Source organism: Lithobates pipiens, unplaced genomic scaffold, assembly GCF_037356315.1.
Source record: "Lithobates pipiens isolate NorthernLeopardFrog02 unplaced genomic scaffold, aLitPip1_a1.2 Scaffold_13, whole genome shotgun sequence".
Taxonomy (NCBI): domain Eukaryota; kingdom Metazoa; phylum Chordata; class Amphibia; order Anura; family Ranidae; genus Lithobates; species Lithobates pipiens.
The window spans coordinates 371,467,635-371,755,992 of NW_027507718.1; the positions used below are offsets into that span (position 1 = coordinate 371,467,635).

The 288,358-nt window shown below is 43.1% G+C and overlaps 2 protein-coding genes across 6 annotated transcripts; one reads left to right on the forward strand and one right to left on the reverse strand.

Moving 5' to 3' along the window:
- Nucleotides 1-67,805: 67,805 nt before the first annotated feature.
- On the reverse strand, nt 67,806-158,863 carry FBXO8 (F-box protein 8). 2 transcript variants are annotated; one of them, XM_077477216.1, is made up of 7 exons: nt 158,586-158,861; nt 129,828-129,935; nt 117,829-118,139; nt 91,887-92,013; nt 84,387-84,505; nt 82,956-83,152; nt 67,806-68,418 (listed from the first exon to the last, which is right to left on the reverse strand). In XM_077477216.1, exons 3-7 carry the CDS (start codon nt 118,128-118,130, stop codon nt 68,231-68,233), a joined length of 933 nt encoding a protein of 310 aa, XP_077333342.1. In that variant the 5' UTR covers nt 118,131-118,139; nt 129,828-129,935; nt 158,586-158,861; the 3' UTR covers nt 67,806-68,230. The 2 variants fall into 2 exon arrangements, with proteins under 2 accessions (XP_077333342.1, XP_077333343.1); XM_077477217.1 differs by lacking the exon at nt 129,828-129,935 and having other exon boundaries at nt 158,586-158,863.
- An 8,357-nt stretch (nt 158,864-167,220) lies between these two features.
- On the forward strand, nt 167,221-230,850 carry CEP44 (centrosomal protein 44). Of its 4 annotated transcripts, none has more exons than XM_077477218.1 (11): nt 167,222-167,366; nt 167,741-167,854; nt 178,368-178,515; nt 182,447-182,593; nt 200,419-200,523; nt 210,628-210,762; nt 216,046-216,252; nt 218,602-218,677; nt 220,372-220,499; nt 225,680-225,717; nt 230,735-230,850. In XM_077477218.1, the coding sequence occupies exons 2-11, from the start codon at nt 167,766-167,768 to the stop codon at nt 230,778-230,780; spliced, it is 1,119 nt and encodes a 372-aa protein (XP_077333344.1). In that variant the 5' UTR covers nt 167,222-167,366; nt 167,741-167,765; the 3' UTR covers nt 230,781-230,850. The 4 variants fall into 4 exon arrangements, with proteins under 4 accessions (XP_077333347.1, XP_077333344.1, XP_077333345.1 ...); XM_077477219.1 differs by having other exon boundaries at nt 167,247-167,378; XM_077477220.1 differs by lacking the exon at nt 167,222-167,366 and adding an exon at nt 167,443-167,590.
- The last annotated feature ends 57,508 nt before the right edge of the window (nt 230,851-288,358 follow it).

The following is a 288,358-nucleotide window of genomic DNA, read 5'->3' on the forward strand; positions in this document are numbered from 1 at the left end:
CATAAGGGGACCACAGAAAAAGTCGCACATGTGAAATGTCAAGCCCCCCTATCGCTTCATCTGTATATTATTCTGAGAACATCTAAAACGCTGGAAGACACAACAAACAAACGATTACATTTAAGAAAATAGCTGAGGTCACATTATAGCCAGTCCTGCTCAGCATTAATCTTCTGTTTACAAAACATCTGACAGTTACAAGGTAAAGAGGAGGAAAAGGGGCTTTAATTACCTGCAAAATCCTAGATCGTTCATCTATTTTATAGTCCTATATAGAATGTGAGTGTTGAGCTATGTACATCTTCCTTAGATAAGAATTCAATTACACAATAAAATAATTACTATCATTTTGTAACCATAAATGACATTTATAGATCAGGTCATAAAGTTTTCTGTGCTCCCAGGTGACACTGACAGGCTGAGCACTGTGAATTCTATGTACATAGCTCCCTGATTCACTGCCAAGCTGGACAGTAATGGATTCATGTGTCTATACAGTGCAAGGATTCATGAGAACCAGGGATGGGCAGAATTAGGAGGAGAAGGCTTTTATCTTCTGTTTATGTTACATTTGTACACAATTCAATGGGAAACCAAAATAAAAGGACAGTCTTCATTCTTTGATTCTGCCCTCTATGCTGTGTAGATATGAAAAACAAACAAAAAAAAAGGCATGCACAAGTCAAAATAAAATGTTTTGGTAGTTTTTTTGTTTTTTTGTTTTTAAATTGTAATTTTTGTAAACGTTTTCAGGGTTTATTTAGTCAAATCGAAGATCATTTTGAACTGCAGTGACAAGGGAAAAAAAAGGATGGAATTGTTTTTCTCATTTCCATTCAGAATCACATTCACATCCCTTCATTCCCAAATAAAATGTTAAAAGTAACAACAACGTTGTGGCAATTCAATTAAATGTTTCAGGACTTTCACACTAAAGACTCATACACACGATCGATCAGATTTTCCGACGGGAAATGTGTGATGATAGGCTATTGGTGGAAAATCCGACCGTGTGTATGCTCCAGCAGACAAAATCTGCTTTTCCGCAGACAAATGTTGGATCGCAGGTTTTAAAATTTTCCGCAGACAAATGTCTGTTGTTAGATTCTCCGAGCGAGTGTACACAAGTTCATCGGACAAAAGTCCAAAGTACAAACATGCATGCTCGGAAAGCAAGGAGGAGCCAGAATTGGTCGGTCTTGTAAACTAGCGTTTGTAATGGAGAATTAACATTTGTGATGTGGCAAATTATGAAATCTTGAAATGCAGCGCACATTCTCTTCTTCTTTAATGGGATAATAATGAAGCTGCTTTGCTGGTGATATTGATGGAGTTTTTGTAAACAAATTTTCAAAGGCTTTTTTTTCTAGTGATATCAAGGATAATATTATTTTTATTTATTTATTTATTTTTTGGGCAAGTTACCACAACACCATTATCTTGTAGTTTTTAAGATCAAAGATACAACTATGTTGGTGTCCCTTGTCAATTTTACATTGTATTTTTTTAAATATAACTGCCTACTCCCAAATTGTCATTTGAAGTTAAAACACATAGCCAAGTATTATTCTCCACAATTTTTTTTATTGTACATTAAAAAAAGAAAACAAATAAAATTAGACATGCTATCTGTCAATATAACTTAACCAAAAATTGCATTCTATGCATCCAAAAATATAGAAAATATACCAAACCAACTCATTATTCAACCAAAAAAATAATGTCAAAGCAACAATTCCAAGGCCAATGATAAATAAAACATTATCTCCTCTGATTCCGCAACATGTCTGGTTGACGAACGACCGTTCAGAAATGGTCTGCATAAAATGAAAAGCACGTAATGAAAAGCACGAATCAACACTCACCAAACTTCTACTAACACGAAATTTGCAGAAGGAGCCCAAAGGGTGGCGCTAAAGAGCTGAAAGCCATGTAGTAGGCCACTACATTTGTGATTGTTGGCCAACAATTGAGTGATTTGTGTATGCAAGACAAGTTTGTTCCAACGCACTTCGGACAAAATTCCACGGTTTTGTTGGCAAACAATCCGATCGTGTGTACAAGGCTTAAATGTGTATAGTGAACTTTCAAACAAATATCGAATAGTATATGGCCAGCATTACAATTTATATTTGAGAATATTAAAGCCACTTTAGCATGATAAGACAGCTACAATTTGTTTTATATACAGGCATACCCCACTTTTAAGTATGCAATGGGGTTTATTTACTAAAGCTGGAAAGTGCAAAATTAGGCTCATTTCTGCATAGAAACCAATGAGCTTCTAACACCAGTTTGTTCAATTAAGCTTTGGTAATAAAACCTGGAAGCTCATTGGTTTCTATGCAGAAGTGAGCCTGATTTTGCACGTTCCAGCTTTAGTAAATAAACCCCATTGTGTACTTAAAAGTGGGGTATGCCTGTAAAGTCCTATGGCATAACTCACAACTGTCCCTCATTTGGATGGACTGTCCTTTTTTGGGACAGAGTCCCTATGTTGCTTTTTCTTCCTTAGTTGTCCCTCTTCTTGGGCCAGATGTATAAACTAATAAAATGTAATATTTAATAAAAGTATTATACTACAACCTTTCACACTACTTCAAAAGCTGGAAAAATAAAGTGGTGAAATCTGTGTAAGCAATCTTTTTTTTTGCATATTAATTCTTCGCAGTCAACGTAGTTTGAGTGTCACATTTGGCTACTTACATCATGCTACACAGGGGTTGATTTACTAAAGGTGAAGAGTGCAAAATCTGGTGCAGCTGTGCATGGCAGCCAATCAGCTTCTAACTTCAGGTTTGACAATAAAGCTTTGACAAAGAAAGGGAAAAAAAACGAGAAGCTGATTGGTTTCTATGCAGAGTTGCATCGGATTTGCCACTCTTCGCTTTTAATAAATCCACCCCACTATGTCCCTCTTTCCCATTTCAGAAAGTTGGGAGATATGATAGGCTGGTGATGAAGATTATTATTATTACCATCATCACAAACAGGTACATTTCATATTTAGTATGCAGTGATTTTCTGTACATATGAAGTGTATACATTTATATGTATAACAAATAAATTAAGTGTATCTAATCTCAAAAACTAAATTTTAACATCTTGCAGCCAATCAGTCTTTAGATGTGGTGGCTGCATTAGTTCACTTTTTTGGGCTTATTTTTCCTTTACATTCACCTGGTGATTCCACCAATAACACACTTCTTGTCCTAGAGTGACATCGCTCACTCTCTGTACTCAGTGGTGGGTAGTGCTCAGTTTTCTTGGGGGGGTGGCCTGCGGTGCTCAATTTTCTTGGGGGGGGTGGCCTGCGGTGCTCAATTTTCTTGGGGGGGGGGGGCCGCGGCCCCCACCCAGCCAGCCAGACACACCCCCCACTTTAGCCAGCCAACCATCCTCCACCTCCCACCCCTCGGTGCTTGATCGATTACCGATTCCCCCCCGTTGCTCAATCGCCGCTTCGCTTGTCCATCGCCCAATAGGCCCCCCACTTACCCCATCCAGGTTGCAGCTTCCTCCCTGCATCTCCTCCCAAGTCCTGGTGGTTGATTCTCCTCCCAACCAATCGGGTCACAGGACCGGTTCCTGATTGGCCGGGAGGAGAAATAGGAGGACATTAGCGAATACTAATTCGTTAATGTCACACAACTGGGTGGGCTTTGTAAAGCCTTTTTGAAGCCTCGGGCTCTAATCATGTGCTTCACAAAAAAAACTTTGAAATGCATTCATCTGAGGCCCTACATGTAGATTAGGGGCCGGGTGCATTGGATTAGAGGGCGGTGCCCCTGCATCCCCGTATGAGCAGTCACCGCTGTCTGTACTGTATCTTTGGAATAGAAGAATTGGCACGCTAGGCTGCACTCCTAATTTAGATTATAGCCCTTTAGCATTTTAATAACATTTCGTTAAAATTTTAATTTTCTAAAAGTCATCATTTACATTTACAGTGCTTACATAATTTCTCTTTCAAAAACTCCATTATTTTACAAAGTTATTCTAACACAAAATGTATCTACATCATGTGTGGGGAATTCACAGTGGAACAGGCTAAGACAACTAGAGAAATCTCAAACTAGAGGCAAAACTTAGTTTTTTTCATTGATGGCGAAAGGGAAGATTATTACCCCTGGCAGATTTTTCTTTTCTTATTTTTTTTTTTTTGCCCCCTGTGTCCCATTGGGGAGATCTCCCTTCACTTCCTGTCCCATAGCCGGAACAGTAAGTGAGAGGAAATCCTTGCAAATTTAGGGAATCCCCTGGGTCACCAGTGCTAGTGTCCCCATTGGAAGATTCCCCTCTATTACTTTTATGGGGACAACTCAACGTTTGTTTTACTGTCACTTTCAATGGAAACAGTAAACAGAACAAAGAGAGAGATGGTGGGTCTCCCTACTGGCACAAACAGCAATAAAAACCTAATAGGTGTTCTAATCCATCACCATTCTATCCAAAACTATCAAAAAAAAATTCCCTTTAGTTATACTTTATTTCATTCTGCTACTGCTGAGTGCTCATCTGTGGAAAATCAATGTTTTGGCACCTTTTCTTTCAATCTCTGCAGAATTCAGATTAACAGTTGCCCAGAAGCTGCATGGACTGGACGCTGTACTGTGTCTGAATGCAGCGGACATTAATGCGTGTCTCTTGTCAGAGGGGTTAGCAGAGTTTGTGAAAGTCTGTTTTATGCCTAATTAGTGATTTATTGTAGGTGACGCATTTTATTTTGAAATGACTGCAGAACCTTTTCGACGAATGCATATTTGCCTGCATTTCACTAAGGCAGAACATTCATTTTTATTATGCTGCAACACATCACCAGCTCACCAGACCTGACTCTTTTTTTGTCAACACAGTGCACCACAATGAGCATTGTGGTGCACTGCAACATAGGTCTGTTGTTTTAATGTACTGAGGTGTCATTTAGAATGAACACATGCATGCTGCCACACTGCAAATGAGCTCTGGGCAGATAAAAAAAATACATAAATGAATGCAGCTCCTATAAATATAGGAGTTGGTACTTACATTTGACATGGCATCAACCCTTTGCATGTCCCAGTAAAACAGAGCTTAGACTGCGGGAGGGAGAAGCAGCACAAGCACAAGGGGCAAATCACTTTTGCTACAGTAAACATGTGTGGTTCGTTTCGTTCCAAATTGAAATTCAGACAAATTTTTCATTATTCGGAAATTCAGATCTATCCAAATTTATGAATTACAATAGTAACGAATCCGAAATAACTAATGACAATTTCAAACAAAATTCTAATTAGAATAGTTTTCTAATCAAATTTGAATTTCCAAAGAGAATAAAACAGAATAGAAAATAAAAGAATAGAATAGAAAATAAAAGAATAAAAAAAAAATAGGATAAAAAAAAGGGACATAATAGAAAATAAAAGAATAAGTAAATGAGTAAATCAGAACAAAGAAGAACAAAATAGAATGGAAAATAAACATAAAATAACATAGAATAGAAAATAAAGGAATAGAATAGAATAAAAAATAGAATAGAACTGCATGAAATAGAAAGCATATAATTATCTTCTAAAATTTGAATTTGAAATAGAATAGATTTGAATTTGAATAGAATAGAAAAGAATAGAACAGAAAAAAAAATAATATAAAATAAAATAATAGAATAGAATAAACAATAGAAACATGTAGGATAGAATAGAAAGGGTATAATATAACTGTTTTCTGAAATCCGAATTTCAAATAGAATACATTTGAATGTCGAATAGAATAGAAAAGAATCAAATATAATACAAAAGAAAAAACAAACAGAATAGAAAATAAAAATAAATAGAATAGAAAAAACAATAAAATAGAATGGAATAGAAAGAATATAACGATATTCCAAAATTTTAATTTTGACAAGAAAAAATTTGATTTCGAATAGAATTCGAAAAATTTTAATCATCAGTTTGAATTAGAGAAACAAAACGAATTTCAAAAACAAATTAAACAAATTTAACTAAACTGATTTATGTAAATAATGAATCGAAACAAAAATTTTCCTGTTCTGCACATATATATATGCTGCAGTGCAAGAGGAAAGAGCAGAGTGATAGAGAGACGACTTCACCAGTCTGCTGCTTCTTCTTTCACTGTCCAAACACAGCTGGGAAGGGAATTGTAAGCATTACTGAAGTGGAGCAGAGTAAAATTCTCCAGTCCTGCTAGACAGGGGAATTCTGTGTGGCAGAGCTGTATAAATTTCAGAACAGGATGGACAGAAATAAAAACATTTTTTGGCAAGTAAAACAGCTCCTGTATATTTTTCTATTGTCTATTCAGGTGTTTTCTTGGCATTTCACATTGATATTTAGCTTATTCTCTACTTGTTCTGTACACAGGAAATGGTTGTACTACTTATAGGCTCTGTACGAGTCTTTGTGCAGCATGCCCCATGTTATGTTTCAGTTGCTCAGCTACAGTCAGTAGGAGTAATGATGTTTCCGTTAGAGGTGATTGCTATTTTTTTTTTTTTTTAAATGCAAGCCAAAATCTTTGAGAATAAATGATAATTTATGAGAGGAATAATTGCTGAATTAGATGAAGCCATTTTTTTTTAATTATCTTCTTTTATTGTTCTAACCCAGTGTTTCTCAACCTTTTTCCAATCAAGGCACCCTTAAAAAGGATTTTCGTTCTTGAGGCTTTCATTCAGTCTAAGGCTTGGCTCACATTACGGAAAGTCGGGAATGTGCGCAAAATTGCGTGCAGACAAACACGCTGCTCTTTAGCAGACCTGAAGGGGTGCCATTAATTCTTAATAGTACCCCCATGCATTCGCAAATGCAGTACATATTTGGTGCAGTTTGATTTTTTTTCTTAAAAGGGTCGAGGACTTCTTTCCCTGCATTTCTGCAGGTAGGGCAGCTCATTGAAATTAATGGATTGCCCTATGTGGAACATACAGCTGCACGGACGTGAACCAAAAGCTTGTTCACATGTAGGGGTGGGGGTGGTAAAACCATGTGGTTAAACTGTGCTTTTACCACCCCAACTGCTTCCCCTTTAGCTGCAGAGGCAGAAGCCAGGGTTGTGCATGGCGCGGGAAGGCATGGCGCCAATGCATGGTGGGACTGGGCCACCCGATCCCCCCGCATCAACCCAGGGTAGATGGGAGGGGAGGGGCAGGGCGCCCGACACGCATTGCAGATTCCGGGTAATGTACAACCGACCAGCCCACCAGAAAAAGATCACAGGGAATTGACCACATATGGAAAATGCTAGGTACAATGTAAATGTAAACTCAGTGTTAGATTGGATCCTATTAAAGGGTGGGTAATAGATAGCAAGGTTTGCCTAGGACTACATAAGGAGGGATATAAGGTCACAGACTCCATGATAGCTGCTGACATACCTCCATTCCTAATCATATGAGCTAAGAGGAGGGGTTTGGACATAAAATGAGACGTGTGGAATCACACATCTTCATCCTTAAATCTATAAAGAAAAAAGAGGAGGTTTGGGACTTTAAACAAGGTAAGTACAGCATGGCTAAAAGATGTCAGTGTTAGCCCCTGTACACACGGTTGGAGATTTCCACAACCAAATCCGTCGGATTTTGCCCGTCGGATTTTGTCCGTCGGATCTTGTCCGAAACTGTTGCATACACGCGGTCAGACAAAGTTGGCGAAAAATCCGATCTTTCAGAACGTGATGACGTAATTTCGTTACCATGGGACTACATTCAGGCTAGTAGCCAATAGCTTTGATGTAGGAATTTGATCTGAGCATGCGTGGCACTTGGTCCGATCAAAATGCTCTACACATGATCGGAGTATGTCCGATCAGCCCAGTTGGTCGGGAAATATTTCCAACATGTTGGAAAATTGGGTCCGACGGAATCAATCCGATGCATACCACACACAGTCGGATTATCCGATGACATGGTCCGATAGGACACATTCCGACGGATTCTCCGACCGTGTGTACAAGGGCTAAGAAAACATGTTTTATTATCTTGAACAGTAAAAAAACATGACATGTTACAATGAGTAAATATTCATGGGAACAATCATATCAGTATAGTAATGACATATTGTGGTGTAGGACAATTGTCCATCATATTGTAAGATCGCTAACTAACAAAATGGTATAATAAAATTTAATACCGAAGATCGGAGAATTCTCTACAGGCACCGTTTTCCCTATATATAATCAGAAAATACCAAGAAATAAGATTGGGAGTATTGAGGTACCAAAAAATCGAATAAAATTGATAATACAAATTTCATAGCTTTATTTAAACTTTTTTAAATTTTATTTTTATTCATAGCTTTTGTTTTAAAACCAGAACATGAATGATCATGCGGTCACAATGCAGACGTTGGTTGTCTCTACTTGGTTCACCATAATCATGGCTTCTACTGGAGCTTTTGAAGGAGCTCTATACAATGTCGCCCAAATGTGATCAAGGTTCCAAAAGACCCTTTTGGGTCACACCAGGATCTCCAATGAGGTATTGGTGTGACATAAAGGGGGGGGGGGGGCAATAGCCCTAAATTCACACCCTGTTGTGATAAGAAGTCAGGGAGTTCATTGGCTGATAATTATATCACTCCTATAAGGTATAATTCATATACTTGTTCTGGTTATAAAGTTTTGATTTATTAATCATGTATGTTTAAATACAACTATGAAATTTGTATTATCAATTTGATTTGGTACCTCAAAACTCCCAATCTTGTTTCTTGGTATTTTCTAACAAAATGGTATGATGAACTAGGAATGGATAAAATAAAATAAAAAAACATATAAAAGGCATACTGAATGTGGTACAATTTCACTTTGCAAAGAATACCCAATCACATGCAACAATGGTGGTTAGTAGAGCTCCATCTCATTGACTAAACTCTGGGGATAATTCCCTTGCAAAGTGAAGAGTCTATGTGCTCTTAGTAAATTAACCCCATAGTGTACATAGGCACTAGGACACAGTTGAATGCCATTAGAACATGTCCCTCATGCTTTGGTTCCATTGTGAATATGATCACTTATGTGTACTGAGAGCTAGTCATTCTCCTCAATGAATCCTTCTAGTGAGGTTGACCAAGTTTTATCTTGTCCCAGTAACCTGAGCATGTGTAGATACTATCTATGCATTTAAAGAGTGTGATAGCATATATAATGTTACATGGAGGTCCTCATGTACAGAATCCAACCACTTTATTGTGTTGGAATTTTGGGGTATTTAAAGGTAGTTGACCTGTAGATTATTAGAGTAATTTGACTGAATGACTTGACTGAAGTTTCCCCTCATGGGCCTTTTACAGAGGCAGTTTGATGATCAAATTGAAAACAATGATTGTGAAAAAGATGAGAGTGGGGGGTTGCACTGTCTAACAAGCAATTAAGTCCTTTTTAAATGCAGAAACAGCTAATTGGGTTTAAATTAAAAGGAAATATAACAACTGGGCAGCAAGATGAAGTAGGGTAGTATGGAATTGAGGAGAGAGTACCTAGGATGTAAGGTATGACCATTGAGCCTTCTGGCAATGTACTGGTCTCATCGATGAAATATTAAAGAGGGAGGGTACCCACCTGATGATACCAAAGTCATACCTACCCTCAGATTTTCACCACATCAACTCCAAAATCAAGAGTGCCAACTCACCACAGGGATTCAAACCTCAAGTCTTCTTATGCCGTGTACACACGATCAAACAATCCAGTGGAAAAGTCTGGCGGATTCAAGTCCACCGGACAATCCGCCCATGTGTGGGCTCCGGCGGACTTTTTTTACCCAAAAGTCCGGTGGACTAAGAAAGTAGTTTTGCACCAAAATATGTCCGCCGGACTGCAATACGGCTGTGTGTGTGCTAGTCCGCCGTACTTTTGAAATGAATGGACTTTTCCCGCACTGAGAAAAGTCTGCTCATTTTGAGCACGGCTCCAGGTAGCCGGGACCAGCGAAGGAGGCGTCGCTGGCCCCGTCACCTGGTATGGAGTTAAAGGGGAAGCCCTACGCCAAAAAAACGGCGTGGGGGTCCCCCCCTAGGTCCATATCAGACCCTTATCCGAGCATGCCAACCCGGCCGGTCAGGCGTGCGGCGGCTTATATAGGGACATCGCCGCATGATGTCCACGCCCATTATGATGTCACAGTCCCAGCATCTCCCCCTTCCTCAAAGCACCCCCCATGTTGAGGGCACGCGGCCTGGTACATCATCCGGTGATGTCCCTATATAATTCGCCGCACGCCGCATGCCTGTCATTGTGGCCAGAGACAGCGATGAGACAACAGCTCAAGAAGAGAAGAAGAGAAAACAAAAAGACAGCGGCAATGGCGACAGCGGCCACAGAAGACCGGGCCACCGCTTGTAAAAGAGCTAGAAGAAGGCGCGGAGGCCCGGCAAGAAGAACTGAAGAGGGGGACAAGACCCCTGAAGAGGGGGACAAGACCCCCCGAAGTCGGAAGAAGAGGGCGGCGGCGACGAAGAAGAAAGCCAGGCTCCTCTGCTAGTGAAAGAGCTAGCAAAAGAGCAGAAGATAGAGGAGGAGTCCGGCGAGAAGACCCCCGAAGACGGAAGAAGACCCCCAGAGCTGTGCAATAAACTATTTTAACCCTTGTGTCTTGTGTTTTTTTTACATTTTTTTCACAGATGAAAGGGTAGGGGTACATTGTACCCCATACTCATTCACATAGGGTGAGGGGCAGGTATCCGGGGGCCCCCTTATTAAAGGGGGCTCCCGGATTCCGATAAGCCCCCTGCCAGCTGACCCCGACAACCAACGGCCAGGATTGTCGGGAAGAGGCCCTTGTCCTCATTAACATGAGGACAAGGTGCTTTGGGGTGGGGGGGCCGCAAAGCACCCCCCCATGTTGAGGGTACGCGGCCTGGTACGGCTCAGGAGGGGGGGGCGCTCGCTCGTCCCCACCCCCTTTCTTGACCGGCCAGGTTGCATGCTCAGATAAGGGTCTAATATGGACCTGGGGGGGACCCCAAGCCCTTTTTTCGGTGTAGGGCTTCCCCTTTAACTCCATACCAGGTGACAGGGCCAGCGACGCTTCCTTCGCTGGTCCCGGCTACCTGGAGCCGCGCTCAAAATGAATGGACTTTTTCATCCGTGTGTGTGGGTGAGTCCGTTCATTTCAAAAGTATGGCGGATAGTCCGGCAGACTAAGTCCGCCGGACCTTGTCCACCGGACTAAGTCAGCCGGATCTAGTCCGCCGCAAAAGTACCGTGTGTGGGCAGGTAGCTCGTTCGGACAGTCCAGCGGTTTGTGTGCCAGACTAAGTCCGCCGGATAGTCTGATACGTGTGTACGTGGCATTAGTTATACTTCATGTTGTGGAAGTTTTCACATTGGTGAATTATATAAAAAAAAAACATTCTAGCATTTTAAAAGTATAATCGTTTACCAAAAACAGAGAAAAGAAGAGCATTTTCTGAAAGGGCAACCTTTATTAGGTCTGGTGAATAAATGTGACCTACCTCCATACTTTTTTTTATGTTTCAAATATTTTATTTTAAAAACATACATAAAAGAAAAGTACATAGGAGAGAAAAAGAACAAGGAGGCTGTACACAATCGGACATACAGTGAAATTAGAGGAATAATGGTACCACAAATTTAAACAACTGCAATGGTATAGAGCAGTGGTGGCGAACCTTGGCACCCCAGATGTTTTGGAACTACATTTCCCATCATGCTCAACTACACTGCAGAATGCATTAGCATCATGGGAAATGTAGTTCCAAAACATGTGGGGTGCCAAGGTTCGCCATCACTGGTATAGAGTATATGGAATGCCATACAAACATTATTAGTAAAGAGCATCCATAACATACAGAAAGGTGACAAGTCCATAGAAGGGGTATGGTCGGCTACTAATCCTGCACATGGTTTTAATACAAGTGATAGATGCAGGAAGAATTGAGACTAATGCAAACTGAAGGGTGTATGGTACATCACAGGAGGTGACACGTGTAAATATAGTGAAGACAGTGATCCAAAAGTGTTGGTAATTGGGATAATCCCAACAGATATGTGTTACAGTAGCCTTGTCTCCCCTGTAGCTCCAACATTAATCCGGAATGGAAGGTAGCACTCCATGCAACATATACAGTGAACAATATCATTGAGTTAGAAGCTTAAAGCTCCTCTCCTGAGCCGAGGAGGTCACCGTAAGTTTATGAGTGGGCGTAAAAGACTTAAGTAGATCCTAATCAGAGAGAGTACAGTTAAGATCCCTCTCCCAGTCCACTATATAGTATGGCTTTGTCGGATATGATTCAAGGGGGGGGTATGCCCGAGATATATCGGAAGAGAACTGACTGTAAGTGTCCAAAATAAGTTCAAACGATAAAGACCAGAAATGTTTTAATACCTCCATACTCTTGTTACACCTATCTACCATACTAAAACCTTGTGCCTTATATTCTAAGGTCTCAGGATCCTTTATCTATTTTTGCTTGCAGTACTTGTGTTACCTATGACATTTATGTTAAATACTCTGGCATTCAGATGGAGCGGCTGGAGGACAACATGATTTAGCAGTGCATGGGTTAGGATGATAGAATTCTATATTGGCAACAGGGTCAAGTATATAAACTGTGTACACTCTGCTCACATACATTTATCTGTACATAAACCTTAAGTGGTTGACCACTTTGTTTTGAAGGGGAAAGTCCTCAGTTGAATTACTAGATAAAATTAACTCAAGGTATTACTAATTACAACTCCTTAACTATTTGAATAGGTAACCCAAAAGTGTTTGAAATGGATCTGGTGGCACGTGTGAACATATTTAAAACCAAAACACTACTATACTATAGACCAGAAGAAAGAGTCGTTTCAGTTTTTGAATTTTCAGCTCTCTTTCTCAGTCCCAAACCATTCAGTCTTGTCACTAGACACGAAGACCCTTGGTGTCGGCAGTGGGATTTTTATTACCAAAATCAAATTTAACACAGTGTAACACTTCATGTGCTAAAATCAATTAGCTTATCATATGTAAGAAAAAATCCTGTTTTTTTTTGTTTTTTTTATTACCATTGCACATGACCAGGAATTCAACTTATTTACCAAGCTCAATGAACAGTCACTTTGCAGAAGAATAATATGGCTGTACCCAAGTACATACAGTACATAATTACAAATTGTATATAGAAAAATGTTTTTTAAGACACTGATAATTTCTGTACAAATGCAATTGAAAGGATTGTACATTCTCTTTATTACAGTCTCTTTACAGCAGAGATTCTAGATCTTGGTGCATGCTCATTTACTTGCCTAGCAACCAATATTGGTGCTTCGTATATTAGTTTGTTTTGTATTTTTTTTTTTTTGTATAATCAAAAATGTTGGCCAGGATATTTTTAGCACACTATTTGGCTAATTTTTTAAAGGAGTTAATAATCTTAACACTATAAATAAAAACAAAACAAATTTAACTTACCCTGACATAGATCCTTATTATCCGTTGGGCCATGCTGGCCACTTGTGCTGATGTATGACTCATTTTTATTTTGTGTTTTGCTGTTACTTGACACATGTCATGCTTATACTTTGTTGAAAATTTTAATTAAAAAAAAAATGTAAACCACACAAAAGAAAGAATAGGAACCCGTCACAATAGTCACAGAAGGTGTGAAGACTAAGGCACCCAAGAACCGAGATCACACAAATAGAATACCAGAGAAGTATAAGAAACTGGAAAACAGAATTATATGTTTTTGGTGGAATGACCCTATAGGCTGTCTATAGTAGCAAAAGCATTCCTTTTGGTACTGTTTAAGATATAGATTCTGTGTCTAAGCCTCTAAGATGCATTTTTTAAAGGAAAATTCCTGCCTATGTTTAAAAGTGTTCCCTCCCCACTCCTGCCACCTATGCCGCCTAACCTGTGTATAAAAGATCTGTATACTTACCTATTTTTATTCTGCTCCGATCCAGTCACATCCTTATGGGTAGAGCTCCAGCAAGGATGAGAAGCAGCAAGGATGAGACGTGCCATCATAATGGGGGATTTTAATTATCCAGACATAAACTGGGCTGAAGGAACAGTGCATTCGTCTAGGGCTTGCCAGATCCTAAATGTCTTGCAGGACAATTTCATGGGTCAGATGGTAGACGCACCAACTAGAAACAAAGCTTTACTAGACCTACTGATTACCACCAATAAAGACCTGATTACGGATGTGGAAATAAGGGGTAATCCAGGAAACAGCGATAATAGGTCAATTAGCTTCAGTATAAATCACACAAATAGGAAACATAAGGGAAATACAATGACACTGAATCTCAAAAGAGCCAACTTCCCTAAACTACAAACCTTGTGAGAAGATATAAATTGGGATAGAATCTTAGGAACAAAGAACACAGTGGACAGATGGGTTTGCTTTAAGAGCATATTAAATAAGGGTATGAGCCAGGGCATCCCATTGGGAAATACATTTAAAAAAGCGAACAAAAATCCTGGATGGCTTAACTCCAATGTAAAAATGCATATAAAAGCAAAGGAGAAGGCCTTCAAAAAATACAAGGCTGAGGAATCATCGTCAGCATTCAGACTTTACAAAGAATGCAACAAGAAATGTAAGGGTGCAAATAGGGCAGCTAAGATAGAACACAAAAGACATAGTGGAGGAGAGCAAAAAAAATCCCAAGAAATTCTTTAAGTATATGAACAGTAAAAAAGGGAGGAGGGCAGACCATATTGGCCCCATAAAGAATGAAGAAGGACATCTGGTTACAAAGGAGGGGGAAATGGCAAAAGGTATTGAATTTATTCTTCTCCTCGGTCTTCACAAAGGAATCAGGGGGCTTCAGTAACCAAAACTGCAGTGTTTATCCTCATGACACATCACAGGAAGCACCCTCATGGCTAATAGAGGACAGAATTAGAGATAGACTTGGAAAACTTAACATTAATAAGTCTCCGGGACCAGATGGTTTGCACCCAAGGGTCCTTAAGGAACTTAGTCAAGTAATTGGCAAACCATTGTTCCTAATTTTTTACTGACGGGAATGATACCATTTGATTGGAAAAAAAGGCAATGTAGCACTAATATTTAAACAAGGGCCAAAATACATCCCTAGGAATTACAGACCAGTTAGCCTAACATCAATAGTATGCAGGTTCCTGGAGGCGATGATAAGGGACTATATACAAGATTTTAGTAAAGAAAACAGTATCATTAGCAGTAATCAGCATGGATTCATGAAGATTCGTTCATGCCAAATCAATCTATTAACCTTCTATGAGGAGGGGAGCTGCCATCTAGATAAAGGAAGGCCCGTAGACGTGGTGTATCTGGATTTTGCAAAAGCATTTGACACAGTTCTCCATAAACGTTTACTGTACAAAGTAAGGTCTGTCGGCATGGACCATAGGGTGAGTACATGGATTAAAAACTGGCTACAAGGGTGAGTTCAGAGGGTAGTGATAAATGGGGAGTACTCTGAATGGTCAGGGGTGGAAAGTGGGGTCCCTGGAGGATGGGATAAACAGTTCAATCTCTGTATTTGCGGACGATACTAAGCTAAGCAGCGCAATAACTTCTCTGCAGGATGTGGAAACCTTGCAAGAACATCTGAATAAATGAATGGGGTGGGCAACTACATGGCAAATGAGGTTTAATGTGGAAAAATGAAAATATTGCATTTGGGTGGCAAAAATATGAATAAAATCTACTCACTAGAACCTCTGGGGGAATCTAGGATGGAAAAGGACCTGAGGGTCCTAGTAGATAACAGGCTCCACAATGGCATGCAATGCCAAGCTGCTGCTAACAAAGCAAACTGAATATTGTCATGCATTAAAAAGGGGATTAACTCAAGGGATAAAGCGGTAATTCTCCCACTCTACAAGACTCTGGTCCGGCCTCACCTGGAGTATGCTGTCCAGTTCTGGGCACCAGTCCTCAGGAAGGATGTACTGGAAATGGAGCGAGTTCAGAGAAGGGCAACAAAGCTAATAAAGGGACTGGAGGGTATTAGTTATGAAAAAAGGTTGTGAGCACTGAACTTATTCTCTCTGGAGAAGAGACGCTTCAGAGGGGATATGATTTCAATTACAAATACCACACTGGTGACCCCAGAATAGGGATTCAACTTTTCTGTGGAAGGGAGTTTATTAAGACATGTGGCACTCATTAATATGAGAAGAAATTAGATTTAACCTTAACTGTAAGAGCGGCAAGGATGTGGAATTCCCTTCCACAGGGGATGGTCTCACCCGGGACCATCGATGGTTTCAAAAAACTATTAGATAAGCACCTGAACGACCACAAAATACTGGGATATACAATGTAATACTGACATATAATCACACACATAGGTTGGACTTAATGGACTTGTGTCTTTTTTCAACCTCACCTACTATGTAACTATGTAACATGATCTGCAGCTCCAGCTTCCCTGTGTCAGTCAGCAGTGGCTGCAGGGGAGAGGAGGGAATGCTGACAATGGTTGGGCTAAGAGTGCGTATGGGTAACGTCACAGGGAGGACACTTTTAAACAAAGTTAGCATTGGACGGGATTTTAACTCTTATCCTCATCTACCTGCAATGGATGATACTGGAAAAAATACTCAAGGAACTATTTATTCATGTAGTATTGGATGAAAAAGAGAATTAAACACACTGTTTTTTTTAGCAGCGATTTGCTCAACTACTCTTTCACCAGAAAAAAATAAAGAAAACAATAGGCAGTCCCTGTGTTGTAACACATTTTTCCACAATTGATTAGAGACATGTGATCCAATACAGATATTATGATAGCCATTTTCCAAGTCGTTTTGCAGGACTAGAATTGCCTCCAAAACACCTGCAAAATGCCTTAAATAATGCAGCGTAAGCAAGCTCTTATTCTTAGCTTGTACATGCTAGTCTGAGAAATATCCCATTCATCAATCAATTACAAAAAGATGGCAGATCCTAACGGCTCTAGCCCTAAACCAACTTTTAACAGGCGCTCAGAATCAACAATGCTGGAGTTTGCTAAATGTCTGTTAAAGCCTACTGAAGTCATATTTATAGCTACAGACAGGACTTCCCTAAGACCTGCAATCTGTACTCCCAGATTGGAGCTAAAGACTGCTTTAATGGCTTGAAGAAGATTGAAAACATAACTGGTTAGCAATTTGTTTCGGAAAGCACTGTGCTTTAAAAAATAATTGACTTGTTTTTTTGTTTTTTTGTTAAAGGTAATAAAACGGTTTTTACCTTTTTTTTCAATTTTGTTTATCATTCCTGGGGACACTTTTGTTTACATGGTTGCACAACAGTAGCAGCTGTCACTGCTCGGACTGTGGCTTCCCAATAGTGTCAACTGTGGACCATGCATGCACATTGAGTGTCAGCACAGTTGGTCATAGTCTTCACTGGAAGTGCTGGTGTGATAGGATAAACATGCCAAAAAAAAAACCTGGGAGACAAGGCTAGAGCATTTACGTAGAAAGAAAATGTTCCTTAACAAAGAAAGTATCACAAGGTATTATTTTAATGAAAGAATTAGATTTTAGATTAAAAGTGTCACTAAACCCAAATCATAAAAAACTATCAATAAATGCTTTAATTACATGTTGTTCAAACTCAGTCACTATGATAATAGTTTTCTGTATTCTGTAAAAACCTGGTTGATCCTGCTGCTCTCTATCTCCACCTTCTGTCCTTATCCCCAATTCAGCTAGGGATTTTGCAGCTATGTTGGCAATTCTGCACATGCTCAGTTTTCAGCGAGTCACACGTGGGTGTATACACAGTGATAAATTACAGCCCACTCCCTCCTTCCTCCTCTATGCAGATTAGCTAAAGATTATGGGGACAGGATGTTACATGTAGATTCATGGAGGCTTTACCTCCCTCTTATTCTAAGACACAGGCTGGAGGGTTATTGCCATAAAACAATAAAGATTTGATTTCAAATATACATTTTTATGACAATTTATAACAAATTATTCCAAAGGCTGTTTTTTTATTTTGAACATGTGACCAGCAGCAGAGGACTAGAAGCTCCTCCTGCTTATTATTGGGAAAGAGCTGAGTCATATGACGATTTTATTTTTTAATTAAAATAATTACAGTGCAATCATCCCCATACAGAAATAGAAGGGACAATGTCAATTAAATAGTGTGTATTTAGGATTACTTTAACCCCCTTTGCACCTGCAATATAGCCGAAAGATGGTTACAGAGCAGGCCTCAATTGCCAGGGCACGCTACTGGCGTGCCCTGTAAACAGCAAGTCAATGAGACTCAGCTGATCATAGATCGGAGTAAGGGACCGATCCCGACCCCTTACTATGTAATCAGCTGTCAGCCAATGACAGCTGATCCCGCAATGTAAACAAAGCCAGTAATTGGCTATTTTTTTCCTCACGCTGACAACGTGAGGAGAAAAAAAACCTGATCACCAGCTTCTGACAGAGGGACATTGGCCCCGAAGACGGAGAGTCGCCGCCGCCTCATCTGTGCCCACCAGTGACACCTATCAATGCCCACCAGTGCCACTTATGAGTGCTGATCAGTACTTCCAATCAGTGCCTCATCATCAGTGCCCTTCAGTGCCATCATTTAGTGCCACCTATCAGTGCCCACCAGTGCCGCCAATCAGTGTCCATCCGTGCTGCCTTATCAGTGTCGCCCTATCAGTACCCATCAGTACAGCCTGTAAGTGCCCATCAGTGCAGCCTATCAGTGCCCATCAGTGCAGCCGCATCAGCGCACCTCAATCAAGGAGAAAATTTACCTGTTTGCAAAATTTTATAACAAACTATGAAAACTGATTTTTTTTTCAAGATTGGGGGTCTTTTTTTTTGTTTGTTTAGCAAAAAAAAAACAATAAAACACAGTAGTGATTAAATACCACCAAAAGAAAGCTGTGTTTGTGTGAAAAAAAATTATAAAAAATTAATTAAGCTGAAAATTGGTAGATTTTCATTTTGAAAAAATAATTGTTTTCAGAACATTTGCTCAATTTCCAACAGTAAATGAGGTCGACTCGATGATCATTTTTGACCATAATGTTAAGGAAAATCCAAGAAGGATGGAGAATTCTTCCTAAACAAACAAAATTCTAACTGTGAGGCCGCGTACACACGGGCGGACTGTCTGTCCAACTTAGTCCGCTGAAACACATTTCAGCGGACAGTCCGCTCGTGTGTGGGCTTCAGCGGACTTTTTCAGCGGACAGTCTGGCGGACTAAGTCTTTCGGAATTTCCGTAATATTGTCCGTCCAACTTTGGTTTCAGCGGACAGTCTGCTCGTGAGTAGGCAAGTTGGACGGACTAAGTATGGCGCATGCTCAGAAAGGATTTACACGGCCGAAGGTTGCATTGCAGTGTATTGGACGTCGTATTTCTAGTCCCGTCGTACGTGCTGTACACGTCATCGCGCAAGCTTTCAGCGGACTGTCTGTTCATCGTGTGTGGTCAAGTCCGTTCATTCAAAAGTAGGACGGACTGTCTGTCGGATTGTCTGACGGACTTAGTTGGCCAGACAGTCCGCCCGTGTGTACGCGGCTTTAGTGTGTTCTTTGCTCAAAAAAGAACAAACTTATTGTAGTGCTTATGTGCATCCTGAAATTGAACCTAGAAATCAAAACATTAGCATGATAGATTGCCCAACCCATACTTGCTCTTGCACATTCCAATTGGCTAGTGAAGCAGCCTGTCACAATGAGGACCAATACAAATGTGTGGGAGGTGGTAAGGAGCAGCCAGTTTTGAAATGAACAGGAATCTTGATGGTTTAGAACAGACCAGGATTTGGGTGTAACAGAGGAATAGGCAGGCTCTGTTGTGAGAGACCTGAGCACAAGTTCATGTTTAAATAAAAAGTCAAGATTAAAGGTGAAGGACGGGGCATAAAATGTCCCTGTCCCCACCACCTGTAGGATCAAGGCAGACTTATAATTTTAATGAATTAAAGTCAGTTAGGGCAATTATATATATATATATATTATAAATATATACTTACCAGGGATTGGTTGATGAGTTGACAGTTGCCCCAAAAAACGGTTCTCTGGCACAAGTCTCAACCTATAAGGAATAGAGGATGCATTATTCGTGGGCAGAAGACGACGAGGATCAGAAAGGAGCACATCCCACCATCCCTCCCTGTCGTGGCCCGTTTTTATGAGTGTGTATATGTGTGTGTTGTATGTGTTTTATATGTGTATATATATATATATATATATATATATATATATATATATATATATATATATATATATATATATATATATATATATATATATATATATATATATATATATATATATAGTATGGTTATTAAGAAGATTTTCATATATGCTATGTGTATTGATTATTTACAAATTTATTGAAAGTTGATATAAATGGGTTTAATATTTATACCTAGAAATAAAGGGCCACAGCCAATCTTAACCACAGGCATTGACTTAAGTGTTTTTTCATTATTTATTTAACTAATGGAATATTTTATTTAAATAATAATTGTTAATAAGTTCTGACTATGATCCCATTGCATATAACTCCAGCGTATAATTTTCCAGATCCTTTTCTAAAGCATTTTTCATCATATTCTGAGAATGAATAGCATGCTCTTGTATCATTAACATAAAGATGAATAGGCCGTTATAAAAACAAATCAGGAATGGGCCACTTATGTTTTGGTTTGCATAAATATAAAGTAGTAGTATGTAAAGATATCTATGTACATCTTCCAATTTTCTGTGGAGATCTAATGCCTGTTTGATGATTACAATTTTCCGTTTGGGTAAGTAGCAATCACACATACACTGAGAAAAATCTTATCTGATCTCTATTGTTTCCCTCCAAATAAGTCAGGGCCATAGTAATATGCAGTGCCCTCTGCCCTTCTCTCCAGTTCTAAGATGAACTGTTGCTAAAGCAGTCCCTATTATTTAGGTACACACTGGCCGGCACAGAAATGCAAGGGTGCTCAGATCTTACCTAGATCCTAGATTGCCCTCTAGTATTTATGGCCAGTACAACTAAGCAACAGTTAAGCATGATAGAGGAATGTGGCAGTACATATTTTTCCAATACACTTTTTCATTTGATTGAATCCAAATGATCCCATTCTTTTCAAGTAAACAGCGTTATTTGGATTTTACTGATCATCATACACACAATCCCTGAAGGTTCAAAGCTTCTGCTATTTATTCCATGTAGTATTTGTCATGTTCACAAGAATAAATACAGGCCTCGTAGAAGTAACATGTCTACATCAAAGGTCTGTGGAAGATTCAAGCAGCATTCTGTACATGCTCTTATCAGAAAGGTTATGACCCAGGAGAACAAAGGCTGGAGGCTTAGTTCATCAAGGGCAAACCAAGTGTCAGTGTTCCACAGACAGATAAGAAAAAAGCTAACTAATGTACAGCTTGGAAAACCCAGAGGACTCAGCATAAAGAAATATTAATCTATTTACTCCCATGTATTTTTATTGTTTGTGAACAGGTTAGTTTCCATCTTTTTTATCTAATTTACCACAAGTTTTACATAGCAGGCTTACTGCATGTGAGAGACAGAACTGGAATTGTGATTGTCATTTATTGGTATAGACTACCAGCCATCATAGAAAATAACTAACCTCAGTCACAATAGTAGACTTATCTCTGCAGTTGAAATTTTATCCAGTAACAGATCAAAGAACATAAGCTTTTTGGCATATGTTGCCCACTCTGTATGTACTGGCCTACCCCAGTGTGTATACTTGAGGTGATTGTAGCCGTATTAGTGCAATTGTGACAGAGAAAATTGAGTACCGTCCATGATACTTTTTTTATTTGCACTAACATATAATTTTTCACGGACAAGCTTTCGGGGCGTGACCCCTTCTTCAAGGTCCAAAAAGTACTGATTCACAAAAGTTTTAGCATTTAGCATTTTACCTTCTGCTAAAACTTTTGTGAATCAGTACTGCTTGGACCTTGAATAAGGGGACACACCCCGAAAGCTCATCCATGATAAATTATATGTTAGTGCAAATAAAAAAAGTATCACGGACAGTACTCAATTTTCTCTAGAGGCATCATGAAACACATATGCAGTAAACTATCATAAACAATGTTTACAAGAGGATTATGGCCAAAGCTTTTTTTGACATATTGTACTTGTCTGGGTCACAGGAGTGCACTTACTTTCGCTTTCCTGTGACCCAGAATTAGCCAACAGTTAGAGCTGGTCCGGGCCCTGGAAGGATCCTGACAATACTGTCTACCCAGATGCCTGACTGGTAAAAGCCGTTTCAGCTCCCTTCCCAGCAGTGAGCACTAAATGATGACTGACAGTCCCTGCTCTCTGTCCAGAACAGACTGAGAACTGGTCTTGATCAACGATCATGTTATCACTCAGGTCTTGGGCTTAGAGCTGGCAGGGGACATGGATCATCTAAAAGTGGACAGAGTAGGAGATAGTCTGGCAGATTGGAGTAGGGAATTCCATAGGATGGGAGAAGTCCTGGAGGCGAGTGTGGGAGGAGTTGACAAGGGAACTAGAGCCAGAAGGTCTTGGGAGGAATGAAGAGAACGATTAGGTTAGCACTATGAGACTAGGTTGGTGATGTAGCAGAGTTGTGTATGGTTTTGTAAGTTATTGCTAGTATTTTGAATTTAATTTGTTGGGTAAGTAGCAGCCAATGTGGGGATTGGCGGAGAGGGGTGGCAGACACTGAACTGTTGGTAAGGTGGAGGAGTCTGGCACCAGAATTCATGATGGACTGAAGTAGGATAGTCTATGTAAAAGTAAGCCAATGAGGAGGGAGTTGCAGATAACAAGAGAGTGAATTAGGAGCTTTGTGGTGTCATTAGTTAGTAAAGGGCAACATTTTGAGATGTTGCAGAGTTTAAAGAGGCAACTTTGGACAGTGATTGGATGTGGGGCCAAAAGGAGAGTTCAGAGTCCACGAGAAATCAGGTGAAGGGGGGACATGGGGGGCAGAAAAAATTTGAACTTGGTTTTGAATAGATTGAGTTTCAGGAAGAGGTGTGACATCCAGGCTGATATGTTGGTTAGTCAGTGATGCGTGAGGAGACTGATGTTTTGCACTGAGGGGTATAGAGGTAGATTTGGGAGTTGTCAGCATAGAAATTATATTGAAAGACATGGGAGGCTATCAGTTGACCTAGGTAGGAGCTGTAGATTAAGAATGAAAGAGGTCCAGGAACAGAGCCTTGGGGGACCGCAATGGAAAAAGAAAGAGGAGAGTAGGAAATAGAATTGTAAGTGACACTGGAGGTGCAGTGGGATCGGTATAATGAGAACCAATGAAGAGTACAGTCATGAGGACCAAAGGAGCAATGTTTTTTTTTGAGGAGAGGGTGCATAACCGTAATAAAGGAAGACGAAAGGTCCAGAAGTAGGGGTACAGAACAGTGTTCATTGGTTAGTAAATCCATTGTGAGTTTTAGGAGAGCAGTTTCTGTGGAGTGTTAAGAACAAAATGCAGACTGAAGGGGATAAAGAAGGTTATTCTTAATGAGGTTGTCACTTAAATGGTTGTAGACCAGGAATTCAAGGATTTTGGAGGAAAAGGAGAGCAAGGAGATGGATCTAGTTTGTTAGGATTGGTGGGGTCCAAGGAAGGGTTTTTAAGTATGGGGTGACTAGTGCATGTTTTAGAGAGTTAGGGAGATGGCAGAAGAAAGGGAGAGACTGAAGATGTTAGCGAGTGCAGGATAGAGCCAGAGGGTGATTGTGGTATTTGAGATGAAATAGGGTACAGGGAACAGGTGGGCATTAGAAAACAGTTTAGCAACATTGTCTATAGTATCAGAGTTGCATAAGGGAAGTGTTAAGTGTGCCTGTGGACAAGTGTTAAAGTGTTTGTTAACCTAAAAAAAAAAAACTGATTCTGTTCCCAGTGCTTATGCTGTGTAATTTGGCCCATTCTATCACCTAAAAAAACTGGCTGATCCTGCCTGGGTTTACCCTCCCCCCTGTAAACTGACGACGGTTTATCATGGCTGCTGAACCCTGACACCGTGTTTGTGCCTCCATCATCCGCAGCCCTGCTCTGTACTTCTCTGTCCTCCCCCCCTCCCTGCCTGTCTGCTAGTGTCAGTGCCCTCCCTCCTGCTGCTCTCATAACTACTATAAAAATCCTCCCATCCCCTCTGTAACATAACAATATGTGTCCCTATGCCTGTGTTATATAAAAAATATGCTGATCTGTACCTATATCAGAGCTCATGTGACTCGTCAGCGGGAGTGCTCGGCCCCGCCCACTGGAGCTGTCAGCCGAGCAGAGGAGAAAGCAGAGAAGTCACATGAACACCAGGAGCTGCTCTGATATACAGTATAATAGGCATTTTTTTTATATAACACAGGCATAGGGACACATATTGTTATGTTACAGAGGGGATGGGAGGTGTTTATAGTAGTGGCTTAACAGCCCCTTTAAGTGGGGGGGATATATGTAAAGTGGAGATTTCATCACAAATAGTGTCAATCTTATTTTTTAAGTGATTGGCGATCTCCTGGGCATTGAGCGGGCGAGCTAAGTGAAGAATAAGATTTACTCATCTATGTCAATCACTCTGTTTAGGGGTAAGTGCAGCTGATGTTATCTCCATTAAAGCCAAAATTCCAAATCATACAGAGTACAAAAATCAAGAAATTATTTCTAAAAGATTCTAGTTTTCAAGATGAATACACCTGCAAAGATGTTTTTTCTACTTTCTACTTTTATTTTGTGATGATTACTCATTGAAGCCTATGACCCATAAAGTAATCTATCAGGATGATCAAAGGAACAACATGTTGACCGCACTCCAAAATATAGAAGAAAATGTATTGTTTATTCTAGATAAAACATCAAGGTAACAACAATACAGACATGGACCAGCAGAGATTGACGCGTTTCAATCAAGTTTGCTTAATCATAATCTATCTGTCAGGGCTGGCTTAGCCGTTCCTTCTCTGGGCTGGCTGCCCAGCTGTCAGCTAATTGCCAGCTCTCATCTCTCTCCACAGTTACCCAGCCGTCCCTGATCCTGCTCGTCTGACCTGCCTACTTAAAGCTGTCCAGCTCACTTCATCTCTGCCTTCACCTTGGTCACATCACAAGAAACCATCTCCTGCGGTTCTGTTTAAAGACTGGCTTGCTGACATCTCTTCCAGCTCCTTATCCTGCTTGCTGTTGCTCCACTTGGATCACTGACTTCGTGTCTGGCTGATTACCTGATCTGGTTATTGAACTCTGGACTGGCTGACTACTCGATCCGGTTACTGGACTCTGGCTATGCTTTGACTACACTTACTCTATTTACCTTTTTATTTTTTATTAATAAACAAGTGTGATTTCATTGTACTTCTGTCTTGGTCTGGTTCATGGTTTCTGACACTATCAGGATACACACATGGAAGCTTCTGTTGCTGGCCTGTAGGCTCAAGGGCTGTCACCCTTATCCTTGCTTTACTACTCAATGAGGTTGAGTTATTTCAGTAGTGTATAAGGTGAAGTTGTGTTCACTCTAACCACTTGCCGACCATCTGCCGTGGTTGTATTGCAGTAGAATGGCACCACTGGATGAAACAAAGCTATGTAACGTTGCTTCGCCCTGTGAACACTAGGGGGCACGCCCCCCCCCGTGCTGATGCGAGAATCGGGATCTGTGTGTGTAAGCAAACAGTTTCCGTTTCTCTGAGGGGAGAACAGACAAATCGACTGTTCATACAGAGATCTGTCATATCCCCTACACAGTACCCTCCCCCCTTCAGTTAGGACACAAACTAGGGAAGACATTAACCCCTTGATCGCCCCCTGGTGTTAAACCCTTCACTGCCAGTAACATTTTTACAGTAATCAATGCATTTTTATAGCATCGATCGCTGTATTAATGCCAATGGTCCCAAAAATGTGTCAAAATTGTCCGATGTGTCCACCATAATGTCACCATAATGTCGCAGTCCGGATAAAAATCACAGATCGCCTGCATTACTAGTAAAAAAAATAATAATAATAATAAAAATGCCATAAAACTATCCCCTATTTTTTAGACGCTATAACTTTTGTGCAAACCAATCAATATATGCTTATTGCGATTTTTTTTAACCAAAAGATATGTAGAAGAATACATATCGGCCTAAACCAAGGAAAAAAATGTTTTTAAATATATTTGGGGGGGGGGGGGAGTATTTTTTATGGCAGAAAGTAAAAAATAATGCATTTTTTTGCTATAGCAAAGTGTAAAAAAATTTTTTTTCAAAATTGTCGCTCTTTTTTTGTTTACAGCTCAAAAAATAAAAAGCGCAGAGGCGACCAAATACCACCAAGAGAAAGCTCTATTTGTGGGAAAAAAGTGCTCTGGTCAGGAAGGGGGTAAAATCTTCCGGGGCTGAAGCAGTTAAATACTGTGAGCAAGGGAATTAAAAAATACCTTAATACAGATCCCTCTTCATTACTTGCTGAACATTCATTATGACACTCTGTACTGTTATTAATGGAAATACAGTATGTATGTATTTAACTTAACCACTTAAGGACCGAGCCTATTTTTAAGACTCGGTGCTTACAAATTAAAATCATTTTTTTTTTCTAGAAAATTACTTAGATTACTTGGGGGAGGGCCCCCAAACATTATATATATTTTTTTCTAACACCCTAGAGAATAAAATGGTCATTGTTGCAACACTTTCTGTCACACCATATTTGTGCAGCGGTCTTACAAGCATACTTTTTTTTTGAAAAAATACACTTTTTTGAATAAAAAAATAAGACAGTAAAGTTAGCCCAATATTTTTTATATTGTGAAAAATAATGTTACGCAATTGATACCCAACATGTCACTCTTCAAAATTGCACCCGCTCGTGGAATGGCAACAAACTTTTACCCTTAAAAATCACTATAGGCGATGCTTAATTTCTACAGGTTACCAGTTTTGAGTTACAATCTAGGGCTATAATTATTGCTCTCACTCTAACAATTGTGGCGACACCTCACATGTGTGGTTTGAACACCATTTTCATATGCGGGCGTTACTCACGTATGTGTTTGTTTCTGCACGCGAGCTTGTCGGGACACTGCACTTTAAAAAAAAAAATTTGACACTGTCCTTTAAAAAAAAAAAAAATTGCACACTTTTATTCCTATTACAGGGAATGTTAACCATCCTTGTGTAGCGGATGACATTTTGGACAGTGTCATTCCTGTATAAATTTAGTTTTTGCCTCAGAACAGTAGTGGGGTTCTGAGGGTTAATTATGTAGGTTAACTTTGACATCAGTTTGGCTGGGCTGTGTTAGAGTTCTGCTTGGTCAGGTGTACAGTGAGGTGCACATGACAGGCCAGAACCAGGCCTGGTTGGATGGTTTGGGTATCAGCTTTCTCAGAACCAATCAGTGGATGTGCCAGGCCTCGCTGAGGAGTCTGGGAAGGGGTACTTAAGATGTTGAAGTCACGTGTTCAGGGCCGCTGATAGAAATCATGGGGCCCCGTACAGCCTATATGACGGGGCCCCCTTCAGCTCCACCCTGGCCCCGCCCCTGGTCCCTCCTTTAGCCCCACCCCTGGCCCCACCCATTGCCCCTCCCCAGACCCCGCCTTGAAACAAAGTGTAGGTTTGTCTACAAGTGATATTTGTTTTTCTCCAGTCAGTTATAGGTTTGATTATCCAAAAGAAATACTGTTTTCAGATGAGAACATACCTCTTTAATATCTATATGTAATACAAACCATTAATGAATAAATAAAATGGTATTTTGGAGAGTATTGGCAGGGTATTTATTGCAGAGTATTGGCAGGGTAAGTATTGCAGAGTATTGGCAGGGTAAGTATTGCAGAGTATTGGCAGGGTAAGTATTGCAGAGTATTGCCAGGGTATTGGCGGGGTATGTATTGCAGAGTATTGGCAGGGTAAGTATTGCAGAGTATTGCCAGGGTATTGGCGGGGTATTGGCGGGGTATGTATTGCAGAGTATTGGCGGGGTATGTATTGCAGAGTATTGGCAGGGTAAGTATTGCAGAGTATTGGCAGGGTAAGTATTGCAGGGTATTGGCAGAGTAAGTATTGCAGAGCATTGGCAGAGTATTGGCAAAGTAAGTATTGCAGAGTATTGGCAGGGTAGGTATAAAGTATTGCAGAGTATTGGCAGAGTATGTATTGCAGAGTATTGGCAGGGTATGTATTGGCAGGGTATGTATTGCAGAGTATGTATTGCAGAGTATTGCAGAGTATGTATTGCAGAGTATGTATTGCAGAGTATGTATTGCAGAAAATATATTGCAGAGTATATATTGCAGAGTATGTATTGCAGAGTATATATTGCAGAGTATATATTGCAGAGTATATATTGCAGAGTATTGCAGAGTATGTATTGCAGAGTATATATTGCAGAGTATTGCAGAGTATGTATTGCAGAGTATTTGCAGAGTAGTAGTAGATGTTGAACTTCAAGCATACACCTCACCTGTGTAATTGTTAGCTCCAGCAGGGCAGCAGAGATCACTTCCTCCCTCTTCTTAAGTGTCCACAATAGCTCGATCGCCCGGCCCCTGCACTCTCTGCTCCTCTCACTCTGCTACTTCTTCTCACGCGAAGAGAGAGAGAGAGGAATATCACTCCGCAACACCATAGGGTATGCTGGCCTGGACTTGTGCTGTGTGCGGAGCAGGAGGAGCGGGCGCAGAAGGCGTATTCTTCCGCGCCCGAAATACAACAAATAGTCCCTCCCCTGCAGCCTCATACAGCACAGACTAATCACATCTAATAAAAAAAAAACCTTACCGAACGGGGGTGGGGTTGTGCGGACGATGATCGGTGGAGGAGAATCTTTTTTTTTTTTTTTTTTTTTTATTTACTTCAGTTCAGGTTGGCTGGGCCCACCCTGCTGGTCAGGCCCGGTACAGCAGGGCCAGTTGTACTGGCCTATCAGCGGCCCTGCACGTGTTCAGTAGGAGATCGTGAGGCCCGAGCGGCCTGTACTTGTTTCCAGGACCGGGGTAGCCCCGCGAGGGGTCCCGGTCACGGGGTGTTCGACATCCCGCAACATGCTTCTGTTGGTTACCCCCAATAGACCCTCCTGGTCTGAGGTAGAGATCCGTCTGTTCCCGAGTCTCGGAACCGGCCTGTCCAAGGCGCAGTAACTGAGGGAGGATTCAAGGTGTCCAGGTGTGCTCTCAGCTTGGAGGGGAACCACAGCTTTTGAAGGTGACCGGGGGAGGACTCTTCGGAGGAGGGCCAACAAGCTGGCATCTTGAGAAGTGCCTGGTTACTGAGTTGGGAAGGATATTGACGAATCCACGCTTTTTCCAGTACTATCAAGGAGACAGAGAACGTTCCAGGTACTGAGGAAAAAGGTTCCTGTTCACTTTCAGTTACAACTTGTTCAAGGTCAGAGATTTTACAAGTTCTGAATCAAAGTGCTGACTGCCATAATCTCTAGCTAGAGATTTGTTTAGCCTTGAAGTGCCCAGCTGCAAGTGGCTACTCTCTGGGTGGTACTAGAGACTTTGTTATGTCTGCAGTTCAAGGTGCCTGAGTTCTTCACCCTTGCCCTCTGTTCCCATACGAGACTGTGTTGTTGGATGTTACCCCTGCAAAATAAAACCTTTCAAAAGGACTTTATTGGTGTCAGCATCCAAGTTGTTGGGTATCAACCCTAGGAACCCCTAGACGTGGAAGAACAAGCCAAGCGGAGGTAACCAGTGTTGGAAGTGAATAAGAAGTAACGTTATATATCTAAGGTTCTACAGCATTTGTTGGTACAGCCGAACTCAGCCATGTTGATGTTTGCATGACACATGTTTAGAATGTGTAGAGGAATGTGGCAGAATCTGCATATCAAAGGAGTTACCTTCAGCCCAACTGGTGCACACAAGCTTCAAAGAGATTGATGACAAAGATGGCCCAGGGCACATCAGATGGGACTGGCCACAAAGCCAAGTATGGCAATATTAGGAGGGCTGTCATGTGAACACTGATTGGTCCAAACCAAATGGGACTGGCAGTAGGGTGTGGTATGGCTGAGGTATGTTTAACAAAAAGGTTCGCAACCATGAGGTCTTCCTCTGTCCCTCTTTATTCCATCATGAGGTGTGGCTGCGAAGGTCAGATAAGTATGGCGTATATTATACTTTGATTGTATGCTATGTATTATTGTAACTCCTATTAATACCTTATGCACGCTGTATTATTTCCTTGGGAAATAAATGAGATTTAATTGACCTTAAACGTGTATTGATTTCATAGCCAAGGGTGATAGCATTGTGGTATTAACAATAACATGTGCTTGGCGTAATTGATAGATTAGCTGAACTATAGGGACTAGACAAAGGAATACATAACTGATAATAATAAGAATAGAGTGAATTGATCAGTTACTTCATTTGGCACCCCAGAAGGCGTGTAAAACATATTTTTACACAGAATCCACAAAAATCTAAGGTATTTTTGTTTGAGTCCCTGTAAGCACAGATGCTCAAAGCCACCCAGAACTGGAAGTCATCTTTAGTGTGGACAAGATTAGCGCTGGCTCGCGAATTCTGAAACCACGCTTGGATGAGCAGGAAAATTCTGTGAGATATTTCACTGGTATAAACGCACGCGTAAAACCTGGTGAGAACTGTGACTGATATATATATATATATGTACATTATTGTTGTGTTTGCTGCAGAAACTGTAACCAGAGGGCAAATTGCCGCACTGGCGAGATAAGGGACTGATCATCCCTGGTTATGTGATATAACCGCAGATTGACAGGATAAATCATACAATTTTGAGGGAAAAGTGGAAATATCCACGTGATTGTGAAAAAAACTTTCTGCCCAATAGAAATTCCCTATGACCTGCTATCGTATAGGACGACATTGAATAAGAGTGTGTTCTACAGAAATTCGTGGGTAAACGGATTTGTATTTGTTGCTTGTTGTTTTTGTTTTTTGTATTTGGAGGGGGACTACAGGTCAAAGCTAGCTTCTAAACAGCTTCCTCTATGTCTTTGTGTGCTTGGTATCTGATTGTTTAGTGTATTGCTAATGCACAGTGTTGGTTAGAGAGTGGCAGGAATTACCATACATCTTTGAGAAAAAAGTGGGGGAAGTATAGGTTTTTATTTCTACACACGTGAGAGTGAAATAGCTCTGGTCCAATAGAAGACCAAGGCATTGATTAAGAGTGTGCCTTGTGTCTTGTATGCTGTAGAACCACAAGTCACTGGAAATTTAAACGGTTCGTATTTTTTTTTTTTTTTTGTTGTCCATTTGTTATCTGATTTCTTTTGTCTAAGCAAGATTGCTCAACCAGTTGGTGTGGATAGGCTAATTAGCATATCAATGGAAGCCATTGAAGGTTTCGTTAGCAAGCATGGTGGGATTAGATTTCAAATTACTCACAAAGGTAAATTAACATATCAGTTTAATGAACTTTTAAAACAATGTGATACACATAACAGTCGCATATTTAATAAATCAAAAAAAGGCAGGAAACAGAGAATGGCCAATGCCTTATGCATGTTAATGAGAATGAAAGAAATTGCGGAACAAAAAGAATTAGAATGGTTTGCTGATAGAGAAAAAGTGATGGAACAGGTAAGGGATATATCAATCAGGATTGAAAAGGCTGATGCGGATGCTTGTAGTCGGATTAAACAATTAGTGGCTGAGAAATGTGTATTGCAACAGAGATTAGATGAATTAGAACAAACGTGTAAATTGAGAGAAAGTTGCATTGCCTCTTTGAATCAAAGGGAGGCTGAGAATTTGCAGGTTATCACAAGGCTTAAGGCACAAGCAGCCATAATGGAATTATCCTCCAAGTGTGCAATAGTGGAGGTACCCTCCACACATGCTCAGTGTATAGAAAAGCCAGAAGTGAAATATGAAGAAAACCCGTATGCTATTATCACTGCAAATGATAGTAATGTGATGGGAATCGATGTGGAAGAAGCAAATAAAGGTGGGATAACTGCACTTGAAATTGACTCAGGAGTTGACACTTCGGATGACTCCTCAGACAACGAAAGTGTAAAGTCTGTGCATTCCAATCCCAGTAATATTATCCAGCAATGTGGATTTCCAGCGCCATATGCTAAAAAAAATGGCCTATGCAGGGAAACCAGAACTAAAATGTTTTTTGTGTAAAAGGGGGGGTCACACTTCAAAATATTGTCGGGCGGCGAATAATGATATCGAAAGGAAATTATACCCGAAAACGACCCCAAGGCTTCGTGTGTGTTATTCAGCCAGGTGGGGTAGCCATCCACAGCACGGAACCAATAGTAATCAAACCCATTTCCCGTGTAAAACGCAAATGCGGGGTCTAGAAACTAAAAAGCAATATGTAGGACAGTTGTGTAGAGTCAAAATGGAGATAGACGCATGGTTACTCAAATATAGCACTGGGGAAAACAATGTTAGCAGAACTTAGTGAGCTGCAAGCATGGTAAGAATATTCTGGTCAATGTTTCCCGGCTATGAAAAAGGTTTGATGTAAGTTTCAAGTTCAGAATATGATAGAGGACCTGGATATAGATATACATTTTTTTTTTGTTTTGTACTTTTAGGGATAAACCCCTGAATTGGTATTGTGGTTTTTCTTTTGTGTGGCTAAAAGATGTTTCTGTTATGAGTTTTTTTTTATCTTGTGTTTCTTTACTCTTCTCTTATTGTCAGTCTTTGTAAACTTTTCCTGAGTATCCAATACTGCTGATTAACATAAGAATTGTGTGTAATCACTTGTGTGTTCCTTTTTCCAGAGACCAGGAAGAAGTTAAACTGATTCGTATACGGACATTTGCATTTGTTTGCAGGTCTCTCAAAGTAACAACAGTGGTAAAATATAACAGAACAGGGGTTAGGTTATTGTAAATGCATAATCGATTATCACATGGTACCATGAGCTCATTAGTTAGTAATTGTTTGCAAACAATGAAAAATAATAGTACTAAAAAGAGTTACAAATGAAGCTAAAATGTTGTGATGATACATATGCTTTGTTTTGTTTTTCGTTTTCCCCATTAACTAATTGTATTTCAGATTGGAATAAGCACTCTTTGCAGGAGAAAAGTCCATGGATGTTGTTAACTAAAAGTTGAGTGTTTGTCATTGTTTTATGATGGTTGTCTTGTCATGTTATTTGTGTGATCATGGCCAGATTTTTAATTTTTTTTTTAAAAAAAATTTTATTTTTATTTTCATTTTTATTTATTTTTTTTTATTTTATTTTATTTTTTATTTTTTATTTTATTTTTATTTATTTTTTTCTTCTAAAAATTTTTTTTTTGTTGATATTGATTTAGTCCTCTATGTTAGTTATATTTTTATTCAGGTGGAAAAGTAGTAGGTCTAATCCACCTGAAAGGGGGGGAATTGACAATGCCCTCAGTTAGAACCAGTCACCTGAAAAGGGGTAGTGCATACATCGTAAAGATACAGATAGATGCATTGTTTTTTTTTAGTTTGTAAAATTTGAAGTTTTTGAGAAGCAACACTGACGTTCAGTTAAACGTTTTTTTGATCATACCATGGGGATCCATTTTACAGTGGGTGTAGCCTAAAGAGGTCATGGTTGTTTGGATAGTTTGGTCAGAGTTGCAGAAGCCAGGAATACTGAGGTCCTGAGCTCCAAGGAGGGAACTATAAGTAAACATGGTAAGCGATCAGATATTGTGGATAAGAATTTGATACTGCTCTTGTTTTTCATTTCCAGAATCCAAGTGGAGCGAGAATTGGAGAGGCTTCTGGAACATGGATGACAGATGATCATCTGGTTGGCAGTTTGTCTGTGCCACACCATACCACAAATTAGTTCCGATAAACATCAGGAGAGAAGGAAAACTGAAAGATTCAGATTAATACCTGTTTTTTTCGTATGGACAATTGGGTGCTAATGCTGAATCTGAAAGACTGTGCCTAGCAAGAGAACTTGTGAAATATTTTTGCTGAAGTCTCTCCTGATGAATGCAAACATGTTATTTATACATGTGCAATGGGTTGGAGGTTGGGGAAGAGTTATGACACATCCAATCCGTCAAAACATGAAAATTTAAAATATGTGTTTTTTTGTTGGAAGGAGGAATTGAAAGAAGAAAGGTTTTAATGTATTACATGTATTGGTGTAACGGAGTTAATATGGTGCAGGTACCCAGGAGGCATACTGGCGCTTATGCATAATAAGGTAGCTGTGGATCAGACTAAAGGGTGCCAGGTGACACATCAATGGGGGGGAAGACTTCCTCGTAGGGGTGGTGTCTCAATCCTAGCGGTCCTAGAGAGAAGCTTTCGGTTACAGGACATGCGGGGCACCAGAACTAGACATGAGGAAGATACGCCCGGTTGGTGTCTCACCTGAGAGGTTGAAACCCTGCACAGATAATGCCAGTAAATACACACAGGAGCATGCTCCGTTAAAATAAAGGGAACAAACGCTGGCTACCAGGGTACCGTAGGACTTCACCACATGGTGCTGCAACATCTCATGGTGGTTGACAAAAACCTATCACCCTATATGTGCTGAGTATACACTGAATCAGGTGCGGTTATTGTACCAGTGACTTACTCCCAGAGATGAGAATGAGGTCCATGCAGGATGCTTATTTCTGAGGAGTAACCCGAAAGAGGAGGGATGTATTCAGCACTATATTGGGGGGGAACAATAGCTGGGATGGGTGTTGTTAATGGAGGGGACATCAGCCTCCTGAGGAACAAACTCACAGCCATAGCTTCAGAGAAGGAGCGTGACTTTGTTACCCCGGGAGATTGGTGGTATCCTTGATAACATTCAATGAAATCACAGAAACACTCAGGTTAGAGTGGCTCCGGATTTTGTCAACCATGTTGAGAGGTTGGTAGGGAGGACAGAAACCTGTCATTGGCTCTGGCGCGCACTCTGTGGCAGGTGGAAATATCAGCCAACATCAAGCTGATTGTACTGTCTCTGTATGAGGGGCAGTGGCCTGATGAGTTAGCGTCACCGCTCAGTAAGATTTTGCCAAAACACGTTGCTTACACTAATCCAAAATAGCGGTCGAATGCCTGTATGGGTGGTACTAAGTTGGATTGTGAAAGGTGTTATGCTGTATGTTCTCATATACAGAAGTGCAGACTTGGTCTGTATATTTGGTGGCATCAATGGGCTTACTGACTGGGGACTCTATCTTGTTGCATTTGAGGCTATATCACACATGTGATCAAAGAAGATGAACGCTGGAGGCAGGTTGATATTTCCCTTTGTCGGAAGCATGACCATGATGTCCTTTATAGGCCAGATCAATACATGGGGATGAACGAGTAATGTTGGGAAGTTATTTCTCTCTGTATTCTGGATGGAGAGGTCATTGCTGGGAAGAAGGCACCCAGGTATTATTTAGGACATAGGCGAGTTGTTGTTTCTTTGTCCTAAAGAATACCGGTGTAGTGTTAGTCATGGGACTCGAGGGTTCCTTGAACCTAACCGTAGGTAGAGGTGCATGGTACACAATGGGCATGATCTCTGAAATCCAGGCACAGGGGTGGAATTGTGTGGGTTTGGTAATTGTTGTAAACTTATATGTGTAGTTAAGCGATATTTATCTAGAAGGGTCTCCCATTTGTCTATGCAAGTTGAGGGATGATTTGACGGTGAGCTCTCTGTGTACAAATTGGAGACGTTGCTGCCAAGTCAGAGCCCTGCAACGCCGCTGCGAGCAAGCCTGCCTAATCCCGACCCGTAATTAGGGTAAAAGGTTATAGGAGGCTGGGAGTGGGGTGCATAATACATATGGTGATTGATGTTAGTGGTATAGTGTGACCTATGGGTATTGTAGGCTAGTAATATGGGCAAGAAAGGCCCTCCTCAAGACTCAGGGTCTGAAAGCTGGGCGATAGGTTGCTCTGAATGGGTGCTGGTGAATGGTGAATGAATGGGCACCCCTTGCCTGTACTGCCGTCCTGAAGATACCCAAGATACAGAATGGTGACATGGAAGCTGTCGCTGAAGAATGGTGGAGGTGTGTCACTCAGTGGCAAAGCGGCACGTGTTGGGAGACATCACATGGTAAAACAATTATGGACTGCTCCATAGGACCTGCTTCGGCACACGTTGAAAACACAGCGTGGTAAGACAATTGTGTACTGTTCCATGAGAGATGTCTCTGGAGCGCTCGTTGAAAACAACCAGGCGTTACACGAGCTAAGGACTGTGCTACAGGTACTGGTTCGGAAGCACATGTTGGGGAGCCACACACGTTGAGACAGTTATGGATTGTTCAGAAGGAGCCGTGTCTAAAGAAGGGTGGTATGCGCCTGTTAGGCGCAAAGCGGCATATGTTGGAAGTGAATAAGAAGTAACGTTATATATCTAAGGTTCTACAGCATTTGTTGGTACAGCCGAACTCAGCCATGTTGATGTTTGCATGACACATGTTTAGAATGTGTAGAGGAATGTGGCAGAATCTGCATATCAAAGGAGTTACCTTCAGCCCAACTGGTGCACACAAGCTTCAAAGAGATTGATGACAAAGATGGCCCAGGGCACATCAGATGGGACTGGCCACAAAGCCAAGTATGGCAATATTAGGAGGGCTGTCATGTGAACACTGATTGGTCCAAACCAAATGGGACTGGCAGTAGGGTGTGGTATGGCTGAGGTATGTTTAACAAAAAGGTTCGCAACCATGAGGTCTTCCTCTGTCCCTCTTTATTCCATCATGAGGTGTGGCTGCGAAGGTCAGATAAGTATGGCGTATATTATACTTTGATTGTATGCTATGTATTATTGTAACTCCTATTAATACCTTATGCACGCTGTATTATTTCCTTGGGAAATAAATGAGATTTAATTGACCTTAAACGTGTATTGATTTCATAGCCAAGGGTGATAGCATTGTGGTATTAACAATAACATGTGCTTGGCGTAATTGATAGATTAGCTGAACTATAGGGACTAGACAAAGGAATACATAACTGATAATAATAAGAATAGAGTGAATTGATCAGTTACTTCAACCAGTAAGCTCAATAAGTTAAGGCCGCCCTACAAAAGGTTATGGCCGCTACACTTGTAATAGAAAAAAGCATGACAGGACCTCTTAAATATGAGATCTGGGGTCAAAAAGACCTCAGATTTCATATTTACACTAAAATGCAAGAGGGGCCCTCTCCCGCCACCGATAAAAGTAATCTTGTGGTGACTCTGCCACAGAGACCACTTTTAACTGAAAGAGGACCGTCAGCTGAAGAAGAGGATACCGGGATTATGGCAGCTAGCTGCTGCCATAACAACGATATTCTTCTTTAACCACTTGAGATCAGCGCTATAGCCAAATGACGGCTACAGCGCGGATCTCCTTTGCCGGGACTACATCTATTGACGTCGTCCCGTGCACGAGCGGCCTGCGCGCCCCCTGGCGGGCGCGCGCGGCGCGCTCTGTGATCGGCGAGTCCATGAGACTCGCCTGATCACCGATCCGTGCAAGGGGTCGATCCCGACCCCTTATCACGTGATCAGCTGTCAGCCAATGACAGCTGATCATGTGATATAACGGAGCCGGTAATCGGCTATTATTCCTCCTCGCGCTGACAGTGCAAGGAGAAAAAAAAAAGCCGATCACCGGCGGCCGTGATCGGGACATCAGTCCCGATCACGGCCAGCCCTGCTAGTGCCCACCTGCCCCCTGCCAGTGCCCACCTGCCCCCTGCAGTGCCAAATGTTTAAAAAGTAAGTGCCCCCGTCAGTGCCACCCAGCAGTGCCCACAGTGCCACCCAGCAGTACCCACAGTGCCACCCACAGTGCCACCCAGCAGTGCCACCCAGCAGTGCCACCCAGCAGTGCCCACAATCTGCCTCAAAGGTGCTGCACCCCAGTGCCACTTATCCGTGCCCATCAGTGTCATCTGCCAGTGCCCAGCAGTGCCGCCCATCAGTGCCCAGAAGTGCCACCTATCAGAGCCACCTATCAGTGCCACCTATCAGTGCCCATCAGTCCCATCTATCAGTGGTACCTATCAGTGCCCATCCGTGCCACCCATCCGTGCCACCCATCCGTGCCACCCATCTGTGCCCATCTTTGCCCATCAGTGCCGCCTTATCTGTGCCCATCGGTGCCGCCTTATCTGTGCCTATTAGTGCCGCCTTAACTATGCCTATCAGTGCCCACCAGTGCAGCCTATCAGTGCCCACCAATGCAGCCTATCAGTGCCCACCAATGCAGCCCATCAGTGCCCACCAGTGCAGCCTATCAGTGCCGCCTAATCAGCGCACTTCAATGAAGGAGAAAAATGACCCCTTTGCAAAATTTTATAACAAACTATTAAACATGATTTTTTTTTTTTGCATCTTTTTTTGTTTGTTTAGCAAAAAATAAAACTCCGAGCTGTAACTAAATACCACCAAAAGAAAGCTCTATTTGTGGGAAAAAAATGATAAAAATTTCATTTGGGTAAAGTGTTGTATGCCTGCGCAATTGTCATTCAAAGTGCATCAGCGCTGAAAGCTGAAAATTGGTCTGGGACTGAGGGGGGTTTAAGTGCCCAGTAAGCAAGTGGTTAAAGTGCTGCTGTATTTATGATGGCGGGCAACCCGTAAGTGGTTTAAATCTCTATTTCTATATGTTGCTTTATCTATTGTTTAAAGATTACATATATTCAAGCTAAAACATAACGCAACAACATAACACAACTAAAACTGAGTATATATTGCCTACTTTACCATGGAATCATTCTCCAATGGTCCTTCTACAGAAGCTCAAATAGCTGACTTCAGAACTGAAACTTAAAAAGTTATGAGAGCTGTGAGAAGAGAATTACAAGAAAGAACCTTCATGCTGGTCATACATTTAAAGCGGAGGTCCACCCTAAAGTGGACCTTCCGCTCATCGGAACCCTCCCCCCCTCCGGTGCCACAATCGGCACCTTTCAGGGGGGAGGGGGGTGCAGTTACCTGGATAATCCAGGTAACTGCACCCACTTCCGGGATAGCTCTCTGCGGAAAGGGGCGTAACTTACCGCATGCGCAGTAGGGAACCGGGAAATGAAGCCGAAAGGCTCCATTTCCTGATTCCCATACCCAAGATGGCGGCGGCAGGACCCGACAGGCGACCTAGAGATCGGCTTCGGGTGCCGACATCGCGGGCGCGCTGGACAGGTAAGTGTCACTATTTTACCGGGGGACTCCCGCTTTAATGACTTCAAACAACTGGTCATAGATTTCAATGTTTAAAAAAATCTTTCACTTAAAAATTATTGTTTAACCAGGGAAAGAAGATATTCATTGGCTCAAACTCAGCTGGATTTGCCGTAAGAGCTGGTTGTTCATTTTCAATTTTGTACACATTTTTGTGAAAGAAATATGTTTATTTATTAAACACCACTTTCAACTCAATTAATTTCTGAAACATACATTTTTTTTAGCACAATTGTTATATTTAAAGTGTATGTAAAACCACTTTGCATATTATTTTATACTATATATACTGTGATTCTGTACTTTCCAAATATGCTGCAGAAATCTCCCTCCACTAAGTCTGACTGCAGCCATTTTAACTGTGGACAGCTGAAGCTGCTGCCTTGTTATTTCCTGGATTTACACAGACACACAGAGGCACCCACACACACATACACATAAATACACACACACACACACACACATACAGAGAAACAGACACACACTCACACCACTGCTTGCCTTCACATTTATCCTCTCTCCATGAATACACAAGGATCTCTGCAGTCTCCTTGTATCTCCACCCTCACCCAGCCCCTTCAAGCTCTACAGCTCTCCTTGGCTCTCCTATGACTCATTCCTTCTCCACTCTCCTGCCCCCCCATCCCCCCTTGCTGACAAACTCTCACAAGAATGAGAGAGAGAGATGTGCATGATGTCATTAGCCTAGGCCAGTGATGGCGAACCTGGGCACCCAAGATGTTTTGGAACTACATTTCCCATGGTGCTCATGCACTTTGCAGTTTAGCTGAGCATCATGGGAAATGTGAGTGCCCAGGTTCACTATCACTGACCTAGGCTAATTATCAGACAAGATAGAGGAAGTGGGCTGTTTAAGGTATTTACTGGCAAAAAAAAAAAATGTTTTACCATCCAAAGTTAAAACAAGGGCAGAAGATTTAATAGATGGAAGGATGAAAAAAATGTCTGAAGGTCCGCTTTAAGTTTTACATAGAGTAGAGACGAGTGTGTCTGTCCCTTTAATTCCTGTCCTGGAGATGCCACAGGAACTGAAAGGAAATCTCCGAAAGTGATCATAAAGAGTTGTCACAGAAACAATGTCTCCATTGGAAAAATTTTCATCACCTCTTGTTAACAACTTGAATTTTCACCTCCTGCCTAATGCCAGGTACATATGGGGTGTTTTTTTGGCTCGTGGGCTGAACGGATAAAAAAAAACCTGACACATCACTGTACTAACACAAGCAATGTTAGTACAATATTCTCTCTGCTGAGCTATTGTGCTCAGACAGGGGGACTGCCCCTCCCCCTCCCCAGAACACAGTGATCAGCACTCTCAGCCATTGGCTGCAGGCGCTGATCAGATTCCTAATTCCTGATCAGACGGAATCCCAACGGGATTTAGCTCAAGCTGTCTTGCATACACACGGTCACGCCTAATTCCGAGCATCAAGAACGCGGTGACATACAACACGTATTACGGGACTAAAAAAGGGAAGTTCAATAGTCGGTAGCCAATAGCTTCTCTCTCGTAGTTGAATCTGAACATGCGTGAGTTTTTGTGCATCGGTATTGCATACGCACAACGCATTTTCGGATAGGAACTTTTTCCGACCGAAAAAATTAGAGCATGCTCTCAATATTTTGCTGCCTGAAATTCGGCCAGCAAAAGTCTGACGGAGCATACACAAGATTGCATTTTCTGACCAAAAGCTCTCATCGACCTTTTGCTGGCCGAATTTCCAATTGTGTGTACGCAGCATTAGACCGGCTTCTGTCAGACAGGCTGCTGAACAAATGGGCCTAATGTCACCCAGTTTCTGCTGAACCAGCTGATACTGTCTGAGATGCGGCCCGTGTGTCTCAGCCTTTAGGAAACAATAGTCACCAGGACAATTAGAGGGGTACATTTTCCCAGAGGGGACACAGGCAGAAATAAAAGCTTGATAAAAGTTCTAACCCTTCCTTAGGCCAGTCATTCAAAGAGAAATTCTTTCGATTACCCTGTCAAAACAGACAGTGTTCATGCGGGATTTTTTTTGTTGGGCCATTGTCTTCTCCCAGCGGTGGGGAAAGGGAGGCCGTCCCCACTGGAAGAAGACAGTGCTTACTGCTAGTGGCTATAGCAGTTGCTAGTGATAATCGCAGGGAAAACCAGGCATGCTGGTTGTACCCAAATTGATCGATCAATCAACTTGGTTCATTCAGACTGCCCATACGCAGTTCAAAACCAATTCAAACAGTGCCTTACTCTATACTAAGTAGGGAGTACTCTATACTCCCTACACTAAAAAAGGAAAAAAATTGACAACACGCACTTTAGTGTTCATAATGTCAGTTTTACGTTTACTGTGGGGTTCAAAACTCAAATAATATTCCAAATTATTGTATAGCCACTGGAGAATTGACATTATACTATGTATATCAAAGTTACCTTCTATAGAAAGCTCATTTGCATTTTTTTTGTTAAACAACACAATCACACCAGCAAAAAAGAAAATCTTTATATGCTATAAAAAGATCTTTCATATAAAATAACCTTTGTTATAAGGCTACAGATCCTTTAAATATCAATGCAGGGCACTTAATTCCAAGCAATAAGTGCACTGCATTAAATGCCAATCAAAGGTTAGACACAGTGAGGCCTATTGACATAAACTGTCAACAGCACTGAGACAATGCTACTGAGATGTACCTGGCATCAGTTAGGCAGTTTATTTTTCTCCGAGAGCACTGTTTTGGGCGACAGAGTGGCGTCCGGTTATTTCAAGTTGTTGTTCTGACATACTGCAGTGATGCTGAAGGCAGGGAGTCTGAGAAAATCTCATTAATCATTTTAAATTAAATCCAACCATCCTGTCTCGCAGTGGCAAAAAAAAAGCCAACATTTGCAATTACAACTTCCCTCTGAGAGAGCTGTGTGCGCTTTTTAATTTTGGCTCTTCAGTTTAATTGGAAAAAAGGGAGAAAAAAATCTCAGATTCTAAAAACAAACAATTGTCAGGGTACAAATTACAGAGAAAAATGAATAAGATGATCACGTTCTTCAGAGGAGAAAACCTTCGCTCCAAGAAGAACACTTCCTCCTCTCTCAATGTAGAAAGAAGGGTTGGATATCACATTTCTATTTTTACAGTTATCAAACCATTTTACCAAAGTGCGGTTAGAGCTGTTTGCATAAATGTACGGTAACTACGCTGAGTGTTTTCTTCCAGGAAAACATTTCCCCTTCGTTTTTCAACCCAGAAGTTAATTTTGTTTGAAATTGTTTAAAATGTGGAGAAATAAAGAATCAGTGTTCAAACGGCCATGCCTAAACTGAACCTTTTTTCTTGACCAAGAATTCTAAAATTCCATCTCTCTTTAAACTGAAAGTATTATATACCCATGGGAGAAGCAGGAAATCCTCTGTGCCTGTCCTTTGTCTCTGTAATTGTACTTGTGGGATTGGAAAGGACAATTACAAAGTCAGCCAATGAACCTTTATTAGAATCTACAAGCCCACTTACAGATTTTTTTCTCTGGCTTTTAACAAAATAATAATTAAAATATTTAGTCAATATAGCACATTGTTTCTTCATATGCGATTAAATGATTGAGTAGTAAATGCATTTTGCTGTACTTTTTAATGCAGCAAAATGCATGGACAAAATATATATTTCTGTTCACACCAGTGTATGTTGAGAAAAAATCCTATTTGCTGCTCTTAAGGTGTACCAAACTACATTTTGCTAAGTCATTGTAAGTAAAAGTAATATATAAAGTGTAGCGCTAAGTGATACTATATGGGTCTATGAGCCCAAATATTAGTGACAAAACAAAGGGAGAAGAAAAAATGTGTTCCCCCCTTACATTTTGCTAAGTCAATTGTAAGGAAACCCAGAAAAGTAACTTGTCTGGATGTCAACAACTCAATGTATCATACAATGAAGCAGAATTACAGATAAATAATAATAATAAAAATATATATACAACATATATATACAACACCTAAAAAAGCAGTTCCTGCTGCAATAGGTTCATTCCAGGCAGCCCAACCCAGCTCAACCCACTTCCTGTAAGCAATCCAGACTGGAATTTCGTATTTAAATTACCAAATGGTAATGTAGGGATGTAGTATTTTTTCAAACTCCTTTTTTTTTGTAGATTTGATAATTCTACAGGAATCACAGATCTTAGGTTTAGCTATGTGTCTGTTAGTGTTCTCTAAGTATTGAGTGTATTAGCTCAGTCATTTGCCGTGTAAGCTGGCTACATCAGAGTGTGCTAGAAATATCATTCTTTATTAAGGATATTTAATATTTGGACAGTCAGCAGGCATGGGGGGCCTTCTGGTTCATGCTTGGAGAAATAATATTATCTGACTCTTCTCGGCACATGGTTCTACCTCCTGGGCTTTTTCTCTTTGTGGATGCAAGTGTATCATCTGATTTGTTCCTAGGTCTTCAGGTCTAATAATTTGAAGTGCTGCAAGGATCTTCCCGCCTGGGAGGAACCCTTGAAGATATTGGCTGTCATGGAGTTCTACTTGGGCTTAGAGGAAGGAGACTGTGGTTGTCCTACACAATGGAGTTGCTGACTGACTGACTGACTGACTGACTGACTAACTGACTGACTGAACAGAAAATTAACACAGGAACCGTTCCAAGCTGTCCTGCATTGAATTTTAAGACCAGTTAGCATAGCCATGTGAGAGAGGGACCCAAAATTTGGAAAGATTTCCAAAATACCAAGGACTGTATATTTAGTAGAAAACCTACAGGCACCCTTTACTTCCCTCACCCTCCTTCCAAGTGTAAAATAACTACAAATACCTTAACGAAAGTGACTTGCAGCAATCATTCTGAATATCCCAAGAAAAGAATCACTCCCTAAGAGGGTCCCTATTGCCAAGCAAGTGGGCTTAAGACATTCACAATATAATCACTGGTGAGCTGAAGATCAATATTTAGTCACATCTATTGAAGATCAGTAAGAAAAGCCTTTACAAAATCATCAAAGAAAATGCACAAAGCATATCTAAACCCAAGAAAAATGTAATATGTTACACTTCACCATTCCTCAGATGTTTAGGCTGTGTTAGTTTTCTATTTTCTTTCTTTTATTCCTTTATGTATATCTAGTGATTGTACCCGTAAAAAGGTTCATGCCCTATGGTGACAATGCTCACTTACCTTATTTTATCTATGGAGGTACAGTGTTGTGACACTAAGACAGGAAATTAGTTTGGATTACAGAGCACCTCATTTTCTATTCTCCTCTAAAACATAGAAGGGAAGTGTTTGGTAAGTCACAGTAGATCATAGTGAAAACTGGGAATCGTGTAACTAATAAGACTGTAGCCAAAGCAGAACGCACGGGAATGTATGTATTAGCTCACAAGATATCATTCAGCATGAATAGATAAAAAAAAAAAAAGTTTCAATTTATTGTTATCTAACAGACCAGATGGAGAAAATAACAAAAGTTATCTAGGGTTAGTGTCTACTTATATTTTAATTCGCATCAGGGTCAGGATGTGTGCAGCCATCTTTCATGAAGTTGTTAATCAGTAAACAAGGATTTATGTACTGCTACCTAGGTTGGGGCAGTTATGTCAGACATATATGGATTCAAATTCTGCCGTGCCCCACTGTCAGAATACAATATCACAGCAGGAGGAGTTCCCCCATCCACCTCGAGTGTGCGGATAGGAAAATCAGCTCATTTTCTTCATTGAACCAGCTGGGTGTACGAAAAAAATGACTCATGGTTGGCCAGCTTTGCGGACTATAGATTTTTCTAGTTTTTTTGGGGGGGATTTTAACTTTATTTTGTTAAAATAAATACTATAATTAAAGCTAATATAGGATTCAGTGAGCCATCAGTGAAACTAGAATACATTTAGAAAATAATAGTTACATATTTCTCTATTAGTTCAGAAATGTTGCTATTGGAATGCTTTATAGGCCTGTAACTAAAGAGCCAGTGGCCGTATTCTGACCTTGAATACAGACTGGCAAGCATATGACTGTACAGGATACAACTCCCTCAAGTTATTTCAGCTTTTTGGGTGGAGTATCTCCTTCCTATAATGTATGATGATGTCAGGTGCCCATGCTCATGTTTCCTGCACTATGCCGTTTCTCATAGTTTTGGCATATCATCATCTTTCATCTGCATAAAACCCAAAGTAAGGTTTATTAGTGAAATTAATTTACAGTAAAATTAAAAAGGTTAAAAAAAAAAGCAAATTTTATTCAAGGGATACAAATTTATTTTTAAATGATAGATAGATAGATAACAACTATAAACTTTACCACACAGGAGGATTGAGAGCAAGCATGTGGCATTATGAAAGGGATGGGAGATACCATGCACGGAGGAGTAAATGGAACGAGTGACCAAACAAAATATTGAGGGAAGCACTTTTAAACTACGGTACATAACAGAGCAGAAAAGGTAACGATATTACACAGTGAATATTGTTCTCTGTTCAGCTTGCTATTTCAAGTGGTCAGAAATGCGCTTACATATTTAGTTGTATACAGTATTTGTACACTGCTCCTTCAGGATTCATCCCCTGTCAAGACTGAAAACAGCAACAGGACTTACTTACTATCACCCTTTCAGAATTTACACATGTATAGCTGGTGCTTCTCTAGTGCAGTGTACACACGATCGGACATTCCGACAACAAAATCCATCAGATTTTTTCAGACGCATGTTGGCTCAAACCTGTCTTGCATACACACAGTCACACAAAGTTGGTCGGAAATTCCGAACGACAAGAACGCGTTGAAGTACAACAAGTACGACGAGAAATGAGGAAAAATTAAGTTCAATAGCCATGTGGCTCTTCTGCTTGATTCTGAGCATGCGTGGAACTTGGTGCATCGGCATTGTCTACACGCGATCAGAATTTACACAAACGGATTTTGTTGTCGGAAAATTTTAGATCCCGCTCTCAAAAAGTCAGATGGAGCCTACACATGGTCAGAATTTCCGACAACAAGCTCCGATCGCACATTTTCGGTCGGAAAGTCCGATCACGTGTACAGGGCATAACAGTTATATCAGTGCCGGGACAAAGGCATCTAGAGCCCAGGCCAAACATGCATGTCAGCAAAAATCCCCCCTCCCCCCCAAAAAAATTGAGCACTAGCCTGCCTGATTACCCCTAAGCATAAATCCCCCCTCCAAGTACAAATTCTCCCCCTGCTGAAATCTCCCCCCCCCCAAAACAAATCTTTGCCACCCTATCCCCACAGAACAATTGCACCCCCCCAGTAAAAAAAAAAAAACCTCTTAGCATAAAACTTCTACTACTTAAATTACCCCTCCAAGTACACATCCTCTCCCCCACTCTTAAGCCCCCCCAATCTCCAAATTATCCTCCCCTAGCACAAATCCCTCTCCACACACACATTATCCCTATTAGCACAAATCACCCCCCCCCAAAAAAAAATCCTTTCCTAGAACAATTCCCCCCTCTTACCATATAACCACTTCTAGCCCAAAACCCCCCAATCCCCCCTCCTAGCACAAATGCTCTTCTCCCATCCCCCTCCCAACACAGGTCCCCCTAAATCACCACTCCTACCACACACGCCCCCAAATTTCCCCTCCTAGAACAATTGTTACTGCCTGCTGCCCCCAAATTCCCCATTACAACACAAATCCCTTCCCCTCTAATTTCCTTGTGGTGCACATAATACCACAGTGCCCAGGGCAACTGCCACTCCAGCCCGCCTCTTTTCCCAGCCCTGAGTTATGTTTATGTAAGACTATGACATATGCAGCTCCAGCTACACCTTTGATGAACTTATTTAAGATCACCCTCTTCCCCCTACTCCTATAGACTCGAGTAGAAGCTTATACTCCATACAAATTAAAGCTATGGACTGGGCTCAATCAGGAAGATTTCTGACAAACAGCTGGGTGATCTAATCAATGATATCTCATTGGACAGAGCACAGGACAAATGTGCCATTACACTTTAAATGAGAAGTAAAGCCAAAACTCTCTTGGCCCTGCTTCTCCTGGGGATTACAGGAATACACTTCCTTTTGCACTCCTAACAACCATATTCAGCAAGTCCAGACTCTGAAGAGATCACAAGTTTAATGTCCACCCAGATGCCTGAATGACAGCTGGCTCATGCTTTCAGTGCACTGGTTAGAGCCTGAGTCAGCCGCTCCTGTCCCCTCCACAGCCGGTGCTCCAGTAATCGGTGAAGGAGCAGTGCAGAGAGCCAGTGACTCACAATTATCTGCTCCCTGCTCACTGAAGACTGAGAACTGAGCCATAAGCAATCTTTGATCACTCAGTTCTTAGAGGCAGCAGGGAACAGATGCAGCATCCACCATTGCTGAATTCACTTAGGTGAGTATATGTGTTTGTTTGTTTTTTCGTATTTCACACTCCTCTTTTAAATCTTAAACAAAATCTGTCTCTGTGCGATCAGTGTAATTAAGACAGAGGAGAACAGGCAGCAGAATTTAAACTATATTACTTTTTTCTGAACCATCTATATCATCTCCTATTGAAAAAAGAATCCATTAAACTACCTACAATATACTATATGGCCAGATGCGGGGCAAGTTCTTTTATGAACACTCGGTGTTCAGAGGAGAACCAAATGATAGTTTTGCAAATTGGAAGTGTTGGCCTCCCACAGCAAACTGCAGAAAGCATTGATGTGAGGGGAAGATGGGATGTACATACAGTGGTGTGAAAAAGTGTTTGCCCCCTTCCTCATTTCCTGTTCCTTTGCATGTTTATCACACTTAAAGCGGGAGTCCACCGGGACTCCGCGTTTTTTTTTTTTTTTTTAAAAGCCAGCAGCTACAAATACTGCAGCTGCTGACTTTTAAATAGTGACACTTACCTGTCCAGCGCGCCCGCGATGTCGGCACCCGAAGCCGATCGCTCGCTCGGCTGCTGGGTCCCGCCGCCATCTTGGGTATGGGAATCAGGAAATGGAGCCTTTCGGCTTCATTTCCCGGTTCCCTACTGCGCATGCGCGAGCCGCGCGGCGCAATCCGGACGGTCCCCGCTGCCTCTGGGAGCTGTGTGTTTCCCAGCAGGCAGCGGGGCACTTGCTGAAGGGGGCGGGCGCTTGCGGAACGGGGGCGTAACCTACGCTCGTTCCACAGAGAGCTAGCCCGGAAGTGGGTGCAGTTACCTGGATTATCCAGGTAACTGCACCCCCCTCCCCCCTGAAAGGTGCCGATTGTGGCGCCGGAGGGGGGGGGGATTCCGATGAGCGGAGGTCCATTTTAGGGTGGACCTCCGCTTTAAGTGTTTCGGAACATCAAACCAATTTAAACAATAGTCAAGGACAACACAAGTAAACACAAAATGCAATTTGTAAATGAAGGTGTTTATTATTAAAGGTGAAAAAAAATCCAAACCATCATGGCCCTGTGTGAAAAAGTGATTGCCCCCCTTGTTAAAATATACTATAACTGTGGTTGTCCACACCTGAGTTCAATTTCTATAGCCACACCCAGGCCTGATTATTGCCATACCTGTTCACAATCAAGGCATCACTTAAATAGGAGCTGCTTGACACAGTAAGGTCCACCAGAAGATCCTTAAAAGCTACTCATCATGCCGAGACCCAAAGAAATTCAGGAACAATTGAGAAAGAAAGTAATTGAGATCTATCAGTCTGGAAAGGGTTATAAAGCCATTTCCAAAGCTTTGGGAATCCAGCGAACCACAGTGAGAGCCATTATCCACAAATGGCGAAGACATGGAACAGTGGTGAACCTTCCCAGGAGTGGCCGGCCGCCCAAAATTACCCCAAGAGCGCAGCGATGACTCATCCAAGAGGTCACAAAAGACCCCACAACAACGTCCAAGGAACTGCAGGCCTCACTTGCCTCAGTTAAGGTCAGCGTTCATGCCTCCACCATCAGGAAAAGACTGGGCAAAAATGGCCTGCATGGCAGAGTTCCAAGGAGAAAACCACTGCTGAGCAAAAAGAACATCAAAGCTCATCTCAATTTCTCCACAACACATCTTGATGATCCCCAAGACTTTTGGGACAACATTCTGTGGACCGATGAGACAAAAGTGGAACTCTTTGGAAGGTGTGTGTCCAAGTATATCTGGCGTAGAAGGAACACTGCATTTCATAAAAAGAACATTATACCAACAGTAAAATATGGTGGTGGTAGTGTGATGGTCTGGGGCTGTTTTGCTGCTTCAGGACCTGGAAGACTTGCCGTGATAAAAGGAACTATGAATTCTGCTGTCTACCAAGAGATCCTGAAGGAGAATGTCCGACCATCTGTTCGTGTACTCAAGCTGAAACGAACTTGGGTTCTGCAGCAGGACAATGATCCTAAACACACCAGCAAGTCCACCACCGAATGGCTGAAGAAAAACAAAATGAAGACTTTGGAGTGGCCTAGCCAAAGTCCTGACCTGAATCCTATTGAGATGTTGTGGTATGACCTTAAAAAGGCAGTTCATGCTCGAAAACCCTCTAATGTAACTGAATTAGGACAATTCTGCAAAGATGAGTGGGCAAAAATTACTCCAGGACGCTGTAAAAGCCTCATTGCACGTTATCGCAAACGCTTGGTTGCAGTTGTTGCTGCTAAGGGTGGCCCAACCAGTTATTAGGTTTAGGGGGCAATCACTTTTTCACACAGGGCCATGATGGTTTGGATTTTTTTTCACCTTTAATAATAAACACCTTCATTTACAAATTGCATTTTGTGTTTACTTGTGTTGTCCTTGACTATTGTTTAAATTGGTTTGATGTTCCGAAACACTTAAGTGTGACAAACATGCAAAGGAACAGGAAATGAGGAAGGGGGCAAACACTTTTTCACACCACTGTATAGGCACTTTGTATTTCTACTGATGCCAGAAAGTCCCCTTGGCTAAGAGAAGCAATGACAGATCTTACATAGTTAAATCAGGTTCAATAAAGTCCATCTAGATCTTGTTGATTTCATGCAGAATTGTGGTAGACAATCTGCTATCTGCAATAGGGATTTTAACCTCAGTATTGGGCGGATGCCCCCATTTGGTTTTGGGACTGTGAATAGGGTTGAATAGAAACCTTGAAACCATTTTTCCAAATGAACTGGAACAACCGTTCCTTGTGTCTAAAATTGGTGCAAGGTGGTCATTAAATCTGTGTTCTTTTGGTCAGACTCAGGAGGTCTGGGACACCTTGGACCCATACTGGTACAAACACCAAATTATGTACCCCCACTCAAAAGAATAGGGGCACCACTTCAGTTGGGAGGAAGGCTTTTTGGAAGGCTTGGTGGACTTGGAAGTCCAGTGCTTGCAACTAAAGGAGGTTCAAGGCCTTGGTTTGGAAGTAGATGCCTGGGGAGAGTAAAAATAACTGTTCTGCTGAAAGGAGTAGTAGCTGTAGGAGTAGGAGACTTATTCCCAGTACACACGATCGGACATTCCGACAACAAAATCCATGGATTTTTTCCGACGGATGTTGGCTCAAACTTGTCTTGCATACACATGGTCACACAAATCTTGTTGGAAATTCAGAACGTCAAGAACATGGTGACGTACAACACGTATGATGAGCCAAGAAAAATGAAGTTCAATAGCCAATGCGGCTCTTCTGCTTGATTCCGAGCATGCGTGGAACTTTGTGCGTCGGAATTGTGTACACATGATCGGAATTTATGACAACGGATTTTGTTGTCAGAAAATTGGAGATCCGGATCTCCAATTGTATGTGACTGAAATTCCGATGGAAAATGTGCGATGGAGCCTACACACGGTCGGAATTACCAACAAAAATCTCCCATCGAACATTTTCTGTCATACAATCCGACCGCGTGTACGGGGCATTAGACTTTTTCTTGTGGCGCCAAAATGCCTGTTACCCATTAACGTCCTTGATAAATTTATCAAGGGATTCCCCAAATAGGCATTTATCTTCAAAAGGCATGTGTAAAAGATTCTAGGTAGGTTTAGCAGCACAGGCTTTCAGACACAAAATCCTGTACACATTCATATAAATAAGGGACTTTTAAAAACATAGTGAATTACACTTTCTAGATCAACACTAAAACAACAATGCTGAGGGCATCAGCTGTAAGAGCAGGGTTCTCAAAGACAAGTTTCTGGTCTCTATTCATATGTCTCGCCCTATTAGCAATAGTCTGGCGAATAGACCTGGCAGCAACTGCTGGCTGCAAGGCTGACCCTGCAAGGGAAAAGGAGTCTTCGAAAACGCCTATCAACAGAATGTTTAAAAAAGGGAACATCCTCAATGGGAACCTTAAAGTGTTTTTTGAGAACTGAAATGGCAGGATTCCTTACAGGAATGACCTATCTCTTCCTAAAATAATTTTCCATAAGACCAATTTTAGGAAAAAGCTTAGGAGGGGTGAAACTCCTCTTAGGGTTGAGTCAGTCCTCATAAAGTGCATAATCAATCTGTGCTTGTATTGGAAAAGTCTTACTGGATGTAGTAATTTTTTTAGCGCCCATAGAGTCCTGTTTAGGCTGTGAAGGAACAGATGCTGCTAGACAAAGACTAGTGTGCACTGTGTCAATTTAGTGTGTCGACAGTAGAGAATAGCTTGTTAGGGTTGGAGACCGCACTGGAATTTTAAGGTTGTGGCTGTTTCCTTTGGGTCCGGCATTAGGGTCTTTCTACATGTAGACTTGGAAAGGAGAGTAAAAAGGAGTGCCAGATGTCCAGTAAGATACAAGTTGGAAGGGGAGTTACAAGGCGTTTATTAAATATACCAAGAGTATAAAACCTGCACCAATCTCTATCCCTGAAGATGCTCTTTTGGGGGAAATGCATTGGACAGAGCCGATCTTGTGACATCATTGTGGTCTCAGGCCGCTTGATTGTGTGGTGGGGTTCTCATCTGTGACCTTACTGCTGTGATTGATTGTTTTTATCTATTGCATCTATTTTTAAATACATTTTTTTTTTTAAATAAGACTTTACTGCACTATGGAGCTCTCCTGTTTTATGTTATAACTAGCTACCCTGTGTGGAGGTATGGAGTTTCGTGTGGGTGATTCGAGCGACGATGATTGCAATTTAAGCTGGCTGGGAGAGTTCCTCATGCATATATGCTCTGCTATTTTGTGCTGTCAGTAAGCTGCTATATGTTGCTCACGGGTGCTGGAGCACAGTTCTCATCAATTTAATGCACAGAAAGCACATTTCATCACAGTTATATATTGATCTTCATTGCTGTGGATTTGCACTGTACCTGTTACCCCGAAACGTGTTGGCTTGATGTACTTGATATATTCAATAAACTCCTTCTAACTCACCTTCTGACGTGTATCTTACTAGATACTGGGAGCTCTTTTTTACTCACCTTTCCAAACAGTAGAGAGTAGGGATGACCACACGACTCTGGGTTGGTTTTTAAGGAGGGTTTGGCAAACTTCAAAGCAGGATGCAGAAACAGAACTCCGCTGAAATCCATGGGAGCCAATTCTCCCAAATCAAAAATTCTCATTTTGGGGGGGGGGGGGGGGGGGTTGGGTGGCGCGTATCCAGAACATGGCTGACTGAGCTGCATATGTGCTGCCGACTTACTTATTACCCCATGAAGCATGAGCAACAGCACACCCAGGACTATGCCTTAACAGAAACAGCCCCGATAGATGAGTAGAGATGTCTCTGAACTGGACATTTACTGTTTTTTGAGTCTCAAACTTTGGACTAGCTGCCCCACTCTCACCTGACAGAGTGCAGTCACTAGGTACCCCTTCACCTGTGCTGACGCTGAAAGATGAGGACATCTGGGCACTGCATAAGCCTGACACAGCTGCTTTCCTCCTTGTGCACTACACTGGCTGAACAGGCTGCCTGTGGAGCTTAGAGAGCTGCTGAAATACCGGTCGTACCTGTTGACTAAAGGGGACTTTAATGCTTTAGCATGGCTGATGGAAAACTCTTTCCATGGGGACAATGACTCTCTGCAGCAGACAACCTCCCAGCTTGTGGAGATATTGCATTCTGGGGAATCCACCGTCAATGACACCTCACAGCAGGTGCAACTCTCCTCCTGCTGGGAATTCTTTGCATCTGAGAGAGGTATGCCTTGAGGATGGAGCGGTGCACACAGTTCATAGGACCCTAGGTCCCAAATCCTCAGGCCTCAGTCGCCCATGTGATGTTTTATGTCGCATCCACTTTTATATCCAAAGGGTGAAAGTGCTCCGCCTGGCAGAAGCAAAGGATAAATTTTGATGCCACCCTGCAAATCCTTCCAGATTTGTCTAGGAATACCTTATGGTGGGCGATCCTGAAACCCCTTCTAAATAAGCTTCATGAGGTCAGTGCTACTTATGAATGGGCGTACTTATAAGGGGACTGGAGGACCTCAATTACAAGGAAAGGCTGCAAACACTACATTTATTCTCGGTGGAGAAAAGACTCTTGAGAGGGGACATGATAGCGATCTACAATTACCTCAATGGGAAACCCAGCATAGGAAATAAACTATTCAGTCCTAAGGAGTGTAAAAGGACATGGGGCCACACAATGAGACTGGAGGATGAGCAGTTTAACCTTAAACTGCATAAGGGGGGTTCTTCACTCTCAGGGCAATAAGGATGTGGAACTCTCTAACACAATTGGTGGTGGATGCAGGGAATATGGATATCTTTAAAAGATTCTTCAATATACATCTTAAAGGACACAACATACAGTGATACTGTAAATCAGCATATACACTGACACAGGCACCTACACGGGTTGAACTGGATGGACTATTGTCTTTTTTTGGCCTTACCGACTATGTAACTATGTATGCGCCGCATCTGATAGTCGGGAAGGGTACAGATACATTCCTGATCCTTCTGCCCTGGAATGCCTGGGGATCCCACAGTTGCTCCTGGATGACTGACTCTGTGTGCTGCAAGACTGGAATCCTCCGCACCCATAAAGGCAAAGGGTACTGCGTCAACAATTGACCATATGGCTACAGTCCTCTACAGCCACCAGCGGGCAAGACTGAGGAGTAATGCCATTTGACAGAACTTGTATTGACACCGTCTGAACTATTTGGCATGATGGGACCTGTGCAATTTGAATACAAACAGTTAGGGTAACACTGGATCAATGTCCTTGTCTGGCCATCAGGCTTACAGTTGCACAATAATTGCCAAATCTTTGTGATGATACATGGCAATGAGTGTGGAGCTAGATCTTCCCTGTATACGTAGCTTCTCAAGTTAGACATATTGATTGTATTATGTTTATGGAGCATCTCCTGCTACTCTGTGTACTGCTGACATTGGATTTCTGCCATGAGTGCCTCAGCACAATGAAACCAGAAAATCTACCCTTGCAGAAGAGGAGGATAGCAGAAGTCTTACTGGATCTAAAGCCGCGTACACACGTAGCCGTCTGTCCGACGTACTTAGTCTGGCGGACGTCCGCCAAACTGTCCGTCAGAATTTTCGAAGGGGCTACTTGCCCACACACGGCACTTTTTCAGCGGACTAATACGGCGTATTAAGGCCGCTCTACTAAGTCCGCCGTACTTTAGAAAGGAACGGACTCGTCCACACACGCGGAGGAAAGTCCGCTCATTTCGAGCGCGTCTCCAGGTAGGCGGGGCCCGCGAAGGAGACGTTGCTGGCCCTGCCGCCTGGTATGGACTTAAAGGGGAACCCCAACGCCGAAAAAAATCGGCGTGGGGGTCCCCCCAAGTCCACAACAGACCCTTGTCCGAGCACGCTACCCGGCCGGCCAGGAAAGGGGGGCGAGCGAGCGCCCCTCCCTCCTGAGCCGTACCAGGCCGCCCTCAACATGGGGGTGCCTTGGGGAAGGGGGGGCGCGCGGCCCCCCCACTCCAAAGCACCTTGTCCCCATGTGGCCGTTGGTTGTCGGGGTCTGCGGGCGGGGGGCTTATCGGAATCCGGGAGCCCCCTTTAATAAGGGGGCCCCCGGATACCGGCCCCCCACCCTATGTGAATGAGTATGGGGTACAATGTACCCCTACCCATTCACCTGTAAAAAAAAAGTACAAAAAAAAAACACAACACACGAGATAAAATACTTTATTGCACAGCTCTGGGGGTCTTCAGTCTTCGGGGGTCTTCTTGCCGGACTCCTCCGCTATCTTCTTGTAGCTCTTTTGCTAGCGGAGGAGTCCGGCTTTCTTCCTCGCCGCCGGCCTCTTCTCCTGACTTCGAGGGTCTCGTCCCCCTCTTCGGTTCTTCTGTCGGGCCACTGCGCCTTCTTAAAGCTCTTTTACACGCGGTGGCCCGGTCTTCTGTGGCCGCTGCCGCCTTCCGTTCTTCTTCTTCTTCTTCTTCTCCTTCTTCTCCTGGAGATGTTGACTCAACGCTCTCTCCGGCCACAATGCCAGGGACGCACTGCGCGGCCTTTTATATAGGGACAAGGGGCGGTGTCACATGGCTTTATGTCACATGGGTTGGTCACATGGGTTGATGTCACATGGGGACTGTGACATCATAAGGGGCGGGGTCACCATGTGACACCAACCCATGTGACACTGCCCCTTGTCCCTATATAAGTGGCCGCGCAGCGCGTCCCTGGCATTGTGGCCGGTGAGAGCGTCGAGTCAACATCTCCAGGAGAAGAAGGAGAAGAAGAAGAAGAACGGAAGGCGGCAGCGGCGACTGAAGACCAGGCCACCGCCTGTAAAAGAGCTATAAGAAGGCGCGGTGGCCCGGCAGAAGAACCGAAGAGGGGGACAAGACCCCCGAAGTCGGAAGAAGAGGCCGGCGGCGAGGAAGAAAGCCGGACTCCTCCGCTAGCAAAAGAGCTACAAGAAGATAGCGGAGGAGTCCGGCAAGAAGACCCCCGAAGACGGAAGACCCCCAGAGCTGTGCAATAAAGTATTTTATCTCGTGTGTTGTGTTTTTTTTGTACTTTTATTTTACAGGTGAATGGGTAGGGGTACATTGTACTCCATACTCATTCACATAGGGTGGGGGGCCGGTATCCGGGGGCCCCCTTATTAAAGGGGGCTCCCGGATTCCGATAAGCCCCCCGCCCGCAGACCCCGACAACCAACGGCCAGGGTTGTCGGGAAGAGGCCCTTGTCCTCATCAACATGGGGACAAGGTGCTTTGGGGTGGGGGGGAAGCGCGCGGCCCCCCCCTTCCCCAAGGCACCCCCCATGTTGAGGGCACGTGGCCTGGTACGGCTAAGGAGGGGCTCGCTCGCCCCCCTTTCCTGGCCGGCCGGGTAGCGTGCTCGGACAAGGGTCTGTTGTGGACTTGGGGGGGACCCCCACGCCGTTTTTTTTCGGCGTTGGGGTTCCCCTTTAAGTCCATACCAGGCGGGGGGGCCAGTGACGTCTCCTTCGCGGGCCCCGCCTACCTGGAGACGCGCTCAAAATGAGCAGACTTTTCTCCGGGCGGGAAAAGTCCGCTCATTTCAAAAGTACGGCGGACTGGCATACACACGGCCGGATTGTCCGCCGAAATGCGAGTACGGCGGGCAGATTGTTGTGCAAACCGAAATTCTAAGTCCGCCGTACTGTCGGGTCAAAAAAGTATGCCGGAGGCTACACACGGGGGGATTGTTTGGCGGACTTGAGTTTGCCGGACTTTTCCACCGGATTGTTTGATCGTGTGTACGCGGCATAACAGATCTCCACCACCGTCTTATGTCTACGCTTATGGATAACGCAAAAGCCACTCTTGTTTAACCTAGGTGACATAATGGCCTTGAGATAGTGTATCCATCTTGTTGCTCATTGGAGGACCAGCCTATCAAAATCTCCCACTCTAGGGTCCTACTGGACATGGTCTAATGCCATAAAACTCATAGCTGACGCATCATAGTTGTGTTTTAAACCTATGTGGCGTCCAATAGGTGTATTGAGTTTTGGTACATAATATACATGGTCATGAATTCGTTTGTGGAATGGGCACTTTGTTTTTTCCATGTAAAAAGCACCACAGGTGCAGGTCATAAGATAGACCATACCTGTTGTGGTGCAGTTTATGTGGAAATGAGGGTAAAACTGCTTGCCATTGGGTGCACATGCTGTGCCTTAAAAGTCCCATGCCAATATCATAGTACAATTTTTGATGACAGGCTCCTAATATATAATTTTGCAGGACGACATATGGAATACCATTAGCAGATGGGTCATGTCTTGTTCATAGGTACAACAGCTTAGACCCAGTTTCAGTAGCTTGAGTCAATTATGCCTATACAATGTCCTGTCTCCGTATATTTACCCATGAGTTTGACTGTATGTTTATTAATACTAGAAATGACATTGTATTACCTTAATATTGGGTGAGACATCTGGTTGTGTTTTTTCCCCTACTTTCAACTATCTTATTGGTATAAATATTGAAATCTGATAAAACTAAAGAATGTATCAAATGCACATTTTCTGGGTTAACAAATAGTTATGAAACAATAAAAAGTATGAGAGCGGGCACTGCCATGGGGAACATGTACCAGTGCACAAAGGAAAAATGGTTTAAAATTGCTGGCAAATTACATTTCCTTTCTGGCTTCTATTAAGAAAAAACAAAACTCAGACCCCTCCAAAAAGTCCCCAAAATTATTTCCTTTGGTGGGGTGTACATTCCATTTTCTCTTAAAAAAGGAGCCAGCAATGAAATATCAGCTCCCAGAGCTGGCATTAGCTATATAAGGGAAATGCAAGGATAGTAGTAACATTATGGTCATATCCATTTTAGGTCAATGTCATTGTCCAAATATGGCAAGTGACAATATTTGCTCAGTTACTGTATGTCATAACTATCCCTGCCATTTAGATTGCTTACATATCCATGAATGCTCTGCCCTGTAATGTGCCTATGATAGCGGTGGTTGCTGGGGATACATTTCTTAAGCCCCATACACACTATCAGATTGTCTGCTGATTTTTTCCTTCAGGTTTACCAAAACCATGTAGTACAAGGGCCTGTCTGATTGCATACACATTGAAACCCCTAAGGTTTGACCTCATATTATATGGTTTTGGTAAATCTGATGGAAAAAATCAGCAGACAATCTGATAGTGTGTATGGGGCTTTAGGAGCCATTGGCAGCAGGAAGCTAGGAAGGTAGAAATACCGCTTCTACATATGATGCTCAGCTTCAGCTGAATAGGGGGTCAAAACTCTAGAACAGGGATCTCAAACTGGTGGCCCTCCAGCTGTTGCAAAACTACAAGTCCCATGAGGCATTGCAAGGCTAACAGTTATGAGCATGACTACCACAGGCAAAAGCATGATGGGACTTGTAGTTTTGCAAAAGCTGGAGGGCTGCAAGTTTGAGACCCCTGCTCTAGAACATCTATACTTCAATCTAAACCTTTGGGTCAAGGCAACAGCTATCACCCTGAGCAGTGGTTTGATTTTCTTGCAGGCCCACTGTCCCAGTTCCCTTGTGCCTGTGATCCACCATTGCTGAGTGAAGGAATCCTCCGCGGGGTGCTCATGGCATGGAAGTTGGAATGTATGGGGGTTTGCATGCCCAAATATAGGAGCCACTAAAAGCCAGGTGCTGACCATGTTCTTGTCGCTGTGACTCTGCAGAGGAATGACAGCAAAAGGGCAGCAACAAAGGCCGGCAAGAATGTGTTATGCAGGAGGCGTGGTGCAGTTACCTCATCCTCCTGTGACTAAATTTAGGAAAAAATTGTCAGTTTTAAACTGCTAGTCTTCAGGGTCTGGGAACCATAGAGATTGACCTGTATAGCACCCTGTGACTAACTACATATGCTGCTCTACGTGCCAAGGTTAGCTCATAACTCAAAAAAATAATTGAATGGTTTAAAAATAATACTTCTAGAGATCAGGTCTATTACCTATGGCCACTTACATAAAACTATCTCACGGGGGGCCACCCTAGCAGGTTTTTTTGCCAGTGTCCAATCACTTGAATGTAGCCTGCATATGACCCAAGTCTATCAATACAGGTCAAGTGTCCAGTACTGTACAATTGAGATAGAGCATTTGTGAGGTCAGAGACTGATGTCTGCTGAGAAGACTGGGTAGGATGGCATGCAATCAGTGCCCCAATTCATCCCAAAGGTGTTCAGTAAGGTTGAGATCAGGATTTAACCATACTTTTAAAAAAACAATGTCTTTATGGACCTAATTTTGTGCCACACAACTGAATAATTTCAAAGGGGTGTCCATATACTTTTGGCCAAATAGATTGTAAGCTCTAATGAGCAGGGCCCTCAGATTCTTCCTGTATCGAATTGTATTGCCGCTAAATAATTCCTGTATAGTAATAATATAGTTTGGAAGTTGCTCCAATAAGGAAACAAGGATGAGGCATAAAGTTTATTTCTGCAAGCGCCCTCTACAATATGGTTTGGAGGAAATATTTGTGGTAATGCCCTAACAGCATTATGTAGTGCGATACATTTTCATTCCTAGTTGCATTCCATTTATTTATGCTTAAAGAAAAACAAAAACACATGTGCAAGCTGCAATTACCTATGTCAATCAACAGATTTGATTTTTTTTTATTAGGCAGAAGAATTTAAGAAGATTGCAGATTAGTTAAAATCACAGACATATGAGCGGCGCCACATAGATTTATTATTTTTGTAACTCCGTAGTTTGAAAGACTAAGCCACATCAGGTATAGCCTGATATTTCTTAGCTGTGTCTAGGAGCCCAATGGCTTGTGGGAACCCTAAGGATTTGGGAAAAGGAGTTAAAGGAGCTTGCACCTGCATCTGAGCATGGTGAGGCAAGAGACACTCTGCTACAATACCATCTAGGAAAAATCAAGAACTGCTTGCAGAGACTAAAAAGTAGGCCTCTAGAGTGTGCATGTGTTCAGGCACCAATTTGCCTGTGGATCACCACACAGACTGGCTATGCTATGGCAGAATCATCTTAGAGCCTACAATTTGTTACATCAGTGTATGAGGATGCTTCAGATGATGCAGAGAACCCATAGCTTTTGCAGAACACTTTTTTAAAGCGTTGTTGACCATGGACTTGCTACCTCCCACATATATGGGTCAGAGGGATTATTGTTTATCTACTGCAGGGGTCTCAAACTGGTGGCCCCCCCAGCCGTTGCATGACTACAAGTCCCATCATGCCTCTGCCTGAGGGAGTCATGCTTGTAATTGTCAGCCTTGCAATGCCTCATGGGACTTGTTAAATAAAATAATGTATCCGCGATTAGGCCAAAGTGGAAATAAGGTGTGCAGTCTAGCCTGCTAGGTCCCCAATAGGGGACTAGAATGATAATAGTGCAAATATAAGGGTAAATGGCGCTACCTATATAATGAAATGTGACAGACCCTGTTCACTTGTTAAGTGCTATGTGCCTCTATAGTGACTAATAAAAGTGCATAACCAGGGCTGCGGTCCTGGTGACAGTCCGCTGGTGGCTGTCTGAGGAGCCAGCTAACCCTGCGGCCACCTTGGAGGCGGCATTGCTGGGCTCCTATTCCGAATTTAGGAACCTAATCCACAGGGGCCCCCGATCTAGCCCAAACATCACTCCATTCATGCGTGCTACGATGCAAGTCTTTGATACGGTAAGGGCTAAGATAGAGAAACCCAATACTTGGTCACCACACATTTGTGGTCCATCCTGGAACCAGTTATGGTATCAAAACATTGGCTGATATTGTCAGCCAATGGGATAGAGCACATGTTGACCCTGGCTGAGGATCAAAACCCCTCTCGGCCCTATATGCTGAACTTATTGGCCTAGATACCTCTGCGGTTTCCCAGTTGTTCACCAAGTGGCAGGCGGACATACCTGCTCTCGCTGATGATGACTAGGAGGAGGGCATTCAGCAATACATTCCCCTCATGGTCTCCGCAAGGGACAGGTTCACCCAGCGCAGATTTCTCCACCATGTCTATTACTCACCAGAACGCCTAGCTAAAATATATCGTGATAGGAGTGCCCTCTGCCCTAAATGCAGCTCGGAGGTGGGTTCTTTCTTTCGTGTCACATGGTCTTGCCAACATCTCCCAACTATTTTGGAAGGAGGTGGTGGCAGATATGAATGCTATAGGTGAGCTCTGGGTCCCTTGTGACCTGCTGCTACTGCTACTGGGTATCGTGGACAACTTGGAGGCCACACAGGCGGAATGCGGTCCTCCTAAAATGGAAGGATCCAGCTCCCCCTACAGTGCAACAATGGAGAGCCCTAGTAGATGCAGCTTTGCCACTCTATAAACTAACCTACTTGGGTCGTAATTGCCCCAAGAAATTTGAAAAAATCTGGGCGACATGGTTTTGTGATCGGCAGATCAATGTGGACTGAGACCTAAAGGAGGGAGGTGTTCACTCCACGGCACCCGGGGAATGTAATAGCGGGATACTCCTGATCCTCTCCCTGCCCCCCCTGTGAATATTTGCCTCTGGATCATTGTACTTAAAGGTAGGGGGGGCTTGAATCTCTGCCGCCCCCTATATTTGCTCAGTTTTGATTTATGCATACAGACCTCCCCACTCATGGGGGCTCTTCCACTCATTCTCTATGATGTTTTGGATGTAATATGTTTACTAGATCACCCTGCATTGTTGCATTGATTGTTGAATATAATTGTTATATCCCCCTTGTTCCGACATCATGGTGTATTGCACTGTATCGAGTAGTTTGATTCTCATGAACTGAAGACAACTGATAGAATCTTGAATCAACTTTACTATTATAGCTGACGATTGTCGAGAATGTACCACTGTTTTTTTGTTCTGAGTTATGTTATGTTTTGTTGTTTTTCAAAATAAATAAACTTTATGTTAAAAAAAAAAGTGCATAACCAATAGTGCAATCCTAATAAATAACCAATGTGCATATACCAGTGGTGCAAACCTCACTAGGTTGCCAAATAAATATGAAATGTTTAGAAGTGATACATAAACCATTATACTCCAATATCAAAAATGCAAGTATAGAAAAAATAAATAAATGTATACATAAAAATAGTCCCAAAAGTGTAAGACAAATAATAAAAAATAGTTGAAATTATATAAAACGACCCCAAAAAATTAGCGTGCCAAGTCCAAAAAAATACATAAAAAAATTAATGCAACCAGTCTTATGTGATAATTAAGTTCTTGGTGATGATAAACACAGGAACAAAATCCAGGTGATCATGTAGCCAGGCTCCTTGTTGGAGCCTGGCTGCATGATCTATCTTGGGAAACAGTATCGGTACATCAAGCCTATATGCTATGCGAGATACCCCTGTAGGGGTTATTGGCGCTGGGGAGTCGGGACCCAAGAGGGGGAGCACTTAAAAATCATCTGGATTTTGTTCCTGTGTTTATCGTCACCAAGCACTTAATTATCACATAAGACTTTGGTTGGATGAAATTTTTTTTATGTATTTTTTGGACTTGGCATGCTAACTTTTTGGGGTAATTTTATATAAATTCAACTATTTTTTATTATTTAAATATTTGTCTTACACTTTTGGGACTATTTTTATGTATACATTCATTTTTATTTATTTTTTATATACTTGCATTTTTGGTATTGGAGTATCACGGTTTATGTATCACTTTTAAACATTTATTTATATCAAGTTCATATTTATTTGGCAACCTAGTGAGGTTTGCACCACTGGTATATGCACATTGGTAATTTATTAGGATTGCACTATTGGTTATGCACTTTTATTAGTCACTATAGAGGCACATAGCACCTAACAAGTGAACAGGGTCTGTCGCTTTTCATTATATAGGTAGCACCATTTACCCTTATATTTGCTCATGGGACTTGTCGTTTCGCAACAGCTGGAGGGCCACCAGTTTGAGACCCCTGATACTGGCAGACGAAACTCTGGAGCATCAACAAGACCTTTCTTGGTCCACTTCCTAACCGTGATCTGATCCTACAAAAACAAAAAAAAAACCTGGAAATGTCTGCAACTAAGATATGAAAATACTATCATTCTGCTCTTTCCAGATTTAGTGTTTACCGCAGAATTTTTAAAAAGACAGTTTGTAAATGGTTGACATGCACATCTGCTGAAGATATTGATTACTCCAGTTTTGATACACCCCCTTAGTATACTTTATGCTGGCAAGGTCAGGATCTGAAACGACAACTTCAAAAAATCATGCAACAGAGAACAACTAGCTTGGAAGCCTTCAGTAAGTTATTACACATATAACTTGCATTGTTGTGACGCAACTCTTCATTTATAATGTCCCTGTTCACTCATTTAAATAGACTGGAAACTTCTATTCCTATGCAGACAGGATCCTTTAGGGTTCTCATTCAAGAATTTAAATGTATTCTGTAAATACAGTGCCTACAAGCTAGTCTTCCTGGGTCATTTACTTGTAGTTTTCAGTAAGCGCACCCATATTTACTTGAGTTTTAGTACAGCTGTAATGCACCACTGCCCGTTGGACAGATTAATTATTGTTCTCTCTCATAGGGGCTCCACTAAGAGTTGGCAAGGAACAAACTTCTTCCACTCTACTACAGCTGATTTTACTAGTTCATTTTGCCAAGGTTATGGCACTGTGTGTAATACAGATTTGGGTTTCTGGGGACCAGGTAAAGGATTAAGCAACTTTGTTATATTGTTTTTAAAGCAGCCGGGGTTACGTTTGTAATGTTTATATATCTTTATTGTTGCACCTCCTTTTTCTTTGTGGCCCCCAGAACATCCCATACCCTCCAAATGTAAATCTGGCAATAAACTCCCCCTACTGTTGCATGAAGCCTATGTGACTTTAATCCACAAGACAGATAAGGTTCCCTTTCTGTGCTCCTCATACAGGCTCATTCACCTTTGACTATGGACTTAAAGATACCAAGTGTCCAGGTGGGTTCCATGCCTAATAAAGCAGCAGATATGAATATTCATCACACACCTTCATACTCAACATAATAATCTGGGTATGAGAATAAAGTGGAACTAGAGATTGATAAGGCATTTGATTCTGTTAATTGGGGGTATATGACACGGGTCATTTTGTGAATGGGTTTTTGAATAGGATGATATCCCTTGAGCTTACATATCGCTTGATTGTAGAGATGTGCTTGTGCTTACTTGTGTTATGTGGGTCAACATAACAGTCTTTAGGATGAATATATTTTGCTTGTCACCAAATTCTGGTAATATCACTTTCATCATATTATCTCTACCACTTAAGCCAGAAAGAATACTTCAGTGCAAAACTCATCTGTAGTTCTTGATATATTGACCCCTTGTGCTCTCCACATTTTGGGGTGAAAGTTTTGGGAGGCTTGTTTGAATTTAAGAACTACAATAGCCTACTTAATTATCTGAGTTTATTAAAGCCTATGTATAGTAGGATTATCTAATTTCTACTTTCTATAAAAACATATTTACACTATCTCACAAAAGTGAGTTACAAAAATGTGAGGGGCTCAGCGTCACATCCAGAGGTTGTCTTTGGGAAATAGACATAGGAGTGCTGCCAGCAGAGGTTGAAGGGGTGGGTGTGGTCAGCCTGTCAGTGCTCAGACCATACGCCGCACACTGCATCGAATTGGTCTGCATGGCTGTCATCCCAGAAGGAAGCCTCTTCTAAAGAGGATGCACAAGGAAGCCCACAAACAGTTTGCTGAAGACAAGCAGACTAAGGACATGGATTACTGGAACCATGTCCTGTGGTCTGATGAATCCAAGATAAACTTATTTGGTTCAGATGGTGTCAAGAGTGTGTGCCGTCAACCAGGGAACACATGTGTCCTGTCTGCAGTCAAGCATGGTGATGGAAGTGTGATGGTCTGGGGATGCATGAGTGCTGCAGTCACTGGCGAGCTACAGTTCATTGAGGGAACCATAATCCCCTCGCTTCGGAGATTGGGCCGCAGGGCAGTATTTCACCATGACAACAACTCCAAACACACCTCCAAGACGACCAATGCCTTACTAAAGAAGCTGAGAGTAAAAGGTGATAAACTGGCCAAGCATGTCTCCAGGCCTAAACCCATGGAACATCTGTGGGGCATCCTCAAATGGAAAGTGGAGGCATGCAAGGTCTCTAATATCCACCAGCTCTGTGACGTCATGGAGGAGTGGAAGAGGACTCCAGTGGCAACCTGTGAAGCTCTGGTGAACTCCATGCCCAAGAGGGTTAAGGCAGTGCTGGCAAATAATGGTGGCCACACAAAATATTGACTCTTTGGGCCCAATTTGGACATTTTTACTTAGGGGTGTATGCACTTTTGTTGCCAGTGGTTTAGACATTATTGGCTGTGTGTTGAATTATTTTGAGGGGACAACATATTTCTGTTATATAAGCTGTACACTCACTACTTTACATTGTAGCAAAGTGTAATTTCTTCAGTGTTGCCACATGAAAACGATATAAAAAAAAAAAAAGAAAAAAAAAAAGAGTGGTGTGTTCACTTTTGTGAGGTACTATATATGGTTGCAGAGATAATAGATCCAGTTGTGGTTGGCAATATTAATAATGAAGTCTTTACAAATTAACAATACCCAAACATTGCACTTCGCTTGCTTCAGAGTCTCATCGCAAGTGAAGCACTTTACATACAGTGTACACGGAAAGTATTCACAGCCTTATTCCAAAATGGATTAAATTCATTATTCTCCTCAAAAGTCTACAAACAATACCCCATAATGGCAGCATGAAAAGTTTTTTTGAAATCTTTGCAAAATTTATAAAAAAATAAAAATAATCACATGTACATAAGTATTTGCTCAAAACACAGCCTTTGCTCAATGGTTTGTTGAAGCACCTTTGGCACCAATTACAGCCTCAAGTCTTTCTGAATATGATGCTACAAGCTTGACACATATATTTGGGCAGTTTCTCCCATTCTTCTTTGCAGGACCTCTCAAGCTCCATTGGGTTGGATGGGGAGTGTCAGTGCCCAGCCATTTTTAGTTCTCTCCAGAGATGTTCAATCAGGTTCAAGTCTGTGTTCTGGCTGGGCCACTCAAGGACATTCACAGTGTTGTCTTGTAGCTACTTCTTTGTTATCGTGTTATCTAGTTTTGTGTGCTTAGGGTATTTGTACTGTTGGAAAGATGAACATTCACCCCAGTCGGAGGTCCAGAGCGCTTTGGAGCAAGTTTTCAACAAGGATGTTCTCTGTGCATGGCAGCATTCATCTTTCCCTCAATCCTGACTAGTCTCCCAGTTCCTGCCGCAGAAAAACATCCCCACAGCATGATGCTACACCACCATGCTTCACTGTAGGGATGGTATTGGCCAGGTGATGAGTGTGCCTGGTTTCCTCCAGACATGATGTTTGACATTAAGGCCAAAGAGTTCAATCTTTGTTTCATTAGACCAGAGAATTTTGCTTCTCATGGTCAGAGTCCTTCAGGTGCCTTTTGGCAAACTCCAGGTGGGTGGTCATGTGTCTTTTACTGAGTAATAGCTTCCATTTGGCCACCCTACTATACAGGCATGATTGGTGGAGTGCTGCAGAGATAGTTGTTCTTCTGGAAGGTTCTCCTCTTTCAACAGAGAAATGCTGGAGCTCTGTCAGAGTGATCATCGGGTTCTTGGTCACCTTCCCGACTAAGGCCCTTCTGCCCCGATTGCTCAATTTGACCGTGCGGCACACTTTAGTCCTGGTGTTTTCAAACTTTTTCCATTTACAGATAAAATGGGTAGCCTCTACAATCAGTATTACTGATCGGCTGGGATTTGGGTAAGCAGTCTCGCATCTGCCCCTATGTAATATTAGCATATTGCTTGATTTACATGTTGCCTTAAACACCGTTTTCTTTGTATGTGATTAGTTACATGGTTATTGATCATGTGCTAATCAAATTACAGATATCATCCTGATGAAGCAGCTCAGTTTGTGAAACTACTTGAGATGTTATCCATGATCAACTATCTCACTGTGATCTTCCCCATTTGTGGAGTATTATCTTAGTGATATACATGGACTGTTACCCATGTTTTTAATTTGCAATTTTTTTTTGTATTGTGTCAAGTATTAATAAACTTTTGTACTATTTTACATAATTGTCTATACAATTGAGTCAACCCTCTTTGTACTGTACTGACTCTATCTGCCTCCTTTCTGGTGAAACCTGGCTGGGGACCAGGCTCCCAATCCCTTTATCATCTTTCCATTCACAGATGGAGGCCACTGTGCTCACTGGGACTTTCAATGCTGCAGACATTTTTCTGGCTCTTCCCTAGATCTGTGCCTCAATTCAATCCCATCTCGGAGGTCTACAGACAATTCCTTTGACTTAATGGCTTGGTTTGTGCTCTGACATGCACTGCTAACTGTGGGACCTTATATAGATGGCGTGTGCCTTTCCAAATCATGTCGTATCAACTGAATTTACCACAGCTGGGCACCAGTCAAGTTGTAGAAACAACTCAAGGATGATTAGTGGAAACAGAATGCACCTGAGCTGAATTTTGAGTTTCATAGCAAAGAAAAGAAAAAGTGAAGCATTGTGAATACTTTCCTGATGTACTGTATAGATGAAAAAAATTAAATAAAATTGTGACTGGCCTCTCCAATAATCAGGGAGTTATCTCTGCTGCATTAAGCTTCACACTGGGAACTACTGCAAACGTATGCATGGGCCAAAAAATTAAATGTGGACTAATATTGCCAATATTGTCCAAAAGAGAATGGATAATAGTATAAGCTATAAACATACCCCTAATTTACTTATACGTTTGATTTTTGTTCCATAAACTAATACAGCTTTCCAAATCAAAGCTGCAACTTCACTTGGGAAACCATGCTCACAAGGTCAAATCCTGTTCTTTGACAAAATTATTTTGTATTAGAAGATGGGAAAAATAAAATAACCAAGTCAAGAAGTGAGAAACAATAAAACTTAAATTAAAATACTTAACATATTTAATATTTTATATTATGATTATAAATCTCTTTAGTTTTATGTACAAATTACAAGATATTAAAAAAGAAAAACAATGCATTGGTAAATGCTTTCATAAACAAAATCTAGTGTTTTTAGATCCAACACCCTGAAGAAGGCCTACATTGTAATGTCAGTTTAACAGTCATAAGTGGCTAAGTCAGTCTAATGGCACTGGTATGTGCAGGACATGATAAGCAAAACTATTAATAAAAAAATAGCTCTGCAATCATATTCATTGCTAAGAAAGAGAACACATAGATTGCAGCCAGGAGGTTAGAATGACCAGCACTAACATAACCCCAACATATGCCATCTCAATTGCAGCACTGGGGAGCAGTCCTAGGACTATACTTCGGTTTTAGACTCAATAGAATGTGCATCTAGACAGCAACATGGCCAACAAGGTAAATGTTGTCATAAAGATGCCCTACAAATTCTTCACTAATATTCTGAGCAGCACGCCGTGTGTTTCTGATAAATTCTCGCTTTGACATTTTGTTCTTCACATGAGGACTGGCGAGGTCGATGGAAAGCAGAATCAAAGAATAGCACAGGACATACACTGCATCTAAACAAAACACAGAGAAAAAAATAAAAATAAACAGGCTGACATTAATACAAAATTGGCAAAAAGAAAAATACAACGTCATGCTTGGGAAAGCTCTAACAAAACACATACTTTCTTTAAATGCAGAAATGTTACGCTGTATTCTCCCCAAGTGCTGACTAAATTTGTATATTTGTGTATAAAAAAAATAAAAAAACACGCTGAAGCAATTGGCTTCACCTACATACAGTATACTAGGTTTAATTTAGGATGAAATTGTGAAGATATTTAAAAAAAAATCCAATGCAGAATTTGAGACATGTTAAAATGACTCTGTAGCTGCTATAAAAAGGCAAATAACCACATGATCAGAAACAACATGAAAATTAATTAGCCACCTCTGCTGTGAAAATCATAATGAACCAGTAAATGATTCAGTTACATGTTCATCTGCCTTCCCAGACAATGCTTCCCAGAGAGAGGTCTTGCTTCAGTTGTTAGCCAATTTATCCTTCAAAACTCACCACAGGGTCACTTTACGAAAAAGACTAGCTCTGAAAAAGGCACTTTACTTACCTTTCCAGCAGCTTGTCTCTTAAAACATTGCCATTTTACTGCTCCCTGGCTAACACAGGTTATTCGACTGGTAAGGTGGGTGAAATATCTGCTCCATCCATATCACACACACACACATAATGGTTCCTACCGATGGGAGAATCCATTGCTTCTGGCGAGAAAACACGGTATTCACACATCCGAGGTATGTAATACTTGCAGTGGCTAGAGAGCAGTGAAGCGGCGGTGTTTCAAGACACAGGACACTGGAAAGACAAGTACAGTGCATTTCCTTGGTCCGTTTTTTTTTTCTCAAGTAAGTGATCTTGTGGTGACAGGGAAATTTTAAAAAAAGGGGCTTTTCAAGAGATCAGCCTTTCCTATGTATAATTTTATTTTTACAAGTGTACTTGGGGGTAGCCATATTAGCTCATTAACAAGCCCACCCCACAAGAGCATTTTTTTCCCCATTTTTTGCACATTAAAATCTGCATTTTTGACTATTAAATTGCCTAAACCCACAGAACTTATATTTTCAGAGAGCAGAGGGCTTTTATGTTGCATGATAACTGCACAACAGGGGGAAAAAACAAAACAAAACAAAAAACACACTAAAATTACTCTTAGTGCAAAACAAAAATATAAAACTATCCATTTTTTTTTTGTAAAATATAAAACAAGGGGTTGCGTCAAGTAATTCAAAACCAAATGTGTCAAGTCTTACAATTGCATGCACCCAAGATAGGTGTAAAACTATGGTCCCTAAAAAATATCCATAGGCTGCATCAGTTTAGAGTTACCCATGAATTAAAGCCCCAGATATATTATACTTTCACTCCTGTAGCATACGTCACATGTAAGGTGCAATTGTGATCTACATGTACCTGCAAACCTTGCAAACGTTTGAATTTGCAGGTAAAAAGAGTTACATTTTTTTTTCTAAAATAAATTTTACTATAAAATTGGATATAGAGAATATAATACAATACATTTTTTTTTTGTATTTACCTTGATATTATAAGGGGACTAACATACCCCCTTTGTGATAGCACTGGACAGGTGACTATCTAACCCCCCCCCCCCCCCCAATGTCTCCCCTGCAGCTAATCAAGCACAGATCTTGGTTGATAGCTGCTTCCTCATCTACAGCAGTCAGGGAATATCAGCTCTGAAACTGGAAATGCTGAGTTCTTTAGACTTTAAAAAAACAGCAAAGAAGATCAGGGAACAGATGTTCCTTGATAGTCTTCTGCTTGCCTTACTGAGACCATTTATTGTAATCTCAGGCTGATGGGAGAGCAGGAATGCCTGGGATGTACAGAGTGGAGGTTGGGGTAGAGACTAATAATAAGTCTAAAGAGGCCAAGTAGTTAAAGTGGAAGTTTAGTTAAAACCTAACTCTAAACCTACTCTCTGCCACATTATTGGACTAACCTACCTAGTCTTGTAAAGAGAAAAAAAAATTACTATGCTTACCTGTTCTGTAGACACTCTGGTCTGGTCCCAGGCTGAGCTGTCAGTGGCGGCTTCAGTGTATGGGAGTGTGCAGGAAAAGCAGCCAAAAACAGATACCCAATAGCATCTATGGGTGAGGTCACATCTCAGGCATTTCACAACTGTTTTCTCCTGCACATGGCACTTGCCACTGGAGACTGGACCGAAGCGGCTGCAGAACAGGTAAGCATAGCGATTTTTTAGATATATAGATTAGGTTTAGAATGGGGCAGAGAGTGTGTTTAGAGCAAGTTAGGCTTTGACTAAACTTCCACTTTAAATACTATTATACTATTCGTGCTTTGTTACTCACGATGCAGGTCTAATATTTGGCTAACTTAAAGGACTGCATTTCCCGTGTAGCTGATAATATATCTCTATTTTTAGGAAGGAAGCAGACTGGAAATTATGGCAAAAAAAAAAAAAACTTGAGTCATGAAAAAAAAAAAAAAAAAAAAACAAACACACACACTTTAAAAGGCGAGTATTAATTCCCTTTCATAGTGGAGACGGACAGAGGTTAGGGTCAAAAGTTTGAACAGTCACAATTTTGTGCCAAATAAATTGTGTGATAAATTATAAAATGTGATGCCATGATATTAGGTTATATAGCAAAAATCAGTAACTAATATTACTCTATAGTGATGAATATAATGAATTGTCAGCTGATGCACGTTTTCCCTTCCCAAATCTTGGTGTTAAAACGTCAGCTTTGAATCTATCCATAACAGACAGGACAAGAGCCACTTTACAAATTTTAGAACTTAGAATGTACAGGTAGTCAATTAATTCAATAGTTACTTTTCGACTATGTGCCCGGTCTAAAGTAGGCCCCTATGGCATATGGCATATGTAAGTGAAATAAGAAAATATTATGGCTATTGTTCTAGGACACCTACCGTATGTCTATAATGAATACTTTATGTTTTTGTTTAAAATATATTATTCCTATACAATAGTGAGATAGTCCCATCACCCTCACGTTGATGCCACTAAACTAGACTGACAACTAAATAAAAAATAAATTAAAAAAAAAGTATATATATATTAAATGATCTTATGGGCAACCTAAGCAACAAACGGACTGAAAAAAAAAATCTACATAACAAGAGGACACAAAGACAAGTAGATGCAAAACCATACAAACAATGACCAACATTAAAAGAGAGCTCCTGTAACTCTTGCAGGATAACAGAAGGCTGTAATTTCTGGTAAACATACAGTCTGGCAGTACCAGGAACTTCATGGCTTATAAAAATCTAAATTCCTAGACTTATGATACTTACATTCACATAACGGCTAAAGGATAGCTTAAAGTAGATGAATAAATGGTTGCCAAATCTGGCAAAGTGACAGAATGATGATCTGTGGTATGTGCTTGTCTTTATAATACACTATTTTACAACTAATATTTTTTAAATATGACCTTTTGCCTACACCATGTGTTTTCACTTTTATTCTCATCCAGCTAGGTTTCTATCTGCCTCCATTACCAGTCTAAAACAAAGGCACAAAAAAATTACTAAACACATATTTGGTAAGCAAACACTATGTACAGGTAACACTAATAAATGCAGCTTTAATCTCAAAAATGGATTTCAGTACCGATTAGCAGCGCTGAAGACAGGGAAGATGTGTGCGCATATTCCACCCATAAAATTGATGAAATATCGCACAAGTGTTACAGGGACACTATAACCACTTGACCTCCTGAAGATTTACCCCTCTTCATGACCAGGCTGCGTTGTTTTAACTGACAATTGTATAGCCATGCAATGCTACACACAAATGAAATGTATGTAGTTTTTTTCCCACAAATTTAGCTTTCTTTTGGTGGCAATTGAGCTCCACTGGGATTTTTGTTTTGTGCTATAAAACAAAAGAAGACCAAAAAAGTTGTGGGTGTGTTTTTTTTTTTTAACTTTCTGCTTTAAAACCTACCCAAAAAATAAAAATAAAAAAATCTAAATGTGTTCATATATTTTCACCAATATGTACTCTGCTATACATCTTTGATTTGATTTGACTTGCCTAACCAGTGTTTATGTGTGTGCTGTGGGGTGCTTTGCAAGAAAAATAGGATTTTTTGTACTCCCCATAAAATCCTTTTCTCTGTAGTTCACCGACTGACACAGCTCCTCTCTTAGACCATTGGGTTGTTACACCACCTTCAGGAGAGGACTAGGCATAACATAACAGGTCAACATGTAATATAAAAACTAGAACTTTCTAGATCCGCCCAAGGGGTGGTCCCTTAGGTAACAACTCCACAGCCTGCATTGCAGCTTCAGGACGTCAACAAGCAGTATAACAGACAAAAACAGGAGGGGCGGGTGCTGTGTCAGTCGGTGAACTACTGAGAAAAAAGGATTTTACGGGGAGTACAAAAAATCCTATTTTCTCTTACATTCACCGACTGACACAGCTACTCTCTTAGACCATTGGGACGTCCCCAAGCAGTGCCAAAATGAGGGGTGGGAAAACAGCATAAACACTTCACCCACCATGGCATGTGGGAACTAGTATAAAAACTTTACCCACAAAAAACAACAGTGTGTGGGAAAAACCAGAAAACCTTTTTTACCCACAAAAAAACAGAGTGCTCCACAAGTGGGAGTCACTACCTCTAAACCGCCTCAGAACTGCGCTAACAAATGCAACAGCGCATTTACTTAAAGCGGGAGTCCACCGGGACTCCGCGTTTTTTTTTTTTTTTTTAAAAGCCAGCAGCTACAAATACTGCAGCTGCTGACTTTTAAATAGTGACACTTACCTGTCCAGCGCGCCCGCGATGTCGGCACCCGAAGCCGATCGCTCGCTCGGCTGCCGGGTCCCGCCGCCATCTTGGGTATGGGAATCAGGAAATGGAGCCTTTCGGCTTCATTTCCCGGGTTCCTTACTGCGCATGCGCGAGCCTCGCGGCGCAATCCGGACGGTCCCCGCTGCCTCTGGGAGCTGTGTGTTTCCCAGCAGGCAGCGGGGCACTTGCTGAAGGGGGCGGGCGCTTGCGGAACGGGGGCGTAACCTACGCTCGTTCCGCAGAGAGCTAGCCCGGAAGTGGGTGCAGTTACCTGGATTATCCAGGTAACTGCACCCCCCTCCCCCCTGAAAGGTGCCGATTGTGGCGCCGGAGGGGGGGGGGGATTCCGATGAGCGGAGGTCCATTTTAGGGTGGACCTCCGCTTTAAGGTACTGTGTTTTACCAAAAAAAAAAAACAAACAGGAAAAGAATGTGCAATTGCAATTATACGGCCGCCTACAAAAAACTTTGCGGCCAAAACAGGCATCAGCCGATGCACTGACATCTACCTTGTACAATTTTGTAAAGGTGTGAACAGACGACCAAGTTGCCACTTTACACAGTTGATGTCGGAAGGCCCCAGACACCTGGCTCCCAATAGCCATGCCGTTAAAACCAGCAATGGTAAAGCAGGATGGAGAATCAGACCTTGAGACAGAAGGTCCACTCATAATGGCAGTCGCCATGGGGCGTACGCCACCAGGCACACTAGGTCTGCATACCAGGGACGCTGGGGCCAATCTGGGGCAATAAGTATTATTGGAATCCCCTCGGCCTCCACTCTGCAGAGCAGGCGTGGTAACAGTTTCAGAGGTGGAAAGGCATAGATCAGCTGGTACTGATCCCACGGAGCCACCAACGCATCTGCCCAAGGATCTCTTGTTCTGGTCACGAATCTCGGCACCTTCTGATTGAGACAGGATGCCAGAAGATCCACGTCTGGTGTGCCCCATCGCAGGCACAGTAGCCTGAACACCTCCGGATGCAAGGCCCAGCATCTGGCGACTTAGATAGTCCGCCTGCCAGTTCTCCACTCCCGGGATGTAAATGGCCGACAGGGCCTGTAGATGTCGCTCTGCCCACTGAAGGATGTGAGCGACCTCCCGTGCGGCAGCCGAGCCATGTGGAGGCATAGCCTGACCGCTCTCAGCTCGAGCAGATTGATCGGCAACTTGGATTCCTCCACCGATCAGAGGCCCTGGGTCGACTGAACTCCCATTACTCCACCCCAGCCGGATAGGCTGGCGTCCGTTGTAATCACTGTCCACTTCAGAGGTAGGAATGACTTCCAGGACCGAAGTGCCTGGGGACCTCAGCCACCAGAGCAGGGAATCCCTGACTAACTGGCTGACCTAAATCTGCCGATCCAGGGACAACTGAGATTTGTCCCATTTTGTCAAAATCTCCTTCTGCAGGACTCTGGTGGGAAACTGGGCATACGGTACTGCCTCGAAGGAGGCCACCATGAGTCCCAGGACTCGCATGCAGAAGCGTAGCGACGACCACCAGCAGTTCACAAACAGTTTTACTACGGCTCTGAGAGGCTGCAGCTTGTCTGAAGGGAGAAACACAACACTCTCTCGCTTCCATGGAGTCCAGCAGCAAGTCTAGGCACTCCAAACGCTGAGTCGGTGCAATCACCTACTTTTTTAGGTTCAACAGCCACCCAAATTCCTGCATGGTCTGCATGGTGATCACCATATCCTCTAACTCTGAGGTGGAAGATGCTTTCAGGAGGAGATCGTCTAAGTAACCCACGATCGCGATCCCGGGTTGCCGCTGCAACGCCAAAACAGGAGTCAATACCTTGGTAAAGACTCGGGGTGCTGATGCCAAACCAAAAGGGAGAGCTACAAACTGGTAGTGGGCTTCCCCAACTGCAAACCGCAGTCTTCTGATCCCGAAGGCATATGGGTATGTGCAGGTAAGCATCCTGGATGTCCAAAGACGCGAGGGAGTCCCCTTGATGGAGTGCAGCGACTACTGTGCAAACTGATTCCATTCTCTGTACTTTTACAAAGTAATCGAGGGCTTTCAGGTCCAAGATTTGACATACCCCTTCCTTTTTGGGGAGTACAAACAGGTTTGAGTAGAACCCCTGTAAACGTTTCCGATTCCGGAACAGGTACTATCACCCCGTCACTCAGCAGGTCCTTACCACCCCCAATAGGGTCTCCTGGCAAGCCAGGAGTATGGGTATGCTGAAGGGGAAGAATCTGTTTTGCGGCCAACAGAGGAACTCTATCTTGTAGCCTGAGGAAAACAGATTGCAGAACCATTGGTCAGACAGAAGAGAGGCCCACCGGGCTGCAAACTCCCGAAGGCGACCCCCCATCCGTGTTGCGGGGGAGGGGGGGGTGGCCTTCATGCGGTAGCACTTTTGCTCGCAGGTTTGTTAGGCTTGCGGTTCCTGGGACGCTTTTGTCCTTCAGAAGTCGTCCTGTCGGGCTGGGGACACTTGGCCGAAGCCCTGGGTGGACGAAAAAAGCAATTTGTGAGCGGAAAATGAGGACCCTTGCCTACGGCATGGCTCCTTAGCTTTCCTGGCCTGTGGGAGTAGTGTACTCTTACCACCTATGGCATTTTTAATAATATCATCTAAGGAGGCTCCAAAGATTCAGTTGCCAAGGAAGGGAAGAACCGTCAGGGCTTTCTTAGATACCTGGTCAGCAGACCAGCATTTTAGCCAAATCAGGCACTCAGCACCACTGCTGACACTGAAGCCCTGGACAACAGAGGGAGAGTGTCCAGGGCCGCGTCACAAATGTACTTAAGACCTTGCACTAATTGGTCTGCTAGTTCAACACAGACAGGAGAAGCCTGTTGCTCTCCTAATTTGCAGTGCAAACGTTTTGCCCACTCAGTGAGTGTCTGCGACACAAGTGCGGATGCCAGTACTGGTTGCATAGTTGACCCCACAACCGTAAACAAGGAACAAGCCACTGCCTCGGCCTTCCTGTCCGTGGGATCCTTAAAAGGCAGGAGTCCCCTCTACCGAGATCGTGGTTACTTTATTTAACCTGGATACTGGGGGGTTCATGACCAGAGGAGACAACCACTTTTTGAAAAGGTTCTCCTCAAGGGGTAATGAACCGCCATGGGGACCGAAAAGGTCTGTTGTGGTTGACCCCATTCCTTGTAAATGAACTTATCGAAATAAGTCAGATACGGGAACACCTTAGGTCAGTGGTCCCCAACCTTTTTGGCACCGGCATTGTGGATGAAAATTGTGGCAAGGCCCGGGGGGGTGGGCGCATGAGGGACGATGCGGCTTTTCGTGGCCAATTTGTCAGGAAATGGCTGGTGTTAGCACTTCATCACAACACCATGGTTAATATGGTGTCAGGATGAATGAAGTGCATCATTTTTATTATTATATTGTAATATAAAATGAAATAGTTCAACTCACCATAATGCAGAATCTGTCACTAGATGCAGCTTGTCACTTGCTACCAGCTTGCCACGTTGCCCATCACCAGATTTCCACATGCCACATCGCCTGCCACCAGATGCAGACTGCCACATGCCATCAGATGCAGATTGACACATGCCACAGTCACATGTCACCAGATGCAGATTGCACAGTTCAATGCCACCAGATTACCACGTCACCTTATGCAGATTGCCACAGACACATGCCACCAGATGCAGATTGCTACAGTCACTTGCCACATGCCACCAGATTCAGATTGCCACAGTCACTTGCCACATGCCACCAGATGCAGATTGCCACAGTCACTTGCCTCATGCCACCAGATGCCGATTGCCACAGGTCACCAGATACAGATTGCCACAGTCACTTGCAACCAGATGCGCATTGCCACAGACACATGCCACCAGATGCAGATTGCCACAGTCACTTGCCACATGCCACCAGATGCAGATTTCCACAGTCACTTGCCACATGCCACCAGATGCAGATTGCCACATGTCACCGGCCACATGCCATCAGATGCAGATTGCCACATGTCACCAGATACAGATTGCCACAGTCACTTGCCACCAGATGCGCATTGCCACAGACACATGCCACCAGATGCAGATTGCCACAGTCACTTGCCACATGCCACCAGATGCGCATTGCCACAGACACATGCCACCAGATGCAGATTGCCACATGTCACCAGATACAGATTGCCACAGACACATGCCACCAGATGCAGATTGCCACAGACACATGCCACCAGATGCAGATTGCCACAGACACATGCCACAAGATTCAGATTGCCACAGATACATGCCACTAGATGCAGCATCTTAAATGCAAATTGTCACTAAGCACAGAGGCAGTGCAGTGGAGTGGAGTGGTGGGCTAAGCGTGAGAGAGAACAGAGGTGATGCGGGGCGGGCTGTGAGAGATCATGTATTCTCTCTGCTCCCCCGCTTCACCTCCAACAGTATACTGGCCGGGCTGTGTGGGCGGAACAGCGGTGAAGTGGGCGGAACAGCGGTGGGAGATGATGTCATCTCTCTGCCTGCCTGCTTCACCCCCAGCAGTGTAGCGGCAGGGCTGTGTGGGCGGAAGTGCGGTGATCGCTCTGCTCACCGCCGCTGTCACTTCCAGGGCATTCTATGATGGGGAGCAAAATATGACACTACACCGCATCTCAGTGCACACTTCGCGGCCCGGCTGCAAACGGGCTACGGCCCGGTAGCGGGCCGCGGCACGGGGGTTGGAGACCACTGCCTTAGACCAAGGTGTTGTCACACAACTTAGGCTTACGGGACCCAAAAGGGATCGCTACATCAGCAGAGGGATCTGCTGGCTCCTGAATCTTCAGGGTATCGCTCACAGCTGTGATAAGTGCTCCAACAAGCGCTTTGCCATGCACGGACCCAGACGGGGACTCATCCTCACTGTCCGATCGGTCCTGGTCAGCGTCATCTGAAACAACAGAGCAGGGGTCACCAGCCTCAGCAGGGCCCGGGTCTGCGTCAGAGCTCTCCCCGAAGGGCGGGGAGGGCAGGGTCCATTTTTTTACCACCTTTGTGCCCACGCACCGCCTCCATCTTGGCAACGAACGAATTGAGGACCACCGACAAAGCATCCAGAGGCACTGCACTGCCTGCAGGTGAACCGGTTGCAATTGCCTGGATTCCGGGGGAAGAAACACCAGTTTCTGAAGCCATGCTGACCCTACCCCATCTGCCACCTGTTGGGGACTTAGGACAGTGATGGTCCCACCCTCTTAACTGCTGCTGGCTGAGGGGCTCTTTCCCGCAGGACTCACCACCCTGGTTCTGCGCCGTCCAGCTAATAGTGCCTGTGTCCTGTGTCAGCTCCCAGATGCATAGGAGACCACACCGCACTGTGCAGAGCTGCTCTGAATGGTGTTGAAACTGACAAAAAAAACGTGTTTAGGCTTCAAGAAAATGGCCGCCGAGCGTCCAGTATAAAGGACATAAACAGGGAAAATGGCCGCTGAACTACAGGAAAATGGCCACCGTGAATGCTGCTCCTTGGTGACACCAAAAATGGCCGCCGAGCACTGTATACCATGAGGGACAGTGAAAAACAGGCAGAGAAATGGCGGTGAACAGCGCTACAGTGATCAACAGACACCTCCAAGGAGAGACCTACACACATCCAGGGCACAGCCAGCCAGTGCAGTCCCCCTCCCCCCAGGTGAGAGCTCCCCGGAGAGCCTCGGTCTATGGCACACACGTCGATCAGCAGCCCATGCAGCATCCCCACAGGGAAGGGGGGAGATAAGGACAGGGAGAGAAGAGAGGGAGGTGAGGGACCCCCGAATCGACTACCCAGGGAATGCCCAGCTGCTCAGCCCCACCGAGGCAGGGAGAGCTGTACTTACCAGTCCTGAAGAGCTGGGAGACATTCCATCACAGACCCACTCTCCAATCAGTATGGGGTGGCTGCTGGCCCGGCACACTGATGCAGACATCAGTAGCCTGGTAATATGTGTGCCCCGGAGCATTTACGCTCACCGACTACCCCTGGAGCTGGGGCATGTCATGGCCGACCCAGCGCGGAGCTCTGGTCTGCACACGCTCGCTGGCCAGGCTGGGGAGACTACAAGGATAAGAGCATCCAGCCTGTCGCCCAGCCGGCTGTTGATAGCAGATCACAGGATCTTCAATCTTGCGCAAAAAGCAAAGCTTCTGCAGAAAAACCCACAGACCGATGGGCCTGAAACTGAAAACTGAAGCTGCAATGCAGGTTGTGGGGTTGTTACCTAAGGGACCGCCCCTTGGGCGGAACTAGAAAGTTCTAGTGTTTATATTAGATGTTAACATGTTATGCCTAGTCCTCTCCTGAAGGTGGCTTAACAACCCAATGGTCTAAGAGGAGCTGTGTCAGTCGGTGAACGTAAGAGAAACAAAAACCAGCACATCCCTGCTGACTGGACAGACTCCTGTATTGTTTACACTGGCAGAACTCAGTCCTTACCAATCAGCAGTGCTGGCAGTCATCCGTTGGCCGGCACCCGCTGATCGGCTTGCGATATGACTATTCACAGCACAGCCTGTGAGCCCCCTACCTGGAAGAGCACAATCACGTATATATACACGCGATTCTGCGCAGCCAGCCTGCACTGCAGTAAAGCTATAGTGCGTGGTCAGCAAGTGGGTGATTTTTTTTTTTTTTTTTTTTTTTTTAACAAACATTTTTTTTTTACAACTAGCCATTTGTTTGACTTGTTTGCTCAGAGCGATAATAGAAATGATTTACATTCTATAGGTTATATTTATCTCAGTAGAGCCAAAATGAATAACATTTTAAATTGTATATATTGTAGTCTTAAATATGTAGAAAACCACTATACATTCCCTTTAAAAGCAGTAATCTACATTAGGTTTCCTCTATAGCATATAGCATAATAGCATGAGAAAGAAAAAGCGAGCTGTTCCCATCCAAAATTGACTGCAGTGCACACCTCAAATATCCTGGGCGAGCAAATGAATTATTTTATTTTTTTTCTTAAGCATAGAACTTATCTGAGTTGCCTAACTGATGGGTAAGACATAGGAATTTAGGTTTTACCTGGGCAGGAAGGGTAAAAATTATAAAAATATTTAAACTTTACTCACCTTAAGATTTATGTATTTTGTTATTTATCAAATTAGCTTTTAGGTAAAATAATAATCATTTTTGTTTCCAATTTTGGATATAGTAGAGAAAGCGAGCATCAGTGTCAGGTTTTCAGGTGGTCCACATTGGGGAAATTCACTATTTTTATAGCTCATGTTTTCTTTTCATTATCACCAGGAACAGGACAAAAAGCAAGTAGGCAACTAAACATTTTGTGGTTGTCATCTAACTAGTATAACAGCTAAATACAGCTCTGGATGTTATAGGAGATAACAAACACACACTGTAATAAAGAGCATAAAGCAATGACCTTCTTCCTTCTACTCGAAAAAAAAAGTTTTGGCTAGAGTTCTGCTTTAGTTTATCTGATAACTAAATGAGTACGATCTAACGAATTAGTTAGCAAGATAAAGCTGTGCAAGATTACAAACATTACTGTACTACATTACTTTCCCCTTAATAAGCACTTCTGTGAACACTGCTCGGCTCTTCAGTGCATTGGATGGCTTTCAATCAGGATTATTGCACTAGCTGATTATGACCCCTATCTGCACCCAAGGAGATGTTTGCAGTCTTTGAAGATACAGTAATACACATTGTACATCTGAAAATTAGGCTATTTCCCTACTGGGGTCCATAATTATCACAAATTGTTTTTTTTTTTTTATGTAATGTATTCTATTATCCTTCCTCATTGCTTTTGATATGGAAAAAAAAAAAAAGAATCTGAGGCTTTATAGCTCTATATACATATCTTTTATATGTTACATTTGGATTTTTTTTTCCCACCAGATTTTATGAGATAACCTCAACTAACATGTCTTTACTTTTTGTCAGTTTTAGAGTTTTCAACTATTGAATTGCCTTTAACCCACTTCCCGCACTGCCTATAGCAAAATTACGGCCGGGCGGTGGTTCAGTTATCATAGGACATCTTTCAGGATCATTTCCGTGGGGGCGCACAGTGTGGTGATCGGTGGTGCGGCGTGTCAGTCTGACACACCAATACACCAATCTCGGTAAAGAGCCTCCATCAGAGTGTTCAATCACGGCTGATCATAGTGTAAGCAGGAAAAGCCATGTATCGGCTTTTCCTCACTCGTGTCTGACAAACGTGAGTAGAGGAGAACCGATCGGCAACTCTTGTGACAGGGGGGTCTGCGCTGATTATCAGCGCAGCCCCCGCAGATACCAACCAGGGATGGCACCAGGACCTTATTTTTTTCAAATTTTTTTTTTTTATTATTTGTTGCGTAAAAAATAAAAAACCTAGTAGTAATCAATTACCACCAAAAAGAAAGCTCTATTTGTGGGAGGAAAATGATAAAAAAAATTGTTTGGGTACAGTGTATCATGACCGCACAATTGTCATTCAAAACGCGACAGCGCTGAAAGCCGAAAATTGGCCTGGGCAGGAAGCAGGTGTAAGTGCCTGGTATTGAAGTGGTTAAAGACATCTTATATCACCCAAGCTCAAAGTGTGAAACAATTTTCAATCTGTCACTTACATTGAGTGTGTTTTTTAAACTGCGATGCAATACCAAGTGACGTTGCAATGTGCAATGTGGAATATATATTGGAATAGATACCGGTATCTATTTTGCATGTAAAATGTCTATGCTCATTAAAACCTGTCAACCTCTGTTATAGTGAACTAATTTTTTTTATATTTCTATACAACCACAAAGTGATATCTGCTCCAGCACCAATTCCTTGAACCTATTATATACCTATTAGGATGCACCCAGTTACAGCCTCATCCAGTGCCTTAAAGTTGAAAGGACTGCACATGGCAGAATGTCATGCTTAAAAAGAGATCTTTGGTACTCTGTAGAATTGATTTACATGTCTATTCCCCATAAATAAAATATTTGGCATCAAATTCAAGAATCATATTTGAACTTTTAGTGGGATAAACCTGGATCTTAAATGATTTTAAACTTCTTATGCATTTCTGAGAAAAATAACGTTTTCTATTTATTTAGTATCATCTGTAGTGGTCACATAGGGAGGTTTTGTTTGCATCTTACCAATCCATACATGTGGTGGCTGCACTGGTTTTCAATGTTTTAGGTCTTTTTTCCTTTATAATCTGGTGATCCGTCAGTAGCATACTTTTTGTCTTAAGGAGACTCCACTCAACTGGATGAGCAATGGGGACTTTTGGACAACAGTACTGTCAATCTGGGAAAGGGGTAGGTGTATCTGATATTTTTCACATGAAAAACTTTTGTTCAATTTTCTAATTATTAGTGGGGTCACACTGACATTCATTTTCAATCGCAGTAACAAGAAATTTTGAAAAAGCAGGATGAAAAATTCTCAAACTAACAGGTTTGAATGTGGTTTTCAGTCGAGAAAGTCCATTCATTCCAAAATTGAATGTTAAAAGCAAATTAAATTTTGAGGTACTTTAAACGACATTCGCCAAGTCATTTGAATGTACTGAGAATTTTCACACAAATCCAAAAATATACAAGAATATTGACAGCTTTCTAGCTGAATCCCAGGTAACACTTTTACAGCAACAGCCTTTTACCTTTTGTGATAAGGGTTTTTACATAAACTAATATAAGTTGACCATTGTAAACACTCCTAGTTTACTGTAGATACCCTAAATGTAACCATTTCTAACACGTGTGGCTCTTTAATCCTTACCAGGGCTAAGGCCAAGGTCTCGTGCTAGAGTGGGATTGCAAGCACAAAATCGGTGAGAAAACTTAGTGATAAGTGTTTCGAGGTATTCCCCACGTTCCTCTGGAGCATGTATATGTCGAAAAAAGTCTCTCAGTGCATTTGGTAGAAACTGATTGCTGAAGTTGTGTAGAGTCACTAAATCATCCAATACATCCCGCCTATAGAAAAGTAAATCAAAAAACAAAATAAAAAAAAAGGCATAACAAAAATGTACAAGTCAAAGTTCAGAAATACAAGCAAACATATACAGTACGTGGTCAGTACACAACATCTCCTTTCCCTTAAAAGATAATTCTGTCTTCTGTGATTCTAAGGCAGGGGTGCCCAACCAGTGGCCCGCGGAGCCCTCTGATGTGGCCCACAACCTCCTACTCTGGGATGGTGGGTTGGCAAGCCCAGATTGCAGGTTGTCTACCTGCCATGCCAGAGCACCAGTGTTGTGCATGAAGCCAACAGTAGAGGGAGCAAGCAGCTACGGAGCAGAGTCGCATAAGCCAATGCTTACTGTATAGCACCAACTCCTGTCATAGGTGGAGTGATACCAAATGCACTCTGCCTGGGACAGAAAGTTTATTACTAAAATCACAGTGTATATATGGACATATCTGTTCTGCAGTGGTTACTGGGCTGCTTTTAAACTGATCCGCTGGTGTAGCGCAGTGTACCTGAGCCATAGACTTCTGGTTTTACCTGTGGGTTTGGTTCACTTTCAGAAAGTGCACCACACCTGCAGGATATGATAGAATTCTATGGGAAAGTACAGCTAACCTGCAGGAAAGCCACAGATGTGGGTAGACTGCAGACCATCAGTGTAAAAGTAGCCTTAGGCCCCTTTAACATGATCTGTATGACCCAATCGGACCCTCCATTCACCTCTATGGAGTGGCAGATGTAAACAGACTTGTGTCCGTTTACACCTACCTTCTTCCAATCCGATCTGCTAAAAAAAAGAAAAGTGGATCCGTCCCCTTCCATTTGATCAGATGAGAGGGCCCATAGAGTAGAGTGGGCTGTGTCTGTTTCCGCTTTGCATACGCAGAGTGGACGCAGAACTGTCATCTGCTCATTGTGGCCCGCGACTGGTTACCAAGTCGATTAAGTGGCCCTCGCTCTTCAAAAGGTTGGGCACCCCTGTTCTAAGGTAGCTCGATCACCCTTGAAAAATATAAGCAGCAAGTTAATAACTCTCTAGCATCTACCAAAAACTGAATAAATGTTTTGTGGGACTTGGCCTCTCATGGATTTATTACTAGAAAGAAAACAAAAAACAAAATGAGAAAAAACTAAAATCTCTATTATGTTACAGCAAAGGCAATCTTCAAATGGAACCAACAATGTTTAAAATTCTAACTTGGAATATATTGTACTTTATCATTTTATTTTTTTCTTTACCTTTCATCAAGATATATCCTCAGCTTCTTCCAGTTGAGTGTTCTGGTATAAAATATATATTTTGCTATTTCTTTTGGCGCATCATCTAGGATACCTCTTGATAAAAAATATTCAATGCCCTGAAAAACAAAAAAGAGCTAAGAATAGGTCTGAAGGCACATACAGTACTGTGCAAAAGTTCCAGGCAGGTGCGAAGAAATTTTCTAACATAAGGAGGCTGTCAAAAATATTTATTTAAAATTATTTTTAACAATTTACAAAAAGCAAAGTGAGCCAACTGAAGAAAAATATAAATCAAATCAATACAGGAAGATACTTCTCCATCATGCCATACCATCAGGGAGGCATGCAATTGGCTCCAAATGTATTCTGCAGCAGGATAATAACCCCAAACATACAGCCAATTCCATTAAGAACTATCTTCAGCATAAAGAAGATCAAAGAGTCCTGGAGGTGATAGTTTGCCCCCCACAGAGCATTCTATTAATTTTTCCATGTGGTTAATTGATTTAAAAAAAATAAACTATTAACACTTCTACTGTATTTCTGAAACCAATTTTAAATTACAACATTTTTTCCACACTTGCCAAAAACCTTTATTCAGTACCGTACACGTAAACAAAAAATGGAAAACCTCAATATAAATAAGCTGAACCAGAGTTAGAATGATTAAGTTGCCAATCTTTTCATATTCCAATGTATAGACTAATGACTTCCAATGCTAGCATTAAATAGCAGTCCTGTCCCACTCACTGGGTTTCTAAAACAAATCTGTCACAAGAAAAAAAAAAATGCCGTTAGGGCAAAAAGTTCAGGGATTCACAGGGGTGGTCACACATTAACGCAGCAGCCTCTAAGCTCTGCAATTGTGGCCAAATGCCAGATCATTCTTGGGAGTCAATCTCTGGCACTTACTGGTAGTGCTAAAGCTTGTCCGCCCCTTTCTGTCTCCTGGACATTCCTACTGGCTAATAAGACAGGCCATTGTAGAAATAGAGACGAAAAGGAATGTAAGGAAGGAAGTACACAAGCAGGAACACTACCAAGCTTCACTGGAAAAATGTTTGTATAAAATGGACTAGTTTTTCAAGATTAGGTCCGTCTTGTCATTCATTTAATATGGCCGACAAGGTAGGTTTTGTTTCTTTTAAAAGGAAAACTAGGGTGTATTCCCCTTGTATTTACTGTAAACATTTACTGTAAAAATACATTTTTGCTGTACCTTGCACACTTTCATATATGATTCAGCATCTTGTTGTGACACCAAATTTCCCCAAAACCTTTAAAAAAGGTCATATATCAGAAGCCTAGCGACAAAGTGTGGGCTTAGCTCAGGTGTAGTTTAATTAGTAGGTAGGGCAAAAAAAAAAAAAAAAACACAACATGGCACCCCACGGCAAAGAACTTTCTGAAGAATTGTTGCTCTACATAAAGATGGCCTAGGCCAGGGCTCGACAAAACCCGGGCGCCAGGTCGCATTTGCGACTAGAATTAGCGACCTGGCGCAGCACAGCTTGGGGTATCCTGTCTCCGTGGACACCCCCCCGGCGTGATCGCGTCGGGCCGCGCCGCCGGCGGCCGGTAATTGAGGCCGCGGCTTTGAGGCCTTCTGCGGTCCTATGGTTCCTTCTGGAATCTGGTGCCCTCTTGTGGTGGCCGTTGGCATGACAACCATCAATGCTAATGGAGCTTCCCCTGCCAGCCTATCTCCTTCCTTTTACTTAAAACATTATATATATTTTTTATTCTAACACCCTAGAGAATAAAATGGTAGTCGTTACAATACTGTATCACACCGTATTTGCGTAGCGGACTTACAAGCGCACTTTTTTGGGGAAAATTATTTAATTTAATAAAAAAAAAAAAAAACAGTAAAGATAGCCCAATTTTTTTTTATATTGTGAAAGATAATGTTACGCCGAGTAAATTGATACCCTACGTGTCACACTTCAAAATTGCGCCCACTCATGGAATGACGACAAACTTTTACCCTTTAAAATCTCCATAGGCGACGTTTAAAAAGATTCTACAGGTTGCATGTTTTGAGTTACAGAGAAGGTCTAGGGCTAGAGTTATTGATCTCGCTCTACCGATCAGGGCGATACCTCACATGTGTGGTTTGAACACCGCTTTCATATGCGGACGCTGCTCACATATGCGTTCGCTTCGGCACGCAAGCTTGGCGGGGCAGGGCGCGTTTAAAAAATTATTTTTTTCTTATTTTAACTTTTATTTTTATCTTCCCCTCACTCATCTCCATGTCAGGCCAACGACAGGTCCGGATCGCCGTCACGTCATTCCAAGCAAATTTGTCAAGCCCTGGCCTAGGCTATAAGATGGTCAAGACTCTGAAACTGAGCTGCAGCATGGTGGCCAAGACCATACAGAGGTTTAACAGATTCCACTCAGAACAGGCCTCACCATGGTCGACCAAAGAAGTTGAGTGCACATGCTCAGCGTCATATCCAGAGGTTGTCTTTGGGAAATAGACATTGCTGCAGAGGTTGAAGTGGTGGGTGTGGTCAGCCTGTCAGTGCTCAGACCATATGCCGCACACTGCATAAAATTGGTCTGCATGGCTGTCATCCCAGAAGGAAGTCTCTTCTAAAGATGATGCACAAGAAAGCCCACAAACAGTTTGCTGAAGACAAGCAGACTAAGGACATGGATTACTAGAACCATGTCCTGTGGTCTGATGAATCCAAGATAAACGTATTTGGTTCAGATGGTGTCAAACGTGTGTGTCGTCAATCAGGGAACATGTGCGTCCTGCCTACAGTCAAGCATGGTGGTGGAAGTGTGATGGTCTGGGGATGCATGAGTGCTGCCGTCACTGGCGAGCTATAGTTCATTGACGGAACCATGAATGCCAACATGTACTGCGACATAATAAGGCAGAGCATAATCCCCTCGCTTTGGAGATTAGGCTGCAGGACAGTATTCCAACATGACAACGACCCCAAACACACCTCCAAGACAAGCACTGCCTGAGAGTAAAAGTGATGAACTGACCAAGCATGTCTCCAGACCTACACCCCATGGAACATCTGTGGGGCATCCTCAAATGGAAAGTGGAGGCGCGCAAGGTCTCTAACATCCACCAGCTCCATGATGTCATCATGCAGGAGTGGAAGAGGACTCCAGTGGCAACCTGTGAAGCTCTGGTGAACTCCATGCCCAAGAGGGTTAAGGCAGTGCTGGAAAATAATGGTGGCCACACAAAATATTGACTCTTTGTGCCCAATTTGGACATTTTCACTTAGGGGTGTACGCACTTTTGTTGCCAGTGGTTTAAATATTAATGGCTGTGTGTTGAGTTATTTTGAGGGGACAGCAAATTTACACTGTTATACAAGCTGTACACTCACTACTTTACATTTCTTTAGTGTTGTCACATGAAAAAATATATTAAAATATTTACAAAAATGTGAGGGCTGTACTAAAAAATTAAAACCAGTAGGTAAGTTTTCTGACCTCTATTGTTAACCACTTGCCCTTCTCCCCCCCCCCCCACCCCCCGAAGATTTACCCCTCTTCATGACCAGGCCATTTTTTTAAAATAAGTTCAGAAATAAGGTTATGTATCATAAAAGGGAATGACAAAGGCAAAAAGTATTGAACATATGAAGGGAGGTGCACAAAGGCATGGAAAGCCAAGACACCAGCTGAAATCTATCAGTAATTAGAAAACAATCCTGCCCCTTATCAGTGAAAATTAATATCAATGGGTTCAGTCTCAACTGATGGCATATAAAAAGGTGTCTCATTACCAAGGTGTCACACAAAAAACGTCTCATGATGGGTAAAAGCAAAGAGCTCTCTGAAGGCCTTATTGTTTCAAAGCCTACTGGTGGCATTGGTTACAGAAGGATTTCTAAACTTCTGAATGCTCCAGTGAGCACTGTTGGGGCCATAATCCAGAAGTGGAAAGAACATAATTTCAACATAAACCAGCGATGACCAGGTGTTCCTTGCAAGACTTCTGACAGAAGAGTGAAAAGAATTATCAAAAGAGTTGTCCAGGAGCCAAGGACCACTTGTGGAGAGCTTTAAAAAGACCTGAAATTAGCAAGAGCAATTGTTTCAAAGAAAACAATAAGTAATGCACTCAAATCGCCAAGGCCTGTATGCAAACACACCACCCAAGACTCCATTGCTGAAGAAAAAGCCTGTTTAAAGTTTGCTGCACAACATTTAGACAAGCCTGCAAAATCCCGGAGAATATAGTCTGGTCAGAGGAGACCATAATGTAACTCTTTGGATGCCATAATACACACCATGTTTGGAGGTCAAAAGGCACTGCACATCCCCCAAAAACACCATACCAACAGTAAAGTTTGGAGGTGGGAACATCATGGTGTGGGGCTGTTTTTCATTATACGGTACTGGCAAACTTCATGTCATTGAAGGAAGGATGAATGGAAAACTGTACCAAGACATTCTTGATAAAAATCTGCTGCCATCTACCAGGATGATGATGAAATGAGGGTGGACATTTCAGCAAGACAATGACCCCAAACAAAAAGCCAAGGAAACTCTCAATTGGTTTCAAAGAAAGAAAATACCATATTTATCAACATATAACACACACTTGTGTGTGCTATACGCCAAACCGCTGCCTCGGAGGGTAAAGAGGGACCGAGCGCCTCCAAAATACACACAGAGTCAAGTGTACTGTGTACTCGGCTAGGCTCGGCTCGCAGTCACGCACAGTTCGCCTCCTAGCCTTTACGTTTCACCATTGGGCCGGTGTTGTGTCCATCATAGGAGTCGGGCCAAGGGGCAGGACTGGGAGACGAGCCGAGAGGAGCCGAATACACAGGACATGCGGCTCTGTCTATCTTGGTGGTGCAGGAATTCAAAAAATCACGCTGCAATTTTGGACAAGGCAGATGGACACTGATAAGTCTGCATTGATGGGCATTTAAAATGGAAGTTTTTTTCCTTAAACTTCCCTCCTAAACTTGGAGTGCGTGTTATACGCTGATAAATACGGTGATACCTGCTAAAATGGCTCAGCCAATCACCTGACTTGAATCCAATAGAAAATTGATGGAAAGAACTAAAGATCAGAGTTCATAGAAGAGGCCCAGGGAACCTTCAAGATTTGAAGACTGTGTGGAGGAATGGGCCAAAATTACACGAGCAATGCATGCAACTAGTTTCTCCATTCAGGAGGTGTCTTGAAGCGGTCATTACCAACAAAGGATTTTGTTGGTATTAAATACATTTCAGTAAGCGTGTTCAATGATTTTTTCCCTGTGTCACTCCATTTTATTACACATAACTTTCTGAACCGATTTGTTTTGGTTTCTTTTTACGTATGGACTGCATTGGTTGTTACCAACATGTGATGAACATTTCATGTCAATAGCACCTTTAGAAATATATTTAGCTAGAAAAATGGTGACATGTTCAATACTTATTTTACCAGCTGTATTTATTTTTTACATTTATTTTTTTTACTAGTAACGGCAGTGATCAGCGACTTGTAGTGGGATTTTCATATTGCGGCAGACAAATCGGACACTAACTGACAATTTTTGGGGACCAGTGACATTAACCACTTAAGCCCAGACCATTTTGCTGGCCAAAGACCAGACCACTTTTTGCGAGTTGGCACTGCGTCGATTTAACTGACAATTGCGCGGTTGTGCTATGTGGCTCCCAAACAAAGTTGACGTCCTTTTTTCCCCGCAAATAGAGCTTTCTTTTGGTGCCATTTGATCACCCCTGTGGTTTTTATTTTTTGCGCTATAAACAAAAAAAGAGCAACAATTTTGAAAAAAATATTTTTTTTACACTTTGCTATAATAAATATCCCATATATATATATATATATATATATATATATATATATATATATATATATATATATATATATATATATATATATATATATATATAAATAAATAAAAAAAATTTCCCCTAAGTTTAGGCCGTATTCTTCTACATATTTTTGGTAAAAAAAAAAAAAAAAAACGCAATAAGCTTTTATTGATTAGTTTGCGCAAAAGTTATAGAGTTTACAAAAAAGGGGATAGTTTTATGGCATTTCTATCAATTTATTCCATTTTTTTACCAGTAATGGAGGTGATCAGCGATTTTTATCGTGACTACGACATTATGGCGGACACATTGGACATTTTTGACACATTTTTGGGACCATTGTCATTTATACAGCAATCAGTGCTATACAAATGCACCGATTCCTGTGTAAATGACACTGGCAGTGAAGGGGTTAACCACTAGGTGGCAGTGTTGGGGTTAAGTGTGTCCTGGGACGCGTTTCTAACTGTGCAGGGGCATGGCTGTGTGTGACACATCACTGATCTCTGCTCCCGATCACAGGGAGCAGAGATCAGTGACACTGACTAGGCAGAACGGGGAGATGCTTGTTTACATTAGCATCTCCCTGTTCTTCCTCCCCGTGAGACGATCGCTAGTATCCCAGTGGCGATTGAGTCCGCGGGACCCGCAATCTGACTCACGGAGGTCCGGACCGTCGCTCGTGCGATGGCATGGCGGCAAATTTAAAGGGACGCACAGGTATGCCCATTTGCCTGTCCATGCCATTCTGCTGACATACATCGGCATGCGCCGGTCGGGAATTAGTTAATACAGTGATCAGTGCTAAAAAAAAATTGCACGGTCACCGTACTAATGACACTGGCTGGGAAAGGGTTAACACCAGGAGCAATCAAAGGTTTAAATGTGTTCCTAGCCAGTGCTTGCGTACTGTGGAGGTGGTGTTTTTACTAAGAGAAGGCAAAGATCCGTGTCCCTGCTTTGCAAGAACAAAGGATCAACGCCTTCCCTCTTCACAGAATGGCCACATTGTTCACATAGGCAGATCGTCGCTCTGCGTGTGTATTAGATAAATCAACAGGTGCCAGCGCACATCCCGCTGGGCTCCCACTGTGTGTATGGGAGCCCCAGACTCCGAAGTGTCAGATCACGTACCAGGTAAGTGATCTGGGACAGAGTGGCCACCCTGCCACAGTATAGGTATGGTGGGTGGTACGCAAGTGGTCAATAGAAGCACACAGTATATTTCCTGGAAACGCAATATATCCTAATCTGCCTTATTTATATACAAAATCTTGGTTATGCGATAGCCCTTTTGTAAAGAGGGGACATTACTTCTACAATAAGAGGCTCCATCCTTATTTTCTTCTCACCTAGTTAACATTTTGACTCAAGCTCAGAGAAAAGATCACTCTTTTTTTTCTGTTACGATTCTAATTCACGCATGTTTAATAATGTCTAGGTTGCCCTAAGAATTATATACGACAGTCCTGATGCATCAAAATCCCAGGTCATTTCACTAGGGCCGACACCTCTGGCAGAGACGGACATTATGTTCTAACCAACAATAGCTATAAATGCCAGTTGCAACGTTCTCCAAAGAAGCAAAAATATTACATTTATCATAGTATACATGTAAATTTCCTATTCTTTACATCCTTTTTTTTTCTCATAAGAAAAAGGACAGCTCACCTCATGTGGATTAGCGTTAAAGGTTAGGCTTCCTTCATCCAGTCGCATGTAAAGATTTCGATAAGAAAATCCTGGCGGGTGTCTTTTATTGTATATAGAACAATGTCCCCAAGTGGACTTGCATAATCTAAATAGTAATAGAAGAGTGAAAATCATTTCTATGATCTATCAACTTCATTCATGAAAAACTAGCAATATCACCACTACCTTTAAAGTGTATGTAAACTCTAAAACCTTTTCACAATGGCAAGGACATACATGCATGTATAGGTGTGTATAGGACATTTCTAGACACACAGAAATGTATTTAATAATTTTAAATTGTGCATTTACCGTATATACTCGAGTATAGGCCGACCCGAATATAAGCCGAGGCCCCCAATTTACCCCCAAAAAAACTGGCAAACTTATTGACTCGTGTATAAGCCGAGGGTAAGACATGCCTGTCCATCCCTGTGTGTGTGTCCGTCCATCCCTGTGTGTCCGTCCATCCCTGTGTGTCCGTCCATCCCTGTGTGTCCGTCCATCCATCCGTGTGTGTGTGTGTGTGTGTGTGTGTGTGTGTGTGTGTGTGTGTGTGTGTGTGTGTGTGTGTCCAGCCTACCTGTGTCCTGAGCCTTTGTCCCGAGCCTCCGTCCCGTGCCGAGCCTCCTTGCCTCCGTGCCTCGCCGCCGTGCCTCGCCGCCATGCCATGCCTTGCCTCCGGTCCCGTCCCGTGCCGTGCCGTCCTGTGCCTTGCCTCCGTCCCGTGCCCTCTTCGTTCGTCGGCGCCTCGGCGGCCATTGTAAAATTCAAAAGCTGCGCCGCCGCCTTCGCCTGTGATAGGCGGAACACTGAATTTCCCAGTAGCCTGTGTTCCGCCTATCACGTACATCGTATCATCCTCGTCCGTAGTACGAGGATGATACGAAGTCCGTGATAGGCGGAACACAGGCTGCTGGGAAATTCAGTGTTCCGCCTATCACAGGCGAAGGGGGAGCCGGAGGCGCGGCTTTTGAATCAGAATGGCCGCTGTCTGTCTGCTCGACACGCTGATCGAGCGGGCAGACAGCGATGACTCGAGTATAAGCCGAGGGGGGCACTTTCAGCCTCAAAAAAGAGGCTGAAAATCTCGGCTTATACTCGAGTATATACGGTACCTGTGTTTAGGTGCATTTCATTTAGCCATGTTTAGAGAAAATAGAATTCTGTACGTCCAGGAGAAGAAAATTTTCGCTAGGCATAAAAATGCCTATAAAGTCTGTGTGCATGAACCCCAAAATTAATTCCTTCTTTAGTAAATTTTTGCATTGCTCAGGTTGCCAGCTACTTGATACCTCATTACCTGCCCTACTTTCTAGCGATTCTCGAAGAAATCTACTTTTTACCCAAGTTCTTCATTATAAGCTCTAATGAAGTGGGACTGATGAACCATTAAAATGCATGGACCATTTATGTTACATTTGATGTGATCAATACTATTATACACGATTTATATAGCGCCAACAGTTTATGCATCGCTTTAAAATGTATGGGGGGGGGGGGGGAAACAACACAATTACAGTACAAAAAAAAAAAAAGAAGTACAGGAGGGCCCTGCCCTGATCAATAAAGATTTTAGAAGTACAAAGACCTGGTGGTGCTCCCATCTTTCTGCTATACCAACGGATATGAAGCGCCTTCCAGACCTATTTTTAGAAAGCTGCTTTTTTTTTTTTTTTTTATTTATATAGTAAGGCAAGTCCTCGGTTCGTTTTGTTTTTAAAGCTACCCGTTATACTAAATTTATTAAGCCAGATTTTGTATGGGAAAAAATATATATATAAAATTTAAAAGCTTGTGAATTCAGGTTTTAAAATAAGTGGAAATGTTCCAGAATTGCTGGCAATTATTCCAAACCCCCAAAAGATCAAAGCATACCAGATGATGAAAAAATGTGCTTAGATACTGCAAAGGAAATTAAGTTATATTATTGCCAATAACAAATAGTACAAAATAAAACACACTGTACACGGATAATGCAAACCGCAAGAGAATTAGCATTTTAGTGGATGATCCGATCTAATATAACAGGAGACGTTCCAGATGAGTTATAATAAATGTAAGATGCTAAAACCAACAGTGTTTTGGGTTCACGTCTACAATATGTGTTCTTATAGTCACACTTTATAAACATAACAATAGGTACTGGATGCACTAAAAGGCTAAAACCCATCAAATGTAAAAGTATAGCAGCAGGGACAAATAAGAAACTATGTCAATTTTCCGGTGACCCATTGGAGATTCCCCTTTCATCTGGTCTGACATATCAAATGGTGCCGCCATTGGGGAGATTAACCCAATAAGTATGAATGTATCTATGGCAGGGTCAATAGAGAAAAGCATGTTATATCTGCCTTAAGCCTATAGCCAGATTAGTCCATCTTACTCAATCAGATTGATCAGTTTAGTGTGGCCAGGTGAATTTAAAGTAAGCTCTAATAAGCTTATATAGTAACTACTCTTTTTTTCTCTGATTAAAGACATCTGTCCTGTAGTGACGCAATGGCAACCACGGACACTTGAAGAAAGTTACTGAATTGAAGTTTCTTCAAAAAGAAAAAAAAAACAAAAAAAACAAAAAACAAAAAAAAAAACAAAGAAAGAAAAAAGATTTATGTAAATATATATTTACAAAAAGGTAACATGAAGATTAAACAATACAATTCCCATGATTGTGTACCTTTCAATAAATGCTTCCAGCTTCTACCCAAAATTTAGTAGGCTTCTTCCCAGAGACATTTCTTGAATTCTTATGAATAAATCTAGCATATATCGTGGTATTTAAGCCACATCTGAATCCAATCATTCAGGTTTCACATCAATCACTTCGGTAATCTGAGCACTGGGATAAAATCATAGTGAGCACTTCAGTATTAGTGCTTTTTAGCCTGACATAATTGACCTTTGACGTACACCTCTCAGATATTATATAGGGCTTTTCTGTGTATTTTTAGAATACAGTTTCCCACTGTTCTTACCTATGATCATAGCTCTGATCCTAAATAGCTGCAAACCACAGACCTCTCATGAGAACCTTCTCATCTTAGTTTCCACTAAATCAGTACCCCAACAATTATAGCGAGAGAGAAATACAGGAGGATATTTAAAATGTTAAAACACAGTGGTGATGCATGTCGCCTATAATATATATATATATATATATATATATATATATATATATATATATATATATATATATATACACACACACACACACAGTGGGTATAGAAAAGAATCACCTCCCTTTAAAATAATCACGTTTTGATGATTTGCAGTCTGAAATTGAGACAAAGGTCGTTTTTGCTTTTTGCTTGCGGCTGTGTTTACTCAGTGCAACTTCTAACATTCAAGTAAAAGATATAACTCTAACATGTCAGAAAAGTAAAAAATAATCAAAAATCAAAAACATAAAATCACCAAGTTGGAAAAAAGGATCACCCCCCCCCCTCCTAAAAATGACTTGTAAACTCAATCAGGTATAGCTAGCCACCTTCTCAATTGCACACAAAGTCATTTGACTTTCAACTGTGATAGCTGTGGTCATTTTGATTAGCTCAGCATGAGAAGAGCTTTCCTGGAGCATTTCAGTCCCTGATAGTGCAACTGAAGCAATCAATTATGCGTGGCAAGGCACTGCCAACAGATCTCTGAGATAAAGTTGTGGACAGGCACAAGTCAGGAGATGGATACAAAAAAACATTCAAAAGCTTTATCAATGACTAGAAGCACACTGAAGTTCATTAGTACCCCTTCACGCCTAAGGCTAAAACAAATGTAAATGTCTAAGCACAATTTTGCAACTCTGACATGTGTCAGGACAAATTGGGCTCTCTTTTGGTGGCATGTTTTTTTTTTTTTTTTTTGCATCAAAAGGAAAAGTAGCCCAAAATAGTAAAATTGTTTTTTATTTCTTTTTTTAAATTTAGCTGTATCATTCTTGCTATTATCACAATTTACCACCAAACAACCCAAAATAAATTCTCCTGCTCCTTACGATTGCAGTGATACACGGATTTACAAAAAATCCTGCCTAAAAACACACTGACACCAACTTTAAAATTATGCTGACTGTGACCTTTGACCCCAATCAAAACACTAACCCTGGCAAACCTTGATCTTGTTATTTTTTTCTTTATTTTTCTTAGATTTTTTTTTTCCCACACACTTTGGTTTGTTTACATTTTTCTCTCCTCGAAAGAGACAGATACAAAGCATCTTTCTCTTCATTCAAAAGAGGACGTAAAAACAGGGGCAGGCTTGCAGTGACTGATCACTATGATAGCCAATCAGAGGCTATCATAGTGATTAGATGACCCAGAACTGAAAGTCCCGGTCAATAGAGAACCCATGTGCTGGGAGTGGTTTCCCAGCACAAAGGGAGATACGTATATAAGCGGCCCCATGGAAAAAACAAAACAAACAAAGAAAACACTTCTGTGAAGCCACATATACAAGTGGAGCAAAAAAGTATTTAGTCAGCCACCAATTGTGCAAGTTCTCCCACTTAAAAAGATGAGAGAGGCCTGTAATTGTCAAAGATATACCTCAACTATGAGAGACAAAATGTGGAAACAAATCCAGACAATCACATTGTCTGATTTTTGAAAGAATTTATTTGCAAATTATGGTGGGAAATAAGTATTTTGTCAATATCAAAAGTTCATCTCAATACTTTGTTATATATCCTTTGTTAGCAATGACAGATGTCAAATGTTTTCTGTAAGTCTTCACAAGGTTGTCACACACTGTTGCTGGTATGTTGGCCCATTCCTCCATGCAGATCTCCTCTAGAGCAGTGATGTTTTGGGGCTGTCGCTGGGCAACAGGGACTTTCAACTCCATCCAAAAGTTTTCTATGGGGTTGAGATCTGGAGACTGGCTAGGCCCCTCCAGGACCTTGAAATGCTTCTTATGAAGCCACTCCTTCGTTGCCTGGGCGGTGTGTTTGGGATCATTGTCATGCTGAAAGACCCAGCCACGTCAGACCTACCGCTCGCTCCAGAGACTAATGCTGCCAAGGTAGTGTGGAGGAGGAGGAGGGAAGGAGAAGCCGAGCGTTGAGGTGCCGAAACGAGGGGACGCTGTGAAGCTGTGACACCACCAAAGCGAGAGTAACGGTACATTCGGTTGACCGAACGGCGCAACAGTGGAGATATGTGGAGGTCGCCACAGGAAGCTCTCCCATAGAGGAACACCGATCCCCACGTAAGAAACCCTGTGAGAGAGGGAATCAAAGCGAAGGGAGGGATTGAGCGATACCCCCCCCCCCCCCGGTGGAAGAGACGTAAGACCTGAAGGTATGACTAGGAAAAGGGGGGTGGAGGAGGCGACCACACATAATGGATCACAAACATTACGTAGTTCCAAAGATAAGGCTGGCCACTCGACCGGGCTGACAGGCGTTGCTGCTGCTGCCGCCGCTTCTAAACTGGAGCGATATGCCCATACGCCTAATCAGACCCCAAACCAAACACCTAAAAAGAACGTGCAAGTCGGAGAGGGGCGGCCGCAGAGTACTGCAGCCGTGCAAACGGTCGGAAGGAAAAGCCAGGGCTTGACGACCGAAATAGAGCCGACAAGTTCAAATAAAGCAATATGTGTGGCAGTCCGGTCGGACACTACGGGTGTAATGGGTGGAATATCGGAAGCACAAGCGTCCGTGAGTAATCTCTCCTTGGAGAGGGGGACTGGACGGGACACTGAGATAAGTACAGAAGGAGAAATTTGGGCAAAAGGTAAAGAACCATCACTAAAAGAAATTCTTTCTGCGGTGAATACATGTAAATTATCATTGGATGATGTATCAGACCAATTAAAGCAGATAAGAGAAGATGGGATAAATCTTAAAAATGAAGTACAGAAAACTGCGGCCCGTATATCAGATATGGAGGAGAGAGTCAGCCAGGTGGAGGATGATGTACTACCGCTGAAACAGGAGATGCAAATGATGAAGGGCCAGTTAAATTTGTGTATGGCTAAAATGGACAATATGGAAAATATTATACGCAGGAAAAATATCAGAGTTTTAGGTGTCCCGGAGAAAAGTGAAGGCAATAATCTTGCTGAATTTATGGAAATATGGATAAAGGATAAAGTAGGGAGTGAGAAGCTATCAAGATTTTTTGCAATTGAAAGGGCGTATAGAATTCCGTTTAGGATGGTGGAAGGAAGAAGTCATCCTAGACCCATAATCATCCAATTGCTGTCCTATAGAGATAAAGTTGTTATCCTTCAAAGAGCAAGAGAACTGCGTAACTTTGAATATAATGGGATAAAGATTTCATTGTATCCGGATTTTTCCCCAGAGCTGCAAGGACAGAGAGCCAAGTTTATAGAGTGCAAAAAGAAATTGCAGAGTCTTAAAGTGAACTATGCATTGCTTTATCCGGCAAAGTTGAGGGTATCAGCATTTGGGGAAAACACATTTTTTAATAGTCCAGAAGAAGTTAAGTCGTGGTTGGAGGAAAATAAATGTCTGCTGCAACAGAGGGGAATGCTGTAATATGAAAATAGAAAGAAAATGGACATTTTTTTTTCCTTTTTCTGGACTAAGAGGGAATGCCCCCATATTGCTCTGTTTGTCTCCCTCCCTCTCTTCCTCCCCCCTTCCCTCTTTTTTTTTTTTCTCGGCAGTAATGTGGACTATTTTTTGTTATAGAAATAAGAGTTATGGGAGTGGGTGGGTAGGGCGAGTAGGTGGGGAGGATATATCACCCTGGGAGGTAAAAACGGTCATGTTGGAAGCCCCTTAGAAGGGCCCCAAGTGGGGCATGGGAGGGTTGGGGAGGGGAAAGAAAAAAGGGATGGGGAGTATGAATGGATGAATGATAGCGAGAGAAAGGAGGTTGAAAGGATAGGAAAGGATATGAAAGGATATTAGGTAGGCATGGTAAAGGATTATTAATTGCACAAAAAAAAAAAATATATATATATTTAAGTATAAAGTTGATGGGTGAAATTGCATTGAATACGGTGGTCAGGGAAAAAGGGCACAAGAAAATGAAATTAAGAGAGGCACAAGGAAATAATATTGTTCAATTTATATAAAATGTGTGTAAAATGTGCATAAGAAATATGGTAAATTTGAGATATAAAATATGTGTGGGATTAAAATTTTGGAGCACAGGGGAAAAAGAAAAAAGCAAGGGGGAGATCACGTGTGAAAACACAGAGAAAGCACGTAGAATGGAGAATAAAAGTATGATATTGTGATTCAGGTTTTAAATATGGGAGTAAGCAGTAAGGTAGGGAACTTCACTAAAAAGGTTAAAATTTGTTCTTGGAATATACGGGGGGTGAAGGAACAGCTGAAGAGACGTGCGTTATTTTCCATGGGGAATATGGGTAATTATGGGATGCTCTGTTTGCAGGAGACCCACCTGGACCGTGATACAATCAGTGTGCTAAGACACAGAAAATACAGGATACAATATCATTCTACATACACTTCCTACTCAAGGGGAGTGAGTGTCTTAATAGATCCTGGGTCGGGCCTAACCTGCAGGCAGAGCATCGTAGATGTTAAAGGGAGATATGTGTTCCTTTTTTGTGGTATAGAAGATAGAGTATGTGTGATTGCAACTGTGTATATCCCACCACCATTTAATGCAGAAATATTATATGAACTGCTGAAGTTTATAAAGGATAAGCCTGGAATCCCAGTCATAATAGCAGGGGACTTCAATATGATAATGGATCAAAAAATAGATAGGTTCCCACAGAAGGTCGGTAGTAGGGAGGGACCTAATGGGTTGTTATTTCAATTCTGTGAAGAAACGGGTTTTGTGGATATATGGAGAAGGTGGAACCCCTTAAAAAAACAGTATTCTTGTCACTCTAAGACGTACTCCACCTTGTCCAGGATCGATATGGTGCTGTGTAATGAAGAGGCGCTGGGGATGGTGGAGAAAGTGGAGTACGAGCCAAGGGGAATTTCGGACCACTCACCGGTAATGTTTTTAATGACAATAGGGAGAGGATGTAGTAGAAGGGAATGGAAGATAAACCCATTTTGGTTAGAACTAATGGATAACATGGAGGGGGTAAAAGAAAATCTAAAAGAATTTTTGAGCATAAATGTGGGATCTACGTCCCTGGGAATAATGTGGGATACCTTGAAAGCCTTCTTAAGGGGGGAACTAATAAAAAAGATATCGCGGGAGTGCGCATGCGCGAGGCTTCCAAGATGGCCGCGATCATCTAAAGCCCCGCTGCCTCGCGGAACGACGGAACCCCTACCGCACGACACGGCTACCCTTCCGCTTCCCGAGCTATAGGGACGGACTCCCGAAGAGTTGGGGCACATTACCGAATGACCGGTGGACTGGCTAAACGCAATCTGGGCCCGCTGTTCGCTTCATTGGACGTGTGGGAGAAATCCAAGATGGCCACCGCAGCACAGCTCCTATCTCAGGATCACAGATCCGCAGGCACAGTGGATTTCAGGTCAGATACAGACTTTCCTCCTCTCCACGCCACCCCAGGCAACCCCAGGGGTCTCCCCAAGGAAGCCACACCGTCCCCGGCCTCCACGGTTTCGCTGCTGGAACGCACCCTCCAGGAGTTCTCCCCCTCCCCAGCGGGGACTTACAGGGCTACTCAGGCCGCCATGGCCTCCCATGAGGCTGCTCATGCAGACCCAGTCTCCCACATGGATGCCCTATTTGGCAAATTTTCTGAACTATTAGAAAGGGGCCTATCCCAAACTGCCTTGCAAATCACGGGGGAATTGAAAGCTGACTTTATTAACCTAGGCTCCCGGATCGAAACGATCGAACATAAAATGGAGGATACCATAGCCAGATCCATTCAAAACTCCAGGCACATTTATTCAGTACAGGAGCAATTAGACCTAGCCATGGCCCGTATCGATGACCTCGAAAATAGGTCACGCAGATATAACATCAGAATTCGCGGGCTTCCAGAATCAATAACTGATGTGTCCAGGGCGGTGCAAGACCTCATTCAACAGCTAATCCCTGACATCCCAGCTACTAAGCTTGAACTTGACCGGGTCCATAGAACCCTCGGCCCCCCTAGGAAGGATGGCACTCCGCGCGATGTTCTGGCCAAGCCACATCACTTTTCGGTGAAAGAAGAAGTTATGAAGAGAGCCAGATCCCTGCAACACGTCACATACCAGGGCCACCAGGTTCAGATCTTTGCGGACCTCTCCCCCTCCACTATACAGAGACGGAGAGCTCTGAAACCCCTCTTTCTTGCAATGTCGCAAAAAGACATAAAATACAAATGGGCATTCCCATTTGCGGTCAGGTTCACGGACAAAGGGAAGTCTTTTGCTTTCTCCACTTTCCCCGAGGGGGAAAAGCTCCTCACCAGGCTGAAAATCATTTCTCAAGAAGCTGATATGGACACTTCTAACCCTAGCCAAAGCTCCAACAAACGGCCCACTCCTAACAGCCCACAATCCCCGTTGTGGACCTCCGGAAGAGCCAAGAAGGTCAAGGATAATGCACCCACCTGAGCAACATTCAGACCCCTTTTCAGACTCTCCATTCTGTGACTGACCGTCCGAGGTCCTGGAGAGGGCCGGAGGACTGCTCCCCAAACGTTGAAAGTTTGGCCCTCCACCCTTTTTTGCCCTCCCCTTGCCTAGGACTTGTGCTACCCTTTTCCCCATTGCCTGCAATATCCCGGGACGCTATGCAGTACTTCGTCCATCTACTGGACTGCCCGTAACCCCTCATATTATTTGTGCCCCCTCGAAATGGGCCCTAGGGCTGCTTTGAGGACCCTTCAGGGGGCTGTATTCCCCAGCACCCTCCCTGGATATACCATCCTACCTTTTGCCTAATGACCAGCATTCATTGTTTAGCCCCAGTGTCTTCTAATCATTATGTTTAGTCGTGCCTTAAGTTTTTTTTTTCTTTTTTTTTCTTATTGCTGCTTATCTTCTAATGTTATTTAATGTTGATCTAACAGTTCGGGTAGTTACCCGACTAGGGGTCTCCAGTTCCGCGAGGGACCACATGTGTAACTCTCCCTCCCTCGGCCTTTCCCAGGCGCCAGAGGGTCGGGACTTCTGACCTTATGGGTCAGTTGTCTACATTGTTCTTTCTAGGGATTTCGGGGGGTGTCTCCTGCCCTGATCTCCTCTTTCTCTTCTCAGGAACGCTTTCTTTCCTTGCCCTTTCTCCCCCTCTCTCCCCCCTTGATGGTAAGCTACCCCTGTTGAATGTTTACGTGACACTACTTTTTTTCTCCTCAGGTTTGGCTGAGTTAACCCAGTCGGCATGGTATCCTGGGAAACAACCACGGGCCACCGATCCCAACGCTCTTACCGAGAACCCCGCTATGGATTGGGTAAGTGAGGTCGCTTTCAGAAGCTGGGCTCCCCCTCTGCTCCATGGCTGATCTACAGGCTGTTAGGCTTAAGATAGCCACCCATAACATTCAGGGTCTTAAATCCCCCATCAAACGGAGAAAAGCCCTTGATTACTACAAATCCCTGAAACTAGATATAATTCTACTTCAGGAAACGCACCTTCCTATCCGGTATAGTCCCAAGTTCCTACATGCCCACTTCCCTCAGTTCTACTTAGCCAACGCGGAATCCAAGACCAGGGGGGTGGCCATTTTGATTGCTAAAACATGCAAATTCAATAAAAGTTTTGAAAAAGCGGATCCGGAGGGCAGGTTTTTACTTGTAAAGGGCACGGTGGGGGACCAACTTTACTCCTTGGTCTCCTACTACTCCCCGAACACGGGTCAGGCCAAATTCTTCGAATCCCTGTTACGCACCTTAGCGCCTCTTTTAGAGGGAACGGTTATTGTCGGAGGGGACTCTAACGTCGCCTTTGATCAAGGACTTGATAAATCCTCCCCCTCACATTCCCGCTTAACCAGGCCCACGAAGGCAAGCCTACGGATCGCCAAATTGCTTCACGCTCATGGTTTATCCGATGTCTGGCGGGAATTAAACCCCACAAAGAGAGACTACACTCACTTCTCAGCGCCACACCAATCATATGCACGGATAGACCACATACTTGTCCCCTCCTCGCTCCTTCCCAGGATGCTCAAAGCCTCCATCACTGACACAGTGATCTCGGATCACTCGCTGGTAATTGTGACGGCCCTAGGGGGTTCGAGTGGGAGACATCCCAGGCATTGGAGGTTAAATGAATCTCTCCTTTCAGAGCCATCACGAGTTATGGATCTCGACAAAGCACTGCAGGAATATTTCTCTATTAATGCGACTCCTGATGTCTCCCCCGAAACCCTGTGGGCGGCGCACAAAGCGTTTATTAGGGGAAAACTCATGCAATTAGGTTCTCAAATAAAACGGGAAAGGCAATCAACCATCCTGAAGCTAGAAGAGGAATACTCTAAACTCAGAGCTCTTCACAAAAAGGACCCCCTCCGCACCCCCACCTCCATACTAGACAAGACTCGCTTAGAACTCAATCTCGCCCTCACCACGAAAGCAGAAAAATCGGTTAGGTGGTCTGGCCACAAGTTTTACTCACAGGCGGACAAAATAGGCACACTCCTGGCTAATAGACTCTCCCCTAGAACCAAGCTAAGCACCCTCCCTCGGATCAGAAGCGCAGGACACCCGCCCACGTCTAATCCGGTCACAGTTCTGAATGCCTTTCAGAACTTTTACACCTCTCTCTACAGTAGCCCCCCACCTCCCAAGGATAACCTCCTTCCAAAGTTCTTGGAGGGACTCCCCATCCCTGCCTTATCGGATGTTCACAAACAAGTCATGGAAGGCCCCTTCCAGGTAGAGGAGATACTGGGAGTCATAAAGGATCTTAAAAAAAGCTCCGCCCCTGGACCCGACGGTCTTTCGATCCCTTACTATAAAGCCTTTGCCAACACGCTAGCCCCGCACCTGGCCAATCTCGGTAATCATAAAGCTAATGGAGGCCCCCTGGATCCCCACCTTAACACGGCGTATATCACGGTCATCCCCAAACCTGGCAAGAACTTGGAAGATGTCAGCAACTACAGACCGATTTCCCTTATTAATAATGACCTCAAAATTCTCACGAAAGTTATGGCCAATAGGCTAGCCTCCTTCATCGGACGCTACGTCCACAAGGACCAAGTTGGTTTTATCCCCGGCAGACAGGGACCTGATCAAATTCAGAGGGCGATCGATATTATATCCATTCTGCAGTCTAATTGGGAAGGGGGACCCAAACAATCTGGCTTCCTCCTTTCCTTAGATATTCAGAAGGCTTTCGACTCGGTCTCATGGCAGTACATCTTCCAGCTCTTTGACAGGTGGGGATTTGGGGCTCGTTTCCTGGGCTTATTACGGGCCTTATACTCCCAGCCGAGGGCCCAAATTCGAATGCAGGGATACCTCTCCGCTCCAATTCCCATCACCAGGGGGACCAGACAGGGGTGCCCCCTATCCCCCCTCATATTTGCAATAGCCATTGAAACACTGGCGATCGCAGTCCGCCACAACATAGACATTGGAGGTGTCCAGTGCGGTAGTCAAACGCACAAGTGCGGACTCTTCGCGGACGACATACTGTTATTCCTCACTTCCCCCCTCACAACCCTGCCCAACTTATCCCGGGTACTAGACGACTTTGCCAAGGTCTCAGGCTTGCGGGTTAATTACTCCAAGTCTGTGGCTTTGAATGTTTCTCTTCCCACCCACCAAGTCCTCTCACTCAAACAATCCTTTCCGTTCCAATGGAGTGACACTGCCATCCAATACTTGGGTATCTCCCTTACACCTAAAATAGAGATGTTGTATGCCCACAATTACCCCAAATTATACAGACAGCTGGAAACTGATCTCTCCTCATGGTCTAAACACGAACTATCCTGGCTTGGCCGGATTAACTCCATAAAAATGACCCTTCTCCCCAAAATCCTCTACTATTTTAGAGCCCTCCCAATACCAGTGCGGAAGGACCACCTATGCTCTCTGCAAAGCAAAATACTGAAATATATTTGGGGTAATAAGGGGTACCGTCTACCGCAAAACACGCTCTTCCTGCACAGACGCAGGGGGGGGCTGGGCTTACCTAACCTTCACAAATACTACCTTGCAGCTCGCCTAGCCCAACTATCCTCGATTTACTCCAATTATGAGAAACCGGATTGGCAGTCCATAGAACGCTGTTCCGTACCCTCTTTTACACTAGATTTTCTATTGTGGTGCCCGCCCAAAGCTAGGCCGCCCATCATGTCCCCATCCCTATCTCACTCCTGCGCCCTATGGGACGGTCTTCGCAAAGAGCCTTCCCTAGTCTCCACTTTAAGACCCCTTGCTCACATGTTCCGTAATCACGACTTCCCCCCTGGTCTGGACATTGAGGCCTTCAGATGGTGGTTGGACAAGGGACTTTACCGGATAGGTCACTTTTTCAATTCAAGGGGCCCGATTTCCCTGGCTTATTGTATTGAACACTTAGAGCTACCAGACTCAGAGAGGTTCCGCTTCCAACAAATATCTCACTTCTTGAACTCACTTTGGAAAAACAAACCCCTTCCTCCTCCCTTTACTGAATATGAAGCCTGGTGTGGTAGGATCGAGGAGCAGAGGGGTGGTATTTCAGTGATCTATGCGGCTCTCACTTCCCCAACGGGCAAATCCCCCTATATGACGGCATGGGAATCTGATCTCCAGACCTCTGGCAGTCTTGAAACCTGGCAGCTGGCCCTAGCCAGATCCTTTCGTGGGATCCAAAACACCTCACTAATGGAGGCTAGCATCAAATTGATAACCAGGTGGTACCTCACTCCAGTCAGGCTAGCCAAAATATACCCCACGGCTAACCCCTTATGTTTTAGGGGGTGCCAACTTCGTGGCTCCATGATCCACATCTGGTGGGAATGCCCTAGGCTTCGATCGTTCTGGACTAAAATCTTTAACTTGATTTACTTAGTCACAGGCTGCCGGGTTCCGAGAACTCCAGAGGTTGCGTTACTCAATGCCCCTGTTCCTTTGCTGTCTGGTAACACTCAGAAACTAACTTATTTTATCCTATTAGGAGCCAAAATTGCGATTGCCTCCGCATGGAAGCAACCCAGACCCTCCTTCCTCGCAGTTAAGAGGAAGATATCGTGGATAATGTCCCAAGAAAAACTGTCAGGTATTCTGTCAGATACCACACCTAAATTCCGAAAGGTGTGGGACCCTTGGGCCCGTTACATGGGAATCTCTCTGCTGCCTGGGGTACCCCCAGGCTCTCCCCTAGTGACCAGACCTCACCCCTAAAGCGCCCCCTCTTACATTGAATGCTAAACATTCTCACGCTATAACCTTACACCCTTTTAGGACATAGCTTACATCCCCTTACCCCTCTGTCCTACTCTTCTCCTCCTCTCTTCTTTCCTCTGTCCTTCTAGACGTTCTAAGTTTTTGGTTTGCTCAACAGAGCTGTAATTGACAGGTTCACCGTACAGTCCAATTTAACGTTGCGGTGCCCACTGCGGACGGTCCATCAACTTCTTTGTCCCTCTGAGAGGGGGGGGCCTGGGAGGATACTCCCCCATCCTGGCACAGCAAGTTCCCTATTAGGGGTGTCGGGATGGGGGCTCCTGGGTTCTACCCCTAACGGTTCTATTGGGTGGGCTCTCCCTGAGGGGTCACCATTTGTTTACCTCTCTTTTTGTTTAGCCCCTCGCTGAGGAGGGGCATGCCGACTGTACCCTTTTGATATTGTCTGTTTTTCACTAATGTCTCCTGTTTTCATTACTTACATTGTGTCAGCGGGCCCTCCCTGCTGCAGATTGTTTATATTCTGGTATATGTATGTAAGTGCCTTTATCGTAAAATAAAATCTTTTGAAAGTAAAAAAAAGATATCGCAGATTAAGAAGAATGGGTTAGCAAAGGAAATAGAAGCAAAAGAAAGGGTAAGGAGGTCAGAAGAGAGGTATATAAGGGCCCCCTCAGAAGAAAGTTCCAAGGAATGGGAGAAAAATCAGGTAGAATATAAAAGACTTATATGGGAGAAAGAAGAGAAGAAAAGGCAGTTCCAGAGGCAGTCCTTCTTTGGCGAAGGGGAACAAGTGGGGAGGGTATTGTCAATGATTGCTAAATCAAATAGTTCGTCCCCAATAATACCGGCGATATTGGACAGGGAGGGAGTTATGAGGAAGTCAACACCTGAAATAGTGGAAGAGTTTAGAAAATATTATGAGGAACTATATAAAGTTTCAAACTCTGAAGTAGAGGGGGGAGATGCAGGAATTTTTTGGGAAAAAAACATTACCCAGGCTGTCGGAGGAAGATAGGGAGGGCTTGGAAGCGCCATTGACCCTGGAGGAGCTGCAAAAAGTAACAGCAGAAATGACAAATCAGAAAGCACCAGGTCCGGATGGGGAGATACTTTTACCGGCTCTCCTACAGGTGTTCAATGGCGCTTTTGAAGCGGGACAGTTGCCGCAATCAATGATGGAGGCCACAGTGGTGGTCCTAGCAAAAGAAGGGAAAAACCAATTGGAGACCGCATCATATAGACCTATATCGTTACTGTGTTCGGATGTTAAAATTTTGGCAAAAGTACTTGCAACAAGAGTAAAAAACATAATACCAAAACTAATACATCAGGACCAAACTGGGTTTATCCCAGGGCGGTCCACAAATATGAATGTGAGACGCACCTATTTAAACATTCAGATTCCTTCAGAAAACAAAGGGAATAGAGCAGTTATGTCCTTAGATGCAAAAAAAGCCTTCGATAGTGTGGAGTGGCATTATTTGAGGAGGGTGTTGGCGGAATTTCAATTTGGTCCGAGATTTATGCAATGGATAAGAGTACTGTATACAGGTCCTAGGGCGAAAGTGAGAATAAATGGGGAATGTTCAGAGGGGTTCCATTTGGAGAGGGGGACAAGACAGGGGTGCCCTTTGTCGCCCCTGCTTTTCGCCCTCTCGATGGAGCCTCTGGCTATAGCCTTGAGAGAGGCGCAGGATATCCGGGGGTTTAAAAGAGGGAACGAAGAGGAAAAGGTTGCTTTGTATGCAGACGATGTATTGCTGTTATTAGGGGACACGGGGCCCTCATTGGTGGCGGCAATGACCCTGATAAAAGAATTCGGGTATTTCTCTGGACTTGAAATTAACTGGGAAAAATCTGCCCTCCTACCAGTGGATCCCCTCGATACCCCACTGCCAGTACAGGTATCCCAAATAGAAACAGTTAAACAAATAAAGTACTTGGGAGTGAATATGACGGCAGACCCAAGGCAGTATATAGCAGGGAATTTAGTTCCACTTATGTCAAAATTAAAACGTAAAATTAGAATATGGAAGAACCTTCCCTTGTCAGTAGCCGGTAGGTGCAACTTAATTAAGATGGTGTGGATGCCTCAAATATTATATGTTATACAAAACTCACCGGTTTGGATTCCAAAATATTGGTTTAAAAAAATGGAAAGTTTGTTTAGAGAGGTGATATGGAAGAACAGTGTGGCAAGAATTAGCTTACAAGTACTACAGAGACCAAGGGAAATGGGTGGGATGGCACTACCTAATATGAGATACTACTTTCTGGCTGCCCAATTACAGTATATGAGGGGAGGTAACCTGGTGGCAGTGACAGGAAGGGGGGGTGGACCCCTGGGGAGGGATACTCCACATAATACGGTCGCGGAAGCCGTGGAAGCCGACTCATTTAGGACCAGCTGCCCCACAGTCCAACTGATGGTAAAGTGTTGGGAGGAGGTAAAAGTAATATTGGGGTACAGAGGATATACAGAATTCTCACCAATATGGGAAAATAAAAACTTAGAGGAAATTAAGAAAATGGGGAGATTAGTAGAATGGGATCGGAGGGGCATACACTTCTTAGTACAACTATATAAGGACGGGAGACTGAAAACATTTCAGGAACTAAGGGATGAATATGGGTTACCGGCTTATTACCTCCTTAATTATATACAAATTAAACATGCGTTAGAGGCACAATTTAGAAACAGGAAGTTGGAATGGAGTAAGATGCCTGCACTTAGGAGAATCATAAGCTATAATATATCGAAAGGAGGTATTTCTGAGATCTATAGGTATCTAAAGGGAACAGAACAAGAAGGGGTAATAGAGGAGAAAAAAAAGGCAAAATGGGAAAGAGAGGTGGGCCCAATATCGGTAGAACAGTGGGAAAAGGTTCTGGCATTGGGGGCGAAAGTTTCCTTATCTCCATCAAATAGTATATCTCAAATGTATTTAATCCATAGGGTATATTACACTCCTCTTAAATTGTTTAGATTTGGGAGTAGACAGGATGCAGAATGCCAAAGGTGTGGGGACCGAAGAGGAGATTTAATACATATGATTTGGCGATGCCCAAGATTATATAGATATTGGGTAGGAATAATAGGGAAAATTAATAAAGTGTTTGGGTTATCATTGGAAGTAGAAGCTAAAATCTGTATAATGGGATTGATAGAAGAAGAGGAGGTACGAAGGGATATCCACACAGCGGTCATTAGATGCCTTTTTCAGGGGAGGAAATTAATTGCGTTTAAATGGCAGAGGAGGGAAGCGCCTACAGTAAAGGAATGGATGGAAAGGGTGAAAGATAATATAAAAAAGGAGGAATACATATATAGGAAAAGAGGTAATTATGGGAAGTTTGTTAAAATATGGGGAAAGTGGGGTGAGCAATGAGAAAGGGTGAGTAAGTTGCAAGAGTGATGGATGAAGGAGGGAATGAATGAGAGGTGGGGAGGGGGATGGGAGAAGGGAATGAGTAATTTGTTTAAGTTTGATGTTATTTAAAATTTACTTTTGTATAAATTGTGAATTGAATATTATTGGCGGAGGGAATGGGAGGGGGAGAGGGTTGATAGGGGGAGGGAGGATGGGAGGGGGGGATAAGGGAAATTTGTTTGTAAGGGGAATTATTGTATGTGATTACTTTGTGGCAATATTTGTAAATTTGAATATAAAGCAAATAAAATAAAAAAATTTAAAGATTAAAAAAAGAAAGACCCAGCCACGTTTCATCTTCAATGCACTTGCTGATGGGAGGAGGTTTGCACTCAAAATCTCATGATACATGGCCCCATTCTTTCATGTACATAGATCAGTTGCCTTTGCAGAGAAACAGCCCCAAAGCATGATGTTGCCACCCCCATGCTTCACAGTAGGTATGGTGTTCTTTGGTTGCAACTCAGCATTCTCTCTCCTCCAAACACAACGAGTTGTGTTTCTACCAAACAGTTCTACTTTGGTTTCATCTGACCATATGACATTCTACCAATCCTCTTCTGGCTCATCCAAATGCTCTGACGGGCCCGGACATGTACTGGCTTAAGCAGGGGAACAAGTCTGGGACTGCAGGATCGGAGTCCCTGGTGGTGTACTGTGTTACTGATGGTAGCCTTTGTTACGTTGGTCCCAGCTCTCTGCAGGTCATTCACTAGGTCCCCCCCCCCCCCGTGTGGTTCTGGGATTCTCTCAGTTTTTGTGATAATTTTGACCCCACACAGTGAGATCTTGCGTGGAGTCCCAGATCGGGGGAGATTATCAGTGTTCTTGTAGGGCTTCCAATTTCTAATTATTACTCCCACAGTTGATTTCTTAACACCAAGCTGCTTGCCTATTGCAGATTCAGTCTTCCCAGCCTGGTGCAGGGCTACAATTTTGTTTCTGCTGTCCTTCAACAGCTCTTTGGTCTTCACCATAGTGGAGTTTGGAGTGTGACTGTTTGAGGTTGTGGACAGGTGTCTTTTATACTGATAACAAGTTCAAACAGGTGCCATTAATACAGGTAATGAGTGGAGGACAGATGACCCTCTTAAAGAAGAAGATACAGGTCTGTGAGTGACAGAAATCTTGCTTGTTTGTAGGTGACCAAATACTTATTTTCCACCATAATTTGCAAATAAATTCTTTCAAAAGTCAGACAAACAAACAATGTGATTGTCTGGATTTGTTTCCACATTTTGTCTCTCATAATTGCGGTATACCTATGATGACAATTACAGGCCTCTCTCATCTTTTTAAAGTGGGAGAATTGGCACAATTGGTGGCTGAGTAAATACTTTTTTGCCCCACTGTATGTGTGTAGTTGGCGGGAAGGTGTTAAGAAGTTAAGTGGACGGTATTTGGTACAACACATTCTTCCTGGATCAGAACAGTGCTCAAAACTGGATAAAGGAGCCAGGAGGAAACTGGTCAGAGAAGCTACCAAGAGGCCTACAGCAACTCTGAAGCAGTTGCAGAAATTTATGACAAAGAGGGGTCATTGTGTGCATGTGACAACAATATCATAAATCCTCCATGTATGGGAAGTTTGCAAGCAAAAAGCCACATGCAGTCACGACTAAGCTTTGTCAAAATGCACCTCAAAGATTCTGAGGCCACATGGAAAAAGGTGTTCTGGTCAGATGAGACTAAAATTTATTAATGTGGCCTCAACACCAAACGATATGTCTGGTGGAAATCCAATATAGCTCACCATCCAAATAACACCATTCCTACAGTAAAGCATGGAGGTGATAAAAGCCTGCTATAGGGGTGCTTCTCTGCAGCAGGGACTGGAGCACTTATCAAGATAGAAGGAAGAATGGATGGGGCAAAATACCATGAAACTGAGGAAAATATACTGCCCTCTGCCAGAAAGTTGTCAATGGGAAGAAGGTCCAGCTTTCAACATGGCAATGACCCACAGCACACAGCAGAAATGACCATACGTTGGTTGTAGGAGAAAAAGGTGAATGTCCTTGCATTGCTTAGGCAGAGCCCAGACTAAACCCCATTGAAAATCTGTGGAATGACTTTAAGGCTGCAGCCCACAAACTTACCATCAAATTTAACTGAACTTTAGCAGTTCAGCAAAGAGTGGCCAAGTAAGTCTAGATGTACAAAGTTAGTAGAGACATATCCGAACAGACTGAAGGGCTTAAAAGGCTAATTAAAGCAAAAGGTGGTTTAACAAAATACTTGCAAGGGGGTGATCCTTTTTCCAACTCAGTGCTTCTAATTTTTTTTTTTTTTTTTTTTACATGTTGACGTTATATCGAGTAAATACAGCTGGATAAAACAAAAAAACTGTGTGTCTTAATTTCAGGGAGCAAAGCAACAAAATGTGATTTTAAAAAGGGGCGATTCTTTTCTATACCCATTGTATATATTCTGGGGCACAGTATATCACTGTAGGCAGACTTGACAAATATAATAACCATGGACAAATTTAAGGACACACATACACACACGGTATCATGCAGGGGATTACATAAATGAAAGAAGAATTCCAGCCTAACACATACTGTTTACTACTGTTTACCCCCCCAGCCTACTTATACTGCCTACCCTGTGTTAAAAAGATGTGTATATTTACCTATTCCTAGTCCAGTTACATGATCCTTGTGTCAGTGAGCAGTGGCTTACAGGAGCCGTGACATCACCTATAGGCTCCCATGTACCAGCCATTGTTGGTGCTCCCTACCTTCCCCTGCAACCATGGCGGGCCAACACAGGGGAACCAATGCTGTGGGATCACGTGATAAAAATAGGTAAAAGTATACACATCTTTTTACACGTTCATCAGGATAGGTAGCAGAAAGGGGTGGTGGGGGGACAACATTTTTAAGCATGGTTAAGAAATCCTGGGCATTACTACACAGCCTATGCAATTGCTTATGGCCAGGTTGTAGTGAAGGTGGGTCATGCTCCAAGTCAGAATTAGCTCTGCTTACTCAGACAGCTGCCTTCACTGAAGCTTGTAAATTGGCTAAGGGAAAAACAGTGAACATTTACAGGTAACTGCACTAAACCACCAGAAGAGCCTTCTAATCCACACCTTGCAGTATGTGATGTCACTCAGCTCAATTTTTCCTTGCGGATTTTCCTTTACCTGTTGAACGAAGGTCCTGGGAAAAGTTAAAGAGTGGGGGAGGGGCGTGTTCAAGTTTCGAACTGGTTAGAGATAAGTCTGTTATGCCCAAGTCTTTTTATGTGTCACACAAGTGTAAAAAAAAGGATAGAAGATTTGATACAGGGTCATTGGTACATCCCGGGATTTACGTCCGTTGCATCCACCTGTGGCCAATCCCATTTGACAGGTCTAAAGTTTAATGTTAGGAAAACCTGTAAAAAGCACCTTTAGAAACATTTGCCAAAAGTTCTGTATCCTTTCCAGAGGCTAAAGCCTGATTTTATACAACTACCTAAACGTGACTTTTCTAGGAGTATGTACTTGTGTGCTTGGATACTTTCCCTAAGTGAACAGAGGCATGGATAGTTCGAAAAGAGACAGTCAAGACTACTGTGAGGAAGCAGCCATCAGAAACAGTCTGGTAATGCAAATAATAACAGCCGATTTAGAAACACATCAGCAGTTTCACACAGCTCTTAACCCTACTGGGAGTGTTAAGATTGAGCGTTACAACTTTGATTTGAAAAAAAAAAAAAAAATAAGCAAAGGTTTGCGAGCAGGGCTAAAATGGAATTTGGCACGAACGTCTACACACATTAACGGGCACACACCCCGTAAACCTCTGAACGTATCTCCTTCCAAGGAGCTCTACAGACAAACTCCTAGAATTGAACTTTGTATGGCCTGAGATTCTAGCCTCTTGCATATGAAGCTCTTGACTGAACTTGTGATGGTGGTGGAACCTTTCAAACAGTGTGGCGTTTGTGATGTTTATGTAGATTAGACATTTACCTGCTAAGGGTTACATCTTTCTGGCTTTTTTTGGGGGGGATTTTGTTAATGATACTAGAGGAATATTTTTTATTTTTATAATGGGGAGACTTACATTACAGATTACAGTGTATTTTTAATTTTAGCTTTTAGAAATGTATTCGATCTTAATTGATCAAGTAATAAATGTAACCTCTGATGCACTTGCAAAAATCTCTTTGGAGCTTGTACAGATACATAGGGTAGCACTGCAGAACACAGTAGCAGAGAATTATTTGCCATCTGCGCTAGGAGGTATGCAATTTGCATGATGATAAATGTTGAAACTTTTGTAGCATCACTGCTCTGTCTCCCCACCCTGCCCACTCAGAGAATGCATTCCATTTATTAAAAAAATGCAAAGCATTCTCTGAATGGCACCAGTGCTAAGCAGCTGATTTTCTGCATTCTGCAAGTGGAGGTCACTGGAGCAGTAGTGTTCACTTTGGCAATTACCAGTTTCCAGGAACATCAGCCAAGTATTGTATATGTATAGTTATTTTTGTCCAAGCTGGACCAATTCAACTATGCATAAAATATCCATTCCTGGAATTCTTCTTTAAATGTCAGTATTCTGTGCTTATTTGACAATGTTGAGTTCTTTAAATAAAAAACAGATTCCCTTCCTAGAATGTTGTATTGCAGAAAACGGTTATTAAAATAATGTCCTTGCAATGACTTGTTGTGCGGTCTGTTGAATAGACAGTCGCCTAATATTCTACAGCAAGAGTCTAGGTTGCGGTAAAGCTGATAATATGCTCCAGAACGAATTAATCTCTTGTTCTTCTTAAAGGATAAGTTCACCTTTGGAAATATGTTACATGTCCCACGTTTATTTAGGGTGGAACATGCAGCTGTAGCCTCTCCCAGTGTCAGCAAGCATTGGATCTTCTCCCTGTGCCTGCTGCCACTATTTGAAAATAACAGGGCCGTACGGGGCTCTGCCATGCCATTTATTCACAGTTTCCTGTGAATGCACAAACTGCAACTAATGCCAGCCATTGTGGCTGATGGTTTGTAGTTCTGAATGGCTGCTGATGAGTAGCCTCATAGTTCATTCACAAGCCCTGCAGCTTGCAAACAGTCAGCCTGTATGGAGGTATGGGCTGAAAGCTGCATGGCTTGTCTGCAGGAGTCTAGCATTGCCCCCCTGATACACTGATCAATACACTGCTTTCCAGGTTGCTTAGGGCCAAAATGTGTGCATTCTTTTTTTCCCAAAAGGTGAACTTATCCTTTAATGTGTTGCATGTGCAAATGTTTGTGTTTTTGGAGGGCCTAGCTGTCAACTGTTCAGGATTGGAGCCTAAAAGCCTCCCTTTCTGGTGAATATGTTGGGTCTTGGCACACAAGGTTACATTATCTGACATTCATTTGTTAAATATTTTTGATTTAACTTATTATCACAGTTTTTTCACTACCTAGTTTCTTTGAGGCACTGGTGGTATAACCAGGGCCTCACAGATGCATCCTGAGAAGTTCCCATCTCGTGTTCCAGGAAAAGAACCCAGAGTTCAAGGCAGAGTTTCAGGAAGTAAAGAGAGATGAAATCATCTGCTCTTAGTAAAAATTGCCACTGTGAGAGGAATGGGGAGGAAAAAGAAAAATAAGGTATGTAAAAGGTAAACCGCCTGCAATTATCTGTAAGTATCGGTTTGTTGGCTGCCATTACCAAACAGTTCTAAAAAAGGTGCCTTTGTTGTCATTATATTGAGTGAAGTTCCTCTTCAATCCCTCTACTTTCACTTTTAACTCTTCTCTCCTATATAAAAACTTTCAAAACAATTCACTGTGAGCAGAGGTCGTTTTCCTTATCACAAGGCAGGCTTACATATATAAAAAGGATGATAACTCCAAGGTTAAATGACCTAATAAAATAGTTAGGAATGGAATTTATACAAATGAAGTGCAGTTTATAAGTTGTTAGTGCTTTTTATTGATTCATAAAATAATGTTAGAAAAATCTAGAGATGTCATTAGTAAGATTCTGCACTCAAGAATTAGGGAAATTATTTTTCTATTTATGTTTTTATCTAAAAGCTCCTGTATGGCAGTCTAAGCAGGTGCCCAAGATGTTACTATATGAGGCATAAGCCTCGAAAAAAAAAAAAAAAAACATTAAAGATTTCCTTTACCTTCCCTGCCAAGTCCTCCTAAATTTGTGTCTCACACACTTCCTCTGCAAGACACTGCAACCCACAGTGGGAGGGTTTCAGAAAGAGTCAGTTGTGCCAATCTAGAATGCAGTGGGCAGGGCTAGGCATGTCTGGCTACCGATTACCAAAGGGACAAGCTTATGAATCAGCAGCGAAAAGCAACGGTGGCTGGTAGCCACACTCCCTGCAACATCTTCTCATTCCACAGTAGTGAGAGTGGGCACAGTCTAAATGAGAGTGGCAACTTTGCTCTGAATTTAGATAGGGCAGCACTCTTGCCACAGCATTGCAGACAGCTATAGTAGGTGGACTTCACTGGCAGGATCAACAGGTGATGGTAGAACTTTTTTTTTTGCTTTCCTTGGTACCTACCTACCCCTTTCACCAAAACATGAATGCCATTTTTAAATAACACATTTCCTTTTTTAATAGGGGGGTGTGTGCGCTCGCTTTTAAATCAAAGACAAAGAGAAAACAAACTATGTTTTAAATAACAGCCAAGTCTAAGTGAATGTGAAATACGTGAACCAGCACAAACAATCAGTACGTAAACTTAAATAAACTATGTGAACTTACACAAGTAAAGAAATAAATAAAAGTGACTTAGTGCAAAATACGAGTTGCTGCATACATAAAAAATGCATGCACCATACATCTTAAATATTTCAAAAAATAAATAAAATATGATAACAAACAGTGATGTATGCTATAAACCATATATCTAAACACAGTGATAGCAGTGTAGCAAGCTAAAGTGTCCCAAATAAGATGCAAACATGCAACTCAAAAAAAATCGCAGCAAAAAAAATTGAATTTAAAGTGCAATGTGCCAAACGGGGAACAATCCTCTAGTGGTTATCCGTGCCAGTGGTGCTAGCGCTGGGTAATTACCTCCCCACTGCAAGATAAGCAGCGAAAAATCACACAGGTAACCAGGTAGCAGAGGATGGTCCAAGGGATGGCTGTGCAGCAAGATCTTGGGGATAACACTAATGTCTCCAGTTTCCTCGTATATGGTCATCAGGCTCAGAAGGATAAACCAAAAGATACCGCCATAGTGTAGTATTTTAAAACACCTTTTTATTCAATAAAATAACTACTCACAAGGAAATGTAATCACAGCAGACCGCCGAGCGTCTAGCCCGGATGCAAACGCCACTTCCGGTTCCTACGCGTTACGTCATCAGTAGGACTTCACATGTTCACATAGTTTATTTAAGTTTACGTACTGATTGTTTGTGCTGGTTCACGTATTTCACATTCACTTAGGGCCGGTTCACACTGCAGGCGAGGCGACTCCGACTTGCCTCGCCGCGACCTGCAGCGGCCTCGGCGGCGACTTGCAAATGACTTCTGTATAGAAGTCAATGCAAGTCGCCCCGAGGTCGCCCGAAAGTAGTACAGGAACCTTTTTTCTGAGTCGGAGCGACTCGAGTCGCTCCTCTCAGAACGGTTCCATTGTACAGAACGGGGGCGACTTGCGGGAGCGAGGCGAGGCGAGTCGTGTCGCCTCGCATCGCCCGCTGTGTGAACCGGCCCTTAGACTTGGCTGTTATTTAAAACATAGTTTGTTTTCTCTTTGTCTTTGATTTAAAAGCGAGCGCACACACCCCCCTATTAATTTACTTTATATTGAGAGTTCACTCATTACAGTGATTGCTGCTGCTTTTAATTTACCTTCCCCATATTTTCCATAGAGCGCGGAAGCCCACAGATATACATTTCCTTTTTTGTGACATACCGATTGTTTTTTTCAGACCAGGGTGTTATAGATAGCTTCCATAGTACAAAACAGCATCCTTCCCTAGTACTCTTCTAGCAACAAGAATGCTGTTGCTGTCTCCACTGGACATTTTTGTATTAATGAAACCATGACACATGCAGTTCTTAAATACACAGTTAAATTGAAAATTCTAAAATTCTCAATATTAAATTTAGCATTAAAGAAGCAAAATTATCACTAGTTTAACAAAAACGTTCTAAGTTTTCTTTTTTTTTTCGCCCTCAAAGTCAAAATGTACTTAAATCGATCTATTAAAATACATAACATTAGAGCTGCTTAGAGTTACAGTTTACCATCCCCATTTCATCACAGTTTTTTACTCCACTGTTTAATCGGCATATATTTACTCACCCTTGCCACAGCAACTCATCATTAGCCAGGTCTTGCCATACGCATGATGCCAAACACAGGTCGGTGGCATTAAGATAGGATAAAATAGTAAGGCTTAGCTCTGGTGGCATCCTTTCAAGATTTATAAATCCTTGATCGTCCTTTGCTTTTCTAGCTTTCAGCAGATGGTAAAGGTCTATGCCACTCTGAGCATGTCTTCGATTGCTTATATTGTTGTCATTATCTGTGGTCAGGTAGCTGTGATCTAGATATCCTTGCTGAAACTGGTGGTTTCTTGCAACTCTCCAAAGCCCTTGACCCATCTGTGAACCCTAGTAGACAAAAACATGAGCAACATTAGAACAAAATAATTACACTGGGATTGCTTGCCACTGTCTCTTTTCCACTTTATGGGAATGTCTGGGTCTTTATTATTATACAGGATTTATATAGTGCCAACAGTTTGCGCAGCGCTTTACAACATGAGGGCAGACAGTACACTTACAATACAAATCAATACAGGAGGGATCAGAGAGCCCTGCTCGTTAGAGCTTACAATCTAGAAGGGAAGGTCAAGTGGAAACAAAAAGGTAATAACTGTGGGGGGGGGGTGAGCTGATGGAGAAAATGAAAATACAGTTGTTAGGTGTGGGTAGAGTAGGCTTTTCTGAAGAGAAGGGTTTTCAGGGATCGTCTAAAAGATAATACAGTAGTAGATAAGTGGACAGATTGGGGTAAGACATTCTATAGGATTGGGAGAGGCTTTGGAAAAGTCCTGGAGGCAAGCATGGGAGGAGGTGACAAGGGAGCTAAAGAGCAGGAGGTCTTGAGAGGAATGAAGAGAACAAGGATGTTGGTACTTATGCAGGAAAGGGATTCTAAATTCTGCCTAGTGAAGGTTCTCTGCTACCTAATTGAGCACACCTCCGACGATCGAAAGAATATCCATGACTCTTTATTCTAAGAATTGCATGGTCTGTAGAGATGAGGATCAAAGAGAGAAGCAACATAGCACAGAATGGGCAGCAAGACAAGTTGGGCAACCAACTAATAGGCATTGCAAAAGCACAGATGAATCTGACTGTAAATTTTTATGAAGAGGTTATATAAAACCCAGAGAAACAGTACATTTTGTGGAAATTAAATGTCTGCACAGTCTCCAACAAACGTACGATTATTGAAGCCTGGCTCCAGGACTCCGACTGTCTCTCCAGCTGCCTAATCTCTCCCAAGGTGGCCTCCTCTGGACCCACTCACCCAGATCCAGGAGGATGGTTTCAATACTCCTTTGACCACAAAGAACCCTCCAGGTTCTTTCTACACCTCCCTCTCTGTCCCTGCTCTTTTGAAGTGCACTGTATTTGTTTTCTTTTCTCCGGTTTGTCTGAGGATTGCAGTTGTTTACAGGCCTCCTGGCTCAGTGTCACTCTTTCTTAATGACTTCTATGCATGGCTACCCTACTTTCTCTCCTCTGAATTACTTGCCATCATCCTCAGCGGCTTTAATATTCCAGTCAATGTTAACACCTCAGTCACTTCTTAACTACTCAACCTAATCTGCTTTTTGAACATTATTGACATAAACCACCATTCACTCAAATGGCAACATCCTTGAACTTGTGTTCTCCCACCTCTGCACTCCCTGCAACTTCTCTAACATCCCTTGTCCCCTCTAAAATCATAACCTTATCAATTTAAGTTTAACATTCTCCGTCTCCAACCTCTCATGCCTTTAACTAGTAAACAGTTACCCGTAGAAACCTCCGCCACCTCAACCCTTCCCTTCTTCACTCTGCTACTGACAAAATTGCACCCTGTCCTGCCTACAACTTACTGTCATCCTCCCTGGACAGTGGACACACTTGCTCCTCTCTGTACACGCAGAACCAGGCCTGACCTGTTACAACCCTGGCAAAAAGACGACACTAGAAGTCTCCAGAGAAGCAGCAGTGCTCTTGAGAGAGCGTGGCGTAAAACTTAATCACTGCAAGACTTTACCATCTATAAATCTGCCCTTCTCAAATACAACTCCTGCCTTCACAATGCTAAACAAACCTACTACACCACTCTCATCAAAACCCTTGCATCCAATCCCTGTCAACTCAGCTCTTTTCTACCCTTACTTCACCCCCCACCTACTAAATTACATACTACCCAGGGGATTGCCAAAACCAGATCGACCCAATTCGTGATGAGATCTCAAGTATCCAACTTTCTTTTTAAATGAGCATACCAAGTCCAACACTAAACTCAATACTTCTCTCCTTCGACCCTGTTACCCCTGAGCAAATTGGCAAATGAATGTCCAAGGCCCACCTCACCACGTGCCCTCTCACAATTACTGCAGCCCCCTTCCTGCTCTATCCTAAACCTCCTAACTCACATCTTCAACCTCTCCACTGGCACCTTTCCCTACCCGCTCAAACATGCAATGGTTACCCCATCCTTAAAATCACCTCATTGGACCCCACCTCTTAACTTAAGACCCATCTCCGTGCTCCTGTTTGCCTCTACGCTTCTTAAATGCCTTGTCCACAACCGTATGAGTAGCTACCTCTGACAACAACCTTCTCGATCACCTACAATCTGGCTTCCACCCACAACATTCCACTGAGACTACCTTAATAAACCTCACTAATGACCTACTAACTGTTAAAACCAAATGGCCAATACTCCATAATATAATGTTGATTGACAGAGTCAAGTTCTGCTTTAAGGTGTAAGCCCTTGTACACATGGTCGGACATTCCGACAACAAAATCCATCGGATTTTGTCCGAAACTGGTATTGCATACACGCGGTCGGACAAAGTTGTTGGAAAATCCGTTCGTAACGCGATGACGTTATTTAATTATGACGAGACTACGTTCAGGCTAGTAGCCAATAGCTTTGGTCTAGGAATTTGATCTGAGCATGCGTGGCACTTTGTCCGATCGGAATTCTCTACAAACGATCGGACAAAGTCCGATCGGATCATGTTGTCGGAAAATTTTTTATATCAAACTTTGTTGGTCTGACAGTCCGACGGAAAAAGTCTGATGAAGCCCACACATGGTCAGATTATCCGACAACACGGTCCGATCGGACATTTTCTGTCGGAATGTGTGTACAAGGGCTTAGACTTTTCCACTGCCTTCGACACCTGCTCCTCCTCAAAAAATGCCATTCCATGGCTCTGCTCTTTCCTGATTCTCCTCTAACCTATACCAGTGCACTTTCAGAGTCACATACAACACCAACTCCTCCTTTCTGTTGGGGTACCCAAGGCTCCATCCTTGGGCCCCTCATCTCTCGACACCTCTTCCCTTGGCCAATTAACAACCTCCCATGCCTTCCAATATCACCTGCATGCCGACGAAACCCAGATCTATCTCTCTTCTCCCCAGCTCTCCCCTTTAATCTTCTTAAGCATCACGAATTTAGCAAGCGACATCAGTATAAATTTCACACCACATCTTCAAAAAGCTTTCTAAAACAGAGTTTATAATATTTCCTCCGCCCCGATCTCCCCCCCCCCCCCCCCCCATTAACTTTCTTCCAGAAACTCAGGCCAAACCTGTCACTGGAGGCTCGACATTTCCAGCTTTGGAGTTAAGCCATCTACTCAGAAGTCAACTCACTGTCCACTGAACTTTTAGCAGCCAACAGCAGCTCTCATTGCATAGTAAAACACACAGGGTGTGGAGAGCTTAGCTTCATGGGCAGGGAACACTGAAGAGGGTTTTCAGGTTAATAAATGGTCGAACAATTTTGGTTCCTGCACTGTACTCGTATACCTTTCTTTTACATAAAAAAAGTTTACTACAGTTAGGTGATAAGCTTCTTCATGCAATTCTTTCAATGTGTCTACAAGCAGTTCAGTCTGCAGGAATAACGTCTAAATATTTTAAAAATGTTCTAGAAAGTAAACTTTGCAGAGCAGTCAGGCTCGGTTCACACAGGGGCGACTTGTCCAGGCGACTTCGCCGCCTGACAAGTCGCGCCCCGTTCTGTACTACGGAACCGTTCTAATAGGAGCGACTCAAGTCGCTCCGACTTAGAAAAAAGGTTCCTGTACTACTTTTGCGGCGACTTCGGGCGACTTGCATTGACTTCTATACAGAAGTCGTTTTGCAAGTCGCCGCTGAGGTCGCGGCGCTGCAAGTCGTGCCGCCTACTGTGTGAACCGAGCCTCAATGTGCAAGACAAAAAGTCTTTGAATAGGACCCGAGTTAAGCATCATCTAAAAAGAAAGACAACATGGGAGTTTCACTGTGCATTGAGATTACAGAATAACATTAAAGCTTAGAGACACCACTTAGATACAGTTTCCTAAACACCTTGAATGTCAACTCAGGCAACATGTACTCCCTTTTTTTAAGCTGAGTGATTGAAGTTAAAAAGCACTGTATAAGTCTGGTAATTTGACATATGCAGGAAGCTTCTGCTGTACCAGTTTTTAAAAGCTACAAGTAATGCACTTTTCAGAAAAGATGAGGAACGATATTTAGATTAAAGCCCATCTAAACTTTCAGTTTACATTGGCTAAACTGATTCCAGGTGCATCAAAACAAGGTGTGCGAAGTCTTATGCCGTGTACACACGACCGGACTTTCCAGCAGAAAAGGTCCGATGGAATCATTTCATCAGATATTCTGATCATGTGTGGGCTTCATCTGACTTTTTTCCAAAAATTCTGACGGAACTAGAAATGGAACATGTTTTAAATCTTTCCGACAGGAATCAATTCCTCAATCAGGAAAACCGTTTGTCTGTATACTATTCCAACAGACCAAATACGATGCAAGGGCAGCTATTGAACTTCCTTTTCTAGTCCCGTCGTACATCATCGCGTTCTAAACGAACGGACTTGGCGTGATCATGTGTAGGCAAGTCCCTTTCAGCGGAACTCCGTCGGAAAGACAGTCAAAGTTTATTCTGATGGAAAGCAGGTCGTGTGTATGCGGCATTACAGTTTTTCTTAGAAAAGCAGCCACATCCTAAGCAGAAAAGCCTGTGTCCTGTTACACTCTTAAGAGTAGAACCCTTAAAGGCCAAGTTCATCTTCTGGAACATATAAGATGTTCCAGCTCCTGCCTTAGTTCCCCTGGTGCCCTTCCCACCCCAGTGTGACAATGGGTGGGGAATCTTCTCCCCGCACGTGCTGTCATTTTTTGAAAAGAGTGTGGCTGTGCAGGAGTCCGCCTACACTGCTGCTTCATTCACAGTTCCTGTGGATAAATGAACTACAAACACCATCATCCACCACAGCTGATGTCTTGTAGTTCATTCACAAGCCCCGCAGCCTTCGACAGACAGCCCATATGAGGGTACAGGCACAAAGCTGAGGAAATGCCTGCAGAAGCTTGACTCAACTGATCACGAGTGCAATGGTTTTCAGGCTCCTGCAGAAAAAAATAAATGCACATTTTTTTTCTGCAAAAGCATGTGCATTTTTTTATTTTTTTTTGTAAAAGTGAACTTCTCCTTTAGTCTAACTATCCACTCATGGAAATTCTACAGGTCCAGTAGGGACCAGACGAATATTGATCAGTGTGGGGGCTCCCTTACTCAACAGAAATCGATTTGATAGAATATTTTCCAATATATTCCCTGTTTAATCAGTGGCCACTGGTCAATGTACTCTGACAGGTCAACTTCTCTGTGTGGAAGCAGTGATTTGTATGCAAAGGTCCAACACCCCCTTGACAAGTTAGAGCCAGAACACTTCACATCAGCAGAGGACAGGAGCTGAGCTAACTGCAGAGCTACAAGTCTGACTAGAGGGCCTGTTGGCCCTTTCCCAGAGACAGCAAGGGTCTTACTCACAATGTGGTTGCTTTAGAACAGGGGTCCCCAACCAACAGGCCATGTCCCACTACCAGGCCATAGCCTCTCTGCAGCTGAGCCGCAGGTGCATGAGAGAGTCAGGAGGCAGGCGGATGAGACAATCCACATTTGGGGGCAGGTGACAAGCTGCATCTGGTGGCAGGCTAATCGTCAAGAGCCGTAATCTAGAACAATGAATCAGAATCCATTATTTGCCGGTGTTCAGCACAGTGAATTCCATCTGGTACAACCTCTCCGACTGTTTTGGAGCAGGAGAAAGTAAACCAATACAACTGGGTCTACTGTTGCCAATTTGGCTAAAATAAAAAAAGTTCATCCCTGACCTTCTAAGGACAGTAAATAAATTTTCTTGAGCAAAAGGTTTTTCTATTAGCTTTTAGTGTTTATAAGGCCTCATACACACTGGATGTTTGACATTTTTACAGCAGCTGAACATCCGCAGGGACCGCCCCGTCATCCGCCAGGTCAGCGGGGATCAACGGAGCGTTCCCCGCTGAGCAAGCAGATATTCATGGGGTGGATCATCACGGATCTATCCCATGTGAAAGGGGCCTTAGGCTGCTATAAGCAGTTTTGGGCAGTGGCGTTTGAGCAGTAAAAAAAAAAAAAAAAAACCCCAAAACGAATGGGTTCTGAGAGAGTTTTTACAACTGAAAAATGTCTAATACCGATAAACGCTCACTAAAACGCTAACTCAGAAAAACACTAAAAACCATTAATAAACGTTAAAAAACAACGCAAACCTACTGATGTTTTTATAGTGTTATTTTAATGTCCAGTGAGGATGAGGTCTAACATGGAATATTATAAAAGCTGAAAGAAATAATCCAATCCTCATTTAGACTGCGCTTTTATGCCATCACTGCATCAATTGGCAAAATATCTAACAGCTTAAAGTGGAGGTCCACCCAAAAATGGAACTTCTGCTTTAAGCACTAGTGACCCTGACATTTTTTTTTGGTGGGGGGGGGGGGGGGGGGAGTGAGTACCTGGTTTTGACAGGTACCCAGCTCCCGCTTCCTCTCCTGGTGCTGCAGCACCGAACAGAGCTTCATCTCTCCTCCCTCCCTGCAACCTTCTGGGACATGTCAGATGTCCCAGAAGATTGCCCGGCCGCTGTGAAGCCGCAAGATGTCATAGCCAGGCACCCACATTTACAATGCTGGCACCATGAAGAGGAGCAAAGCTTCAGGTGGCAGCATCACTGGACCGTGGGACAGGTGAGTGTCTGTTTATTAAAAATCAGCAGCAACACTTTTTGTACAAGTGGGTGGAACTCTGCTTTAACTACTGTAAATAACCCATTTCTAAACCAACGGTAAAACAGTCTTTCTTGCACATTCAATTGATGTGTCCTTTTCCTTTGTACCATCCTTGGGATAAAAAATTTTTTGCTAAATCTTTATACCGGCTTTAGAAATATTTAAACAGATTAAGCCAGTTTTCAGATGTGAACGTTTTCTATTTCACAACAACTAAAAACGTCCTCTTATCAATTTATTTGACCATCATTGAACTTTCTCCAAAACTCTTATTTACCTTTTACAAGGCAGTATTCCAGCGGTAGAACCCATAATCTAAATGTGGCTGTTACAAAGGATTTATACAAAGTTGTTACGATGTTAGCAACAGATGTGTTTCACTTTAGTGGAGCGCTACTTTAATTTTGTAATCCAGTATTTCCGGTCATTAAAAGTTCTTCTCCAAACTTGTTTTACCCAGATATATTCTACATAATACACAGGAGGAAATGTTTTTGCCTGAGTGCAAAACCCTCTATTTTTAATAGATGTAAATTTGGTCTTGTTGTCTAGTTCTCAAGATCATTCTAGGATATGTCACTAACCTACTAAAAGCCCATCTCTATGGCAGCTGGTCTGGCTTTTGTCGAAGGTGCATGACCAAAAAAGATCTGCCAAATCGGCATCCAATCAGTGCATGGCTGCGAGTGCTGACCGCTGTATTCTGGCGGGTGCCGCCCCCGACTAAATACAATTGCTCAATAGGGAGATTGCTGTACTAACAGAATGTAAGTACAGACTCTTCCCCCCCCCCCTCCCCCCCCCGAGCTCTTCAGGTTGTTTTTGTTCAGCCCGCTGGGTTGAACGAAAAAGATTCTGTGTGTACTATGCTTAAAAAGTGTTACTAAACCCATGACCCTGCATTCACTACATCTGGTCTACAATAGTACACAGAACATGGAAAAGCAATAGTTTTAGTAAATATAAACAGCTAAATACCCTTTCTCATGAGCAGTAAATAGCAGTCTTGTCACTTCTATCCATGTCTGGTTAAAGCTTGTTGGAAGGGTTTTCATTCTCCCCCGATTGGCCATGTGCTGATCACATGCACCTTCCCAAGAGAAGAAAAAAACTCTCTAGAAATACACACCAAACTGAGCATGTGCAGCTTGCCCCCAAGGCTCTGTTCCATCAGGAGATAGGTTGGGGACAGTGGAAGAAGGGGAGGACCGGGAGGATTAACCCCTTAAGTTCCATAGTGAGTATAACAAGCATGCTTTACTGCATTCGGATGCTATCCTCTTAGCTGTCAGCTGGGGATTTTGCCCCCCCCTCCCCCTGCAGTGCTCGGAGCGGAGAAGAGAGCTCCTGCGGGCCTTGGAATCGCCTAGCGGCAGTATGAGGCACAATTAGATTACAGAAAAATACATAGTTTACATTATAGAATACTGTAATACAATGGATTCTAGTATTTTACAAGCACTTTTACAAAGCTCCACAGATATTCCTGACAGGCAGGGAGGGAGAGAAGACAGCTCATGACATAAGACTACCCAGAAAATAAGCCCTACTGTGCATTTTTTTGCCAAAATGAATATAAGACCCAGGCTTATTTTCAGGGAGATAGAGATTTTTTTATATATATATATATATATATATATATATATATATATATATATATAGTAGGGGATCAGAGGGGTGAAGAGCTGGCTCAGAGGCAGTCCAGTAAAATAAAAGTGGCTTTATTCAGCAAAATAGCAAAAAAACATAAGACCAGACAGACTTGTCTTATCACACGGATGTGCACACAGGTACAGCTCACAGTTCAGCAGCACACAGGCTTAGAGGTAACAGTTCATGGCTTCAAAACAGAGCTACAGTCTTTTTGTGGTTAAGCTCACCCAGCAGGTACACCATCCAGCAATGGACATTTCCACACAGTGTGCTGCTGTGTCTCTCTCTCTCTCTCTCTCCTACTCAAACAACTCCACACTGACACTTTCAGCACACCTGATAATAAGCAGGTCTGAAGGGAAAGTACCTGCCTTCTTCGATTAACCCCTTCTTAACTCTGCCCCAGGCTGACCCGCTACACACACACACACACACACACACACACATTTTATTCTTGAATTGAAATAAGGGGGAGAACACACACTTGATTGATTTACACATCAGGTTTTGTTTAACCCATAAATGTTAAGGTTTTTTAGATCCCGTTAGCATGCATAAGAACCTACAGACTTTGAACTTGGATTGATATATTTTAGCGTTCGTTGTTGAATTTGTAAAAATGTATAGCGCCTGCAGTGCCAATTGAGTTCTCTGCTGAATGCAGTAGAGAGCTCTGTGAATGGAGGAGAGCTTGTTAGACTTTCACAGAAGACAGCAGCCCCAGCGGCCGAATGGAGTACGCTCCTGCTTGCTCTGTCTTCTATCTGAGTGACAGGCAGATGCGATGACGTCCTCACCAGTGGCCGAGCACAGGTCAGGCTGTATTCTTAATGGGCACAGATCAGGCTGCATTACATGGCACTGGTAAGGCTGCATTTAATTGGTACTGGTATATATTTAAGTACACCATTTGGTTCAGAATATTTTTCTTCTCGTTTTCCTCCTCTAAAACCTAGGTGCGTCTTATGGAGAGAAAAATACGGTACTCTCTTTTAATCAAAAGAAGCACTAAGACTGTACTATGGCTATACCGCTGCTTTATAAATTGTACCCCCCCGCCCCCTCCCCTTATCATCTCCTCCAACAAATTTGACACATATGAGGTCAACAACGGAAACAAAAAATAACCTTTGCCAAAATGAAACAAAAGGTTACAATTTATGTAAGGGCATTCTATAGCATCTGAAATGAATGTTTTTCTTGGATATAGAGCTACAGACATTGCTTTCCACACAATTAGTGTAGGCTTCTACTCTTTCACATTCCCGTCTCCTGGATGGACATACTGACAGCGCCATACTTCCTTCTGCATGGGCAATGGCAAGCTTTCTATATACATACGGGTGACAAGTGTAAGTTGCAAATACTTTAGCCCCTCTTCTGTAGTGGCAGTGCAGAGGCTTTAAGCTTTTGATTTAAAATGGAGATCAGATAGATACAAAAGATAATATTGTAGTAAGTAAGCTGCGTATAAGGTTATAACACTTTATTCTTTTATATTTTTCCAGATGCTGATATATCATATCACAGCCTAGACTTGCTCTTTTCTGATATTTATACGTCCACAGCAAACACTAGGCACATTACTTCTGTTTGTCTAATTATTCCAGTACATCACCTAACAAATGTGTGAAATGCAGATGAAATTTAAACAAAAAGTCAAAATCCCTCTAACCCGTCTACAATATGAAGGCGCTGCCTTAGCCTTTCATTCATGTGAAATGTTTACATGGGTAGACACAGCTTGACTGAAGGCTTACTAAAAATAGATCATAGGCAATCTGATCTAAAGAAAGCCAGCCAAGGCCACTAACACTGAGGTTCTGAAGAAGTGAGACGTTGTGCAGACCTCGCTGTCCTATACATTTGTGACAGCCCAGGGAGGTGAAATGAGGTAGTGGCTGTTTACATTTCAACAAGAGTACAATACTGTTTAGATGGCAGAAGTAAAAAGGTACAGTAAACAAATTAGATTGACATAGCGAAAAAAAAAAAAATGAACTAGACTGGACTGAATGCTAATCTACACCAATGAGGTTTCCAACAACATTTCACATCACGGCAGAGGTGGAGTGAAATTCTGAAAGCACCGTCACCCCAAGCAAATGTAGAGAAATCACTAGGAGTCTTATTACCTTCCCCAAAGATCACATAACATTCACTGGAAGTCACAGCACATGTCTGGATGGATTGTAGTCCATCTCTATCTGGCTGCAGTCACTGTTCGACCAATAATTTTTCATCTGGCGACTCCATTTTTTTTCAGATCCAAGATTGTAGTGCTAACACCTATGTAGGGGTGCAGAGTCGGTGATCGGAAGACTTATGCTGGCCAAACACAACTTGAATTTTCACCAGTTCAGCAGGAAATTTTAGACAACTGCGTGGCCAGCATAGGTCTCCAAACTGTAAACCCTTACAGGAGGGCCTTTCACACGGGCGGTTTGCGTTCCAATGAGCAAGGCAGGTGGCAGGTCTGTGTCCGCTCACATTACACAGAGTGGACATGGACAGACTCCGCTCTGCCCTATAGGCAACCAGGACTCCACTGTCCGTTTACACAAGGCTGCCAAAATGGAAGAGATCAGTTCTCCTTCATTTCCTTTAGGGGGCCTGACCGGACTCAGAGTTAGGCAGTTGTAAACTAACACAAGTCTGTTTACACCCACCGGTCTGTAGGAATGCAAGGACCTTCCAATCAGGTCCATCTGAAAAACTGACAGGTGGACCTAATCAGATTGCCCGTGTGAAAGGGTCCTAAAAGTGAGAACCCAGCTCAGTGGCAGCCCGTCCATAGAGGGTGCACAGCCACCGCCTCCCTTATCCATGTGTCCGGCCCCCTGATCTTTATATCAGTGGCACCGGAGCATGGATTCTAATGCAGCAGGGTGTTTTTTTGAAGTAGCTGATTTGAGCCAGAGGCTCTAATAGGCTTCAAAAAAGGGTGAGCTTGGAGTGCAGAGCATTGCGCTCTGAGCTCACCCAGTTGTGTGACCATAGCAAAATAATCTTCGCTATTCTCACACTAAAGTTCCTCCCCCCAATCAGGAGACAGGTCTGCGAGACCCGTTTCCCGATTGGCCAAAGCGTCAGGCAATCCTATTGGATGCCTAGCGCTTTGGCAGAACACACACGGCAAAGGAAGCTGGAGGAGTGGACACAAGCCGCCCCCAAAGAAGAAACCACCAGCCACCACTGCCCTAGTAATGTGCCAAACCCATACTGAGGTGAAAGCCAGGCTGCATGTGTATTGCAAAATAGGTGATGCATACTTACTTCAAACCGCAATCAGTAGTGTAGCTCCACAGCCCCTTAGTGTATGTTCATGCTCTCTTTTAGTGGTTTCCCCTCACTGGCCGGTTAGGATGTCCCTCATTCTAGGCTCTGTATAAAAAAAAAATATATATATATATATATATATATAATAAAAATACATATATTGCAATAAGGGACTAAACCTTTACTTTGAAGAGATAGCCGGGTATTGCCTGCTGTATCTCTGGTGTACAATCTTACCAAAAAAATAAAAGAAAAAAGGTTTGATTTTACAAAAGGGAGTCATCTAAAGAAAAATAACAGGCATCGTAAATTTTTACACTGGTCCAACGTGGGCAAGGTCGGACATCACCGTCCTGCTACTTCACCTCGTGTAATCAGAAAAGGCTTTGCATTCTTTCAGATGATGCAAAACATTGTCTGAACAGGGCCCTTACTAAGTGGCCAGTGTCCTATGTTCACAATACATCAAGGCGGTCGTTCAGCATAGGACCGGGAAGCAAGTGGAAGTATTTCAAGAGGCATCAGCCAGGAATGGTATATACAAAGTTACATTGGTCCAAGCCGGACCAATAAAATATGTAAAACAATACCATGCCTGGAATTCTTTATAGGAAGAAAGTGTTAGCCACTGCAACCCAGTAGACACCCTGCCCTGCAGTACCTCTGCCTCCACAACAGGGCCTTCTGGCCTCCTATAGTGGACTTTGGTAGCCAAGGGGATGATTTGGGAAAACATAAAACTTCTGTCAGGTTTTTGTTACTGTCTACGTCCATTTGGGAGCTTTCACCTTACTTCCTGTCAGGGAAGCGAGTTATACGGGAAATCTCTCTAACATAAAAAGTAATAACAGCCATTTCAGTACAATGGTGAAGGGCTTCTTCCTGTTCTGGAGACAAACTTTCCATCATTTCTTGTTTTCTCTCGCCTTGACCATTGTAGCTCCCTCCTCATTGGCCTACCTCTCTGCAAGCTATCCCCTTCTTCAGTCTATCATGAATGCTGCTGCCAGACTCATTCACCTTACCAACTGTTCAGTGTCTGCTACCCCTCTCTACCATCTGTCCACTGGCTTCCCATTGCTCAATGAATCCAATTAAAAACACCAACAATAACATACAAAGCCATTTACAACTCTGCCCTGAGCTACATCACTAATCTTATCTTCAAATATCACTCAAACTGTCCTCTACGTTCCTCACAAGACCTCCTGCTCTTCATCTCCCTTGTCTCCTCCTCCCATGCTCATCTCCAAAACTTCTCCAAAACCGTTCCCATCCTCTGGAACTCAATACCACAATCTGTCCGGTTATCTTTTTTTCTGTGCACTTTCAGGCGATCCCTGCAAACTCATCTCTTCGGGAAGCCCCATCCTGCTTTCAGCTAACAACCAAATCTTCTATTTCCCTCATCAGTTCATCCCTCACAGTTACTACATTTGTTTCACCAGCCCCTCCCTATTAGATTGTAAGCTTGCAGGAGAAGGCCCCTCCTAATACTTTTGTATTGAATTGAATTGTTGCTGTATTGTCCCCTTTTATATTGTAAAGCGCTGTGCAAGCTGTTGGCGCTATATAACAATAATAATGTTACTACCACACAGTCTCCATACTTTTTCCTCAGATGCTGGGTTTTTAGTTTAGATTAGGAGTCAGTCTATGTTGTCAGGTTTTATTCTGCACAATAAAGTGAAAAAAAAAAAAAAAAAAAAAGAAGGGCGACATGCTTTATGCGGCATCCCTCAGACAGGAAGCCGTCTGGAGAATTTCAGCTTGAGCGGTGTTTATAAAGTCTGCATGAAACACTTGAAAGAGAAAAAGCTCATGAAGTGGACTTTTGCTACATTCTGTTTTCCTTGAGTATTATCCTGAACAAGAGCTGCTGCATATACAAGTGCTGTAATCCTAACCATGGCTATACTGAATAATATTAATCCTATGAAAAAAGCAATTTTTTATTTATTTTTTTGTTTTACCGCCCTGACAACAATCCTGTTTTTACACATGCAAACCATGTTGGGGGTACACACAGACTACATGACCTATCCTCTTCTGGTAATCTCCAAACCTTCCAGATGCATTATTGTTTGATAAATACACTGTATTACAGTGTATTACAATATGAAGCGAAAAATTACCTGCACATATTCAGCCTCTGTGTTTATAAGAGGTACACCGAATGGAAATTGTGGTCGAAACGGAAACTGAAAATACATTTGGCCGAAAACTGAACAGAAAAATGAAAATTTTTAAAAGAACATATATTAGCGTTGCACGATTAATTGTTAAAAGATCAGGATCTCAATTCAGCCCCTCTCACGATGATAATCAGCTGTTTCCTTGATTCTATGTAAACAGTGCAGAACTGAGCTGTTTTCTAGCCGCTAGTGGGGCGCTTTTAGCCCCAAAAAATAGGAGGCAGTTTTCAGGTGCTTTACAGGTGCTATTTCTAGCGCTAAAATGCCTGAAAACCGCCTCAGTGTGAAAGGAGTCTTAGATGAAAGCAGTGAACTTCAGTCAGTAGATGAGGGCAGTTTAACAACTTAAGCGCTTCCCACCCACCCAACATCATGTGACGTCGACTTTGAGCGGTGATATCTGAATGATGCCTGCAGCTACAGGTGCCATTCAGATATCTTCTTGTAGAGCCGACGATTCACTTCACCATAAGAACAATTAGTGATCGTTCTTATAGGCGGCAGGACTGGACGCCCCCCCGGCCCTCCGGTGCTTCTCCCGGCTCACCTCTGCGTCAGTGAACCGAAGGAACCAACCTGTGCTGGATGTTGACCATAGAGATTTCTGGCGGGCCAGATGGTCCCCGGAGTCTCTGTGATCGTTCGTAGGCCGGGCGCAATGTTATGACGTCACACCTGGCCTCTGCATTCGAAAAAATTCCGCCGCTGCCTCATCTGCTGGGAAGCCAGGATCCTTTTTTATTTTTATTTCAGACTTTCCAGCCTAGAGGTGAGATCTGGGGACTTCTTGACCCCAGATATCACTGTAAAGAGGACCTGCCACGCACTCTTCATATTACAAGGGATGTTTGTGAGGTATTGCTAAGAACGTTAGAGCAAGAAAAATAATTCTAGCACTAGACCTCCTCTGAAACTCAAAATATGTAAACAGTAAAAAAAATGTTTAAAGCATTGCCTATGGGAATTTTTAAGTAACGAAGCTTGGCGCCATTCCACAAACGTAATTTAAAGTGTGACATGTTAGGTATCTATTTACTCGGCGTAACATCATCTTTTTTACATTATGCAAAGTTTTTTTTGCTGAATGTAAAAGTGGTCTAACTTTACTGTTTTGTTTTAATGCATGAAACAGTTTTTTTTTTTATTACAAGAAAAAATGAGTTAGAAAAATTGCTGTGCAAATACCGTGCAAGGTAAAAAGTTGCAACGACCGGCATTTTATTCTCTAGGATCTCTGCTAAAAGAGGCCCTGATGATTTTTACATGTAGGAGAGACCTTTTCTATTTTTTTTGCTAGAAAATTACTTTGAACCCCAAAACTTTATATATATATATATATATATATATATATATATATATATATATATATTTATTTATTTTTTTAGCAGAGACCCTAGAGAATAAAATGGCGGATGTTGCAATATTTTATGCCACATTGTATTTGTGCAGCAATTTTTTTTTTTTTTGGAAAAAAAAATAAAAATACATTTCAATCAACAACAAACACACAAACGAAACAATAAAGTTAGCCCAATTCTTTTGGATAATGTGAAAGATGATGTTATGCTATGAGAATCGTTATCTTCATTCTAAGCAAAAAATAATAAAATTGTGATTCTCATTTTACCCAGAATCGTGCAGCTCTAGTATTTATTTGTATATTTCATTTTTATATATAAAATTGTAGTATATTAAAAACTTTTTAATTAATTAATGTAATGAATGTAAAATGAATATAAAATGTATTGTCGGCCATTATTGGCACCTTTAGCACAAGAAAAAAAAAACTGTATCCCTTTAATTTCTATGTATGTCTTCACATTGGTCCGTTGTGCTTCTGTTGTGGTATTAAAAATCCAGCTTACTGAATTTTTGGTCAGAAAAAAAAAAAAAAAAAAAAAAAAAAAAACGCACCACCCCAATGAAATTGCATTGCAAACACGGAAAGGAAGCATCAATAACGCACCCGTGTTACATTTTTTAATGCGGTTTTGAGTCACAAGACCTATGAAAAACATACAAGTACAGTAAAATTGTGGGAAAATTGCTGCAAAATAGCGTATGTTTTCGACACCTTTTTTCTTATCGCCAAAATGCCGAACACGCCTGAGCTCATCCCTACTTGAGAGTAACTTGGTTTGAGAGAGTTTTGCAAGACAAGAAAATGAATTAGTAAATTAATAAGTAAATTTTGACTTGTTATACAAGTAGCATCATGTCACAACTGAGTATAAAAGAGAGGCATCTCTAAGTGTAGCAGTATGGTTACATTTAATGAAGGTACAACATTTAGCAACTCACATGGTTGATGATTAAAGCAGGCACATCTAAGGATGCAGACATCTGGGGTAAAGCGGTCCACATAGACCATCCTCCTCACCGCCAACAATATAATCCCTTCCACGCTGCTCTCCACGAGCCCTTCAAGCCTCGCTTTCAGATCTCTCTACTGCAGGGTAGTCTTCCTGGTCACGATTGCAGACTGACAGCGGTGAGAGCCGGCGGTGAGGAGGACGGTCTATGTGGACAGCTATACCCCAGATACCTGCATACCTAGATGTGTCCGTTTTAATCATCATCCATGTGAGTTGCAAATGTTGTACCTTCATTAAATGTAACCATATTGCTACACTTAGAGGCGCCTCTCTTCTCTTTTATACTCTGTAGTTCATGCTGGATTTTGCTTCTAATCCCCTTGTGGAGGTTTCCATTTGTGGATGGACATTTTATGGTTACACAGCCCATCACATTGCTAGAATCTTTTTATATGGACTACAAACTGAAGGACCAATAAATAAATGGTTGTGGAACGAATCATCTGGAGTTTCCATTATTTCTTATGGGAAAAGTTCCTTTGATATACGAGTGCTTTGGATTCCAAGCATGTTTCCGGGAACAAATTATGCTTGCAATCCAAACGTTTTACTATACAGAAAAATAGGTATATCTTCAAGCCATTTATGAAAACGAACACCGCATTTCAAATTGACTGAACCCGCGGTACTTCTATTACAACAGCCAAAAGCTATGCAGGAACAGCGATGTGTATTCAAGTCTTGTAGGACTCTTCTCAGAAGTCACTGTGTCAAAGGGTCCCGTCTGTAGTAAACAACTAAGCTGGGTATGGCATCACTGAACTGTCCAACATGGTTTGTTTTCTGATTTATATTCCTGTCCTACAATAGAAAGGATGATGTAGATCAGATTCAGGAAAAAGCAGTGTCTGAGCAGCGCCTGTTTGTAACGACAACATGGAAAAGTACATTTGCTTTGCATTTTATCAGCTGATTTTCATGCGCTCTTCACTCCCAAAGGCCAATAACAATTATCTGCTGGTTTACTGGGGCAGAGATAAGTCACAAACAAAAACGTAGCTCATGACATAATTCACATTATTTCTAAAGCGTTCTACATTACAGTCTGGATGGGGGCAATTTCTCATGGTTATCATATTTCCCCAGACAGATTTACCATTACTCCCTTTAAAAGCACCCAAGTTTAAAAAAAATAAAATAAAAAAAAAGCCTTAGAGATGATAAAGCTTGTGATGAACGTACAGAAATATTTGTTTTAAAAAACACACATACGGTAATTTTTATTATTATTATTTTTATTTTTTATTTTATTTTTTTAAGGCAGAAGACCTAAAAAGGTTTAAAATGAAATTAGAAATTCACTGATCTGCAGTACATGGTGTCACTGTACGCAGAGAGGCAATGTGACCTTATTTTTTAATCTTTTCTGGATTTACTGCACATAATCCTTTTGCTCAAAATGACAAATCCAGAGAGACATGCATTCCATAAATGTCTTTCAATCTACACTACTCACAAGAAGGACATTTTTATGTAAAAACACAAATAGCTTTACATTGGCCTTTATTAACCACTTAAGGACCGAGCCTCTTTTTGAGATTTGTTGTTTACAAGTTAAAAACATTTTTTGCTAGAAAATTACTTAGAAACCCCAAACATTATAAAAAAAAATTTCTAACACCCTAGAGAATAAAATGGCGGTCGTTGCAATACTTTCTGTCACACCGTATTTGCTCAGCGGTCTTACAAGCACAATTTTTTTTTAATAAAAAAAATAAATAAGACAGTAGTAAAAGTTATCACTATTTTTTTTCTTTATATTGTGAAAGATAATGTTACTCTAAGTAAATTGATGTCCAACATGTCACGCTTCAAAACTGCGCCCACTCGTAGAATGGCGACAAACTTTTACCCTTAAAAATCTCCATAGGTGATGTTAAAAAAAAAAAATTTGACAGGTTGCATGTTTTGAGTTACAAAGGAGATCTAGGGCTAGAATTATTGCTCTCGTCCTACCATTTTCATATGTGGGCGATACTCAAGTATGCGTTCGCTTCTGCACGGGACGGGGTGCATAAAAAAAAAAATAAAAAAGGTCTTATTTTTACACCGTTCTTTAAAAAACAAACAATAACGTGTCACTTTTATTCCTAATACAAGGAATGTAAACATCCCTTGTAATAGAAAGAAAAGCATGACAGGTCCTCTTAAATATGAGATCCGGGGTGAAAAAGACTTCAGATCTCATATTTACACCAAAATGCATTAACAAAAAAAATGGCCCTTTAAGAGCTATGGGCGGAAGTGATGTTTTGACATTGCTGCTGCCCTGCAATGGTATGGAGACGGGTGGGGGCCATCTTCCCCTCACTCATCTCCATACTCGGGAAAGAAAAACATCCGATCGCTGCCGACAGCTCTGGTAAGTGGCGGAGGGCACCGGAGCGTGGCGGGGGGGCCCTCTCCTGCCACCGATAAAAGTGATCTTGTGGTGAATCCGACACAGAGACCACTATTATTGGAAACTGGACCGCCGGTGAAGAAAAAGATACCGGGGTTAAGGCAGCTAGCTGCTGCCATAACAACGATATTCCTCTTCAAACTTAGGACATATATCGGCTTGCAACGGTCCGGAAGTGGTGAATAGTTATTTCCAGTAGTTATTTGTATTAGTAGTATTTATAGTAGTTATTTCCAACTTTTCAAGTAATGCTGCATACGCACGATCAGTCTATCCGGAGGACTTAGTCTGACAAACGGCCGGATAGTCCGCCGGACTTTCCGAACGAGTGGACCCGCCCACACATGACCGGACTTTTCTGGCGGACTAGGTCTGCCGTATTTTTTAAATGAAAGGACTTGCCCACACACGGAAGAAAGTCCGTTCATTTTGAGCGTGGCTCCAGGTAACCGGGGCTAGCGAAGGAAGTCAATGTCGCCGCCTAAGCTCTGAGGAAGAAGGTAACCCCTCGAAAAGCGTCAGCTGCTAGTGGAGATCATTTGTACTGTGAACTTTATCCCACGTTTGTGAGTAGTTTTTTTTATCTTAATTTTAATAAAAAGACGTTTAAGGATAATGTACAAGGCTGGTGCGCAACAGGCAACAGGACCAACCACAATCTTTTACAGGGCTCTGTAAAATGTATGTTAACCTACATTCTTCCCAATACAAGAAAAGTGAAGTTGTGCTAGTTCATTTGTGAATTTTTTTTTCATAATAAAGCTTCCCTTTGCTCCAATACAGTATTAATGCATCTCATTCCCAAGAAGGTCAACAGGATTCATATGTGCTGGACCAGGCCCACCGCAGCTACCTGACTGTTGGCCTGTAAGTTGCCACCGATGTCATTGGGACACTTTCTGATTTTAAAGTCTGCCCACTGATCTGACACTGATGAACTGCCATCACTCCATCCAGCCCACCTCTCTCTGGTCTTCTTACTGTATACCCCTCTCTGGTCTACCGCTCACCCACCTTCTTACTGTATGATGCTACAGATCCTGGAGCTTAGGCACATCTTTTAAACAGATGAAGAAAGTGGGTGCATATACAAGGCAGCCATCAAGGTAGTAAGTGAGAAAAAAGTAACTTGGGTGGAACTCTGTTAGAAAGGGTGAATTTAGCCTTTATTGCAACATATAGAACTCTGATTGGAGAAGAACTGGTTATTCAGGCCAGCAGAGTGCAAAGCACATCTGTAGAACACATTGCTGTACTTTATAAAATGTGAAGAGCTTTTCTTTTTTGGCTGTGGTACAACCATACCGTTTCAGGTTTTAAGCAGTTTACACCACTCTCTAGTAGTAAGTGGTGCAGTGTTTTGTCTGCTCAAAAATAAGCCAATATATAAAAAGTTATGACTAGTATTGCTGATATAAAACTGAATAATAAAAAAAAAAAAAAAAAAAAAAAAAAAAAAAGTGGTTTGCGCAAAAGTTATGGTGTCTAGAAAAATAAGGAATAGAATTATGGCATTTTTATTATTTTTTACTAGTAATGGCGGTTGCGATCTGTGATTTTTGGAGGGACTGCGACATTGCGGCAGACAGATCGGACCCTTGATACTTTTTTGGGACCAGTGACATTTATACAGCCACTGATTACTGTATAAATGTCACTGGCTGGGAAGGGGTTAACACTAGGGGGCGATCAAGGGGTTAAATGTATTCCTTCATGTGTGTTCTAACTGTAAGGGGGGTGGACTGCCAGGGATCACTGTTCCTGATCACTGGGAACAAAAGATAGCTATCATGTCCAGTCTGCCTCTAATAAGCGATCATGGGCCACCGGTGGACATAGAGTCCGCCCGACGCGCGGGCATGCTCCCGCAGCCGGCGGGAGCCCTGCCAGCAGCATGCACCCTCCCGCTATCACACTTGCGCAAGCCGCCATACAGCGACGGCAGGGCTGGTCGGCAAGCAGTTAAAGAGACTTTCCATCCTGATGACAACAGTTTCACCAGGCAGGGAGTTAAAGGTTAAGTTCACTTCTACAGAAAAAAATAAATGTTGTAGTAGTTTGTTGTTGTAATAGTAGTAGTAGGATGTTGTTGTTGTGGTTGTAATAGTTTGTTGGTGGATTGTGGGTCTAATGCCACGGTCCTGCAGATTGCCTGTGTAGCTGTCTGCCCGTACCTCCAATACAGGCAGGCTGTTACAGTCTGTCAGAAAGCTCGATTAACTACCTAGAGCGATCGACAACGCCCTGGTAAGGGCAAATACTGTTAGGACTTTTAGTGTTCTCATTTACAAAACACTATTGACGTAGTTGGAGCCCACGCATTGCCACTTTTTTTTTATTAGATTGAAACAGCAAGCAGGGGTGAAGAGCCCCCGCTTTCTGTGAAAAAAAGATGGCTTCAGATTTCTAGACTCTTTAGAAAGTGCACATCGTGTCAGAAAGCTTTCCTAATTCAGCAGTGGGAAGGGAGTCTGGTCATACACTGTGTGTGAGCTGATTGGAGAAAAGCCCCCCCCCCCCCCCCTCCACATAGGCAGAAGAATGAAGAAACTTGCAGAGCTGTGCTGTGAATAGACCAGCTCCCTGTTTATCTGTCTCTAAGTTCCCTCCCCGACACAAATTTCCAGCTGCTTTTATCTGTGTTGGAGAACTCGTCAGAAGTTATCATGCCAACTAAAGAACAGAGCAGCGGAAAGACACGGGATGTAGGGCTTTCAGGAGAGATAAGTAAACACTAGATAGATGTGCACAGGTCAGATATTGTGAATTGCGTTTACAACCACTTTAACGAAATCTGTAAAAGGGACACAGACAAAAACTAAAATCTAACAGTGGTCCTATACTCCTTCCACCCCACTAAAGAAAAGTTTTACATCTGCTGGTGTTGTCCAGTAATACATTGTCAGCAGGGGAAATCTTTCTAACGCCGGCCTGATTGCAGCATACAAATTGGAAGTACTTAGGTTTGACCTCACACGATATGGTTTTGGTAAATCTAAAAGGAAAAAAATTGTATAATGTGTATCCAGCTTAATGGAAGTCGGGATAAAACAGGACAAGGGTTCTAAAATGTTCCTTCTCAATGTCCAAAACAAAGAAAAAAAAAAAATGCTTTGGCTCAACATACCACTTTAAAGCGGAGGTCCACCCTAAAGTGGACCTTCCGCTCATTGGAATCCTCCCCCCCTCTGGCGCCACAATTGGCACCTTTCAGGGGGGAGGGGGGTGCAGGTACCTGTACAGTACAGGTATCTGCACCCACTTCCGGCGTAGATTCTGCAGAAAGGAACGCCCCTTTCCGCAGAATCCACGCCCCTTTCCGAAAGTCCCCCGCTGCCTGCTGGGAAACACATGGATCCCAGAGACAGCGGGGACCATCCTTATTGCGCAGCGCGACTCGCGCATGCGCAGTAGGGAACCGGGAAATGAAGCCGAAAGGCTCCACTTCCTGATTCCCATACCCAAGATGGCAGCGGCAGCACCCGAGAGAGCGGCTTCGTGTGCCGACATCGCGGGCGTGCTGGGCGGGTAAGTGTCCTTATGTTAAAAGTCAGCAGCTGCAGTATTTGTAGCTGTTGGCTTTAAAAAAAAAAAAAAAAAAAAAAAAAAACGGCGGAACTCCCGGCGGACTCCCGCTTTAAGGAGACAGCAAAAACAGAGAGGGGATTCCTCCTTTGTGGCGCCAGATACACAAGGCCATCTTTTTCATTTGGTTCTAAATAATTAACAGTATAAAACAGACACAATGTCTGAGTGATCTGCGTGGAAGAAAAATGAATGACCATTTCCAGCCGACATAATACAAGAGATAATTAGAGATTGCAGATGTGATACAAGAGATAGCCAGAGGCTGAGGACATGCTGCAGGAGACTGCCAGAGAATGTGAACATGCTATAGGAGTTCCTGAACACTGGGGACATGTTAAGGAGACATGTTACATGAGGCTGCTAGAAATCACTACTATAAACTAGGGGTGCAACGGATCAAAAAACTCACGGATCGGATCGGATCGTTCCTGAGTCACGGATCGGATTATTTTTCGGATCAGCAAATAATTGAATTCGCAAAAACCTGTGAAAATTCCACCACCATATAGTCCCCACTATAATGTCCACAATCTCCCCCACTATAATATTGGCTGAGTATGGCTGAGCATGGCTGGGTATGGCAGAGTATTGGCAGGGTATTGGAGGGATGGCTGCTTCCATCCGACCTCTCCCCTCCACTGTACAGATCAGTACAGAGGGGAGAGAGAACCCGGCATCATGTCATGACGCCGGTTTGTTTACCATTGATCGCTCCGTCGGAGCGATCACATTGTAAACGCCTGGGTGTAGAAAGATGGCAACAGCTTCGGAGCCAAGCCGAAGCCGCGGCCTTTCCTAAGGCCGAGACCGGCATGTGCCAATCCAAGTGGCGTGACCCGTTCAGATCACGGATCGGTGACGATCCGTTGCACCCCTACTATAAACAGGACAATGGTGTGTCTGCAGGGGCCCCTAGAGTCACCACAAAGTGCCAAAAGGCTGCAGGTTGGGCAACCAGGGCCCAACAATTTCACAGGTTTTATTTTTTAACACACAAAGTGCTACATTATCTTAAAGTATTTGTTAAGTCTAATTTGCAAGCAACTGCTAGATCCTCTATTAGAGCACATCATACCACACTATGAAAGTTATTGGATGGATCCCCTTCTGTTTTTTTTAAGCAGATTGGATTGGTGATAGGCGGGTGTAAAAGGACATAAGTTAGTTTACATCTGCCTCTCTATAGCGGTGAATAGAAAGTCTGTTTGGGTCTGTATGAGAAAACGGACAGGAAGACCTGATCGGACCGATCGTGTGAAAGGGGTCCAAGGCTAACACTGATGCACTGGGATTCACCTTCACCTCAACTGACCTCAAGCTTCACGATTGCTGCAGGTATCGCTGGCTGCTGCTGTTCCCCAGATGGTTATGGCTGGTTTCTCTGCTGGCTGTCCTCAAGGGCTGGTACTACTGGCATTTACTGCCGGCGGGTACTACTGGGGATATCCCTGGTCGCTGCTGTCCTAGATCGCAGGTTCCCGACCTGTCTTCCCGAGCATCAGTGTGACAGGAGCATCCGGCTGCAGTAGAGAGCAGAGCCGATGCTACCTGTATCACACTGGCAACTGTCACAGACGGAGTACATTTGGTATCACTCCGCCTGCGACAGGAAGAACTGGCTCCGCTTCCTCTACCACCAGATCCATTCTTCACACTAATGCTCTGGGATGACGGGTTGGAAACCCACTATCTGGATTTGCTGACCCGCAAACCAAGAGCAGGAGGTGGCGGGACACGTCAGAGGGCACCGTAGGCCACAGCGGGTGGGCCGGCCACCCCTGCATTAGGCCAACTGCAACCAACATCAGAAAAAATTTAACAGTTTTACATAGTAGCCAGAATTCTTGCTGCAGTTAGCATTGGCTCCTAATGACTTTTGCCATCGTTGCCTTTGCTCCACATTTTGTAAAACGAGCCTGTAATGAAACGTCTCACACTCCTTGAGTGCTTTCATCATATACCACTTCCTCCCAGTGTGAATATAAATATCAGACATGCCAACCGCTCACAAGCACAAAACAAGACGATACTTGTTTAGTTGCTGAACATGGACTGTTTTATTAGCACCAAAATACAAGTCTTATATACAGTAAGAGAGGAGGTGGTTCCCCCTTCCTGCTCATATTACTCTCACAATACAACTGTAACCAGAAACAGAATTAACATGAGCTAATTAACTAATCCCTTAAAGCAGCCGATGTGACTTTGTACCCTTCTGAGCATTGTTATGATTAATCAGGATTTCACTACAGGTCAGACTTGTGGTCACCGAGCTTCACACAGTATGATGATGATTATACATTATCATAAACATCCACACAGAACTCCTTCATACACTTGCAGGGTTAATTAGCACAAACAATGGGTGAAAGACTCTTAGAAGCTGTGGCAAGCCAGACTAGACTTATTTACATTATAGCAGACAACAGACAGGTGGATGGAGTTGATGACACTATGTGTCCCAACAGTATGAACCAGGCACTATTTATAATATGGCATATACAGGGTTCCCAGGGTCTGTATCTTGGGGGGGATATGAACCTGAATCCAAAGTAACACCAGCTCAAAGGTCCCCAGGCATACAGCTCACAAAGAACACCATTCCCCCAAATGCCAGGGCCCATGATCAGTAGTCAAGAGGCTACCATTCAGTCCCCTCCAAAAGCCTCTGTCCCTGCTAGGTCTATCACAGAGCCTTTATGTATTGCATACTATGGACACCAAACAATTAAAAAAGTGTGTCGTGTGACTGTAAAAAGATCACAAACCCCTGTACACCTAATGCGATCACGTTCCCTTCTATGAAAATATCTAAGCTCACAGACCTATTGTATATCTCATTCCAGCTAAAGGCGTGTTCTTCCAGAAAGACCTACAGTATAAGACAGAATGCTTACAGTTTTCAAGTTCATTGCACTTAAAGTTATTACCGTGTGAAGACCATAAACCACGGAAGGTTTGAGTTCAATTGCTTAAAGTGATACTAAAAACACACATTGTTTTATTTACACTGTTCCTTCAGTATATGGATGATGGCACTGTAATTATTTTATTAAAAAAAAAAAAAAAAAATCAAAGCACAATTTTCCTAACCAATATACAACTCTCACATGACTAGAGCTGTAACTAACGATTATTTTTCATAATTAGTTGCCCAATTGTTTTGAGAGATAGATATATATATATATATATATATATGGTTAGGGAGCAAAATCTCAAATCCAGACAGAAGATATATACTGTGTATATACACTACTATTAAAAGGAGAGGTATACTGTATATACTATTATTAGAGGAGATATACTGTATATACTATTAAAGGGCGAAGCTGGTAAATATCAGACTCAGATCAATTTTTTTTTTTTTTTTTTTTCCATTCAAAATTTTATTGAACAAACTTGAAAATACAGATCGTTAAGGTACAATCTTATAGACAAAAAGAGTATAGAGATGGATATACAAGCACGTCATACAAATGCCAGAAAAGGAGTCAAAACAGAAAAATATTCTAACAATAATAACCATGTGCTGTAAGCGATCTAAAGTAAGATTGACATGAAAGCTCATTATAGCAGACCTTAGATAGTGTTTGTAAAAATAGTGCACCAAGGACTATCTGCTGTCGTGCTCCTATAATCGTGCGTATAAGTCACCCCATTCTCAACACAAAGTCTTATGTATAAACCTATCACACAACAATCAGCAGTGCACGGTTCGAGAATTAGGACGTGTAAGTGTCCATTCGGGTGACCCGCTAACGTCATGTATATCTTTGGGGTCGTAAGTATTGTAAATGTTATTAGATAACCAGACCAGCTGGTTTCTGTAGATGTACCTACTAGAGGGGAATATGAGAATAGGATTAGGAAGGGGGAGGGGAAAGGGAGGAAGAAAGAGAGAAAGAAGAAAAAAAAATAAAAATAAAAAAAAATAAAAAAAAAACCCGTGAGTATGGGGATTCCGTTACACTTGAGATTCGAATTTGTAAGGTTGTATTCCCTGAGGGAATAGGGTTGTTGTGGAGAGAGGAAGCAGATGATAGAAAGGAAGGGGAGGATGAAACCGGGCCTGTCCGGTGGGGGCACAAGCCGCCAATCTGACACCGGACTTTGACCAGTCTCCTCCACCCCCCCCATGGAACCAAAAGGTTCAAATTTCAAAGGAAGGAGGGGAAGAGATCGTTCAGGTGGTATGCGATGGCATGATGCATTTGTACTCTGGGGTTGTCTTAAAGTGGTACCAGCAGACCCAACGTGTATTATGTTTGGTGATAGTTTCCTGAGCAATGGCTATGAGTTCTTCCATTTCAGCGATTCTATTAATCCTTATAAACCATTCCTTAACTGAAGGAGTCTCAGGTGTGCCCCAATGAACAGGGATACACAACTTTGCCGCGTTCAGTAGGTGCATCGTTAAAGACTTGAAATAAGTGCGTCTAGATAAGGTGGTATGATGGAGTAATAGCTGAGCTGGGGAAAAGTCCAGAGGGTACGAAGTAATTTTTGATGATAATTTGTGAACCTCCTGCCAAAATTTTTGGAGTGTGGGACACGACCACCATATGTGGATGTGGGAGCCCGGGTGTGATTTGCACCGCCAACAAAGGTTTGAGGTATTCGGAGCATATTTATTGATGAGGGTAGGGACTCTATACCAGCGGTTGAGAATTTTGTAGCCATTCTCTTGCGTGGACACGTTTATGGAGCCCTTGAGTGTGTATTCAAATATTCGTTCCCATTGGTCTTCTGTGATGGAAATTGCAAGCTCCTTCTCCCAATAGTGACAGTTTTTGTGCTTCCTGGGGTGTTTACTAAAAAGAATCTGATATATGTAGGATACCAAGTGTCTTTGTGGAGCGGACTCCGAGCATAGTGTTTCAAATGGAGTCAGAGGTCTGGTCCAATGTTGGCTGTGTTGGGGGCTAGATAGGAAGTGTTTAATTTGTAAGTAAGGCCATAAGGGAAATTGCTTGTCCTTCATTTGTGAGGCCAGCTTATCCCGAGACAAAAGGGATTGTCCCTGAAAGAAATGTTTAACTCTCACGTGATTGTGTGGCCACCCAGAGGCCAAAAACTGCGGGGATATTCCCGGAGGGAAGTCCGGGTTACATCTGATTGGTGTCATAGGGCCCGGTACAGTGGCTAAAAGTGAGTTGGCGCAAGCTTTGTGAAAGCAACGGAGCGTGGGGCCTATAAGAATGTGCGAGAGAGCCGTGCGTGGGATGCGATTGGCTGGTAGCCATGGAGTTGTTGCAAGGGGCATTTCCGCTATTATATCTTCTAGGTCTACCCATTGTTTAGTCGATGCATGGATGCTCCAATCCACCACTCTAGTGAGCAAGCAGGCCCTGTAGTAATGTGGCAGGTCGGGAAGACCTATGCCCCCTTTAGACACAGGTGTTGCCAGAAGGTCAAATTTTATGCGGGGGCGTTTATTACGCCAGAGGAATTTGGAGCATAGGGTTTTCAGTGTAGTAAAAAAGGCTGGTGGAATGTGGATTGGAACGGCCTGCATGACATAAAGAATTCTAGGTAAGATATTCATTTTAAGAACTGCAGCCCTGCCGAACCAGGAAAATGAAGGATTGTCCCAGTTAAGCAAGTCTTTCTTTATTGTAAGCAACAATGGCAAAAAATTCAAAGAGTACAAGTCCGTCAATTGTGTCGGGAGTTGGATTCCAAGATATGATATGGATTTGGCATTCCAAGAGAAGGGGAAGTTGGCTTGGCATAGGGCTACCGTCTCCGCTGGTAGGGAAACATTTAGGGCATGCGATTTATCGAAATTTATTTTAAGGTTGGAAATAGCTTGGAATTCCCTAAAGTCCTGCAAGAGATTAGGGAGAGAGATATGGGGTTCCGAAAGAGAAAGTAGAATGTCGTCTGCGAAGGCAGAGACCTTGAATTCCCCCTTCGGAGTCATAATACCTTTAATGTCAGAGTTGCTACGGAGGCGGTTGAGGAACGGCTCCAGTGTGAGTACATATATGATTGGTGAAAGAGGGCATCCCTGACGCGTCCCATTCCGGACCGGGAAGGCATTCGACAGGTGGCCATTGGCTTTCACTTGAGCTGTGGGATGCGTGTAGAGTGTAAGAATCATTTTGAGCATCTTGTCCCCAAGACCTATTGATCTAAGGGTCTCAGACATGTAATCCCAGGCCACTCTGTCGAATGCCTTCTCCGCGTCCAGGGATAGGAAGAAGCCCCTCTGCCCAGAAGACTTTAAGTAAGAATGGAGGTTAATAACTTTAATGGTGTTATCTCTGGCTTCCCGTCCAGGAATGAAGCCTACCTGATCAGGGGAGATGAGATGTGGGACCAGCGGGAGAAGGCGATTGGATACGATTTTTGCTAGAATTTTTGTGTCCACATTAAGTAGTGAAATTGGGCGGTAATTCGTAACTAAAGTGTGGTCTTTCCCATCTTTCGGAAGCACCGTTATATGTGCCTCCAGAAGACGATGAGGAGGGGTATCTCCTAGTGTAATGGAATTTAGAGTATTTAAGAGAGGGCCGCTGAGATTGTTCAGGAAGGTTTTGAAGTATAGGGTCGTGAATCCGTCTGGGCCTGGGCTTTTGCCATTTTCATTTGTTTTAGAGCTTGGATGAGTTCCTCTCCGGAAATTGGCTTTTCCAAAGATGAGACAGTTTCTTGGGACAGTGGTTTGGGTGCGTACTGGGACAGAAAGTTCCTAATAGCGGAAGTCTTGTGTTCCTGAGAGGTCTGTTGGGAGTTCTGATGATCTAAGTCATATAAGGTACGGTAGTATCGTTCGAAGCAGGCTGTTATGTCTTTAGTACTGGTAGCTAGAGACCCATCAGAGTTCCTAATCTTTCGAATCGTTTGTGAGGCCCTCTTCCCCTGTAATGCTCTGGCTAAGAGCGTCCCATTTTTATTACCATGTTCATAAAATAACTTGCGGGAAAGTATCAGTTTTTTTCTGATTTTCAAATTCAATTCGTCTAGCAGGAGAGACCGCGCGTGTGTGAGATCTTGGAGAGTCAGAGTAGCTTGTGTTTTTTTATGTGCTGTCTCCAGCGCTTTAATTTGTGCTAGTAACTCTCGAATGCGAGCTTGTTGTAAACGTTTACGTTTAGCTGAGAGCATCAGAAATTCCCCTCTTATTGAGCATTTGTGAGCCTCCCACTGTGTGATTGGGTGTGTATCTGGTGTGTTATTTATGCGGAAGAATGAATCTAAATATGATTGTACGTGATCTATGTTGGCCTGGTCTGTCAGTAGTGAAGGATCTAGGCGCCAAATTTTGGACCTGTCCAGCGATATCGGAAGAGAAAGAGAAATGGAGATGGGGTGATGGTCTGAAATAAGCATAGGTTCTATGGTGGCTCTGGTCAGGTGTAGATCCTGTTGTGAGATGAACAGATAATCGATTCTGGAGTACCTCTGGTGAGGAGGCGAGAAAAATGTGTAATCCCTTCCATCAGGGTTAAGAGTACGCCAAGAGTCGTGTAAGAGTAGACTATGTATTTGTAATTGAATCTGATGTAAGGCTCTATACGGGATCGACGAGGTCCCTGTGGAGGAGTCGAGTACGGGGTTAAGGGGTGCATTGAAGTCACCACCTAGAATAATAATTCCTGATTGAAAAGAAGAGATAATCGAGGCCAATTTGCGGAAGAAAGGGACATGTTTCACATTAGGCGCATATACATTGGCCAGGGTGATCGGCCTGTTATGAACATGCCCCTTGACTAAGAGGTATCGGCCTTCCGGGTCCGATACGGAATCTGTAATCTCTAAAGGGCAAGTTTTCGCTACTAATATGGATACACCTTTCGACTTAGCTAGGGGATTCGTTGCGTGGAAGACTGTAGGGTACTGATAATTTTCTAGTTTTGGAATGTTATTAGATCTGAAGTGCGTTTCTTGTAATAGAATAACGGCCGCTCGGCTACTTTTCATCATTGTGAGAACCTGTGATCTTTTTTCTGGCGTGTTTAGCCCCTTTGCATTGAGGGAGATTATTTTAAGCGTGAGAGGGTTTGGTGTGTTGATGGCAGACATGACGTTAAATGCAGTCAAATGTAAATAGAAAGGATTATTGTGTATCGTGAACAAGCAGCAACTTGAGTCGTGTTTGGACTACACGTAAGTAAGGGAGAGGGGGGGGCACGTATGAATGGCTATGCAGAAAAAGGAAAAGGGAATAAGAGTGTGTTAAAAGGGGAGAGGGAAGGAGCAAGCAAGGTAAGAGCAACAAAACAAAAAAAAAACAAAAACAAAAAAAAAAAAAAACACCAAACAAAAAAAAAAAAAAAACAAAACAAAAACAAGTGAAGGGGAAGGGGAGGGGAAAAGCTCCCAAGGACCAGGGGTTCGGGACTAGGGGATATCTAAACCGGTGGAAGAAATAGACCTGCTATTCTTTCCAAAACAGTCTTAGGTTACCGGAATAAAGCAGCAGCTATACCAAGTCTGCTGTTCGGGGGGCAGCAGGGGTCAGTCGTGTCAAGCCTCAGCCCGTCTCAGAGGACTAAGGTGATTAAGTCGGAGGAGGATCTACGTAAGATGTATGGGTGGGTGGAGAGAGAGTCGTCTAATGTAGCAGTGATACACACTAATAAAATGGCAGGGCATGTCAAGGTCAATATCGAGAAGAGGGATCATTTTATCTAAACAGTCAATTAGCAAAAACATAAACATAAACATAGGCTGTTGACCAGAAATTGCAACCTTAACCAAAGATAAAGGCACCGGGAGAGGAGAGGCACATACCTGTAGTGGAAACCTATTAGATTATGGTCCTGCACATGGGAAGTGAATACCCACACGGGTTGCAATAATATAGAGACTGGAGATATGACCCAGAAGCGACTCACTAGTGAGCACCGCCTCGGAATTTGGGAAGAGTGGTACATTGGTAAACATAGGTAGAAGAGCTGAGGTCAGGAACCATATGTAGAAAAAAATCAAAGCATAAGTCTATAAAAAACGTTAGAACAACAATTCTCCGTGAAGTGATGTAACATGTGTCCCCCAGGAGATGGAGATTCGTGTCTATGGTCTCTCAGTGGTCCGTTAATACTTGTATAAGCGTGTCTGATAATCCGCAGGACAAGAGAGGGCACAGCGCCTATGACTATCTGTAATGATTGCTAGGGAGGCAAGAAGAGGTTCTTGCTTGAGGCTTGGGTGAGTATTAAGAGTGAGAAGCCCCTCTCTTATGTCATGAAGTGAGGGCACCCCGGTGGGGGCCAGAGAAGTCACCGCTAAAACTCCTGACCCCCCTCCTCAGAGGTCCCGAGGAGGGGTCCAATAAGTGACGCTGGGCCCTCCCCGTCCTGCGCAAGCCGAACAATACATAACAGAAAATAAACACATATACACCTGTCTAGCTGAACATGCCTACAGTTGTAGCATATAGCAAGGGAACCCAATATATCAACAATATTCTCAGCTAGTGACCCATACCCCGTCTCAGTGCAGTGAAACCCGGTATCATCCCGGAGTGTTGTCAAAAAAAGTGGGAGTCCCGCTGCATTGTGACTGTGGGGTGTGTTGAGATGCTACGGAGTACCTGGATCGTGAGGCAGCAAGTCCTTCTCTTAGGATGGAGGGAGGGGTGAGCCTCCTCAGACTTCAGAGCTCCGGGACACGGGAAACTGATCCCATCTGTAGAATCAGTTGCCCAAAAGGCCAATAGAAAGAGAACAGGTAGGACAAGTCACTCCAGTTCCAAATTTGCTCAAGACGAGGTATGGAGTCCCCATTGTAGGCAGAGTACCACAAGTGGCCTCCTTGCTGGCAGGAATCTACCTCCGTGAAGGACATGAGAGTTCGGATAGACAAATACTCCTGAGGATGATAGTCTGAGGCTGAAGCAATCACTGAGAACAGAAACTGCCGACGAACGGCAAGCGAACACAAAACTGAAACCAGGAACGAGGTGGTCGTTGCGAACCGAAACCTATGTCACCAGGAACATGTAGAATAAAGGATTATGGCAACGCGTGAGGAAAGAAGTGAAGTCAGTGGATCCTTTTCTGGCAAAATTAGGAGTAAGCCCCCCTCAGGCCTCCTGTCGAGGCCTTCTGTGAACTGGTGAGGCCGAGGGGCTATTATTTGCCCGGGGAGGCCTTGCCTGAGGTGGCGGAGATGACGGGGGCGACCTCTGGCGTCGATGTCGCTGCGGGTTCCATTCCATGGCATCCTCTCCCTGGTCAGCAATCCGGGGAGCTGAGCTGCGATGTTCGTTGTGCCAATCAGGCAGGTGTGGGATAGGCACATTCAGTATGCTGCAGAATTGTCTTAGATCCTCCGGGACACGGAGGAGGGCTGTGCGTCCCATCACTGAGGCGGATAGGCAAAAGGGGAACTTCCACCTGTACGCAATATTTCTTGCTCTCAGAACATCCAATAACGGACGGAGATCCTTTCGATGCTGAAGGGTAATTGGTGACAAATCCTGAAAAAGCTTGATTTCAATGCCCTCATGAAGGACCTGCCGCCTCTCTCTTGCGCGTCGGAGAATTTCCTCTTTCAGGGGGAAGTTCACAAGACAGCAGATGACGTCGCGGGGTGGATCCGCTTCTCTACCCCTGGGACGCAAGGCCCTGTGCAGCCGTTCAAACTCTATAGGCGAATCAGGGGGTCTATCAAGTAAACCATTAAATATAGCTTGAACGCATTGTTGAAGGTTGCTGGGGTCCACATTTTCAGTCAGATTTCTGATCCTTATATTGTGTCTCCGTCCTCTATTCTCAAGGTCCTCTAAGTGCCTACTCATCTCCCTTATTTGAATGGTGTGATGGTCTGCGGTTCGCATCACTTGCGATATGGCGGTTTCCTGCATGCTAGTGACCTGCTCTAGTCTGTCCAGCCGTGTGGCCATGGCCTGTACATCCAGTCTGAGGTCACCAATGGCCGCTGCCAGTGTACTTTTTATGTCTGATGCTATGGATTGCATGTCATGCAGGAAGAGTGGCTGGGCAGCGCTGGCTGTAGAGTGCACTGTGTTATGTGCTGAGCTGGGTTGGTTGAGGGACGCGCGCTCCGGGCTAAGATTACCAGAGCGCGCTGCCTGAGATGCGGCCTGTGAGGATGGCGGCATGTCCCGCTGTTGCGGCCTGAAGATCGCGGGAATCCCGCTATTCGATTGGTTCTCTCCCCCCCGTGGGGATCGGGACCTCGGCGCGGAGGTATTCCGGTCTCCCTTACCCATGTCGATGTGGGGAATGTCCTCCGTGGAGCTAGTTTTCGTCCTCGGCGAGCGGGAGCTCTCTCCTCAGGCGGCCATTCACGTCCGGCGCCAAGCCACGCCCCCCCAATTTTTTTATTTAAAAACAAAAAAACAAAAAAAACAATGGGGGTTATTTACGAAAGGATTGGATGATAAAAATCAGCAGAGCTTCCCCTCCTTTCAGATCTACCCCTTAGATTTAGAGCGAGTGCACTTGCAGTGCAAAGTGGATTTTCCTTTTTTTAAATAACCCCCAATGTCTTCCTTCCTTCCTATTTTTCATCTGAATATTATCATCTGAAAATTGAGCCGTGTGGCCAGGCTTGGTACACACCTATGCAGTTTGCTTTTAATCTGTTTCTGCAGTGCGTTTTGATTTTTGCGCACAGGATTTTGCTGCCATTTGCATTTTTGTGGAACAATTTATTGTTGGGCAGGTACCCAATTTTGACAGGCACCTGCTTCTCACTTCCGTTCCTCCACCCTGCAAACTTCTGGGACACCGACAGGTCCCAAAAGACTGCATTCACCATTCACGATGCGCCAAGCTGTCACAGCTGGGTGCCCACAATGAAGATTCCAGGGACCAAAGAAAGCGGGTCAGGCCGATTGGATCATGGGACAGGTGAATGGCCGTTTTTAACCTGCTGACTTTTACTTTACAGGTGACTGGAACTGATCAAGGTTAAAGGGTTAGATTAAAACTAGATTAACACTTGTGCATTTCATGTGTTTTTGCACATTTTGAAGGGTTTTTTTTTCCATGCATTTATTATTATGCATTTTTCTTATGGGGTTTTCGATGTGATCCGAGGTCTAAAAAGAAATGTCACACCAAATAAGCACATGAACTGCTTTCCAAGCTGAACAGAAGCATGTTGCGCAGGTATAAAAAGGCCACATGGCGGACAATGGCTGAAGCAGGACAAAATTATACAGGTCTGAATGGAAAGAGATGCCCAACTCCAGGCAAAATGTATACCTTTCCACCACCTCTAACATATCCTGCAGCTCCACAGTAATACAAAGCCCTGTGCACACTCTGTATGTGTATCAATCACAGTGAAAGTACAAGCTTCAGCTACAGTCCCCCGTTGACGCTTTTCATGTTCCACAAGTGGTTAGCAGAGGGTATAATTGTATCATCAGTCATTCAAAAAAAAAAAAAAAAAAATAATTATATATATATAAAGAGAAATTTAACATAATGTTCAATTCTTCATAATTTTAGGAATGACTGGCGATTTATTCCCAGTGCAAAATTCAAAAATAAAGTTTTAACTTGCCATTAACCACACAACACAGAAAACACGATCTAAAAATAAACACAAAGCAGCTGAATAGAACATGCAAATTATGAGAGCACAACCCAACATCACTGCTAATTATTAAAATGTCAGGGCGGCTCAGCTAAAGCTCTGCAGTCACACCTACATAGTTATAGATCAGGTATTATTGGTATGTTAATGGCATGTCATCAAAAACAATAATTAAAAAAAAAAACACACACAACACCACACCTTTATCTACCACTGAGATAGGTACAGCATATGTGGCTACTGGCAAACAAAGTTTGATATACTCAAAGCTAAAAACCTCACAATATCGTGACATGACGCAGCACCAGTGAATATAATTAAAACATACAAAAAAATAAAAAATAAACAGTGCTCAATGTGCCAAACGTGAAGTCTCTCTCAAATCAAAGTCCATACAATTCACGTTTGGCGCATTAAACGCGGTTTTTATTATTTTTTGTATATTTTTGCTATAGTCTCTGGCACTGCGTCATTTCACAATATTGTAAGCTGGGTTGTAATGGCTCAGTATTGTTATTTTTTTAAATGTTCTTTCTTGAAATTGTACAGATAAACATTTAGGGCCCATTCCCACTAGCCTGCAGCCCAGTGTTATGAGCTACATGGCTGTGCAGCAGCGGGCAGTATCATGCGCATTTTATTGCATCACACAGGTCGGTGCACTGCACTTGCTCTGTGGCGATATGCATACCCAGTCAGGTTTACTCCAACGTTCTCTTCAGGGCTGAGCCGATATTCTGTCACGGAGTTGAGATTCTTTAGGTTTGCACTTATGGTTTCTGTAGCAGTAAAAAGTTTTACAGGGCTCGATTGCTGGCCCAGGGTTCCTTATATCTTGGGACTGGCCGTGGCATACAGTGCCTTGAAGCAGTCACCTAATTCATAAATAGAGTCTACCTTTGTGTAATTTAATCTCAGTATAAATAAAGCTTTTCTGTGAAGCCCTCAGGTTTGTCAGAGAACCTTAGTGAACAAACAGCATCATGAAGGCCAAGGAACACAATAGACAGGCGAGGGATAAAGTTGTACGGAAGGTTAAAGCAGTTTTAGGTTATAAAAAAATATCCCAAGCTTTGAACATCTCACAAAGCATTGTTCAGTCCATCATCCGAAAACAAGCATGGCACGACTGCAAACCTACCAAGACACGGCCGTCCACCTAAACTGACAGAACGGGCAAGAAGAACATTAATCAGAGAAGCAGCCATGGTAACTCTGGATGAGCTGCAGAGATCCACAGCTCAGGTGGGAGAATCTGTCCACATGACAACTATTAGTCCTGCACTTCACAAATCTGGCCTTTATGGAAGAGGGGCAAGAAGAAAGCCATTCAGGAGTACACTTATGTCATGTTTGTTTTGTTTCTGCCTGATGGCGGGAGGATTCTCAGGAAAAGAGGATGTTCAGAAAGGACGATTACCACCATTCTTCTTTGTCATCCATTGAATACCAGGAAATTATACAATATAGTTTAGAAGATGTTTTCATTCCTGGCAAAATGAATTGGCATACATTCATATTCAATACCTACAGTTCTGGATTTACTCCAGGAAGGTGTAAAAAAACAAAACAAAAAAAGAAAAAAAAAAAAGGGGGTTTGTTACCCAGTACCCTTAAGGTGCAGGTGGTGGCCCTTTTGGGTTTTCTGGAAATTAGACTGACAAATATCTATTCAGTTTCTAGTTGTATATAGTGGTCCCATCTAGGGCTCAATGCCTCAGAGTAGCACGGCCTGATAGAGTACAGATACCACTATTTCAGCATTCATCAGTTCTGGTCAGTTACTACCTGCTGGAATTAGAGCTCACTGTTCAAGGTCAATGGCTGCATCACGATCAAAGAGGGCAGGTGCTTTGTGGGAAGAAATCTCTAAGCCCTTGTACACACGGTCGGACATTCCGACAACAAAATCCATCTGATTTTTTCAGACTGATTTTGTCCGAAACAGGTGTTGCATACACACGGTCGGACAAAGTTGTCGGAAAATCCGATTGTTCGTAACGTGATGACGTTATTTAGTTACGACGGGACTACGTTCAGGCTAGTAGCCAATAGCTTTGGTCTAGAAATTTGATCTGAGCATGCGTGGCACTTTTCCTATCTGAATTCTCTACAAACAATCGGACAAAGTCAGATAGGATCATGTTATCGGAAAATGTTTATATCCAGCTCTCAAACTTTGTTGGTCAGACATTCCGTCTGAAAAAGTCTGATGAAGCCCACACATGGTCAGATTATCCGACAACACGGTCCGATTGGACATTTTCTGTCAGAATGTCTGACCGTGTGTACAAGGGCTAAGACTGCCATATGGTTCTCAAGCCATGCTTTTGGGAAGCATTACTGTTTGGAAATGTGGTCCAGCCAGGACTGGGAAGATGATTTCAGAGAACCTTGGTTACATTTACTGGTAATGGTATTTCCAAGAATCTTCCAGGACATCATCCATATTCCCACTCAGATATTTTTGGTTTAAAGTAATAGTGTTTGAAATTGTTGCATTTTACCTATAAATTCTCTTTGTGTACATTGGTGGGGGTTCTTTACTTACAACAAGTGAGGATGACAGGCTTTTTAATCTTTCTGGCTTGCGTTTCCTGTTGAAGACAGAGCCAATCATCTCTCAAGTAGCTGTCCTGGAAGAGCCTTGGACATACCATTAATCGGTAACTGTAACCAGGTTTTATTTAATTATTTTGTTTGCTTTTTTAGATATATTGAGCTTTATATTGGTCATATTTAAATAACCAGTACATTCTTTTATTCCTTGCTATAAAAAAAAAAAAAGGGAGAAGGAAGAAGAAGAAAAAAAAAAAAAAACACACACAAAAACAAACAAAAAAACAACAACACTCCACTGCTTCCATTACTTTGTGTTTTAAAACAAATCATTTAAAAATGCCAGGACAGTACAAACACCCCTAAAACAACCAATTTATGGAAAGTGGACATTGCAAGGTGATTTTTTTGCCACTTTGTCATTTTTTTGGGAAATGAGGAACCATGAGTTAGTTAAGTTGCACTTAGCGTTTATAAGTCATCCACTGTCTAGAGTAAAATTGTAGCAATAGATTCCCCTCCCCCCTCATCATTGATGGCCGATGGCACTTTTAAAAACTCCAACCTGAATCCCCCTCTACTTCTGTTGTGAATGGGCAGAATGTTTGTAAACAAAGGCAAAAGTTTACACTTGTGATGGCTGTGATTGGTTCACAGCGATCACAAGGTAAAGAACCACTCTGATTGTCTCTTTTCATTTAGTCTGTGTGATACACACATGTTGCAAGCACCTGGCAGGCAAATAATCTACAAACAAAACACCATTTAACCGCTTCCCGCCCGCTCACAGTACATTTACTGCAGGCAGGTGGCACGGGCAGATTGGGCCACGTACATGTATGTCATCCAGCCTGTTCCGTGTTATGGGTGTGCACATTGCACGTTACCCCTGCAAATCTACGCTGTTACTGGCTACAGTGGGATTCGGTCAACAGGCCCCAGCCAATGACTTATGGTCAAGACCTGTAAATTCGCTATAGCCAAAATCACAGCACAAAGTTCTGTGTCTATATACACAAAGGGCTCTGTACACAGATTTGCAGTCTGGCGGTTTCTTCTAGGGTTGTCCCGAGTATTTGCAGGAAAACTTGTACTCGTGCAAATGCTCCCGATGCATCATAACAGATGCTTCTCCTCCTCTCCCCTCCGTGGCTTGCTGCCACATGGGGAGATCAGTGATTATAACTTCCCCCACCCTTGCACCAATTGTTCCTGAGTGTCCCCTGTATCCTCCTCCAGCTCCCCTCTCTTTCCTTCTCTGCTCCCCCTCCGTGCGCTCCTCCAGTCCCCCCGACCCCGAGTCCTCCTCCAATCCTCTTCCTCACAGGACTTATACTTTTTTTTAATGAGTGAGAAGGACATGCACCAACCCCAAGCCACCCCAATGCAGTACTGAGGCGCACAGGGCACATACTATATACACAATAATTTTCTAGGTGTCCTTGCAGTGATCTGTGCAGACAAAACACAGCTCAACTTATATGGCGTGACTAAGCCATTAAAGCTGTAGTAAACAGCACCATTTTTTATTTTTTTTTAAAACCTGCAAAGGTAAAGGCATAATTTGCTAGTATGCATCATATACTAACTAGCACATTATGAAATACCTTAAAAGGAAGCACTCCAGCAGTGCATGTCATCGATGACAGGCCTTCTATCTTCACGTGGTGTTTCTTCCAGGTTTGTGTCCTCCAGCCATCCGATTGGCCACTCTGTGTCACTCCTGCACGAGAGTCACATGCTGCAGCACGGAGCTGTGAAGAGACGGCATGGGTATGCAGTCCCTTCACAGTGCATGCGTCAGTGTCTGCATGCAGCGTGAATATCTTCTAAACCATGCGGGTTTAGGAGATATTCACTGTGCCTAAAATGTAGGCCTTATTATTGGTGCCAAAAAAGGATTTACTTCCACTTTAAGCTGGACGTACACTATGCAAATTTCCTAATGAACCAAATGAAATTTTCTGCCACCCATTGACTGAAAAATAAAGAAGCCAGACAGAAAATTGTAGGCCAAACAGCACCATATCCAATCAGATACAACCACCATTCAGGTAATCTGACAGCCACATATGGCGGCTGTCAAAATTTAATAGCCACAGGAGATTTGTCCATCCATTCTGTATAGTGTGGATGGAGAAATCTATTCCATCTGCTCAAAGGAGTACATCATGCCCACAGTGGTATATAGTGCAGTGTAGTACAGTGTTCCCAGCAATATAGAGCACCCACAATGGTATAGGAGGGTACTACTGAGTACCCCCAGTACAATACAGTACTGTGTAGTACACAGTACTCCCACTAGTACAGTGTTCCACCAGTGGTGCACAGAGCTCACACAGTAATACACAGCACCCCCAGTGGTAAAGAATTCCCTCCATAGTACACAGCACCCTCAGTGGCAGTGTTCCCTAGTACACAGCACCCCCAATAGTAAAGCGCCCCCCCCCCCCACAGTACGCAGCATCCCCAGTGGCACAGTGTTCCCTAGTACACAGCACCCCCCCCCCCCCCACAGTACGCAGCACCCCCAGAGGCACAGCGTCCCCCCCACAGTACGCAGCACCCCCAGTGGCGCAGCGTTCCCTCGTACACAGCACCCCCAGTGGCGCAGCGTTCCTGGTACACAGCCCCCCCAGTGGCGCAGCGTTCCCTCGTACACAGCACCCCCAGTGGCGCAGGGTTCCCCCCATAATACACAGAGCTCCCATTAGTACAGTGTGCCTCCAGTGGTACACAGAGCACCCCCATTAGCACAGCATTCCCCCATGGTACACAGCACCCCCAGTAGTACAGCCTTCACCCATAATAAACAGGGCTCACACAGTGGGCGCACACAGTGGGCTCACACACAGTGGGCACACACACAGTGGGATCACACAGTGGGCACACAGGGCTCACACAGTGGGCACACAGGGCTCACACAGTGGGCACACAGGGCTCACACAGTGGGTACACAGGGCTCACACAGTGGGCACACAGGGCTCACACAGTGGGTACACAGGGCTTACACAGTATGTGGATAGCAGCTAATACTCTGCCATTGGGTCAGCACACATAGTGAAGGCAGACCGGCTCCGATCACAGCCTATTATCGTTCTATCTACATACTTACAGCTCTGCCATGGAACAAATCCTCCCCGGCTCTCCCACACTGTCAGCTTCCTGGGCTCCCACTGGTTACTTCTCCAGCAGGTCATGTGACTTTAGTGTCAGCGAGCTACGAGGAGCTGGTTGGGTCAAAACTGTTCACCTTTCCCAGGCAGCCTTCCATTGGTTAGTACTAGAATGTGGACGGGAGGAATACACAGGCTGTTGCTAGGGTGACCCAGAGGGACGACAACAGGAAGCCGCCTTGTGTCATGCAGACTCCTCCAGCTTTGCTGTGTGTGACAGGACAGGAAGGAGTTTCACTTTGTGAGGATGTGATGTTGAGATGACAGCTGACTTCTCATGGGCGGAGTCAGTGGAAGCTGCGCTACTGCATATGAAGGGTGATCTATGAATCCTCCCAGAGATATGTAGGAGAGTTAACAAAGATTAGAGACCAATGTGCCAGATTCTGTATGTACATCGATTTAGCATTTCTATGATACAAATGTGTGGCAGGACATTTCATTAACCACTAAGGTCCCTTTCACACTGGGGCGGTTTTCAGGCGATACAGCACTAAAAATAGCGCCTGAAAAAACCGGCCCCTTTCACTCCGGTGTGAAAGCCTGAGGGCTTTCACACTGGAGCGGTGCGCTAGCAGGACGGTAAAAAAAAGTCCTGCTAATCGCATCTTTGGAGCAATGAAATACACCGCTCCTACCCATTGAAATCAATAGGATAGCGCGGCTATACCGCCGGCAAAGCGCCGCTGCAGCGGTCTTACAAGCACTTTTTTTCTGGCAAAAATAAACATTTTTGAGTTAAAAAATAAGACAACAGTAAAGTTAGTCCAATTTTTGTTTTATATTGTGAAAGATAATGTTACGCCGAGTAAATTGATACCCAACATGTCACGCTTCAAAACTGCCCCCGCTCATGGAATGTCGACAAATTTTTACCCGTAAAAATCTCCATAGGCGACATTTAAAAAATTCTACAGGTTGCATGTTTAGACTTACAGAGGAGGTCTAGGGCTAGAATTATTGCTCTCTCTCTCTATTGATCGCGGTGATACCTCACATGTGTGGTTTGAACACCGTTTTCATATGCAAGTGCTACTGACATATGCGTTCACTTCTGCACACGAGCTCGGAGGGACAGGGCGCGTTTAAACATTTTTAATATTTTTTTTTATTTATTTTACCTTTTATTTTTTTTACACTATTCTTTAAAAAAAAAAAACTGTGTCACTATTATTCCTATTATAAGGAATGTAAACATCCCTTGTAATAGAAAAAAAGTATGACAGGACCTCTTAAATATGAGATCTGGGGTCAAAAAGACCTCAGATCTCATATTTACACAAAAATTCAATTTTTTATTTTTTTTTAATGTCATTTGAAAAAAAAAGTTCCTTTAAGAGCTATGGGCGGAAGTGATGTTTTGACGTTGCTTCCGCCATGCAATGGTATGAAGATGAGTGGGAGCCATCTTCCCCTCAGTCGTCTTCATGCCAAGCCAGGGACAGGACACGATTGCCTCAGCCACTGCCGACAGCTCCAGTAAGTGACGGAGGGCACCCTCTCCCACCACCGATAAAATTGATCTTGTGGCGAATCTGCTGCAGAGACCACTTTTATCTTGAAGCGGAGCACCCACTGAAGAAGAGGATACCGGGGTTATGGCAGCTAGCTGCTGCCATAAAAACAGTATTCCTCTTCAAAGTAGCGACATAAAACGACGGCGGGCGGTCCGTAAGTGATTAAAGCAGAACTTTACCCATAACAACTTGATAAAAAATTGCGTTCTTTAGCAAGGAACCCACATTCCACATTAATAGATGTGCTACCAGAATAAGTGTGTGCTGTAAATTACCTCCAGCATTGCTCCTGTTTCTTCCTGCTGGAGGCTGCCATTTTGCTGAAGCCCAAACTAATCGATGTCACGGTTTAAAAACACAGTTACGTTGCTAGAATGCCGGGATTGCTAACTGTCACATTTGCTTGTATACTTAACCAAACTGTTAAACCAACAAATGGCTGGTGTCATAGCTGATCATATGTGCAACACCATGGCAGTTGCACAGAAGCAGAAGCAGCTTCCTTGGCTGTAAACGATGGGATGGTTTAATTTAAAGCGGAAGTCAACCCATCAATTTTACAGTTTCAAAAAACAGTTACGGTACATGCTGGGAATGTAACTGTCACATTGGTTTTGCTCTCAACCAAACTGTCAAACCATCCAAGGGCTGAGGTCATAACTGATCACATGTGCAACATCATGTCAGTTGAAAATTAAACAGAGGCTTAGATGGCAGATTCCTTGACTGAAATGATAGGAGGGTTTACTTTAAGGCTGTCAGCAGATCGGCCTCTACGAACCTGTCAGTGCCTGAAAATAGAAAGCAACTGAGCATGTGCAGAGCAAGGTGAGACAGTGTATTCCTGGAGTTTAAACCATATAGACACTTATTTTGTTATGTTTACATAGCTATACCTGCAAAAGGGACCAGTCTGAAGCCTGCCCCACTGTGGTAATGGTGTATATTTTACAACATTGGATAACTTTGGCTCATTGGTTTTGGTGTAAGCTTCTGCCCTTCTTTAAGGTTTATTTGCTTCCAGCCTTACCTGTACTGCTGGTTGTCCTCAAAAACCATGGGCACTATCAGGTAAAACCTGCTTTTCCACCGCACACTGGGTCCTGCATTGCCATCTTCTATACTGACATCATCAGGGGCCTGGCATCTCTTCCAGGTTCTTGCACCCGCTCCCCAATGCAGATGCATAGTGTGCTGGACAGTGCCCAAAACCTTCTGGGATGGGTGAAGTGAGTATCCCCGAAGGCTTTAGTAAGGTGCCATTCTCATTGTGGTGAGAAACTAGGAATAACAGGACTGGGACCTGCTGAAAACGTATTTACCCCTTAATGCCTGAAGGTAAAACGTGTGATAAAGTGTTAATAAACCCACAACAATAAAAATCAGTCTGTATATGCAGTAAAACATGCTTGTTATACTCACTGTGGAACCTAAGGGGTTAATCCTTTGCATTGTGTAAAACGGCTGTTTGATCCTGTCTTATCTGATCCTCCCCTTCTTCCTCTGTCCCCAATCCATCTCCTCATGGTACAGAACCTTGGGGGCACTCAGCACATGCTCAGTGTGGTGTGTATATTTAGAGAGTTTTTTTCTCTTGGGAGGGCACAGGGCCAAGCAGCACTGTCCAGACAGAGAGTTAGGGGTCCGGCAGCCTCATAAGCAATCAAGGGAGAATAAAAACTCCTACAAGCTTTAATCAGACACCGATAAAAGTCACAAAGCTGCTATATCCTGCTGATGAGACTGTTCAGCAGATTATATTTACTAAAATAATTACATTTCCATGTTCTGTGCACTGTGGGAGACTAGATATAGTGAATGCAGGGTCCTGGGTTTAGTAACACTTTAACACCTGAACATACACTATTTTGCCAAAGGTATTTAGACACCTGCCTTTACACACACATGAACTTTAATGACATCCCAGTCTTAGTCCCTAGGTTTCAATATTGAGTTGGCCTACCCTTTGCAGCTATAACAGCTTCAACTCTTCTGGAAAGGCTGTCCACAAGGTTTAGGAGTGTGTCATTGGGAATATTTGACCATTCTTCCAGAAGTGCATTTGTGAGGTCAGGTACTGATGTTGGACGAGAAGGCCTGGCTCTAAGTCTCCACCCTAATTCATCCCAGAAGTGTTCTATCAGGTGGAGGTTAGGACTCTGTGCAGGCCAGTCAAGTTCATCTACCCTAAAAAATAGTTGCAAAGTGTGGGCAAACTCAATATTTAACCCTACAGACTAAGACTGGGATGAAAGTAAAGTTCACGTGCGTGTAAATGCAGGCGCCCCAATACTTTTGGCAAAATGTTAGTAAAACTGTACATTTCATCACAACTTCTTATTGTATCAAGGTATAATTAAAGTGGAACTATAGGCAAAACCTTTTTTTCATATTGGATAGATAGGGCAAGGGAGAGTTATACCCTTCGTCAGATTTTTTTTTTCGCCATCTGTGTCCCGATGTGACAATTTCTCTTCACATCCTGTCCCATAGCCAAACATGGTGAACAGGACAAATAGAGAGGATGAATCTCCCTAATGGGGAGACGGACATCAATAAAAAACCTCACAAGCATTCTAAACCCTCTCCACTCCATCCAAAATAAGTTTTGCCTTTAGTTCTAAATGAACCACTTGCAGACTGGAAGATTTTCCCCGTTAATGATCAGGCCATTTTTTAGCGATGCGGCACTGCGCCGCTTTAACTGACAATTACGCGGTCGTGCAACATTATTCTTCTGCATATTTTTGGTAAAAAAAAAAAATCGCAATAAGCGTATATTGATTGGTGTGCACAAAAGTTATAGCATCTACAAAATAGGAAATAGATTTATGGCATTTTTATTATTATTTTTTTTACTAGTAATGGCAGCAAAGTATAATTTTTAGCGGGACTGCGACATTTGTCCATGTATCATCTCTAGGTGCCTGTTGATCTTTAGATCTTTGTCACCCACCGTCATCAAGCATCCTGGCAGCCATGGCTCTCTTTGAAGATTGCTTGCAGTGTATTATTATACCAGTCAGCTCGGACCCAAGCCAAGTTGTCCAGCTTTGATGGAGGCCTGATCTCTTCTTTCAGATATGCTCCAAGGTTTGATGTGCAACTCGTTACATTCCAGACCTGGTATCAACCAGGAAGAACGTCAGACCTTTACCATTTAAAGCCATGGAACTGCAAGTATCAGCATGGCTGATCTTTGGGAATAGGAAACAGATATGACAGATCCAATTCAAACTCTGGATAATACCAAAACACTGTTATCAACAAACGCAGTAACATTGACAGAGAAACTCCAGAAATATGACATTAGACCATGTTGCTTTCCAACGTGAGCCGACTTACAGCTAAGGCGATTTGCGGGAACGAGCCAACCTGCCGCAGCATAATGATGGCGGCAGGTCGGCAAGCGGTTAATGCATTAAAGCGGGAATTAAACCCAACGATTTAATAGTTTCAAAAAAAATGCCGGAAATGCTGTCACATTGGTTGTGCTCTCAACCAAACTGTCACACCATCCAATGGCTGGTGTCATAACTGATCACATGTGCAGCATAATGGCAGTTGAAGATTAAACAGAGGCCAAGATGACAGCTTCCTTGGCTGAAAATTATAGGAGGGTTTACTTCCACTTTAAGATAAAAAAAACTTTGTGAAACAAAAAAAAATAAAAAACACCTTCTGTGGGCAGCAGCCCCCCTAATACATACTTGAGCCCATCTTGATCCAGTGAAGTTGCAGGAGAGACTCAGCTGTCCTGGACTCTCCCTCCTCATTGGCTGAGACAGCAGTGAAGCACCATTGGCTCCCGCTGTGGTCAAAGTCAGTGAGCCAATAAGCAGAGAGAGAGAGGGCGGGGCTGGGGCTCCATGTTCAAATGGATACACAGTGCAGCGGCTCGGGTGCCCCCAAAGCAAGCTGCTTGCTGTGGAGGCACTCAACAGGAGGGAGGAGCCAGAAGCGCCAGCGAGGGACCCAAGAATAGGATCCGGGTTGCTCTGTGAAAAACCACTGCACAGAGCAGGTAAGTATAACATATTTGTTATTTTTAAACCAAAAAAAAATGAAGCTTTGGTATTACTTTAAGGTGGATACATACGGTGGTGTGAAAAAGTGTTTGCCCCCTTCCTCATTTCCTGTTCCTTTGCATGTTTGTCACACTTAAGTGTTTCAGAACATCAAACCAATTTAAACAATAGTCAAGGACAACACAAGTAAACACAAAATGCAATTTGTAAATGAAGGTGTTTATTATTAAAGGTGAAAAAAAATCCAAACCATCATGGCCCTGTGTGAAAAAGTGATTGCCCCCTAAACCTAATAACTGGTTGGGCCACCCTTAGCAGCAACAACTGCAACCAAGCGTTTGCGATAACGTGCAATGAGGCTTTTACAGCGTCCTGGAGGAATTTTGGCCCACTCACCTTTGCAGAATTGTCCTAATTCAGTTACATTAGAGGGTTTTCGAGCATGAACGGCCTTTTTAAGGTCATACCACAACATCTCAATAGGATTCAGGTCAGGACTTTGGCTAGGCCACTCCAAAGTCTTCATTTTGTTTTTCTTCAGCCATTCGGTGGTGGACTTGCTGGTGTGTTTAGGATCATTGTCCTGCTGCAGAACCCAAGTTCGTTTCCGCTTGAGTACACGAACAGATGGTCGGACATTCTCCTTCAGGATCTCTTGGTAGACAGCAGAATTCATAGTTCCTTTTATCACGGCAAGTCTTCCAGGTCCTGAAGCAGCAAAAAACAGCCCCAGACCATCACACTACCACCACCATATTTTACTGTTGGTATAATGTTCTTTTTATGAAATGCAGTGTTCCTTCTACGCCAGATATACTTGGACACACACCTTCCAAAGAGTTCCACTTTTGTCTCATCGGTCCACAGAATGTTGTTCCAAAAGTCTTGGGGATCATCAAGATGTGTTGTGGAGAAATTGAGACGAGCTTTGATGTTCTTTTTGCTCAGCAGTGGTTTTCTCCTTGGAACTCTGCCATGCAGGCCATTTTTGCCCAGTCTTTTCCTGATGGTGGAGGCATGGACGCTGACCTTAACTGAGGCAAGTGAGGCCTGCAGTTCCTTGGACGTTGTTGTGGGGTCTTTTGTGACCTCTTGGATGAGTCGTCGCTGCGCTCTTGGGGTAATTTTGGGCGGCCGGCCACTCCTGGGAAGGTTCACCACTGTTCCTTGTCTTCGCCATTTGTGGATAATGGCTCTCACTGTGGTTCGCTGGATTCCCAAAGCTTTGGAAATGGCTTTATAACCCTTTCCAGACTGATAGATCTCAATTACTTTCTTTCTCAATTGTTCCTGAATTTCTTTGGGTCTCGGCATGATGTGTAGCTTTTAAGGATCTTCTGGTGGACCTTACTGTGTCAAGCAGCTCCTATTTAAGTGATGCCTTGATTGTGAACAGGTGTGGCAATAATCAGGCCTGGGTGTGGCTAGAGAAATTGAACTCAGGTGTGGACAACCACAGTTATAGTATATTTTAACAAGGGGGGCAATCACTTTTTCACACAGGGCCATGATGGTTTGGATTTTTTTTCACCTTTAATAATAAACACCTTCATTTACAAATTGCATTTTGTGTTTACTTGTGTTGTCCTTGACTATTGTTTAAATTGGTTTGATGTTCCGAAACACTTAAGTGTGACAAACATGCAAAGGAACAGGAAATGAGGAAGGGGGCAAACACTTTTTCACACCACTGTATGATAAGAAAATTGCACGAACGATTGTCCTACTTTCCTCGTTGTTTTACAGCAAGTCAGAAACGAGGAAGGAAATAATGTACGAAAATTCAATAAAGGCTTTCTCTTTTGTTATCGTTTCTGATCATGTACAGTCTTTCGTTTTTGATTTTTCTCGTATGAAAATAGTACACATTAAACAAAAATAATTTGTTTGGTTCCCGTATGAGAACATTTTTGGAGTTTGTCCCTTTGGAAATTTTCTTTCGGAAGGTTGGAATTGGCTGTTAAAGTTGCGTACACACTATGCGAAAATCGTATGATCGTTCCTTGGATAAAAATGTTTGCCGATTTTCTTAAAGTGTGTATGAGCCTTTACAGGCAAAAAAAAATAATGTACAATCATTTGTCTGATAGTCTCATCACCTGACATCCAATGGTGTATTGCGTGCTTTAAGCCTTGTACACGCAGTCTGAAAATCGGATGACAGATCATCTGTTTTTTTTTTGCATGATAGTCACATATCGAAATCGGAGAGGTTACTAAAGTCATACCTACGAAAATTCTCGTAGGACAGAATAAAAACATCAGAAGTGATGTCACGTATGTAGTGTATTTTTGGATGACAATTGTACTGAATAAACTAAAAATAATTTTCGTGTATGTCCGATTGGATAATATCCATACCACTCAACTTTTTGAGATGGGAAAGAGCAATACCTATCAGCAAAATGCAGGTATAGGACACACCCCTTGCCACGCCCCCTTAAAGGAGAATTGTACAAAAAAAAAATTTGTTAAAAGCACAAGTGCTTTTTTTTTTTACCAATATTCCTTTATATTGGCTTTTGGAATTTACAAATGCAGCAATTTAGAAATCAGATGGAAGGTTTAGTACTGGAAATCACTTATTGATAGCTAAAAAGTGCATTTTTTATACAACTATATGGATCAGACAAATGAGAAGGAATGAGGGACAGAGGGATATTGCTCCAAATCAGGGACAGTCCCTCAAAATCAGGGACAGTTGGGAGCTATGAATAGCAGATGAACTGTCAGGATAAGCTCTCGAAAGCTCTGTACTAATACCCGGTACACACGATCCGATTATCGTTGTGTGTGCTGTGTACTGCGCATTACACAGCGGCCACTATCCGATGGGGGACACAATATGATAGGACACCGGCCGCTAATGACAGCTACAAAACCTTCCGCTCAACCCAAACGTCTGCCGCCCAACCGTCAAATACCTACAGACACGCCCCCCGAGCACGCCCCGCGTCTCTTGGCCAACCAGAGCCCCTTTTTCAATTGCTATCCCCGCTGCCGGCATGCGTTAGAGGACTTCTGGTTGGTTCCATGAAAACGAGCCCCGTCATTGGCCGTACAGTGCGGAGGGCGGAGTCGGAGTAACGTTTGTGTATTGTTGATGCCCAGGCTGCGCTCTACTTCCGGATGAGCCGTTGTGCTTGGTGTGATGTAGTTTATCGGTGCAGTGTTGGTATGTGGACAGGTGTGTGGGGATATCGCTGTATGGTTTTATAACAGTCCTTTCCTGACTGGTATAGTGTGTGGGCGCTGGCAGAGGTTGTAGGTATTTGTACAGCACACCCCTCACCTGACCTCCCTTGTGTCCCATCAGTGTACAGCTGGGACTCCTATAGGTTGGTGCAGATGGTTCCATGTACTCCGTGCCCCCATCATTGCCCTGGGCTCAGTATTGGGGTATGTGGTCCTTTTCAGACTCCTCAGACAAGGAGAATGTGATCTTTTATATCATCTTATCACTTATCAGTATATCTGTTACTCATTGAAAGTGGTTTTCCTTGTTTTCTAATAAGAACAATTTTCAAATGTTTTTTTTCTTTTCTTCAGGCTGATTAAAACCCAAGTAGACATCATGGCAACAGGCGATATTAAAGGGGTCCTCCGAAAACTGGAACAGAGGCTGCGAATTATCACTTATCCCAGAGATGTGGACTATCCCAGGTAAGGATAGTTGCTTGGTCATGCAACACTAGCCAGATCACCCCTTTTTTATTTTTTTTATTTACTATTTTATTTTATTGAGTACTGTTCACATATATGTAAAACGGGAACCAGTACCGGCAGGTTACGGCATCGCATATCACCTGCTGGTGATATCTGCAAACCTCTGCGGGTGTCAATGCAAAGTTACTGACACCCCCAGGTTGGACCGCAGTACGAACTGCCAAATGGTGCAGGAATCGGATCGCGTAGGTGTGAAAACCCATGCAATCTGATTACAGTGCGGACCAAAAATAGGGCTCTGCACCGTCTTGGTGCCAATGCGAGTTCACATCTCACAGACATCGCATGTGATCTGCAGAGCAGTGCGAATCACATGTCATGTTTGAAATCGCACTAGTGTGAACCCAGCCTGAATGACAATTGTGCGTTTATGCAGCACTGTACCCAAATAATTTAAAAAATTTTTTTTTTTTTTGAGACAGATGGAGCTTTCTTTTGGTGGTTTAATCACCACTGAGTTTTTATTTTTTGCTAAAGAAATGAAAAAAGACTGACATTTAAAAAAAAAAAAAATCTTAGTTTCTGTTATACAATTTTGTAAATAAGTAATTTTTCTCCCTCACTGATGTGTGCTGATTAAGGATGAGCTCCGGCGTGTTCGCACAGCCCACGTGTAGAGCCCGTCGGAAAGTCGGCACTGCGCTTCACTAATCACAGTGAGACATTTCCCAATCTCTGCAGCTGCGCATCAGGACAATGTCTCGCTGCCTGTGATTAGCGCAGAGCTGCGCCGACTTCCTGGCGGGCTCTGCATGTGGGCTGTGCGAACATGCCGGAGCTCATCCTTAGCGCTGATGATAATCAGTGTGGATTGCCCCTTGCTGGCTCTCCTCACCTCACATGCTGTCAGCGTGAGGAGAGGACTGGTACTAACTGGCAAATTATGTTTTCACTGAGATCAGCTCTGATTGGACACAGCTGATCACATGGTAAAGAGCCGCTGTGATTGGCTCTTTACCCTGATCTGTGATCAGCTGTGTCAGGACAAGTATGATCTTTGGAGGAGAGCACACTGAGTTTCCAGCTAGCTAGAGAACTGACCATGTTGTGCTTTCCTTCTTAGTGTGGTCAGTTTTAAGTAGGAAAGAAGAGGAACTGGTAGGAACACCAGGGATTCGCACAAAAGAAACAATGAACTCCACACCTATTCACATAGGGGGCGGGCCCGGATCTGCATGCTCGGTTGAGGGCCAGCTATGGATTGGGGACTACGCTATTTTTTATTTTTATTTTTCCCGCTGACAGCTTGTGACTTATCCGTTGTGAAGGACATGACGGCCGGCTTGCCAACCAGCTATTCACTGGTTGTTAAGGATGCCAGCAGCCCCGCTCCTTAACGCTACTAAATGTAGATTACATACTCTGCTAAACGCCGGCAAAAAATGCTAAAATAATAAGCATTTTTTATTTATTTTTTTTGCTTTCTATTGTGCATGAAGCCTTACAGTGGTATTCCTGAAACATTTTTGATTGGTTGCTATTATTTTCTTTTTGTTTAGTAGCTAGTGTAAACCCACCACTCTGAAGAGTGACCCATGTATGCTCAGATCGCTTTTCATGGGCAATTTAATTGTGGCAAGGAGGCAGTGTGACACCTCTTCGCCACCTGTTTTAGCAGTTTTTGCAGAACAAATGTGCCACTGCTGCATGCATTTGTGGCGCTTCCCCATTTGCATTTGGTGGGCCCTGCCGTCCATTGATCGGGAAATGCATGTTGGATAGTTTTTGCTGTGGGCACAAAACATAGACATGTAAACACCCCCATTTGCGGCGATTACAGTTTAAGGGGGAGAGGACTCTAAAAACGCATCTTGACCACATGTTTTTAACGCCCATTACTGTACGTTTTAAACTTGGCCTTACAGAGTACTTGCTGACCAATAATTCTGTATGCAGATAAAAATCACCAGTGTGCCATTCAATTCACACTTGCTAATTTACTGGCGTTTTTATTTGAGTGTTTTTAGATGTTTATTACAATTGTTTTACAGCTTCAGGCATTTTTGTTTAGCCAATTAAAAAGGGGAGGTGAGGTGAATGAGATTAGGGGCAGAGAGCTGCTGTTTGAGTAGAAAATGAGCGATAAAACGCTCATGTCGCACATTTTCAAGCATTCCCATTGAAGTCTACGGGCCCAATTTGCCCAAAAGTTTTTGAGCGATTGGCATTGTGCTTCAGACGACAGAACGCTCAGATGTGAACAGGTGCCATTGAAATCAATGGAATTTGGCTTGTTGTGCGTTATAGTGTTACAATCCTCAAACAGACAATCGCTTGGTTGTGAACGGGGCCTTAGGGGAGTAGCTCTGTGTGTGTGTGTGTGTGTGTGTGTGTGTGTTTAAATTGAAAGGAAAAACAAGTAGTTTCTTTCCCTTATCTTCCTTTTCAAGACTAGTTTCACATCCAGTCATTACCAAACCTTGCTGCCTTCACCTCTGTAATATCTCCAAAATATGCCCTTCTTAAAGTTTTACTAAATGTAAAAATGTATTTTTTTACCTTTTTAATGCACGGTTTTTATTAAGGTAAAAAATGTTTTCGGTGTCCCTGTGTGAAGGTGAAGAGAGGGGAGAAGAGATCAGCGTTGTGCACGGCTGCATCTTCTCTCCTCTTTTCCTCCTCTTCACACAGCATTGGAGCAGCAGGAGCCATTGGCTCTTGCTGCTGTCAATAAAATGCAGTGAAGAGGAAGTTTGAGGGGGGGGGGGGGGGGGGTTGGGCATAAGTCCCACTGTGTAAATCTATGGAGCGTGGCTCCATAGATACAGGTCAGGAGCGTGCAGAGAACGCTTCTCCCCATAGCAAGCGGCTGGCTATGGTGGTCATGAAAGGAAGAGGAGGAGCCAAGATCACCACGGGGGATCCCAGAAGAGGAGGGCGGAGTCGCTGTGCAATACCACTGCACAGAGCAGATGGGTATAACATGTTTGTTTTATTTTAATATAAAAAAAAAAAAGACTTTAGTAACATATTAAAGCGGAGCTCCACCTCATTTAACATGTTTTGCTTAATTACATGCCATAAATCTATACAGTAATAAATGGATTTTTTCTTTTTTTTTCTTTTGTACCTGTGTTTTTGCAGAAGTCCTCTGCTTCCTGTCTCAGCTCTCTGTGGATATGGGCAGGTAATCTGCGGATATCACGTCATTTCCTCTTGTCGAGCAATCTCTCCTGGGAGTTCCTGTCATTATTCCAAGGAGTCATTGTGGATGCCTGCCACGAGTTACCGCGGGATTTCGCTGCCGCCGCTGTCATGGCAACCCCTCAAGTTTACAGCGCTGCCCTCTGTAAACACTGAGCATGCGCGGGAAATGGCGTGAATGCTGGGAGCTCAGCATTCACCATATCCAGGAAATCCATGCTTGTGGGCTTCACATGCCCACAAGTAAGATGGGAATGGCCACAATCCTTTTTTTTATAAATATTTATTTAAAACGAAAACGGACAGCAACAGCAAAAAACTAAAAAACTAAACAGTGAGTGTATTTATGCTTTTACATGTAGCTCAATGACTGAAAAAAAATAGGAATGGTCGCTGGAACCCCCCGCTTTAAGCAATCAAACCACCAAGCTAATAATTCACTCTCTTATCTATAGCCTGCTGCAGGTCCCTCCTCTTTGGCCTGCCTCTACACAGGCTATCCCCCCTATAGCCATCCTGAATGCTGACGCCAGACTCATCCACTTCATCAGACCCTTCCACTCCTCTATGCCAATCCCTCCACTGGCTTCCGCTCGCCCAACAAATAAAATTCTAATTATTAAAGAGGAAGTAAACTTCCTTTACGGACTTTTACCTATAAGTAGTGTAAATGTGTGCACCATTTAGGAGATATTTACATTACATGCAGCCAGTAAAATCACTGGTGCATGCGCTCTGAAGTAACTGCCACCTCTGTCTTTCCTTCAGAACCCTGTGCAGTGAACAGCGGGTCCTGCACGCATGTGCCATAGTGACGTCATCCTGGCTCTGGCCAGTCACACAGCTGGAGCCTGTGAACCCGGAAGCAAGACGGGTGAAGATGGGAGCCCCTGCGGCGCTGGAACAGCTTTGTTTTACATAATGTGCTAGTAAGCAATGTATACTAGCACATTATAACCTTACCGTGCAGGGGGGAAAGAAAAACATCCGGCCAGTATACAAATGCTTTAACTACATGATACAAAGCCATCCACAACTCTGCCTCAAGCTACATCACCATATTATCCAAACCGTCCCTCCAAGCCTCTAGGGACCTCTTGACCTCCCTTGTTGCCTCTTCCCGCGCTCTCTTCCTGGATGTCTGCAGAGTCTCTCCCATATTTTGAAACTCATAACCCAGATCTGTCCAGCTATCTCCTACTCTGTTTTTAGACGGTCACCGAACACTCATCTCTTCAGGGAAGCCTATCCTGCCTCCACCTAAAAAAAAAAAATCGGCTCATCCCCACACTTTTATTAATTTTTGTATCACTTCACCCTTCCTTTTAGATTTTAAGCTCTAGAGCAGAGGGCCCTCTTACCTTGAATTGAATTGTAATTAATGTCTACCTTATTTTGTTTCAGTAGAATAGAACATTGAATCTCAGTTTGAGATGCTTCTGAAATCATTTCAAATTCATTGACGGGTGCATTTTACTTGCAGTTGACCTGTATTTCGTATTCCTATACTGTAGAGCTACACGATTCTGGCTAAAATGAGAATCACAATTTTTTTGCTTGCAATATAGATCACGATTCTCGCAGCGTTTTCGTTTTATTCCTTGAAGTGTATTTTTTCCCAAAAAATTGCGTTTGAAAGATCGCTGGGCAAATACAGTGTGGCATAAAATATTGCAGCAATTGCCATTTTATTCCCTAGGGCCTCTGCTAAAATATATATAATGTTTGGGGGTTCCAAGTAATTTTCTAGCAAAAAATATTGATTTTAACTTAAGAAAGAAGTGTCGGATAAAGATTGAGAGTTTAAGTGGTTAAACTTCCTGAACTTACAGTTGTTGATAACTTGGCAAACTGCCCATACTTTTTTTTTTTTTTTTTTTTTTTTTTTACAAACAAGTGTATCCCTTTGATCTAAGAAGGAAGGTTAGTTACAATGTTTCATATTCTTGGCAGACCGCCCAGATGTTTTCTTTTGACAGCTGAGTGAGCAGATAGTCTCTCCACTTATATAAAAGAATTGTCAAATTCAACAATATAGATCCTCAGGGGGGGGGTGAATCGAGATCGCGATTTAATGATTAATTGTTCAGCTCTACTATATTTTATGGGAATGCAAAATCTGTCTGACCTGTACAAAAGGCTGTCGCCGTCCCTGGCCAATAGTCTCAAATTGGCCATCAGATACAGACTGAGTTTGTAGAAAAGAACCCTTGGAAGTATATAGGAAATATACTCCTTATTTTGTGGGGGGGGTTTTTGTGTGTGTTGAAATTTATTGTGACTTATATTTCCTTTTTAAACCAATATTTTAAATAATCATCTTTTGGGAATGTAGAAAGTTTTAAAGCATTTGGTATATATATATATATATATATATATTCGTTCATTTAGCCCCTAGTCGTAATGGTGCGATTTTACAGTTTTAAATAACAAATTTTAAAATAACATTGGAAGCGGTCAAATCGGTGTGATTCAGACTCCGTCAGTCGCACAGATTTTCAAAGTAGTTCCTGCTCTACTTTTTGCAAGCTCAGGTGAGACTTGTTTAGGCGTCTGCACTTGAAGTCGCGCAGATGTCTTCCAAGTAGCACCTGAAGTAGGACTACATTGAAATTGCGCTACTTCAAGTGAAGTAGCGCAATTTCAATGTCCCGATCGGTGTGACGGGTGTAAATGTAGTAACATTGCTTGGCCCTTAGTCTGCCTGTAGAGTTACTCATCTGTACTGTGTATAGAACCTACTGCAGCAAAACTAACATTTATAAACAAAGAAAAATGACATTTAAATTGCGGGCAATACAATACTTTTGCCGGCAGTAGAAAAATGTTTTTTAAAAAAACGGCCCAATCCATACCATACCATTTTATACCCTCATGCCAAAATAAAAAATAAACAACAAAAAAAAAAAAACGGTGTGCTCATCTAATGCATCTCTCTAAAAGTTTAGTAGAATTCTCCTTTTAAAATTTCAATCGGGATATTTTAAACAGCTTTTTCCTAGTTAACGGGATGTCTGGTTTCAATCGTTGTGTTTTTGATAATAGAAGTTCATCTGAAGTTTTTGTCTAAATATAGCTGAGAAGGAAAAGAAGGTTCTGTTAGTTTATCTTTGTTTATAACTGTTGTTCTGGAACAAGAGGTGGAAGTTAAACATTTTAAGCCAACGTTTGCCTTGGTAAACATACTATCAAGTGCGCTAAAGAACAAGTTAATGAAACCTTGATCTTTTTAAAGAGGAGGTCCTGCTAAAAACAAAAAAACAAAAAAAAACAAAATGTAAGAGTCAGCAGCTACAAATACTGCAGCTGCTGACTTTTAATATTAGGGCACTTACCTGTCCAGGGAGTCCGCAATGTCGGCACCCAAACCTATCTGCGGATCGACTCCCGGGTGCTGCTGCCGCCATTCCTGGTAAGGGAACCAGTCAGTGAAGCCTTTCAGCTTCACATCTGGTTCCCTACTGCGTTTGCATTTGGCCCGCCTGCAGGGGAAAGAGGAGGGGGGATGAACTTCCGGGAGATCGGAAGTACCAGAAATACCTGTTTAGGTTGCTGTACAGGAGGGAAGTGTTTTGGATCTTTCATTTACAAACAAGGATTCTGGATGGTTTAAACTTTGAATGGGATGTTTCCCACTGCCATGAGTGATTCTACACTTCCCTCCTGTTTATGCATCTATTATTTTTTTGTCATGTGTTTGTTACATGCTGGTGGGGAGGAGCTATATGTGAGCCACAGATTTTAGTTTTTATATTATGTTTGAAATAATTGTAATATTGATTGGCCACATGTGACTCCTTTACTGTTTGGCATGGCATCTAACATATATGCATATATGTCCTGATTGGAGTCTGCTCAGTTTTGAATTTTATATGATATCTATTATAACAACATTTCCTTTTTTGTATGCTGGATGGTATTTTTTGGTAATTGGTTTTCAATCCATACATGGTAGGTTTGGAAAACTTTTTTTTCAAAAAAAAAATAATAATTTTTTTATGTGTGTGTGTGTGTATATATATATATATATATATATATATATATATATTCTGCAATATTGGTAAAAAGCTAATGTAATATATACAGCACTTGTAGTGTCAATTGACAGGGATTGCCCGGTCTATGGGGATTTTACAAAGAGACAATAATTGTTTGCCTCCACAGATTACGGGTAATGGCTCCGTGTTCTTAGTTTAATATTTGTTTTGATTTTCTGAATTTATGTTTTTATGTCTATCTTTTTGTTTATTATTTACATCAGTTTTTTATTTATTTTTTATTTACACAGGTTACTTATGTACAAAGATGGATCTATATCTTTAGATATATATTTTCTGTTTTTTATTGTATTTTTGAACGTTTCTTTTTGGGTTTCTCTTTTTCTCTTGCACAATTATGTTGTTAACATTATATACTGTTTAAATCTGTTGAAAGTGTATACTATGTGTGCTTTTGGTTTTGTCTGTTGGACTGCAGAGGGGGGTCATCATTTTGATTATTCCTCACCCTGCGGTTTCACAGATTTAAACCAGAGTGGAACTCGTGACTAATTTAGCGATGACTAAGCACAGGTGTGTGAAATGCGTTTGCTGAAGCCACAGATGTGTTTGCAAGATGTTTTTAGGTGGCATTCATGCCTGTGCATTTTTACAGCAATTTTGTTCAGGTCACCATTGTAAAAGGCAGTAAACTGCCCCAACGAAGTGCATGTTTTTTTTTTTTGAGCTTAGGGCATTTTTCAGGCATTTTGCTTCAGGTGACAAAACACTCAGATGTGAACAGGTTCCATTGAAATGAATGGGATTTTGCTTGTTGGGCTTTTTTCGGGGCTTTCATGAGCTGAAAACGCTCAGGTGTAAATGCAGACTAAGGATTTCAAATAGACTACAAATTGTTATCCTGGTAGTACCGCCACTTCTCTTTCTTTTGACTGTTCATGCCATGCTCTGGTTGTGGACCAAGGCTGGCACCTGGCAATTTTTACAGTGGGGAAGATCTCATACTTGACCTGGAGGAGTGCAATCTTTGTGATATACTTTGTCGACATTCACATTTTGTGGTGCATTTTTTTTTTTTTTATCCAGCTTAAAAAAGGGTCCTGTGCAAGTTTTAGAACAATGTGTTCCAAACTTTCACAGCATAGACCAGTGTTTTTCAACTCCAGTCCTCAAGGCGCACCAGCAGGACATGTTTTCAGGCTCTCCATTATTTTGCACAGGTGATTTGATCAGTTTCACTGCCTTAGTAATTGCCAAAACTGTTTCATCTGAGGGAAATCCTGAAGACATGACCTGTTGGGGCGCCTTGAGGACTGGAGTTGAGATAAACTGGCATAGAGTATTGTGGCATTCTGAGATAACTGTTTACATAGGATGTGATTCATAGCCGATTTTGCATAGAAGTGGCTGGGAGGCAGTTTTGTAGAGAAGCGAATGGATGGCACTTCTAGCATATGAAAGCAGATTGAAAATCACAGCAGTAATTTGCATGGAGCGAAAGGGTATTCACAATCGCATCCCTGAATCGCATCTGAATCTCACTTGAACTGCTGAACAACTACCTTTTGACAATTGCACTGAAAATTGACATGAAAATCGCACCGCATATATGTGAACCCAGGCTGAGGCTGCTTTCACTCTGATCTGTTTTTCTTCTGCTTTTGCGTTTAAAAAAAAAAGCGGGAAAAAAAAACAAACCGTGTGTTACCATGTATTTCTATGGAACTCTCCACACTGAGCCATTGCGGACCCGCTGTGTTTAGTAAAATCCTGTTTGCTGCATTCTTGGTTCAGGTTTGTTGCGGTAAAAAAGAAAAACGTATCTCCCTAATTGAAATGCATAGAAATTATTCGATTTTTCAAGTCGCATGCCTTGTGAAAACTGCACCACAAACACGGTAATATCACAGTAGAAAACATGTTTTTGCTACGGATCACTGTGAAAGTGCCCTAATGGCAGTTTCCTTTTCAGAAAAAAACACTTTTAGGATTGTTTAGCATTTTTTTCTGCCAGAAAGCTCCAATCAAAAACGCAAGTATCTGGTGTCAAGGTATTGTGCTAACTGCAAGACTATACACATTGGAAATGACCGCAGACTTTATTTATTTTTTTTTTTTTTCTTCCTTGTTTTGGGAATCAAAAACTCAAACCAGCAGGTTTTTTTTCTACTGCTTCTAAGGCCGCGTACACACGCGCGGACTGTTCGCCCAACTTTGTCCGTCCAACAGTTTCGGCAAACAGTCCGCTCAAACTTAGCATGGACGGACATGGCCACACACGACGGACGAACAGTTTGCTGAAACCGTGCGCGATGACGTGAACGGCACGTACGACGGGACGAAAAATACGACGTCCTATACACTGCATTATAGCTTTCGGCGTGAAAATCCTTTCTGAGCATGCGCGCAACTCTGTTTGACGAACAAGCCTACACACGGGCGGACTGTTCGCTCAAACAAGGTTTCAGCGGACAGTTTTTCGGAAATTCCGAAAAACCTTGTCCGTCCAACTGTCCGCTGAAACTGTCCGCTGAAAGCCCACACACGAGCGGACTGTCCGCCCAAACACTGTTCAGCGGACAAAGTTGGGCGAACAGTCCGCCCGTGTGTACGCGGCCTAAGGCTGGATTCACACCTATGCATTTTGCAGATTTGCACTACAGTCCAGCCAACATGGTTTCCTATGGAACGCGTTCTGTAGTGCAAATCTGCAAAATGCAAAAAGCAAAAAAATGCATAGGTGTGAATCCAGCCTAAACGCAGAGCTTAAATATGCCTCTAATCATCCCAATGTGCAAGAACACATATGATGATAACATTGAGCTGCTTCTACAGGCAGAACACAAAAATCCCATAGAAGCCGTGTTCTTTAAGCCAGTGTGCATGGCCCCTAAACGTGAAATTAAAGCAGAACTCTGGTCAAACGGCTCATTACACAACTGAAATAATCTCTGGCATCATAAAAGTGCAAACATCAATGCTGCTTGCACTGTGTTGTTGAATACATTAATATATTCCACTACTTTCAAGATTTGAAGTAGCTGGTCATATGACATAACTCCTTGTTGCCTTATTTTAAAGATACACATATATGGCACTGTCATTATGGGGTTAATTTTAGGTCATTCAAAACCATGCATGGTATTCATTCTATAATGTGTCCACTGGGGGTTTCCTCTTCTACCAGCTCATTGAAATTCATCATTGCAAATAGTTATTACTATTTTCTGATAGACAGGTGAAAGTAATTTCCCAGGCATCACCTAATTCTTTTTCTTTTTTTTATATTTGTTAATGGATGTATAAAGTTTGGTGAAGGGAGATCCGTCTGCAGCGCTGCCCATTATCAGCTACACATTTACTGGTTATTCAACACACATCGCAGAAATCCTGGTGTCCTTAGATGTTGAACTTTCTGCAAAGAGTGACTTGAGGTTTATTGACGCTGTTTACAAGGTAAAGTATATTGCTGTACTTTGTATTAACAATCATAAAAATTATCCTTTTAGTACAGAAATGGTGGTAAGTTATCAATGGAAAAACGTTGCAGTGGGCACATTCCCCCCTTCCCATTACATTGCAAAGGGGTAAATGCTCCTTTTTTAAATGTCTTATTAAACTCGCAACAGTAAAATCAGTCTGTATATGCATTGAAGCATGCTTGTTATACTCACTGTGGAACCTAAGGGGTTAATCCTCTGCATGTTTACAAAGACTGTTTGATCTTGTCTTCTGATCCTCCCCTTCTTCCACTGTTTCCAATCCATCTCTTGATAGAACAGGGCCTTTGGGGCAACTCAGCACAGTTTGATGTATATTGCTAGAGAGTTTTTTTTCTTTTCTTGGGAGGTGCATCTGATTAGCACAGGGTTAATCAGCACTGTCCAGACAGAGGGTCAGGGGTCCTGCAGCCTCCTAGGACTTTCAGAGTAAAATGAAAACTCCTGCAAGCTTTACCCCGACACTAATAGAAGTCATAAGACTGCTATATAATGCTGATGAGAAAATGTATTTAGCAGTTTATATTTACTAAAAGAATTGCATTTTCATGTACTGTGGGAGACAAGATATAGTGAATGCAGGGTCCTGGGTTTAGTAACACTTTCAGCCTGCAGAAAAGGCCGTATTACTCATACTCGCCTGATATTTAGCCTCAGCAGGTCTGGCACTGTCCTCCTCTCCCTGAAACTCTGGTCTGTGGGTGGAGCCTTGGTATAGTTGCGGGGCTAAACATTTGACTGCAGCTAGTAGTAGCTTATAGAGCAGGCTGGGGGGACCTATCGCATAGATCGAGGGAGCCGGCTGCAGCAGGGAGTAAGTAATTAAACCTATTGTGGAACCTCTTAGATGCAATGCAATGGTATTTTTAACTTTAAATCATGGCATATTTATTAAGACTTTCTAACTTTTAGCATCCCCTGCACATCACCTGAATTTAAAGTGATATTAAGGTCTTTGTTTAAAAATAACAAAAAAAAAACATGTTATACTTACCTGCTCTGTGCAGTGGTTTTGCACAGAGCAGCCCCAAGCCTCCTCTTTAGTCCCCCTGATGCTCCTGGACCCTCCCTCTTGCCCCCATAGCAAGGAGCTTGCTATGGGGGCACCTGACCCGAGCCGCTGCTCTTTGTCTCCATTCAGACATGGAGCCATGGCTCGGCCCCACCCCCTTATTCTCCTCATTGGCTTACTGATTTTGGCTGACACTGTGTGTCTCGGCCAATCATTGGGGAGAGTCGAGTACAGCCAAGTCTCTCGTGCAACATTGCTGGATCGAGATGGAACTCGGCTAAGTATTTGGGGGGGGGGGGGGGCTGCTGCACACAGAAGGATTTTTTATCTTGATGCATAGCATGCCATTAGAACCACTTTAAATGTCTGGTAGTGGGTCTGTAAAAAACAGTGCTAAGAAAGAGAGGAGACAATGAATGAGGGAACTGTCCTTGTATGTACTGTTTTGAGTAGATTAGCACTTGGGGACATAGAACTGGGAAGGTGATAGGGTAGCTCAAAGAAAGCAGGTAGAATTCAAATAACGGGAAGCAGAATCACACAAAGAGAACTGCAGACTCAGAAAATGTGGCCTCAGTTTTTAGCCTAAATTGGCTAAAGCTGGCCATAGAGGGATTGAAATATTGACAAATTTTGATCCGTGTATAACTGTCTCCATTCAACAGAAGTCAATTGTTAGATGGACATCTGTCGAACAGGAAAACTTTTCTCCCACTATCAGAATGCAGTGTCTCACCGGGGAGTTTTCCTGCATCCACCTTGATTGTGTGGATAGAGGAATTGGCTTTTCTCATAGGCCTGCTGCCATCAGCCTCATCTTTGGCCTACTTAGAGCACATTGATAAAGGACACATAACGAGATTCAATCTGCAAACTAAGGGCTCCTGTGTGACTGTCTAAAATAAGTTCCAAATGCATTTGCTATTAATGCACAAGCCTCATTTTATTTATTTATTTTTTGAAAGCCTGTGGCGTGCAAAACACACTCAAAAACTTCACCCAGTGCATAAAAAAATATGCACACACAAAGAGTGACACAAAAAAGTGCAAACGGGTACACAAGCCCTCTAAAATCAGAGGGCCTTGCCCTGAATCCCCCGGGGCGTTAGGCTCCTGACATGGACAAGGACACTTTAAAACTTGGTCTTCCTGGCCGAAACCTGTCAGACCCCGTTCTTTGGAAGGTCTGCTGAAACAGACCCACCCAAATACTAGGTGAGGCTCCCCCGAAGGGAGACCCCCAACCCTAAGGAAGAGGGTGAGCTAGCCAGAAGGCCATGTCCACCCCCTCCCCAGACTTTTAGGACAGGCCCTGGGATCTATGACCCTACTAATCACAGCAAACAGTGAAAGTGACAAACAAAGACTTGACACACAATAAAATAAATAAAAAGTGGGGAAGGTATAGGGAAGAGGAGAGTGAAAAGGGGGCCATTGTGTAAAACAATGACCAGCCTCCCTGGCCAGGAATAAAAAAAAATTCCTCTGGTCCCCGCCAAAAGGCCCGGCCCAAGAGGCAGGTGCTATTGGTGCAGTGACCTTGGTGCCCAAAATCAATGTGACCCTCACTCACAGTGACTTTTAGGCACCCCTGGACTGCCACTCCAGGGGCACATACTCCAAAGGCTTTCAAGACCGCCCTGACCCACGGTCCGGACCACAGCAGCCCCCACCCCAGACAGGAAGGCATGGAGATCAGGAAGCTTGGCGAGAGCCCTTGACCATCAGGCTCCACCGTCGCTCCCCTCACTCCTACCTAATTACATTCGGGAAGTACTGACCGCTCCTCCCCACCCATCAAGGAGGAGCAAGCGTTACAATTCCCGAAAGACTGTCCAGGGCTAAAGCTACCCCAATCCAGGCCAGAAGGCCAGGTACTCGACCCTCTGGATCGGACCAACAGCAGCACCCATCCTCACCAAGAGCACCCTTCCAGACGGCTCAGACTCGACCATGCATCGGCCCCCAGTTTACTGTCGGGCGGCACGACGTGGCCCCTACCGAAACTGTCCTTCCGGATGCAAATTACGCCATCGGAGAGTGCTGGCCAAACCCTCTCGAATAGGGATGGAACAGCGCCTCCTTTGGCAACTGATAAGAACAGATATTACACTTGATCTTAGCCAAAAGGATAAATGCACAAGCCTCATAATGTAAGCAAAAAAACGTCCTTTTTTCGTCTTTCCTTCTTTGTTCATGATGATCACTCTGTAAGTGGGAACTCTTACCAGAAGATGTGGACCTCCTGTAATAGCGAAGTTGTAAACGCTTGCAGACATAGCTGTCTGCAGGGTCAGATGGTTGGCCTCCTTACCCAAATCTCATCCGGAAATCTCGATGGATCAGATGTCTCGGAGAGTATGGAAAATAGGAGGCTCCAATAGTGTGTGTAATCGTTTAAAAGGTTTCTTTATTGTTAAAAACAAAAATCGGTAATCGCACAGCATAAAGATTCATGTGGCTAAAAGAACGTTTGCTGGCAAAACAAAATATATATTGCCTGCACTTCCGGGGTCATGTGAGGCGAGATAACGTCGGCGTGTATTCAAGATTGCACCTTTTTCTCTATTAGAAACTTTATATACTTTTATTATTATTATCATTACCCAATCTATATTCATATACATCACCTTTCAATAGGCGCTATTAATCACTGAATTACTACCTAGAAATAGATATAGCCAGGTGCTGATTGGCAAGCTACAGCTTTGTGAATCAGCAGTGACCTTGCTGCTGACCACAGCCCCTGCAATACTAATATCTTCTATAATTAAATGCTGTCTCCTTTATGGGAGGTCATAATCCTACTTTGATGTTTGTTCTCTCGTCTGTATTGTGATATTTAAAAATATATTTTACCCATTCTTTCCTGCAGGTTCTCAGAGATGTTTTCCAATACAAGCCCATACTTACAAAGCAGCAATTTCTGCAATGTGCTTTCTCTGAACGGAAGATACAAACCGTCTGTGACATTATTGATTGTGTGGTGAAAAAACATAAGGAAATCACAAATCACACCAAGGTACCACATTTATACTCGTGTACTGTTTTATTATGGTAGAACTATAGGCAAAACCTTTTATTTCTATTTTTTTTTTTTTGGATAGAATAAGCCCTGTTGGCCATCTGGGGAGATTTCTCTTCACTTCCTGTCCCATAGCCAAAACAGGAAGTGAGAGGAAATCCCTGAAAATTAAGGTAATTCCTTGGAAACCCCCAGGTCACCAGAACTAGTGTCCCCATTGGAAGATGTCCCCTCGTTATTACTTTTCTGGGGACAACCCAACATGTGGTATTTTCTCTTTCACTTTCAATGCTAATGTTAAACAGAACAAATGGAGAGGGTGAATATTCCTATCGAGGACACACAGTAATGAATACTGACAAGTTTTCAAATCCCTCTCCACTGTGTCCAAAACTAAATAAAACTTTTGCCTTTAGTTATACTTTAAATTTCATCTCCTTAAAAAGAAAGCAAGGCTTATGTTGGCAAGCAGAAATAATCAAAAGTGTGGTAATTCATAATGTAAAGCGTAGTTTTCACAAACACTCAAAGCTGCAATTTATGAGAGCGTATTACAAGCCAGCAACAGGTCCTATATGTGATGTTACTGGAATTAAACTAGAACTAAACGAGGGTGCGCTCCCCTACGCACCAATGACCACTTAACCACTTCCCGACCGGCGCACGCCGATGTACGTCGGCAAATTGGCGTATAGGTATGTCCATTTGTACCTGCAATCGTCTCAAGGGGAGGCTGAACGAGGAGATGCCGATGTAAACAGCATCTCCCTGTTCTGCCTAGCAACTAGTGACACTGATCTCTGCTCCATGTTATTGAAGCAGAGATCAGTGTTCACTAACACACAGCCCAGCCCCCCACAGTTAATAACACGCCTCTAGGACACACTTAACCTCTACACTGCCACCCCCTGGTTAACCCCTTCACTGCCAGTGCCATTTACACAGAAATCAGTGCATTTGTATAGCACTGATTGCTGTATAAATGACTGGTCCCAAAAATGTGTCAAAAATGTTCGATGTGTCCGCCATAATGTTGCAGTCACAATAAAAAATCGCTGATCGCCGCCATTACTAGTAAAAAAAAAAATATTAATAAAAATGCCATAAGACTATCCCCTATTTTGTAAACGCTATAAATTTTGAGAAAACCAATCAATAATTGCTTATTGCGTTTTTTACCAAAAATATGTAGAAGAATATGTATTGGCCTAAACTGAGGAAAAACACATTTTTATATATTTTTGGGGGATATTTATTATAGCGAAAAGTAAAAAATAATGCTTTTTTTTTTTATTTTTTTTTAAATTGTTACTCTATTTTTGTTTATAGCTCAAAAAATAAAAACCGCAGGGGTTATCAAATACCACCAAAAGAAATCTCTATTTGTGGGGAAAAAAGGACGTCAGTTTTGTTTGGGAGCCACGTCGCACGACCGCGCAATTGTCAAAGCGACGCAGTGCCGAATCGCAAAAAGTGGTCTGGTCTTAAGCCAGCAAAATGGTCCGGTCTGAAATTGGTTAAAGAACAAGTAAACCCTGATGGGTTTTACTTCCTCTTTGCTCCTCTGCAAAGTAAAAGCATAACGGGCTAGTATGCATTGCATACTAGCCCATTATGTGGCACTTACCTGCATACGAAGCCTGCCCTGTCCCTGCTGTTGGCAGCATCGATCTTCACCCCTCTTCCTTCCAGGACCACAGGCTTCGGCTCTGTTACTGGCTGGAGCCATGTGACGTCAATCATGCGCATGGAAGCCGTCAGTCACAGCGCTTGCGAGTGAAGAAACGCCACGGAGGGCCGTTTCTTTACAGTGCATGCGCTGATGACATCATTGATACAGTCTACAGCAAATCCCTCCTAAACGGCACAGGTTTAGGAGATATTTCCACTACCTATAGGTAAGCCTTATTCTAGGCTTACCTATAGATAAGTCACAATCGGGGGTTTACAACCACTTTAATTACATGTAGGAGGAAATAAAACCTTCATATTGTCTATATGTGTCTATAGCAAGAGAAGTTTCACCATTTAAACTTGGTAGTTGTTAATATTGCCACATAGAGATAGAACGTTGATTCATATATAATGGCATTAACCTCATCATATAGGTATACCTGGTATGGTCATTTGCATACCTTTTTTATAGTTTACAATGAAGGTTACATTTTAGCTAAGTGGCCTTTGTTGCGTAGGGAAGCGCACCCTTGTCTAGTTCAAGTTTATTTTGCCACAATTAAGTATTATCCATATCACATGCTTTTGTATATTTGTTACTGGAATTATCACTGTATGCCTCAGTAGCTCTTGTACTAATATTGTGGGTATGCAAAAGTGGTAATAAAGTCCGTATTTCGATTTTTAACCTACAGGTATGCTTTATAATAAAGCTCACCTGTAGGTTAAATGAACAACTCCTAAACGTGCTCTGTTTAGGGGATATTCTAGGGAGCAGCAGCTGGTGACGTCACTGGCGCATGCGCGCTGAAGGAACGGCATACCTGTGCCGTTCCTTCAGAGCTTTGTGCCACGGCCGTGACTCCTACGTGCGTGCGCTGGAGTTACGTCATTGCAGCTTAGCCATTCAAGGCTCTGCAGCCCGCGAACCCGCAAGGAAGACCAGGTGAAGATGGAAGCCTTTGCAGCAGTGGCAGCGTGCTGCTGGAGGGCTTTGTTTCAAGGTAAGTCTTTCATAATGTGCTAGTATGCGTTGGATACTAGCACATTATGCCTTTTTAAACTTGCAGGATTTATTTATTTTTCTTTTAAGCTTTACTACCTCTTCTTCTTTTTTTTTTTTTTTAATCACACGTACTCGCCTAGGTGGATGCAGCATTGATCTGATGCTGCATCCCTCCCCTGCCGTCTTCAAGACCAAGAACTGAGCGATTTAAAGGCCGCCGATCGCTCAGTTCTCAGTTTTCAGAGAGCTGGTGACTGTCAGTCATCTGCTCTGTGCTCTGCCCCTCCAGCACTCACTGGAGCGTGGGCTGGACTATGGAGGTGGTGGGGAACGGCTGGCTCAAGTTCTCAGCGGCATGCTGAGCCAGCTGCCGGTCAAGAATCTGGGGAAATCCTGATATTAAAGTCAAGATCGCTCTAGAGTCTGGACCAGCTGAGTGACGTCGGCCAACAGTGGACTTCGCTTTGCACTTCTGTGATCCACAGAAGTAGGGATAAAGCTCTTTCCTTTCAAATAACCGGCAATAGGTATTTAAAACCTGGTAAATTGAGTGGATGTGGTAGCTTCATCACAGGAACAATATCTTCTACCTTGTATTGATAGTCCACCTGGGTACAGTTCCCCCACATCTCAAAATAGCAACTATTTTAGTGAAAAAGTAGGTGGATGCCTATTTTTGTATCTTTATACACTTTTCAAGTGTTCATAGTAGGTAACAATCATCCAAAGGAAAACAAGAAATATAATGGCCATTAATGTTTAGGTTTCCCTTGTTCAGTCTACAGGTTTAGCAAAAGAAAGTCAGTAGATTCCTCTATTTGCTAAATGACACGAGTGGAGGAATCTGTACTGCTGGTTTTTGTTTTCAGACAGCTGGCACCTGCGGATGTCTGAATACCCAAACAGTGACTGCTTATAGAAAGCTGTTTGACCGACAGATTTTTCCACCTAGGCTTAGTCAGTTTTAATGAACAAATTTTGTCAAGCCAGGTTCTGCCAGCAGGGGCCCTCTGCAACCGGAATTATGTCCTGTTCTTCAGGAACTGGGGGAAATTCAATCTATGGTACAGTATGGTTAGCTTTAGTCTGTTCCTAGAATTTGTAACTTGTGATTAAATCCTAACACTATTATTGAAAATGTTCCCTTCTCCCTCCCCTCCCTATCCTGCCTGCTCTGTGTTAAAAAAATATATATTTTTACTTCACTTTTTGCAGTCTGGTTACGCGATCTTGCAGCCGCGGCTGCCTCCTGGAGCACTCAACGATAGCTGGTGGCTCTGGTAGTGGGAGGTGTTTACTTAACATATTACACCCTAAATACGAGCATAGCATGTTCCCAAAAGTGAACATGGCCTTTTTCTCCATACCGCATCAAAATCGCACCCAGTTAATGCGAACCGCTGCGGGCGTGTATGTTAACGACACCCAGAATTCCGTTCTGTAAACACCCATGTGATCCAATTCTTTTATGGCAAAAACAAAAAGGTCCTGCACGATGTGGTGCGATTTGAGCCATACAGAATGATGCCTCAAATCGCACTGCTGCAGCATTGAATGTGATTTAACGATGATTCCTGATTAAATTGCATGCAGATCAACTGTGAACCAGGACTAAAGCCCAACTCTAGTTTTGATTTGTTTTTTTTAAAAGTAACTCTGCTTCTGACAATGTTTTGCCATCTATTCACTTTGTGGCAAACTTGGGGTTAAAGAACCTGCGCCAAATTGAAATGATCTGGGTAGGAGCAACACTCCTGTCTACCAATAAGCTGCCATCTTTTTTATTTTTATTTTTTCTTGTTTTATCTTTGCTTTTTATGCCATGTTTTAAGATTCTTCCTTTTTAGAAGATAATCTGATTTTCATTTCTTTTGGTATTTGCGTAAAAGGTATGCTTCATTTCTGATCTCCAACGCTGACACTTCTGGGCGAAAACCTTTGAAAATGTCTTAATTATGAGTTGGCCGAAATTCTTTGTCCAGTTGATCTGGAGTCCATTAGAAGCTGATGAAATAGTTTGTGGCCTAGGAAATGTGATTTTGTTTTAAGAAGGACATGTGTTCACAATTTTCCCATTAACCTTGCCTTATTATAGGGAATGTATTCTACAGTGCAAGACTTCCAAAGTGAAATAATGGCCATGGCACAAGTATCTGTAGTTATTTGTTTTTCTTTTTAGGTGGTTTAAACGGTAAACACAGCATTTGGTTTGACTATACATTCTTCGCCTAATCTCTTTTGTCATACTTTGGCCTGCAAATTGCTGTGGAGGGCGGGAGATTATTTATCTAATTTTTATCCTGTCTAGAGTTTTCTAGTCTTCATCTAGTGCTTTTCTAACACTATTGGTCTACTGTTTATCTAAAAGCTGAATATGATGTATCCGCTTCCAGCATGACTAATTCTATCACACAATTTCCAAACAAGTGATGTCAAGTTAGCATGTGTAGCCCCTTCAAGTTCTTTCTCAAAGGCACAATGAGCACCATAGTTTTAGTTTACTAAAGCATAATGCAAGATGTATTCTCATTACCACGGGTTATTTATACAATCGATAAACGTGTTTATAATATTGAGCAGTGCCTTCTGCAGCACATTATATTTTCTTTGTGTAATCTCTTGTCTTTTAGGCTTGGTTCATATGTATACGAATTGGATGCATTTTTTAATCCGCATCTGATTCGCATGACGTGAACCAAACCAGCTTTCTATGAAGCCAATTCACATAATCAATTTTAGAGCTGCACAATTAATCACCAAGAATCGTTATCGTGATCTTGACTAGAGTGTTTCACAATTCTTTTTATGCAAAGAATTCTCTCTGCTCTTCTGAAGCCACAGCCTTCAAAGGAAGAGAAAAACCAGGCAGTCTGCCAAGAATCAAAACATTCTTTATCAGTTTAACTTAAAGCGGGGTTCCACCCTAAAGTGGAACTTCCGCTGATCGGAACCCCCCCCCCCCCCCTTCGGTGTCACAATTGGCACCTTTCAGGGGGGTGGGGGGTGCAGATACCTGTCAAAGACAGGTATTTACATCCACTTCCGGGCATAGACTCCCACGGGGGTGTATGCCTCTTCCTGTCCCTGCACGCTGTCTGCTGGGACACACACGGGTCCCAGAGACAGCGCGGACAATTCCTATTGTGCTGCGCGACTCGCGCATGCGCAGTAGGGAACCTGGAAGTGAAGCCGCTTCGCTTCACTTCCCGATTCCCTCACCTAGAATGGTGGCGGCAGCAGCTGAGAGCCGATCGATCGGCCTCGGCTGCCGGGATCGCTGGACCCCGGGACAGGTGAGTGTCCATTTATTAAGACCCCTTTCACACCACACCACCCTTTGCGTCGGCGGTAAAACGCGGCTATTTTTAGCTGCGTTTTACCGCTCATTTCGGCCGCTAGCGGGGCACTTTTACCCCCGCTAGCGGCCGCGAAAGGGTTAAAACCGCCGGCAATACGCCGCAATAGACTTTGTAAGTGAAAAAAGTTTAACCACCTAAACACTAAACCTTTTTCTGACATTTGTTGGTTTTAAGTTTAAAATCTTTTTTTTTTTGCTAGAAAATTACTTGGAACCCCCAAACATTATATATATTTCTTTAGTAGGCACCCTAGAGAATAAAATGGTGCTTGTTGCAATATTTTTAAATTGTGCATTTTCAAATGCAAATTAAAAAAAAAAAAAAAAACGAACCTGTAAAGTTATAGTGTATATGTTTGTGTGTGTGTGTGTGTATATATGTATGTGTATGTGTATGTGTGTGTGTGTATGTATATATATATATATATATATATATATATATATATATAATATAATGTGAAAGAGATTTTACGTTGTGAGAATTGTGATACTCATTTTAGCCAGAATCGTGCAGCTCTATTCAATATCATGCGTTCAGTTGCAGTGCAAATTTGTGAATTCCAGGCTCATTGCCTTTTATGGGAATGCTTCTGAATCGCACATGTCATCAGTTTTGAACAAGAAATGGGGGAGGACAGAACCTTCGGGTCTGATATTGATGTTAAGGGTAACCCCATGCCGATTTTTTTTTTTTTTTTTTTTTTTTTTTTTTTTTTTTTTTTTTAAATGGCATGGGGTCCCCCCCAAATCAATACCAGACCCTTATCCGAGCATGCAGTCTGGCGGGGGGTGGGGGGGTTACGGGTGCAGAGCTTATTGGAATCTGGAGGCCCCCAGGTCCCATCTACCACTCCCCTTATGTGAATAAGTATGGAGTACATTTTATCCCTACTCATTCACCAAAAAAAATGTCAAAAATAAATAAAAACGCAGACCATTTTTGACAAGTTCTGTAAAAAATAAAATAAAAACATCCCCCAGTGTATATCCAGCGTCCATCACAATAAACACTGCCGCCGTGACCCGAAAACAAAAAAGCTGGAGCTGTCGCTGGCTTTAGCTGTCTGACAGCTTTGCCGTCTGAAGCTCCTAAATAACTAAGGGGCAGGGCCACCCAACGATACCACCAGATGGCTCCTCCCCTTGTGACGTCATTGACTCAGCATGCACCGCATCCCCAAGGGGGTGTAGCCACTTAATGACATTGTTGGGTGGCCATGCCCCTTAGTTATTTAAGAACTGTCAGACGACAGGGGTGTCAGAAGGCGAGAAGCAGCGTCTGATACCAAGGTGTATAGGATTTATAAAAACAGTTTTGGTGAATAAGTACAATGAACCCCATACTCGTTCACATAGAGGGGCTGTAATCAGGGGGGTGCTCAACCCCCTCCCCCCCCCCCTCTTGGCTTGTCATGGATTTGGGGGGGTACCCCCTTTTTTTTTTTTTTTTTCTCAGATTTTATTGCCAGCAATTCTTTGGTTTACATTCTGCTGACAGCTGATGAGTCATAGGTTGTTAACCACTTGCTTACTGGGCACTTAAACCCCCCTCAGTCCCAGACCAATTTTCAGCTTTCAGCGCTGATGCACTTTGAATGACAATTGCGCGGGCATACAACACTGTACCCAAATGAAATTTCTATCATTTTTTTCCCACAAATAGAGCTTTCTTTTGGTGGTATTTAGTTACAGCTCGGAGTTTTATTTTTTGCTAAACAAACAAAAAAAGATGCAAAAAAAAAAAAAAATCATGTTTTAATAGTTTGTTATAAAATTTTGCAAACGGGTAATTTTTCTCCTTCATTGAAGTGCGCTGATAAGGCGGCACTGATAGGCTGCATTGGTGGGCACTGATGGGCTGCATTGGTGGGCACTGATAGGCTGCACTTGTGGGCACTGATAGGCATAGTTAAGGCGGCACTAATAGGCACAGATAAGGCGGCACCGATGGGCACAGATAAGGCGGCACTGATGGGCAAAGATGGGCACAGATAAGATGGCACGGATAAGTGGCACGGATGGGTGGCACGGATGGGCACTGATAGGTACCACAGATAGATGGGACTGATAGGCACTGATAGGTGGCACTGATAGGTGGCTCTGATAGGTGGCACTGCTGGGCACTGATGGGCGGCACTGCTGGGCACTGATGGGCGGCACTGGGGTGCAGCACCTTTGAGGCAGATTGGGTGGCACTGTGGGTGGCACTGTGGGGTGGCACTGTGGGCATTATGGGCACAGACGGGGGGCACTTACTTTTACTTTATTTTTCAGGATGGCACTGCGGGAGGCAGGTGGGCACTGGCAGGTGGCATGTGGTGCCTTTCATTGCTGGCCGTGATCGGGACTGATGTCCCGATCACGGCCGCCGGTGATCGGCTTTTTTTTTTTCTCCTCGCGCTGTCAGCGCGAGGAGGAATAATAGCCGATTACCGGCTCCGTTCTATCACATGATCAGCTGTCATTGGCTGACAGCTGATCACGTGATAAGGGGTCAGGATCGACCCCTTACACGGATCGGTGATCAGGCGAGGCTCACGGACTCGCCGATCACAGAGCGCGCCGCGCGCGCCCCTCAGGGGGCGCGCAGGCCGCTCGTAACCAGGACGACGTCAATAGACGTAGTCCTGGAAATCTAGGTCCGCGCTAATGCCGTCATTCGGCAATAGCGTGGTACCCAAGTGGTTAAAGAGGAAGTAAACCCTGATGGGTTTACTTCCTATTTGTTTCCCTGAAAAAGATAAAGCATAATGGGCCACTCACAGCGTCGGAACAGCGATGACGTCACTCCCGCACATACGCACGGGAGCCGCCACTGCAGCGGCATGCTGCTAACGGTGATAGTGCGCCTGCGTGACGCTGTCTACGGTGCATGCGCCGTAGACAGCTATCACTGTCTTTTAGTAAATATCTCCTAAACTGTGTAGGTTTAGGAGATATTTCTTGGACCTACAGGTAAGCCTTAATCTAGTGGTTTGTGAGGGTTTACAACCACTTTAAGGGTATAGCGGCCACACTTTAACAACCATCTATATAGTCCATTCACAACTAATGACTGTGCTATCAAGTTTAAAGTGATTGTAAACCTTAATTTTGTTTTTAAATAGCAACATGCCATACTTGCCTGTTCTGTGCAATGGTTTTGGTCAGTGCAGCCCTGATCCTCCTCTTCCCGGGTCCCCTGCAGGCAAAATTAAAAAAAAAAAATTGACACAAATGGAGCTTTCTTTTGGTAGTATTTGATCATCTTTTCAGTATTTATTTATTTATTTATTTTTTTCAGCAACTTATAATGGGACTACGATAGTACAGCAGGCAATCTGACACTGACTCTGGGGCAACTAACTGCCACGGACATCACCAGTACATTATAGTGATCAGTGCTAATAATATGCACTGTCACCGTACTAATGGCACTGGGCCTTGGGCCTTTCCTTTCCTCCCACAGACACTGCATGGGAGGAAAGGACTGCCAATAACCGGCAAGTCTGTTTACATGTGTGTTTTCTATTCTCACTGTGCTACATTAACTGGCAATTACACGTTCATGCAACACTAAAAACTGAAAAAAAAAAAATTTCTTTCTGTTGTAAAACGTATTCAATTAAAAAGATAACAAAAATCAAAATTTCTTAAAAAATTTAGGCCAAAATGTATTTTGCCTTAAATAAAAAAATAAAATTAAATCCCAATAAGTGTGTATTTGTTTGTACCAAAGTTATAGCGTCTACAAACGATGGTATTTCTACTGAAAAATGCAGCTATATACTACACTGTAATGGTGGTGATCAGTGACTTATCGTGGGACTGTGATAGAGTGGCAGACTATTTGGGGGGTCACTACCTGACACTGATTTTGCTAGTGACATGAATACATTGATCTGTGATAATATTGTACACTGACTCTGTACTAAGAACACTGGCAGGGGAGGGGTTAACATCTAGGGGCAATCAGTTAGCTGTGTACCTAACAATGTTTAAGGTGTGCTGCTTTTACTTTAGTATCTGGCTGTTTTTTGAAACAGCCAGATTGCTGTTCCTATGTACACACCGTGGCTGTGTCCAATCACACAATCGGCTGAGCTCAGCCAAAATAATTCCCTGAAATCTGCTGCCAAACTTGTGCTGTGTCCAACCCCAGTATGGGTTGGCAGGGATAGTGCTCATGCATGCCCCAAACCCAGAGGAAAGACAGTCACATTCATGTAAGTGATTGTGCCTGTACCTGCTGCCTACTTGCAGTAGGTTTTACTATGAGTGGTCAGTAGGTAGTTAAAGGGGTAGTAAACTCTCGTGTGTGGTTGTTGTGTGTTTGTTATGTTGTGTGTGTGTGTTTTTTGATATAAAAAAAAAAACTTGCCTCCACTGTGCAGTTAGTTTTGCACAGTGTGGCCCAAAACCGCATCTTCTTCTCATGGCTCCTCCTCACATCGGTAAACCCCCTAGGGGAAGCGCTCTCCCTGGGGGTTACATTGTGGACGCGCTCCTGAGTCCAGAATTTGCATGCATAGACACAGAATGCTGGACTCTGCCCCGCCCCTGGCGCTTGCATCATTGGATTTGAGTGACAGTAGCGGGAGCCAATGTCTGCGCTGCTATCAATCTATCCAATCGAGCCGAGAAACCTGGGCAGAGAGGTACAGCACGTCTCTGCTGAGGAAACTAGTGGGCACAGGTGAGTAAAATTAGGGGGGGGGCACTAGGGGGCGGTCAGTGTCAGAAGTTTTTTCACCTTTTATAATGCATCCTATGCATTAAGGTGAAAAAACACGAGGGTTTACAACCCCTTTAAAGTATATTCAGAAGTATCATTGAATATGATACTCTGAAATGCAACAAAAGGAAATCTACCTAAAGTGGTTGTAAACTCTGTTGCACCACTTTTACCTACAGCTAAGCTTATAATAAGGCTTACCTGTAGGTACCGTGAATATCTCCTAAACTTGCGCAATTTACATCATCACAGCTTCAGCCAATCAGAGCGCCAGAGCCGCATACCCGGAAGTAATTCCGAAGGGAGATGTCGACCGTGTACTCGGAGTGCTGACACAGATTTAGGGCATCTTTCTGAGGTAATTATTTTGTGATGACTGAGCCCCTAGCGCTTATGCGGGCCTCCATGGGACAGTACAGAGGGCTGTCTCCCTTCCCTGGTTCTCACCCCCTTCACTTTTAGGTTGCTCCAGGTGATGGCAGAATGTAGCGCGGCATAGCAACGGGTCCCAATTGCTTGAATCGGGTGGGATTGAGCTGGAGAGTTGTTATAAGACTCCTTTCACACTGGAGGCATTTTTCAGACGCTACAGCGCTAAAAATAGCACTTGAAAAAGCCTGCATTACAAACCCAATGTGAAAGCCCGAGTGCTTTCACACTGGGGCACTGCGCTGGCAGTGCGTCACAAAAAGTCCTGCCAGCAGCTTCTTTGGAGCGGTGAATACACTGCTCCTCCACTGCTCTTGCTCATTGAAAACAATGGTGCAGCGCCGCCATACTGCCGGCAAAGCACCGCTGCAGCTGCGTTTTGCGGGCAGATTTAACCCCTTTCGACTGCTAGTGGGGGGGGGGGGGTTAAAACCGCCCTGCTAACGGACGAATAGCGCCGCTAAAACAACTGTAAATCGGTGCTAAAAATAGCGCCACTTTACCTCTGACGCTGGGGCGACTCGGTGTGAAAGGGGTCTAAAAGCCAGCGCATCTCCCGCTCCGTTCAACGCTTGAATTTTGTCATGGTGTAGTTCAGTTCTGCATGGACTACACAATGGTATTTAATAAATGAAATAATTTATGGTTATGTAATTTTAAGATTAAATTACTTTATTATTATTATTATTATTTATTATTTTGCTGTTATGGATGATTATTGTTCTTTTTTTGGTAACCCCCTATTATTTTAGTCGACTAAAATCAAATGTGTTTAGTTAAATTGTAATGCATTATTTAAAGTGGTTGTAAACCAGACTGCATTGAGGTGAAAAACCTCCTGTAATGCTGCAGCCCCCCGGTGGCTGTAGTGCCGCACAGTGCTCTAGACGGTGGCTGTAATGCTGCACAGTGCTCTGGATCGGGGTCTGACTCTGCAAGGCCTATAATGCTGCACAGTGCTGGATGGTGGTCTCAGGTCTAAGGGATGGCCTGTAATGTACAGTGCTCTGGATTCCGGTGGTCAGAGGAGGCCTGTAATGCACACAGTGCTCTGGACGGTAGTCTGACTCTGAGAGGCCTGTAATGCTGCACAGTCCTGGATGGTGGTTTGAGGGGAAGCCTTTAATTGTAATGTACACACTCACAGTGCTCTCTGCTCTGAATGGTCGTCATTGTGAGCGGGACTCTCGTCGGGAGGCCTGTTGCACAGGGCTGTTCTGGATGGTTGTCTGAGGACTTGAAGGCCTGTAATGCTGACTACACAGTCTGCTAACCGCTGTTATGCACTACAGACTCGAGTCGCTTACTTGCTGGGAGCGGAAGCAGGCGGAGCTCCGTGGAAACCAGAAGTTCACAAGCAGTAAACGTCCCTGCCTCACGTTTTTTTGCCTAATGTAATTAATTTTCAGCATAGTTTTTCGTCAGTGGACAAAAATGTGGTGTACTTTTTCGTTTGTTTTAGTCCCTGTAAAAAGGCAACCTATTCACAAGACAAGAACGAATGTAATCTCTCTAACAGAGCCTCTGACTTCGGTATAATCTGACAGAAGTTATGATCTTTTCCCCATTTTATCCAAAACTAAAATAAAAGTTTTGGCTATAGATGCACATTATTTAGAGCTCAAAAGCCAGACAGTCCAGTTTAGGCTCCATCAGGCAACTTTTTTTTTTTCGTTCTTTTGTTCTAATGGTTGATTTGCTGTGTGGCCAGAAGTTGCTGTTTGTGTCCTCACAGGGAAGATTTGCTTAAAGCGGAGCTCCACCCAAAAGGGAAGCTCCGCTTGTCTGCCTCCTCCCCCCACCGCTGCCACATTTGACACCTTGGTTTTGACAAGTATCGGCAAACTGAGACACAAGTTTGGGCCCCCCCCCCTCCTTCCCCCACAGCAGGCCCATTCACAAAGAGCAGCACACTTCACGCATGTGCAGTGGGGAACCACCAGCACCCGATAGCCGATTAAAAAATTGGCCTGATTGAGGACACCGCTGGATTCCTGAACAGCTCATTGTCCTAATATTAAAAGTCAGCAGCTACAGTATTTGTAGCTGCTGACTTAAATTTTTATCTGAAGGAGCCTGGAACTCTTCTTTAACATATTTTGACCTGGTAACTTACCTTAAAAGAGTAAATTGAGGGATATTTATGACTGCAGAGCAGTGGTTCTCAACTCCTGTCCTCAGGACCCACTAACAGGCCAGATTTTAAGTATTACCTTGGGGAGATACCGACTAGAATACTGCAATCACTGAGCAGCATATTATATCACCTGTGGTGTATTTCAGTTTTCTTGCAAATCTGGCCTGTTAGTGAGTCCTGAGGACAGGGGTTGAGAACCATTGCTGTAGTGCCATCTCTGCAACAAGTGGGCAATATTCTAGTAAGAACATTTTGTTTTAGTGGCATTTTTTTTTTTCTCATTTTGAAATGGTTTCCCCAACTTACTGTTGTGCCTTAGGACAGGGGAAAATAACCATTCCACACTTCATTCCAAAACTAAAATTAATGTTGTCTTTAGATACATTTTAAGACACCTGGGGTTTGATTTACTAAAACTGTAGAGTGCAAAATCTGGTGTAGCTCTACATAGAAACCAATCGGCTTCCAGTGTTTTTTTTTTTTGTTTTGTTTTGTAAAAGCTTAATTGAACAATCTGAAGTTGTTGTTGTTGTTATTATTATTTTACAGGTTTTATATAGTGCCAACAGTTTGCTCAGCTCTTTACAACATGAGTTAGAAGCTGATTTGGCTACCCTACAAAGCTGCACCAAATTCTGCACTCTACAGTTTTAGTAAGCCCTTGTTGTTCATCCTTTTTTTTTTTTTATTTTTTTTTTTTTTTCTGCAGTCATTAGTGATCAAATATGATTTTAGATGAGGGGGGAGGGACGCGCACACTGTCCATGGTGTATGCCGCGTTGACCGTATCGGAGGAGACTAGGATCTCCCATTTGTTTGAGCTCTGGCAAGGCGACATTCCGGAACTTACTGAGGAGGACTGGGAGGAGGGTTTACAGCAATACCTGACCCTTGCGATTTCTGCAAGGGACAGGTTTATACAATTGAAGTTCCTCCACCGGGTATATTTTTCACCGGCACGCCTGGCAAGGATTTACCCTGACCGATTGACTACCTGCCCCAGATGCAAAGAAGATGATGCTGACTTTTTCCACATGGTCTGGTCCTGCCCTGGGGTAGGGGGATTTTGGAGAGGGGTCCTGGCCGATATTAATGCAGTGGGGGAGCTTACGATTCCACTTAGCCCGATACCTCTCCTGCTGGGTATCTGTGATTTTCTGGATATCTCCTGGGGGAAGAAACTGTTTATTTTTTACACTACACTCTATGCGAGGAAAGCCATACTACTGCAATGGAATCAACCTCTCCCTCCTACTAAACAACTGTGGCAGTCCCTGGTGAACGCGGCTTTGCCGCTTTATAAACTTACATATCTGGGCAGGAACTGCCCTGGGAAATTTGGGAAGATTTGGGCGGCTTGGGTTGAGGCGAAGCATTTGACTATTGTTTAGGCTAGGGGGAATGGAGGGTGGGGGGAGGGAGGGGGGTTTCCCCTTTTTTTGTAATTTATGTGGTTTTTTGTGTGGTGGGGGGAGGTCTCGGGGAGGTTTTATATTTTATGTTGCAATGATTAGTGACTCTATATATTGCTAAGAACTATCTGTGCTTATATGTGATACATTTGATTATCTGTCTACTCAAAATATGTATGTACCTTGCTGACGCATGTCTGTTTTCTGTTTTTTTTTTTTTGTTTGAAACATAAATAAAAATTCTTTGTTAAAAAAAAAAAAAAAAAATATGATTTTAGATAATATATAACTTTTATTTGTATTATATTATATTTTTATTTGATTTGTAATGGTTAGTTTTGTTAGACTGTCAATCATACATCTTTCAGATTATTAGTGAATTTACTTTTATACATTCAGCCATTTCCAATATATATTTTTGCAAGGAGAAGAATGTGATTAATACATAATTCCATATAATTTCTTGTGACTATACACTGAACCAAGAAGTCTGAGAGTTCTGGCAGCTGTAAAAATGTATTACATTTGACACAAAACAGTTCTCTGTAGTATAAACATATATCAAAAGTGACTATTTCTGAGGTTTGTGTCTCTGGTCATATGTGTGACCCAGTTCTTTTAACATGGCCTGGATGAAGCCGCGGAAGGGAAATGGCTTTAGAAAGAAAATCCTGTATACACGAGTCAGGTTGTGGACTAGTAACTAGATTTGTTGCATATTTCTAGCTTCATAATTCCATAGCCCAGTTCCAGCCAAAAACACTTTGTACATACGGTATTTGTGCGCCTTCCTGTCTCAGTGACATCAATTCCCATCAAATCAATGCTGATCTTGGTGTCATAGGAATAAAAGGTGAGGGGAAAATGTGACTGGGACAGTAATGACAACCTGGTAGAAGCTTTGCCACTCTTTCAAAACAAGAAGATGGTTGGTGTTGGGCTTTAACAAACTGGAATGTCCAGTTTTCCTAAATATACTATCTTTAGAACAGAGAGGTCCTAATGCTCCTATCATTCCTGGCATAGCAAAAAACTCAGCCTTTAGTTAGTATATCTGTGCTGGCTTACCTTAAAAAAAAAAAATAAAAAAAAAAAAAAAAAAATTTACATTTTGCCTTCTTATTTTTATTTTTTTATTTTTATTCAAGTTTTTAATATATTATTACTATATCCACCATAGATGTTTCTTCCATTCATTTATATGGACCAGGAACAAATGTGTACAGTACAGCAAAGGCTCCTGGTTGTTTCTGTTTAAAATGCTGCATGGTACAGTCAAAACAATGCCATCCAACCGTGTGAAGACTGAATTATGTGAATGGATGGCTATATAAAAAAGTAAAAGTCAGGATTCCCAAAAATACCAGAATGGCCATTAATTACGAGAAAACAGTCAAAAAAAATCCTCCGATTCAAACGTCCTCCAATCCAAACGTGCATTCCTGATATTTTGAATACTTTGTTCGTTTTTTAATAGTTGTAAACGACATTTTTATTTTATATTTAATACCCCAAAAAGGTGGACAGCACATAATGTAACAATAGACAAAATGCAGAAAAAAAAAAGGATAAATTATAGGATAGCCTAAGGAGCTTTAGATGTGAAAATGTGTATGCCTCCAGCTGGCAACTTGACTCCAACAATATGGAGCATAATTTCAGACTTCAGTTCTGATGCTGTTTTGGTTCAAATCGAAGGCCAGTGCTAAAAAGGATACACTGGACAGCATGGGGCTGGTGACTCTTTTAGGTGCGTGTGTGTGTGTGTGTGCGCGTGCGCGTTTTTTTTTTTTGGGGTACTATACATAAAATACATACATAAAAATATATTACAAGGTAAACTGGTAGTATATACAGACTTGGATGTTCCACTTCACCTGAGGCAAGAGTGGAGAAACATGAATGCAATGTACGTGCTTTGAGAACATATTATAGGCATCAAAGCAGTAACAGGTTTATTACAAACCACATGTAAAAAAAAAAATATGGACGTGACATTACTATTTTCACGACCAAAAAAAATCTTTGTAAACAGACTGATAATCAAAGTTTTAATCTAAAACTGGAGAAAGGAGGGGGATAGGTCCGGTCTAACCCCAATAATCTCCAGGAAGAGGTGTCCCAGGAAGTTGTAGTTACTGCTGGGAGGGGCTAGTCCCCATACAATAAAAAAGGATAAGGAATAGAGAATGAGAGTCGGTAAATGGAGAGAAATCCACTGGTTAGGAAGTTCCCCTCCACTAGCCAAAGAGGGTACCAGAGCCAACAAACGGATCGGTACAGAGAGCCTAAAGTCCCAGAACAACACAGTATACACATACGTGTGAAAAGGTCAGTAACCAGAAAGCAGTTGTTAGTAGTCATCGCTACATGCGAATCCTAACCAAAAGGACCAAGTGTTCTTGAATTTGTCATTGGAATCTTTGAACCAGTTAGGTCTTCCATCAATCTATTGTTCTCATCTCGGTGCAGCCATTGTCATATTGTCCGAAGTGTACGGGACTTCTAGTTCACTGGTATGGAAGAGCACGCTGCATTGATCAAACGATTGATAACGTTTTACAGACTTTTAGTGGGACTGTGTTGTCATGGAGAAGGAAATATACCAAGACTTTATGTATCGCGGCTTTTGTGAATATTTGAACAATTTGGTGTACAATCTGGAGTGAAGGGCATGACCAGAAAGATAATGGAGAAGATCACTGTTCCTGGCACCAAGTGCAAGAGTTCGTTATTGAGGGGTAGAGGGATTGTAAGAGTGGGGGGGGGGGGGGAGGTGAGATGACCGTGTGACTAGCTTATAATCCAGGTGCATGTGTTTTTCAATGATAGTGATTGGTTTCTCATCAGTGAATGTTTGGTGAAAGTCACATTTGGCTTTCAATTTTAGCTCATAATGTGCTGGCTAGGGCTGTTGAAGCATTGCAAATATAGTTATCCTTTTAAAGTTGATATCTGTGGTCTTATGTTTCCTGAGTACTTATTTTATTTTTTCTTCCCTGTATCGCTTGTTGTGTATTTAGGACATCACATTTTACACCAAACGTTACCATACATATTTTTTATTTTGCTTTCTGTTTTCGTTTCCAAAGGTTAAATTCCAACCACCTAAGAAATGGGCTACTGCTAAGGATAGATTTGAAGTATTTTATCCAGAAGAGTCATCTGTTCAGCCTACAAATGAAAAGCTAGTTCAAGTAAGTATATTGTTCTGTCATGACGATCCATGGACATACCGGATTATCAATACTGGTCTTCTGCAATTAAGAAATTCTTTCAAAATGTATGAAGGGTAGAGAGTATCTCTTATGGCGCGTACACACGATCGGACTATCCGGCGGACTTAGCCCAGCGGACAAACCACCGGACTTTGAAGCGGAGGTCTGCCGGACTTTCCGAACGAGCGGACCTGCCCACACACGACCGGACTTTTCCGGCGGACTAGGTGCGGCGGACAAACCGCCGGACTATGGCGGGAGTCTGCCAGACTTTTGAAATGAACGGACTTTCCCACACATGGAGGAAAGTCCGTTCATTTTGAAAGCGGTTCCAGGTAGACGGGACTGGCGTAGGAAGTCAATGTCGCCGCCTTCAGCGGCCCCGTCACCTGGTATGGACGTAAAGGGGAAGCCCTACGATGAAAAAATGGCATAGGGTCCCCCTAGGTCCATATCAGACCCTTATCCGAGCATGCAGCCTGGCCAGTCAGGAAAGGGTGGGGATGAACGAGCGGTCCACCCCCCTCCTGAGCCATACCAGGCCGCGTGCCCTCAACTTTGGGGGTGCTTTGGGGAAGGGGGGGCCCTGCAGCCTCCCCAAAGCACCTTGTCCCCATGTTGATGAGGACAAGGGCCTCTTCCCGACAACCCTGGCCGTTGGTTGTCGGGGTCTGCGGGCGGGGGCTTATCGGAATCCGGGAGCCCCCTTTAATAAGGGGGCCCCCAGATACCGGCCCCCCACCCTATGTGAAAGAGTATGGGGTACAATGTACCCCTACCCATTCACCTGGTGAAAAAAGTGTAAATTAAAAATAAAAAGGTTTTAAAATAATTTATTGCACAGCTCCGGTGGTCTTCCGTTTTGGGGGTCTTCTCGCCCGACTCCTCCGATATCTTCTGCTAGCTTTTACTAGCGGTGGAGCCCGGCTTTCTTCTTTGCCGCCGCTGTCCGGGGGGTCTTCTTCCGACTTCGGGGCTCTTGTCCCCCTCTTCGGGTCTTCTTGCCGGGCCCTCCGCTTTCTTGTTCCAGCTCTTTTACTAGCGGTGGCCCGGTCTTCTGTCGCCGCCTTCTCTGAAGAAGAACCGAAGAGGGGGACAAGACCCCCGAAGTCGGAAGAACAGGCGGCGGCGTGAGAAGACCGGGCCACCTCTAGTAAAAAAGCTTGAACAAGAAAGCGGAGGGCCCGGCAAGAAGACCCGAAGAGGGGGACAAGACCCCTGAAGTCGGAAGACCCCCGGAAGGCGGCTCCTCCGCTAGTAAAAGAACTAGCAGAAGATAGAGGAGGAGTCCGGCGAGAAGACCCCCAATACGGAAGACCGGAGCTGTGCAATAAATTATTTTAAAACCTTGTGTTGTGTTATATTTACACTTTTTTTTTTTTTTTTTTTTCACCAGGTGAATGGGTAGGGGTACGTTGTACCCCATACTCCTTCACATAGGGTGGGGGCCCGGTATCTGGGGGCCCCTTATTAAAGGGGGCTCCCGGATTCCGATAAGCCCCCCGACAACCAACGGCCAGGGTTGTCGGGAAGAGGCCCTTGTCCTCATCAACATGGGGACAAGGTGCTTTGGGGTGGGGGAGCCCCCTTGCCCAAAGCAAGCCCCCATGTTGAGGGCACATGGCCTGGTACGGCTCATGGGGGGGGCGCTCGGTTGTCCCCACCCCCTTTCCTCACCAGCCGGGCTGCGTGCTCGGATAAGGGTCTGATATGGACCTTGGGGGGGACCCCCCACGCTGTTTTTTTTTTTCGCCGTAGGGCTTCCCCTTTAAGTCCATACCAGGTGACTGGGCCAGCGACGTGTCAATCTCGCTGATGGAGGCGGGGACATTGACCTCCTTCTCTAGTCCCGTCTACCTGGAGCCACGTTCAAAATGAACAGACTTTGCTCCGTGTGTGGGCAAGTCTGTCCATTTCAAAAGTCTGGCGGACTAGCACACAGGCGGCCGGATATTGTGCCAAAACTTCTTTCTAAGTCCGCCAGAGCCCACACACGGGTGGATTGTTCAGCGGACTCTGGTCCGCCGGACCAAGTCCGCCGGATAGTCCGATCGTGTGTACGGGGCATCAGATTTTTGAAGCTAAGAACGTTTTTTAAGATTTTCTTTGCACATCAGCTAGAAGAAATTCCTTTATGGATTGGAAAAAAGGATCCACTAAGTTTTATTTATTTATTTATTTTTGTTTTGTTTTTTATTTCCATATCGGTTAAATGTAAATAGGATAGGGTTGTAGATTCAGACGAAAGTGGCCAATGTCTTTTATTTATCATACTATATGTGAATGTAGCTTTCTACGGACCACCTTCACCTTATTATTTATACAATGGGTATTCCACCATCACTCTTGAGAGCAGCTGAACTTAAGTTTCCTTTTAAGCCTGATCATTTTATGCCAGGGAGGTTCTATGAGAGAGCGCTAAAATACTACCTGAAAATGCTGGTTGTATGTTGGCATTGAAGTCCTTCCACTTTATAAAGAAATTGCTAGCTATTGTAACATTTAGTCCATTGTCAATGCCCCAAGCCCTTGTGACTGCATTTTAGTAAAAAAAGTTTGAGTGTTTGTCCTTTTTTTATTTTATTTTTTTTTATACTATAATTTTTGGGTAAAATTATAGATTTTTATCTATTGATATCTTAAAATGTATAAATAGATTATGAACACATACTGTACCTGTTCAAAGATATATTAAAATTATTTTTATTAACCTTTTTGTTTATATCCAATTTCAATTTTTTTCATGTCTGACTATTAAAGCCTCAATTGGCTCAGAAATTATGCATTTCCTCCTCTCAGCACTTAACAGTTTATCTGGTTTTTGTCCTGTGTGCTCTGCTGAGCGCACGGTTCTCACATTACTTCATTTTTGTCATTTTCTGTAGACCGTACCTTTTTGAAGCTTTCTGGTGGCATTTGTCTACTACTACTACTACTTTATGGGTTGGTTCTGGCAAAAAAATGTGTCCAAACTGATTATTTTTTTTTTGATTCTTTGGGAAGATTTCTTTTCACTTCCTGTCTTATAGACACAAAGTGACAGGAAATTGCTTTGAAGTGAGGAAAGTCCCATCTTAGATGGTTGTCACTAGAGCCAGTGTCACCATTGCAAGATCTTTCTCTTATATTCACCAACCGACACAGCTCCTCTGTAACTAAATGGGTTGTTTAGCCTGCCATTAGGAGAACTAGGCAAAATTGTTACACAATACACAGAACTTTCAGTCCCGCCCCAGCGGGGGCGGACCCTGTGCTAACAACCCTCCCCACTGCTCCCAGCAGATTCAGATTCAGTTTTTGTTTTGCCTAGTAAGGAGAATGATCTAAGAACCCTGCGGGCCCTTTTGGTCCATGTTTTTGCTGCAGGTTTGATGTTTTTTGCGCAAGATAGAAGATCCCAGGATCTTTCATCAACTGCCGGCTGGGTGACAGGCTGGTTAATGTTATCCTTGTAGTCTCCCCAGTCCGGCCATCGAGCGTGTGCAGGCCGCAGCTAAGGCTCGGCAGGCCACAACATGACTCAGCTCCAGAGGTGGTCGGTGAGCTTCAATGTTCCGGGGTATACATATGACTGGGCTACTGATGTCTGGATCACAGTATACCGGACCAACAGCTACCCTATAACTGCGCAGGAGTAGGTCTGTGATGGAATGTCTCCCAGCTCTTCAGGACTGGTAAGTCTGGCTCTCCCTTCTTCGGTGGGGTGAGCAGCTGGGCATTCCCTGGGGGGTCGATTCGGGGGCCACCTCACTTCCCTATCTTCTCTCCCAAGTCCCTATCTCCCCTCCTTCCACCCTCTGAGGGGGGTGGCTGTGTGTGTGTGTGCGTGCTTCGCTGGGTCTCTCACCTGTGGGGGCTTTGTGCGGCTAGCGTTGGTCCGGGTCCCGGTCTGGGGGGTCCAAAAAGGTACCTGTGGAGGTGTTCTGGTTGTAGGAAGGCAGCACTGTTCTGGGTTTGTCCTGTCACCGAATGGCGCTGTCCGGCGGCCATCTTGACTTTGGGAAATGCAGTTTCCACTTGTGAGCCTCAGCAGCCATCTTCTATAGGATTCTCCTATTAGTTGCATTGGCGGCCATTTTCTTGAAGCCCGAGCGCTCTTTTCACCGCAGTTCTCTTGTGACAGCTTTACATGTGCTCTCACATGCTGTTTCCTGTGCCCTCTGTGTGTACTGGATGCTGGATGGCTCTTTGCTGAACGCTGGAGCAAGCTCCGCAGAACGTTTCACCGCTATTATAGACAGCTGCTGCCGACGCAGTTTTCTTCACTCTGCAACTGGGTAACCTACTAGGGACTACAGGCACGGCTAGTGGCATTCACAGAACGCCCCAGGGTGGTGAGTCTGGCGCTAAGTACCCCCCCCCACCCCCCACGCGGGGGCAGCATTAGGGCGGGACCTTCACTGTCCTAAGTCTCCTTGCGGGTGGCAGACAGGCTATGGTCAGCATGGCTTCAGAAACTCGTGTTTCTTCCCCCGAAATGCAGGCTGTTGTAACTGGGTCACCTGCGGATAGCGCTGTGCCCATGGACACCCTGACGGCGGTCCTTGGCTCTTTTGTTGCAAAAAAGGGAGGCGGTGCATTGAAGGAAAAGTGCACGTAAAGAGGCCCCTGCCCCCCCCCCCCCCCCCGTCCTCCGTGCTCTGGGGAGAGTTCTGATGCAGACTCGGGCCCTGCTGCGGCTGGTGACCCCTGCTCTGACCTATCAGACGTGGCTGACCAGGACCGTTTGGACAGTGAGGATGATTCCCCGTCCGGGGTCCGGACGAGACAAAGCGCTTGTTGGAGCACTTATCACAGCTATGCATGATGCCCTGAAGATTCAAGATTCAGGATTAAGTCCCGCAAGCCAGCACGTTCACCTAAGGTGTTCCCGTATTTGACTTATTTTTACAAATTCATCTACAGGGAATGGGGTCGCCCGCAACGGACCTTTTCGGTCCCCAAAAACTTGGCGGTGCGTTACCCCTTTGAGGAAAGCCTTCTCAAGAAATGGTCGGCTCCTCCGGTCGTGGACCCCCCAGTATCTAGGTTAAATAAAGTAACCACGATCCCGGTTGAGGGGAATCCTGCATTCAAGGATCCCACGGACAGGAAGGCCGAGACGGTGGCTCGTTCCTTGTTTACGGTTGTGGGGTCAGCCGTGTGACCTGTACTGGCATCCGCACTGGTGTCGCAGATACTGACTGAGTGGGCAAAATGTTTGCACTGCGAATTGGGAGAGCAACAGGCCTCCCCTGTCTGCGTGGAACTAGCAGACCAACTAGTGCAAGGCCTTAAATATGTTTGTGACACGGCCCTGGATACTCTCCCCTTGTTATCCAGGGCTTCAGTGTCAGCCGTGGTGCTGAGGAGCCTGATCTGGCTAAAATGCTGGTCTGCTGACCAGGCATCCAAGAAAGCCCTGACGGATCTTCCATTCCATGGCTACCGGCTCTTTGGAGCCTCGTTGGATGACATTATTAAAAATGCCACGGGTGGTAAGAGTACACTACTCCCACAGGCCAGGAAGGCTAAGGAGCCACGCCGCAGGCAAGGGCCCTCTTTTTCCGCTCCCAAGCAGCTTTTTTGTCCGCCGGGGGTTCGACAAAATGTCCCCAGCCCGACAGGACGCCCACGGACGGTAAACAGCGTCCCTGGAACCGCAAGCCTAACAAGCCTGCGAACAAAAGTGCTACCGCATGAAGGTTTGCCCCCACCCACATCTCAGGTGGGGGGTCGCCTTCGGGAGTTTGCAGCCCGGTGGACCTCCCGGTTTCCAACCAATGGGTCTGCGACCTGATTTCCACAGGCTACAAGACAGAGTTCCTCTCTTGGCCATCAAACAGATTCTTCCCCTCCAGTTCGCCGGGAGGCTCTGTTGGGGGCAGTGAGGGACTTGCTGAATCAGGGTGATTGTACCAGTTCCAGAATCGGAACGCTTCCAGGGATTCTACTCAAGTCTGTTTGTGGTTCCCAAGAAGGAAGGGGTACGTCCGATCTTGGACTTAAAAGCCCTCAATCACTTTGTCAAAGTGCAAAGGTTCAGAATGGAATTAGTTCGCTCAGTAGTTGCTGCACTCCATCAAGGGGACTCCCTGGCGTCCTTGGACATCCGGGATGCATACCTGCACATACCCATATGCCTTCGGCATCAAAAATTTCTGCGTTTGGCAGTCGGGGAAGCCCACTACCAATTTGCGGCTCTTCCTTTTGGCCTGGCATCAGCCCCCCGAGTATTTACCAAAGTACTTGCTCCAGTATTGGCGTTGCTGAGGCAGCGCGGTCGTGGGTTACCTGGACGATCTCCTCCTGAGAGCATCTTCCGTCTCAGAATTAGAGGAGGATGTGGCGATCACCATGCAGACCCTGCAAGAATTTGGATGGCTGTTGATCCTAAAGAAGTCGGTGGTTGTATCGACTCAGCGTCTGGAGTACCTGGGTTTACTATTGGATTCCAGGGAAGTGAGGGTTTTTCTCCCCTCAGACAAATTGCTGACTCTTAGAGGGGCGGTCAATCTACCAACCGCAAGTGGTCGTCGCTCCGCTTTTGCTTGCGGATACTTGGGCTCATGGTGGCCTCCTTCGAGGCAGTACCTTATGCCCAGTTCCACACCAGAGTCCTGCAGAAGGAGATATTGATGAAATGGGACAAATCTCTGTTGTCTCTGGATTGGCAGATCCGGGTGAGCCAACCAGTCAGGGACTCCCTGATCTGGTGGTTGAGGTCCCCGGTGATTCAGTCCGGAAAATCGTTCCTTCCTCTGAAATGGACGGTGATCACTACGGACGCCAGTCTGTTCGGCTGGGGTGGAGTGATGGGGATTCAGTCCGCTCGGGGCCTCTGGTCAACGGAGGAATCCAAGTTGCCAATCAATCTGCTCGAATTGAGAGCGATCAGGCTGTGCCTCCACGCTTGGACGTTGAGTCTTCAAGGGCTTCCGATCAGGATACAGTCAGACAACGCCACGGCTGTGGAGTACATAAATCACCAAGGGGGAACAAGCAGCTCAGCCGCTGCTCGGGAGGTAGCTCACATACTTCGGTGGGCAGAGCGAAACGTACCGGCCCTGTCGGCCATTTACATCCCGGGGGTGGAAAATTGGCAGGCGGACTATCTGAGTCGACAGATGCTGGACCCAGGAGAGTGGGCATTGCATCCGGAGATATTCAGGCTGCTGTGCCTGAAGTGGGGCACACCAGACGTGGATCTATTGGTCTCCCGTCTCGTTCGGAAAGGTACCAAGATTCGTGTCCAGGACCATGGATCCGTGGGCAGATGCGTCAGACGTGCTGGTGGCTCCGTGGGATCAGTACCAGCTGATCTACGCCTTTCCTCCACTAAAACTGTTGCCATGCCTGCTGCACAGAGTGGAAGCCAAGGGGGTCCCAGTAATCCTGGTGGCCCCCAGATTGACCTCAGCGGCCCTGGTACGCAGACCTGGTGCGTCTGGTAGAAGACGCTCCCTGGCGGCTGCCACTGCAGGAGGACCTCTTACTTCAAGGTCCAATGTTGAAAGCCAGGTTTTGAGGAACCGGGGTCTGTCGGACTCGGTGATTCCAACTATGTTGAGGGTGCAGAAATCTTCTTCAAGGAAGATATACCATCGTACTTGGAAGGCCCATGTGTGAGGAGATAGGGTGGCATCTGCGCTCGTTTTCTATATCCAGGATCCTGCTGTTTTTTCAGCAAGGTGTAGACTAGAAGTTGGCGTTGAGCACCATCAAGGGGCAAATTTCAGCTCTGGCTGTCTTTTTCCAGCGACCTCTCATTAGTGAGTACCTTTTGTTCAGGGGGTGCAACATTTAGTCCCTCCGGTGCGTCCTCCGTTACCCCCATGGTATTTGAACCTGGTGTTGGCGCTTCAGAAGCCACCGTTTGAGAATATCAGGGAGATTCCCCTGTTGACCCTTTCACAGAAAGTGGTTTTCCTAGTGGCCATCACATCGGCCAGGAGGGTTTCGGAATTGGCGGCTTTGTCATGCAATGAAGACATTGTATTACCATCGTCGTGTCCTAAGCAGAAGCACCCCAAAGAGGTGGCCCTTCACGCTCTCGATGTGGTTAGGGCACTGAAGGGTACTTGTCTGCCACGGCTCCCTTTCGGAAGTCAGACTCACTGTTTGTTTCGGTGGCTGGTCCAAAGAAGGATATGGCGGTCTCGTCGGATACCATTTCCAGGTGGATCAGACAGATTGTAGTCCAAGCCTACGCTTTGAAGGGGCAGGTGCCCAACCTTCCCGGTCACGGCCCACTCTACAAGAGCATTCGGAACGTCTTGGGCCTTCCGACACCAAGCGTCTGTCGCTCAGGTGTGCAAGGCGGCGACCTGGTCGTCTCTCCATATGTTTACCAAGTTCTACAAGGTAGACGTCGGTGCATCGGCTGATGCCTGTTTTGGCCGCTAACTTTTGCAGGGGGCCGTGTAGTTGCAATTTGAGTGTTTGTTTTTTCCTGGTTTTTCGATAAAAACGCAGTACTGTTTGTTAATGCACTGTTGCATTACTTCCGCAAAAAGGATGCGGTGTTGGGGATCTCTTCTGTTGAGAATGCCCGGTTACATGGCGGTCTGTTTTTTCCGTACACTGCTGTTGTGTTGTGTGTTTTTTTTTTTTTTTTTTTTTTGTGGGTTTAGTTTCACTAGTTCCCACTTGCCATGGTGAATGAAGTTTTTTAATGCTGGTTTTTTTCCCACCCCTCGTTTGGCACTGCTTGGGGACGTCCCATTTAGTTACAGAGAGGAGCTCTGTCGGTCAGTGAATATAAGAGAAAATAGGATTTTTGTACTCACCGTAAAATCCTTTTCTCTGTAATTCGCCGACCGACACAGCACCCACCCCTCCTTTTCTCTACATTATACTGCTTGTTGACGTACTGAATCTGCTGGGAGCAGCGGGGAGGGTTGTTAGCACAGGGTCCGCCCCCCTGGGGTGGGACTGTAAGTTCTGTGCATTGTGTAACAATTTTGCCTAGTTCTCCTAATGGCAGGCTAAACAACCCATTTAGTTAGAGAGGAGCTGTGTCGGTCGGTGAATTGCAGAGAAAAGGATTTTACGGTCAGTACAAAAATCCTATTTTTCTGTTCCTGTTCTGGTTATTTAGAATTTTCCCCTGGTTTCAGTATTGATCACTAGAGGCACCGAAATTTTGGCCACCAAAACACATTGTGCAAAATGGGCGTTATTGGAATTTTGTCGATAAGAGAAAGAGGTCTTTTTTTTTTTCTTAACACCACAAAGGAAGCGCAATGGACACATTTTTACATTTTTTTTTTTTCTCTAGCTTTTCTTGCTAAACCGGCTGATATTGGCCCATGTGTACTAGGCTTGTTTGTTGGCATTTTGTCACTTGCCCATCATTAGCGTATTTGATTAGAAGAACTTCAGTAGAAAGGTAGGTAGAATTTTTAAAGAGTTTCTAAAGCCTTAAGTTTTTTTTTTTTACCTTTTTGATTCATTTTCTCCCCAGACCCCCCCCCCCCCATACTTTCCTGAGTCTGATGCAGCGATGCACATGAGAGCAGCGGCCCTCGCCGCTGTCTTCCTCCTCTCTGGGCTGATTGATAGCAGTGGGAGCCATTGACTTTTACTGCTATCAATCAAATGATGTGATGAGGGAGGCCGAGCCACCCGGTCTATCAATGGACACAGACCAGTGGCTCAGGAGCGAGGCTGCATGAGTGCCCCCATAGCGGCTTCCTATAGAAAGCATCTTTCTATGGGGGGCAATTGCCGAGTAGGAGGAGCCTGGAGTGCTGTCTGGGGACCCTAATAGAGGAGTATTGATGATGCTCTGTGCAAAACCATTACACAGAGCAGGTAAATATAACACCTTTTTTAATATTTTATAAAAAAAAAGTAAAAAAAAAAGTTTAATGTTACTTTAGTAGGCTGGAAAATACAGGTCCTCTTGATCAATGTACTGCTTAGCATAGTGATAAAACAACCTGATTAGTGTTGAAGGCTGACATCATAGAAACAACATTTAAAAACAATAAAATCGGACATCTTACTGGGTATTTAGGCTACTATATGTCAAAATTCTGTCCTGGGTCAATCTTTACTTTGTGAATACTTGGGTACTAGGAATTGTTCTTTCTCTTGCAGAAAAAAATGCTTGTGGAACGACACATTGGAAGGGGGACTGCTGATTTACCTATAGTTTCTGAAAGATTTGTGTCCTCAACGCAGGAAGAAATATCAAGCTCTGAATCAGAAGGAGATGGCCAGTGTGAGGATGTGGTAAGAGTGCAGTGTCCTTCTATTTTGATGACATAGATATCTAATTACACTTTGCAAGGGATCATTATGCACATACATGCGGATAATATATACCAGTCTGAAAATGTATACTTTTTTCCAAACCTTTTTTAGCTCTGGATAAAGTAAGGAATAATTGATATCCATTTCCCGTTTTTTTTTATTTTTTTTTATTTTGTGTCCTATATGCCACTGGGTAATTTCCTGGCCTGGAGACACATTCGGAGGCCAGAAGAATCACTGAGGAGTGACAGGAAATCCCCTGTTGGACAGTTGTCACTAGAACAGGCAACCCCCTTGAAAGATAAAGAAAAGGGAAAGTGGTCAGCGGGACTTTACGATGTCCATACAGATGATTTTATGTCTCTTATTTTGTTTTACTCTAGACTTTTTAACATCATTCAGCCCTTCCAGTGGCCCATGTTGTGCAGGACTTGTTTTTATGTTATTATGTTATTATGTTATGTCTATTACCATGGTGTCATGTTTATATGCAATTTTCAGCATACCCTGCATGTATGCGATTCTGTAAAATGCATTTTTGTGGTATTCCATATGTTATACATGATTTCACATGGTATAATAAAATGTTCTTTGCCAAGACTGCTTTTGGTATACATCTCTCACTCAAATTCCCCCCTTTTTTGTTGGAACCCATAAAAGAAACACTGTTTTATATCCTACATGTTTACTTTATACAGTGTTTGGCCTTATTTAAAGTCCCACTGACCACTTTCCCTTTCCCTTTTCTTTGTCTAAAATTTGGGATGGAGGCCAATTACTTTTGGTGCCTTGGACCACATCTTTTTTTTTTCTACAAACTAGGGTACATTTTCTGGAATTTACGCAGCTTTAAGGCCTCATGCACACGAGACGCAGTTAAACGCGCGTTCAGATGCAGTTGGACAGTTTTTTCAACTGCCCCTGAACTCATTCAATGTTATCCTATGTGTCCATGCACACAGTCTCGTTTTTTTCCGTTTATATGCAGTTGCGTTTAATCTCGTTTTTCCAGAAGCAAAAAAATGCGTTCAGAAGCAAAAATGTCCACGTTTCAGACGCAAAACGCGGCAAAACGCGGTAAAACGCGGCAAAACGCCGCTACCGCATTTAGCCGCGTTTGCGTTTATATGCGTTTTTAAAGGTGACCTTTTTTTTTACATTAAAAATCTCAAATGATTGCAAATGATGAAAAACCATTAGAAAAATATTTTAAACAATTGCAATTGCAAGTGGACAATCCACAACTTGTGGCAAGTGACGTGGCAAGTGGACAATCCACAACTTGTGGCAAGTGACGTGGCAGGTGAAGTGGCAAGTGACGTGGAAAGTGGACAATCCACAACTTGTGGCAGGTGACGTGGCAAGTGACCTGGCAGGTGACGCGGCAAGTGACCTGGCAGGTGACATGGCAAGTGGAAAATCAACAACTTGTGGCAGGTGACTGGCATGTGACGTGGCAAGTGGACAATCCATAACTTGTGGCAGGTGACGTGGCAAGTGGACAATCCACTTGTGGCAGGGGACGTGGCAAGTGGACAATCCACTTGTGGCAGGGGATGTGGCAAGTGACGTGGCGAGTGGACAATCCACAACTTGTGTCAGGTGACGTGGCAAGTGGACAATCCACAACTTGTGGCAGGTGATGTGGCAAGTGGACAATCCACTTGTGGCAGGTGACGTGGCAGGGGACGTGGCAAGGGACGTGGCAAGTGGACAATCCACAACTTGTGGCAGGTGACGTGGAAAGTGATGTGGCAAGTGGACAATCCACAACTTGTGGCAGGTGATGTGGCTGGTGACATGGCAAGTGGACAATCCACATCTTGTGGCAGGTGACGTGGCAGGTGACGTGGAAAGTGGTGTGGCAAGTGGACAATCCACAACTTGTGGCTGGTGATGTGGCTGGTGACGTGGCAAGTGGACAATCCACAACTTGTGGCAGGTGGCATGGCAGGTGACGTGGAAAGTGGACAATCCACATCTTGTGGCAAGTGACGTGGCAGGTGATGTGGCAAGTGACGTGGCAAGTGGACAATCCACAACTTGTGGCAGGTGACGTGGCAGGTGATGTGGCAAGTGATGTGGCAGGTGATGTGACAAGTGGACAATCTACATCTTGTGGCAAGTGACGTGGCAAGTGGACAATCCAAAACTTGTGGCAGGTGACGTGGCAAGTGATGTGGCAGGTGACGTGGCAAGTGGACAATCCACATCTCGTGGCAAGTGACGTGGCAGGTGATGTGGATAATCCACAACTTGTGGCAGGTGACGTGGCAGGTGATGTGGCAAGTGATGTGGCAGGTGATGTGACAAGTGGACAATCCACATCTTGTGGCAAGTGACGTGGCAGCTGACGTGGCAAGTGGACAATCCAAAACTTGTGGCAGGTGACGTGGCAAGTGACGTGGCAAGTGACGTGGCAGGTGACGTGGCAAGTGGACAATCCACATCTCGTGGCAGGTGATGTGGCAAGTGACGTGGCAAGTGGACAATCCACATCTCGTGGCAAGTGACGTGGCAGGTGATGTGGCAAGTGACGTGGCAAGTGGATAATCCACAACTTGTGGCAGGTGACGTGGCAGGTGATGTGGCAGGTGATGTGACAAGTGGACAATCCACATCTTGTGGCAAGTGACGTGGCAGCTGACGTGGCAAGTGGACAATCCAAAACTTGTGGCAGGTGACGTGGCAAGTGGACAATCCACATCTCGTGGCAAGTGACGTGGCAGGTGATGTGGCAAGTGACGTGGTAAGTGGACAATCCACAACTTGTGGCAGGTGACGTGGCAGGTGATGTGGCAGGTGATGTGACAAGTGGACAATCCACATCTTGTGGCAAGTGACGTGGCAGCTGACGTGGCAGGTGACGTGGCAAGTGACGTGGCAAGTGGACAATCCAAAACTTGTGGCAGGTGACGTGGCAAGTGACGTGGCAGGTGACGTGGCAAGTGAGGTGGCAAGTGGACAATCCACATCTCGTGGCAGCTGACGTGGCAAGTGACGTGGCAAGTGGACAATCCAAAACTTGTGGCAGGTGACGTGGCAAGTGACGTGGCAGGTGACGTGGCAAGTGACGTGGCAAGTGGACAATCCACATCTCGTGGCAAGTGACGTGGCAGGTGATGTGGCAAGTGATGTGGCAGGTGATGTGACAAGTGGACAATCCACATCTTGTGGCAAGTGACGTGGCAGCTGACGTGGCAAGTGATGTGGCAAGTGGACAATCCAAAACTTGTGGCAGGTGACGTGGCAAGTGACGTGGCAAGTGGACAATCCACAGCTTGTGGTAAGTGATGTGGCAAGTGGACAATCCACAACTTGTGACAGGTGACGTGGCAAGTGGACAATCCCCAACTTGTGGCAAGTGACGTGGCAAGTGACGTGGCAAGTGGACAATCCAAAACTTGTGGCAGGTGACGTGGCAGGTGATGTGGCAAGTCACGTGGCAAGTGGACAATCCACAACTTGTGGCAGGTGACGTGGCAGTTGGACAATCCACAACTTGTGGCAGATGACATGGCAAGTGACGTGGCAGGTGATGTGGCAAGTCACGTGGCAAGTGGACAATCCACAACTTGTGGCAGGTGCCGTGGCAAGTGACACGCTAAATACAAGTACACTGCAGCTCTCACAGCTGCTGCTACTCACTCTGGTCTCACAAAATTGCTGAAATAGTTAATTTTTGAGCTGGGGAGGGTCTATAATGTTAGCTTAACTAAACGCTTCTAGACGCAAACGCGGTAAAACGTCGCTAAATCGCGGTAAAAATCGCGGCAAAACGCGCGTTTCTAAACGCCGGTTTCAACATGTGTCCAGCAGCGTTTGCATCTGCGTCTCGTGTGCATGAAGCCTTAGTTTGACTGCCTACCTCATTTCTTGAGGTGCTAAAATGGCAGGGCAGTACAACCCCCCCCCTCCATGACCCATTTTGGAAAGTAGACACCCCAAGGAAATTGCTGAGAAGCACGTTGAGCCCATTGAATGAATGTGTGTTTTTTTTTTTTGTCACAAGTGATTGAAAAATGACAAAAATTAATAAATTGCACAAAGTTGTCACTAAATGATATATTGCTCACACATGGCATGGTTATATGTAGAAATACACCCCAAAATACATTGTGCTGCTTCTCCTGAGTATGGGGATACTTCATGTGTGAGACTTTTTGGGAGCCTAGCCGTGTACAGGACCCCGAAAACCAATCATCGCCTTCAGGATTTCTAAGGGTGTAAATTTTTGATTTCACTCCCCACTACCGATCACAGTTTTGAAGGCCATGAAATGCCAAGATGGCACAACCCCCCCTAAATGACCCCACTTTGGAAAGTAGACACCCCAAGCTATTTGATGAGAGAAATGTTGAGTCCATGGAATATAAGGGCGTAACATTTTTAAAAGCCTTTACAGGTTACCATTTTAGATCTACAGAGGAGGTATACTGCTAAAATTACTGCCCTTGATCTGACCTTTGCTGTGATGCCTCACATGCATGGTGCAATTGCTGTTTACATATGGCACCAGACCGACGCTTGCATTCGCCTTTGCGCGTGAGAATAGGGGACTCTTCTTCCCCCAAAGCATCTAACCACACCACGATCGTTGTGACAAAATGTTTTCCCAATGGCGCTGTTTATATCCGGCAAAATCTAAGTCATGACATGCTTGTAGCTTCTGGTTTCTTAGGCCATAGAGATGATTGGAGCCTTTCTGGTCTCTGATCAACTCTATGGTCAGCTGGCTGAACCACCGGTTCTATTCTCGGGTTCCCTGTTGGGACAGGAGAGCCCAAGAAAACCATGGAAGATGGTGGGGGGACGTTCCCTCTCTGCTTATAAAAAAAAACGAGAAAGAAAAAGTCCAGATATTTACCTGTTCTGCAGCAGCTCTGGTCCTGTCCCACACTGAGCTGTCAGTGTGTGGGAGTATGCAGGAAAGGCAGCCAACAATGGAAGCCCCAGTAAGTCAATGGGTGACGTCATTTCCCAGGCATTTGTCGGTTCTCTCCTGCACACATTAGCCGCTGCTGGAGACCGGACTGGATCTACTTCAGAAAAGGTATGTATAACAATTTCTTCTTTACATAGCTAGATAGATTTGTTTTTAGAATGTGGCTGCCAGTAGGTTTAGAGTTAGTTAGGTTTTGGGTGAACTTCCACTTTAATTAGGCAGAAAATCATAGGTGGAGATGGCTTTTAAACTGCATAGTATTTCCTTTTACATGATATAAACTAGTCTGAAATGTAATATCAGTTGTTTTCTTGTAGGTAACAAAGGATGCACAGATAGATTTTCTGAAGGCACAGCTTACTGAATGTCAGGAGAAACTCACACGACTTAATTGGATGGAAGAGAGACTGCAGACATTGGAGAATAGTATGAAAGGGAAATTGGTCATCGATGAGAGTGACTGGAACAACCTTCTCAGTCGTGTTCTTCTTCTAGAAACAGACCGATTGATACACTCAAAAAAGGTCTGCAAAATAAAATAAAAAAATATGTAATGACATCGTCATTGTCTGATCAAGTCATTTTTCCAGCTGACTTTACATTTTGGGGGTAAAAGAGATTGGAAAGGTTAGAAAATTTCCCTGAGATCAACCATTATTTTGCCATCCTGTGGTATATCTGATTTTGGGCTCTCCCGACCCACTCTACAAATGTATGCCTTATCTGAGCATGGTTTTGATTTGCACAGAGGCCTTTTCCAGTGGGCAATCGTATTATGACTGTATGTCAAACCATGTTCAAGTAAACAAAAAATATTGTCTTTAACAAATCCGCTTTTTAGTGTATTTAATAAATTACAGGTTATACTAAAGGGAAGTACCCACTGTTTGGTTTGAGACATTTTTAAGTTTCTAAAATGTAAACTGTTAATGCATGACAGAGGGTTTCCATCACACCTTTCCTAGTGTGGTACATGCAAGTCAACACATTTCACAGATGTGAACTAGAACCATTAAAACAATGGCTAGCTAGTGTACAGGCATCAATGTGTATTTAAATGTAAAGGCAGATGAGTCCTTACATTCCAGACTTAGTTGTGTTATAAGGGATAAGTAATTTGTGTGTGTTCTGTAAACATTTTTTCAGATTTTACCTATAGATCAAGCATTGCATTACTCTTTCATGCTAGGAAAGGTGGAACGCATGGGAAGTGTTGTCATTAGCATTAAATGTAGAAAAAAATACACAGAAGAATCTATTTCCAGTCCAAAAATGAAGACACTAATGTAGTTCAGGAATGTAGATGGGCCATTGAAGCCATTATGTAAAATGCAGTACCAGCATCCCTTTCCTCATATGATTGTGGTTTTAATGCTTGTTTAGTCTAATGCAGTGGCTTCCAAACTGGGGCATCGGGGGCCCTTTGCTTTCCTTTAACCGGCCCTTGGACACCAAAATGGGACACCATTCCCTCCACTGACACCAATGATGGGGCACTATTCCCTCTCCTAATACGTGGGACTAATCCTCAGACTGACACCAACAGTGGAGCACCATTCTTTCCACTGACACCAATGATAGGGCACTATTCCTTTCCTTGATACCAACAATTCACTCTATTGCTCCCACTAATACCATTGATGAAGCATTGTATGCTCCCGTTGAAGCCAAACATTTTCTACTTACACTGGCCACATTCTGGCCCCCAGAGAGCCTGAAGGATGGTAAACTGGCCTACGGTAATCCAGAGGAATATTTTGCCTTATTTGTCAGTCCCATGAAAACTGGCAATCTTCACTTTGACTCCAGACCTTTAATGCGGGTGCCCCCTCAGCGTCATCACATACAATGTAAGACTAGCATTAGCCTATGGTCCTGCATTGTATGTGACGACCTTGGAGGGTGCAGCCACATGACCCGGACAAGAGGAACATCTTCATGTAACTAGTAGTCCGTACCAGAACCAGCATTGGAGAAGTCAGTGGACTGAGAAGTAAGGCAAGCAGTAGTCCCTTCTATTACATGTCCCTAGACTAAATGATCATTAGATTCTTAACATGTAGGGAAAGTAAGCTATTTTAAAGCTTATTGAAGTTGAACTTTAGAGCTACACTCTGGACACAAACACTTTTATTGAATTCTATTCCTGATGGCTACGAAGACATAAATCAATGTTGTGGGCATTAAATGCTTTTGCAAACCCAGATAGTATATAAAAAAAGTAGTGGTGACCTAATCGCTGTACTCCACTTATGCAGAGAGCAGAGCTGTGGGAGGAGTAGGGCATAGTACAAGACCATTCACCCCACACATAGAAAGAAGAACAGTGACCAATCTTGATTGCGGAAAGCTTCATCACATAGACAAAGTCTCACACTTGATTTCTGGACCGATCTGTAAGAAATAAACAAAGCACGAACATATAGTAGGTGAGGTCGAAAAAGACACAAGTCCATCAAGTCCTACCTATGTGTGTGATTATATGTCAGTATTACATTGTATATCCCTGTATGTTGTGGTCGTTCAGGTGCTTATCTAATAGTTTCTTGAAACTATCGATGCTCCCCGCTGAGATCACTGCCTGTGGAAGGGAATTCTACATCCTTGGCGCTCATACAGTAAAGAACCCTCTACGTAGTTTAAGGTTAAACCCTTTCTTCTAATTTTAATGAGTGGCCACGGGTCTTATTAAACTCCCAACATCTATAAGTAAGAATACACATGCCTCTTTTATTTATCTCGGAGTTCCACTTTAAATATTTCTCTTGGAAGCATAAAGCTAATACTACACATAAAATATTCCTCCTGACTTTGCAGCTGAATTAAATTCTAATAATATTGTATTCATTAAACATAATGTTTTCTGTTTTCAGAAAGATTTGACAGCAGAATTTGCTTCTATTAGTGAAGAACGTACATCCAGCAGGATAACAAATGAGATTTCTTCAGGTAAGTGTCTTGTAAATGAAGTGTAAGTAAATGGGATTGTATTGTGTGTTTCTATGTATCTGTATGTTTTACTTGAACTTTACCTAATTGCCCCTGCCTCCTTGAGTGCAGCCTGCTAGGTTAAATACGTATCTCTCCCCCCCCCCCCCCCATTCCAGCAATCTTCACTGTGCGGCCCTGCTGCAATTATCCACATAGAAGGAGTACAGCTCGCCAGAAGGAAATGGGGCAGCGGCACTTGGAAAAGGCGTCACCGATTACTTTTTCAGGAGAAAGACTGCATAGTGTTGGCCAGGGCAGAAGATTACTGAAATGGAGGAAGACCAGTGTTTAACAGAGTAGGCAGCACTAGGGTGGGGGTGGCAATTATTTAAAGGCACTAAAAGTAATCTTGTACTTTAGGCTACTTTCAAACTGACGCATTTTTACCATTCTAAAAACGCGATCCCTTTAAATCCTCTTCACACTACTGTGCTGCGGGCGCAGTGCATTTTGAAAAGTACAGCATGCTGCAAGGCAGGTCACCGCTAAAATGAATAAAAAAGCGCACCTGCATTGTGTTTTTAGAGTCGCATGTCTAAGTTTCACAGGTGTATGCTGGGTAATAGGCACCCAGGAAAAACACCAGAAACGCACTGGAAACACAGCAAAAACACAAGCAGGCTAAATCTGCATTTCCTTGGGAACAAAGTTACATTTTTGATGTTTAGGCCAGTAATTAATATCAAGTGATATGTCTCTCAGGAAAACCACTATGCAACTTCTATTCTTGTGGGGAATGTATTGCATATTATTACATTTCATTATTGTTTATTTAAAATCTACATAAAACCAAAAATGTAATAATGAGGGGTTCTTATGAATGGTACACACAAATATATAGTTTTTTGTGTTTGCAGTTGCTTATGCTTTTGATCCAGGATCCTTCTCAGAACTGCAGGCATTTAGGATTCTTTGGAATAATCACTTTGCTCCTCCTAAAATACATGTATTTCATTGGATGTGACAGTGCATGCTGAGAAAAGGATAACCGAGAACACAACACCGATTTATTTTTCAGATTTCTGAGCTTCTTAGTGAAATCAAAGTCAGATTGTGTTGCACAATGACGTTTGCAATACTTTAAAAATGGAAAATAAAATCATATCAGTGTTCCCATTGATTTTACAGTACATCTTTGTTGTGTGTTAATAGCTCTTGTTACTCTATTACTGGCAGAATGCAGCTCTACTGCCATCTAGTGACAAGATTGTTAAATAGCATCTCTTATAAAAGGAACTTTCAATTTTTGTACAACCATATGATTTTAATAACCTATTAATGTTATATTAGTTTTGTTAACAAGTGTTTAAAATGTCTTGAAGTGTTTTATTATGTAAAAATAATATGTCACAGTTTTAAACTAACACTGGTCTACTTTTTATCTATTAATAGTGTTAGCGGTTTCCTTATCTTCACTGTGATCTGCAGCACATTCTTAAGTGCAAGGTTTAGATTTCATGTTGTCTGGGTTACTTGCTACTGCTCTGTGTCTATAATTTAACACTAAGAATTGCTTAGAATGCTCCACACAGACCAGTAACAGTAGCATTTCATGTAAACATTGCATGTACATTCTGAATACAGTAAATCAAGTTGTTTGATTGGTGACACGGTAAACAGACAGGTTATTTTAAATTAACATCTCTTCGCAGATTTTCACACCAAGGTAAATATACCAGAAAGCAATCGTCAGTCGTCTGGATACAATTCCCTGCTATCTGCAGACACATCTCCCATAACCAATGACATCAATTTTAGCTGCTTGACAGAAGACTTAAAGGTAAGTCAAACTGGGCAATGAATCAGTGAATTCCATTCCGAGGTCAAAAGAACAAGTAAGCATTACCATATATAAATGTTTTCTGAGTTGTGCTGATATAACGGTTATTGACACTAATGAACAGTGTACAGAAATGTGAGCATAATGTTTTAAGTCTAAAGGAGACTATACAACCTTGTGGCTAATCTGTCATGTGAAATTTTGTATTGTCAGTGGTTAATTTTACCTCTGTACCAGGTATGTACTTGATCCCCCCAACAATGTAGATTGGTCCCTGATACCATGAATGTTTTAGTCCAATGTGCGGTGTATAGTAATAATAATTGTAGAAAACTGTGCTGCAAATTACAACAAACATCTAGCATGGTGGAAAACATCCTTTTTTTTTTTTTTTTGTCCGTTAAGGGACACCTGACATTATTCACTTAGGTTATACTGAACCAAAAAACTGTAGATCAACCCAGGATAACCACCCCTACTACCCGTATGCCTCCCGTATATTGCGTGTTTCCTAGGCCGACAGACATTTTTTCTTCTCCTGTGTAAAAGTCTAACCTTATTTTTAACATGTATTCCTCCCAGACCCATCCTCGGTTGCTCTGCAATTGTATCGGGCAACTTCGCCCCTTTACATTTCGGCCATCAGCCTTGCGTATTCTTCTGAATAGAAAAATTTGAGCCAATAGAACCACTTCTTGAGAAACTGTTCTGAGACCCCTATCGTGGCCACCAGGTCTTCCATTCTATATATCTCCGCTGACCTCCTCAAATATAGTGCCACCCCCGGAGGCTCCTTCCTCTTCCAGAAGAGGGAAATGCAACTTTTTGCCGCTGTAACCAGTAGGGGAACAATGGACTGCCGGTAGGCTTTACTTGGTATGTCGTGGTGGCGAATTAGGAAAAACTCGGGGGGTCCTGGGCAAGCTCCGGTCCGTGAACATCTGAATAATATGGTGTACCTCCGTCCAGAAAGGGGTAAGTAGCCTGCACGACCAAAAGATGTGGAGAAGGGTGCACGCCTCCTCCCCACACCTCCAGCATAAGTCCAAGCACCGGGGGAACATCCTGCGCAGTCAAACTGGGGTATAATACCATTGTGACAGGACTTTGAATCCTGCTTCTTGGTGGTTGGCACTGATGGATGTTTTAGATGTGAAGAGTAGTATTCTCTCATCCTGCTTCTCGGTGAACTGCATTCCCAGATCCCTTTCCCAACTAGCTATACAGGGAGGTCTGGATCCCTTGGGGGGAGAGATCAGCAGTTGATATGCTAATTAAGTTGTGTGGCATATTGGCTCTTGCTCTGAGCATAAGAGCTCGAAGGGTGTCAGGGGTCTTAGGAACTGCCTGGGAGAGGACTGACACTTGATAAAGTGGTAAAGTTGGACTTTTTGCCAGAATGGGAGGCTAACCAAGAGAGGATCCTCCAGTATGTTTTCTCTGGTCATCCACTGTCCATTTCTGGTGAAATGGCACAGTTGGTGTCTGTCCATACCTTTTCAGGACCTGGAATCTGGCGTCCCTCATTCCCGGTGGGAAATCTGGGTTTTTCTTACTATAGGTGTCATTGGCGAGGGGTTGGGTGCAATAGAGTGTGTGCTGAAAGATTTTTGAACCAGTCGCCACGTCTCTCCTACCGCAGAATGTTTCATTACCCGCTCTGACAGGCCTTTATGGCACCAAGGCAATACCTCCAAGTCTATACCAACCAGGTGCTGCTCTATTTGTATCCATTGTTTTAGTGTCCCGTGTTGACACCAGTCGAAAAACCCTTGTCAGATGACAGGCCTTGTGGTACAGTGCCACGTCCGGTAGGGCCATTCCCCCTAATGCTTTTGGTAAGCTTAAGATGGACTGGGCTAATCGCGGGGGTTTCCCTGCCCAAATGAACACATTCAGTGTTAGGGTTACTTTTCATAGAAAAGAGTTTGGGACCCTAACCAGGAGGGCCTGCAGGTGGTATAGCAGCCGGGGCATGATGTTCTTTTTGATTATACTACATCTCCCAAACCATGAGAACAGACCTGTCTGCCACCTCTGCAGGTCCTTTTTAATGTCTGCCAGCAGGGAGGGGAAACTCAGGGACAAGATGTCTTCTACCTTGGTGGGGAGGCGGATCCCTAGATATTTAATATGGGAGCTCGCCCATTTGAAGGGGAAATCTGCTTGCAGCAGGACACATAGGGAGGGTGGTATCGAGATCCCCAGTGCCTCTGACTTCTGGAAGTTGACCTTTTAAAGAAGGATAGCGCCTCCATATTTCTCCAGTTCCGATAGTAAGTTTGGCATCGATACTAGGGGATTGGAAATGAAAAACAGTAAGTCATCAGCAAAGGCTGCCATTTTAGGGGATAGGGAGTAGTTTACATGGAATCCCGATATGTTAGGATTGTCTCTCACTGTGCGGAGGAAGGGCTCCAGGGAGAGGATAAATATCAGTGGGGACAGCGGGCAGCCTTGCCTCGTACCATTGGCTATATTGAAAGGGGAAGACAGCTGGCCGTTGACTTTTACTTGGGCCGATGGTCCATGGAGTAAATAGCCTGAATCCAATTCATCATTCTCCTCCCTAGGCCTACATGTCTAAGGGTCTCTACCAGAAAGGGCCAGTGTACTCTGTTGAATGCCTTTTCTGCCTCAATCGACAGTAGCAGCGTTGGGCGGCATGAATAAGATTAATTGCTTTAGTGGTATTGTCCCTCGCCTCCCTTGAGGGCACAAATCCGACCTGATCTGAGTGGACAAGCGAGAGAATCCACGGGGACATCCGCATTGCTATGGCCTTAGTAAAAAAATTTAGGTCCACGTTGAGGAGAGAGATCGGCCTATAATTTTGGCACAGTATGGGGTCCTTTCCCTCCTTGGGTATAACCTAGATATAGGCTCGCAACGAGTCCGCTGGAGGGGTCGCCCCCTCCCCAGCCTCCTTATAAGCCGCCAGGTAATGTGGCGTCAAAATGTCGCAGAACTTCTTGTAAGAGCTTTAGATCCACCCTCCCTCATAAGTTCCGGGATGAAGGCTTGTGCTTGTTGCACTTTCAGGGCCCGTGCTAATATCTTACCGCACTTGTTGCTATGTTTGTAGAATGAACATCTGCATTTAGCTATAACTGCCTTAGCCTTGTCCAAGGCCAATGATTTGAGCTGATTTCTCAGTTGTTAATTCCTGTAACGCCTGAGTGGCTAGTGACTGCTTGTGAAGGGATTCCAAGGTTCTAATTTCCCCAGGAGGTCTATGGTTTGTTGAGCTCTCGCCTTCTTGAGGCGAGTGCCAATTTTTATTAGAATCCCTCTGATGGTGCACTTATGGGCCTCCCACACCACCAGGGGGTCGCTGCCTGTGTCAGCATTAGAGGAAAAAAAAATCCTCAGTTGCATTGAGACCTCGTCCACCACCTCGGGTGTTTGGATCAACGTGTCGTTCAGTTTCCACTGCCACTGTTTTGGCACTGGAGACAATATATACATGGTTGATGTTCAAACAATAGCTGTATCTCCCAATAGACTGAGAGAAATTTTATTTTCATTATGTACAAAAATTCTATTTTACTTAAGTCCTTCAGGAAGATAGTGCTTGGTAATTAAGAAAGAGATTATTTCACTAAGTGTTTTTATGCTTTAAAGCAAACCTGCCAGTTGTTTTAAACAGTCTCTCAAACAAAAAAAGGTGATGCAGATATATGGTGCCGGGACCTAGAACAGCAGCTTAAAACAGCCTGTACATATGATAAAAATACCAGAGCTTGGAGTTTGCAAGTCACCGGGCAGTTGGAATGTGTAAGAGGTACAAAGGGGTTTGCAAGATTTGCCATCAGGAGGAAGAGCTGTGGGTTAGTCTGTCGTAATGGCTCACTGTTTGCTCGTATCTGAAGGCTTTTTAAAGTTGCCACAGGTATATGCAGACAATCTAGGTGCTTTCTCTTTATATCTGCAGCAGTTTGTTTAACCACTTTAAGACCAGGCCTATACTGCAGTTTCTTGTCACGCGGTATTTGTACAGAAATTTGTTTTTAAATACACTTTTAATGAATTTTAATGCACATAAACAGAATATAATACCCAAATTTTGGGTAAAATATAGATGTTACGGTGAGTGAAAAAATGGCAAACATGTCATGCTGTAAAATTGCACACGCCTGTGGAACAGCAACAAAATACAGTACATTAAGTTATCTATAGGTAACACAGGTTACCACTTTATATTTACACAAGAGGTCTGGTGTGATTGCTGTTTACATTCGTGCAGGACTGATGCATGCGTTTTCCATTGCGTGTAACCAGAGGGGGGCGACCTTAAATGCTGTTCTTTCTTTTTGTTATCAACTTTATTGCTATCACAAGGGAACAGCATCCGTTTTGATGGCATGGGCAGTGACCGGTCCTTTTTAACTGAGAGATTTTGGGTCTATTCTCCTTTCTCCTCTGCATTTTAAAAGCATCCGATAAAACAAAGATTGGTTTGATCCAATGCTTTACATCCTGGCAAAACCAGAAGTGACTACATATTCATTTTTTCCGATTGCTTAGACCAGTGGTCTCCAAACTTACTAAGCAAGGGGCCAGGTAACGGTCCTTTAGGCTTTTTTTGGGGGGAGGAGGGGGCTGTGGCCAGTGGGAGTAGAAAATGCCCTGGCATGAGTGAACCATCATTGGTTTAATTGGGAGGAACAGTGCCCCATTGATGGTGTCAATAGGGAGAATGGTGCCCTATGATTGGTGTCAGTTGGTGGAATAGTGCCCCAAGGGCTAAATAAAGGGAAGGGGGTTGAGAGAGCCTGGGGAGGGTGCTGACCCCTTTTGCCGCCTGTGTAAAAGGGATCCAGCAGCTAATTAGTGCTGTAATTTTCTGCGGGCAGCCTGTAGCACATGGACCTGTTGGATTCATCCTGTAGCTTTGCTTAGGCAATGTTCAGCACAGTAATGATGTCCCTACAAAGTAATAGCTGGATATTCAAAGGCATTTGGTGCTTACAAACTGGATTTATATCCTTTGTGGCTATCGAAGAAAAAAAATTAATTTAAACTTTTTGTGTCCTGTGTTCAACTGTGTAAGCTTTTTTATGTGTTTCTTGACTTACTCCCAAGCCTTTTGCCTACTGTTTAGTCTTTGTCATACATTTTTTTTTTTTTTTTTTTTTATGCATACTTTAAACAACTAACCTTATTGTATCCCTTAACAGGAGCCAACAAAACAGAGAATAGATCGATTAGCTAAAATGTAAGTTGCCTGTTCATACATTCAAAGACTTCTCATGATTTGCAGTAGTAGTTTTAGATATACATAATATATGAAGGGTCTTCAAAAAGCCTCCCCACTTTTTATATGTAACCGCCTGATGACTGCCTCACGTAGCAGTACAGCGGCAGAGCGGCTCTCCTGTGCCGGATCATATATCTAGTACGTGATCTGGCACCTCCGGGTAGCGGACGCACACGCACCAGCTGTGTTGTGATTAGTTACAGCACATCCCAATCAGCGGGTGCCAGCCAATGATTGCCCGCCAGCACCCTCTGATCAGTGAGGAGGAAGACTGGACAGACCTCTGTTAACGTAAATAATACAGATCTCTGTCCTGTCAGCGTTGATGTGTCCATTTTTGGCTTCCTGCAGAGCAGGGAATAAAAACCAGCACATCCCTTTTTAGTGAAAGCACCTCACAGTACACGCGCGCACACACACACACACACACGCACACACACACTGGTTAGGCACATTATAAACCCTTTGATTGCTCTTGATGTTTAACGTCATCCCACCCAGTATCATTAGTACAGTGACAGTGTATATTTTTAGCAGCGATCACTGAATTGGTGTCACTGGTTCCCACTGGGGTTTATTTACTAAAGGCAAATCCATTTTGCACTGCAAGTGCACTTGGAAGTACAGTCTGAGGGGGACATGCAAACAAAATGAAAAAAAAAAAACATTTTTCCTTGTTCACGATTGGATGATAAAATCAGCAGAGCTTCCCCTCATTTCAGATCTAAAGCGGCTGCACTTCAAAGTGCAAATTGGATTTCTCTTTGGTAAATCAACCCCAATGTGTCAAAAATGTCAGGATCAGATTGCCTGCCATACTATCGCAGTCCCGCTTTGTCGCTGATCGCTACCATTACCAATATAAAAATAAATGAATAAAAACTCCAGTAGATATAGTTTGTAGATGCTATAACTTTTCTGCAAACCAATCAATATACACTTATTTTTTTTACCAAAAATATATAGCAGAATTCATATTGGCCTAAATTTATGATGCAATTTGATTTTTTTTATATTTTTTTATTGGATAGGTTTTAATAGCAGAAAGTAAAAGTGTTTTTTTTTTTTTCTTCAAAATTTTAGATTTTTTTTTATTTATAGCGCACAAAAAAAACCCCCAAAAAAACAGTGGTGATCAAATGCCACCAAAAGCTCTATTTGTGTTAAAAAAATAATACAAATGTCAGTGTTGCATGACTACGCAATTGTCAGTTAAAGTTACACAGTGCCATATAGCAAAAAATTACCTGTTCATGAAGGTGGGTAAATCGTTTAGAGGTCAAGTGGCTCTAATAGAGTTTAAAAAAGAAAAGTGCGAAAACTTTTTGAAGAAAGTTAGACATTTGTTCAGGAACCAAAAGGACTGGGAGGATTAGGTGAGTATATTTCACCTGAACCCCTAGACAAAAACAAGCTCTTAACACATGCAGTGTGTCGGGACCCTTCGGGTTAAGACCGCGCTATATTAAGATACCTCTCAACTCAAGATATCACTCAACTCAACTCAGCTCCACTGCATGGGCTGAAAAAAATTGCCTGGAGTTCAGCCTTTAATTGAACAATCTGGAGTTAGAAGCTGGTTACCATGCACAACTGCACCAGATTCTGTGTGCTCCAGTTTTAGTAAACCCCAACCCCTGCAAACTATTTTGCTGTTTGATTTTTGTCTGCGTTTTTACATTTTTTGACTAAAGATCTAAGAACTTTAACAATTAAAATAAAGAGAATTTTTTTCTTTCTTTTTATTTAGAAAAATCCAATTGCATGCTTAATTTAGACTATTTACCTCCACTATTCTTGTAACAGTGCCATACTTATATGAAACCTCTTCTAGGAGGCCTGTTGTATTAGCATAGCAATCTGGGGAACAGCACTCATGACAGTCTGAAGCACCATGGAGTATAGTTTATTATAAAAACAAATTAAAGCAAAGGATAATTAAAAGCATGTAACGATACCACACTGGATCCCCATGGGCATTGAGGGGTTAACACCAACCCGGGCAACCAGGTGATGGGGCACGGTGGGCTTCTGAACCATGCAAGATGGATGGAGACCTGGTGCAGAAGGAAGGGAAGGATCCTGGGGGATTGGGACCGGAAAGCATCTGCGGGTGGTGTAGGTGTCACTGCTGTCCACAGTGAAATGGACTGCAGGAAAACTGGGCTGCAGGCCTTTGGTATGCTCATGAAATGCGTTGTCACGGCAACAGAGCGTGCATTCCACCAGATCCACAGACCACCCAACCTTCTCCACACCCCCTGCCAGCACCACACGTCATCCAGCCACAACAACCTGTCAGCTGGGCTTCTCACACTGGCCGCTTCCTCATCAGATGCCAGTGAAACCATATAGCCATGTCCAGCCTGCAGCCCAGGCCTTTCAGCCTGGTTTTCCTGCATACCATTTCACCGTGGATGGCAGTCACATCTACACCACTCGCCAGTCCAGTCCCGGGTCCCCAGGATCCTTCCCTAACTTCCACAACAGGTCTCCATCCATCTTGCATGGTTCAGACACCTCCATGCCCCATCACCTGGTTGGTGTTAACCCCTCCACGCCCATGAGGATCCAGTGTGATATTGTTGCATGCTTTTAATTATCATTTTTCTTTCATTTGTTTTTACAATAAACTTTTATTCTTGATCCATGGCACTTCAGACTGTCATGATTATCTACTACACCATCTTATCCATCGAGCTCTGTTCCCCAGGTTTCTCTTCTTATGTCTTATTTCCTACATTGTTTTTTTAACAGCTGCACTGATTCTTTTTGGATGTTTTATTCTCTGATTACCCTGCACCACTGATTGAGCTATATTGTGTCAAGTGCTGGAGGACTTATGTTTTTTTTTTTTTTTATATCTGTTGTATTAGCATGTTTATGCCTGTACATAAGATTCTGGTGTCTATGGTACTAGTATTCATTGAAACTCCTTTGAAAGAACATTAAAGTGGTTGTATACCCATTTTCGAAATTTTTACCTACAGGTAAGCCTATAATAAAATTATAAACTCATATATGAATATGGGTGACATCTATAGCAGTTCAATATGTGTATATAAATTACATGTGAAGAAATAATACACTCAAAATAAATAAAAAAAAGTCCTTCTATGAACTGTCCGTGGAAAGGATGAACAGCCACCCCTTTTTTTTCCTTTTACGTGAAAAGTGAATGAAAAGAGACCATCAAGGAATCCAAAACGACGTCCAGGGCGACGAAACGCGTCGGCAGAACCTCGCTGCTGTAACTATTTTGACAAAAGCGCTATATCTACTACAGGAATGTAAGTGTGATACTGTTTAATAAATAAAATTATGAGTTTTACGGAATTACGTTATGTTGGTTCCATCTTTCTATCCCGTATGATCGTTTTTGGTGGAGTGTGGTCTGCTCTTCTAATTGGAGGATAGTCTGACATCCGTGTTTGATTTGGAGGAATTTTTGCACTAACCCGGTCTATACCTCACGAGACCATTCAATCAATTCATAACAAAGCTGTGTCGATCCTTCGGGCATATGCCTGTTTGGGTCAGAGGCATCTGGTAAGCCTTGAATTTGTTCCAGGTGGTGGTAATTACATAATGGTGTATTGTGCACTTTTTTTGGATTCCTTGATGGACTCTTTTCATTCACTTTTCACGTAAAAGGAAAAAAAGGGGTGGCTGTTGTTCATCCTTTCCACGGACAGTTCATAGAAGGACTTTTTTGATTTATTTTGAGTGTATTATTGCTTCACGTGTAATTTATATACACATATTGAACTGCTATAGATGTCACCCATATTCATATGAGTTTATAATTTTTGTGTAGGTGTTTGCACAAACATTTATTATATTTAGCGCGGCACTTTTCTTTATAATTGATCCTACTAAGATTTCCACGTTTAGTGTGTCAGCGGCTGATTTACTGGAGATAGCGCAGTGTTTTTTGTAATTTGTAAGCCTATAATAAGGCTTACCTGTAGGTAAAATAAATATCTCCTAAACCTATATGGTTTAGGAGATATTCACTTTTGCATGCAGCCGCTGACGTCAGCGACGCATGCGCTGTGAATGCCCGGCTAAAGACTCCCACGCACATGCGTGATTTCATCGCTCTTCCGGCCATTCAAGCACTGGAGCGTGGAACCTGGAAGAGACGCTGAGGACAAAATGTCATCTCCTTCGGTGTGGACCGCGATTAGATACAGACGCCTTGTACTAAAGGTAAGTATTTCATAAGGAGCTAGTATGCGGTGCATGCTAGCTCATTATTCCTTTTGCCTTACAGTTTTTGTTTTTTTCTGCAGGTATCCAACCGCTTCAAGTGTGTAAATATCCGCACCGCAAAAATCCATTTCATAAGTTAAAAGTTTGTTTTTATATAACCTGGGCAATTCGCTCTACTTAGGACTAATGTCTGTGTTGTGACTAAGACCATGCCTGAGTGAAGCACATAAGCTGGGTGAATTGCCTATAATGGCTTTAAACTCTTAAATAAAAGCAGAGATTTTATTTAACAGTTTGCTGCTTTGAGTTGCTGGAGCCTATACACCTCTCCAGTAGGTTATGTTCTGTTGCATCTGGCAAGGGGATAGCAACCTACTTTAAATATGAATGAAATGTTCTTTTGTCTTTTTGTGGCTGTCTGCAGCCTAGCAACATTTTCTGCCCTTCCTAATTCTTGGGTCCCAGCCAAGAGACAGGAAGAGAAGCAGAAGTGTCCACTTTTCATATAAAGAAGAAAACACTTGTAAGCTTTTGGGGTTGGGAAAGATGTTCTGTCATGTGATACTACATAATTACTTTGACCTAGCACCCCCCCCCCCCCCTTCTTCCTCCCTAAACCTATTCATAGGCGTTATGACTGCAACCTGGAATCTATCCTGCATGAGAAAATGTATTTATTATGAGAAATTAATTGAAATCATTTTACACTGTTGTACAGTATGTGCACAACCTAACTTGCCTTTTTACATTTACTTTTTAGGCTGGAGGAAACCTCGAATCTTCTGAAATATTCAAATACTTCCTAGTACTTAACAATTTCTTTACAAGCTATTGTACATTTTTTCTGTTCTGAAATATGTAAAATAAAGTATTTTTTATAAGTATTTAAAACTTTTTTTGCTCTATAAATCACAGCTCAGTCCTATGACATTTTTATATCTCTATCACATACCGGGTCACAGTTGTAATCCTAGCTAACAGGGAGCTGTGCTCTGATTTTTATTATGGGTGTAGGGTGACATCTGTCCCTCTCTGCAACTGGCAATGAGAAAGAGTAAGAGTTCTGTGCTGTAAGTAAAACCACAATTTCAAAGGTATTGAAAAAATATTAAATATTCTGGGAGTGTTATTTTCACACCTTGCCCATATGTCAGACAGATTTCTTAAAACTTTCAGTTTTTTTCCTAAAAATAAAAAGTACAATGCTAAAATAATAACTTCCTTATGATATGAGGCCTGTTGTGTATTGTTGGTTATGTATATATTTGCTAGAGGCCTGCATTTGTCATACCATACGAATTAGGATATACACACACAGAATTAAGCTTATGTTATCAGACAGCATAAATAGGGGTGTTGATGTGCAAAGTGCAGCAAGGAAACGCATTTCTATTTACTAATGTCAGATCATTGAAAGGCCAAGTGCTGTGGATTAGTGCCCTTTACAAATATTCTCTTTAGTTTATCAAATACATACTGTACATGCGTTCATGTTTTATCTACCAAAGCTGTTCATGAAACCACAACACCACTGCAACTTTCAACACCACTGCAGCAGGAACACAGCAGAGTTGGAGAAAATACCTCCATCTGTTGTTTGGACAGTAAAGGGGCAGCAGCAAAAATAAAAAATTAAAAAGACATTAAATGCCAAGAGGAGTATAGCAAGTGGCATGTAGAAGAAAATGCAAGCATAGTAATGGTTCTCAGATCTGATGAGACCGCAGTGAAATTTTTTGGCATTTGTGCAAAATGTTATGTGTGGGGGAGACATCACTGAAAAGACAACAGTGTATCGCCAGAAAGCACTTTTGCCACAGTGGGGCATAGCAATAGGAGCATTGCTATGGGTATGTTTTACCAGCAGGATTATAAAACTTATCGGGCTTGAGAACAAGATATCCAAATAAAGCTTGGTCCTAGGAGAAAAATTATTTAGGAGGTCGGAGACTGGAGCAGAGGTTTAAACTCCCAGCAGGAAAAAAACAGTCACATCTGCACTGGAGTTGTTTAAAACCAAAAATCTTAATGTATGGAAAGACCTGTCAAAGCTTGGAGGTCAATTCAATGGATAACCTTTGACAACACAACTACAAAACTGTCTACTCATCAGTGGCTCCCAACCTTACACTAGAGCAACTCAGTCAAGAAGGACAAAATGGCATGATCCAGGTATGCAAAACGACTAGACATTTATCCCAAAGAAAAAAAAAAGAAGAAATTGATCTGTGCTTGGATCATATAAATTCAGCAGCTGAACACTATACCCTTGATACTAGGTATGTGTCAATAAATAAAAAGATAGTGCAGTGCTATACATAATTACACATATATAAGCTTTAATAAATCAAATGTGACAAAATAAACTTTAAATAGTGATAAGAGTGCATAGAAATAAATTCAATTTGATTGTGTCCATGTAGAAATGTCCCATAGAGGAAATCCATGCTGGGTGAAAAGGAATCAAAGGACAGCAAACTTGACACCCAAGGTAGGATCACACTGAAGGCTTACCAGAAGGCCAGCGACCACCCCTGATGATGTCACCTTTGACAAAACACGTCGGATGGAGCCAATCACACATGCTACTGCTCATGCGTGACTAATATTGGGCCATCTTGGCTATGGGAAACTGACCTGCCTTTTGTTTTACAATTGATACACTGCCATTTCAATGAAACATTTGTACAGTGCTGTACTATGTGGAGCTTTGTACTTTGCATTTACAGTTTTTTGAACATGAGTGAGGATTTGTTGGGTTGATTTCCGGGAGCACTTGTCTGCCTTCCATCACTGAATTTGTAGCCAGGGGACATGGGAGTGGATGCTCAAACTTCTGTCAGTGGATTTGGGTGTTGATCAAACGTTTTTTAGACCACCCCCCCCCCCCCCCCGAGTAAAACTGGATACACACTATGCAATTTTCTTTAGAAATAGTTAAAGGTAAATCTACAGGAAATTGAACAACAAGTTGTATAGTGTGTATCCAGCTTAAGGTTGGTCGCTGGCTTTCTGGTAAGCCTTTAGTGTGATTTTTACCTTGGGTGTCAAGTTTGCTGTCTTTGGATTCTCTTTCACCCAGCACGTATTTCCTGTATGAGACTTTTCTATATACGGACACTTTTAAACAAATTTTATTGATTTATATGTATACTTATCACTATCTATTTGAGGCTCCATTCACACCTGAGCTTTTCGGTTTCAGGCGGAAAGTAGCACATTTTTTGCCTCAATTTTGTACCGATCAAGAGATCACCAATGTAAAAAGCAGAAAACCGCCTATAATCTGCCTAAAAAGAAGCTTGCATATTTTTTGAGCTTTAGAAGTTTTGCTTCAGGTGACAAAATGCTCAGATGTGAACAGGTGCCATTGAAATGAATGGGATTTTGCTTGTTGAGCTTTTTTTTTCAGTTTTACAAGCTGAAAACGCTCAGGTTATGAATGCAGCCTCCAGGAGTTTATTTTGTCACAATTTGATTTATTTACAGTTTATATGTGTTCTCATGTATATCTTTTACTTATCCCAAAGACCCATAGTTGTAAATGCAGTCAGAAACAATTCCACCAAGTATTGGTTTGGGGGTGGGGGTCCGAAATATTTATACAGTGGAACCTTGGTTTACGAGTAACGCGGTTAACAAGCGTTTTGAAAGAGCAACCTTTTTTTTAATTCTGACTCTGTTTGCGAGTGTTTTCTCATGAAACAAGCAGAATTCAAGCTAATGGGCGCTGGGGGCACGTGGAATGGTTCAGCCGTTCAGAAATACTCAAACACTCGGAAATACTTCGTTCCATTTTAAATTACATCTGTGTTTACAATAAAATATATTTTTTTACATTTCAATGTGAAAGTATCATTTGTAAATCAAATGACAAAACCCCAAATAAAAGTCTGGTTTAAATTTAAGTTGTATTGGTACAAAATAAGGAAACATCTAAGAAAGGGATGAAGCATCACACACAGAGTACTGTGTCTGATGTATAGATATATAGCCAAAATAGATGTTTCTGTATTTAACCAGAGACTGCACTTTTCTTGTATAGCTGCAAATGGATGTAAACTTCTAATCTAAAGAATAAAAATAATATCTAGTATTCTTGTATCTCAAAGGCATTTCTGGATGAATAACATTGACAGTTAGACTGACTTAAAAACAAAGTACAAACAATACAATGAAAAAAAGTATAACAGTTCACTTCCATGTAGGTAAAAATATATGAAATTAGAATAAATAAGCTTATGAAAGCATGTGTGCATCATGGCTGCTGCCTTCTGTCTCCATGCTGTCTTGTGTAACCTAAAAAACAGGAAATGACATTCTTATGCCCCATACACACGGTCGGAAATTCCGACAGAAAAGTCAGATCAGATTATGTTGTGGTAAAATGCGAGGTAAAAGGCTGTATCTGACTTTTTGTGTCGGAGTTTCCGACAGAAAAAGTTTGAGAGCTGGATCTAAAATTTTCCCAAAACAAAATCCGATCTGACTTTTTCCGATCGTGTGTAGAGAGTTCCGACGTACAAAGTGCCATGCATGCTCAGAAATTTTTTTGGAGATGAAAGCTATTGGCTACTGGCCTCTACGTAGTCCTGTCGTACGTTTTGTACGTTGTTTCATTCCGAACAATCAGATTTTCTGAAAACTTTGTGGGACCGTGTGTATGCAAGACAAGTTTCGGCCAAAATCGGTCAGAAAAAATAGGACAGATTTTGTGGTCAGAATGTCCGACCGTGTGTATAGCGCATTAGACTTCTGGGAGAATTCAGCTGTTCCAACTTGTCAAAGTCTTCATGTGAATATGTCTGTGTCATCTCTCCTAGGGAGTGTGTGTGTGTCTGACCTTCAATATTGAAGCGTTGGCTTTATATGTTACATGTCAATGTCATTCATGGCACACATTCATTTCTGCTAACTTCAGCAATATGCTATACAAAAGGAGATACTAACTCAGAGAATCATATATGGCGTTTGAGTGACAATACCACATTTAACACTTGTAGTAATGTGCTGTTCATGTAATGTCACATAACCAAACATCTAATATAAATGCATATTACCTACTTTAAGTAACTATATACTAATACTTATTAATATGACCGAGACTAAACTAACTTAATAGGATATAAACAAATATGTATTATTCCTCTAACTACATAAATACTGCTCTATTCTGGACCTCCCTTGACATTCTATACCAGATGCCTTATATGTCATTCTCGAACTAACTACATACACCAGATCAGATCAAATCAATTGATCAAGGTCATTCACACATACTATATTTATATATATATATATATATATATATATATATATATATATATATATATTTACTATATTTATTATGACTAATCCTAAAACCAAATATGGGTTGCAAACTTGCCATGAGTATAATATAACACCTATAAGTGTCAAATTATGAATTTGGAATAATAGTCTTATACTACCGAAATAAACCATCATATTGTCTAATTTACTTGAAAAGTTTACCCTTTTCTCCACGTACATGCGACAATGAACAGAATGCATGCATCAGGTGTACCTACAAACAAATTTACAATTGCGCTATACATGTCGGGTATTGCTGGACACTCGGGGATCTGAGCAATTTTAAGGACATCATTCACGGTTAACTCTCAACGAATGACCTGTAATGGCTTTTGAAGTGTTGCCTATGGACAATTTTGGGTACTGTATTTTGTTGACATTGCACAGGCACACAAAATTTTAAGGATTAACATGTTTGGTATCTGCTTATTCAAAGCAAATTCATCAAGCAAAAATTAAAGTACAAACTCACGTTTAAAAAAAATCGACTCTATACTCAGATGCCTGTTTACCTCAATATGATAAATGAAGCCTCCCCCACTGTGTACCTCTTTGCGCATTATGCTGCCATAGACTGCAAAAAAACAAAAAAGAGGCCAAAGCTCTCACGCTAAACTGAATGGGCAGCTGGGTTGGGAAAGAGGGTGGAGGGTTCTAAATTCAGTTTAGGGGACTGGGAAAGGTTAACTAATGAATTTTACTAACCACTTCAATACAGAGCACTTTTACCCTCTTCCTGCCAAGGCCAATTTTCTGCTTTCAGCACTGTCACACTTTGAATGACAATTGCATGGTCATGCAACACTGTACCCATAAGAAATTTGTATTATTTTTTCACACAACTAGAGCTTTCTTTTGGTGGTATTTAATCCCCACTGGGTTTTTTATTTGTTTTTGTTTCACAAAGATTATTACGTAAATAATAGATCATGTTACATCTTAGCAGGTTTTTTATTTTTTGCCAGATAACAAAAGTTTTGGAAAACAGTGTTTTTCTTTGTTGATTAGATTATTTTCAGAAAATAAATTTTTTCATAAAATTTAGGTCAACGTGTATTCTGCTACATTTCCTTGGTGAAAATAACCCAAATCAGTGTACAGTTGTGCTCATAAGTTTACATACCCTGGCAGAATTTATGAATATGAATGATGACACAAAAACTTTTCTTTCACTCATGGTTAGTGTTTGGCTGAAGCGATTTATTATCAATAAACTCTGTTTACTCTTTTTAAATCATAATGACAACAGAAACAGCCCAAATTACCCTGATCAAAAGTTAACATACCCATATTCTTAATACCGTGTATTGCCCCCTTTAAAATCAATGACCGCTTGAAGTCTTTTGTGGTAATTGTGGATGAGGCTCTTTATCTTGTCAGATGGTAAAGCTGCCCATTCCACTTGGCAAGCCTCCAGTTCCTGTAAATTTGTGGGCTGTCTTGCATGAACTGCATGTTTGAGATCTCCCCAGAGTGGCTCAATGATATTGAAGGCAGGAGACTGAGACGGCCACTCCAGAACCTTCACTTTATTCTGCTGTAGCCAATGACAGGTTGACTTGGCCTTGCGTTTTGGATCACTGTCATGTTGGAATGTCCAAGCTCCGCTTCCTGGCTGATGAATGCAAATGTTCCTCCATCTTCATCTTCCTCTTCCCACCAAAGTATGGTGGTGGGAGTGTCATGGCCGGGCTGCATGAGTGCTACCAGCACTGGGGAGCTACAGTTCATTGAGGGAACCATGAATGCCAACATGTTCTGTGACATACTGAAGCAGAGCACGATCCCCTCCCTTCGGAGACTTGACCACAGAGCAGTATTCCAACATAGCGACCCCAAACACACCTCCAAGATGACCACTGCCTTGCTAAAGAAGTTAAGGGGGACAGGGGATGGACTGGCCAAGCATGTCTCCAGACCTAAACCCTATTGAGCATCTGTGGGGCATCCTGAAATGGAAGGTGGAGGTCTCTAACATCCACCAGCTCCGTGATGTCATGGAGGAGTAGAAGAGGATTCCAGTGGCAACCTGTAAAACTCTGGTGAACTCCATGTCCAAGAGGGTTAAGACAGTGCTGGAAAATAATGGTGGCCACACAAAATATTGACACTTTGGGCCCAGTTTGGACATTGTCACTTAGGGGTGTACTCACCTTTGTTGCCAGCGGTTTAGACATTAATGGCTGTGTGTTGTTATTTTGATGGGACAGCAAATTTACATTGTTATACAAGCTGTACACTCACTAATTTACCATGTAGAAAAGTGTAATATTCTTCAGTGTTGTCACATGAAAAAATATAATAAAATATTTACAAAAAATGCGAGGGGTGTACTCACTTTTGTGAGATACTGTATATTTGAAAATTGACCACTCCTGATGTCCTGATGACCTATCTCGTTACTTGATGCCCGAAAAAGCCAGAACAGTACAAATATCCCCTTTTTGCAAAGTGAATAGTCTAAGGTATGTAGTAAGAGGCATGGCAAGTTTTTTGAAGCTGTCATTTTTTGTTACAATTTTTAAGAAAATTAAGTAATAAAAAAAAAGTTCACAATTTTTTTTTACATACTGTCGCCAGTACAGTACAATGCTATCGTATAACTGGTGTAGCGGTGATCAGGCACAATGGTGACAGTATGTAAAAAAAACAAAAATATTTTTTTGCAATTTTCTTTTTCTTTTTTATTACTTACCCTAGTAACACTGTACTACTCTTGAAAAGTGGTCAAGATTTTTTTTTTTTCTCACACACTAGGATTGTTTATACCAGAGAATTTTATTGGTATAAGCAACCATTTTTACTGAATGAAACTGATTCATTTAGTGTCTTTTGTTGTGATTAGCTGTGATTGGCCCTGTCTGTACCAAGTGATCACTGTGACCAATCACAGCTAGCAACACAATTGTAACTATGGATGGCATGAAAGGAAGCCATCCATTGTTTATAATTGTCATGTGATCTGCTGTGATTGGTCACATCGATCACATGGTACTGGCAGCGGGCCCGCTATAGTGATCAGTCATCGACTGTGTCTGTTGGACACTGCCAGTGACAGATTGTGCCACTGTGTGGCCCCTTTTAGGAGGGTGTCTTGTGACGTCCACTCAGAAGAACAAAAGGCTCGCCTGGCTGTCAATATGCTATAGGCCAAGTGGGGAGGTGCTAAAAAATGAACATATTCTTTAAATTTGAGGAATATGGAGGCTGCCATTGCTGTCTGAAAATACTATAGTAGTTGTTTGGCTGTATGTGGCCTGGAACTAGTATGCAGCCAGGGAAGGCTGAGGAAAGTCAGACTTCCTGGCAAGTATAAATGAATACGGAGGTCTTTGGATTAAGAAAACATCTAGGTAAGGGCCTGTGTTGACAAGCATTTGTTCACTTCACACACATTTTTTATTCCCATTCAAGTCTATAGGAATACAAAACCTGCTTGAAACAGGATAGAGGAAGGTCAACTGCAGATACAATGCACCTGTCAGCAAATTCTAATTATCTCAAAAGCAACTGAAACTGATGTAAAATGGATGCCATTGGCATAAGCTGTAAATAGGAATGGCAGCCTACACATTTGCTTGGTGCAGGTTTTTTCTAAGGAACATAATATATTGCAAGTGCTCCGTAGCATAAAATACTGTATGTTGAATAATTTATGTGGAATATGGCCGTATTCAATATGACGTTTATTATATATGTACATAAACATATGTAATCATTCAGTATGAAGATAAAAAGGCCTTGCTGAGTTTTGCTAGCTACAGCAGTATCTGTATGTCCTTGTAATATTTGTCATATCACATATGTTGCTAGTATGTGCTATAAACCTTGCAAAGGTGATTTGTTTAAATTTAGCTGGCCCGGTTGGTCTATTAATGTCACAGACACTGCACAGCACAATGACACATTTCTCCCAAAAAACAGACACGTACAGTAGGGATAAGCCAGGAGGATTCGTTTAGTGACAAAAAAAAGCAAAAACTAATTTGTTTCCATTAACCCGGGGTTATCTTTATTCTTGTTTAAGTAGATCAACATTAAAATATGCCCTGAAACAGTCTTGTTAAACTGCCCTGGTTTTCTTGGAGAAGGGGGAAAAAAAAAATAACATCCTGCCCTTTACAAGTCACAGGATTTATAAGAGGATTATTCTCTCTGACTACCCTAGTAAAAGGGTCATTACACAAAGCAGAGAGATTTACCGACTTAGACCTGTAGATTTCTTGCCTAAAGTGAGCTCATAAATTATGAACCATGTTTTCCATTGTCACTTGGTTTATTGGTTAGTTTAGAATGTTTCCGCTGTCACATGTACATGTCAGGGTTATGCTTAAATCCCCTAGTTTAACATATAAAATCGAAGCTCAAAACTTAAATGACTGCTTTAACAACATTAGAAAAGGTGCTACAGTAAAGCAGAACAGTGTGCTATATATCCATACTTATTGTATTCTCTTCTGTTAAAGTGAACCTGGCTTGCTTAAAAAAAAATGCCTAAGCAATGTTAAAGTACATATACTTTCAAATACCTACAGTAGTCTTCAAATCAGTCCTTGTGGGAAACCTTTGGATCCTAATCCCAGGCTACATTGGGCAGGGAGGCTGTGGCCATTGATAGTGGAATGTTGGGAGTGGCTTTGATATTTGAATTAATAAAAGTTGTACAAGGTTGCACTTGGCCCAAAAAGTATTATCAAACCAGCACCCAAAAAAACTTCCTTCAATACTCGGAAATGCCAAATATGTGCAATCATATATTGATGCACTATTTCTTCCAGTTAATGAATACAAACAAAATTAACTACATAGTGAATCTAACCATCACAAATTCATAATGACTACATTCTGTCAAAAACGTGATGTATAAATCAAGTGCTAAGTGCAATCTTCCAAAGTGCATATATACAATGCATTAATTCACTGATTAAATATTGTGTTCCATAGCATATACGATAAATAATGAATTCAGACAGTTCATAATCTGGATCTGTGATTCCGACTTCCCCACATGCAATAAAGCAAATACAGTGTCTCTGTGCAAAGTCAATTGATTATCAAAAGTACATTGTGTTTCACCACTGTGCTCCAAAAACAGAAGGATGGCCGCCTATCAAATACAAAGATCCCTCAAAGAGATCATATGCGCTCTATCAGGAACACAGCCAAAAGTTGATTGCCGTCCAGCCTCAGAGATTTAAAGTGAATCCAGGCTCTTGTCACTTATGTTGTACAATGAAAGGCAATAGAGAAGACACATAGCGCATTAACGTTTAAAACATATTTAATGAAAAAACTTAGTTCACTTACAGGACAATTGCTTGTAAAGAGTAGACCAATATTGGTGATGCACACCCGCCTTCAGAATGGTCCATGCGTGCTGACGTCACGCTACTGGCTCCTATCCAATGAGTTTCCTCTCAGAAGGCATCAACTGGGAATGGAGACTCTTTATTTGCCTTATTGCATGTGGGAAAGTCAGAATCACAGATCAGGATTATGAACTGTCTGAATTCATTATATATCATATATGTTATGGAACACAATATTTAATCAATGAATTAATGCATTGTGTATATATATATATATATATATATATATATATATATATATATAAAAAATACATTTTGGAAGATTGCACTTAGCACTTCATTTATACATCGCATTTTTCACAGAATGTACTTTAGTTATTTTGAATTTGTGATTGTTAGATTCACTATGTAGTTCATTTTATTTATATTCATTAACTAGAAGAAATAGCACATCAATATATGATTACGCAATGATATTTGAATATTGGGGAAAGATCAATCTTGACTTGGAGAGACATTGTGGCCTATGTACAGCTGTGATTTAGCATTCCAGAGGTTTCATAGCAATCAGTTGAACACTGTTGCTTATAGGCACCAAACAATGCTTGCATCCAACAACAGTAAGCACATTTTAGGCCAGACAGGGCTCACTTTAACTGTTGAGTATGCAATTATATTTTAATTTAGAAATGTTCAACCCAAATTTTTTTACTTTGTTTTGGTTGTACAATGCCATTGTTATATTACTTGCTTGCTATAAATCCTGATAGGGATAGTTAGATGCCAGTTCTGTCTGCCATACCCCTAGTAACTGTATCAAACCTCAGCTTTATGACAAATAATTAAAGTGTATAATTTTCTTAATTTCAGAGAGATTCTCTCCCACTTCCTGTTGTGTCATCTCTTTAAGGATGCAGATTAAAAAAAAAGTACAAAATGAAAAACAAAAGGCTTTGGCTTTAGATATACTTTAGGAGGGATGTTCTGTGTCTTGCATAAGCCCAATTGAGACTGGTTCTCTTAAATAATTTTATTGAATACATGCCTGCATTACAGGGAGACTTTTCAGATCTAACTGCAGTTCAGCTTTAACTGGAACCTGCAAGGAAATAAATATAGCAGGAGCTGTTGTTGCAGCATCCAGAGATTAGAATTCACTCCAAATCTGCACAGAAGATGTAGGAAGTTAAAATATAACCACTTTTGAGTGTTACTCATGCCTCAGAAAAACCCTTATCTTTTACAGATTTAAAGACCTGGGTAGTTCAGTGATATCTTTGTACCCATGAAGAATATTTAAGGATTTGACACACAACAGTGTCCACAAAGCAGGAACCAGAGTGTTAAACCTATGTGAGCATTCGTACCCATAGAAATGGTAGAAGGTGGAACCTCTGGGTTTTACCACACAACTGCTAACACTGTACCAAAAGAATATGAAAGAAAGAATATGTCTTTTTTTTTGTCTCCACCATCATGGTGAAGAAGGATCTGAATGTTCTGGTAGACCATAGGCTTAATAATAGCATGCAATGCCAAACAGTGGTTTCTAATGCGATCAAAGTCCTTTCTTATGTTAAGAGAGGTATAGACTCTAGAAGAGAGATATCATTTTGCTCATATACAAATCATTAGTAAAACCTCATCTGGAATATGCAGTTCAATTTTGAGCACCAGTTCACAAAAAGAATATTGGGGAACTGGAGAAAGTGCAATGAAGGGCAACCAAACTGATAAGAGGCATGGAGGAACTCAGTTATGAGGAGAGATTAGGGAAACTGAATTTATTATCTCTTGAGAAGAGGTTAGGGGAAGGGGAACATGGTCAATGTGTATAAATACATAAGTGGTCCATATAGTCAACTGGGTGTTGAGATATTCACTTCAAGGTCATCACAGAGGACAAGGGGGCACTCTTTACGTCTGGAGGAAAATAAATTTAAAGCATAACTAAAGGAAAAACTTTTTTGTTGTGGATGGAGTGGAGAGGGATTAAAATGCTTGTCAGGTTTTATTGCTTTCTGTGCAGCTGTTAAGGAGATCCCCCCCCCCCCCTTCTATTTGTCCTGTTTACCATTATCATTGAAAGTGAAAGTAAAAGAAAACATTTTGGGTTGTCCCCAGAAAAGCGATAGAGGAGACATCTAACAATGGGGACACTAGTGCTGGTGACTAGGGGTCCCCAAGGAATTCCCTTAATTTCCATAGATTTCCTCTCACTTCCTGTTTGGCTATGGGACAGGAAATGAAGGGAAATCTCTGCAATGGGAAACAGATGGCGACAAAAAATGTGACAGGAGTTATAACCCTCCCTTACTCTATCCTAAATGAAAAAAAAGTTTTGCTTATAGTTCTACTTTAATGTCCAAATACGAAAAGGCTTCTTCATAGTAAGAGCTGTGAAGATGTGGAACAGACTGCATCAATAACGTTTTCCAGCTCAGTAAATTGCTCTAAAACAAGGCCTGGATTCTTTCCTAAATGTACATAATATAACTACAATCCCTTAAAAAAGTATTCATACCCCTTGAAATTTTCCACATTTTGTCATGTTACAACCAAAAAGGTAAATGTATATTATTGTGATTTTATGTGATAGACCAACACAAAGTGGAATATAATTGTGAATTGGAAGGAAAATGATAAATGTTTTTTTAACAAATAAATATCTGAAAAGTTTGATGTGCAAATTGTCCACCTGAATGTAATTTACTCTCAGTATAAATACAGCTGTTCTGTGAAGCCCACAGAGGTTTGTTTTGAGAACCTTAGTGAACAAACCGCATCATGAAGGCCAAGGGACACACCAGACAGGTCAGGTATAAAGTTGTGGAGAAGTTTAAAGCAGGATTAGGTTATAAAAATACTGTTCCCAAGCTTTGAACACCTCACCAAGCACTGTTCAATTCCTCATCTGAATATGGAGAGTATGGCACAACTGCAAACCTGCCAAGACTTGAACATCCACTTACACTGACTGGCTGGGCAAGGAGAGTATTAATCAGAGAAGCAGCCAAGGTAACTCTGGAGGAGCTGCAGAGATCCACCTCAGGTGGGATAATCTGTTCACAGAACAACTATTATTTATGCACTCCACAAATGGCCTTTATGGAAGAGTGGCAAGAAGAAAGCCATTGTTAAAAGGCAGCCATAAGAAGTTCCATTTGCAGTTTGCGAGAAGTCGTGTGGGGGACACAGCAAACATGTGGAAGAAGGTGCTCTGGTCAGATAAGACCAAAATTTTACTTTTTGGCCTAAGCAAAATGCTATGTGCGGGAAAAAAAACTAACATTGCACTTCACCCTGAAAACACTCATGCTGTGGCATGCTTTTCTTCAGCAGGGACATGAAAGCAGGTCAGAGTCGATGGGAAGATGGGTGGAGTCAAAAACAGGGCACTCTTAGAGGAAAACCTGTTAGAGTCTGTAAAAGACTTGTTCTGCTGGAAGGTGAACTTTCACCCCAGTCTCAACTTCCCTGAACATACAGCCAGAGCTATAATGGAATGGTTTAGGTCAAAGCACATTTATGTGTTAGAATGGCCCAGTCAAAGTCCAGACCTAAATCCAATTGAGAATCGGTGGCAAGACTTGAAAATTGCTGTTCACAGATGCTCTCCATTCAATCTGACAGAGCTTGAACTATTTTGTAAAGCAGAATGAGCAAAACACTCATTCTCTAGATGTGTAAAGCTGGTAGAGACATACCCAAAAAGACTTGTAGCTGTATTTGCAGCAAAAGGTGGTTCTACAAAGTATTGACTTAGAGGGCTGAATACAAATGCATGGCACACTTTTCACATATTTTTTGTAAAAAAAAAAAAAAATTGAAAAACCTTTATAATTTTCCTACCACTTCACAATTATGTGCCACTTTGTGTTGGTCGGTCTATCACATAAAATACCAATAAAATACATAATCTTTTTGGTTGCAACATGAAAAAATTTCAATCGGTATGAATATTTTTTCAAGGCACTGTAAGGCCGCGTACACACGGGCGGACTGTTCGCCCAACCTTGTCCGCTGAACAGTGTTTGGGCGGACAGTCCGCTCGTGTGTGGGCTTTCAGCGGACAGTTTCAGCGGACAGTTGGACGGACAAAGTCTTTCGGAAATTCCGAAAAACTGTCCGCTGAAACTGTGTTTGAGCGAACAGTCCGCCCGTGTGTGGGCTTGTCCGCTGTACTTTCGAAATGAGCGGACTGTTCCCGCTCGGAAAGTCCGCCCATTTCGAGCGCGTGTACAGGTAGGCGGGGCCCGCGAAGGAGACGTCGTGGGCTCCGCCGCCTGGAATGGGCTTAAAGGGGAACCCCAACGCCGAAAAAAATCGGCGTGGGGGTTCCCCCCAAGTCCACACCAGACCCTTGTCCGAGCACGCTACCCGGCCGGCCAGGAAAGGGGGGCGAGCGAGCGCGCCCCCCCTCCTGAGCCGTACCAGGCCGCGTGCCCTCAACATGGGGGGTGCCTTGGGGAAGGGGGGGCCGCGCGGCCCCCCCACCCCAAAGCACCTTGTCCCCATGTTGATGAGGACAAGGGCCTCTTCCCGACAACCCTGGCCGTTGGTTGTCGGGGTCTGCGGGCGGGGGGCTTATCGGAATCCGGGAGCCCCCTTTAAGAAGGGGGCCCCCGGATACCGGCCCCCCACCCTATGTGAATGAGTATGGGGTACAATGTACCCCTACCCATTCACCTGTGAAATAAAGTACAAAAAAAAACACAACACATGGAAAAAGTATTTTATTGCACAGCTCCGGGGGTCTTCCGTCTTCGGGGGTCTTCTCGCCGGACTCCTCCGCTATGTGTGTGTAGCTCTTTTACTAGCGGAGGAGTCCGGCTTTCTTCCTCCCCGCCGCCGGCCTCTTCTCCCGACTTCGGGGGTCTTGTCCCCCTCTTCGGTTCTTCTGCCGGGCCACCGCGCCTGGTCCGGTGGCCCGGTCTTCTGTCGCCGTCTTCCGTTCTTCTGTCGCCGCCTTCGGTTCTTCTGCCGGGCCACCGCGCCTTCTTGTAGCTCTTTTACAGGCGGTGGCCCGGTCTTCTGTCGCCGCTGTCGTCGTCGCCGCCGCCGCCTTCCGTTCTTGTTCTTCTTGTTCTTCTTCTTCTCCTGGAGATGTTGACTCGACGATCTCTCCGGCCGGAATGCCAGAGCCGCGCTGTGCGGTCACTTATATAGTGACAATGGGGCGGTGTCACATGGTATATGTCACATGGGTTGGTCACATGGTGACCCCGCCCCCTTACGATGTCATAGTCCCCATGTGACATCAACCCATGTGACCAACCCATGTGACATATACCATGTGACACCGCCCCATTGTCACTATATAAGTGGCAGCGGAGCGTGTCCCTGGCATTCCGGCCGGAGAGCTCGTCGAGTCAACATCTCCAGGAGAAGAAGAAGAAGAACAAGAAGAAGAACAAGAACGGAAGGCGGCGGCGGCGGCGGCGACGACGACAGCGGCGACAGAAGACCGGGCCACCGCCTGTAAAAGAGCTACAAGAAGGCGCGGTGGCCCGGCAGAAGAACCGAAGGCGGCGACAGAAGAACGGAAGACGGCGACAGAAGACCGGGCCACCGGACCAGGCGCGGTGGCCCGGCAGAAGAACCGAAGAGGGGGACAAGACCCCCGAAGTCGGGAGAAGAGGCCGGCGGCGGGGAGGAAGAAAGCCGGACTCCTCCGCTAGTAAAAGAGCTACACACACATAGCGGAGGAGTCCGGCGAGAAGACCCCCGAAGACGGAAGACCCCCGGAGCTGTGCAATAAAATACTTTTTCCATGTGTTGTGTTTTTTTTTGTACTTTATTTCACAGGTGAATGGGTAGGGGTACATTGTACCCCATACTCATTCACATAGGGTGGGGGGCCGGTATCCGGGGGCCCCCTTCTTAAAGGGGGCTCCCGGATTCCGATAAGCCCCCCGCCCGCAGACCCCGACAACCAACGGCCAGGGTTGTCGGGAAGAGGCCCTTGTCCTCATCAACATGGGGACAAGGTGCTTTGGGGTGGGGGGGCCGCGCGGCCCCCCCTTCCCCAAGGCACCCCCCATGTTGAGGGCATGCGGCCTGGTACGGCTCAGGAGGGGGGGCGCGCTCGCTCGCCCCCCTTTCCTGGCCGGCCGGGTAGCGTGCTCGGACAAGGGTCTGGTGTGGACTTGGGGGGGAACCCCCACGCCGATTTTTTTCGGCGTTGGGGTTCCCCTTTAAGCCCATTCCAGGCGGCGGAGCCCGCGACGTCTCCTTCGCGGGCCCCGCCTACCTGTACACGCGCTCGAAATGGGCGGATTTGCCTCCTCCTTACGTGGGCGAGTCCGTTCATTTCAAAAGTTGAGCGAACTGTTTGCCCAACCTTGTTCGTCAAACAGTCCGCTCGTGTGTGGGCAAGTCCGCTCATGCAAATTTTGAGCGGACTGTTTGCCGAAACTGTTTGACGAACAAGGTTGGGCAAACAGTCCGCGCGTGTGTACGCGGCCTAACATTTATAGGTAAAGTTGTTCCAGGGACTATCCGAGTGCCTTTTGGGGAATCGGGAAGGATTTTTTCCCTGCTGGAGCAAATTAGATCATGCTTTGCGGTTTTGTTTTTTTTGCCTTGCTCTGGATCAAATTTAGGACAAAACACTTTAATCTTAAAGGCAGGCCATGGGATGTGTTGGGTAGAGTCTGGTTATCGATCCTCAGTAAAAATGTGTAATTTACAAGCCAGTCTGTAGCAGGCACTAAATATGTGGATTAAGAATTGCCATACTTTTCCCAGTCTTTTTTTGTTCAATGTTGGAGTTTCAGACAACTGGGTTTGCAAGGATTAAGAACTAATCCGGTGTATACAAATAATTCTTATACATTTTAGACAATGGTTTGTGAAGCAAGTCATCCCTTAGCTACTTTTTGAGCTTTGTAGATTATGACTTTTCATTGTAGATATACAATACTAATTTAAAATATGCAATCATGAAAATGAGTCTATAAAAATTTACAAAATAAATTTCCTTCTAAAAATTCAGTTGTTACCGGACATTGATCAAATATAGATGCTAGAATCATAAATGGTTAGAAAAATATTAAACATAATGTGTATTGCAATTTCCTTTTTCACCTATGTATACTTAGTAGACTAGAATTTGTGGCAAGTTTTGAAGAGACAGATTACTTTGATATTTATAGCAAGCTACTGTATATTAACCCTGTTTACCAACATTCTTTCTGTCCTGATTTTTTTTCTCTTTTACATCTCTGGAGTTCTAACCATTATGATAAAAACCTAATATCAAATAAATGTATATGAGTTACAACCTCCAACAGGGACCAGGTCTAATCCTTTCCTAAACACTGATCTGCTTCCCAGCCAGCCCATAAAATACTTTATATGCTGAGATAAATCCATGCTTTTCTTGCAGTGTTATGTTCTGCTAGGAATTACAGATGGTGTATGTATTATAGATTAGATCAATCTTTCTATATCCCAGAACCTGTTTAAGTATGTACTAAAATGTTATTCTTTTCATTTCTCATGTGAGCCTTTTAAATACTGAACTTTAGACATAAAACTCAAGCTGTCCGCTAAAAGCCCACAATTATAACATCAGCCCAGTATAGGAAAGCTAATTTGCCATAGCAGGCTGATCTAACAACCTTGAGCACATGATGATGAACAAATGTTGTAACAGGTACCTAATTCTCCAAGGATGAATCATGAATATTTTTCTTTTTTTTCTTTTACTTTGGGTATTTTACAATTTTACAGTTCTTTTTTCTACTGAAGTTCTGCACATAAAACTTTAATATATATATATATATATATATATATATATATATATATATATATATATATATATACACACACACACACACACACACACACACACATACATACATACACACTGTGTATATATTGTTCAGAGGCAAGCACAATTTCTACTACCCATTAAAAGGAGATTTTTATTTTTATTAAAGCCTAACTCCAACCATTTATTTTAATTTTAGACAGTCCAAAAGAGTTAATATTTCTGTAATTTTGTTAATTTCCTCATTGGGAAGATTTCCCTCTGCTTCCTGTCCATGTGATACTCATACAAGAAATGGATAGTCATTACAGGGACAGGAAAAACAGATAGAAATTACATTTGTTATCAGTTCTAACCCCACCTGGTGCTACTAAAAACTGGGTCTTGTTTTTTTCTCTGTCCAATTGGAGAAATTTTCCACTACTACCTGTCCTAACAGGAAGTGGTGAAAAAAAAAGAATCACTCAATAAGGATACATAGAACAATAAAATCCTGTAGAAGAAATGAGGAAAAAGGAGCGCCCGGTACCAATGAAGTAAGAAATTCGTATTTTATTTGAAGTTTCAGCAGTAAAAATAGGCCAACACATTTCGGGGGACTAGAGACTCCCGTTTCATCAGGGCTGTTTGGAAAAGTGTAATAAAAAACAAGAATAAAAGCAAAAATATATACATACTTGAAATTAAAAGGTTACAATCAGAGAATTGCTTACCGAATGCTATGCACAGGTAATGTGTAAAAAAATATATATACCTACATATACATACAAGAATATTTAACCATTATACGGAGGACATAAATTCATGTACATTATTAAAGTAATTGTCAATTGTATGTCATAATTGTATATGAGAAACGCACATAAAGCTTTATATATATCTGCACATATACTTTTGTTGAGAAAAACTTTTTCAAATTAAAAATGTATTAAAATATATTTTGAATAAAAAACAAGCTATATATGAGATAGGAATACTGAATAGCATTGTGTTAAATGTTGCATCTTTACCATATGTCTTCCTATGGGCTAACTGCAAATGACAAGTTTGATACCTTGAGTGAGTCATGCTCTCCCTGCAGCTGAAGTAATAAGTTAAAGAACTTTTGTTTTGTGAGATCCGCTGTTACATCATATTGCTGCACATGGAATTGCAATGATTACTCACACATGTGCAAAATTCACATTTGAACAGAACGAAAGTAAAAAAGTATAAAGAAATAATACGCAATATTCAGGGAACGAGAGGCCCACTTTACAAGTCAGGTGCAATGTTCAGTACAAAACAAATTCAGATGGTCCCAACATTTACTTTATCCTTATAAATGCATGTGTGCCGTAACAATTTCATAGGAATTACACAGTACAGTTCACATAGGTAATATTACCTGTTTAATATAGGCACCATATTGAAGTGCCTTCTCTTTTAAAAGACCACCGATAGCTCATCTAACTTTCTATGGTGCATAACTAACTAGTGGGTATGGAGATATTAGCCAATGGAGGGCATAATGTATGTTTTAATATACATGGAATCCCACAAAAGTTGGCACAAACTCCCAACATAATATTGGTGCCAAATCTATATATTTCACACATTGCGGGTTATTTACTAAAGGAAAATCCACTTTGCATTGCAAGTGCACTTTAAGTGTACTTGAAAGTAAAGTCACTATCGATCCGAGGGGGACATGCAAGGAAAATAAAAAACAGCATTTTAGCTTGCACATAATTGGATGATAAAATCAGCAGAGCTTCCCCTCATTTCAGATCTGCCCCTTAGATTTACAGTGACTGCACTTCCAAGTGCACTTGCAGTGCAAAGTGGATTTGCCTTTCGTAAATAACCCCCATTGTGTGAAAAAACTGTTCTTTGATTCTTGTGTATTATTTTTTGCAGATAAACATGTAATGTCATTCTAATATATATATATATTTTTTTGGACGCCTATACCATGGAAAGCAGATTAGTAAGTAGAGTTACTAGCAGGCAACACATAACATTGACTTGGGAGACACTGATTTATTGGAGTGGCTTATGATCTTATCACATTTTATTGTTATGAAAGAATGCAAGAGTAAAACATAATGCATTCCCCTTTCAGTAATAAATGCTGATTTGAGGACCCAGGGATAGTAGGGTAGGCAACACTGGTGAGTAAGCATTGCCATCCTATCCACAATGTTTCTATAGAAAAAGAGCATTGTCACTCCAGGATAGGACCAAATAACACCTTCCCCTCTCCATAACATAGAGAGGAGATGTCCTGTATTTCACTTTTGGAAAAGATATAACAAACCAGTTCAGTGGTATATTTAACAGACCAAAAGGGTCCGCATACACTTAAACTAGGTTGGAGATCTTGGCACTTTTACCAAATGTACGAGCAAACGAAAACCACTTTTGTATTTTATAATCGTAAGTTGTATCCTTAAAGTGGATGTAAACCATCACATATACCCAGTGTAGTGAACAGCCTCAGATGATACACAGGGATGAAACAAATCTCCCTACATAAGTTTTACATGTATATCTGCTGGCTTCAGCTTTATATATACTTTAGAAAGTGCACATCATGTTACAGATTTTCTCCTCCTGTTCAGCACTGGGAGTGGATTCTTGGCATACAGCCAAGACAGCTGATTGGAGGAAAGACACAAACCCGAACTCCACATAGGCAAATAAGGAAGTAATGTACAGAGCTGTGCTAATCCAATTCATAGCAACCTCCCATGACAAAAACTCCAGGCTGCTTTTATCTCCCATCTGAACTTGTCAGAAGTTATCAGGCTGATAACAGAGCTACGGGACATAAGAAACACATGAGACTCAGTGCTTTGGAGAGAGATAAGAAAACACTACAGATAGATGTGCCCAGCTTAAATGTCATGAATTGGGTTTACATGCACTTTAAATCTGAATCCCAGGCTGGATCTAAAAATACACTTGCAGCGCCCCCCCACTGTAAGTGGTAAATGCTCGTTATGTCTAGGGATGACAGAAAAAGGAGAATTTTAAAGGGTTAATAGCCCTGCATTATACATGATGACACAGAGGGACTTCCCACAGGCTGGAGCTTCTAAGAGAAGAGTACAGTGCTGGAACTTGCAGTAATGGAGACTAGAGTAAGTAATACAGCCTTTTTCTCTATCCTCTAGACATAACAAACATTTAACTTTCACAGTGTGGGGAGTTCCCTTTTTCCAGCCCAAAGTTCACCTTAAGGATCCACATACACAGGTGTTAAAAAAATCTTTAGAGGTTTGACCTAAAAAGGTATTTTACATCAAATGGTTTATCACATAGTTCCCTGAAGAAGTCACAAGGTGTGACATAACGCATAGGGCGTCTTGGAGCCGACAGCAGACTGGCAGGGATGTGAGAGCCAGATAGTGCTGAGTAATTTAATATCTTGTATGCAATTTTAACAGTTTGTTGATGTAAGCATTATTTTATCTAAATAAACTTGTGATATTAAATTACTACACTATGGGAGGCATTACATATGTTTTGTATAACATGTTGATGAGCACAATCAATGGATTAAAGGGACCAGCACTCCAGTTTGAGTATTTCACTTGAGAGGATAAGGAGAACACTTGAAACTGAGGGTGATCAGATCATCTATCGAGGTTTACTATGAGGTGCATTTCAGTATTGATGAAGGTGGGCGTTTTGTGAGTACTGGGGTGATAAGCGAAGGTGGAAGCTAACTACACTGTTTTTTTATCTACAAGTGTGGATTTAAGTGTTTCACAGAAGTGGAGTCTTTTATCATGAAATCATTGACTTATCACTGACTATACACCTAGCAGGGATTTATTGTTTGGTTTATGGACACTGTTATTATATTTTATTTATTTTTAATACTTTTAAAATTATTGTATTGATGTTTATGGTGGATTATGAGATAAAGTTATTTCATGCTAATTCGTATATAAGCTGTGCAACTCCAACAACACTGATATAATATTTAAATTTACTACATATTTGGGGTTATTTACTAAAGCAAAATCCACTTTGCACCGCAAGTGCACTTGGAATTAAAGTCGCTGTAGATCCAAGGGGGATATGCAAGGAAAATAAAAAACAGCATTTTAGCTTGCACATGATTGGATGATAAAATCAGCAAAGCTTCCACTTAATTCAGATCTACCCCTTAGATTTAGAGCGACTGCACTTCCAAGTGCACTTGCAGTACAAAGTGAATTTGCTTTTCGTAAATAACCCCCATTGTTTTTTTAATTTTCATTGCAGAAAATTGAAAGTTATTAGAAATGCCGGTTGGCCTTGATAGTGTGTCTCACTTGTCATTTTTACTACTTGTCCTGCTAGAATCTCAAAGGGCCCATTCACATATTGGGCTGGCTTAACCCACACACATTTACAAATCTGATTGATGAATGTTGTATTGAAATGGATGTAAATCCACTCTCATCTTTTCTAAATGACTTCCATAGTGCTGATCTATAAGTATATACATGCCACCTGCATGTATCTTTACCTGTCAGATATCTCCCCTTTAGCTGTTTGGAGCCCTGCAATACTCCGGATTCTGTGGGCAGGTCTGTTGTCTAGGGCTTGGTGGGTAGAGTTGTGATGTCAGTAGACTCCCCGCCCACCTCTACACTCCCCTTGGCCAGGCATCGATATTTCTTACACCAAACTTCTGCTGGTCTCGTGGATTATGCCCCATGATCACTAACATCCAGTCAAAACCCAGAAAAGTCACATGAATTCAGCATGCCCAATCATGCTGAGATGTGGATCAGCCAATCCTGGGAGAGCTGGAGAAGAAAGGAGGGGGATGTGAAGTACACAGAATGCCTCTCTCACACTCCTGCATGAGTTAAGAAAATCACCTGTCTGTCACAGCAAGGGGGAAGAAACAGACACCTATTTATGTGTGTCTGTTTTTATCTTACTGAAGAAAGATAAGAGGTTTGCTCACAGCTGAATTAACTCTTCGTGCCAAGACTGGGCACAGATGAAATGACATCCTCTGCTATAACAGATATTACATTTTTTATGGGTGGGTTTACATCCAGTTTAAGACATTTTGAATGGGCTATCAACACACCTCTGTGCATAAAAAAATGCACTTGTTTTAACCCTACAGCGCACTACAATGTACAGAATATTCATAAGCATGTGATGTATGCACTAAAGCATGGGTGACATTTTGTTTGCTGTATATGCAGGCAGGTCCATTTTTGACTACAGACTTTCAGCTTTAATTTGAGGGTATTTACATCCAAATCAGGTGAACGGTGTAGGAATTACAACAGTTTGTATATGTGCCTCACACTTTTTAAAAGATCAAAAGTAATGGGACAATTGCCTGCTCAGCTGTTCCATGGCCAGGTGTGTGTTATTCCCTCATTATCCCATTTACAGGGAGCAGATAAAAGGTCCAGAGTTCATTTCATGTGTGCTATTTGCATTTGGAATCTGTTGCCACAGATTAGTGAAGCAAGCCATCATTAGGCTGAGAAAACAAAACAAACCCTTCAGAGAGATCGCAAAAATATTAGATGTGGCCCAATCAACTGTTTGGAACATCCTTAAAAAGAAAAAACGCACCGGTGAGCTCAGCAACACCAGAAGACAACGGAAAACAACTGTGATGGATGACCAAAGAATTCTTTCCCTGGTGAAGAAAACACCCTTCATAACAGTTGGCCAGATCAAGAACACTCTCCAGGAGGTAGGTGTATGTGTGTCAAAGTCAACAATCAAGAAAAGACTTCACCAGAGTGAATACAGAGGGTTCACCACAAGATGTAAACCATTGGTGAGCCTCAAAAACAGGGAGACCAGATTAGAGTTTGCCAAACAATGCCTAAAAAAGCTTTCACAGTTCTGTAACAACTTACTATGGACAGATGAGGCCAAGATCAACTTGTACCAGAGTGATGGATAGAGAAGAGTACGGAGAAGGAAAGGGACTGCTCATGATCCAAAGCATACCACTTCATCAGTGAAGCATGGTAGTGGTAGTGTCATGGCGTGGGCATGTATGGCTGCCAATCTAACTGGTTCTCTGTATTTATTGATAATGTGACTGCTGACAAAAGCAGCAGGATGAATTCTGAAATGTTTCAGGCAATATTATCTGCTCATATTCAGAAAAATGCTTCAGAATTCATTGGACGGCGCTTCACAGTGCAGATGGACAACGACACGAAGCATACTGCAAAAGCAACCAAAGAGTTTTTTAAGGGAAAGAAGTTGAATGTTATGCAATGGCCAAGTCAATCACCTGACCTGAATCCGATTGAGCATGCATTACACTTGCTGAAGACAAAACTGAAGGGAAAATACCCCAAGAACAAGCAGGAACTGAAGACAGTTGCAGTAGAGGCCTGGCAGAGCATTACCAGGGATGAAACCCAGCGTCTGGTGATGTCAATGCGTTCCAGAGCTCAGACTGTAATTGACTGCAACCAAGTATTAAAAAGTGAAAGTTTGATGGATGATTGTTAATCTGTCCCATTAATTTTGGTCCCTTAAAAAGTCGGAGGCCTGATTTGGATGTAAATTCCCTCAAATTAAAGCTGAAAGTCTGCAGTTAAAGTACATCTTGTTTGTTTCATTTCAAATCCATTGTGGTGGTGTATAGAGCCAAAAAGTTTACAATTGTGTCAATGTCCCAATATTTATGGACTTGACTGTATTTGATGGGGTGCCATTTAAAATGAATAATCACACGCCACAATGTAAAATGCAGGTTTCACCACATTTTGCTGCAGTACAATGCAGCCCAAATTGGGATTTTTTTATTTTCTTGTTTTATTGCTCCCTATAGTCAGGAGTCTGGGGAAAAAATATTTATTTTTTTGTTACATTTAATATGATAAGAGTAAAATGTTAATGGTTTATTACCAAGTGAATTGAGAGGCTTGGATTATCAAACATTATCAAAGAGGTTGGGAATATTTATTAGACCACTACTGACCATGGCTGTTTTTACTGATGGCATCCCCAGTCTTGTATTGGTCCAAACACAAAAGGTTGAGCACAAAAAAAGTACTATTGCTTTTGCTGCTAGTTGTTATATCACACAGGCAAACATCAATGTTTATTATGTATTTATTATGCCCTTGAAAATGAATCATGCATTGACATGTTGTCTAGTGTAATGATGAGCAAAGTTGATTAGTAGTTTTTTCTTTAGCCAGTGTCTCCATGTGGAATTCACTTTCTGGCTAATTAGCATTCAACTATGTGCATTATAGTTAATTTTCTGCCTAATTAGCTGGTCATGAAGCATGCTTCTGCATTCCTGTTGCTTAAAACCTTGTTGCTAGATTGTTTGGCATAACTTATTTATCACTGTGTCTCAAGGTAACAGAGAAAACATTGTCCAATCTGGTATACTATTAGAAATAAAGCTTGGACAACCTCAGTAATAAAAATGACCAGCCTTAATGTTTACCTTGCCAATAATTTGTCTTATTTGGTCCTGTATTGTGAATATCTGCTGCAATTTGCATGTTTTCCCACTATGGACTTTTACAGGGTTATTATTTTTTCTCCAGCAAAAGGAAAGAAAACTGTTGGCATTTTCGATGTCTGTTTGATCTGATCACACATATGTAAATGTGCCCCAATATACATATAATAAAGAAACAGTATATTGTTTGGGTAACTAGAGTATGTTTTTAGCAATCAGGCAGTATGCAGCAGTAGCCCTATGAGCATCTTGAGCCAGGAAAGACAATAACGATGAAGAAGAATACAAAAATAATTATATTCTAGATTTTTAGAGTGAAGAAGTACCACTACACCTCATCAAGGATTTACATTATGGCTGCTGGTCTGAGGAGCTGGAAAATGGGCATGCTGTAAATTTTATAATCAATGGTCAATGTGCTGACACATAATGACAATGGATTTGCACTTGTCCTGCATAGTCTTCATTGCACAAAAATGGTCATTGCATCTTCTGCCATCAACACCCCTGCCATCAACATGACATATTGAGGCAAGTTAATCTCCTTCCTCAAGTCTCCTTCTTGAAATCATCAGGGTACAAAAATGTATTCTATGCATTCTAATATTACCATGGATGCTTTAAACCTGCCACAATGATTACTACCAAGTAAGCTAGTTTAAATTAGGGATGAGCCCACGGTTCGAGTCAAAGGTAAGTGTAATGTTGCGTAAACACGACCAGTTTTCCCATTGGAATAAACTCTGAAGTTTCTTCCGCTGGAGTTCCGCTGAAACTGTCTTGCGTACACATGATTACACCAAAGTCCGATGGTCAAGAACGCGGTGATGTACAGAACATACGAAGGGACTAGAAAAGGGAAGTTCGATAGCCAGTAGCCAATAGCTTCGGTCTTATACTTGCTTCATAGCATGTGTCGTTTTTGGTCCATCAGAATAGCATACAGACAAGTGGTTTTCCCGATAGGAATTGGTTCCGTCGGAAATATTTAACACATGTTCTATTTCTAGGACCGTCAGAATTTTCAAAAAAAAAAGTCAGATGATGCATACACACGATCGGAATATACGATGAAAAGCTTCAGTCTGACTTTTTCTGTCGGACATTCCACTCGTGTGTACGCGGCATCAGGTGTTTGTTTGTTTTAAAATGAACCCAAACATATGGAATGTTCGCAAGAAATTAAAGCGCCGCAGAACGCCCCCTATTTTGCACTGCGAGATCGCAATGCATTTCTGTATGATGATTGGCGAAAGCATGCACCTGACTTGCATACTTTGGCCAATCACAGCACGCTCTGCTGAGAGAGCCATAATTGGCCAAAGGCAGGGTGCCTGTGGCTAATCATGGCTCAGAGAGACTTAGGCCCCATACACACTATTAGATTTTCTGCAGATTTTTGTCTTCAGATTTACCAAAACCATGTAGTGCAAGGGCCTGCCTGATTGCATACAAATTTAACTCTTAAGGTTTAACCTCATATTATATGGTTTTGGTAAATCTGGTAAAGACAAAAGTCTGCAGAAATATATATTTATATACTCTGCATTCAGTGTAGCCTATATATTCAGTGTAGACTCTATTTTCAGTCAATGCAGGCAGTGTTGTTTATATAACACAGTGTATTGAAGTAACTAAGAGGAACCCTGCGCCAAAATGTAAAAAAAAAATGGCGTGGTGTTACCCCCCAAAATCCATACCAGGGCCTTCATGTCTGGTATGGATTTTAAGGGGAACCTCACACCAATTTAAAAACAAAAAGGGCATTGGGGTCCCCCCAAAATCCATACTAGGCCCTTCAGGTCTGGTATGGATTTTAAGGGGAACTCTGTGCCAAATTTAGTTTTTTTTTAAATGGTGTGGGAGGCCCCCAAAATACATACCAGACCCTTATCGGAGCATGCAACCTGGCAGACCGCAGGTAAAGGGGGGCAGGAGAGCACCCCCCCTGAAGTGGTCCCCCCAGAACACCTTGTCCCCATGTTGATGGGGACAAAGATCTCATCCCCACAACCCTTGCCCGGTGGTTGTGGGGGTCTGCGGGTGGGGGGCTTATCGGAACCTGGAAGCCCACTTTAACAAGGGGGCCCTCAGATCCCGCCCCCCCCCCTGTGAATGGGTAGGGGTATATCGTACCCCTACCCATTCCCCAAATAGTGACAATTCCTTTATTAAAAAAGAAAAAGTGTCCCGCTATGTAAATCCAACGTCAATCACAGCACCAATGGTCCTGAGAAAAAAATTTGGAAAAACTTTGCCTCGATGGGAGGCGTCCCGCTGACTACAGCCTTTTCACAGTGATAGCTGTTATATAGCCAAGGGCGGAGCCACGTGGTGACATAACCGGATGACCCTGCCCCTTCTAACATCATGTGAAGTCAGATGGGGTCATCCGATTATGTCACCGGGTGGCCCTGCCCTTGGTTATTTAACGGCTGTTAAAGCGAAAAGACGGCAGTTGGTGGGAGTTGGAGGCAGAGTTTTTCTGTTTTTTTTCTCTGGAACATCAGCGGCATGATTGATGATGGATTTACATCACAAGGTGCTTTTTTTTTTTTTTAATAAAGGAATTGTCAAAAACTGTTTGCTGTCATTGGGTAAAGGAGGCTTCCATATTCTGATAAGCCCCCTGCCTGCAGACCCCCACAACCACAGAGCAAGGGTTGTGGGGATGAGGTCCTTGTCCTCATCAACATGGGGACAAGGTACTTTGGGGGTGACCCTAAAGCACCCTCCCCATGTCGAGGGCATGTGGCCTGGTACGGTTCAGGAAGGGGGTCACTCTCTCGTCCCCCCCCCCCCCATTTCCTGCGGCCTGCCAGGCTGCATGCTTGGATATGGGTTTTGGGGGGCCCCACAGCATTTTTTTTTACATTTTGGCACAGGGTTCCCCTTAAAATCCACACCAGACCTGAAGGGCCTGGTATGGGTTTGGGGGGGGGGGGCCCCATGCCATTTTTTTTAATTTTGGAAAAATGTATATTGCCAGGATGTGACAATACTTTACTACCACAAGCAAGTTTAAATTAAATTTTTTCCTTTAGAAACATCATTTTGCTGTGGTACGGTTATAAACATGGGAAAGAGGCGCTACTTTACAGTAAAAAACATCCGTTCTAAAAACTTTTTTTTGCATTGATACGTGTCTCCTGGGGCAGTACCCGAGTCTCCAAACACTTTTTTTGGCAATAACTTGCATATAAGCCTTTAAAATTAAAACTTTTGATTTTTTATGTTTGTGTCCCATAGACTTTAATGGTGTTTGCATGTTCGTACAATTTTTTTATCTGTTTGCATATTCTGGTGCGAACCCCTAGTTTGAATTTTAGGTACCGTAAATCACATAAAAAAAAAACTCTCATGGTCAACAGCCGACAAACACAACAAAATACTGGTCTCCTGACTGAGCCTTTCCCATTTTTGGAAGGGAAGCTGAAAGAAAGTAATACTCAGTATTTCTTGGTGTCAGGGCTGGGCTCAGCCCTTTCTTCTCAAAGCTGGCCGATCAGCTGTTGGCTAATCACCAGCTCCTATCCCTCCACAGTGACTCACCTGCTGATGATATCCTGCTCGTCAGTCCTGCCTACTTAGGCCGTCCATTCCAGATGATCTCTGTCTTCACCTTAGTCACATCTCTAGAGACGCTCTCCTGTGTTCCTGTTAAAGACTTGCTTGGTTGACATTCCTTCTGGCTCCAGATCCTGCTTGCTGTTCTACTATGCTCATCTCTGGCTCCCTGACTTTTGGCTTGTCTGACTATCCATTCCGGTTCCTGAACTGTGGCTATGTTTTGACTACGTTTACTCTGTTTACCTTTTTTATTATTATTAAACAAGTGTGATTTAACTGTACTTCCTGTCTCTGTCTGATTCATGGTTTCTGACAATTGGAGACTGCTTTGTAGAGATAAGTAAGAAAGTCAAGCAGAAAACCCTTATGTTAGTAGATACCTTACATGCATATGTAAATGATAGGATGTAAAGAGAAAGGAGTTTTAGCACAACCCTAGCCTACAGGTTCTCTGCTACAAGGTGCAAAATAATCTTTTATTAAAATTCAGCAGGAGCAAATTCTATTCTAACATATATTGGCCAGGCACAGCAATTTTACCAAACTCTGGGCCTAGAATGAAACATGTCAGAATAGAATTTGTTTCTGCTGACCATTTTAGTAAAAAAATATTTTGCACCTTGGTGTGCGCCATTCCTTTTGTTACAGTTAATTGCTTTGGTGAAGGCAAGGTGAACCAACATCCAACACGTAATTGTGGCACGTGGAGCCTGATCTCGCCTGGAGCAGCATGTGAAATATTTAACATCCATAATAGATTTGAAGGAGAATTGAGGCTAAAGATGAGTGAAAATAAAAATATACCCTCTGTCTGCTGTAATAGCACATTTCTAAAACGTATAAAAGAGCACATACCAGTTCATATCAGGCAGAGCAGCAACTGACCACCCCTATAGATAGCCCCTGCTCCAAGGAATTGTCCTTCTGTGTGTAGGGAAGTACTGTACTCTTCAGAAAGGTGGGGTGTGCCCTGACAAAGCTTTAGCCACAATAAGTACCCCTTTGAACCTTCCTCCTGTTGAAATATCTGTGGAGCCCCCCTGCTTTCATAGAAATATAGAAAAGTGACAACAGAAAAAGACAGAGTAGTCCATCGAGTCTGCCCTTTTTTTGGTTGGGGGGGGGGGGTTCTTTTGTTTTTATGTTTGTTTTTTTCATTAACCTTATCTGACTATAGATCTATGTTTATCCAAAGCATGTTTGAAGCCATTTACTGTTGACCGTCTCACTACCTCTGTTGGTAGTTTATTCCAATCAACCACCCTTTCAGTAAAATAATACTTTCTATGATTAGTTTTGAACTTTCCTCCAGTTAGTTTGAGGTCATGTCCCCATGTTCTTGATTTTGGTTTCATATTGAAAAGACTGTAAATAAATACATGTAGCGCTATGTGTAAATTTATATATAAATATAAAGTTTAAATCTCTAAAATAAATTCCCAAAAGTCCTACATATAAATGAATAGTCCATAAAATGATAAAATGAAGAAGTAAAACATGAAAAACTCTACTTGTGATCAGTGTATCCACACAATTCCACCACAGCGATTGTTCGTCCTCAAAAGGAGAGCACATTACCACCAGTAAAAATGCGCGCTCACCTCCCAGATGAGTCAAAGTTCATATGCGGATCTCCCCACAAGCTCTTTTCTCTCATTTCATCTTCCCAATCAATGGTGGGTAGTCCAGAAGTCTCTTTTCTTAATGGTAACTCAGCTTATTAACATCCAAAGAAACAAATCCCCTCTCAGTTTGGCTCAAGATTCCATGAGTTCAGGACATGTAAATAATAAGTATAGAGACCATAGTCTCTAAATAAATATATGTCATTTAAAAAAAGAAAAAAAGTGTGACATTTTGAAGTCGCTTCTGCCCTTCAGTGATATGGAGACGGGTGGGGGCCATTTTCCCCTCACTCGTCTCCATACCCAACAAGGGGAAAAATGCGATTGCCTCCGCCGCTGCCGCCGGCTCTGGTAAACAGCGGAGGGCACCGGATCGGGGCATGAGTGGGGGGCCCCTCCCCCGCCGTGGATAAAAGTGATCTCATGGCGAATCCGCCGCAGAGACCATTTTTATCTTGTAGCGGATCACCCGCTGAAGAAGAGGATACTGAGGTTATGGCAGCTAGCTTCCTACAAAGTTATCACGTAAAACAATGGTGGGCGGTCCGGAAGTGGATAGAGTTGCATGCATCTGCCCCTGAAGAGTGGTATTTTCCACAAAATGCATCAGGCTTTTAGGATGCATTCTCATGCTTACTGATAGGAACCTACGTGGACTCATTATTTACAACCAAATGATTATACTGTATTATTGATTACACTGCATAGTGCCATTTAGATGACTTATACATATGTAAATCTGTAATAATTCATTTTATCCATATTAAATCTCTTGTCAAATTTTATATGCCGTCCCATTGATATGTAATGTATTCATGAGGTCAACACCGTGTGTGTGTGTGTGTGTGTGTGTGTATACATATTAAACCTTTCTTACTATGTGCATCATTGTTATGTATTGTCAGACTCAATATGCCAATTATATATACTTTCTAATTATCTCACCCCCACAAATCAATAGCCTCATTCAAAATCCCAACTTCCCTTTTTTCATACAGTAAAAAAAAAAAATAATAATAATAAAAGTGCCATAAATCTATCCCCTATTTTGTAGATGCTATAACTTTTGCGCAAACCAATCAATATACGTTTATTGTGATTACATATTTTTTGAAAAAAAAATAAACACAGAGGTGATCAAATACCACCAAAAGAATTTGTGGGGGAAAAAAAGGGAGTTGCATCAATTTTGTTTTTTGTACAGCATCGCAGGACCATGCAATTGTCAGTTAAAGCAACACAGTGCTGTATCGCAAAAAATGGCCTGGCCTTTAAGGGGGAAAATCTTGTGTAAGAAGCACAAATGTATAACTTATTTTATTCAATTGCATAGTTTATAACTTTCAGGAAGTCCTCCTTAGAGGTTTTAGGGGACTAATTCATGAAAATTATAGGGGAATGTTATTGCTGCCATAACAAAGTTACAAAAAGACTATAGTCTCTAAAGGGAACATCTGATAATAGTGTTGGGTCGGAATTTATTACTGTAATGCAGTCAGGCTACATATGAAGTAAAAAATTACTCTTAATAAAAAAATAAATAAAAAATTGCTTACTGGGCACTTAAACCCCCTTCCTGCCCAGGCCAATTTTCAGCTTCCAGTGCTGTCACTCTTTAACAATTGCGCAGTCATGCAACACTGCACCCAAATAATTTTTTTATCATTTTCTCTAGTAGTCTGTCCAGGACAGCACTCGAGAGATAGGCTCCACCTCCAGAGGCAGTAAACACATATTTAGTTCTTTAAAGGGTGTCTTCTGTCACTCTTCCTCAGTCTTTGCGTTTCCTCCACCAGAGGAGGTGGAGGTTGGATGGAGCTCTCCTTTCCCTGAGCCTAGGAGCTACCTATGGGAGACGGGGAATTAGGTCTGCAAAATACCTGGGAAAGGTGGCAGGCACCTGGGTCCCCCAGTCAGACTGCAGAGGAGCTGGTACCGGTGTCCTCCTCTGCTATAGCCCAGGGATGTTCCCCGTATGGCTGACCAGATACTATGGTATCCTGGCATGGGTCTGGCGGGGGGCAGGCGTAGGCTTCGAGTTCCGGCCTGTGAAACGCAGGAGGAGGGTGGAAATTCCGGCGCACCACTTCCGGTTCCGGGTCACATGGTGAGTGCGGATGCCGGAGCCATGGCGGTTCTCTTAAAAACGCGAGCCACAGAATGGGAAGCCAGCAATTCGGATCCACAGCTCAATGCTCCAGCAAGGAACAGACAGAATGAATCCAGCTGAACCAGGTGGCAGTGTGGCCGACCCAGCTCAGGTAGGCGGACACTAGGGTGCCTTTGACCTATGGGGCTGGGAGGGGGGTTATGGACTCAAATGTAGCCCCCTTTTTTTGCCCCCCCTCTTTTAGACAGGATCCAGGCTAAAGAGTCCTGTGGATCCTGTCAGCGGCTGGTGGGGGTGCACATAGGTGTTGGTGAAGGTACACCCACTGATTGGCTAAGGCTTTTTTTCTGACGACAGCTTGTCTTTGTTTATTTTTCCTTTCCTTTGCCTCTCTTCTCCTTCTCTTGTCTCAGGCTCAGCCCAAAGAACCGAAGAGGTCAGGGCGGAAGAAGGTGTCCCTCATGTATGAACAAATTTAAGGAAGGGGAGCCGTGAATTGGGCCGTCGTCCAGGCAGGGTTCTTCGAAGGGGGTGGTTGGGGTTTTGGATACAGGGGCGTGGTCGGATGTGGTCGGATCCGGGAGTGAGTGAGTGAGAGAATGCGAATGCTGGACGCCCGGACTTAGTCTCCCCTCACTCCCCCTCCATGCGAAAAAGCCAGCCTCTTCGCAGAAGCGGTACCTAGTCGGGTCCCGAGCCCGATGTAGCCCAATACAGCGGCTCTAGTCTCCTCACTTTTGAGTCCGTGGAGCCCGTGGAGATCACCACGCTGAACGCTGAACGCTGCAGAGCTTGGCGACACTAGCAGGAGTTCTCGCGGGAGTTCTCGTATCAGCGCAAGCTCAGGACCTCACCTACTAGCACTGTGGCAACGGGAGTGAGCCGAAGGAGCCAGCGGGAACCTTCCCAGCAGATCCGGGACACCGTGAGACCGGCTACAGCAACTCGGCGGAGTGTACTAAGATGAACCAGGTGGTGGCCCGTGGAGACTTGTGAAGAAGCCTATGGCACCTACCTAGGCTAAGGGTAATACGGGAGCGAGCCGGGGGGGTGCTGAAGCCGGATGCTGGTATTTAAATGACTATATAAATGACTAATATAATGGTTTAGTAGCTATTGCCCCACTAAACTCCCCTGCTGGGAGGCATAGGTTGCTGGGCTCTTGGCGTCACTGAGGCTTTTTGAACGGCCTAACGATCCCGCTTGCAAGAAGGACTTGGGGAAAGCCCTCTCCCCCCTCTTCTTTTTTTTTTTTTCCCTATATGTTTGCATTGCTGTGTTTTCAGTGTGATGAATTGTGCGATGAACTGTGTTAACTACTTGCGCAAACTCAATACAGCACTAAGAATCAGATAAATTGTTGATCGATCAATCTCCTCCCCCCTGCTTACATGGTCAGCTTGTATGGTCAGCCTGTTGTCCTCTTGATCTGAGGCCACTGTATTATTCTTGCTATACCGCACTGACTTATACCATACTATACTCACACTAACCCTTTTTTTGGGAGTAACTTTGCTGCAAGTTAGTAATACCACTACTACTCCTATCCTAGGCGAGGCCTATTGTGATCTATTACTCCTAGCTGCTTGCTATGCTTAGCAAGCGGACTAATGAGGATGGGCTGATGGGCGACGGGAATCAAAAAACCCGGGCAGCCAAAGAAAAAGCAAACCAGGCATCTGCTATAGCGGCAGCAAAACTGGAACGCTTTGCCCATGCAATCTCTCCTACCAGAAAAGGGCCCCACCAGACAGCAGGGCAGTCAAGGTCGCAGGGGGGTATCTCGGAAAGGAGAAGTATTACTCAATTAACATCTAACCCAAGCCGATCACCTAGTGGTAGCAAGACGCATGACGCAGCTATAGCAGTAAGCAAGATAGTGCACAACGCAATAATCCCATTGGAATCCCCTCTGACAGAGGATGGTGAACCTACACTGCGTGATATATTGCAAGCAGTTAACGAATGCAAGGTGTCTATAGGCGGCCTCGACAATCAGTTAAGCAGTATTAAAACTGAACTGCATTCCATGGGCCAATCACTGAGCAACACAATGGAACGAACCACGGCCCTGGAAGGAAGATTAAGCACGATTGAGGATGATTTTTCCCCATTACAGCAAAAAATAATTGGGCTACAGAAACAAATGGCCATACAGTCAGCGAAATTAGATGCGATGGAAAATAGGAACCGTAGGAATAACGTTCGTCTGATTGGCCTACCAGAGGGAAGCGAGGGGCCTAACCCTATAAACTTTCTGGAAAATTGGTTCAGGGAACTTCTGGGCGACACCTCCTTTACTACTCTTTTCGCCATTGAACGGGCCCATAGAGTTCCCATAGGCATGCACCCACCAGAGGGCCGTACTAGGCCCCTGATACTGAGACTGGTGAATTATAACGACCGGATTATTTTGCTACGAAAGACCAGGGAATTGAACGATGTCTTTTATAAGGGATCTAGGGTTTCGTTCTACCCAGACTTCTCACCAGACCTACAGAAACAGAGAGCCGAGTTTGTCCCCATTAAGCGAACTCTCCAAAAATACAAGATAAACTATGCTCTGCTGTATCCTGCCCGGCTACGTATAACTGCCCTGGGCTCAACTTTCTTTTTTGGCACTCCAGAGGAGGCGGAAAAGTGGCTGGAGGAACACAAAAAGGATCTCTAGCTACTTTTTCCGCCACCGGACCTGGGGGTCCGGCTTCTGGGGGGCCTTCTTCCCTTGGGGGGTTGAGGGGAGTGCGCCCGTTATCCTCTTTTTTTTTTTTTTTTTTGAGCATTGTATAGTATTTGCACGAGAAATAATTTTATTCACTAGTAATGTGGAATGTTTATTATGATAGTTAGATCTAGTGTGAGGCACGATACTATAAGGCTATTTAGCACTTATTAAAGAGGGGTGAGCTAGGGTGTTGGTATGAATAGAATAACATAATATAAATATCACCATAAATGTCACATAGTTAAGTCTTGGAGGGGCTGGTACTGAATACCCCCGGCCCCTTTTTCTTTTTTTTTTTTTTTTTTTTTTTTTTTTTTTAGAGTATGGTATAATATCGCAGGATACTTGCACTTGAAATAATTCTATTCACTAGAAATGTGGAATGTTTATTATGGTGATATGAGGTATGTTACTACAAGGTCACTTTTCACTGGGTAGTAAAGCGGGGAGAGTCAGGGGGAGGGTATGAAGGGCACAATATAGTATAAATATTATTAGAAACGTTTAATAGTTAAGTATTGAGGGGGCTGGTATTGAATATCTTCCGCCCCTCCCCCCCCCCTCTCTCCTTTTTTTTTTTTTTTTTTTTTTTTTGAGAAGGTGGTGGGTTACCGCAGGCCAGCTTGGGCATATGCCGCATTGAAAGTGGAGAGTTTGAGGAGTGAAGGGCCCCCAGTTAATCTGGGAGAGAGGGGGGAGTGGGGGGGGGGCGGAGACGGGCGTCCAGGGCTTTGGAGAGTATGGTAAATCGGGCCACAATAGCGACCCCTAGGGGCTGCCCAGTTGGGCTGGGGGGGGTGGGGGGGGGAGGAGAGGGGGGGGGGAAGGGGTGGGTAGCAGGGTCAAGGGGGGCACCTCGGGCACGCATAGCTGGTACAACGGAATCGGGGGGGCGGGGCGGTGGGCCCGTCGTGGGAGGGCGGGCCCCCTCCTCTCCCTCCTCCTTTCCCCCGCCCGGTTTAAAAAGTAGTAACACCTATGGGTAGTGTACACATTATATCATGGAATGTGAGGGGGCTGGGAGATCCAAAAAAGAGGGCAGCAGTCTTGCTGGAAACAGCAAGGGGAGGTCCCGGCCTGCTCTTTTTTCAAGAGACACATCTTACCCCTAGCACAGCCCCACTGTTAAGGAACCGGAAGTTTTCGGCATATTACCACTCCTTTTATACATCATACTCTAGAGGGGTGAGTGTTCTTGTTAAAAGGGGCACGCATTTTCTGTGTAAGGAGTCCTCTATTGACAAAGAGGGAAGATTTGTTTTTTTATATGGCCTGCTGAGCGGGCGACAATGCATCTTAGCCAATATTTATATACCCCCTCCCTTCAAACTGGAGGTAATGGTTAAACTGATGGCGTTCTGCTTAGATAAGCCAGATGTCCCATGGATAGTAGTAGGCGATTTCAACGAAACGCTGGACTCGCATATGGATAGATTTCCTGCTCCAGTGGTGACCAAAACAGGGCGCTTGCAGGGCTTTGTCTCTGAAATAGGGTTAAATGATCTATGGCGAACACGTCACCCTCAAGCAAGACAGTATTCTTGCTTCTCCAGTACCTATTGCACACTATCAAGAATCGATATGGTGCTGGGTAATAAAGAAGCTGCGGAGGTGGTCCAGGAGATAGAATACGGAGTAAGGGGGGTCTCAGATCACTCCCCCTTGTCCATGATACTGTCTTTGGGTGCTAGACCAGGTCCAAGGGAGTGGAGGATAAACCCGGGTTGGCTGGTATTAATGGGTGGTTCAAGTCCCCCCCAGGATAAGATAGGGGAATTTCTTCAAATAAATAGGGGCTCTGCCCCTCCGGGTATAGTCTGGGACTCCCTAAAAGCCTACATCAGGGGCACATTAATACAACAAGTCGCAATTATTAAGAGGAAAGCTCGAGAACAGGACCTAGCAATGAGAAATAAGGTCGCCCAGGCAGAGCAAGCATATATAGTAGCTCCATCGACTGCAAGCCAGCGGGAATGGTTGGCCAGTCAACAAGTCTATAAAATAGCTCTTCTAAAAAAAGCAGAGAATAGGCGGATATTTCAGCGCCAGCATTACTTTGGCGAAGGAGAGAGGGTAGGCAGAACCCTCTCCCTCCTGGCTCAAACTAATGGTGCGCCAACAGTAGCCCAGGTAATTAAGTCTCCTACAGGCGATCTTGTCTCCAGCCCCCCCGCGATTATGAGGATACTCCATGACTACTATAAAAATTTATATAAATCCGTCATCCAGGGACAAGGTAATTTAGCTACTGATTTTTTACTTCGGACAGTAATACCAACTTTATCAATGGATGACAAACTATCCCTCGAGTTACCACTTACGCTGGAAGAATTAAAAAATGCAGTAGCCGCAATGCCCAACGATAAATCTCCAGGGCCAGACGGCCTTCCAGTAGAAATCTACAAACGTTATGGGGATGTGCTACTACCGGAACTCCTGGTGACATTGAATCACGCATTGGAGATGGGGGAACTCCCCGCCTCGATGCGGGAGGCCAATATTATCTTAATCTTGAAGGAGGGGAAGGACTGCCAGGAAGTTCCATTATACCGGCCGATATCCCTGTTATGCTCGGATATTAAAATACTAGCCAAAGCATTAGCAATTCGGTTAAATACATATATCCATAAACTCATACATCCAGACCAGTCGGGCTTTATCCCGGGTAGGGCAACCAGTGCTAATATTAGAAGAGTCTTCCTTAACGTTCAAATACCCAGAGATAATGAGGGGGTGGGGGCTATTTTAGCACTAGATGCTACTAAGGCCTTTGACAGTTTGGAATGGGGCTATCTGTGGAGGGTCCTAGAGAGGTTTGGATTCGGCCCTTTATTTATCCAGTGGATAAAATTAATGTACAATAAACCCAGGGCCAAAATTAAGATGGGTACTGAAGTCTCTGAATTATTCCAACTGGAGAGAGGTACAAGGCAGGGGTGCCCGTTGTCCCCCCTCCTATTTGTATTGGCCATGGAGCCCCTGGCGGCTCTGGTAAGATCCTGCCCGGACATACAGGGATTTCGGCGGGGTAGTGATGAGGAAAAAATTGCCCTATTCGCGGACGATGTCCTATTTTTTATTGGCGATGTGGACTCTACCCTGAATAGAGTGATCCATCTGATGGGCGAGTTTGGTCAACAATCGGGCTTAGAGATCAACTGGGGCAAATCAGCCCTTTTACCACTGTTCAGGCATGGGGAACAGGGGGTGCCTTCAACGATAGTAGGCCTGGAGACGGTGACTAAGCTGAAGTATCTGGATATCTGGGGATGTAAGCCAATATGCCAACGAGAACTTAGCACCACTACTCCTGAAAATGAAGACGAAACTTAATAGGTGGTGCGGCCTCCCTCTCTCGGTGGCGGGACGCTGCAGCCTAGTAAAAATGCTTTGGCAACCCCAAATACTTTACATTTTACATAATTCTCCAATTTGGATTAACCAGAAATGGTTCCAAACCATGGATTCGCTCATCCGGGAATTAATCTGGAAAAAGGGGCTTGCTCGGATAGGGTTGCATACGCTGCAGCTCCCCGTCGCGGAGGGAGGGTTGGCCATACCCCACCTGGGCGCATACTTCCTGGCCGCCCAACTTCAGCATTTAGCAGGGGCAGGGCTCCAAGAGGGGGGGCCTATTAACCATAAGTTGATGATGCTGGGAGCACCTCATAAATTGGTACCCGAAGCCCTGGAGGCTAACTCCTTTTTTTATAGATGCCCTACTAATACTCTAATGAGGAAGGTATGGCAGCAAGCAAAGCAAAAGTTAGGTTATGCGGGAGTAACTACTTATACCCCTTTATGGCGTAATCGCCATCTGTTCGAACTAAACAAGGTAGATAGAGCTCCGGAATGGGATAGTCAGGGGATTAATAGAATAGTGCATCTCTACGAGGGGAACGTAATGAAACCTTTTGAAACTATTAGACAGGAATTTAATGTCCCTAATAGGTCGTTCTATAAATATTTGCAGTTGAGACATGCAATTCAAGCCCAATACGGGTCACTCGCTATCGAGCGAACTGAAATCCCCCAGCTCCAGGCCCTTATAGATCGTAGGCATGTAAAAGGCCAGATTTTGCGGTTATATACAAAGCTTAGAGGCAGCTTCTTGAAAGGTGAAGGCCCAGCCAAGAGCAGGCAGGGTTGGATAGGGGACGTTGGCCCGATATCTCGGGAACAATGGGCTAAAACGCTTGAACAGGGGCACTTGGCCTCTATATCCCCATCTCAGCGAGTGTCCCATTTGTTCCTTATATACCGGGCATACTATACCCCCCAGAAGCTATGGAAAATGGGTAGGAAACCTAGGGATGAATGTCCTAGATGTGGGGCACCGGGTGATCTCTTCCATATGGTATGGAAATGCCCAAAACTGTATAGCTATTGGTTAGAAATAGTCCTTAAAATAAACAGAGCTTTTAAGACCACCCTGAAACCCGAGGCCAGGGCCTGTTTACTGGGGATATTTGAAGAGATAAAAATTCCTCTGCCAATTATGCCATCCGTCCTGAAGTGCTTATATCAAGCTAGGCGACTGATAGCAATTAATTGGCAAGCTAAAAATCCCCCGGATACTGGACAATGGGTTAATGCAATTAACTCTTTAATATGGTGTGAGAGAGCAATGCTTATAAAGCTAAATAATTTAAGAAAATTTGAGATATTATGGTATCCTTGGCTGAGCGACATGGGGTTCCCTTTGGAGTGAGGCCAACACAAGAATGGTCTAGTACCCGCTGGGTGGGTGGTAGGGAGGAGCTTCTTCCCTCCCCCCTTAGGCGGAATCTTTTAGGGGTGGATTTTGGAGAGGTTTCTCTTCTCCTTCACTCTTCCCTTCTTCAAAAAATCTCTTTTCTTTTTTTTTTTCTTTTTCTCTCTTTTTCTTCCCTTTTTCTTACACGGATATAGCTATCTGGTTATGACTGGGACGGTTGTTGCCGGCGCTGCGTGCTCGAGGTGGGGTGGGTGGATGGGAGGGAGGTTTGGGGGGGCTAGGGTGGGGGGAAAGCGTATTGAGGGGAGGCACTAATGAGTAGGCGGGGCATAGCAGCTTTAGCGTACTAACTCCCTCGATATGTAATCTGTCTCTTTTTTCCTTTTCTATATGGTACAATATTGTTATCTATGGATGGAAAACCTTTAATAAAAAGCATCTCAATTAAAGAAGGGAAGGAAGAGGGAAAGAGAGGGAGGGAGAAGGGAAAAGAGAAAAAAAAAATTGTATGTTAGTGTAGAGCGAGGGAGGGGGGGGTTTCGCTTCCCATCCCATAACACAACTCCTAGATGGAGTGTTTGGGCGCGGGGACGATGCCTTCACCCCTCGCCTATCGCTAATAATATATTTACCACTTAAGTTCAAACGTGATTTATGCTATGTTAACGTTACTACTCAACTGCATTTTACCTTATGTCCTAGAATATATTAGGCTACGCTACCCTGTCTTTCTAACTTATCTCTTTGTATATGTGAAAACCTCAATAAAAATCATTGAAATGGAAAGGGAAAAGGAAGAAAAAAGAAGAAGAAAAAAAAGAAAAAGAAAAAAAAAAAAAAGGAAGGGTGGAACAAACCCCTTTGTAAGCCCTGCACTGATGAATTAGTTTACAAGGAGGCAACAGGGGCTTGCAAGGAATTGATTTCTGGTGTTTAGAAGGAAATGAAGGCCATTAAGTTGATGCTAGCAAACCTTGAAACCCCAAAACAACCTGCCGTATTTCCCCCTGCTTCCAGGGCTGGTGCAAGGATTTTTGACACCCTAGGCGAAATCTCATTTTGCCGCCCCCCCTCACAGCCTCGCCAGCGCCCATCAATGCCACTTCACCAGCGCCCATCAATGCCGCTTCACCAGTGCCCAATGCCGCCTCACCAGCGCCCATCAATGCCACGTCACCAGCGCCCATCAAGTAGCCCAGTGGTGCTGGGAGAAAGTTAATTCCCAAAAATCAGCCAACTGGAGAGAGTTACAGGTGATCTGAGAAGCGCTAAGGGCATTTGCCAGAGAGCTGAAAAGTCACCACATACTAGTCCTCTCAGACAGTGTGGTAGCAGTTTCTTATTTAAACAAGCAAGAGGGAACAAGATATCCATCCTTAATCAGACTAACAAGTGCCATCTTGTTTTGGGCAGTCCATCTAAAAAGGAGTGGACAACCACCTGGTGGACTTTCTGAGCCGACACCAAATGTACGAGTCAAAATGGTCACTAAACAGGGAGATCTTCCAGCTAATAGTAGAGAAATGGGGACGCACAGAAGTGGATTTGTTCACCAACAAATCAAATGCCAAGGTTTCCGGGGGACTTATCGCTAGAAAGAGAAGTAGGGGCCAAGGGGATAGACTTGGCACAGAGGTGGGCCTTTCCCATTTGTTGCGACTTTCCACCGTTCAAACTTATTCCTCTGGTCCTGAAGAAATTTGTTGAAGAGCGTACCATAATTATACTAGTGGTCTCATACCAGCCAAAGAGGCCATGGTTTTCCACGCTGTTACGCCTGACAGAGGAGCCTCCCCTCATGCTGCCTGAGATGAAGGATCTGCTGTCCCAAGGCCCAGTTCTGTTATCAAAAATGCAAACTCTAAAATTGTCAGCTTGGTGTCTGAAGAAAGGCTTCATAAGCCTAAGGGGTTCTCGGACAGGGTGAACACAGTTCTTTCTGGTAGAAAGAAAGTAACCCAAGCAATTTATGTTAAGTTTTTGCTCATGGTTAGATACCAAGAAGGTGTCTGCAGGTATCCCAGTCTTGTAGTTTTTACAAGACGGTGCGGATCAAGGACTGGTCATTAAAAGTGTAGGTCTCGGCCTTGTCTGGGTTTTTTATTTTTTATTTTAGAGCAACCCCTGGCATTAGACCCGCTAGTTAGGTTCTTTAAGGGGTTAACCAGAATTAGACCTGTTCCGTTCAAGATTCTGCCAAAATGGGACCTGTCGACAGTATTGTAAGGTTGGATAAAATGGTCACAAAAGAAAGCTGTCCTTAAAATGGGTCAAGCTCAAAACTGTCTTTTTAGTGGCCATATCCACAGCTAGAGGCATTAGCGAGCTGCAGGCACTTTCCATTAAGGAGCCTTTCCTGCAAATTTTTGAAGACAGGCTGGTACTATGTACAGACACAGGTTTTTTTTTTGCAAATAGTGTCAAAATTCCACAGGACTCAGGAAATAGTTTTGCATTCTTTCGGTAGTTCCCCAACCAATCCAAAGGAAACAGAATTCTACCAACTGGATGTGAGAGCCTGTGTCTTACAGTATCTGGAATTGTCAAAGCATTAGAGAATCCAATGCTCTATTTCTTTTGCATTCAGGGAAAAAAATTGGGGTTCCAAGCTTCAAAAGGCACAATCTCAAGGTGGATTAAACAAGCTATTTTGGCAGCTTACAAAATTTTAAAAAAGCACTATCGGCTTCTTGGGCGGATCGAGCTGGAGTGACGTCAGAACAAATCTGTCGAGCAGCAAGATGATCAAACTATTCGACTTTCATGAAGCATTATAGATTGGACCTTATCTCAACGCAAGAACAAGCGTTTTGGAGAAACGTCCTCAAAGCAGTAGTCCCCCCCCCCAATCTGGTAAGTTCTCGTTGATCCTCTCTAGTGTTGTCCTGGAGAAAACTAGAGTTAGACTGGTAACTCTGTTTCTCTGAGTCATCCAGGACAGCAGGGATTCCCTCCCTATATGCTGTTATAATATTGGACGAGTCTTTTTGTTTCAGAAGCAGTTGCAGGGAAGTTCTTGGTTAAAGAATGAGGAAGAGGGACAGAAGCTGCCCTTTAAAGATCTGAACATGCGTTTCCTGCCTCCGGAGGTGGAGCCTATCTCCCTAGTGCTGTCCTGGACAACTCCTAGAAACAGAGTTACCGGTAAGTCTAACTAGTTTTTTTTCACACAAATAGAGCTTTCTTTTGGTGGCATTTAATCACCACTGGGATTTAATTTTTTTGCTAAAAAAAACAAAAGACCAAAAAGGTTGGAAAAAAAACTGTTTCACAGTTTCTTATAAAATTTTGCAAACAGGTACCCTTTCTCCTTCATTGATGTATGCTGATGAGGCTGCACTGATGGGCACTGATGAGGTGGCACTGATGGAAAATGATGGGTGGCACTGATAGGTGGCACTGATGGGATATGGATTTTAAGGGGAACTCCACGCCAAAATGTAAAAAAAAAATGGTGTGGACCCTTATCCAAGCAAGCAGCCATGGCAGGCCAGAAAAGGGGGGGGATGAGCAAGCGACCCCTCCTAAACCGTACCAGGCCACATGCCCTCAACATTGGGAGAGTGCTTTTGGGGTAGCCCCCCAAAGCACCTTGTCCCCATGTTGATGGGGACAAGGGCCTCATCCCCAAAACCCTTGCCTGGTGGTTGCGGGGGTCTGCGGGTGGGGGGCTTTTCGGAATCTGGATCCCAGCCCCCATATGTGAATGGGTATGGGGTACCCATTTGTCAAAAAAGTAAAAACGACAGGAGACAGTTTTTGACAATTCCTTTATTTAAAATAAATATAGTGTCTTGCGATGTCCATCCATCTTAAATCACGCCGCCTGATGGACTCGAAACACAGACGAAAAAAAAGCTCTGCCTCAATGGGACGTCAGAAGGAACTTGTGTTTACCACCCTTTCCTGGTATGGTTCAGGAGGGGGAGCATTCGGTTGCCCTCCCTTTCCTGGCTGCTTGCTCAGATAAGGGTCTGGTATGGAGTTGGGGGAGCACAGTATCTTTATTTACAGAAGACGGCCGACTTTCAGATAAAAGTGGGCTCCTCTGCGAGATCACTTTTATAAGAGCCCCCCCCCCCCCCCCCGCAGCTTCCCAGTGTTTCCCGAGCTTACCAGAGCTGTCAGTAACCGGGAAACTGGCTGGTGCGGCCAATGCTTAGCCAGGAAGCTGACTAAGGGTAGGCTTGCCACCACTCAGCTCTATGCCCTTGGAGGACCAGAGGGATGTCAGACGTCACTTCTGCCTCTCAGCTTTAAAGGGATGTTTCCCCCCCCCCCTCCTCTTTAAAAAAAAAAAAAGATGTTTACCCTTTAAGGTATATGAGAGATCTGAGGGCTTTTTGACCCCAGATCTCTCAGTAAAGAGGACCTGCTTATTTCTATTCAAGGGATGTTTACATTAAAAATGATTATTATAGATCAAAAAATTAAAGGGACAGTGTAAAAATAAATTAAACTGTGAGCTTGAGTGCAGAAGTGAACCTATACGCAAGTCACTCCCACATATGGAAACGGTGTTCAAACCACAAATGTGAAGCATTGCAGTGATCGTTACAGAGAGTACAAATATTCTACCACTAGATCTCCTCTGTAACTCTAAACAGGTAACCTGTAAAAATGTTTAAAGTTTGTTGCCATTCCACGAGCGTACACGATTTTAAAGCATGACATGTTAGGTATCTTTTAACTCGATGTAGAATCATCTTTCACATTATAGAATTTTTTTTTTTTTTTAAAGAAATGTGTTTGAAAGACTGCTGTGCAAATACAGTGTGTCATTAAATATTGCAACAAATACTCTCTAGGGTCTGTGCTAAAAAAAAAAAGAAAAAAAGAATATATATATATATATATATATATATATATATATATATATACACACATACACATACACACACACACACACACACGTTTGGGGGGGGGGTTATAAATAACTTTCTAGCAAAAAAATACAGATTTTTACTTGTAAACAAGTGTCCGAAAAAGGCAACCAAAGGCCAACTTGCTGTAAAAATAACAGAAAAAACCCTGAAAGTGGCCCGGGAAGTGAAGGGGGGTATTACACATTAGTACAAAAGTGGTTAAAATGCACTCTCATCTGCCTTCTGTGTTCTTTGTTAGGAATATTTGATCTCATTAAATATTATAAAGTAAAGATAATTGGCATAGTGAAGTTATCCTTTTTGAAACATTGCCCTGTTTCCTGACCATTTCATTCAATGTTGAATCTCTGTCTCATCTTTTATGTTATAGGGCAGTGATGGCAAACCTTGGCACTCCAGATGTTTTGGAACTACATTTCCCATGATGCTCAGGCACTCTACAGTGTAGTGGAGCATCATGGGAAATGTAGTTCCAAAACATCTGGGGTGCCAAGGTTCGCCATCACTGTTATAGGGCATATGCACTCATATAAAGCTCCAGCCATTGAGATTCTGAAACATCAGAACTTTCAAAAGTAATATCGCCTTTTATATTCACTTTCTAATTAATCCTAACATACAAGCATACCCCATCATAATCCTGCTCTTCTGAATGGATATTAACAGCCAAATCATATGAACGGTCTAACCAGGTTTCTAAACTCTAAACAAGTGACCTTCTCGCTCACTATATATTTTTTTTGATCTCTCCTTCTAGTTCTTAGTTTAAATTTTTTTTATAAAAGCTAGTTTGTGTGGATCCTGTTGAAAAAAAGCTGCTTAATCAAATTGTTTAACTACTTCCCACCTGACCACTGTACATAAATGGCCAGGTGGGCGCTCTCTCTTTCTGAGTGGATGTTAACCACTTCATACCAGCGCTATAGCCAAAAGACGGCTACAGCGCGGACGCCATCTGCCGGGCACGCATCGGGGAAGTTCTGTGCTGGCCATGTCCCCCGGACACAGCCAGTCACAGATCGCTGTAAAGGGCCAATCACAGCAGCTGTTTACAGCGCGATTGGTGTGCCCAATGAGAGAGGATCTCATATGTAAACATGAGATCATCTCTCATTGCCGGCTCTACCTCCTCACACAGATAGCGTGTGAGGAGGGAGAGATGAACCGCTGCAGAGATGCAGCGGCTAGTGTAAAAAACAAACAAAAAAAAATAAAAAATAAAGTGCCCATCTGCCCCCACTGCCACCTGTCCCCACTGCCATCTGCCCCCACTGCCACCTGTCAGTGCCATCTGCCACCACTGCCACCTGTCATCAGTGCCACCTGTCAGTGTCACATGCCATCTGTTATCAGTGTCACGTGTCATCAGTGCCAGGTATCAGTGCCATCTGTCATCAGTGTCAGGTATCAGTGCCACGTATTAGTGCCATCTGTCATCAGTGCCACATATTAGTGCCATCTGTCATCAGTGCCATGTGTCATCAGTGCCACGTATCAAGTGCCCATCTGCCCCCACTGCCATCTGCGCCCACTGCCACCTGTCAGTGCCACCTGTCATCAGTGCCACCTGTCATCAGTGCCACGTGCCATCTGTTATCAGTGTCACATGTCATCAATGCCAGGTATTAGTGCCATCTGTCATCAGTGTCAGGTATCAGTGCCACATATTAGTGCCATCTGTCATCAGTGCCATGTGTCATCAGTGCCACGTATAAGTACTATCTGTCATCAGTGCCACATATTAGTGCCATCTGTCAGTGTCACGTGTCATCAGTAGCATCTGTCGTCAGTGCACAATATCAGTGCCACGTATCAGTGCCATGTCGGTGTCACGTGTCATTGTCCTGGGGCTCCAGGGCCTTCAAAAGTGTAATAGGTAGTCAACAAGTTAGATGTGTAATTTATGCTCCTAGAACACGTGATGGTGCTCCCTGCATGTTGGGCCTCTCTATGTGGCCAGGCTGTGGAAAAGTCCCACACATGTGGTATCGTAATACTCAAGAGGAGTAGCAGAATTTATTTTGGGGCATTATTTGTGGTATACACATGCCACGTGAGAGAAATAACCAATTACAATTTTGTGGAAAAAATTTAAATAAAATAAAAAATCTTAATTTTGCAAAGAATTGTGGGAAAAAAAAATGACAACATCAAAAAGCTCACCATTCCTCTTACTAAATACCTTGGAATGTCTACTTTCAAAAAAGGGGTCATTGGGGGGTATTTGTACTTTCTTGGCTTCTTCGGGTTGCAAGAAATGAGATAGGCCACCAGTACATCAGATGTGATCAATTTTGTGTGATTTGCACCACAGCTTGTAGACTCTAACTTTCACAAGACCAAATAATATCCACTAATTTGGGTTATTTTTACCAAAGATATGTAGCAGTATAAATTGTGGCCAAAATTTATGAAGAAAAATTAATAATTTGCAAAATTTTATCACAGAAACAAAGAAAAATGCGTTTTTTTCAAAATTTTCGGTCTTTTCTCATTTATAGCGCAAAAAAATAAAAAACCCAGAGGTGATCAAATACCACCAAAGGAAAGCTCTATTTGTGAGAAAAAAAGGACAAAAAAATTATTTGGGTACAGTGTTGCATGACTGAGTAAATGTCATTCAAAGTGTGAGAGCACCGAAAGCTGAAAATTGGTCTGGGCAGGAGGGGTGTTTAAGTGCCCAGTAGGCAAGTGGTTAAGGAAAACGTCCCTCAGAAGGAGGGGAATCATGCATGCATGTGCCCCGCAGCGGCGCAAACCCGATGCGCTCATGTCACGCAGACACGGAGCAAGTTGTCAGTGAGGAGAGCTGTTTTTTTACAGCTTTTTACTCTGATCACCAGTCTAGTGTCCCCACAGTGTAAACACACAAAGTTAACCCACATCCCAAAAACACATGTACACATAGTAAAAACACCTGTCCCCCACATACGTAAGAGTAAAATCACATGTCCCAATGATTATCTGCACACATGTCCATGATCATTTGCGTACATCTGTCCGTGATCACACAACCCAATTATTATACACGTAACGGGATTTTTTTTTTACCAAAAACGTAATGTAGCAGAATACATTTTGGCTTAAATTTATGACAAAATTCGATTTTATTGAATTTCTTTTAAAATAGAAAGAAAATATTTTTTTTTTCAAAATTTCCGCTCTTTTTCTGCTTATATCACAAAAAAATAAAAGGATTCCTGAATAAATACCACCAAAAGAAAGCTCTATTTGAGTGAACAACATTATAAAAATTTCATTTGGGTACAGCATTTCATGACCGCGCAATTGTCATTGAAAGTGCGAGAGTGCTTAAAAGCTGAAAATTGGTCTAGGAAGGAAGGGGGTGAAAGTGCCCAGTATTGATGTGGTTAAAGACTGAAAGTATCCACTAATATATATATATATATATATATATATATATATATTTTTTTTTTTTTTTTTTTTTAAATAAATACACTTATGTTGATTTGGCGATTTAAAAATGGCTAGGTTGGGTCCTGTTGAAAAAGCAGTAACAAAAAGCTGTTGAAAAAGCAAAAAAAAGCAACATCAAAAATATCTAAAGACAGGGCACAAGCTCACTACAATACTTTGAAGGCTACTTTCTAAGAAATAACTGTAGATTTCTTGCTTCAAATATGGTTTGTGTGGATCCTGTTGACAGATCGGCACAGTCCGAGTTTGTAAAAACTGTGCACACTTATTATGTACTCTTTTCAGTGAAATAATGTAAAGTTATTTTTTGTTTCAATTAAATTATGGCTGTTATGGATCCTGATTAAAATAGGGCATAGGGATGAGATTGTTTGCTTGTGGCACTATATTGTTTTGTTGGCTTTTTTCAGCAAATTAATTACACTCTAATGTTACTTTTTTTTTTTTAATTAAAATTGGGTTTGTGTGAGTCCTGTTCAAAATGTGGCCTAGTCAGTGGCGGCCCATCCATAGGGGGCGCCCCCTCCAGGCAGCAAAAAAAAGATTTTTTAATCTGGCCCTTCAAAAAAAAAAAATCCAAAAAAACCCTAGTTAGACTTACCGGTAATGGTATTTCTACGAGTCTTTCAGGACAGCATATGGAGAGAGCGCAGCTCCACCCACTTTCCCCCATGGCCTCAGTTGTTCATAGAGTACCTCCAGCCATGCTGAAATTAAATAAGCAGAACATAACAATAACACCACATTTATCAAACACAATCTAGGGTGGGTCATCGGGGGTGTCCTGAAAGACTCGTAGAAATACCGATACCGGTAAGTCTAACTAGGGTTTTCTCCCTTCGTCTTTCAGGATAGCACCTGGAGATGATAAGAGAGTACTTACTCTAGGGAGGGACCACCGCCTGCAGAACCTTTCTGCCAAACGCTTGGTCTGAAGCTGAGAGCAGGTCCAACCTGTAGTGGCGGGTGAAGGTGGAGAAGCTTGTCCACGTAGCCGCTTTACAGATTCGGTTCGGAGAGGCCCCTGCTCTTTCCTCCCAGGAAGTTGCTACTGCCCGAGTAGAATGGGCGACAACCCCTGCGGGGGGCTCAACCCCGGATGCACTATAGGCCTCCCTAATAGCCATTCGTAGCCACCTAGCTATAGTATTTTTGGACGCACTATAGCCCTTCCGTGGTCCTGAGAACGCTATGAAAAGGGAGTTTGACTTCCTAAACTCACTTGTGATCTCTAGATAGTGTAATAGACACCTTCTTACATCTAGGCTATGAAAAGATTTCTTTAGCGTTTGCAGGTGAGGGACAAAAAGGTAGGTAGAACTATTTCTTGCGTCCTATGGAAGGCTGTTGAGACCTTTGGAAGGAAGCCCGGGTCAGTTTTAAGAACCACCCGATCCGGGAATATGCAACAGAAAGGCTCCACTATTGATAAGGCTTGTAATTCGCTTACTCTTCTAGCAGATGTAATAGCCACTAAAAGGACTAACTTAAGCGACCACAACCTGAGAGTCGCTGCTACTGGGGGTTCAAAAGGTTCCCTCGTCAATGCCCGTAGAACCAAAGACAGGTCCCATTTAGGGAAAAAAACTTAAATGGTACAGGCCTAGCTCTGGCCAAAGCTTTAAAAAATCTAATAATAAGCGGTTCTTGAGATAATCGTCTCTCAAGGAAAACCGATAAAGCAGCCACCTGTGTCTTCAGAGTACTGGCTGCCAACCCTAGTTCCATGCCCTCATGGAGAAATTCAAGAACCGAAAAAATCTCCTGGGGAGGGAATTCCTTTGATAGGCACCAGGAGTTAAAACGTTTCCACTTTTTAAAATAAATTGCCCTAGTAGTATCTTTTCTACTTCCTAGGAGGGTTGTGACGAGCTTAGCAGATAACCCCTTTCTCCTTAAAATTTGTTCCTCAGTAACCACCCGGTTAAGTTGAGTTGCCCGATGTTCGGATGCTGAAGAGGTCCCTGGGTTAGGAGATCCCTTCGAAGCGGGAGAACCCAGTGGGGTCCCACCGCCATCCTCTGTATGATAGCAAACCATGACCTTTTGGGCCAGAAGGGGGCCACTAAGATTAGACTCGTGGATTCCCCCTGCAATTTCTTTAGAACCAAAAGGATCATTTGAAAGGAGGGGAAAGCGTAGCACAGGTGGAAATCCCACGGGTGTGCTAGGGCATCGAGTCCGCTTGCCTGATCCTGTCAGTTTAAAGAGAAGAAGGCCCTCACCTTGGTGTTGTTCCGTGACGCAAATAGGTCTATCTGAGGCAGACCCCATCTTACTGTCAGTTCCTGAAACACTTCTGGGTTTAGACTCCATTCTGATTCCCGAACTTTTTCCCTGCTCAGAAAATCCGCTACCACATTCAGGTCCTCTTTGAGGTGTACTGCTGATATGGACCTCAGGTTACCCTCTGCCCATGACAGAATCTGGCTGGCCAAGGATAGCAGCACCCTGCTCCTTGTGCCCCCCTGCCTTGTTATATAGGATACAGCTGTGGCATTGTCGGATAGGATCTGGATATGGAGCCCCTGAACCACTCCTTCGAAGGCCCATAGCCCGAGCAGAATGGCCCTGAGTTCCCTCCAATTGGAGGATCTCTTGGACTCCCTGACTGTCCAGCTCCCCTGGGCCATCTGCCCTTCCAGGTGGGCACCCCACCCCCAGGAGCTTGCGTCTGTAGTCAGCCTCCGGTCTACCGGAAAACACCAAAGTAGACCCTTGTCCAGATTTGAGTGATCCCTCCACCACCAGAGCTTTCTCTGGACCTGAGGGGGCATCCTGAATTGTTTCTCCAGGGAGTCCCCGTAGGACCAATTCCTCAAAATTGCCTGTTGGAGCTCCCTTGCATGCAAGCGTGCCCACTGTACTGCAGGAATGGATGATGTGAGGAGGCCCAACACAGACATGGCTGCCCTGACAGAAATAGGCTGGTTTGTCTGGGTCCTCTTCACAGCACTCTGGACCTTTTCTATTTTCTCTACTGGTAGAAAAATCTTTTCCTGTCTGGAGTCGATGGTGTACCCCAGGAACTTTATCGACTGGGATGCGATCATGCTTGATTTTTCCCTGTTTATCAGCCATCCGAGACCCTCTAAGTGTCTTACTGTCCTCCCCAGGTCTTTCTCCAATAGATGTTTTGTATTGGCAAAGATTAGAAGGTCATCCAAGTATGGAACGATTGATATACCTTCTACCCTGAGGGGGGCTAGGGCCTCTGCTACGATCTTGGTAAATATCCTTGGGGATGAGGATAGACCGAACGGGAGAGCTCTGAACTGGAGATGTATCACCGAGCCTCCCGTCCTGAGTGCAAACCTCAGATACTTCTGTGAAGCTATGGCCATGGGCACATGGAGATATGCATCTCTTAAGTCTATGGACGCCATAAAACAGTTTGGTATTGTGACAGAGCGAGGCTCTGTCCCTATGAAATTAGAGGTAAAGGAGACACAGAGTTTGCATATCTGCGGACTGCAGGACTACAGAGTGTAGAGTTTAAATGGAGAAAACTGCTCTGTCAGTTTTCTCCAGGTTTTGCTAGCTCCAGATGGGATTCTGTAGTTTGGAGATCCCTGAGAGTTATGGGTGGGACGGGATCTCCAACCCTGTGTCCGGGTCTTGAGGCTAGCGAGCAGGGTGTGTGCCCAGCTGCACACAGCCTATATAACGAGGGGATTTGTGTAGGATGGTGGTGTGTGTGAGCAGCTTGCTGCTTGAAGCTGTGCATGTCCAAAGCTGTGTGAAGGACTTGAAGCTGTGTGCGTCGAAGGAGCCGTGTGCCGTGTGCTGTGTGTCGAAGGGTTGGAAGCTGTGTGCGTCCAAGCAGTTTGTTGGACGGGGCAAGTACCTATAGCAGCAGTACTGCTGAAGAGTAGCCAGGTGGGCTAGCATTTTCGTTCTGATTTTGCTGTATTTAATTTAAGCTTGGACCCCTGCGTGGGATTACTGGATGGACTAATATTTTGTTTTCTTCTAATAAACGTGGGCTACCAGGCCCTTAACCATACACGCCTGACTGATGTGGACTAAAAAATGCATCTACCAATTGAGCTAATCACCCCAATGTCACAAGTGGTGCTCGAATGCGGGCATGTAGACGGTGGAATCCGGGTCCTTGCTCCATGGTGAGTCGCATCAGGAACTACTGCTAGCTGTGTGTGGCAGCCAGGCGAACAGCATTGCGTATACGTTTATTTGATGGACTGTGTTGCATGCGGGTTGTGTACCTGTGAAGGAAGAATCAAACATCAGATTTTTTATTTTTTTCTTTCTCTGCTGAGAACTGTTATAAGCTGCTGTGTGCATGTGATTGCAAGGATGAGGCAGTCAAAAAGCAAGAAGTTTATGTTTAATCAAGTTAAAGAGGACGTGAGCTCAGCATGGCCTGAGAAGATGTCTCCACCTTGTAGGGCCAGTCAAAAGGGGCCAGTGATTTGTGAGACAGTGAATGCATGGTTCAAGCGGAATCGCAAAGAGTGGGGTGCACTGCAAGGGGCTGAGATCTTGGCCTCTGACTATGTGCAACCCATGCTGCCTACAGAGGAGGTGGGAGACTTCCTTGTAAAATTTGAAAAAGTTGCTGTAAAGAGAAAATGGCCTAGGGACCGGTGGCCAAAACTGCTGCAAACCTTATTGCGGATAGAGTTCCGGTCGGTTTACCATTTGATGGATGGGGACCAGGATGACTACAGCAAGTTTAAAGAGGAAATCCTTCTTAGAGGAGCGTTCCATCGTATCATGGGCCGCCAGCAATGCTCCAGGATGGGAGAAGTGTCGCCGGAAGACCTAGGATTTGGAAATCCAGAGAAACGTAAAGTTTTCTGTCATGGCCGCTTAGGCAAAGGGGTCAGTCCCGAAAGGAGAGTACATCAGCCTGAATCCGGCATGAGTTATAGCCAACCAGCTTTGGAGCGCAAGTCTGCAGTTACCCCTATCAACAAGGGGCGTCAGTGGGTCCAGAAAGGCTGCAGTTTTGCTCCATGGCCACATGGGGGAGTCAGCCTATGGAGACACCACACCAGTGAGACAACGCACTCAAGTGAAGGCTATGACATCAGCTGCAGGAACTGGTAAGACTGTTTCAGTTTATGATGCTGAACCCAGTGAAGTGGGAGTATGTCCAGTGGGGAGATCCGCAGTACAAATGGACATAGACTTTCTGCATTGTGCTACCCAGAGCAGTGGGGAGGCGCAGCGTAAAGCCCAACTAGACGCAGGGCTAAAGACTGAAAAGGACATGGGGACTCTGCATATGCCTGCTATGATCCAGCAGATGGCTGGAAAAAACGAGCTAGGGGTGACCAAAACAGTGCTAGTACCATGTTCCCTAGTGACAGCTGCTGCAGGGTTGCCCAGGGAAACTTCCAAGGAGCTTGCAATGTTGGAGCAGAGAGTTTCCCAGGTCAGCTATGGAGCTGCCCAAATAGGCAAAAGTGCCCCTTTACAGAGAGCGGGTGCTGTGAAGAGTTGCTCACAGGTTATGGTGACTCAGACAACCCACAAAAGCAGTAGTTATGTCTACACATAATGAGAATGTTGATGGTCTTGCTGACAATAGTGTTCGCCAATGTGATGTGATTGGTGATTATAATGCTGAAAAATGTGTTTCCTGTAATGTTATGACTGAGCCACACAGTGAGAGAGTGTGGGCGCAGCCCCACAACCCTACGTGTAGCCCAGTGGGCAAGGGGTTAATTCAGCCTGCAAAAGTTGAGGGTACAAAGCTGAATGTGTCTGTAGTGCCACCAGAAAAAGGTGTTCAAAATGGTGTGCTGCACCAAGCTTTAGGTGACGAAGCATCACCCCAATGCAACGTTGATAAAAGTGTGGTGTTACAAAATGATGTATATAGAAATGACGAATGTGCAGTTAAAGCTAATGAATCCCAGGTTTCTGTGCGGCTTTCTACAGCAGGTGATGCAACGCTGTGGAACTCCCATGGTGGAACCACAATGGACTGGGACAGCTGGGCCAAACAATTGCTAGCCATGCTGGGTAAGGCTAGCTTAAGTAACAAGGGTGTGGACACAACTGCTATGCCAGACAGGGGGATCGCAGAGCCGCCGGTGGTTGAGGGCGTCTTGGTCCCTGCAAAGGTTGCTGCCCTCCACTCTGAAGAAACAGTTCAGGGCACTGTCATCGCAGATGTGTTGTCCACAGCCCCACAGCTAAATGATATTGAGTATCAAAGTGATAGTGTGACTTGTAATGACCTGCAGAGGCTCACCAACACTGGTGCAGAAGGGATAAGTGTGAGACATGTGTCTGACAGCTCTCCAGGGGAGCAACAAGCTGTGATGATGGGTACCTCCAAGGAGGATGAGGTCTCTTCAAATGTCTCAACCTCGCAACCTGCAGTCGCTGAGCCCCTCCATGTCTTGGACAGGGTAAAAGACCCTAGAAAGTTCTGGTGGTTAGACATGGGATGTTTAGAGATGACCGAAACCTTACTGGAAATGCTAGAGTTGGTAAAAATGAACTCGCTGTATACTTGGGTATCTCCACCGCAGTTGGACCAGGTGGTGCTGCGTAGCACCAATGGGTGGAGCCAGGTGGTACAGGCAGTGCTGGGAAACCATGACCAACAGTGGAATTGGTGGGACCAATGGTTAACCATTTGGCACAGGATCTCCAGATTCTCTGTGAGCGTACTTCTAGTTATTGATTGGTATGGAAGGCACGCGAGAGAACTGCTTGAGATATCAGAGGTCTCTCCGTCTGGGGCGGTGACTAGAAAAATCTCTGCTGGTGTGGTCCGAGGTGCGGCGGAGCAGTGGTCAGTAGAGGGCACAGATACTGCCTTACCCGCTAGGCCTCATGAGAAGGAAGGGCCCAGAATGGACTCAGCAGTAGCAGAGATGCTTTCTGTCACTGGCCCAGGGGTACAAGTTAAGGTGCCCGGAGACACTATGGGAGAAAGTGTTAATGTTGGTTGCCGTAACAATGTAATGTGTACACCTGGAAAAAATGGTTTATGCTTGGGTCAGGGTAGTTTGTTAGAACAGGTACCCATGGAGTGTTTGACAATGGGTGAGGTGGAGCTGTGCTATGGTCCCGTCGGACGTAGTCCCTCCTCAGGTCTTCTTCTAACAAACACTGAATTGGAAAGCACTGATGATATGGAAAGCTGTGATCTGTTAAGAGTTTGTTCTGTAAACAATGATTTGGTTGCAGTGGGTACCAAGAAAAACAGTTTTGAACCTGAAATACCGATGGTGAAGGGTAAAATGGGTATTTGTAAGTTGAAAGGAGGGCTCAAGGAAGGCAGAGTTCCCCCAAGAAAAGTGAATAAGCCCAGGGACCCCAAAAAAAGAGGAAGGCTGAGTATAGGACAATATAGGAACCTGTTAAGATCCAGGGGGGAATGTTCCTGGAAGTGCACCCGGAAAAAGGGTTGGGCCTACGTGGCTGACAGCCAGCACAGAGGTGTCCCAACCATCATGATGGGTGCTGGTGTTCCTCCCTCCGGATCGAAACAAAGGGGGGGGGGGATATGTGACAGAGCGAGGCTCTGTCCCTATGAAATTAGAGGTAAAGGAGACACAGAGTTTGCATATCTGCGGACTGCAGGACTACAGAGTGTAGAGTTTAAATGGAGAAAACTGCTCTGTCAGTTTTCTCCAGGTTTTGCTAGCTCCAGATGGGATTCTGTAGTTTGGAGATCCCTGAGAGTTATGGGTGGGACGGGATCTCCAACCCTGTGTCCGGGTCTTGAGGCTAGCGAGCAGGGTGTGTGCCCAGCTGCACACAGCCCATATAACGAGGGGATTTGTGTAGGATGGTGGTGTGTGTGAGCAGCTTGCTGCTTGAAGCTGTGCATGTCCAAAGCTGTGTGAAGGACTTGAAGCTGTGTGCGTCCAAGGAGCCGTGTGCTGTGTGTCGAAGGGTTGGAAGCTGTGTGCGTCCAAGCAGTTTGTTGGACGGGGCAAGTACCTATAGCAGCAGTACTGCTGAAGAGTAGCCAGGTGGGCTAGCATTTTCGTTCTGATTTTGCTGTATTTAATTTAAGCTTGGACCCCTGCGTGGGATTACTGGATGGACTAATATTTTGTTTTCTTCTAATAAACGTGGGCTACCAGGCCCTTAACCATACACGCCTGACTGATGTGGACTAAAAAATGCATCTACCAATTGAGCTAATCACCCCAATGTCACAGCATCAAAAGACTCTTCACCGAGAAGATTGTGTCCACCCTGAATCTTTTGTATTTGATTGATTTGTTTAAAATCTTCAGATTCAGGATCAATCTGAATTTGCCCGATGGTTTTCTTACAAGAAAAATGTGCGAGTAACAGCCCAACCCTATCTCCTCGGGGGGGGAACGTACATGATCACCTTTTGCTGCATCAGTTTCCCCCAGAATAGAGATCATGGCTACAGACTTTTCTGAGTCCTGGGGAGCCTGGGTTACATAACACCGTGCGGGAGGGGGGTGAGCGAATTCCAGTCTGTAACCCCTTTCTATTATACTGAGGATGAACAGACTGTCCGTCACTGACTTCCACTGCGGAAGGAAGGCCTGTAACCTCCCTCCCACAGCTGGAAGACTGTCACTGGCTTTTTGGGTTCGGGGTAGGGTGGCGGAATAACACTCCCGACTTGCCCCTTCCCCTCTGAGGCTTCCAGGGTCTCCTATATCCTGTCTCTTTGGTCTCTAAAGCTTTTCGAAAAGCACGAAAAAAAAATTGTGCTCTGGGGAATCCCCTTCTTTTTAACCGGAAAACCCTTCTTCTTGTCAGCTGTTCTATCCAGAATGGCTTCGAGGTCAGGGCCGAACACCAAGCCTCCCTCGAACGGAAGACCACATAACTTGGCTTTTGAAGCAGTATCACCTGTCCATGTTTTTACCCATAAGGCCCTACGGGCTGAGATTATAAGGGCTGAGGACCTGGCTGACATTTTAGTTGACTCCGCCGAGGCATCCGCCATATACCCCACTGCTTTTAAGAGAACAGGCAAAGTATCGAGCAGGTCCTTCCTAGGTGTTCCTGCCTCAATATGGTCCTTTAGCTGTTCTAGCCAGTGCTCCAAATTTCTGGCTACTACAGTTGAAGCCATTGCTGGCTTGAGGTTTGCCAATGTTGAGTCCCAGGCTTTCCTTAGCAGGGAATCAGCTCTTTTGTCCATGGGATCCTTGAGGATACCCATGTCCTCGAACGCAAGATCCGTATTCCTTGAGACCTGGGAAAAGGCTGCGTCGAGCTTAGGTTTCTTGTTCCACACCTGCGAGCTATCCTGCTCAAAGGGAAACCTGCGCTTGAGAGACCTAGAAAAGAAAGGAGGCCTCTCAGGGTCTCTCCATTCCTTTTTGACAGTTTCGGATAGAAACGTATGCACTGGGAAAACTCTGCGTTTCACCTCGCCCAAACCCTGAAACATCTTGTCATGTAGTGACAGTTGGGCCTTATCCTCTGTGATATAGAGTCGTGTGGATATCTTT

What these genes read in the sequence shown, in the direction of transcription:
- CEP44 (XM_077477218.1), top strand. Translation starts at nt 167,766, where the DNA reads ATGGCAACAGGCGATATTAAAGGGGTCCTCCGAAAACTGGAACAGAGG. An exon ending in GATTGATACACTCAAAAAAG is followed by an intron (nt 216,253 to 218,601) that starts GTCTGCAAAATA and finishes TTCTGTTTTCAG; the next exon opens with AAAGATTTGACAGCAGAATT. An exon ending in GCTTGACAGAAGACTTAAAG is followed by an intron (nt 220,500 to 225,679) that starts GTAAGTCAAACT and finishes ATCCCTTAACAG; the next exon opens with GAGCCAACAAAACAGAGAAT.
- FBXO8 (XM_077477217.1), bottom strand. Translation starts at nt 118,130, where the DNA reads ATGGGTCAAGGGCTTTGGAGAGTTGCAAGAAACCACCAGTTTCAGCAA. An exon ending in GATGAGTTGCTGTGGCAAGG is followed by an intron (nt 92,014 to 117,828) that starts GTGAGTAAATAT and finishes ATTACTATTTAG; the next exon opens with ATTATGCAAGTCCACTTGGG. An exon ending in AGGATATATCTTGATGAAAG is followed by an intron (nt 83,153 to 84,386) that starts GTAAAGAAAAAA and finishes ACTTTTCTATAG; the next exon opens with GCGGGATGTATTGGATGATT.